At 38.5% G+C, this 288,358-nt stretch overlaps 3 protein-coding genes, 1 long non-coding RNA gene and 1 other non-coding gene across 5 annotated transcripts; 2 read left to right on the forward strand and 3 right to left on the reverse strand.

Annotated features, from left to right (window-relative positions):
- Window positions 1-5,125: 5,125 nt before the first annotated feature.
- LOC149068906 (uncharacterized) lies at window positions 5,126-83,867 on the reverse strand. Its single transcript, XR_016195111.1, has 3 exons — window positions 83,671-83,867; window positions 7,761-7,943; window positions 5,126-5,319 (listed from the first exon to the last, which is right to left on the reverse strand). It is a non-coding gene; the product is annotated as an uncharacterized LOC149068906 (long non-coding RNA).
- LOC149068907 (potassium channel subfamily T member 2-like) lies at window positions 28,319-177,790 on the forward strand. The gene is made up of 29 exons (XM_089250496.1): window positions 28,319-29,014; window positions 117,306-117,385; window positions 117,493-117,592; window positions 122,136-122,222; window positions 124,311-124,359; window positions 124,464-124,523; window positions 124,636-124,710; window positions 124,806-124,889; window positions 125,203-125,297; window positions 125,387-125,570; window positions 132,957-133,121; window positions 133,971-134,107; window positions 134,219-134,282; window positions 138,228-138,336; window positions 141,596-141,704; window positions 141,817-141,966; window positions 144,694-144,977; window positions 146,118-146,379; window positions 146,479-146,584; window positions 150,865-151,037; window positions 151,206-151,277; window positions 154,819-154,953; window positions 155,053-155,164; window positions 157,851-157,952; window positions 158,055-158,138; window positions 158,234-158,365; window positions 161,791-161,914; window positions 163,737-163,821; window positions 168,918-177,790. The coding sequence occupies exons 1-29, from the start codon at window positions 28,860-28,862 to the stop codon at window positions 169,111-169,113; spliced, it is 3,570 nt and encodes a 1,189-aa protein (XP_089106622.1). The 5' UTR covers window positions 28,319-28,859; the 3' UTR covers window positions 169,114-177,790.
- On the forward strand, window positions 93,690-93,761 carry TRNAP-CGG (transfer RNA proline (anticodon CGG)). Its single transcript has one exon. It is a non-coding gene; the product is annotated as a tRNA-Pro (tRNA).
- A 2,807-nt stretch (window positions 177,791-180,597) lies between the features above and the next one.
- LOC149068909 (28S rRNA (uridine-N(3))-methyltransferase) lies at window positions 180,598-197,620 on the reverse strand. The gene is made up of 10 exons (XM_089251121.1): window positions 197,490-197,620; window positions 193,521-193,551; window positions 192,215-192,438; window positions 189,778-189,845; window positions 188,686-188,834; window positions 187,583-187,713; window positions 184,744-184,813; window positions 182,721-182,922; window positions 180,965-181,112; window positions 180,598-180,851 (listed from the first exon to the last, which is right to left on the reverse strand). Exons 1-10 carry the CDS (start codon window positions 197,553-197,555, stop codon window positions 180,768-180,770), a joined length of 1,173 nt encoding a protein of 390 aa, XP_089107247.1. The 5' UTR covers window positions 197,556-197,620; the 3' UTR covers window positions 180,598-180,767.
- Window positions 197,621-209,568: 11,948 nt separating this feature from the next.
- Window positions 209,569-269,825, reverse strand: LOC149068910 (LIM/homeobox protein Lhx9-like). Its single transcript, XM_089250957.1, has 5 exons — window positions 268,970-269,825; window positions 216,045-216,322; window positions 215,772-215,939; window positions 212,316-212,560; window positions 209,569-211,537 (listed from the first exon to the last, which is right to left on the reverse strand). Exons 1-5 carry the CDS (start codon window positions 269,182-269,184, stop codon window positions 211,118-211,120), a joined length of 1,326 nt encoding a protein of 441 aa, XP_089107083.1. The 5' UTR covers window positions 269,185-269,825; the 3' UTR covers window positions 209,569-211,117.
- Between the last annotated feature and the right edge of the window lie 18,533 nt (window positions 269,826-288,358).

A 288,358-nucleotide genomic window follows, 5' to 3' on the forward strand; every position in this document is an offset into this window, starting at 1 on the left:
GAGTTAATTAAATGCAAATTAACAAAATTTATTAATTTCCTTTTTATTCTTTCATTTTATATTCGTTTCCATGGGATCAGTGGCTGTGACAAAAGGTAAGATATACGCAGTGCCGTCTTAATTCAGGGGCCCACCCGGGCAACTCAAGAGAAAAGGGGGCCTCACAAAACTGGGATCTGGTTGAGATTTTCGAAAATTTGCCTGGTAGGGCCTCAGAAAAATCATTTGGCCCGGGGCCCGTGATGCTCTTAAGACGGCCCGTGATGCTCTTAAGACGGCCCTGGATACACGGCCAACAGCAGTGAGCCATTCACAGCTCCTCTGGTAACGAATCCTTGCAAATACGAATTCCAATTCCAAGTAAATACAGTAAAACCCCTCTTTTGCGGACACTCGCGGGACAAAAAAAATTGTCCGTTAAAGAGGAAAGAGGAATGACCTTATCGGGGGGGGGGGGGGGTTGGTTCCTGTATTAATTGTATTATTAAGGGTGTCCTGTTAGTGCTGGCACGGAATTTATCTCATCAACTGTCCATCGTAGAGGTATGACTCCAATTTAAAAAGGGCTCAACGGGTGTCAAAAATTACACTGTACTAGTTTTGAAAGTGGAACTACAGTGTGTAACAAAATAAAAAAAAATCTCTTTATACGGTCTCTTCCCCCCCCCCCCGTTTCAATTTTTAGTTACAAAAGTTGTTGCCCTGTCTCCCCTGATGCCAAAAAAAACAACAAAACCCACGTTTCTAAGTAAAATATTCACAGATATTCGAATTCGAAAAACGGAGGAAATTTTGGAAAGAACATCGTTAAATGTGGGTAAAACGGTTTTTCCGCATTTAACGCTGTTCTTTCCTAATTTCTCCTCCGTTTTTCGAAATCTCTGTGAATATTATTACATTTAGAAAAGTAGATTTTTTTGGCCTCGGGAGAGACGGGGCAACAACTTTTTAACTGAAAACTGAAGCAGAAGGGGACCGTATAAAATTTTTTTTTTTTTTTATATTTTGTTACACATTGTATTTTCACTCTCAAAACCGCTACAGGTTAATTTTTGAGAGCCCTGTTGAGCCCTTTTTAAATTGGAGTCATACCTGCACAATGGACGGTTGATGAGATAAAGGCCGTGCTAGCACTTACAGGACACCCTGTATATGAAATTGATTTTCTGTGAGTGTGTATGTTCTCATACAGGGTGATTTCTGAACATATTTTGAGCATTTTTTAAACTGTGACCCATACCTCTATGACGAATGGTTGATGAGGTAGAGGCCGAATTAGAACTTACAGGACACCCTGTATAGACGTGTTTCTAAAATAAGTACGAGACGATGAATAAGTATCCGAAAGATGCGCACAAAAAACGAGTACAAATGGATGAATATATATAACACATGCATAGAAAGAACAAGTAAGTAAGTGATTCAGAAAAGATGGGGGGTGGGGAAAAAACTTTAAGAGGCTAATTACCAATTACTTAAGAGACTTTACACGCCAATACAAACAATTGTCATCAAGGAATGCATGGTCTGACATGAAACGGCATTCCTGTTGAAATTTATTGGGAAAAAAAAGAACAACACCAGATGTGTAATAAAGAAGAAGAAACTGCATGCAAATCTGCGTCGCAGTGCATCAGACCGGGAAGCAGGAAAGGATCCCGTTTCGCACAAACGCGTGCCGATGCAAGCGCGCAAATGTTTCCGGATCGGGCGGCAACCGCGTGTGGGGAAAACGCTCACCGTACATTTGTGCTGTCCCTGTGGTACTTCCGTTCGCAGCTCCGTAAATGAAATGCATGTCTGCTTTTTCATTATTACTAAAGCGAGCCATTACCCCGTACGTTACAACTGTTGGAATGGTTGCACGCTGGAATAACTTCACAGGGCTGGCGTCCATGCCTTTTATTCACTGTGACGCAGATTTGCATACGGTTTCTTCTTCTTCCATAGGTTAAATTTGCACACGCATGGTGTTCTTTTTCTCTCGATAAATTTCAACAGGAATTAACTTTTGCGGAGCGGCCGTTTCGAAACGTGCGTTGGCGTTTCATGTTAGACCACGCATCCTTTGATGACAATTGTTTGTATTGGTGTTTACTATCCACCTCTCTCTTTTTTTTCCCATATTTTTTGAAATCTTCTCAACTCCCATCTTTTACCCTGTACAGTCATCACGTCGAGTCAAAACTGTTGAAGTGGAAAATATGAAATTTGGTCAGTAATTATTTTTCCTCTCAAAATGTTTCACCTCTCCTCACTATTGCAGTGTCCTGAAAATCTTAATTTCGCCTTTATCTCATCAACCGTTAGTCGCAGCGGTAGCCGCTGTGGCGGTCGAGTGGCCGTAGTGACGGACTCCCCTCGCGAGGGTTTAAACTCCACCGTCGCCGCAGTGGTGATCGGCTGAAGATCGTTTTTTTTTGCGGTTCCCAGAGTTTAAAAAAATTGATTGCGGATGGCAGCACCACACATAACAAGCATTACACAGAAACAGACTTCACGGAAAGTTCACTATACGTACACACGCACACATTCCAACATGTACCAGGGGCGTAGCCAGAAATTTCGTTCGTGGGGGGGGGGGGACCAAAGTGACAGAACAATGGATTTGGCAATCTTTTTCCTTTTTTCGGTCGTTTTCTCACATTTCGGGGGGGGGGGGACCAGACACCCAAGTCCCCCCCCCCCTCGCTACGCCCTTGACATTTACCAATTCGTTAGAAGTTCGGCAGAGGAATATAGACGAGTTGCATGTATGGTTTAGTAGTAGTCATAGAGGTATGGGTTTATTTTAGAAAGTGCTCTCTAAATGTGTCCAAAAATCACTCTGTGTCAGTTTCGAGAGTGAAAATACAATGTGCCATAAAATGAAAAAAAAAATCTAAATTTTCATACGATGCCCCTCTACTCTAACTTCAAATTAAAAAGTTGTTGCCCTGTCTCTTCTGAAGCCAACAAAAAAATTTAATGTCTCCGAGGGCTATGTTCGCTGAGATATTTGAATTGAAAAACCGGAGAATAGTTTGGAAAAAAATCAATGTAAACTAACGAACAACGCTTCTTTTTCCCTTCATTTATATGCTGTTGTTTCCCGACTTTTCTCCAATTTCTGAATTCGAATATCTCAACGAATATTGCACTTAGAAACATGTAATGTTTTTTTGGACTCAGGAAAGAAATAACAGGCAACAACTTTCTTATTGAAAGTTAGGGGGAGGGGGGTTTATGAACATTTAGATATTTTATTTTGTGACACACACTATACTACTCTATATGCAACTCGACCATATTCCTCTGCGGAACTTCTAACGAATTGTTACATGTTGGAATGTGCGTGTGTGCGTTGTTAACCTAACTTGAATTTTGTTTCCATGTAATACTTGTAATGTGCAGTGCCGTCTTAACGCATGGGCCCACCTGGGCACGGCCCGGGGACCTCAAGGGAAGGGCGGCCTCACAAAAATGAGATCCTGTTGAAATTTTCTAGGATTTACCGGGTAGGGACTCCAAAAAACTACTTGGCCCGGGGGCCCCATGATACTCTTAAGAAGGCCTTGGTAATGTGTAGTACTGCCATCAAATCTTCTAAGTACGAGTGAAGTGTAATGATTGAATAATCGTATCGTTGAAGGCCTCTTTTTTTCTATCTGTGGTAAGACTTTTTAACGGGGTGATCAGCTTGTATTTGAGCGTCGAGGTTGTGAATCACAGAAGGCGACGGTTTTTTATGACACACTGTATTTCCATTCTTCTGTATTTTCAAACTGGTACAGAGTGGTTTTTAGCAGATTTTGAGCATTTCTCTACCATATCTCTACGTTGAACGGTTGATGAGAAGGCGGCTGAATTTCTGTGTTAATTTAAATGCTTTTTGAAGGGCGGCAACTTAAAATTTATCGGGAAGAAATTTTTTGTGCCCCTCCCCCCCACAAGCCTTTTGGTTCTCCCCCCTCCCCTTCTAAAGGTCGATCCTGCGTATGCCCTTGTTTTTAACTGACGCGAGTGGATTGTGGGCTTCATGGGAAAAACTTTAATTTGGCCCACAATATCTTCAAGGCACGGTAGCCCAGGTCGATAAGATACTCGCCTAAAGTACCGAAGGATGTTCAGAGGAGTTCGTCCTTGTCAGAAAACTTCCCTGACACAGGGGTAGGACCGACAAAAACGGCGACACGACCAGAGAAAATTGCTACCGCAGGGAGACCCAAATCGAGGGGTCAGCGCAACAACCTCTCGGTGAATATAAAAAAAAGATTGCCGTTCGGAATGGGCAATAAATTGTAGGTCCCGGTCTAATTAGCCCTCGTTTGCATAAAATGACCGTGGTGCGTTAAAAATGATCAAACAATGTCTGAAAAGAAAACTCCTGTTCAAATTACAGTCTAAGAATACAAATACAAATACAACGCCACAACAGGCAAATTGCCCAACGAGGTGGCTGATTTAGGAACATCATGGATCCCCGAGCTATTTTTTGGAGGCCCTACCTACTACTGCTACACCACACATGCACTCCGCCCACACTCCCCCCCCCCGCCCGCGGAACCCCCAACGAATCGGTACATGCGGGAATGTGCGTGTACGTGTAGTGAAACCTGACGTGAAGTTTTTTTTGTTTCTCTGTAATGCTTGTTATGTGTAGTGCTGCCATCTGCCACCAGTTTTTCTAACTATGAGTGAAGTGTTATGATTGAATGATTTATCGTTGTAGGACTGTTGTTCTCTGTGGCGAGACTTTTTAACGGGGGAGATCGGCTCGCATTTGCGCCTTGAAGTTGGGAACCACAGAAAACCAACTTCAGCCGACCACCACTGTGGGGTTCGAACCCGGATCCTCGCATCGCGAGTCCGTCACTATAACGAATCCCATTACAACGAACCCCAAGAGACCGGAGAAATCCCTTTATTATAACGAAATTCTTCATAAAGGAATTCGATGTTTTTGCATTGTGCCTATATAAACTAATCTGGGGATTAGAAAAGTTTTTGTCAAAACCAGATTTCCCGCTATAACGGTATCAGTTAAAACGGGATTTGACTGTAGTTGAAATTGGCACAGTTCGACTGCCGTATCAAAAGAAGGGAAAGAAATTTAACGGAATAAAATCGCACAAATTTCTTGCAAAAAAAAAATTAATTTTAGTTCGATAATCCAAAAAAAAAGGCAAAAAAATCATCCTCTCAAAGAGGGAAAAATTGGACTTTCTCTTGAGAATTTTTTCCGTCTCCACCTCCGAGGGTATTCTCTGTGAACAGCGACCGCCTCGTACCCGGGGGCCCCGATTCCTTCCCGGAGCCATACCGACTTCCTTCTACGACCTATTCGAAGAAATTAAAAACAGAACAAATAATATGTTATTCACGAAAAAAAAGCATATTATTTCGATTTGCTCACACACACAAAAATATTCCCTATTTCTTGGCTCTGGCTCATTGCCCAAATGTCATTGGCAACGCATCAGATCCTGTACAGCCTGAGCAAAAAAAAAACCAATGTTTTTATGGATAATTTTTTTTCCGCCTCCGCTGTACATTAATATCGATGAAGCCCTGAAAAGAAATTGAACTGTTTAATGGGTTCACTTCTTCCTCCCACTTTCCTGATAATTATTCTTGGCCATTAAGAGAGCTCTCGAAGTCCTAATTGGCAACCATTAACGTTGAGCTTGACTACTAATTAAGATCGGTGTCGTTTCACTCGGAAATACACGTAAAAGGAGGTTTGACGTACATACACGTTTTATGTAATCCCAGAAGTGACTTTATTTATTTATGCAATGTTGATGGCTTATTCGAGGCTTATACAAGAGCACCCGGTAGATTTTTTGTACACATATGCTTTGCAACATTTGACAAGAAATCTGAGATCGTGGGTGGAGTTTGTTGTTACATTCAACTATGGTATTGGGAAAGAAACTGGATTTAAAACAATCTGTAGAGGCAAAAATAGGTCTTAATTTTTTGGGGTGGTCGAGTCTATTGGAAATATATGAAGGCTTAGTCAGAAAACTGGACTTACCGAAATTTAAATGGCCATGAACATAGGCGGAGATAGACTTGGAAGTCTGGGGGGGGGCACGGACATTATTTCTGGGGGGGGGGGCAAGATGATGGTGATGTCGATTCATCTATACATATATGTATTCGATCTGTCGACTTCGCCTTTGATTATGGGGGGGGGGCCCACGTCCCCCTTCCCGTATCTCCTCCCATGGCCATGAATAATCTTGTAAAGCATGGCTAAGCGGGAGATCAGTCGGTGAGTAGCGAGTGGGTGGAGATTAAGTTCGAGTTTAAGAGCGGAAACTGAACTAATAGATAACCAACAGTCGTCGAAAAAGCGGGAGGATTTATTTTGGATAGATTCAAGTTTGTCGATGTTACTAGAGGTGTGGGGGAGGGGGGGGGGTCCCAGCAGGGCCGTCTCTATTTTACCCTGCGGCCCTGGTCCCAGACCTCAGCTGCATAAGAAAGAACGGGAGAAATATAAGTTTGGTAACAGAGAAGTCGGACGTCACGAGTAGAATGTTTGAAGTTGCGGCGAAGGAAAAAAGTTTGAGACATTTCTGGTATATAGATATAATCGATATTATTATTTCAACGGAGAGAGAGAGAGAGAGATTATGACTCCCAAATATATTTAAATTGAGAAACTTGGGGTATGGTTACGTTACTGATTGAGTATGAGAGTTCGAGGGGAAGAGTTTTACGAGTAGCTCTAATGAAAACTGTTTTAGATAGGTTAATAGGCATATGCCAAAATGAGAACCAGTCTGAGATGGAAACAAGATTAAGTTGGAGAATTTCTTGATCAGACTTGTGATTAATTGCGCGGTAGATTACACAGTCATCAGCAAAAAATCTAGTGGTGCAGTTGAGGGCTTCAGGGAGATCGTTTATATATATTAGAAACAATAAAGGAGAGAACCACTCCCCTTGGGGAGTACGTGAATTTACAGCGGCAAAATGTGAAAATTTTTTTGGTGCTAACGAATTTTCAGTTTGAAACTTCATTTACCAATAATTAGCAATTTTGCTTGCCTTTGACCATTTTTTTTTGTTAGAACTTCACTTGCTTTTGACTTTTTTTTGGCTTGAATTAGCAAACTATACTTCCCTTTAATAACTTCTTTGGCTCAAATTAGTAACTTCACTTGCCTTTGACCATTTTCTTTTGCTCAAATTGGCAACTTTATTTGCCGTTGATAATTTTTTTAAAAAATATCGATAATATATTTTACCTAACGAGCTTGAGGCGGCCATCGATAGATTGCGACTTCATTTCAATCCAACCCATTAATGGCAGTAAACAGCAATATAGTGATATGGCCGGAATCGGTGTTTGGTGAAGTAGCAGTTTAGTTGAATATGCCGCTGTGGTGGTCGATTGGTTCGACCACCATTCGCGGTCAAGCCGCGACGAATTCGCGGGCTTGAACCCCCCCCCCCCACCCCATCGCCACAGTGGTGGTCGGTCGAAGTTTCCAACTTCGAGGAGCGAATGCGAACCGATATCTCCCCGTTAAAAAGTCTCGCCATAGAGAGCAACAGGCCTACAATGACACATATATTCAATCATTTCGCTTCACTTCTGAAATATAGATGGAAGCACTGAAAAATCAAAAACAACACTAAATACGCACTCAGACTGTTAGGTACACACACTCACACTTCCGGCACAACAACTAGGCAGTAAATTGCACATGGCGATAGTTGTGCTCGGTTCGAAAGAAAGGAAGGAAGCCTAGTTGAATACTCACATTCCCAATTGACGTTCTCGGCCCAGTCGCATTTGCCTTGGATCTCGGAAAAGAGCTGATGCTGTTCGCACGACACCAGGCTCAAATTACCTCGCAGACAAAGGAAAAATGTCGAACAGTTCCTCGGATTGGCGATCACTTCGTCGGAATCTTCGCATTTCGGCGCCAAAACCACACCCTCTTCTATAACAGAATAAAAACAAATCCTGATATAATTATCTCAAAAATGTTCGATCCGAATCACTATACTCTAGGGATGGAGAATAAGGAAAAAGAGTCATGAAGTGTTATCAAATAACTCAAGGGCTCTCAAATTTTAGGAGAGTGCTGGCCACTTCATCTGTTTGAAAATGTGATCTGGAACAGCAGCGCAGGGCACTTAAGTGGTCTGTAAAGGTGCCGCAGATAAATTAAGTGATCTGTAAAGGTGCGGCGGATCCCTTAACCCTTTCGGCGGCATTGACGAGTTATCTCGTTTTCATAAAAGATTCTTATTTTATCACTGACAAGCCCCCCAGATATTTTGTGAAGTTGATTGGTCAATGGAAACCTTTTCCCGTAGATGGCACCGGCTGAAAATCGGAAGAAAGTCTACTTCATTAAAAATATATATGGTGTTTTGAAGGGAGGTTTGGTAATTTCTAATTGCTGCTCAAAGGGTTAAGTGATTCGGAACTGTGCTGCGGGTAACATAACTGCCGTGGAACTGGATCGCGATCCGCTTAAGTGCTCTGAAACTGTGCTGCAGGTCACTTCAGTGGAATCCGTAAATACTTTTAAAATTCATAAAAAAAATCAAACAAAAAATCAGAGGAATTGATATATTTGAATGGGGTTTGAGAAAGAGTTATTCTCACGAAAGAGGATTTTCTTTTGGTGAAGGAAAAGAATTTAGTTCAAATTTTTGTCGATAGAGGACTCTGCAAGGAACCAAATACCAGACGTCCGGGCTCGAACCTTTCTTCAGTCTTTTCAGTGTCCGATACGTTCGTATAGTTTAAGCCGTGGATGAGCTAAACCAACTTCACCACCAGTGCTTTATCCACCAATGTCAACATCGCAATGAAAAACGTGTATGCGCCAGTAACAAGAAAGACAATTCAGAAATAAGCTGTTAATCGCACACCTTGTGTTTTATAAGACTCTGATTAGCATATTTCCAGCGATTTGCTTCCATGCAGTGCCAAAAAAAAAAAAAATCCGTGAGAATAACGTTTTCGCAAACCGCATTCAAATATATTGAATCCTTCCCTTTTTATGAATTTTTAAACTATTTACGGATTTATGGGACACACTGTATATGTTACAGTCACGAACTGTTGTTGCCATTTGATCAAACCTTACCGTTCGACAGCCCGGTCCTTACGACATGAGCGATCCACAAAAGTATCGGCAAGTACATATTTTTCTCGCCCTGAAATGCAAGAGGGGGTGTTCAAATGTTCAATCGTATTTGTATTCACACAATACACAAGATGGGGTCATCGTCATCATCTATATTTTTAAAGATTGATATATACTTTACTGCTGCCTTCCTCCCTCACTTCCAGAATTTTTTTTAATTATCTCCGCTTCCAATCTTAAGCCATGGGCCCACCCGCGAACGGCCCGGGGGCCTCAAGAGAAAAGGGGCCTCACGAAAATGGGATCTGGTTGACGTTTTCGAAAATTTGCCTGGTAGGGCCTCAGAAAAATCATTTGTCCGGGGGGCCCCATGATGCTCTTAAGACGGCCCTGCACAGGACCCAATATTCATAGCTTCTACCAGCCTCCCTGTCAAGGCCATCTTAGCAGCAACATCAGCTCCCGAGCCGAACAATAAATATCCTGGGGATCCTCTGCCATCCTGGAAGTATTGTATGGGGGGGGGGGGTTCCATCCACTTCGAGAAAAAACATAACTGATGTAAACCAGGGGTACACAACATTCGGCCCAGATGTGTTCCGGTAGAAAAGTATCAATACATTCGAACGTGTCAGTAAATGCCAAGATAAATATATCTCCTCCTAACCAAATCATGCCCCTACCACTCTGTTTCAATGGAGAGATTTTAGCAGGTGGGTCCTAGACTGACCCACCCTGGGCCCTTTGCGTGCATGTACTGTGAACCTAACGTGAAGTCTGTTTTTGTGCAATGATTTGCTATACGTGGTGTGCTACCATCTGCCGTCAATTTTTTCTAACTATGAATGAAGTGAAATGATTGAATAATTTTACCGTTGTAGGCCTGTTCAGCACCTCCTAGTGACGGAAGACCTCCGCACACGTCAGGTGCGGATCTATGGGGAGCATCCCCTCTCCCCGAGCGAAATGTGTATATGATAATATTGCATTTAATACGACGATAGATCTAAAATTTTAGATTCGCATAGAGAACAGGTCCGCACGCACGTACAATTATATGAAACGCAGGGTCGTCTCAAGAGAATTATGCCCCCCCCCCCGGGTCAAGTGATTTTTCCGAGGCCCTACTTGGCAAGTTCTCGAAAATTTCAATCAGTTCTCATTTTTGTAAGGCACGCCTCTTCTCTTGAGGCCCCATTGCCGTGGCCGGATGGCCACATGCGTTAGAAAGGCACTATTCAGGGTCAACCCTACCCCAGACGTGGAAATAATTGCAGGTCTCCCCATGTTGGGAGGGAAATTTTTGCTATTATTTTTTGGATTTCCATCGATATTTTTTAAGTGTAAGAAAAAATTCCAATTTTTTATTTATCGCAATTTTCGTTATTGTGATTTCAGGGGAGGGGGGCGCCCAATTAAGCACGACCCGGTGTAGCCACAGCTGTCGCACCCCCCGCCCGAAAGAGTGGTCCCTTCCGACCCGAAAATTCGTGATCATTACTAATTAAATTTCTCTAATTGAAAAAAAATCGTAATATTCTCTTTCCTCTTATCGAGGATGACGTAAACGAAATGAATTTACGAGAAAACTCGCACATTACTGGTAATTACGACAGTGTTAATTAACAAAATTGATTAATTACTTACCTACTTTAAGAGGGAAATGAACCTATTACTTGAGAAGGTAATAAATTTCGTGTGCGGAAGGGGTATACGAGGATGCCATGTCCACTCGCAAAAAAATTAATAATGAAGCACGTGCTCTCTATATATTGTCGATTAACAATGATTCCAGTGTTGAGTAATCCATTGTTTGAGAAAGAGATGGCTGTTTTAGTTCAGGCCGTCTGATTCTGGACAAGTAAACGTACAATTTTCATTCTTTTCGGACACTATTTCGTCCGTGGAATGATCTCGTATATTATTTTATCGAAAGCATGTGCGGGTGCTGCCACCTAGCTACCAGATTGGAACTGAGAAGCTAGCGATGGATGAATATGTTTTATGATTGAATCTAAAAGTTTTAGAGCAGTTCTTATTTGCGCCTCCGCAAAACCACTCAAACGCTTACCACATACCCTACTGTACCGATTCCAGCACGCGTACCTAGGCTTTAACGATGGCTCAGCTGTTATGATACCCACACACAGGGTCGTCTTGAAAGCATTGTAGGCGCCCGGAGAAAGCGGTTTTTCTGCCCCCCCCCCCCATTTCCGACTAGAAATATCTACCTACCAATTTACATATGTTTGCTATAAAATATTTTAACCAAATCTCGTATTCACGTGCGTGCCCCACCTCCATGTGAATTGAAGACACCCTGGGCCATACCCAGTTCAGCCCATGCGTTAAGACGGCACTGCTTATACGATCTCGCAGCGTCTCACTTTGCCAAGGGTGCACACACTGCACAACCGTTTCAGTCCAACCGCTGTGGTGATCGAGTGGCCATAGTGACAGAATCGCATCGCGAGGACCCGAAACCGACCATGACCCCCGCTCTGTCCCCATTCGGGATGTAAGCTGGTCACCCAGAGCGTTTGGGCCGTGGTGGAAGAGCGCATGCGACGTCCGGAGCACTAAGTACCGAAAGACCACCAGCGGGCAAGAAGCCATAAAGTTGAGGTTAGAGATACTAACCCCCGGCCCGGCAAACATAGTTCGCCATACGGGGTTCCCCGAAGGGAGCATTTATTTTCTCCACAAAAAAGTTGAGGTTACATGGGCAGGTGCATACGCTGGTCACCAGCAGGTCTCAAAGGGGGCATCGGAAATTTTACTGCCCTTGACAACAATACTCTGTATTCTTATGAAAGAAATATTGTCAGCTCAAGTATTTATCATGTTGTGTGTATTTATACTTTTCTGCCCGAATAATTTTTGCGGGCCGGATGGAACCCCTTGAATGCGGTAACCAGGTCGATATGATGCTCGTTTAAAGTACCAAAGGATGTTTAGAGGTGTCGTGAGTTCGATACCCGGTTCGTTCTTGTCAGCAAAATTTCCTGACCCAGGGGTACAACAAAAAACAAAAAGGGCGACATGACCAAAGGAAAAAAGTGCTACCGCAGAGTCCCCCATTAAGGGGGTTAGCGCACAAATCCCCCCGATGAGTTAAAAAAAAAAACAAGCCTGCCGTTCGGAATCGGCAATAAATTGTAGGTCCCGGTCTAATTAGCCCTCGTGTGCAGAAAATGACCGCGGTGCGACAAAAATGATCAATGATCAATGGAACCCCCTTGACGGGCCCGCATTTGACCCGCAGACCGGAGTTTGTGCACCTCTGCGTTATACAAACAAGTTAGAAAAACCTACTACGACATCAATCGAAAAGAATTATTTATTTTCACGTAAATACATCTATAAGTCAAACTTCACATTCGATAAATGAGGATGATTCAAAAATGGTGGCAACACCTTTCAACATTTCTATACGACAAACGTAAGTAAACAAGTCCGTGAAAAATGAGTTCGTAGATGGAAAATGATGAGCGAAGAAATGCTCGTAAATATTCCGCGCATTTCTTTTTGTCTATTCTTCTATTTTGGCAAATGTTCAACAAGAAATTGTATCTCGTGATGCAATTCGCATTCCTGTGTAGCCCTGCATATGTATTATTGCCAATATGTGAAGTCTGGCGGCCGATTCGACAACCTGCCAGAATTCACACATTGATCGTGACACGGGCATTAATATTCTAGTTGCGTTGTAAATGAAATTGCATTTCGTTTTTATTATGTACGTATAAATACATCATTTCTTACACTAAAATTGTGAATCGCAACACGTTTAACCAGGGAAGCTAGAAACTTAAAGTTGGGGGGGGGGAGAGAGGAAGGTGGGCAATCACCCCTCCCCCCGCCCGCTTCTTCTAATGGGGGACCAATCTTACTTAGTTATTTCCATATAACCCCAAACTCTATTTCGAAACTTTTAATAGTATTTCCTTCCGTTTTCTCTCATTTCTAAATTTCTGCCTCCTTTTCCCTATTTTTGATTTCTGCCCATTGTCCCCATTTATGAATTTCTGCCTCCTTTTCCCTATTTTTGATTTCTGCCCATTGTCCCCATTTCTAAATTTCTGCCTCCTTTTCCCTATTTTTGATTTCTGCCCATTGTCCCCATTTCTAAATTTCTGCCTCCTTTTCCCTATTTTTGATTTCTGCCCATTGTCCCCATTTCTAAATTTCTGCCTCCTTTTCCCTATTTTTGATTTCTGCCCATTGTCCCCATTTCTAAATTTCTGCCTCCTTTTCCCTATTTTTGATTTCTGCCCATTGTCCCCATTTATGAATTTCTGCCTCCTTTTCCCTATTTTTGATTTCTGCCCATTGTCCCCATTTCTAAATTTCTGCCTCCTTTTCCCTATTTTTGATTTCTGCCCATTGTCCCCATTTCTAAATTTCTGCCTCCTTTTCCCTATTTTTGATTTCTGCCCATTGTCCCCATTTCTAAATTTCTGCCTCCTTTTCCCTATTTTTGATTTCTGCCCATTGTCCCCATTTCTAAATTTCTGCCTCCTTTTCCCTATTTTTGATTTCTGCCCATTGTCCCCATTTCTAAATTTCTGCCTCCTTTTCCCTATTTTTGATTTCTGCCCATTGTTCCCATTTATGAATTTCTGCCTCCTTTTCCCTATTTTGGATTTCTGCCCATTGTCCCCATTTCTAAATTTCTGCCTCCTTTTCCCTATTTTGGATTTCTGCCCATTGTCCCCATTTATGAATTTCTGCCTCCTTTTCCCTATTTTTGATTTCTGCCCATTGTCCCCATTTATAAATTTCTGCCTCCTTTTCCCTATTTTTGATTTCTGCCCATTGTCCCCATTTATAAATTTCTGCCTCTTTTTCCCTATTTTGGATTTCTGCCCATTGTCCCCATTTATGAATTTCTGCCTCCTTTTCCCTATTTTTGATTTCTGCCCATTGTCCCCCATTTATAAATTTCTGCCTCCTTTGTCCCCATTTATGAATTTCTGCCTCCTTTTCCCTATTTTTGATTTCTGCCCATTGTCCCCATTTATGAATTTCTGCCTCCTTTTCCCTATTTTTGATTTCTGTCCATTGTCCCCATTTATAAATTTCTGCCTCCTTTTCCCTATTTTTGATTTCTGCCCATTGTCCCCATTTATAAATTTCTGCCTCTTTTTCCCTATTTTTGATTTCTGCCCATTGTCCCCATTTATAAATTTCTGCCTCCTTTTCCCTATTTTTGATTTCTGCCCATTGTCCCCATTTATGAATTTCTACCTCCTTTTCCCTATTTTTGATTTCTGCCAATTGTCCCCATTTATAAATTTCTGCCTCCTTTGTCCCCATTTATGAATTTCTGCCTCCTTTTCCCTATTTTTGATTTCTGCCCATTGTCCCCATTTATAAATTTCTGCCTCCTTTTCCCTATTTTTGATTTCTGCCCATTGTCCCCATTTATAAATTTCTGCCTCTTTTTCCCTATTTTTGATTTCTGCCCATTGTCCCCATTTATAAATTTCTGCCTCCTTTGTCCCCATTTATGAATTTCTGCCTCCTTTTCCCTATTTTTGATTTCTGCCCATTGTCCCCATTTGTAAATTTCTGCCTCCTTTTCCCCTATTTTTGATTTCTGCCCATTGTCCCCATTTATAAATTTCTGCCTCCTTTTCCCTATTTTGATTTCTGCCCATTGTCCCCATTTATAAATTTCTGCCTCCTTTTCCCTATTTTTGATTTCTGCCCATTGTCCCCATTTATAAATTTCTGCCACTCTTGCCTATATGTATAATTTTCTGCCACCCTTGAATATTTATAAATTTCTGCCGCAATTGTCTATTCACCCTTGCCAATTTATAAATTTCACCACCCTCGCCCATTTATAAATTTCGCCACCCTCACCCATTTATAAATTTCGCCACCCTCACCTATTTATGATTTTCTGCCGCACTTGCCTATTTATAAATTTTTGTTGCCTTTACCAATTTATAAATTTTTGTTGCCTTTACCAATTTATGAATTTCTGCCGCCCTCGCCTATTTATAATTTTCTGCCAAACTTGCCGATTTATAATTTTCTTCAATCCTTTGCGCCTACTTATTAATTTCTGCCTCTCTTAACAATTTGTAAATTTCAGTCACCCTTGCCTATTCATAATTTTCTGCAACTGTTGCTTGTGTTTATAATTTTGTGTCACACTTGCCGATTTATAAATTTTTGTCACCTTGCCTATTTATTATTTTCTGCCACCCTTACCTATTTATTATTTTCTGCCACCCTTGATTATTTATTATTTTCTGCCACCCTTGCCTATTCATAAATTCCTGCCTCCCTCACCTATTCATAATTTTCTGCCTCATTTGCCCATTTACAAATTTCCGTCAGCCTTACCTATTCATAATTTTCTGCCACCCTCGCCTATTTATAATTTTCTGCCACACTCTCCTATTTTTGTTGCCAATTTATAAATTTTTGTTGCCTTTACCAATTTATAAATTTTTGTTGCCTTTACCAATTTATAAATTTCTGCCGCCCTCGCCTATATTTATAAATTTCTGCCGCCCTCGCCTATATTTATAATTTTCTGCCAAACTTGCTGATTTATAATTTTCTTCAATCCTTGCCTACTTATTAATTTCTGCCTCCCTTAAAAAATTTTAAATTTCAGTCACCCTTGCCTATATTCATAATTTTCTGCAACCCTTGCTTATTTATAATTTTCTGCCACCATTACCAATTTATATAAATTTCTTCCACTCTTGCCTTAATTTTTCACCACCCTTGCCTATTGATAATTTTTTCCATTTATGAATTTCTGCTGCCCTCGATATTGCAATTTTCTGCCACCTTTGAGTATATTTCTAAATTTCGTGCCACCCTTGTCTATTCATAAATTTCGTGCCACCCTTGCCTATTCATAAATTTCACCACCCATAACAATTTATAAATTTCTGTGCCGCCCTTATTTTACACTTTTATTAATTTTAGGATTAATTTTTTCATAATAGAGTGTATTGATTTTCATTATATATTTTTAGAAATTATTTATCCATTCAATATAAATTTCCATTAATACTGAAATTATTTTTTAAATCAAATATGAATTTTTACTTATTCTGAAATTACTTTTTTTATGTACTATGAAATCCTTTTTCATTAATTTTTGAAATTATTTTCATTAATTTATGAAATTATTTTCCTCAATTTTTGAAATTATTTTTTCATTAAAGATGAATCCGGAAATATTTTTCTTTGAATATAAACTCTAATTGATTTGGAAATTTTCCTTTTCATTACTTATGAATTTTCATGAATTTTGCGAAATACTTTATTCCGCCAATTCTTCAATCTTTCAATAACTATAAAATGATTCCTTGATAGATGGATAAATTCAAAGATGAATTCAATTCCTAATAAATTCAAAGATGAATTCAATTCCTAATAAATTCAAAAATGAATTCAATTCCTGATAAATTCAATATACTGTAATTCTGAAATTACATGCTTCTTCCAATAATTCTGAAATTACATGCTTCTTCCAATAATTCTGAAATCATTTCTTCCAATAATTCTGAAATCATTTCTTCCAATAATTCTGAAATCATTTCTTTCAATAATTTTGAAATTATTTCTTTGAACAATTCTGAAATTACATGCTTCTTCCAATAATTCTGAAATTACATGCTTCTTCCAATAATTCTGAAATTACATGCTTCTTCCCATAATTCTGAAAATACATGCTTCTTCCAATAATTCTGAAAATACATGCTTCTTCCAATAATTCTGAAATTACATGTTTCTTCCAATAATTCTGAAATTATTTTTTTTCTATAATTCTGAAATTATTTTTTTCTATAATTCTGAAATTATTTTTTTCTATAATTCTGAAATTATTTTTTTCTATAATTCTGAAATTATTTCTTTCGGTAATTTTAAAATTATTTCTCATCAATTCTGAAATTATTTCCAAAAGTTATTTTGAAATTACTTTTTTTCTCTAATTCGGGAATACGTCTTTTTTTCTTTCATTGAGGTATAATAACTCTATAATTCGTTATAGTAACTATGTCAGCCTTTTCGTCTTCGGGTAAAAGAGCTTCGAGGGCCACACGTGGCCCATGCATCGATGATCCCCTGCACAATCTGAGCCATGCTATTAACTATCGGAAAAAAATCTGTTGAGTTTCGCTTATAATCGTAGATTTACGATTTTTATGACACATTTACGACTCTTATTGTTTATATGACGTAACGATCTAAACAGACGATAACTTCTGGAATAGTTTACGATGATATACGATCGGGGCAACAACGCTTAGTAAATGAATGGTCGGTCACCTTATAACTTCAGAGAGTGATCCAATTAGAATGTCTCTTAAAATTTAACGGCTTCTTTTTTTGTCCCTGTTTTTATGGCACAGACAGTGGCCATTAACGGAGCCATTCGATGTGGTTCGGGACTTTTTATTATACGGAACGGGCGTCATCACGGGCAGCATCATCATCATCATCTCTTGTGGAGCGTTTTAGTGTTTTTTAGATCAATCGAGGACGCCAAGAATTTTTTCCGGTTCCGGGACAGCAACATTCAAGAATACATTACATTTATACTAGCTATAATACCCGGCGCTGCCTGGATTTTCTTGAACGAGTCTTTTTTGGATCACGTGATATCTCACTCTTTCTTTGAGGGACATGCAAACCGTGTCTAAGTTAACCAATATGGCGACTTCCTGCGCGACTTCATGAAATAAACAAATCTAGATTTAAAGAAACGTGGAAATGAATATTTTTTCCTTTTTTTCAAGGGTCACTAGGTATTTCGATCCTTCCCCCCCCCCCGAGCTTCAAGTTATCCATCTCTGCCTATTCCTGCTTCAAAAGATGCTTAACTAAAGCTGCGGAATTTCTTCGATGTACTTCACGGACCCGTAATTAATTTTAAAACAACCTAAACTAGTACATTAATTTATGCAGTTGAATATTAAAAGACATTACGAAGACATTAATTTTCATGCTTGAGAAGATGTAAATAAAAAGTTGACATCAATGTTATTGCATGGATATCTAACTCAAATGTAGGTACGGCTAATTACTGCATATTTAATTTTCTGGGCTTCGTATATATCTCTAAGCGAACTCAATATACTTAAAAGTTCGGGAATTCAATACAATTTTTAAAATTATTGATTTGGCAGGAAACCCCCACTACATTTCCACATTTCTACAGTAAAATCGTCAATTTTAACACTGATTTCTATGGGAATCATCCTTTGCCTGACCCTCAAAGTGATGCTGATGATGATTCTGGCGTCTATTCAAAAATTGGCAAACCATTGTAAAGGCATAAACTATTGTGAATATATGCTGGCAGCATTAAAGAAGTGGCAAACCATTGTAAATGCATATACACGTCTTAAACGCATTGCTATGGAACCACGGTAACCAAAGTAAACGTTCCGAAAGTGATTATCGAGGCCCAAAAACCATTGTTGCCCGACAGTTTTTCACCCATTTTGGGCACTTGTCCCGCTCTGACGAAATTTTAAAGTAGCCTATCGTTCAAGTCGGCTCCCATTTGGTATATATGCAAAATTTGGCGACGATCGATGTAAAATTGTAGATTTTTATAGAGAACATACACACACATAGAGAAAATCAATTTTATATATATACAGGGTGATTACAAAAAAACTATCCCGACATATGGGCCCTTAACTATCATACCATTCACAGAAACTGAATGAAATTTTGGCATAAGGTATTTTGAGGTATGCGCTCAAGAATGATATGAAAAACAACAGTGTTACTCTAACAGTTACGGTTACAGTGAGAAAATTTCGAAAATATCAAATGGCAACACCAAGTTTTTTGTATTGGAATGCGATCTCCATACTGAAAAACACTAAATAGCGTTGGAATGGCACCTGTAGCACGAAAATCCCCGGAGCTAGGCAAGGAAAAAGGACTTTGCCGTGCACCAGAGCATTAATGTTCGTTTCATTCGTCACACCGTTTCTTCGGCTGAGATCCCAGCCTGATTAGTCTTCCACAAAACGAGAAGAAGAAACCAAGAAATGCAAATTTCGGGTTCTACATAAGACACAGTCATGACTGACGTCGTCACGCTAGGTGAAAGAAAAGGCACTGCGAAATGCGAACCACGTATGGTGCTTTCTGCCATTCCAAACAAGATGCCGCTTTCAGGGAAAGAACGTGGGGAAATCGTAAAGATTTATTACCTGAATGGACAAAATGCCGCAGAGACATTGCGTGTTTACCGCAGAAACCATGGATTACGGCGAGGCCCGTGCACTGTCAAAGCTGTACGGGACTTGATTCATAAATTTGAAGAAACTGGTTGCACATGCGATCGACCTCGGTCTGGACGACCTTCCGTTCCCGTGGAAGCTGTTGCAGAAGTTCATCACACGATAAGCACAGTTCGTCCCGCAAGTGCACGCGGTGTTTCACGTGTTCTGAATCTGCCGAATTCAACTGTCCGCAAGATTCTGCGCTCTGTTCTAAACATGTTTCCGTATCGATTCCAGCGTGTCCAGATGTTGGAAGCGGGAGACTATCAATTACGGCTGGATTTCGCGAATCAATTCCTTATCCGGTACGATGAAGATAGCAGCTGGCCTTTACGCATTCTGTGGACAGATGAGGCGCATTTCTCGTTAACTGGTAACGTGAATTCGAAAAATTGCGTGCACTGGGCAGACAATAATCCACATGATGTCCATTAAACGAGGAAAAAGTGACTGTGGTATAACGAGTACTTTCATCCTCGGCCCTTACTTTTTTGAAGAGGTTACTGCCGGTGATCTGCAAACATGTACAGTAACGAGTGCTCGCTATCTGGACATGTTAACTCGTTACGCGATTACCGCATTGCAACGGCAAAATGCTCTATCTGAAGTTGTGTGGATGCAAGATGGCGCTCCTCCACATGTAGGGTCTTCAGTCAAACGTGTCTTAAGTCAACAGTTTAGTGACAGATTTATCTCCCGTCATTTCCCGTTTCCGTGGCCACCAAGGTCTCCTGATCTCACACCAATGGATTTCTGGCTGTGGGGATATCTGAAATTCAAAGTGTATCAGTTTCGTCCGCAAACTGCATCTGATTTGAAAGATGCCATCAGAACTGCGATTCAAGAGATTCCTATTGCCATGGTACGTGCTGCAGTGCTATCCACCATCTGCCGCATGCAAAGTGTCATCGTGTGCGAAGGAGGTCATGTGGAAAATTTGTGAAACACAATAAAATGCTTTATTTTATGCTGCTTCTCTGTCCTTATTGGTTGTCCTCACTTTTAGCCTATCTACCGCCGGTGATTTTCATGCTACAGTTGCCGTTCGAACGCTATTTAGGGTTTTTCACAATGGAGATCACATTCCAATACAAAAAACTTGGTGTTGCCATTTGATATTTTCGAAATTTTCTCATGTATATATCCATTGAATAATCGCGATCGTCTGTACCCAGGCCCCATAATCTTTGGAGCCCCAGATTTTACTGGGGCTAAACTGATTAATCAAATGTTCAAATGTCTATGTCAAATTCAAATGTTTTTGTAGAGGGACCCCATAATATTTGTGGGGCACGAAAATTCAAACATATGTCCACGACTAATCAAACATCTTTACCCACGGTCACATAATCTTTGGGCCTCGAAATTCAAACCTATATCCAATGATCGCCGAATACCGGTTTGGTGATGATGTAAACCACAATGCTCAAACCATGACCCGTGAGCCAAAATTGGCCCTCGGAGTCAACTGATGGGGCCCATGACGTCAAAACAATTTTTTTTTAACGAATTACAGTCGAATCCCGTTATAACGGACTCGAAGAGACCGGAGAAATCACTTCGTTGTAAAGAAATTCCAGGTTTTTACACTGTTCCTATGAAAATTTATCTGGGGGATTATAGAAAGTGTCCGTAAAAACGAGAATTTCGCTAACGGTATTCACGTTAAAACGGGATTCGACTGTATAAGCGACACATAACACTACATTATTTAAGCGACCTAGGGCGCAGTTTCACAACACTTTCCCAGATCACTCAAGTGACCCACACCAAATTTTCAATTCAATTAAGTAACCCACGGTACATTCCCAGCTCATTTGAGAGAAACCTTGGGCACTATTCCTGATCAATTAAGTGTCCCGCGGTACATTCACCGTGTCCTGCGTCACCTTTCCAGACCACTTGAGGGACTCGTGGCATATTCCCCAGATCACTTAAGTGGCCCGCGAAATGTTTTCAAACCAAGGAAATTTCCCGCACACTCCAAAAGGTTTAGCAGCCGTGTAGCCCATGAGGAGGGGAGGGGGCAAACCATAAATCCTCCCTATTTGAGACCAAATTATGCCATTATCTTTTCCCCCGGGACGTCTGGTGGCCCCAAAAAGCATTCGCTCCGTAAGAGCGGAAGATCCTGGGATCAATTGCCAATATTGCTATCGAGTAATTTTCAAGGATAATGTATCCATGCCCCGCAGGCCAAATGTGGCCCTCTGAGTCATCTGATGTGGAGCGTGACGTGAAACCTAATTTTGCAAAAATGAGCTATGCGACATACAACCAGATCACTAAAGTGACCCGCGGTGCAGTTCCACATCACTTAAGTGGCCCGCGGCACATTCCGAGATCACTTAGGTGATCTAGGGATCCATGCGTGCTTTCCCAGATCACTTAACTGGTCCGCAGCGCGGTCTCATTTCATTCGAATGACTTGCAACACATTTCCAGAGCATTTATACGATCCGCGGAGCTTTCGCAGATCACTCAAGTGACCCCCACGGCATTATTTTTCATTAATTTTAGTGGCCCGTGGCACATTATCACCTGAGTGGCCAACGACACATTTCCACATCACTTGAAAAACCTATGTCACTTAAGTGGGGACGGGACATGTTTTCAAACCAATCAAGTCTCCCCCGACTCCAAAAGGTTTAGCACCCATGTAGCCCATAAGGGCAAATAATATAAATCCGCCTCCTCCATATCCTCTCTATTTACGATCAAACTATGCCATTATCTTCCGCCTGGGGCGAACGTCTGGTGTCCCTAAAAATGGATTCGCCCCGTAAGATTGCGGGCAACCGCCTAACCCCACTCTTCCGATTCCCCCGTGTTTAAAGCTTACCCAGAATTCTTTCTTTCCGGGATGAAAACTGCAATAAACGATCATTTAAAATTCTGACACAAAGAGGCTCGTTTATCCGAGAGGAAAATTAGTTTCGTTTTTGTGTATCTTTGAGGGCGGAAGATGCCGCGGGATCGATTGCCATTGTTGTTATCGAATAAATTCTCAAGGATAATACTGCCGGTGATGATGTAAACTCATCTGTGGGACACCCATTCCTTCCTCCTCCTTTTCCCTCTCCGGAGAGTGAAATAGCGCTACATGTGGCGCCCTCTGCACACTCCGTGTTTTGGCATCGGTTCAGGTTTTGATCTCCCAACTCCGACGTGCTTGCCACAATTGGCTCGTTTACCTCATTTTCCGATTCCCTTCAGGCAAGGGTGCTCAGCCATTAGGAGAGCGCGCGGGCCACTTAATCTTAGAACATGCCACGGGACAAATAAGTTATCTGAATTGGACCGCTCTTGAATAATCTGGAACTGTGTCGTGGTGATCTGCTGATATGCCACTGTCGATTAGGTTACCTGGAAAATATATATGCCGTGGCACACTTGAGTGATCTAAAAATGGGCAGCTTAAATAATTTATAACGGTGCCACAGTGATCTTTTAACATGCCGCGGTCAGTCAAGTTATCTGGGAATGTGCCGCGGTTCACTTAAGTGACCTGAAATTGTGCCATTTGTCACTCAAGTGATGTGGAAATGGGCAGCTTGAATAAGCTGGAACTGTGCCGAGCGGATCTGTTGATATTCCGTGGTCACTTAAGTGATCTGGAAAATGGGCCCCTTTAATAATCTGGAAGGGTGCCGCAATGACCTGTTAATATACCATGGTCAATTAGTTAGCCAAAGCTAACTGGGAATGTGCCGCGGTACACTTAGGTGGATCTGGAATTGTGTCGTGGTGATGTGAGAATGTGCCGCGACCATCTCAAGTGTTTTGAAATTTGCACCAGTCCCGTGAATACGCCACAGGTCACTCAGGTGATGTCAAAATGTGCCGCGACCATCTCAAGTGTTTTGAAATTTGCACCACCCCCGTGAATACGCCACGGGTCGCTCTGGTGATGTGAAAATGTGCCGCGGCCCTCTAAAGTGTTTTGAAATTTGCAGCAGGCTAGTGAATATGCCACGAGTCACTCAAGTGATCCACGAATGTGCCGCGGTCTACCTGAGTGAACCGAAGGTGTGCCACGGGCTGCTTACATTTTTTCAAATGAGCCGTTGGCCACTCGAGTGACATCTGCGAATATGTCACGGGCCACTCAAGTAATGTGAAAATGCTCCACTTGGTTGATTTTTATCACAAAAGTAGGTTTGACCTCGCTGGCCACATCAGATGACTACGAGGACCATGGGCTGGGCATGTATGTCTCAAGAGGTCTTCCACCTTTTAAACATGGTAAAAGACTTTCTTATGTAGAAATGCTATTAAAATTATTATTGACCCATTGATTTATTTCAAATTTTTACCACAGATTGTGTATGCTATCCTATACTATTACAAAGTTGTACATCTCTTAGGCCGGTATTACACTATAAAAGTTTGATGAAATCCCTTTTATAAAACTTGAAAAATCGAACCAATAAGGTTATTTGTTACATTCTAGAAAATGTAACCGTTGACCTTATTGGCTGCATTTTTCAAGTTTTATAATAGGACTTTTATCAAACTTTTATAGTGTAATACCGGTCTCAAAGACCTAATTTTTTACAAATGTTCAAGTAAAAAGGCATTAAAAACAGCTTGCGCGAATGATATACAGTGAAACCTCGTTAATGAGTCACTCTTGGGAGAGCAAAAAATATGACTTAGTAAGCGGAGTGACTCGTTAAACGGAGTAAGCCATAGCTTGCCAATTCCTGCCTGAGGACAATTGGGACTTCCAAAAAGTGATCCGGTAAGCGGAGTGACGTGTTAACCGGGTGACGTACTAACGAGGTTTGACTGTAATTGCATGACATCAATGTAATTGTACAAAAAAATGTGCGTGTGTGTGTGTGATTCAAAGTAAAGAAAACTGTCAAGTTCACAAAATGATGGAAAAGTTTGCGATTTTATCGACTCTCAATGTTATTAAAAATTAAATTTTCAAATTTAAAAATTAATTTTTTTTTTATAATCCAAGTAATTGATGAATTGATCTCAAATCTTTTTCGTCATTTCATGAACTTGACAGTTTTTATTCAATTAAATTGATTTCATGCAATTTTCATCATGCGCGCTAGCTGTTTCTAATGGGGGTTTTTTTTGAAAATTTGTAAAAAAATTAGATATTTGAGAGATGTACAATTTTGTAATAGCATAGAATAGTATACACAATCAAATAATCAAATATATGTGGAAAAAATTTGAAATTAATCAATGGATAAATAATAATTTTACTACAAAATATTTCTACATCAAGATTTTACCATGTTAAAAGGTAGGAGACTGCTCAGTTCAAAAAGCTATCTTGTGATAATGTTGTAAACTTACGATAATTATCGCATGTGAAGATGTATATGATAGTATATCTTCGAAATTTCTCGGATGAAATTGATATACATGATTATAATTGATTTATTGATTAGAAATTATTGAGAAAAATACATAATTAATAATTATTTTTCGATTGTTAATTGATTTTTTTTTTTTACCTTGTCTGTCTCTAATACGACGTTGACAACAATAAGTAGGGATTATATGACGTGTTTACGGTGATGTTCTACATAACAATGGGTTTGGTATATTACCCTAAACACAAGACGAAGAGTTTGAACAATGATTCTCCCAACAAAGGTATGAAACGATTATCTGGTGAAGAGAAAAAGTTTGGACAATGCTTTACTTAACAATAAGCATCAATCAATACCTTTGACAAATCAGAGTTCCAACACTGCTCTACAAACTCTCCAAAAGGATACTCGAGCAAAAAAGGATAAAAGGCACACTCAACAATAGGTGTTAAAGAATGCCCTGGATAAGACAAAGAGATTCAACAGTGCTTTATTTAACAATAGGTATCAAATAATACCCTAGACCAGACAAAGAGATTCAACAGTGCTTTATTTAACAATAGGTATCAAATAATACCCTAGACCAGACAAAAAGTTTCAACAATGTTTCACCTAACAATATGTATCAAACAATGCCCTAGACAAGACAAAGAATTTCAACATTACTTTAACCATAAGCGGGTACAGGCTTCTCGAACGGGGGCCCTCCCTCATCCCATAACCGCCTATGGCTCTACCCAACAAAGCACGAAACGATGACCATGCCCTGAAGATTCAACAATGCTCTACCCAACAATACGTATGAAACAATATCCTAGACAAGGAAGAGTTTCAACAATGTTTTACCCGACAACAGGCATGAGACAGTACTGTTGACAAGAAAATGAATGTGAACAATGCTTCACCCAACAATAGTTATGAAACAGTGCCCTCGACAAGATTTAAAACCCGTGATTTTTGAACAATGCTCACCCAACAATCGGGATGAAATAATGCCAAGGCAAAGTGTTTGAAAAAATGCTTAACCTAACAATGGGTATGAAACGCTATCCTAGACAAGACTAAAAGTGTCAACTGCTTTACCTAAGAATAAACACGAAAACACTGCCATGGTTAGAACAATACTTTACCCACCAATAAGTATAAAATGGTAACTTACCATATGACAAAGCTCTTCAACAATAGGCTGGAAACTGTACACTAGGCAAAACGACGACCTTACAACAATGGGTGAGAAAAAAATTTATTTCATAACTTACAAAATGAGTTTACAACAGCGCTCCAGTCAACAATTGATAACAGCAGTATCTTGCCTAACAGGACCAGTTCGCATAGTGCGATCCATGGTTTTCCGCCCTCTTGCCGTTTCTTTACCGTCCATCAGTGCCGTCTTAAAGCATGGCCCGACCGGGGGGGGGGGGGGCTCAAGAGAAAAGGGGCCTCACAAAAATGAGATCTGGTTGAAATTTCCGAGACACTGCCTGGCAGGGCCTGAGAAAAATCACTTGGCCCGGGGGCCCATGATGATCTTGAAACGACCCTGCCACCCATTCCTCAAATTCTCCGCCCTTTCTGGAAGAGGACCAAAGATTTGCGTGCTATGCAATGTGCCACCGGGATTGGAGACCCGATGATGTGCCCCCCCCCCCCGAGTTTTTTTCGGCGACGGGGGTCCCCATTTTGTTTTGGAAATGTGATTCTAGGCGTAATTACGATCCGGGACAGGACTATCTTAAGAAGTTCAGCCAAGAATATTGTGCTTAATAAAAATATTTCCAATAAATTAATGAACCCCCTGTTGAACCTGGGCCCACGGCCCGTTGGCTTACATATGACACACGTACGCTGGGCACTTCATTCATGTGAAAACGTGCCATGGGTTATTTAATTAAGAGTTCTGGAACATAGCTGAGATGATTACTGAAGTGATCTGCCAATGTGTCGCGGCAGTGATATGTTAATATGCCGCGGGCCGCTTGAGTGATCTGGAACTGTGCCGCAGGTCACTCAAGTGATCTGCATATGTGTCATGGTTCACTCAAGTGATCTGCATATGTAAAGCGTTTAACTCAAGTGATGTGAATATGTAAAGCGTTTCACTCAAGTGATCTGAATATGCAAAGCGTTTCACTCAAGTGATCTAAATATGCAAAGCGTTTCACTCAAGTGATCACTAAATGCGAAGCGGATCACTTAAGTGATCTGTAACTGCGCTGCAGGTCACTCTAGTGATATGTAAATATGCCGCGGTTCACCTTCATGATCTATAAATATGCTGCGGTTTACTTTAGTAATCAGGGAATGTGCTGCGGGCCACTTGAGTGATCTGAGACTGTGCTGCAGGTTACTCAAGTGATCTAAATATGTGACGTGGGTCGCTCAAGTGACCTGAATATGTGTCGTGGGTCATGAATGAATGTCGTGGACATTCAGTTTCGCCCAAAAACTCGTGATGTCTTGATAGCTTTTTTTTTCTGCTCGCAGTAACCAATCACCTTCGTACTAATGCTTCCTGTGTTACTAAGAAAGTAGGGGTTGTAATTACGCGGCCTGGTCATGGTAGAGGGCTCACTAGAGCCCAGCCGCGAGAGGAGATCTTGCCCAGCACCTGAGCTGCCCACAGTGACAAGAAGGGATCACCCGAGCCACCAAGCCGAGAAACGTAGACGTGGTCCAGGACATGTGCCTGGCCATGGTAAACAACAAAGGAGGCTCATTAGAGCTACAAAATTATAGAATATTATGAATTTTTGCTTTTTGTAACTTTTTTTAAAATGTATTTTATATTCGTGTATTATATGTGCATTATAAAGTACCCAATATCGCCCAGCCCCTCATCTGGGGCAATGGCTAAAATTGACAATTGTCGATAGAGCCTTCACGATATGAAATGAAATAAATGTAACAACCAATAGGCTTATCGGTATTTTTTTAAAGTTTCGTAAACGATCTTTCATTAAACTTTTATAAAATATTACTGGTCCAAGGATGGGATTACACTATAAAAGTTTTCTAAAAGTTCTTTTATAAAATTTGAAAAATTCAACCAATAAGATTATCGGTTGCATCAGCACAAATGTAACCTATTAGCTTTATTGGTAAAAGTCTTTCTATAAAACTTGAAAAATGCAGCCAATAAGGTCACCGGTTGCATTTTCTAGAATGTAACCAATAACGCTATTGGTTAGATTTTTTAAGTTTTATAAAAGGGATTTTATCAAATTTTTTGTAGTGCAATACCGGCCTTAAACCTGGAATACATTATAAAAGTATTGTAAATGCTCTTTGATAAAACTTGAAAAATTCAACCAATAAGACCACCGGTTGTATTTGCTTGAATGTAACCATGTTTATTTATAAAATACATTTTATCAAACTTTTACAGTGTAATCCCGGCCTAACTCATACTCCAGGTAAGATAAGTATTGTGATTCTAAAAGTGAGTTTGGCGCCAAGTTGTTGGCGACAAAACCCAAGCAGCATCCCAAATGACAACCCTTCAGCTGATAGAGTAGCGGGATGAAACCAGAAGAGAGAACGAGAGATGATGATTATTATTCGGTGAAAAATTCCGGACGGACGGGCGGACATTCCTTTCTCTCTCCCTGTCCGGACAATTGGCCAGGAATAGGATCCAAGGATTCATAAAAAGAAATTATTAAAAATATTGTGATGTCGTTTGTCCCGGGAGAACAGCCATTCGGATATCCATGGGAATGTGAAAAGATTATCCCTAGTGATTTTATCCCTGTCCCGGAATTTCCGGGTGTTTGTGGAAGCGTTTAGGATACGTATATATATGAAGTCCAGGAATATTTTTGTTTCCTCGATAAATCTTGAGAACGGGTCAGTTCTTATAGACGAAACATAGACGTACGTTGATATGGATCCGGGACGGGGTCCGGATTTTTCCTGTTCGGACGGATAATACGGAGTCATCCCCACCGATATAAGAGGATTATGATGGATTATTATATCTACCGGACGACGGTACCCAATAATGTCCAGGACCCGGACAGAATCACATTCAATCGCGACTGGGATTATAGTGATACGATCCATAATCCGAACTTGAAGGATTACAGTTAGCACCTTTTTCTTTTTTTTTCGCTCAGAGAAAGTGGATTATTATGATGATGATGATGGATGGACATCGATCACCGACGTTCGGCTCCAGGCCATCACTGCATAAAAGCCATTCGAGCCCACGGGCCTCGCTATCAAACCTGTTCGACAGAACGTTGGGTGTCGAACCGATTTGGTTGAAAGGCAAGTCTGAAGAAAGGTGAGTTTTTGTCCTGGTTTATGTATCGGCAATTTAATTGTTTAATTTAATTAGTTTTTCCATTAGCGATTGTGCTTTATTAATTGTAATATAGCCCAGTCATAGGCCCCCCCAAGCCCAGCTAGAAAAAAAAAAAGAGGCTGAGAGCCTGCTAACTGAGACAAAGAGAAAAGAGACTGGAAGAACACGAAAAGATGCCGAGAGCACCCCGGAGCACCCCACTCCACACACACAGTTAGCCCAGCTAGAAAAAAGGCCGAGAGAGCCCAACAGTTAGCCCAGCTAGAAAAGAACCCGAGAGCCCATCAGTTGGTCCAGCTAGAAAAGAAAAAAAGGCCGAGAGCCCATAACAGTTAGAAGACGGACTTAGCGGGATCATTAACTGAGCAAATCTTAGGCACAGCCGCCTTTACCAGACGAGGGACCCGGTGGGGAAATAATAGCGGGGGCCCCTTAGCCCCGATTTTTTTTATTCTGTGAGAGAGGGGGAATCTAAACCTCAGAAAATGAAATCATGAAAATTCAGAATAAATGAAAGTAGTAATTTCAGAATAGGTGAAATTAGAATAAAATGTGGGAAAAAAAACCAGAATCGATGAAAATTCAGAATATTTTTCTGTTTATTCTGGATTTTCATCAATTCTGGAACTCTTTCATCAATTCTGGAATTCTTTCATCAATTCTGGAATTCCTTCATCAATTCTGGAATTCCTTCATCAATTCTAGAATTGACTCTTTCATCAATTCTGGAATTCCTTCATCAATTCTAGAATTGACTCTTTCATCAATTCTGGAATTCTTTAATCAATTCTGGAATTCTTTCATCAATTCTGGAATTCATCATCAATTCTGGAATTCTTTCATCAATTCTGGAATTATTTCATCAATTCTGAAATTATTTTAACAATTCTGGAATTATTTCATCAATTCTGGAATTCTTTCATCAATTCTGGAATTCTTTCATCAATTCTGGAATTCCTTCATCAATTCTGGAATTATTTCATCAATTCTGAAATTATTTTAACAATTCTGGAATTATTTCATCAATTCTGGAATTATTTCATCAATTCTGGAATTCTTAAATCAATTCTGGAATTCTTAAATCAATTCTGGAATTCTTAAATCAATTCTGGAATTCTTTCATCGCCGGAATTCTTTCATCGCCGGAATTCTTTCATCAATGCCGGAATTGTCTCATTAATTCTGGAATTCTTTCATCAATTCTGGAATTCTTTCATCAATTCTAGAATTGACTCTTTCATCAATTCTAGAATTGACTCTTTCATCAATTCTAGAATTGACTCTTTCATCAATTCTGGAACTCTTTCATCAATTCTGGAACTCTTTCATCAATTCTGGAACTCTTTAATCAATTCTGGAATTATTTCATCAATTCTGGAATTCTTAAATCAATTCTGGAATTCTTAAATCAATTCTGGAATTCTTAAATCAATTCTGGAATTCTTAAATCAATTCTGGAATTCTTAAATCAATTCTGGAATTCTTTCATCGCCGGAATTCTTTCATCAATGCCGGAATTGTCTCATTAATTCTGGAATTCTTTCATCAATTCTGGAATTCTTTCATCAATTCTAGAATTGACTCTTTCATCAATTCTAGAATTGACTCTTTCATCAATTCTAGAATTGACTCTTTCATCAATTCTGGAACTCTTTCATCAATTCTGGAACTCTTTCATCAATTCTGGAACTCTTTAATCAATTCTGGAATTATTTCATCAATTCTGGAATTCTTAAATCAATTCTGGAATTCTTAAATCAATTCTGGAATTCTTAAATCAATTCTGGAATTCTTAAATCAATTCTGGAATTCTTAAATCAATTCTGGAATTCTTTCATCGCCGGAATTCTTTCATCAATGCCGGAATTGTCTCATTAATTCTGGAATTCTTTCATCAATTCTGGAATTCTTTCATCAATTCTGGAATTCTTTCATCAATTCTGGAATTCTTTCATCAATTCTAGAATTGACTCTTTCATCAATTCTGGAACTCTTTCATCAATTCTGGAACTCTTTCATCAATTCTGGAACTCTTTAATCAATTCTGGAATTATTTCATCAATTCTGGAATTCTTTAATCAATTCTGGAATTATTTCATCAATTCTGGAATTCCTTCATCAATTCTGGAATTCCTTCATCAATTCTGGAATTATTTCATCAATTCTGGAATTCCTTCATCAATTCTAGAATTGACTCTTTCATCAATTCTGGAACTCTTTCATCAATTCTGGAATTATTTCATCAATTCTGGAATTCCTTCATCAATTCTGGAATTCCTTCATCAATTCTGGAATTCTTTCATCAATTCTGGGATTGTGTGTGCGTGTGTGTGTCTGTCTCTTTCATCAATTCTGGAATTCTTTTATCAATTCTGGAATTCCTTCATCAATTCTGGAATTCCTTCATCAATTCTAGAATTGACTCTTTCATCAATTCTGGAATTCTTTAATCAATTCTGGAATTCTTTCATCAATTCTGGAATTCATCATCAATTCTGGAATTCTTTCATCAATTCTGAAATTATTTCATCAATTCTGAAATTATTTTAACAATTCTGGAATTATTTCATCAATTCTGGAATTCTTTCATCAATTCTGGAATTCCTTCATCAATTCTGGAATTATTTCATCAATTCTGAAATTATTTTAACAATTCTGGAATTATTTCATCAATTCTGGAATTATTTCATCAATTCTGGAATTCTTAAATCAATTCTGGAATTCTTAAATCAATTCTGGAATTCTTAAATCAATTCTGGAATTCTTTCATCGCCGGAATTCTTTCATCAATGCCGGAATTGTCTCATTAATTCTGGAATTCTTTCATCAATTCTGGAATTCTTTCATCAATTCTGGAATTCTTTCATCAATTCTAGAATTGACTCTTTCATCAATTCTAGAATTGACTCTTTCATCAATTCTAGAATTGACTCTTTCATCAATTCTGGAACTCTTTCATCAATTCTGGAACTCTTTCATCAATTCTGGAACTCTTTCATCAATTCTGGAACTCTTTAATCAATTCTGGAATTATTTCATCAATTCTGGAATTCTTAAATCAATTCTGGAATTCTTAAATCAATTCTGGAATTCTTAAATCAATTCTGGAATTCTTAAATCAATTCTGGAATTCTTAAATCAATTCTGGAATTCTTAAATCAATTCTGGAATTCTTTCATCGCCGGAATTCTTTCATCAATGCCGGAATTGTCTCATCAATTCTGGAACTCTTTCATCAATTCTGGAACTCTTTCATCAATTCTGGAACTCTTTCATCAATTCTGGAATTATTTCATCAATTCTGGAATTCTTTAATCAATTCTGGAATTATTTCATCAATTCTGGAATTCCTTCATCAATTCTGGAATTCCTTCATCAATTCTGGAATTATTTCATCAATTCTGGAATTCCTTCATCAATTCTAGAATTGACTCTTTCATCAATTCTGGAACTCTTTCATCAATTCTGGAACTCTTTCATCAATTCTGGAATTATTTCATCAATTCTGGAATTCCTTCATCAATTCTGGAATTCCTTCATCAATTCTGGAATTCTTTCATCAATTCTGGGATTGTGTGTGCGTGTGTGTGTCTGTCTCTTTCATCAATTCTGGAATTCTTTTATCAATTCTGGAATTCCTTCATCAATTCTGGAATTCCTTCATCAATTCTAGAATTGACTCTTTCATCAATTCTGGAATTCTTTAATCAATTCTGGAATTCTTTCATCAATTCTGGAATTCATCATCAATTCTGGAATTCTTTCATCAATTCTGGAATTATTTCATCAATTCTGAAATTATTTTAACAATTCTGGAATTATTTCATCAATTCTGGAATTCTTTCATCAATTCTGGAATTCCTTCATCAATTCTGGAATTATTTCATCAATTCTGAAATTATTTTAACAATTCTGGAATTATTTCATCAATTCTGGAATTATTTCATCAATTCTGGAATTCTTAAATCAATTCTGGAATTCTTAAATCAATTCTGGAATTCTTAAATCAATTCTGGAATTCTTAAATCAATTCTGGAATTCTTTCATCGCCGGAATTCTTTCATCAATGCCGGAATTGTCTCATTAATTCTGGAATTCTTTCATCAATTCTGGAATTCTTTCATCAATTCTAGAATTGACTCTTTCATCAATTCTAGAATTGACTCTTTCATCAATTCTGGAACTCTTTCATCAATTCTGGAACTCTTTCATCAATTCTGGAACTCTTTAATCAATTCTGGAATTATTTCATCAATTCTGGAATTCTTTAATCAATTCTGGAATTATTTCATCAATTCTGGAATTCCTTCATCAATTCTGGAATTCCTTCATCAATTCTGGAATTATTTCATCAATTCTGGAATTCCTTCATCAATTCTAGAATTGACTCTTTCATCAATTCTGGAACTCTTTCATCAATTCTGGAACTCTTTCATCAATTCTGGAATTATTTCATCAATTCTGGAATTATTTCATCAATTCTGGAATTCCTTCATCAATTCTGGAATTCCTTCATCAATTCTAGAATTGACTCTTTCATCAATTCTGGAACTCTTTCATCAATTCTGGAACTCTTTCATCAATTCTGGAACTCTTTCATCAATTCTGGAACTCTTTCATCAATTCTGGAACTCTTTCATCAATTCTGGAACTCTTTCATCAATTCTGGAATTCTTTCATCAATTCTGGGATTGTGTGTGCGTGTGTGTGTCTGTCTCTTTCATCAATTCTGGAATTATTTCATCAATTCTGGAATTCTTAAATCAATTCTGGAATTCTTTCATCGCCGGAATTCTTTCATCAATGCCGGAATTCTTTCATCAATGCCGGAATTGTCTCATTAATTCTGGAATTCTTTCATCAATTCTGGAATTCTTTCATCAATTCTAGAATTGACTCTTTCATCAATTCTAGAATTGACTCTTTCATCAATTCTGGAACTCTTTCATCAATTCTGGAACTCTTTAATCAATTCTGGAATTATTTCATCAATTCTGGAATTCTTTAATCAATTCTGGAATTCTTTAATCAATTCTGGAATTATTTCATCAATTCTGGAATTCCTTCATCAATTCTGGAATTCCTTCATCAATTCTGGAATTATTTCATCAATTCTGGAATTCCTTCATCAATTCTAGAATTGACTCTTTCATCAATTCTGGAACTCTTTCATCAATTCTGGAACTCTTTCATCAATTCTGGAATTATTTCATCAATTCTGGAATTCCTTCATCAATTCTGGAATTCCTTCATCAATTCTAGAATTGACTCTTTCATCAATTCTGGAACTCTTTCATCAATTCTGGGATTGTGTGTGCGTGTGTGTGTCTGTCTCTTTCATCAATTCTGGAATTGCCTCTTTCATCAACTGGATTTTCATTGGTAGCGGAATTTTTTCCGCTACCATATGTTTTTAGATTTATCAAGTCTAAAATAATTGCGTTTTTGTATGGATATTCCTCAGTATATATTCCTGTATATTCTGAAATAGTGCATTCCCCCGATTCTTCTCCCTCACGAAATTCATAAAATCGGAGCAAAGGGGTTCTTAAACATATTTGGGGCTCCGAAATTCTTGAGACGCACTGGGCCCGGTAAGGGTGGCCCTGCCACGCGAAGCCACAAATGCCTGCCACGCATTTAAGGCTGTTTATAGAAACGAAAACATCTCAGCTAGACTCGGAATATTTTCCTAAAAAGCTGAAGAAACGAAAAAAACCCCACACAGCAATGGTGGGCGAGCGTTGTTATTTCTTCTCCCAAAAATAAATATCCGGAAAGAACACATGCTAGTCATCACTCGCATCTTGAGACGCATGTATAGGTATGTATGTGTTATGGTAAATGTGATAAATGCGGTTATTATGCATAATTACCAAACATTTTGAAGGAAAAATTAATTTCCCTAAATTCATCACTTTTACCGGTGATTATAGATAGTACCTAAGTGTCGCATCGTTAGTTAAACATGATAAATTATAGTATATGGTTATACTATGCATAATTTTATACATGTATTGTATCATTATATAAGGGTACGATCGCAAAGTTTGTTATCATTATATCGGGGTCCGACTATATTCATCACACGAACTAGATTCCTTTGGAGTTTTTTTTTTTATATTTATCAAATTCACCAATTAGACTTGGGTATTATGCATAATCACAGATGAAGAAGATAAATTTCAAGTATTTATCAAATTTACCAATGATACTTGGTCATTATGCATAATCATCGGTAAAAGTGATAATTTTTTTTTCAGTATTTATCAAATTCATCAACGATACTTGGGTATTATGCACTTACCAACAACTGGGTACTATGCATTATCTCCACCTTTAAAATTTTCTCCGCCAAATTAAACAAAGATTCTGATTCTTCCGATAATCACCGGTAAAAGTGATAAATTTAGGGAAATTTATAAAACTTACCAAGACGATTGGTAAGCATACATAATAACCGGTTATTATGTGCAGTAACTGATTTATCACGTTCACCGCAACATATACACCGATGAGTCATTATATTGTGATGTCTCGGACGTGGAACTTACATGGAAGGATACTAGGAGTATGCTGAGTACATTGTTTGTTCCCTAGCAGTGTTCCCCGAAATGTAATCTTGAAGTTAATTTCACTTCAGTTCAAAATTTTAAGGAGTACCTATTTTTGTAAAAAGAGGAGTATTTCACTCCTCAACGAAATTTGGAGGTGTAAAACTGAATTCTGATTCGCGAATCACGCATTCAGATGCGTATTGGCAAACACTGGTATCAGCGGTGGTGTATTTACTGGAATGCTTTAGCGGGCTATAGCAGCACACCTCCTAGAGATAGAAGGCCTCTGCATTGCTTGCCATAAACGTTATTCAGACTACCTAGCAAGTTTGCCACATTTTGAAACACGGCATCCTATTTCGTTTCTTCTTATTTTGGCGCAGAATCTTCCTGATTGGCTCACAAATGCCGCGTAGTGATTGGATGTGGGGCATAGAAATCGCCAATTCTGAGCCCGAGATCATCTCTTTTCCTCACAACGATGATACTGGCACGAGCAGGGATTTTTTTCCCCCTGAATACTCTGAGGGAAAACGGACTACTTACTGTCGTCACAAGCAGAGTGCGGAGGCCTTCTATCTATAGGAGGTGCTGGCTATAGCCCAGGGCGGGAAGTTCAGAGGGGCGGCAAGTTTGAGGAATGTATTAGCGAGAAAATTAGAGTCGAACGGGACAAAGGCCGAAAAATTTGTGTAGCCCAAAACGTTTTTTTGAGTGACGTGTCCGCCAACCAAAGAAAAACATGCAATGAAATTACTAAACATTTTATAAGCAGCAATATATCAATTAAATTATAAAGTTCGTTTCGAAATTTTAACGGTCGTTGTTAGTGCGTTGTGGAATAACGTTAAAGCAAATTGCAGCTCTTCTTGCTGTTTTGTAAGTCTAATAGGAAATAAGAATACTAGAATCAACCTGTTCCTAGTCTAATTTGTATTTATTATCATGTATGATTCTGTTAAAATTTTAAAGCAAACTCAATAATTAAACTAATATTATTGCTTATAAAATATTTAATAATATCACATCCTTTTTTGTGGTACATCAATTAAAAACCAGTCATCAATTTTAGTCGAATAATTGTAATAGTTGTGTTTTTATACGATAGGTGGCAGCAAAACCTCCAGCCCGATGATGTTGCTTACGTTATACAGGATGGGCAGAAAGTCCGTAGAAACTTTAAAAATGAATAAAAACTGATAAAATAACCGAAATAAAAAAGCAGTTTGCGGGGTTAGCACTAGGACACGGAATTTTTTTTTTTAAGACAGGGGGAAAAATAACTGCAAAAAACAGCCTGGTACGAGCAACTTCGGTGGAATATGCAAATGAGACCGTTATAAGAACTTGCGCGCTCCTAATCCACAATCAGTTCACCGTTGTAAACCGTGTGTGTGGACCTTCTGCACTCTGCCGTTGCTGGATTTGTGACTCGCCTGCAATGTGTTATCCCCTGTGGTGGTGGTCAAGTGGAACACATACTGATGTAGTAAATGATTTGGAGAGGCATTCTGTTTTTGTTATTTGCGTATCTTTTCTTGGACTTGTGTACGTCAGCTCCGCCTATCGACTGTTCTTTGAGTTTTTTTCCCCCTGTCTTAAAAAAATTCCCGTGACCTAACGATGCTAACCCTGCAAACCATTTTTATTTCGGTTATTTTTCCGATTTTTATTCATTTTTAATATTATTCGTTCATTTAATTTACACAAAGATGTATAAAAGGTGTTGTCAATCTTTGTAACGGGCCAACGGCGTCTATATGCAAATAAATATTTGATTGATTGAATGGGGTTCATTCAACACAAAAGGTCAAGAACCCGTCTGCTTTAAGCAATGTGAAAACACTCACCTCTATCGGTGAAAATATACGTGTGGGTTACGTTCTAGGGGTGACCGCGAATAACCGAAACCATGGGTGTGCTTTTTTTTTTTGTACATCGTTTATTGAACACCATGAGAAGAGCCGGATGAGGCGGAGGTTGAAGGGATGCAGCAGAGCGATTGTTCGCGATGTTTTCTGAAAGAACATAGTGATTTCTCTGTTTGTCGTTTCTTCATCATATCATCAAGTATGTTGGAATATGTTTTGACAAGGCTTCCTGTACCGATTTTTCTACACATGAAGAAAACGTACCATAGAGGGATCTATGTCATGAAAATAATATATAGCTGATTTGAACTTGCGAAGCCCTTCCGCTATGTTACCCATGGTGAACTTGTCTTCCACTTCTTTATCTCGATCTTCTTCAGTTTCAGGAGCAGTCAACTGCATTAATTCCTCCCGGTCAATGCCTCTCAGTTGCTATTAATTAGCTGTGTGTTCGACTTCTTCTATATCCATATCATTGAACCCTTCTCTACTTGACTGTTTCGCTAACGTGACAATGCCTTTTATAAGCTCCTCTGTTGGCTCTGTGAAAATGGTTGTGTACTGGAGCGCACATTGTGGCCAAAGGTTAACCCATCCCGAGTTGACTGTTTCTTTCTTGAGAGCTTCCACGGCTCTAAAAACGACAGTAATGTCATTAGCGATAGTGTACATCTTCCATACCTTCAAGACATTCTCTGCATTCGCATCTTCCTCTATTGCGTGCACAACCATCTCCATTCTGCAGTCTTTGAAAATTTTCCAGCTGACTCTTGGTCGGCAGAGGCTTGATCGCCAGTGATTTTCACATTGCGAAATCGGAATCGTTTCTTAAACCTATGAAACCAACTTTTACCTGCATAAAATTCCAATGAAATAGACGTTTCACCGACCCTTACCTTATATAGAAAAGTGAAAAAACTTCCGCCTTTTCTGTTATAACATTTCAATCAATTGGAATACCTTTTCTATGTTGTGTGTGTGTGTATCAGCCTTATACCTACAAAAAAAAACACCCCAGCATTTTCTGTACGAGAAACGCATGGATCCCGTAGGCGATGCAAAGTTTTCGCTGCCACAGGTGCAGCTAAAGCCACGGCTGATCGAATTTCAGAGAGAGAGGATTCCCCTTTTCTTGATGTATCTCACCTTAGATTCGGTGATTCCGTAATGACGGGCCGCTGCAGCAATTGACTTACTTTCGCCAAGCATAGTCGAAATATATCCAATTTTTCCTCGCAAAGTTTTCACTTTTTTTTTACTTTTCGAAGCCTTATCAATAGCACTAGAAAAACGATCCATCCCACACACGCACAAATCAAATTTATAAACAAAACACGTGAATGAGACGATTGCTGGGTGTTGCCGAAAGAAAATTTTCCACAATAAAGGAAAAAAACCCATTAAATAGGGGGGGGGGACTGCATTTTATTTCCCGTCTATAATTGAATTTCCTGCTATTTTGGGTAGGGTGGCCAGATGAGGTACCAGAGATACCGGAACAAATCCCGGAATCCATTAATAAAAAACCGGGACACAATGGGACATTAAAAAAAAAATTTTTTTTGGGAGACATTACACAGTATAAAATGCAAACTTATGATGTATTACGAAAATGTTATCACACTGCTTCCTCTCTACACAAAGAAGCCGAAATGAGTAAAACATCGGGATAGGGCTATGATTGTCGGACGTCCCGTATATGCGGGATTGAAGGGCCGTGAAAGAGATGTTCTTTTTGTTGTTTTTTATTGCATCCAAAAGTTTTAATTTGTTGCACAAGCAGAAATGTTTTTTGTTTTCGTGATCATTTTTCCAATTTCATGATATTTCACGAAGTTATGGCGTTTTTCGTGCAGATATTTATACTTTGCAAAGGTTTTTAACAGCTGGCTGATGAGAAGATATATTTTTGGAAAGAGAGAAATTTCAACTGCCCCTGCGGGGAATCGAACCCACTTCCTTTCACTTTCACGAGTGAACGCACTAGGCTACCAATGCAACGAATATCTCAATCTTTCCTTGGAGCTCGTGTGCACTGAACGGGACCGTACATGGACGGTCGGACCTAACAGCGACTTATCCGAGGATGTTAGGTCCGACCGTTCATGTACGGTCCCGTTCTGTGCATACGATCTCTTCGCATCCGCCAGCTGTTAAAAACCTTTGTATGGATAGCGGAGAGTGACATCATTCTCGGAATTTTACTTTGATTAAAATGTTATAGCGCCATCTATTGGGTCTACACAGCATAAAAATAAAGTAGTTAAATGTACGTACTGGAGACAGCTTGGACTTACCCAAATAAGCGGAACGGACTGCATTTGAAAATGATTTTATTTTTCCTTAAATCTTCAATTGCTCAAAGAAAAATCGGGACAAATAGGTGTCCCGCTATGAATTTCATAGCTAAGATCCGGGACATCTGTTCACCCTAATTCTGGGTGTCTCAGATCATCTACAGATAACTCTGGGTAAGGCGACTGGAATAAGGATATAAGGCAGAGGTCTTTAAGCTTTTCTCTAGATGCGAGCACTGCCTGTATCCATCATCAAAAGAAGAGCACCCCTTACGTCAAGTTTGACATGCGAGTGCATGAAATCAAAATGCATGAAATCAGGATTGATTTCAATCTGTACAAGGTATTCAATTTTAACGTTGAACAAGTGCTCGCGAGCGCGAAATCGGACACGAGTATCGAGCACTCTAGATGTTTCAGGGTTGTGGTGCTCGCGAGTAACGGGTTGAAGATGCCTGATAAGCTATCTAAGCTATTTCTAGTGCAGGGATTCGGGTTCTTGACCTCAGCCGCGACACTTAATCAACGACAAAATCAGCTTCGCGACCCATGGGACTATTTGTTTATCGAAATTAGTGAAACTAGTGACGCAATACGCGCATTTATAACATGGCTGTAAATGGATTTGCACGACCAATCTCGGAAGCCCCAGCATATCAAGTTTGGGGTTGTGACTCCCAGCTCAAGAATCTCTAGCTGTGAGGGGATTAATACGACCGATCTCGGAAGCCCCTTCAACCCAAATTTGGGTCGGGATCCATACCTAAAGAATCTCTGGCTGTGAGTGGATTTTTACTACCCATCTCGGAAGCACCTGCAACACAAATTTGAGTCGGGATCAATACCTAAAGAATCCCTGACTGCTAGGGGATTTGTACGACCCATCTCGAAAGCCCCTGCAACCCAAATTTGAGTCGGGATCAATACATAAAGAATCCCTGGCTGCTAGTGGATTTGTACGCCCCATCTCGAAAGCCCCTGCAGCCCAAATTTGGGTCGGGATCCATACATAAAGAATCCCTGGCTGCTAGTGGATTTGTACGCCCCATCTCGGAAGCCCCTGCAGCCCAAATTTGAGTCGGGATCCATACCTAAAGAATCCCTGACTGCTAGTGGATTTGTACGACCCATCTCGGAAGCCCAATGCAACCCAAATTTGAGTCGGGATCCATACCTAAAGAATCCCTGACTGCTAGTGGATTTGTACGACCCATCTCGGAAGCCCAATGCAACCCAAATTTGAGTCGGGATCCATACCTAAAGAATCCCTGACTGCTAGTGGATTTGTACGCCCCAACTCGAAAGCCCCTGCAGCCCAAATTTGAGTCGGGATCCATACCTAAAGAATCCCTGACTGCTAGTGGATTTGTACGACCCATCTCGGAAGCCCAATGCAACCCAAATTTGAGTCGGGATCCATACCTAAAGAATCCCTGACTGCTAGTGGATTTGTACGACCCATCTCGGAAGCCCAATGCAACCCAAATTTGAGTCGGGATCCATACCTAAAGAATCCCTGACTGCTAGTGGATTTGTACGACCCATCTAGGAAGCCCAATGCAACCCAAATTTGAGTCGGGATCCATACCTAAAGAATCCCTGACTGCTAGTGGATTTGTACGACCCATCTCGGAAGCCCAATGCAACCCAAATTTGAGTCGGTATCCATACCTAAAGAATCCCTGACTGCTAGTGGATTTGTACGCCCCATCTCGGAAGCCCAATGCAACCCAAATTTGAGTCGGGATCCATACCTAAAGAATCCCTGACTGCTAGTGGATTTGTACGACCCATCTCGGAAGCCCAATGCAACCCAAATTTGAGTCGGGATCCATACCTAAAGAATCCCTGACTGCTAGTGGATTTGTACGCCCCATCTCGAAAGCCCCTGCAGCCCAAATTTGAGTCGGGATCCATACCTAAAGAATCCCTGACTGCTAGTGGATTTGTACGACCCATCTCGGAAGCCCAATGCAACCCAAATTTGAGTCGGGATCCATACCTAAAGAATCCCTGACTGCTAGTGGATTTGTACGACCCATCTCGGAAGCCCAATGCAACCCAAATTTGAGTCGGTATCCATACCTAAAGAATCCCTGACTGCTAGTGGATTTGTACGCCCCATCTCGAAAGCCCCTGCAGCCCAAATTTGAGTCGGGATCCATACCTAAAGAATCCCTGACTGCTAGTGGATTTGTACGACCCATCTCGGAAGCCCAATGCAACCCAAATTTGAGTCGGGATCCATACCTAAAGAATCCCTGACTGCTAGTGGATTTGTACGACCCATCTCGGAAGCCCAATGCAACCCAAATTTGAGTCGGGATCCATACCTAAAGAATCCCTGACTGCTAGTGGATTTGTACGCCCCATCTCGAAAGCCCCTGCAGCCCAAATTTGAGTCGGGATCCATACCTAAAGAATCCCTGACTGCTAGTGGATTTTACGACCCATCTCGGAAGCCCAATGCAACCCAAATTTGAGTCCGGATCCATACCTAAAGAATCCCTGACTGCTAGTGGATTTGTACGACCCATCTCGGAAGCCCAATGCAACCCAAATTTGAGTCGGGATCCATACCTAAAGAATCCCTGATTGCTAGTGGATTTGTACGCCCCATCTCGAAAGCCCCTGCAGCCCAAATTTGAGTCGGGATCCATACCTAAAGAATCCCTGACTGCTAGTGGATTTGTACGACCCATCTCGGAAGCCCAATGCAACCCAAATTTGAGTCGGGATCCATACCTAAAGAATCCCTGACTGCTAGTGGATTTGTACGACCCATCTCGGAAGCCCAATGCAACCCAAATTTGAGTCGGGATCCATACCTAAAGAATCCCTGACTTCTAGTGGATTTGTACGCCCCATCTCGAAAGCCCCTGCAGCCCAAATTTGAGTCGGGATCCATACCTAAAGAATCCCTGACTGCTAGTGGATTTGTACGACCCATCTCGGAAGCCCAATGCAACCCAAATTTGAGTCGGAATCCATACCTAAAGAATCCCTGACTGCTAGTGGATTTGTACGACCCATCTCGGAAGCCCAATGCAACCCAAATTTGAGTCGGTATCCATACCTAAAGAATCCCTGACTGCTAGTGGATTTGTACGCCCCATCTCGAAAGCCCCTGCAGCCCAAATTTGAGTCGGGATCCATACCTAAAGAATCCTTGACTGCTAGTGGATTTGTACGACCCATCTCGGAAGCCCAATGCAACCCAAATTTGAGTCGGGATCCATACCTAAAGAATCCCTGACTGCTAGTGGATTTGTACGACCCATCTCGGAAGCCCAATGCAACCCAAATTTGAGTCGGGATCCATACCTAAAGAATCCCTGACTGCTAGTGGATTTGTACGCCCCATCTCGAAAGCCCCTGCAGCCCAAATTTGAGTCGGGATCCATACCTAAAGAATCCCTGACTGCTAGTGGATTTGTACGACCCATCTCGGAAGCCCAATGCAACCCAAATTTGAGTCGGGATCCATACCTAAAGAATCCCTGACTGCTAGTGGATTTGTACGACCCATCTAGGAAGCCCAATGCAACCCAAATTTGAGTCGGTATCCATACCTAAAGAATCCCTGACTGCTAGTGGATTTGTACGCCCCATCTCGAAAGCCCCTGCAGCCCAAATTTGAGTCGGGATCCATACCTAAAGACCCTAACTACCCTGACTGCTAGTGGATTTGTACGACCCATCTCGGAAGCCCAATGCAACCCAAATTTGAGTCGGGATCCATACCTAAAGAATCCCTGACTGCTAGTGGATTTGTACGACCCATCTCGGAAGCCCAATGCAACCCAAATTTGAGTCGGGATCCATACCTAAAGAATCCCTGACTGCTAGTGGATTTGTACGCCCCCATCTCGAAAGCCCCTGCAGCCCAAATTTGAGTCGGGATCCATACCTAAAGAATCCCTGACTGCTAGTGGATTTGTACGCCCCATCTCGAAAGCCCCTGCAGCCCAAATTTGAGTCGGGATCCATACCTAAAGAATCCCTGACTGCTAGTGGATTTGTACGACCCATCTCGGAAGCCCAATGCAACCCAAATTTGAGTCGGGATCCATACCTAAAGAATCCCTGACTGCTAGTGGATTTGTACGACCCATCTCGGAAGCCCAATGCAACCCAAATTTGAGTCGGGATCCATACCTAAAGAATCCCTGACTGCTAGTGGATTTGTACGACCCATCTCGGAAGCCTAATGCAACCCAAATTTGAGTCGGAATCCATACCTAAAGAATCCCTGACTGCTAGTGGATTTGTACGACCCATCTCGGAAGCCCAATGCAACCCAAATTTGAGTCGGGATCCATACCTAAAGAATCCCTGACTGCTAGTGGATTTGTACGCCCCATCTCGAAAGCCCCTGCAGCCCAAATTTGAGTCGGGATCCATACCTAAAGAATCCCTGACTGCTAGTGGATTTGTACGACCCATCTCGGAAGCCCAATGCAACCCAAATTTGAGTCGGGATCCATACCTAAAGAATCCCTGACTGCTAGTGGATTTGTACGACCCATCTCGGAAGCCCAATGCAACCCAAATTTGAGTCGGAATCCATACCTAAAGAATCCCTGACTGCTAGTGGATTTGTACGACCCATCTCGGAAGCCCAATGCAACCCAAATTTGAGTCGGGATCCATACCTAAAGAATCCCTGACTGCTAGTGGATTTGTACGCCCCATCTCGGAAGCCCAATGCAACCCAAATTTGAGTCGGGATCCTAAAGAATCCCTGACTGCTAGTGGATTTGTACGACCCATCTCGGAAGCCCAATGCAACCCAAATTTGAGTCGGGATCCATACCTAAAGAATCCCTGACTGCTAGTGGATTTGTACGCCCCATCTCGAAAGCCCCTGCAGCCCAAATTTGAGTCGGGATCCATACCTAAAGAATCCCTGACTGCTAGTGGATTTGTACGACCCATCTCGGAAGCCCAATGCAACCCAAATTTGAGTCGGGATCCATACCTAAAGAATCCCTGACTGCTAGTGGATTTGTACGACCCATCTCGGAAGCCCAATGCAACCCAAATTTGAGTCGGTATCCATACCTAAAGAATCCCTGACTGCTAGTGGATTTGTACGCCCCATCTCGAAAGCCCCTGCAGCCCAAATTTGAGTCGGGATCCATACCTAAAGAATCCCTGACTGCTAGTGGATTTGTACGACCCATCTCGAAAGCCCCTGCAGCCCAAATTTGAGTCGGGATCCATACCTAAAGAATCCCTGACTGCTAGTGGATTTTACGACCCATCTCGGAAGCCCAATGCAACCCAAATTTGAGTCGGGATCCATACCTAAAGAATCCCTGACTGCTAGTGGATTTGTACGACCCATCTCGGAAGCCCAATGCAACCCAAATTTGAGTCGGGATCCATACCTAAAGAATCCCTGACTGCTAGTGGATTTGTACGCCCCAACTCGAAAGCCCCTGCAGCCCAAATTTGAGTCGGGATCCATACCTAAAGAATCCCTGACTGCTAGTGGATTTGTACGACCCATCTCGGAAGCCCAATGCAACCCAAATTTGAGTCGGGATCCATACCTAAAGAATCCCTGACTGCTAGTGGATTTGTACGACCCATCTCGGAAGCCCAATGCAACCCAAATTTGAGTCGGTATCCATACCTAAAGAATCCCTGACTGCTAGTGGATTTGTACGCCCCATCTCGGAAGCCCAATGCAACCCAAATTTGAGTCGGGATCCTAAAGAATCCCTGACTGCTAGTGGATTTGTACGACCCATCTCGGAAGCCCAATGCAACCCAAATTTGAGTCGGGATCCATACCTAAAGAATCCCTGACTGCTAGTGGATTTGTACGCCCCATCTCGAAAGCCCCTGCAGCCCAAATTTGAGTCGGGATCCATACCTAAAGAATCCCTGACTGCTAGTGGATTTGTACGACCCATCTCGGAAGCCCAATGCAACCCAAATTTGAGTCGGGATCCATACCTAAAGAATCCCTGACTGCTAGTGGATTTGTACGACCCATCTCGGAAGCCCAATGCAACCCAAATTTGAGTCGGTATCCATACCTAAAGAATCCCTGACTGCTAGTGGATTTGTACGCCCCATCTCGAAAGCCCCTGCAGCCCAAATTTGAGTCGGGATCCATACCTAAAGAATCCCTGACTGCTAGTGGATTTGTACGACCCATCTCGGAAGCCCAATGCAACCCAAATTTGAGTCGGGATCCATACCTAAAGAATCCCTGACTGCTAGTGGATTTGTACGACCCATCTCGGAAGCCCAATGCAACCCAAATTTGAGTCGGGATCCATACCTAAAGAATCCCTGACTGCTAGTGGATTTATACGCCCCATCTCGAAAGCCCCTGCAGCCCAAATTTGAGTCGGGATCCATACCTAAAGAATCCCTGACTGCTAGTGGATTTTACGACCCATCTCGGAAGCCCAATGCAACCCAAATTTGAGTCCGGATCCATACCTAAAGAATCCCTGACTGCTAGTGGATTTGTACGACCCATCTCGGAAGCCCAATGCAACCCAAATTTGAGTCGGGATCCATACCTAAAGAATCCCTGACTGCTAGTGGATTTGTACGCCCCATCTCGAAAGCCCCTGCAGCCCAAATTTGAGTCGGGATCCATACCTAAAGAATCCCTGACTGCTAGTGGATTTGTACGACCCATCTCGGAAGCCCAATGCAACCCAAATTTGAGTCGGGATCCATACCTAAAGAATCCCTGACTGCTAGTGGATTTGTACGACCCATCTCGGAAGCCCAATGCAACCCAAATTTGAGTCGGGATCCATACCTAAAGAATCCCTGACTGCTAGTGGATTTGTACGACCCATCTCGGAAGCCCAATGCAACCCAAATTTGAGTCGGAATCCATACCTACAGAATCCCTGACTGCTAGTGGATTTGTACGACCCATCTCGGAAGCCCAATGCAACCCAAATTTGAGTCGGTATCCATACCTAAAGAATCCCTGACTGCTAGTGGATTTGTACGCCCCATCTCGAAAGCCCCTGCAGCCCAAATTTGAGTCGGGATCCATACCTAAAGAATCCTTGACTGCTAGTGGATTTGTACGACCCATCTCGGAAGCCCAATGCAACCCAAATTTGAGTCGGGATCCATACCTAAAGAATCCCTGACTGCTAGTGGATTTGTACGACCCATCTCGGAAGCCCAATGCAACCCAAATTTGAGTCGGGATCCATACCTAAAGAATCCCTGACTGCTAGTGGATTTGTACGCCCCATCTCGAAAGCCCCTGCAGCCCAAATTTGAGTCGGGATCCATACCTAAAGAATCCCTGACTGCTAGTGGATTTGTACGACCCATCTCGGAAGCCCAATGCAACCCAAATTTGAGTCGGGATCCATACCTAAAGAATCCCTGACTGCTAGTGGATTTGTACGACCCATCTAGGAAGCCCAATGCAACCCAAATTTGAGTCGGTATCCATACCTAAAGAATCCCTGACTGCTAGTGGATTTGTACGCCCCATCTCGAAAGCCCCTGCAGCCCAAATTTGAGTCGGGATCCATACCTAAAGACCCTAACTACCCTGACTGCTAGTGGATTTGTACGACCCATCTCGGAAGCCCAATGCAACCCAAATTTGAGTCGGGATCCATACCTAAAGAATCCCTGACTGCTAGTGGATTTGTACGACCCATCTCGGAAGCCCAATGCAACCCAAATTTGAGTCGGGATCCATACCTAAAGAATCCCTGACTGCTAGTGGATTTGTACGCCCCATCTCGAAAGCCCCTGCAGCCCAAATTTGAGTCGGAATCCATACCTAAAGAATCCCTGACTGCTAGTGGATTTGTACGCCCCATCTCGAAAGCCCCTGCAGCCCAAATTTGAGTCGGGATCCATACCTAAAGAATCCCTGACTGCTAGTGGATTTGTACGCCCCATCTCGAAAGCCCCTGCAGCCCAAATTTGAGTCGGGATCCATACCTAAAGAATCCCTGACTGCTAGTGGATTTGTACGACCCATCTCGGAAGCCCAATGCAACCCAAATTTGAGTCGGGATCCATACCTAAAGAATCCCTGACTGCTAGTGGATTTGTACGACCCATCTCGGAAGCCCAATGCAACCCAAATTTGAGTCGGGATCCATACCTAAAGAATCCCTGACTGCTAGTGGATTTGTACGACCCATCTCGGAAGCCCAATGCAACCCAAATTTGAGTCGGAATCCATACCTAAAGAATCCCTGACTGCTAGTGGATTTGTACGACCCATCTCGGAAGCCCAATGCAACCCAAATTTGAGTCGGGATCCATACCTAAAGAATCCCTGACTGCTAGTGGATTTGTACGCCCCATCTCGAAAGCCCCTGCAGCCCAAATTTGAGTCGGGATCCATACCTAAAGAATCCCTGACTGCTAGTGGATTTGTACGACCCATCTCGGAAGCCCAATGCAACCCAAATTTGAGTCGGGATCCATACCTAAAGAATCCCTGACTGCTAGTGGATTTGTACGACCCATCTCGGAAGCCCAATGCAACCCAAATTTGAGTCGGAATCCATACCTAAAGAATCCCTGACTGCTAGTGGATTTGTACGACCCATCTCGGAAGCCCAATGCAACCCAAATTTGAGTCGGGATCCATACCTAAAGAATCCCTGACTGCTAGTGGATTTGTACGATCCATCTCGGAAGCCCAATGCAACCCAAATTTGAGTCGGAATCCATACCTAAAGAATCCCTGACTGCTAGTGGATTTGTACGACCCATCTCGAAAGCCCCTGCAGCCCAAATTTGAGTCGGGATCCATACCTAAAGAATCCCTGACTGCTAGTGGATTTGTACGACCCATCTCGAAAGCCCCTGCAGCCCAAATTTGAGTCGGGATCCATACCTAAAGAATCCCTGACTGCTAGTGGATTTTACGACCCATCTCGGAAGCCCAATGCAACCCAAATTTGAGTCGGGATCCATACCTAAAGAATCCCTGACTGCTAGTGGATTTGTACGACCCATCTCGGAAGCCCAATGCAACCCAAATTTGAGTCGGGATCCATACCTAAAGAATCCCTGACTGCTAGTGGATTTGTACGACCCATCTCGGAAGCCTCTGCAAATCAAGTGTGATTCGTGATCCATAGCTTACAAATCTCTGGCTCGAGTGGATTTCGACGACCCACTCGAAAGCCCCTGCAACCCAAATTTGGGTCGCGACCCATAGGTTCACAACTCTTGTTCTAGTGGCTATAACTTTGGGAAGCGTTGGTTTGATTGATCCGGAAATTTCTCCCCGGTGCATTTCGCCCAAGACATTTCACGCCAAACGCTTCGCCCTGTACATCTGGCCCCTGTCCGGGGACGAAATGTCGGATGCGAAACTTCCGTTAACTATTGTGGACACCCTGTATGCATATTTGAAGAAAAACAAACGAAATAAGGCTACAGGGAGGAAAAAATTCCTGAAAATGATATTTGTGTTCGCATTAAATGGAACGGGAATTCATTTTTATTTTTTATGCGTGTGTTATAACCAATCCGGGAGAATAAACAGGGAAAAACAGGAGACGATTTCCAGGAGAATTCTTTAAAAAAAACAAAACAAAATAATTTATTAATATTCTTGTTTTCTTTCCAGAAATATGCGTAAAATGAAAATATGCAAACCGGTTTTTTTCCCGTTTCCTTCGAGAAAAAAATAGGAAGATAAAAACTACATATTTCCCGGAAATTATTATTATTTTTTTTTTCATTTCTTTTCTCCTTTTTTTCCAGGTTTTCCTTTAAAAAAGAAAAGAAATTCCCCCTCGAGGAATCTGGATAATTTCTGCTCCCTCTTACATTTTAATGGGAATTATTATTATTTTTCTCCTGATAATTATCCTTCTCTTATCATCAAGAAAACAATGGCGGGACTGGTATTGTTAGGAACTATTATCATTTGTTTGTTAGGATTACATTATAAAAGTTTGATAAAAGATCTTTTACAAAACTTGAAAAAGAAAAGCAACTAATGAGGCTATCGGTTACATTCGGGGCAATTTAACCGATACGCTTATTGCTTGTTTTCAAGTTTTATAAAAGAACTTTTAGCAAACTTTTATTGTGTAATCCTGGGCTTTGTAGACCAAGGGTGCTCAAACTTTCAGAGTGCGAGCTATTTAGTTGGTTGGTTGTTGAGAACATGTCGCGGGCCACACGTGAGTGATCTGAAACGGCACCATGTTGCAGGTCACTTTAATGACATGGATAATGTGCTGCGGGTCACTCAAGCGATTTACAACTGCGCCGTGGGTTTGAACTGTAAAAGTGCCGTAGGTTATTTTAGTGATCTAGAACTGCGGGAACTCAAGTGATCCGTGAGTATGCCACCGATCCCAAAAGTGATCTGGAAATGTGCACACACCCAACGGGGTACTTTTTTTTTCCTCAAACCGAGCACAACTCAGGTCTATCACCATTTATGGGCGATTTACTACCTAGTGAATTGTGCCGGAGGTGTAACTGTGTGTGTACCTAACAGTCTGAGTGAATATGTGGTGTTGTGTTTTGATTTTTCAGTGCTGCCATCTATATTTCAGAAGGGAAGTGAGCGATGTATTATGATTGAATTACATTTGTTCTGTTTGTAGGTCTGTTGCTCTCTGTGGCGAGACTTTTTAACGAGGAGATCGACTCGCATTCGCGCCTTGAAGTTGGGAACCACAGAAAACCAACTTCAGCCGACCACCACTATGGCGACGGTGGGGTTCAAACCCGGGTTCTCGCGATGCGAGTCCGTCACTATGACCACTCAACCACCATAGCGGCAAAAAAAAAGAAAAGAAAAAAAAAGAACGCTTCCCGCGCCTCCCGGGTGAGAGCCAGGTATCCTAACCACTAGACCACGTGGGACGGCCAACGGGGTACTGATCTTGTATCGCAATAGTGGCAGAGCCTGTTAGTGCTCGATTCGTACAGTTCAGCATAGCTTTGTGGCACAGTCTTTTTTGGAATAGAAGAACCCCTGCAGTCAGGGCCGTCTTAACAGCGTCATGGGGCCCTGGGCCAAATGATTTTTCTGAGGCCCTACCACAGGCAAATTTTCGAAAATCTCAACCAGATCCCATTTTTTGTGAGGCCCCTTTTCTCTTGAGGCCCCCGGGCCGGGGCCCGGATGGGCCCACCAATGCCTTAAGACGGCACTGCCTGCAGTATACGGTAAATAACAGTCGTTCCCGGGGTATCCCTTCGCGCCTCCAGATGAAGCCATTGCTCTAAACGGGGGGGGGGGGTCTTAATGCAATTTCTCATCGATTTAGTCAAGAATATTTCTTCGCCCCGAAACAAAGCAAGCCTCATCAACATAATAACTGCATATTGAATTGCTTCGACGATTATAAAGAACCGTTCAGACGTGAATTGGATCTCCTCAGACGACCCCCCTACCCCCCTCCGCATTTTCAATGGATCCTTGTTATCGGGAGCGAACAGGGGGTTCCCGGCGATCGCTGAGCCAGTTCTTAATGCAAATCATCTATATTCATGATACTGCAATAAGTTGAAGCAATGAGGAGCAGGGGGAAGGGGCGGCCATGCGGCAATACGATATACATGACAAGAATCCGCCTTGCATCATCGACACACACACACACGGAGCGCTCCTCATCATTTTAGTCCCGGAATCAGCGGAGTATCCCGCCGGAAAACGGATATAGCTGTTCGATTTCCACACGAGTGAGTGAACCTGATTGGTTATCAGATTCGATAACTAGCTGAGATAATTATAATTAACGCCTACGAACAAATAATTATTTATTCGTAGGCGAGTGAACCTTGATAATCTCATCGATCCAGAATTTCGGAGAATGAAAAAAAAAAAAAACGAAATTGTGTACATACAAGGCGAGCATGAAATAAGTTGTAAGGGGGGTCATTCAAGTATTACGCCAGCGTCGATGGGGGGTTCCGATTTGCTGATTTTTGATGACGGGGGTGGAGGGGGGGGGTGTTTTGATGATGCTTACGTCATCAACCACCCTTTATAAAAATATGAAATATTTGAAATGGTATCGGGGGTTCCAAACCATTACTTAAACTCGGTGCTCCAAAAACGGGAAAAGAATTTCGCTAGTTCGTGGGCACCTGAACTGGCACTCCCCTTATTGATAAGTTTGTGGCTCTACAGAGCCATTTAAGTGATATCTGTGTTTTTGCGGATCCAAGTGATATGGAAATGCGTCTGGGCCATTCAAGTGCTCTGGAACTGTGCCACGCAAGTGACCCGTAATTATGCCGCGGATCAGTTAAGTAATCTGGGAGTGTGCACCGGGTAACTTGAGTGATGTAGAACCACACTGGGGAAGGGAGGGGGCGCTTAAGTGCTCTAAAACTGTGACACATGCCCCTAGAGGGATGTCTGAATGTGCCACGGATCGCTCAAATGTTCTGGAACTGCGTGGCGGGTCACTTAAGTGATCTGTGAATGTGCCACAGGCCTACTTGAGTGATCTGAAAATGTGGCACGGGCCGCTTAAACGCTCTGGGAATTGTGCCACGGGTCATTTAAGGGATATCTAAATGTGTCAATTTTACAAAATCAGGTTTGAGGGGCCAGGCCACATCAGATAACTCCAGGGCCACATTTGGTCTGCACCAAGAGTTAACCATACATGACTTAGAGGATGGATCTCAATGGATTCTTAAAGAGTAATATAATTTTTGAGTTCTTACATTTCACAAATAGCATTGAAATTAACAGAAATTGATTACAATAACATATAAAGGTATTTTCGAATTTCAATTACATAAAAAAATACATTTTTGATAGTCTTTGCGGCCCCCCTATGCCCCCCCCCAGCCCCGGCGCAAGTATCTGATCCCACTAATATGCGTAGGAGGCAGAACTGACGAAATTTTGCTGACCAGGCGGAAACGGGGTCAGAGTTTTGGTGACTTTTGCTGACGGGGTGGGGGGGTCAAAAATGGCTAAAAATTTGGCTGACGTAATACTTGAACGGCCCCTAAGGCATATTCAGAGCGTTCCTCAGCTTCAATCAATAGTCCGATTTTAAGATGGAAATCTGCGTCCGTACCATTGAAAAGATGTGTGTTCTGTTGCAAAATAGAAAAATTATAACAAAATAATTACAAAACAATCATTATAAAGTAATTACGAAATCGGTTATGCAAGTCTATGTTTTAGGCCAATATCTACAGGGTTCCCGAAGCTCGCTTCCAATAGACTTCGGCCACGAGAGGAATTTATAAGGAATTGGGGTTACACGCAGGAACCCCTGTTTGTGTGTGTGCGTATTATACGTGGCCCCGGCGTATTCATGTTGTCGGAGTCACGCTTTTTTCGGAACGTACCGATGCCGCCATCTGTCTCCCGTATTTGGAAGTGAAAATATCGTATGCCTGAATTTCCGTGTTCGTGTCAAAGGGTCTGCCCATTCTCTGCATCGAGAGTCTACACGAATAGGGGGGTGGGGACTGGCTCGCATTCGCGCCTCAGAGTTGCAAAAATTGCAGGAAACCCAGCTTCAGCCGACCACCGTCATCAACAAGTTTCGAACCTGGAATCTCGCGATGAGAGTCCATTTTTAAATACATACAAGGCCACAACAGGCAAAATGTTGCTGAAACCATAAGAAATTACATCATGAGCATTGTTGTGAATATTTGTGGATTGTTTGGGGGGGGGGTGGGAGGGAACACAAATGTTACTTTGAATATTCGAAAAAGATATTGTTATCAAGATCACAATTCAATTGAAATCTATGAACAAGGATAAAGAGTAGTAAAATATGTACAAATTACTAGTAGGAGTGTGACGTTAATGGTTCATCACTCATTTCGACCAATAACGGTGCGCTAAATTTCTACAATGTAGCTAGAAATGTAGGGATTGTTTATAAGCTACCGGGACATTGTTAATGTGAGCTCTGCTAAAATACATTGTTAACGGAAATATTCTTCGAGTACTTATCGCATGTGGAATCTCCATGAAAATCTCGCATAATGTAACTTGACCAATGTTAACCCTTACAGTGACGATCCCGAGGTATCTCGTCTAAGTTGATATACTTCCTTTCGGTAATCCCGAAATATCTCGGGTTCTTATATAAAACTCTGTCAACACTTCAACACCGAGCCCAGCTACTGCATTGAAGTTGTTTTGACAGTCAAGCATTACTTCCCCCGCCCGCTCCCCCTTCGACCCCTGCTTCAATCGAGCAACTGCCTGGGCGAAGTCAGCTTTTGTTCAAAGTTCAATAACAGAATGGGGAGAGAAATAATTTTTTCCCCTTTTCCTTTCGAGGAAATATACGTTTGTGCTTACAGTATAAATAACAAAAAACGACAATTTCTTCCCCTTCCTTTGTTTTATTATTATTATTATTTGTGTTGGGAGGAAAGCATTTATCAGCTCAAGGGGAGAGAGAGAGAGTGATCTGCAAAACAACATCCTTCTTGAAAATAGGTGTCAATTTCCAGAAGGTTTAGTGATTCCCACTGTGGCAGTTATAATGGAAAGTTAGCGAGGAATGACCAAGTGAGTGAGTGGGGAGTGTCATACTGAGCGACACAGTGGTAGTGGTAGACCGAGTGATTTAGTGAGTGAGCGGGTAACAAAATGAGTGACTCTTAGTGAGTAAGTGCTGGTGACTGAGTGTGTAACAGAGTGAGCAATCTAAAATAGTGAGTTGTTTATCAACCTTAAGTGAGTTATAGTTCAGTGAGTTGTTTATCAATCCTAATGGTGAGTTGGTGATAGAATGAGCATCCAAGTGGATGAGTGATAGATTCAGTGACCTAGCGAGTGAACGACCTAGTGAGTAAGTGAGTGACATAGGAAGTAAGTGAGCGACCTAGTAAGAGTGAGTGACCTAGAAAGTAAATGAACGGCCAAGTGATCAAGTAAGCGAGTGATATAGGAAGTAAGCGAGTGACCTATAAAGTAAATGAACGACCAAATGATCAAGTGAGTGAGCGGTCTTCTGAGAGAGTGATCGAGTGACATAATGAGCAACATTATGAGTTAGTGACCTAGTGAGTAATCGATGTAACGAGCGACCTATTTCGCGAGTGACCTACTGAGAAAGTGAGTGACCTAGAAAATAAATTATTGATCAAGTGAGTGACCTAGGAAATAAATTATTGATCAAGTGAGTGACCTAGAAAATAAATTATTGATCAAGTGAGTGATCTATGGAGTAAATGAGCGGCCTAGAGAGTAGATGAGCGACCGAGTGATCAAGTGAGCAAGCAAAGTACTGAGAGAGTGATAGAGAGTAATCGAGTGACATAATAATGAGCGACATTAGGAGCGAGCGACATAATGAGTAAGTGATATAACGAGCGACATACTGAGCAAGTGAGTGACTTAAAGAGTAAGTGAGTGACCTAGTGAGTGAGTGTGACGCACTTCCGGCGTGGTGTCAAGATGCTCGTCTACCACCGCGAAGGTTGCTGTCACGGTCACAGATAAAAACCCGAGAGGGGAAATCGATAAGATATTTTTTCCCTAACGAGCTTGAGGCGACCACCGATAGACGGCGCCTTTATTTCCTACCCATCTCATTCACGGCAGCAAACTGCAATATAGCGATACGGCCAGAGGTGGTGGCGTTTGGTGTAGTATAACGAGTGAGCGATAGAATGAACTACCTAGTGATTGAGTGAGTCTCTCTCTCGTCAGGTCATTCATTCACTCACTCACGGACTGTCGTTATAATACGGATCAGGGGGAAAATTTTCTGAAAACCCCTCAAAGAATTGAACGAGAACGAGAGCAATTTCAAAAAAGACGGTACTATTTAAAAAAAAAAAACATAACAAAGAAAGCTCTTAGCAACACCAATAGCCAATGGTCATTCGGACGACGAAAATCCACACGCAAATAGTAATTATCTTCAGTTGAAATCAATGTGTCCCAAACCACACGAAATGAAGAATCTAATAACACCAAACGCGGAACCAAAAAACGAAAAATTGCCGTCGAATTATACGTTCCCCCCCACAAACGGGTCATTTTTCCGACGGAAAGAAAATTTCCCGATTGTTTCACTTTTTACTATAAGATCAACAAAATGTAATGAATTGCGTGCGCCATCTTTTTTTTTTTTTTTTCCGATATTGACGCGCAAAAAAAAAAAAAAAAAAAAAAATGGCGGAAAAACAATGAAATAGAATCGATTGTATTTGGAGCTTATTATTATTATTATTATTTTTTAAATTTTCACGACGGATTCTGGAACGAATTGTTTTATTCATTCGCATCGTGGAAGCGAATAAAAGAAATAAAAGTCGCACGAATTTCAGTTATATCCGTCAATACACGGCGTTTGAATAATGCCAATAAATTACCGTTCGCGGAGCCATTATTGACTATTTGTATCGTTTTTTAACTGTTGTCTTTCGCGTGGCACGAATCCGAGATCTCCTCTATCGCCACGAGTCCATTATCAACCCCGTGAATTTTAGCGCCACGGTTTTTTTTTAGACAATTATGAAAACAAATGAAAAAGCGGTATTTTTAGTGCAAATGAGCATCCAAGTGAATGAGTGATAGATTCAGTGACCTAGCGAGTGAACGACCTAGTGAGTAAGTGAGTGACATAGGAAGTATGTGAGCGACCTAGTAAGAGCGAGTGACCTAGAAAGTAAATGAACGACCAAGTGATCAAGTAAGCGAGTGACCTAGAAAGTAAATGAACGACCAAGTGATCAAGTAAGCGAGTGACATAGGAAGTGAGCGAGTGACATAGGAAGTAAGAGAGTGGTATAGGAAGTAGAAGAACGACCAAATGATCAAGTGAGTGAGCGGTCTTCTGAGAGAGTGATCGAGTGACATAATGAGCAACATTATGAGTTAGTGACCTAGTGAGTAAGCGATGTAACGAGCGACCAATTGTTGGGAATGGCTATTGCCAAACCCTGCCCCAGTCGAACTAATTTCGGTGCGCGTGGAAAGTATGTGTTCAAGGTTGTTGTGAACAATCGGTGGTTCAAGGTTGTAAAAAATCCATTCCGGGTGGGGTTTTTTTGGGCAGGGTGTAGAAATTGAAAATTATCTTACATAAGTGTATAGTGTATGTGTTATGGGTAAAAGTGATCAATGCGTTATTAAACAAATACAAATACGACGCCACAAAAGGCAAAATGCCCATGCATAATTACCCTAAATTTATCACTTTTGCCGTCGATCACCCATAACTAGGGATTTTTCCGCCACCATCAATTTGCAATTCGATAATTTTATAATGGTGTTCTTTGTTTCCACTTAAAACTTGCCACCCCTCTAGTTTCGGCCCTAGATTGCGCATAGTACCCAAGCATCATTGGTGAATTTGATAAATTTGCATAAATTAATCACTTTTACCGGCGATTATGCTTAGTACCAAAGCGTCATTGGTAAATTTGATAAATTTCCCTAAATTGGTCACTTTTACCGGCGATTATACATAGCAACCAAGCGCCGTTTGAAAATTTGGTAAATTCCTCTAAATTGATCACTTTTAGCGAATGATTGATTGAAAATTGATTTTCTGTCTGTGTGTTCTTCATACAAATCTATAATTTTCGATCAATCGTCACCAAATTTGAAAGTTCGTCAGAGCAGGGCGATGGCCCGAAATGGGCGAAAAACTGTCGGGTAACAATGGTTTTTGGGCCTCAACAATCACTTTCGGAACGTTTATGCGCAATGCCCTGTTTCTTCTAAAGCTACCAAAAAAAAAAAATTCCAAGTTTCTAAGTGTAATTCGCTGAGATATTTGAATTAAAAAACTGAAGAAAATTTGGGAAAGGAGAGTTGTCAGTTTTTTGCTGTTCTTTCCTAATTTTCCTCCGTTTTTCGAATTCGAATATTTCAACGAATATTGCACTTAGAAACTAGGAATTTTTTTCTGTTGTCCTCAGGGGAGACGGGGCAACAACTTTCTAATTGGAAGTTGGAAGACAGGGTGATAGTAAATAAAAATTTAGATTCTTTTTATTTTATTACGAACTGCATTTTCCCTCCCAAAACTGGTAGAGGATAATTTGTGAACGTTTTTTGAGCATTTTTTGGATTGAAATCATATCTCTACGGTTGATGAGATAAAGGCCGCATCTCTAACTTACAGGACACCCTGTATAAAAAAATGTCTTGCTATTTCATTCTTCCTCTCAAAATAAATTGAAATCTTTCACTTGAGTAGGCAATATATTTTCAAGCAATGCAATATGCATTTCTCAAGTAAATAAACCTCATAATAAATTTTTATTGAAAAAAACCGTTTTGTCTAAACAACCCAGCCCGAGGGGGAGGAATGGGTATCTACCAAGGCAGCGAATCTGACAACTCTTGTTCAGTTAGTGCTGCCATCTATTATTCAAACTGACAGTAAGTTCATGAAAAATGAATGAGTATTTGTGTGGGCGGTGTGTCACACACTATGGTGAGAAATATTTGAGAAGAGACTCTCTCTCTAAGAATTAGAGCCATTTATTTCAAAATTAACTCATTCTAGAGGTCACTAATCAATTAACTTCCTTTACTTCCTACCACGAGTCGGAACTTTTCTTCCATTTTTAATTCATCAGTCTGAAATCTATGAACTTCAACCTCTTATTTACGGCTACGAGTCTACAATATACCTTCGTTCTTGGTCATGAGTCTGGAGCATTCTTTGGTTTGCAGCCACAAGTCTTCAATGATTGCAAAATGTTTTTTTTGTTTTTTTGGTCATAATTCCAAAAACAAATACAAATTCAAAAACAACGCCACAACAGGCAAAATATTATTTCGTTTACAGCCATAATTCAAAAATGTTATTTTGTTTAAGGTCACGAGTTTAAAATATCCTTTTTTGTGGTTACTAGTCCAAAATATTCTTTTGCTCACGGCCACGAGTCCAAAATATTCTTTTGTTCACGGCCACGAGTCCAAAGTGTTCTTTTGTTCACGGCCATGAGACCAAAATATTCTTTTGTTCACGGCCATGAGACAAAAATATTCTTTTGTTCACGGGCAGGAGTCCAAAATGTTCTTTTTTTCACGGCCATGAGACCAAAATATTCTTTTTTTCACGGCCATGAGACCAAAATATTCTTTTGTTTATAAAGTCACGAGTATAAAATATTCTTTTTTTCGTTCATTCGTTCAAAATATTACATTGCTCACGACCGCGAGCCCCAAATATTACTTTGTTCACAGCGACGAGTCCAAAATATTACTTTGTTCCCAGTAACGAGTCCCAAATATTACTTTGTTCCCAGCGAAGAGTCCAAAATATCCTTTTGTTCACTGCTACGATTCATTATTAATTCCTTTTTTTAAAGCCGCAAGTCCAAAATATTCTTTTTTGCTGTCACTAGTCCCAAATATTACTTTGTTCACAGCGACGAGTCCAAAATATTATTTTGTTTAAGGCCATGAATCTAAAATATTCTTTTTTTTACGGTCACTTGTCCAAAATATTACATTGCTCACGACCGTCCCGAATATTACTTTGTTCACAATCTCTTTACCACGGGTCTAAAATATTTCTTCTTTTACGAACACGAGTCCAAAATAATCATTTGTTCATACCCTTAGCTATGTACTTGAGAAAGAGTGTAAAATATTGCTCTAAACATAACCACGAATATATTTCTTTTACACTCAAACGCTTTGTGAAATGATAAATTGAAAAACCTTTCCATAACTACGTCAAGGAAACCAACGATTACGAATTTTTATCACCTATCTTTGTGTTTTCACTACGGTCGAGATTTTAAAACAGGTTAATTTCATTGACTTACTAATGAATGAAATCAATTAAAGATATATTTTTGTCATCTGAATTATTTCGACATAAATTTTAAATATAATTTTTGGAAAAAACGTTTGCTCGAAACAAACCTAAAGAAGTAGAACTTGGAATAAGATTGAATATCTCCAGAATGTTCAGGGTTATGAACTAGGGATATAAACTATAAGAAAGTCTGCATTATGTAGTTTCGGAAAAATATATTTTTAGGTCTCAGAGTTCATTTCTGGGTGACTTATTGCCGGTTGCAAAATTTTCCTCCTGAAAAAACTTTCAAAACCGCAATGCTATTCGGATCGCGATAACTCATTTTAAAATGGACAAACTTTCATAAATGTTTTTCCAGAAAGAACATGGGCGGAGGAATTCAGGAATTCATACAAAATATTGTGATCTATTGATAACGAAATTTCCTGATTTTGTTTAGTCCAGTAAATGAAATAAAAATCCGCAATAAATTATTAAAGTATTATAATCGTTCCGGTGTCGATTTTCAGTGATACCTCTTCTCACCTCAGTAATTAATCGGATCAATGGAGCTATAGTCAACCTCGGTTTAACTTCTCGGTTTGCGTACAATTCGGTTTACGAACTTGCAAACTGGAAAAAATTAGACTAAATCCGAAGGAACAATAGGAAAATCTATGACTACACATGGCGGGGTTTTTTAAAGTACTTTTCCTACAAATACGAATCCCCTTATCCAGGTCATAGATCAGCATTTCAAACATTGGGAAGGTTTACATCAGAGACATTTAGAGAAAATAATTAATTTCAAAATTAGATATATTAAGAAATTATTATACTGCATAATTTAATAAAAATTTATGCAGTATAATCATTTCTGACGCAGAAATCAATACTCACTGAGCTCTGGGAACATCATTTTAATGTTCTACATTGCTTGTAGTACTTATTGATGCAGCTCGGCAGCATGTGGCTTACAGAAACATGAATTTGGTTTGAGAGGAATCATGGTCAGATTTTTTTGGGGCAGAAATTTTAGGGCTTTTAGGTTAATAGATGACATTGATGAAACTAGACATGGGGGGGGGGGGCTGGCTTCACACTAGTGTAGGATATAAGCTCGTGTTACCTCGTAAGGTTGAGATTGTTTCTCTCAAGGGAAAAGTGTTTTCAGTGTCAGTATGATGATTTCAATTAGTTTTACGTTTTACACTTGAGCATAAAGCAGTGTTGTAAAAATTGATACTCGAAATCTTCAGGGGTCCCGGGAACAAATTAATACATTGATTCCTATGGTTAAAAACTATTTCGGTTTTTGAGCTATTCGGTTTACAAACGGACTTAGTAACGAATTGAGTTCGCAAACAGAGGGTTGACTGTACATCATAAAACCTCAATAAAAACCTACAAAAATGCTATTTAACTGGCTCTTGATTGTTGGAAATGGGAAATATTATCCCCCATATGCATAGAAAAAAATCCCCCTCCCCACTCCAGGGACAGCTAGGCAAATAGCGGAGATTCCAGAATCACGGTCCAGCCATTTGTTTTTGATCTGTACGTGCTTTCCTTTTTTTTTCTGGACGACATCCAAAAGAGGGCACTGACCACTGATCATTAGGGTTCACGCTTTATTTGAATGCATGTGATTGGTTGCTGAGAATCTGTTCACGTTGACAGAGACGAAAAATTATGAGATGATTTTCGAATGCAAAGCAACACGTGATTGTCAGTCGGTTGCTTAGGAATTGCATCATTAGAATTCTGGCCGTCAAGTCGGACCCAATCACGTTCATTACATGGAAATGGTGCTGGATGTGAAGTAATCCGCTGTAGAGTTAATATCAAAAGCCAGGTTTCATTGAATTTTTTAGTGGGGGCAAAAAAATGATGGATTGACTATGGATTGGTTGCAAAATCCCCACTCATCTATTGATAAATGTTCCTGTCTCAAAACCGGAGGACAGCGTTTCAGTCAGGTTGATAGGGAATATCCATTTAAACGTAATATAAGGATGTGAGGATTGCGATGCTGGAAGACGGCTATTCCCACTGACTTGCGAGGTCTCTTGGAGGATTGTTGGCAGCTCTTTAATTTTCCAGATGCATCACCGGGAAACTGGAGTGCGAGTGGCGCAGTGGTAAGATGCTCGTCTACCACCATAAAGGCTGCCGTCAGGTCCGCGGGTTCAATAACGGGGACGGACATAGACGGATATGTTCTTTTCCTACCGAAACTGAAGCAACCATCGATAGATGATGACTCAACATACTCTTGCCAGGAATTCCCTCTGTCCAGGACGAGGGCAGAAGTATAACACGCGTTTCTCTAGAGAGAAAGATTTCCGACCTAACTCGATCGCTTGTAAATTGCTGCATAGCGATATGACCGGAGTTGGTGTGCGGTAAAGTAGTAGCAGTCTTCTCCGGGTACGCTTTGATGTCTCTATACCGTGCCAGAAGAGGAAAAAGCCCTGGTTCTTCAATACCAGTGTCTCAAGAACGAGATAATTTATTGGTAACATTCACCGGAATTGCCTCGCACGGTTGTTGTATGGTGACTACATGTAACAAATCCAGATTGTATTCAACACTCTTGACCATGCGTGGCATCCCAGTAGCATTTGAAATTGCAATTTTTGTCCGCTATCCCATTTCCAGGTCCGAGAAATGTGCGAATCGATAAAGAAGCATGATTATCTACACACAGAGGGCGTAATCGTCATTAAATAGAATCCAGTTCCTCAGCCCTTTTTTAATTCCTCGGCTACAGATGAAAAATAAATCTCGCTTGCAAAATTTCTTTATGAGCTGGTTCTATCTTCAGCCTAAGCACTAAAATGCGCTTAGTATTGGAGAGAACATGTCCCACACACATACAGAGTTGTCAAAAGCGGGCGATATCATCAAACGATGCGCAGGAACGATTCAGGACGACATGATTGTTCTCCCGACATGATTGAATTTTAGAAACTGTCCCTGAAATGAGCTCTATTTTGTTGTAAGGAGAAACAAGGGAAGTTTCTCCGGCAGGATTGCTACCCTGTTTCCCCGAAAATAAGCCCTAGCATGATTTTTCAGGGCGCACCTTATATAAGCCCTACCCCGAAAATAAGACCTAATGCATTTTTTGAAGCAAAAATTATTTTAAGACCGCTTACTATTTTCTGGGAAACACAGTAAAAGGCTGATTTGTTGCTGTTTCAGCCGTGCCTTCAGTCTCGTTCTGCTGCTACATCCGAGTAAGTGGTTTCAAGAATAAGTTTTGCTTGTTTGGCTTCTTTAATGGAATTTTCGCACCCTATACGAATGCACGGAATGCAGGGTAGGCCTACTTTTAAGGGACAAAAAAAAAATATAATTCTCGCGTTAGTGCATTCATGTGGTTTCGAAAGACTATTATATAATAGTAAATGAAGGAATATTTCAGACTCGTGGTTGTGAATGAAGTAATATTTTGGACACGCGCTGGTTAGTAAAGTAATATTTTGAATTAGTGACAGCAAAATAAAATTTAGACTTATGGCCGTAAACAAAAGAATATTTTGGATTCGTGGCCTTAAATAAAAGGATATTGTGGACTCGTGACCTTAAACAAAGGAAATATTGTGGACTCGTGGCCTTAAACAAAGGAAATATTGTGGACTCGTAGCCGTAAACAATAGATTGCAATTTGTTACATTTCCGAATACTATATCTCGTTTAATAAAATAACTTTCTCTGTTGCGCCTATAGGTTAACATCGCCCCAAAGGAGCCTAGGAATTTATACTTTTTTCCCGATGTGGGGCGATAGGCCATTTATAGGTTTGAAAAACTCTGATCCAGACAGCTGACCTTCAACAGTTTGCAGTTGTTAACGAGACCCATTACCACATTTGAAGCCTTCAAATAGAATGACAGCTAAACCTCACATAGCGTCTCATCGAATTAGTTCCCGCTTGCAGACGGATGTCATTCATCCATTAAAAATGGCGTCACGACAATAACAGGGCGTTAAAAAATCGTAAATCGATGTAAATGGATCATATGTAAGAACATTTATTCCCACAGTAAGCTACTGTGCGTGAAATATCCTCACACATTTGAAAACGCACGTCGACATCGATGCTCGTGAGCACTAAAAGCCTCGTTCTTAAAAGACGCACCGTTTGTAAACGTATACCTGTCATTAACGACCGAGCACCGCCACCATCACTTAAGTCGAACACGCGAAACGACCAGCTAACGGTCAAGCGGAGAATCGTAAAAAAACCCGATTCTCTTGGTATGAAATATATATAATTAAAGTCGACATGTTACAGTAGAAGTAAAAGTCTTGTCAGCAATTATAGGCGTATTAACGGGAGAGGAATGAACGACTGAAAGTGTGACTTAGAGAGCGAGGGGCGAGGTGAATGAGTGACCGATAGAATGACCTAGAGAGTACGTAAGCGTGGGAGCGACCAAAAACGTGTCCAAGCATAAGTGTGGCCAGAAGCGCGACAGTGAAAGAGGTGTATTTACGAGAGGTTGGCGGGGACGAAGTATAGTCTAGGGCAGTGCTGTTCTCAACCGGGGGCCCATATAGCCCCCCCCCCCGGTGGTACTGGGATACTTCAAGGGTGCCACGGAAGAAAATGGAGAAGGGGGCCTTGACAGGTGATTTGGAGGGCTGCAGAGAGCTGAGAAGAAAAATTAAGGTGTGAAGAAATAAAGCTTTTATATTAGTGACTATACACTTACAGAATCCAACAAAACTACCCATAAAACCAGGGCCATCTTACGGCATGGACCCAACCGGGCTTCATTGCCTACATTTTACAGCAGGTTCTCAGGATAGGGTTTCTCACTGGCCCCCGGCTAAATTTTTCAAAGAACTCCCATCCCCCATATTCAAATTATAGACTGAAAAAACAAAAAATGGCCCGGGCTGCAGCTCTGTCAGTCCCACTCTCGTGAGAGGTCACATGCCCGAGGGGGTCTCATGTCCATAAACGACCCCACCACTCATGATATTTTATATAGTATAATAAATTTTGAAAATAAGTAGGAAATATGTAGTCTGTTTATTTCCGGCTAAGTATGCGACTACCATAGCATCACTTTGCCTAGGGGGCCCATGATGTTGAGGCGGTCCTGAATAGAACTCGGATTAGCGGGGAGCTCAATAAATTCTAGGCCAGTGGTCTGGAGGCCAATCTTATTTGCAAAATTTTCGTTCAGTATAAATTCATTGAAAAAAATCAATTCAAGACAGGACCTTTCTTCTAGATTAAGGTCGAAGACTCTGGGTAAGACAGTGGAGCCACGAGAAAAAAAAATGCTCCAAAGAGGGCCACGGGTAAAGAAAGGTTAAGAAACACTGGTCTAGGGCACCAAATTCCAGGAATGAGTGGTCGAGGAAATTAGAATAGGCGAAAGGCGGCAAATTTTTGCAGCCCGCAGGCGGGAAAAACCATCAATTCGCCTGTGTCAGTAATGCTGTGGAAAAATTGTGACACGACGAGGGCGTATCGAGAATAAAAATTTCTAAAACTCATCCTACGCGGGACCTAGTTTTGACACCCCATGACCCAGAGCTGTCTTAAGCGCATCATGGGCCCCCCGGGGCAAATGATTTTTCTGAGGTGGTGAATTCTCGGAAATTCCAACCACATTTCATTTTTGTGAGGCCCCCCTTTCTCTTGAGTCCTCCGGATCGTGCCCGGCTGGACCCATTCGTTAAGACGGCACTGCCATGACCACGCTAATCTCCACAAAGCTTTTTTTTCGCTCTTTTAACTCGGATTTCGTGCCCTGCACGGGTCGCATGACCGAGAGCCGCCCCCGCGTGACGACGGGACCTATCGAAATTTCAGTCTAAATAACACGTATTATGGCAAAACCATAGGTTCGTGATCGGTTCGTACATACTATAAATAGTGATGATACTATGTCTTTCGTTTCCTTATTGGTCAGTTCAAAAAAAAAAACCAAAACCAAACATGGAAATGGCAACACACACACACACACCCAACATGGAATCAAGTGTCGGATCAATAACAACATTCGGAGGGGGAAAAAAACAATAAGGAGGAGAGAAAAAATCTCACGCCAGAATAAAAGTGGTTCGTATGGAAACAAAAGGGAGAGCCACAAGTTGACCGCTTTCAGTTCAATCGAGTAGGGCTTGGTCCGAATGACCGGCTGGACATTCAGTAGACGGCGGCGTGAATAACAAATGCTTGTGTCTCGGTCCGACATTTATCGAACTATTATATAATAGAGGGGACGCGCGTTGAAGTGAACTGGACAATTCATAACGATTACGATTAATCGGAGCTCTCACCAGCGAGTGCTGATATGGATCGAGGGAATCCTGGTGGTGGTTATAGTGACTATTTAAGATTTACTATTATGTATGGGATATAAAAGCAAGGATTCTTTTCAGAGTTTTTTTAAAACGCCTGTCAGTAGTAGAAACACCTTAGAGAGGTATTGCCAGTGTATGTAGGAATATGAATTAAAACGAGATGTCTTTTGAGGAATATGTTTCCAAAAGTGGTCCAAGTCACGTGAACACTCTCATGAAACATGTGAATACAACATGATTCGTGTGTACGGCCAGAAATCTAGAATACGAGACCTTGGGTTTGAAACCCCGGATATAGATATCGGGTGAGTTCAGCATACTATTAATTTCAAATATTTACGTATTATATAGTCAAATTCGGTAATCAAAAATATGTGAAAATAATTTCTAATAAATCAATGTTTAAATTGAAGTAATTTTAATGATATTTTGAATTTTTCCCGCATGTTATATTAATACAAATACAAATACAACGCCACAACAGGCAAATTGCCCAACGAGGTGGCTGACTTAAGAACATCATGGATCCCCGAGCCATTTTTTGGAGGCCCTACCTACCTACTACTGCTACACCACACATGCACCGCCCCCCCCCTCCTCCTCCTCCTCCTCCTCCCCCCCCCAACGAATCGGTACATGCGGGAATGTGCGTGTGAAACCTGACGTGAAGTTTTTGTTTCTCTGTAATGCTTGTTATGTGTAGTGCTGCCATCTGCCACCAGTTTTTCTAACTATGAGTGAAGTGTTATGATTGAATGATTTGTCGTTGTAGGACTGTTGCTCTCTGTGGCGAGACTTTTTAACGGGGAGATCGGCTCGCATTTGCGCCTTGAAGTTGGGAACCACAGAAAACCAACTTCAGCCGACCACCACTGTGGGGTTCGAACCCGGATCCTCGCATCGCGAGTCCGTCACTATAACCACTCGACCACCACAGCGATATATATAAGAGGTCTTTAAAATTACCTCGAGCTGAGCAAATTGATAATTACTTTGCAGAATTTCCCACCGTAAGGTCCGCGTAATTTTAACTTGATTATCCTAATTTCGTTAGTTGCTGCAACGAAACTCGGCAATATCTAATGTAGTCAGCTGCTACGTTAGACATTATGCTAGAAATTAATTATTTCATTGTTATATTTCTACCATGTTAATATTAATTAACTTGATACTCATATCATGTCAAGACGCAGAACCAGTTTTGAGACATTGCAGCCCCCGTTCACATGTGTAGAATGGAGCAGCAATAATGGAGGTAGTTTGGTAAATATAAACTTGCTCGGCTTTTATTTTCCATTGCAGGCCCGTTTAAAAATAAATGAAATGAAGAAACTTTTGAAGGAATTGTGGTCACATTGCAGGCAGATATTTCGAGGGCTTTGACTCTGAGATTATGGATAATGTATCAAAGAAACCAGACATAGCCCGGCCTCTGCTCCGATAGGGAGATATAAGCCCGTTATCTTGTAAGGTTGGGATTATATCTTCTGGGGAAGAGCGTTTTCAGCGTTGGTCGAATGATTTCAATCGGTTTTGCGTTACACTCTTGAGCGTAAAGCACATCAGTGAAAGTTCACGCTGGAAATATTCAACGTCCTTGCAACGAATTAATCGGTTTTACATTGATTTCTATGTGGGGAACAAACTATTTCGGTTTCTGAACAATCGGTTTACGAACGGGCATCCGGAACGAATTTGTAAGTTCGTAAAACGAGTGTCGGCTGTTCGTAGAAGTATAAACGTTACAATATGAGACAATTGCCCCCCCCCCCAGTAATTTATGATTACGTAATGTAACGCATCTCACCTTTCATGGCATACGCCCTTCAATCACGTTTATACGGGACGGCAAGTCAGAGCAACCATGGCTCCCATATCCATGTTATATTCGTTTTTGCTCCTCTGTGTAGAAGTATTTTGATAATATTTTGGTAATTAAATTGTTAACTTGCAATTTTACACTGCAATGCCTACCAAATGTGAGTTTTGAAAATGTTCCGGTTATTATTAATGGACGTCCCGGTTTTTAACAACGATTTTCGGGATTTGTCCGGGTTTTGCCGGCACCTCATCTGGTCACCCTACCCCTTGGCAGCATTTTACTGGCGAACTGAGTATCTGAGTTCTACACGTTATTTTGATTCGTTTTGTAATTGGAAGTATGCCGCATGGATCAATGATTCACCAGTAAAATGCGGCCGAGGGGAATTACGGAAGCACCCGGTATACAGTGGGGTTCTTAACCTATGAGTCGAGGCCTAAACCTGAACCGCACGGACTTCCGAGATGGGTCGTTCAAATCCACTAAAAGCCACGGTCCGGAACTATGGGTCCGGACCGTGTCAATCTTAATTAGCAGGAACTTCTGAGAGTGTCCGTACACTTAGAGTCGGGGATTCTTGAGCCTTTCTTCTTTCTTTCAAATTGCGGTCTATCGCCTGGGCTCCGGTCTACCGCCATGGGCATTTCACTACCTAGCGAGTTGTGCCAGAAGTGATATAGATCCTCTGCTCGTATAGATAGAATAGAACAAGTGAGTGGGTGAGTGACCGTATGCGACAGTATGCGGGAATAAGAGAGTGTGGTCACTCATACGATCACTGACTTGATCACTCATACGATCACTGACTTGATCACTCATACGATCACTGACTTGATCACTCATGCAATCACTGACTTGATCACTCATACAATCACTACCTTGATCACTCATACGGTTACTCCTTTTGTCACTCATACTGTCACTAACTTGATCATGAAAACGGTCACTCACTTGTCCACTCATTCGGCCACGCACGTAGTCACGCATATGGTCACTAAGTTGATTATTGAAACGGTCAATCATACGACCACCCACTCACCCATACAGTCACTCGCACTATGCTATACGGCCACTCATGTGGTCATTCACTCACTCTTACAGTCACTCACACTCACTCATACGGTCACTCACACTCACTCATACGGTCACTCACACTCACTCATACGGTCACTCACTCATATAGTCTTTGGTGGCTTGTTGCCACTTTGGTACCATGCGATGGTGGAACGGCACGACCATGACCCGAGCATCGGTTCCAATGACTACTGAAGACTACCTCGTTGATACTTAAAATCCTCTGACTCCAGAGATGAGGCTCATCACAGTTGTAACATAACAGTTCAGGTTAACATTATTAATTTGACGCACGGTCTTGTCAGCCAACGTACTAACGAGTACATACTAGTACCGCAGCGCCAGAGTGCGTACAAGTGAATGAGCGATAAGTTATAAGTAGAGTTCCCCCCGGATTATACGCACTTAAAAAGTGGCAAAATATGCGCTAAAAAACGCTGAAATATGCACTACAAAATACCGAAATATAAATACGGGGGGCGAAATTTCCGTATCTCCCGATATACCGTATGTATCTATTGCACGTTAAATCGATGCTCGTACATCCCACTCGTGATTCCAGTCTATTTTTAGGGAAAAGCAAGACTATTCCTTCTACATGGGATCAATACGAACGAAAAAGATAAAAGATAATATACTTGTCTCACTCCTTTTCTATATAAAAAAAACACTAAAAGCATGTTTGTTATCCTAAAAAACAAAACGAAATATATATATATATATATATATATAAACACACGTTAACATGCGACGGAACAGGAATCCTGGAAAAAAAAACAAAAACAGGAGAAACGAAATCAGCGGAAATCACTCGAGAGTTCTTTCGTGGATATCACATTGCTTTTTCTGGATTCTTTATATCTCTGTGATTCCAGTTTCGCCCCCCATTCCTGTGTGATGATGTACGCGAACTAAAGCCAATTTATTATTATTATTATTTTTGTCCTCCCAAATGGAAATGTTTTTTTTTTTGTACGAGAGAAGAAATATATTTCCTCGCTCTCGTCCCGTTTATTTGATAGAGTTCAAAAAGGAACTGTTGAAATTTACGAGGAGAGAGAGACGCTGCAAAAAAACAATGTTATTTTCTTTCGCCGAGTTGTAATCAATGCTTTTGATTCACTTGATGAATCGTGCAAGTTCCCGTGACAACAAAAGGAATCGTCTCTCGATTGTAGTTTTTATTATTCAACGCATGGTCTGTATGTTACCTGATATGAGAAATTCATAAGTCCGTGATTAAATTTTCGATACTGCGTCCGGGAGGGATGTCTGATTAGGTGTCTTGGAAATCTCAGATATATTAATGCTGTTGTTGTATTAACCGTGTGTGTCTTTTTCACCATGTTTCGATGATCTATTTTTCCTGCAGATAACGATGCTGCTATTCAATAGTTCATAGACGACGTCCACAGTTTTTTAGCAGCAAGTGCGGGGTGGTTTAGTGTCTGTAACTGATATAATGAGCTATTTTTTCAGCTGCCACTGTCTGTCTTCCGCACTTTGAAGTAGCCGATGGTTTTTGTTGTTCGGAGCTGCTCTGGCACCAATTGCACCTAACAGATATGCGAATTTCATAGCTGCACAATTCGGGGGATCTTGTATTAGGGGGGCCATTCAAGTATTACGTAAGCAGATTTTCAGCCATTTTTGACCCTCTCCCCCCCCTTGTAAGCAAAAGTCAGCAAAACACTGACACCCCACCCCCGTCAGAAAAATGTCAGCAGCTTAGAATATTTAATATCTTCAAAAAGGGGTGGTTGATGACGTAAGCAACCTTCGAAACCCCCCCCCTTATCATCAAAAGTCAGCAAATCCAAAACCCCCTTTCCCCCCCCCCCCGATGCTGACGTAATACTTGAATGACCCCTTATGTCTATTCCACAAGTGAAGAGGACATTTCTAAATACATGTCGCGCCATCTGGTGGCCTGTGACATTCACGAGCTTTTAATTGATTGCTGCCGCAGTTCATGTACGAGTCTTTCGACATACGTACGCTCCAAGGGAGAAATGTTCTATTTTTTTTTTTCGATAGCTTAGTTGATAGAGCACTCGTCCTTCATACGAGACCGGGGTTCGAGTCCCCGTGAGGGGGGCAGAGATGATTTTTCTTCCTCGTCATCTTCTCCAGGAAAAACCAGTCTTTCGAGAAATCTTGTATTAGCAAGTGGAGAGGACATTTTTACACACAAATATCTGTCACCTGCAATTTCCACTGTTCATTATACGCAGTGTTTGCAGATGCGAACGGCGTTTTTCTGTAGCTGACAGCGTGCATTTGTTGCACTGGTCTTCACCAAACCAGAACATGACTCCTACTCTGTACAGTGGAAAAGACGAACATTTTCACTGTTTGCAGCTATCGAAGCCCGTTGTCTGTAACTGATAATATCCACTGCCTGTAACTGGAAATGCTCATTGTCTTTAGTAGACGATTGCTGGATGTTATGCACCTGTGCAAGATCATCTCTCTTCAAACCTACAAGCGTTCATTGTTTATAGTTGCTGCGGCTATCATCGCCTGCAGCTGACAGCGGAGGTTGTACGTACAAAAGCTATTTACAAGAGAAAGAAATCACAATTCACACATCTGTAAAACACCATTTTTTTGTGCTTACAAAAGGCGTTTATTATTCATCTTATTAAATAGAAAGAACCAATGTAATTTTCAAACAACGAAGCAAATTAAATGCAGTTAGTGTCACATAAAAAAAGCATTTTCACATGTGTAAAAAAATCAAATACACGTTAAACGCATTCATGAGACGAAAAATATGATAAATCAAACCTCAATTTGGCAATTGTTCAAATAAAAACTCTCAAGAAAGAGAGAGATTTGGTTCTTCAATCAATTTCTCCATTATGACTGCGTACTGGCCAAAAAAAAAGAAATGTGTATACATATATATATATATTCTTGTGGTAAAAACTACTTCAAGAAGTTTCGGGAGGAGTAGAAAAATAATAATGATAATGATGACGCCATTTTGAAGAGACACCATTATTATAAGTATTTCTTGGTGTATTTCTCCACTACACGGTCCGGAACTTTAAGTAGAGCTGTCAGAGAGAGAGAGAGCTTTAACAATTTCCCTGGGGGCAATTGAATGTATTTTCTTGTTGAAAGAAATAGAAAATGTTTCCTTATACTAAGTTTCTTTTTCCAAGATAGTGTGTGCTGCATTGTCAGCGGTTGAATCGTAAACTCAACGGAGTTCATGTTAGTGCGTTATCTCCACAGCCGATTTAGAAACACCGTGGATATCTATCTACCATACTACAGTTCTGTAGATTCTGTTCTGTAGATAAAGTTCTGTAGATTCTGTTCTGTAGATAAAGTTCTGTAGATTCGATTGGGTTTTTATAACTGTCATTGAACTGCAATTACTGTACAGGCTGTCCCAAATGTTTTGTGCAGTGGATGTCTGTGCAACCGTTGAAAAGTTAAGATCGCGTTGATAAATAAGTATTCAAATGATGTGTGCGGTTACTCAAACTGCATTGAATTTCCCAAGGGAATACCGATTCTCTGCATAAAAATTATAGAAAAATTAGGCTTTTTTTTATCTAGACTCTGTGTGATAAAACTTGCAGTTAGCGGAATATAAATGCTGCTGTGAGAAGTCTCATTTACAAAAAAAATTCCATAATTTTTAAATGCAATATTAACGAAGATATTTGGTTCTGAAGTTTTCGGCGTTTTTATTGATAATGATTGAGGGTGTGGTTCACAAATTGCGAAGCGTTCATTGAATTCAAAGTTGTAAAAATTCTGCATTTGTCAAAAAAAAATGTAATTGTTATTTATTGTCAAGGAAAAAATGAAATGGTTGAGTTCATTCTATTTATAAGTGTGTCACTAAAAACGACAACTTTTGAGTCAATGAAAACTTTCTAACATCGTGATAAGTTGCCAAAACGTAATGATTCTATACATTTAACATCTTTATGAATATAAACTTTTTTGCAAATGACTTTTGATAGCCGCATCTACATTTCACTAAATAGGGAGTTTTAGCACACGGGGGGCTATGAAAAGTTAATTTATTTCTTATTTTTTTATGTATATGAAGCCCTTCAAGAATTTTTGAAATTTTAAGCAACTGCCCGTCATATTTGAAAACTTTTTGCAATTGAAAGTATGTTTCTAAAGTCAGCGGTTGAGGTCATCCATAAGGACAATTTGGGACCAGCCTGAACATTTACTGCCAAAATGATTCGGACACTATTGAAAATGATCGCGGATTCATTTCTGCTGGAATAGGTTGAGTACTCTCATAAATACGTTTGCCATCGACCGTGATCCCAGGTTTTAGTTTTTATTCTCATTCTGCACACCGGTTTAAAACTAACAGCTAATTATCTTTAAAAACTGTAACAAATAGTTTAGTTTTTATTTGATAGATGGCAGCAGAAATCCTAGCTCAACGTTGTTTTGCCAAGTACAGGGTGGGCAAAAAGTCTGTAGAAAATTTAAAAATTCATTAAAGCCGGAAAAATAACGGAAATAAAAAAAACGTTTTTTTTGTAGGGTTAGCACTAGGTCACGGGGATTTTTTTAAAATAGGAAAAAAAACCCTAAAAAACGGCCGATAGGTGGCGCTGACGTGCACAAGTAAAAGAAAAGATACGCAAATAACGAACAGAATGCCTCCAAATTGTTTATAGCATATATTTCCACCAAGTCGCTCGTACCAGCGCCCCCTATCGGCTGTTATTTGAGTTATTTTTTTCCTGCTTTAAAAAAATTCCCGTGACCTAGCGATGCTAACCCTGCAAACCGTTTTTTTATTTCGGTTATTTTTCCGGTGAATTTTTAAAGTTTCTACGGACACGCATATCCCAACATGTACCAATTCGTTAGAAGTTCCGCACAGGAATATGGACGAGATACATGTGTGGTTTAGTAGTGTAGTAGTATCTGCCATCAGTTTTTTCTAAGCAATACATCACTGAAATGTGCGTTCGTCGGAGTAATTTTAGTAGGTTTCGGCGACAATTCGATTTTTCACTTCACCAATCTCAATGCTTGAAGCTCGCCATTCAATACAAATAGATAGAGGTAGTGTGTCAACTTATATGATTTTTTGTGCAAAATCAAATGGTCGCCAAAATCTGTATCCGCCGACTATGAATTTTTGTCGAATGTCTACATATACAAACGCTGATTTCAGTGATGTGTTGCAAACACAAGACTAAATTCCTCTTGAACCAGAAAACCGATATGGTTAATTGTAAATTCTTTCGAAAGCTGTTACAATGGACAAGTTTTTAGTAAATACTGTTACAAAACAATACAATACCACATAACTGTTCACTCGACAATTCGCTTTTGAACCTCGTCGATCTTTCAGCACATGTAGCTCGCCATTAAATCCAGATAATTTCAATGAAATTGAAATTACCTTATGGGATTTTTTCTGTTCTTTCCAAAAACCTGCTTAGTTTGCGTGTAGGGTTCTCAGGAACTTCACAAATTCGGGTTTTTTCCGACTTGACGCCTTTTTTTTCCCCCAATCGATTATCCACCATAACTCGAAAACGGTTCGAGATATGACAGCGTTGTTAGCGTGTTTCATGTTCAACTTGGACTTGTCTATCACCTTATTTCGTTTGACAGAACATGTCACGTTCACCCCCTATACCACAATATTATAATAAAATAATAGCTGAAGCTCTGCGGCAAACATCAAACGTAAGCCTCAATACTATTGGAGGGTCAGAAAGAGGGGTTAAATTTTCTTTTTTTATCATTCGTGGACTCGGAAAATACAGTATTTCTCCCGTTAATGCCGGTCCGCATAACTGTTCACCCAATTCCACCGGTCCGCAAGTAGAAAAGTGTCGAAGAACATTGATCTAAAACGTTTCGGTGCCCTTTCCAGCAGACCCAGAGAATCAAACCATTTATAGAACTCCCTTTGCATTTTATTCATAGCGATAGGGAGTTGCTCCAGGCCAACCTAAACAGGATTGCAGCGTGGACAAAGGAATGGGGCATGTCTGTTAGTGATGGCAAGTGTGCGGTCGCTCATTTTGGTTCGAACAACCCACCCTTTCATTTACGAGTTGAATGGTGTTATTATTCCGGATGCAACTAGGATCACCGATCTGGGTATTGTTATTGATCAGCGGCTTAGGTTTTCTGAACACTGTTCAGCGGTGGTAAAAAAATCGATTAGAATGCTCGGTTTCATTCTCTTCGCGTTCTCCTAAAGTGATCCTTCCACTTTTCCGGGGCTTAGTTCGTCCTGGACTGGGGTATACGGTCAGGTTTTGGAGACCATACCTACAGAGAGACATTGATTTGATCAGGGGGGGAAGGGGTGCCGAGAAGAGTCACTCTTGATGGCTCACGAGGCTTAAGCTGTGAAGAGAGACATGATTTCTTGAAAATGTTTTCAATGGAAGAGCGCAGGTGCCGGGGGGATATGATCAAAAGTGTTCAAAATCTTCAACAAGATGGATAGGATGGAACGTGAATTATTAATATGCCGTCAATCAACTGCTTCGACAAGGGGGAGGGACAGCAGTATCGTTTAGTAAGGGGCAATTCTAGGTTGTGGTGTCGCAGGGAATTTTCCTCTAATAGGGTTGTGAATAAATGAAATAGCTTACCACCGGGGGACGTAAATTCTAACACAATTGACACGTTCAAAAAGAATATTTGGATAAATCAAGAAGCTATTCATACTTCGATGAGACAACCATAATTTTTTATCGACAGTATATTTATACGAAGGTTTTTTAACAACTGGCTGTTGCGAAGGTATATTTCGGAAAGAGAGAAAATTCAACTGCCCCTGCGGGGGAATCGAACCCACGTCCTTTCCGGGTGAACGCCCTAGACCACTAGACTACAGAGGCACAGAATCTCTCAATCTTTCCTTGGAGCTCGTGTACACTGAAAGGGACCGTACATGGACGGCCGGGCCAGACTCAGGCCAAGCTCACAACTGCTGACGTTGCCACCAGATGGCGACTTATACAAGGATGACGTCACTCTCCGCTACCATACGAAGGTTTTTAACAACTGGCTGTTGTTAAACACCTTCGTATGGTAGCGGAGAGTGACGTCATCCTTGTATAGTATATTTATATTGTATCATAATTCTCGTTATTTTTTATTGCTCTTATTGGGTTGCTGTATTTTCGATATACAGTCGAATCCCGTTTTAACGAATACCATTATAGCGAAAATCTCGTTTCAACGAATAGTTTTCCAATCCTCCCAGGTAAGTTTATATAGGAACAATGCAAAGACCTGGAATTACTTTATAACGAAATGATTTCTCCGGTCTCTTGGCGTTCGTTATAACGGGATTCGACTGTAGTTTAGATACGTATTCAACATCCATATTTTTTATGGGTATCTTTTTTGCAGGCAACTCGTTGAGAATTTTGTCTGTCGCGGCCTTTACATTTGTATAATCACCCGAATATTTTTGTTAATATATTGTACACTTTTTCTCATAAAATTCTGGTTTATTTTTTCTCCGCTACTGGTTCACCTAAATCACCGTAATCAGTATAGAAACCGGAATGTTTAATCACATTCTAGTAATACTAGAATGTGATTAAACATCGATGATAAGAATAACAGAGAATGGAACAACAAGTAAATAAATCACCGGGAAATGAGTAACGTAATCGCCAGGGGAAATCAAACACGTTCAGCCGAAGACAAGGCGGTTTGGTTACTAATCAAAGGGTAGGACGAAAATATTCAAAATGCGAGCGGACGAAAAAAAGGAAAAAATGGACACTTTATGGGCCCGAATTCGTTTCCTAGACCATAAAACCCTGCACGACACAACATGCGGCGGTGTTTACGCACGCACATGATAAACATTGAGGATGGTTTTGTCATTTCGAAGCAGATCGCACGCCACTTTAATGAACGAAAGTTGTTCGCCGCGGACTTGGTAATTTTCTTTGATTACTTTCATAAATTTGCATATTACATTTGACATTTACTGTCCTAAAAAGAAGTAATTTTTACCTTTTGTTTTCTTGTTAAATCCGACGTGAAACAGTTGGTTTTGAATTGTCACGTTTCACGTACGGTTGAAATGACATTGCGCACGGATCGGTGTTATTGTCATGTAAATCAATATTAATGATTGGAGCCCGTAAGTTCAGGAAAATGCCATAAATGCCTCTTTTTTTGCCTGTTATCTACCTTTTTCGTAAAAAATGCCTTTTTTTTAAGTTTTTCGTTAAAATTGCCCCTTTTTTGAAGTTTTTCGTTTTTGAACTTTTCCTACCATAAATGCTTATTATAACACGCTTTTAAGTTTATTAGTGAATTTCAGAGGCCGTAATCTGTAATTATGGCCTCTGAAAATCACTAAATTCACTAATCTTGGATATTGTGTGAACATTGAGAACTTTTAAAATTTTCCAACTCTTAGTTTATCAATTATAATCAGAAATCCCCCCCAAGCCCAATTTGAACGCAAATAAGTGATCTGAGAAATAGGGAACCTGGTGTTGTTGCCACATGCATTAACTTTGCTTTGACTGGATGGTGTTAGACGTGAATGATTGTGTTACAGATGAACGCAGCTCATGTTAGAAAAACATGAGAGAAATTAGAAATTTTGTTTCTCCAACTTCACATTATATATGTCGCTCACGCATTGGACTGCATTGTGTATGTATGATATACACCGATGTAAGTACACCGATGGCTATCCCTAGAGGTCATCATTTGACGTCATGGCTCACATAAGGCGGGATAGGTGCAGACAGGGCTCTGGGATTACATGTTGTTTTCATTTTGTTTTTTTACATCGTAAAAGCACCGACAACAACCATGGCTCAATTTATTTTATATACATATTTGGTATCCGATTAAATTGACCGGAGTCGCTCCCAGGGGCGTGCCCCTAGATGTGGCCACACACAGGACCCCACGCCTGAAGTATCCCCTCGTGTATGTTACTGTTAAAAAAAGTTCAATTTTTTTACAGAAATAGAACAAGGTAGCTTTGTGTTTCTCAGTTATATAGAAATGATAATGATATATGATATATAAATATTATAAATTATTATATTAAATTATAAATTATTATATTAAATTATAAATTATTATATTAAATTATAAATTATTATATTAAATTATAAATTATTATATTAAATTATAAATTATTATATTAAATTATAAATTATTATATTAAATTATAAATTATTATATTAAATTATAAATTATTATATTAAATTAATTTATATGATAAATAAATAATTTATATATGATATATAAATCCAAATAATACGACAAATAAATACGAATTATTTGCAACTAGAAGAAGCCCCCCGCATCATTTTCTCTACGGGCTCTGCGTCTGGTAATGGTGGCCCTGGAATTGACCTAATTCTGAGGGTCTACTAGCATTTTCTTTTGGGCTTGGAATCAATTTAACTTGGATGATAACGTAGTTATTGTAAACTTTAATTGATTACAGTGAATGGATTAAATGCAACAATTTTTCAGCTACTTTTGAACTCTTATATAATTTCCAGTTATTTCCAGTTTATAAATGCCCTTTTTTAGTGCTTGTTTCATTCATTTTTAGTGCTTTTTTGCCTGCCTATTTCGACCATTTTTATTGCCTGAACTTCCGGGCTTCTATTGATGATATATGATTAATACTGCCATGTAATGACAATATTTTATCTGTAATGTCCGATATCAAAGTAAACAAAGTAAGAAGGTGAGGTATAACTGGAGTAGCCAGTATTTCCTGGGATATTTCCATAATTGCTGTCCCGCCCACCCCAACATTTTTTAAACCCCTTTACGATCACGGACGAAATGTTTCGTCTAAACGCCAGTGTAATAAATTAAACCCATCTCTCTCTGTGTTTTCTTTCTCTTCTCCTCATCATCGAGAAGCGTAAGTGCAACCGATTTTTCTCCCAGATTTTTCTCTATACTCCGGTTGGTGATTCCTCGCTCCCACACGTGAAGCTTTCTACTGTACGTATGAAAGAGCGAAAGAGAACACATAGGGTGTGAGTGAAAGATAAATCTACCGTAATACTCTCTTATCTATTCATCTATTATACTGAACGTGGTAGCTCAGGTCGATAGGAGACTCACCTCAAGTACCAAAGCATGTTTAAAGGTGTCGCGAGTTCGATACCCGGTTCGTCCTTGTCAGATACTTTTCTGACACAGAGGTACAACAGAAACGGTGACGTGACCAAAGAAAAACACTGCTACCGCAGGGAGTCCCGCACCGAGAAGTTTACGCACCAATCTCTCGATGAGTATGAAAAAAGCTGCCGTTCGGAATCGGCAATAACTTGTTGGTTTGGATCTAATTAGCCCTAGGGTGCAGCAAATGTCCGTGTTGCAACAAAAATTATCAATGATTTATTATAGTGTTTCCTCCTTTCATATATTTTTTTCTTTCCCCTTCTTCTTCCCTCTTTCTAACGTGCGGTTAAGTTAGGACAAGGTTACCAGATTTATCACCGATATATACATAGCAACTGAATTTGTTGCCAAAAGCCTGTACGCGAAGTGGTTAAAATATTTTTCCCCCCCTCTCCTCTCTCTCTTTCTCCTTTATTTCATCTTTTATTCTTGATATTTATATCAAAGATTATTTCCCACCTCATCAATTATATTGCAATAATTATGACTATAAATATGAATATTCATCTCATATATTTGTCTTGTTTTTGAATTTTTTAATTAATCCATTGTGTAAAGCTTCTTGTGCTTCATTTTCCCACATTGGGGATTTTTTTGTGATTTTAGCTATAATTGGCAACTTTGTCTTCCTTTTGCATTATTTTCGATCATAACTAGAGATTTCCCGTACTTAGAATCTTTATCTCCCGTATTTAACCACTGGGAAATATGGTCAGCCTATTTTCAGTCAGCACGAAAGAGGCTCTTACGGCAGTGGATCTGAAAATTCGCATTGGCGAATTTTGTGGAGTGTCGAGGCGAGACGGAGATATTGATATGCCCCCATCCCGGGCTGTCTTAAGAGCATTATGGGCCAATTGATTTTTGTGAGGTCCTACCAGGCGAATTCTCAAGAATTGCAGCTGCCGATGGTTTTCGTTATCTGAAGTTGCCAATGGTTTTCGTTATCTGAAGTTGCCAATGGTTTTTTAATTTGGAGCTGACGGTGGTTTTTTTTTTTATTTTGAGCTGACGATGGCTTTTGTTATTTGCAGCTGCCGATGGTTTTTGTTATTTGCAGCTGCCGATGGTTTTTGTTATTCGATCTGCCAATAATTGTTTTTAATTTGGAGCTGACGATGGGTTCTGTTTTTAATTTTGAACCGACAGGGTTTATGTCATTTACAGCTGAAGAGAAGGTTTTTATTAACTGAAGCTGAATGTTGTGTGTGTGTGTGTTGTTTTTTTTCAATTTGCAGCTCCCTTTGGTTTCTGTCATTGGCAGGTGTGGATGGATTTTGTTATTTGAAGCGGCAGAAATGAGTTTTGTTACTTGGACCTGCCGATGGCTCTTTCTTTTTTAAATTTCGGGCTGCCGATAGTTTTTGCTATTTACAGGTGAGCAGAGGTTTTCTGGTATTTGAAGGTTTATTTTGAGTTCCTAAACGCTTCATGATCAGCCCACTACTTATATATCACCGTCTTTTTTGAAAACTGACATTAAAAAGTAGTTGAACGCCCTACACATGTTTTCATTACATTCAACATTGCTGCGAGAAGCAAGAAAAAATCACACAGGTGGGTTAAACCGTGGTTCTGGACAGAATAAGTTTCATTTTCTGAGTTTTAAAGAAACTATGGTCGATTTTTGTCGTTACATTATCAAGATTTTTGTCGTTATATTGTCAAGATTTTTGTCGTTGTATTGTCAAGATTTTTGTCGTTGTATTGTCAAGATTTTTGTCGTTATATTGTCAAGATTTTTGTCGTTGTATTGTCAAGATTTTTGTTATAAGACCTTAAAGGCACTTTTGTTATAAGACCTTAAAGGCACTTTTGTTATAAGACCTTAAAGGCACTTTTGTTATAAGACCTTAAAGGCACTTTTGTTATAAGACCTTAAAGGCACTTTTGTTATAAGACCTTAAAGGCACTTTTGTTATAAGACCTTAAAGGCACTTTTGTTATAAGACCTTAAAGGCACTTTTGTTATAAGACCTTAAAGGCACTTTTGTTATAAGACCTTAAAGGCACTTTTGTTATAAGACCTTAAAGGCAGGTTTCTGTTGTAAGACACCAACGCAGCTTGTTGACACTTTCCAACTATTCCGACGTCAATTTCGGGTAAGAAAGCCTCTGTATTCTCCAATTATTTTCCACGGAATATCTATCCTTATATCTATCTTATCCACAATATCTATCATCATTGCCAATAGTGGAGAGTAGTATCGACGATACTGTGAGAGACTTTATTCAGTCCAGTCTAACTTTGAGAATTACGTGCCATTTCATCCGTTCTTTCGTTAATTACTTCGATAATTAGAGTTAATTTAGCATTGTACTTTCAATATTATTAGTAACATCTCTTTCGGTTTTATTACCATCTCGTTGAGAATTCTTTTTTTCATCCAATAATAATCACAATGAACAAATATAAGAGTAGAATCTCTCGTGTCCGCTAACGGGGAGTGTCGTTAATTGGGAGGTACGATATACAGTAAAACCTCGTTTATATGACTTTCACATTTATACGACGTTTGGCTTTGGTCGCAATTGGTTCCTATATGTTACTGTGTGATACAACGGTGGTTATGCATAATCACCAGTCGTCTCGTTAAAAAGAAACTTTGATTAAATTCCACTTCAGTTATCCCTATTTTACCGGCGATTATGCATAATTTCCCAAATATAGTCGGGAAGTCTAATAAATATAGAAAAATTTATAACATTTTTTCTCTTCATTAAAGCAATTAATTGTTTCTAGCCGTGCATGATACATGCACTACACATGTAATTTTCAATAAAAAACCTAAATTAAAATAAGTGTTAAGAAGATAACTACATTAGTAATAACATTATCAGTCTTGTATAATGTTAGCTTTCTTGACACATTACCACATTACCGTTCCAATTCACCATCTTGGACTATAGTTATCTTCAGTTAATTAAGTAATTAATTGAAGAATCAGCATATTTACCAGTACGAGCTTGGGATTAAACATAATATTAGTTGAATGTGATAAATTCCCGGTTTATGACCAAAAATTAATAAATTAGAGTTAGGAAAAAAAAAATTAGAGTTTGATTGATTTTCTATCCGCTATCGAGAGTGTCCGCTAACTGGGAGTTTCCGTTAAGGGGAGGTTCCACTGTAATCGATTTAGACCAATTAATGACCAATCAATATCGTTGTCATTGATTAACCGAGACAATTATCCATTAGTTTATTTATCGATAATTTCGAATCAAAATTGGATTTTCAAGAATTGCGGCAAAAACATGGCCCGTAACTGTTACATCAGCCAAAAGAAAAAGCCGATACACTAATTATGAATAATTAAGAAGCATTTTTTCTCTACTAGTTTTAAATAACTTTTCTAATTCAATTTTTTTCATTCTCTATATAATTCATGATCTTTTTTTAAATGAAAAATAATGAATAATGAACGGAACAGTTTTTTTTTGGAGTTTTATAGCTTGATAATTTTATTAATGACCCTGAATTATTTTTCTCTGGGCGATTATTTTCGGTGTTGATAATGAATATCTTGTAGTTACCATAATTGATTTTAAAACTTCCCGATGTTTTTATGAAACTGATTGATTATCTCTCAACTGTTATTATTTAATTTCGTCTGAATTTAAGTGAAGTTTATTTTGTTTTTTGGAATTCTTGAAATTTTCGAGCCGTGAGTCTATTGAGCGTCTTGATTAACACTGGTGATGTGATTAAAGTCGCGTGTGATGCGTCACATGGTCGGATTCGAGTCTTGCACCGGATTAGTGCCGGTTCAAGAGGACGCGTTATGCCATGCCTGCTCAACACATGGCCCCGAAGGGTCAAATGTGGTCCTCGGAGTCATGTGATGCGGGCCGTGACCTCAAACCTAAAAAAAACAACTAAGCGGTATGTTTACAGATTCCTCGAGTGACCCGCAGCACAGTTTCAGAGCGCTTAAGTGACCCGCGAAACATTTACACATCATCACAAAAATTAGAACTTTGCCTGGTTTTAATTTATGCAAAAAATTGACCCGCTTTTAAGACAAATGAAATTCCAGTTGGTCGACTGGTCCACACGGTTTCAGCTCCACAATGGAGAGTAAAAACGCGTAGTAGAAGTTGAAAACTGAAAGTATAATACGGGGGGCGGCAAAAAGTTCGTAGAAACTTCAAAAATTCATAAAAATAACCGAATAACCGGTTTACAGGGTTAGCATCGCTAGGTCACGGGAATTTTTTTTGACAGAAAAAAAAACAGCCTATAGGTGGCACTGACGCACACAAGTCAAACAAAAGATACGCAAATAAGAACAGAATGTCTCCAAATCGTTTATTACAGCAATATGTGTTCCACTTGACCAACCGCCACAGGGGTAACACATTGCAGCGAGTCGCAAATCCAGCAACGGCGGGTCCACATACACGGTTTACTACGGTATAACTTACGGATTGTCGATTATAGGGGCGCAAGTTCTTATAACCGTTTTTATTTGCATATTTCCACCACCACCAAACCAGAACATGGCTCCCACTCTGTCCCAAGATAGGGAGCATATTTCCACCGAAGTCACTCGTACCAGCTCCACCTATCGGCTGTTTTTTTCTTTTTTTCCCCTGTCAAAAAAATTCCCGTGACCTAGCGATGCTAACCCTGCAAACCGTTTTCCATTTCGGTTATTTTTCTAGTTTTTATGAATTTTCAAAGTTTATACACGGACTTTTTGCCCACCCTGTAGTTGAAGACTGAAGCTATCATTACAAATATTTGAAACTATAATAGTTGAAAACAAACTTATCTGCAAACGGCTTACATTTACCATTACATTTGCTCTTGCTGTTTAGCCATGATTCACTCCAGCGGATTATAACGCAGTTTCCGGATGTCTACCTTATAAACACTACCTATAAAATAAATAGAAAGGTTTTGAGAATTCCTGGCGAGAGTCGATGGCTATCATTCGACTTGAGCATCAACTGTATATTGATCCACAGAAAGTGCACATATAACGTGAAAATGTAGTAATAAACTGGGAGATATCCGATCGACCCTGACTTCTTTAATAATGAGAAGAGACCGTTTTCTCCACCCCACGTCACGAATAACACCAAACGTCACAGATCTCTATTTCACTCATAAAATGAACTAGTTAAGAATATCAATACACGTATTCAGGCTGACATCATCATCAATGTTTGCGCCAACTTTCTCTCGACTTACAGTATTTGCTATTATTCTTTAATTGCGCCACTGATTACACAACTGTGTCCGAAAGAGCAATTATATTTTACGACTCCGGCGTCGAAAGTTCAAGTGGCCTGGCTTTCTTTTAAGGTCTCGTCGGCGTCCATAAGCCAAAAGGAATTCCAAAACGAAGCCCTTTCTTTTTTTTTTAATACGGACTTTATTTACGCCTGAAAGGGAAAAGAAAATGGATTCTTTGAAAAAAAAGTAAGAAGAAGTCGTAAAAAAACATGAAAACTCGCGATAACCGATCAATGGATCGATCAAATATGTCCATAAAAAAATGTTACGTAAAAAAACTGACCGCAATGAGACTAGTCCGGAATGGCTGGTCAATGCGCGATGTTTGTGTCGTGGTGGTGGTTAAACTAATTAACGACTGTGTGTTACGTACTAGTGTCGGACATGTTCCGGTTCAGGTCGGCGAAGACCTTAAAGGCTATTCACCAACGCAGCTTGTCGACACTTTCCAACTATTCCGACGTCAATTTCGGGTAAGATAGCCTATGTATTCTCACGGAATAATCTCAATATCTATCATCATCGCCAATAGTGGAGAGTTGTATCAACTATACTGTGAGAAACTTTATTCAGTCCAGTCTAAGTTTGAGAATTACGTGCCATTTCATCCGTTCTTTTGTTAATTACTTCGATAATTAGGGTTGGTTTAGAGTTGTAATTTCAATATTATTAGTAACATCTTTCGGTTTTATTACCATCTCGTTAAGAAATTTTTTTTTGATCCAGTAATAATCACAATATTATTGGATAATATATGTTATATAAATAACAACATTTATGTTATATAAAACCCTTCATTCTACTGAAATATTTATCGAATTACTCAAACAGCTGTGAAATGCATTGTGCGTGCATGATTGTTGCTTTTAGATGAAATGTTTGGTTTTCGTATCGTAAATTTAAGGCTGTGTTGCTATTTTCAATATGTAGTATTGGTAGCTTTGATTTTTTTCAATGATAGTTCATATTGTCTGCGATGAAATTTGCAGTGTGTGGCAATGGTATGTATTTACGGTTTGTAATTGTAATATGATACCGTAGCTAAGTTCTTCTTGCAACGATAGTTACACAGTTTTCACCGATGACACTTCCATTTTTTGCAATGATAGGCGTAGATTTCAACTAATAATTTCGATTTTCAACTATATTACCTTCCGTTTTCAACTATGATGTTTTCATCTTTTGCAATGATATAGTTACACTTTCACCTATTATAGTTTTAGTTTATCGTAAGATAGTCAGTTTTTTTTTTGCAATGATAATTACAGTTTTTTAGAATGATACAGTTTTTTTCTATGATAGTTACAGTTTTTTTTGCTATGATAGTTAGTTTTTTTTTTGCTATGATAGTTACAGTTTTTTTTTGCTATGATAGTCAGTTTCCATTTATGATATTTTCATTTTTTGCAATGATATTTGCATTTTTTCATTGATATTTGCATTTTTGGCAATGATAATTGCATTTTTGGCAATGATATTGCCATTTTTTGGCAATGATATTGCCATTTTTTGGCAATGATATTGCCATTTTTTGCAATGATATTTGCATTTTTTGCAATGATATTTGCATTTTTTGCAATTATAGTTACAGTTTCTTGAAATGATATTTAGAGTTTTTCGCAATGATAGTTTCAGCTTTTTTTCTCAGTGATAGCTGAAGTTTTCAACTATTATAGGTTCAGGTTTTCGCAATGATACATTATTTTAAATGATAATTTTAGTTCTTCGCTTCGGTATAATTGTAGTTGCAGCCTGTAATATCGTTTCGCAGCAACGATAGCTACAATTCCTAAAGATGGTTAGATGGTTGTTGCAGTTTTCGCAATGGTAGGTGCGGTCTGCAGCTACAGTAGTTTCACTTTTTTTGCAACAATAATTAGTTTCTTCACAACGGTAAAATAATTACGTTCGCTACTATAACCATCTCATTTTACAAACAACGACAGCCGGTACCAGTTTCCACTATTATAGCACCAACTTCTCACAATCACAGCTTTCTCTGCAATGATACTTTCTAATTCCGATAATGATATTTACCGTATTTCTCACAATGATAGTTACAATTCTCTTACTCTATCATTACGATTCCGAACCAAATAATAATAACAGTTTAATATTACAATGGTAAATTCAGTTTAATAGCAGTATCGTATGCTAATATAATTACAGTTGTTCTCTCGAACAATTTTTTGACTTCGATAATGATAATGCAGCTTCCCCTGCGGACATCAATTATTGGTATTCAAACTAAATTACCGTTTGTTCTTGTTTGACGACAGGACGAGTGTCCATCGATAAACTCCACCGCAAGACCATTTCGGTATGTACACACGCACACACACACGTGCGGAAACGAATTTATTCATATATCGAAGAGACTTCAGATCGAAAACTATTCCATCAATTGGTCAATTTATCGGTCCCAATACAAAAACCGATGATAGCGACGGTCAAACTGTCGAGGACTCAACGACACACGAGTTATTGATAACATACATCAAGACTATAAATACGAACCAAGCACCCCTTTTTTTTTTCTAATTTCGTCGACCGCGATGATGACAAAAAACTTTTCCAATATTTACCTCTGATGGTAATGACTGTTTTCTCCATCTCGCCATTCGATCGTATTGTTTTCATGCATGACCATTGATTATCGTGGAGGTATACCGACAGTATGCGTGTGCGGGACCTGATTTCCGCATGGTGCAGCATGGGCATTTGCCCAGGTCCTCCATCTTTTAAGGGTCCCAAATTTGTAATAGTAGTACATATTTTATTCAAATTTTTATAAATTTTATTGGCAAAATTTTAGAAAATCATTGTCGCTAAATCACATCATGCAATTTCCAAAGCGCCTATTATTAGCAAACCCTATGAAATATCAATTTTAATATTATACCAATCTGTAATAGACTTTAGACATCATTTACAATTCACCTATTGTAATACTAACCCCACTGCAAAATATGTGTGAATGTAAAATTCCTCAATTTCACATCTTTTGACAGTAAAATTATTCATGAAACGATGACAAGAAAGTTTGCATGTTTGATCAACATGAAATCCTCAAATCTTCACGAAGGTTCTGTGTATTTGCAATGTAAAACTTTATTCGTCTGATCTTGGAAACAGTTTTCAGACGAACTGCAACAATTTTTGTCCTTGGTTCAGGTTGGTGACACAATGCCACAAATGTTAAATAATGCTAGAGAAAACGAATTTAAGAAATCGAATCGAAGAGACGTTTCTCTCCAAACGTTGAGACAACATTGAATCATCATTAACAACATCACCAAGATCGAACTATTGTAGAGAAAGATCATTCTTATAAAATTCTTATTATTATAAAGGATAAAATCATCAGTTCGCTCGAGTCTTTTACAAGGAAAAGCTGTCATCTTTAGCTTTACACTGAAGTGCCAAAAGTTATGGGATACCTCTTAATATTGCTGCCCTTCGCCGGGTAAAAGCAACACCACCTGCAGAACAAGGCCTCTGCGCGAAGCTTGTGACATCAATGCAGAAGGCCATTTCTCCTATTGCCATTGGATGTATTGCAAAAAAAGGTAAAGGTATCGCATGCGTCGGCCTGCTACTGTATAGCCAATGGCAATAGGTGAAATGGCCCTCCTTCAGTGACGTCACGAGCTTCGTCGAGGCCTTGTTCCATAGGTGGTGTCGGTAAAAGGAGGTCCCACACGATATTAAGAGGTATCCCCATGACTTCAGTGCTGAAGTGTCAAAAGTCATGGGATACCTCTTAATATCGTGTGGGACCTCCTTTTACCTGGCGAAGTGCAACAATATTAAGAGGTATCCCATGACTTTTGGCACACTTCAGTGTATTTTGTGTATTGAAGCTGAGGTAACTCAAAAATTAGATTTTGATGGCATTATCAATGATTTTGCAATGATATGAGAGTGCGAAAAAAAGCAAATATTGTAAATATTTCATGGAGAATTTTACATTTAAAATAGCGCATAATCTTTTTATGGTGCTTTTACAAACAACAAACACTGTATTTGCTGATGCACCAAACCTTTTTGACCACGGTCGAGCCACCCCCTCCCCCTTATATCGCTTTCGCCCAGGGCCCAACCAAGTCAAAGTCGGACCCTGCGAATTCGTGAAGTATGTGAACAGCAATTTTTCCGACCTCGTATATGCATACGATAGTTTTCAATTTAAATATCGAGAGAGAATCGCTCCTAAACCATCACTCCTTCCCATTTTTTTGGCCAAATTCCAAGTTTTTCGGAGGAATTGGGGGGGGGGAAAGAAACGGGGACATTAAAACCATCTTCCCGTCGAAATGATATTTTGTCATCTTTATATTTCTCTCTGATGATTCGCCATTAATCAATGAACGAGTTTTCTCCCATTTCTACTGGATATCCATGGATCTGATTAATGAGTTTAATTAAGTTAATGAACGTGCGTTTTTTGACGAAATGGATTTGATGTCGAGCCGCCGCTTAAAAGAAGAAGAAAAAAGCAATTAATCGAAGACATCTACGAATTTTAATGACTTGTTAATTCCGTTAGTTGAAGAGCGATGCGTGATCGAGTGTCTCACCTGTGGGAAAAAACAGCCCTGAAAATAGATGGCGCTGTATCTTTGGGGGGGGGGGGCTTAACACTTATATGGGTGAATTTTAGCTGTAATGGGGTAAAAGTGCTGTATCGTTTCTTCTCTAGGCCCAATACGCAGAGGCGAGTTTATGGTTTTGCCGCATGCGGGCTCTACACGGATTTTTACCGCCCTCTTCTCCCATTCTGGTCTAATTTTAATCGTTACTCTTTCCTCGAATTCACCACTCTGTGGCCTCTCTTTCCTCTCCTGCAAGCACATTTGTGTTTCTGGGACACTCTTTTGGTCACTCCCACGCTCACACACGCTTTAAGTCCCTCTGTTAGTCATTCGTGTGTGTGTGTGTGTGTGTGAACGCGCGCGGCTGCATATTATTTTGGTCACTAACATGCTTGCACGTGCTCTATAGTCCGTTTCAGGTTAACTTTGCAGTGAAGGGGAAGCTACGAGGGAACCGCATCACTCGTTGCTATGGGAACGAAAGCCTGTTAACCTATGTATCGATGCTCGGCCTCGGTAAGGTATGGCCGATTCTCGCCAATCTCACTAAAAAAAATATTTTTTACGTGTAACGTAATTGCACAGTTAAATTAGTAATAATTATAGAATTAAAAGAAACCATTGCCGATACTTTCAGAAATTAAAGTAAAGTTTTTGAAATCATTTGTTTTTTGATTAGAAAGTGTTTTAAAATTTATAAAAAATAATTATCTTCTATCAGCGTGTCGTTTACTCTTCATTGATGTGCCGTAAGTAACACTAAAAATTTCAAAAAACAGTCATACGTTTCCGCAATATTTCCCTTCCCTCAGCTGAAATTTATTTACAAAAAAAAATCAAAACAATAATATGAAAGCAACGTATAATTTTAAAATACTGTATATTAACCATGGCTCTCAAAAACTTGGGGATTTTTAATTTTTTCTTCAATTTAAATGGAAAAAAATTAATGTCAAATAAAATTGAGAAGAAGCAGATTAACTGTATTTTCACGTGTAAATGCAGTAATAGCACCAAATAATAATAATGATACGGAAAAGTTTAGAATTTTTCTACTCACTTTTCTTGCCGAAATTTCCGTCGCTCGACCTCCCCCCTTCCCCGAATGGTATACGTCGATGCCACTTGTTTGTTTCCAAGACAGTTTTAGTCTTTTGTTACGGTTGAGGTGCTTATTTGCATGGTTATTACGGATGATTCTTATCGAGTTTTGTTTACAGCGAGTATTCAAAAACCAAAAACATAGTATTCAGGAATGGAAGAGCAGAGAACTTTAGCGTGGCTATCTCTGGTGAAAATTAAGACACAACTGTCACATAACAGATGAAAGCCCAAACCACTGTGGACTTCCCCCCCCCCCCCCCACTCATTTATTGTATCTGAAGAGACGCTATAGGCAAGGTGCATGAGGAGAAACAGGTGGGTGGAAGATGGCGTCCGTTCGTGTGAGTGGAAGTCGCGACTCTGTCAACACTCTCCGTGATCGGAAACTAAAACTATCCCATAAACATGGCAAAAAATACCGTATATACTCGTGTATAAGCCGACTCGTATATAAGCCGACCCCCACACTTCAGGACCACCAAAACAGCAATAAATTGAAAACCCGTGTATAAGCCGACCCCAAAAAATCCGTGCATTTTAGAGAAAAAATTACTATATTTTCATTTAAAAAATGAATACCTCGCGGAAATTTACAATAGAAAATAATTCAAACTTTTTAGTCCGTTTCTTTTAAGTCACCAAGCTCATGATAATCCATCAGATCATTATAGGGGGTGCGGCATATTCGTTTTAATCTTCATCTGGGCTGTCTAATTGCCATTGTCACTTTCAGAGAGGATGTCATCTTCAGTTCCGTCCATAGCATTGCTGATGCAACACTTTTTGAAGGATCGGATGATAATTTCGGAGGAAACAGAATCCCACGCCTCATGTACCCATTGGCATACTAGGCCAATGTCAGGTTTTTTCAAGTCACCACTTTTTGTAGTTTATCATCGGAACTTATCCATTCGATATACAAATTCCTCAAATAGTCTTTGAGAGGCTTGTTGATGCTCACATCTAAAGGCTATACAATCAACGTTAGACACCACCAGCCACAATGATGTTTTCGATTTCTTTGCCTCGGCTTTGACATCATCAGTTCTGTGGGGTTTGAACATATTCCATACCAATAATGCCAGTTTCTCGAACACTGCTACAAAAATGACTACTGATTGCGGGGGTCGATATTTTCTCATCCAAAACTGACCCGAGTATAAGCCGACCCCCCAACTTGGGGAACAAATTTTTCCACGAAAAAACTCGGCTTATACACGAGTATATACGGTAATTAAAAAAAAGGAGGATTTAAAACTTCTGCACTCATAGAGGGCCTCTCATAACATTATCGGTGCTCTCGTGGAAGAAAAACACTTCTTGTAATCTATGAGTGAATATCTGAACTCACTGAAGCCTATTTTTGGGAGAAAATAAAACTGATTGAATATTGGATTTTATGTAAGCCTATAACTGCATGTAAAACAATTAAAAATTGTATCGTTATGGAAAATTCAACCAAATGACGAAAAAATAATATATATATAGTATACAATTGTGCAACGGAAAAAACACGACAGTGATATTGGCGGGGAAAATTCCTAGGATATCGCGCCAGAGTGTCGTTGCCGTTGCTATGGATTTTTGATAATGGTAACCAATAATTTTTATAATTTAAAAATTTTAAACAAGTACACATCGGTTCAAAACGATGTTTTTTCAGTATTTTTTTCAAAATCATAGAAAAAATTTAAATATTCTGTATAAAGGTTCATCTTAAACCTCCGACATATGAGAACTATATTTTGCGGTGAAGGAATACACTCTCTACCTTTCTCTTCACTGCAAAGTTAACCTGAAACAGACTATAGGTTATTCTTTTGACTGCTCATCGAGATGCTCACCGGTGGCACTTTTGATCATTTACACCTTTACACATGCTCTAGGTCATTCACATGCTTGCACGTGCTCTATGTCACTCACTGACCTGGTCCCCTCGCTATATAGGTCACTCTTTCGGCCATTTACGAACTTGCACACGCGCTAGATCAGTATTTCTCAACCGCCGGTACTTGTTTCTCAACTACCGGTCCCTAACATTACGTCACACCGGGCCGTGAATGATTCGCAGTTTCATTTTTCATCAATTTATCGTTAGTTGATCTTATGACTGGGCCTTTCACTTACACAAAAGAAATTTACCGAGCCACGAGCTTCCAAAGAATGAGAACCACTGCTCTAGATCACTGTTTTACTCATTAACATGCTTTCCACACGCTCTAGGTCACTCTTTTGGTCAATCACGTGTTCGTCCGCACTCTAGGTCACTCTTTTCGGTCATTCACATATTTGTACGCACTCTAGGTCACGCTTTTGATCATTCACAAGCAAGCTTACACACACACTCTAGGTCACTCACTGACCTGGTTCCTCGCTCAGTAGGTCATTTACATTTTTCTCACTCAAGTGCTTGCAAACTCTCCAGGCCACTTTCTTAGTCACTAACTGCTAAGGCCCCTAGATGTCTAGGCAGAGGTGAATTTATTCAGGGTTATACAAATTTGGCCCCCCCCTTCTCCCATTCCACTAATTTTCTTGGCCAGTCATTCCTCAAATTTGCCCCCTCCCCGTAAATACGTCACTGCCACATACTGGAGCTTTAAAAATGAAAAATAACTTTTTATACGAACACCCTGTCCTCAAAAACCCAATTTGAAAGTTGTTCCCCCATCTTTCCTGAGACTAGATTCACTAGAACTCAGAAATCGAACGAAAGTACGGAAAGAACAGCATAGAAATAATGGAAAGAAGCTTTGTCCGTTAGTTTTTTTGCTGTTCTTTCCAAACTTCCCTTCGTTTTTGAATTCAAATATCTCTGCGAATATATTGCAGTTATAAAATAGCTAAAATAGCGTTATAGAGGGATTTATCGTAGCGCCGTGAATAATGTTGTTGTAATCGATAGGAGTTTAACATTTGGCTATGGCAAAGGTATAAGCGGCAGGGGGGGGGGAGAGGGGCGGGGTGTTCAGGGAACGATGCCTTCCCAAGCCGACCAAAAATTAGAAAGAAAATTGATATTTCTTTGAAAAAATTGAAATTTCTCGGGGAGAAAATTTTTGTGTCCCTTCCCATTCCCTGGACTATATGCAGGGCCGTCTAAAGAGCACCATGGGCCTCCTGGCCAAAGGATTTCTCTGAGGCCTGACCAGGCAAATTCACATGTATGCTGAACGAAAATTTCAACTATACCTCGTTTTTGTAAAGCCCCTCTTCGCTTGAGGCCCCTTCGGGACGTGCCCGGGTGGGCCCATGCGTTAAAACGGCACTGACTATAGGCAATTCCAAACTATGTTTGAAAATAAATATCGTATATGTAAATATATCAAATATCGTTGCAGAACAACAAAAAACAGATTCGGAAAAACAGGCTTTTTCCTACGGGAGAGATCTGTGCAAGAATTTTGGATTTGCAAATGATAAGCAAGACGCAAAATTGTATGCAAGCTGCTTTTCGTGATCGCAGTGCTGAGCAGGGTCGGAATTACAGGAAGGCAAAAGGGGGAGGAGGGGGGGGGGCACCTGCCCAGGTTACAAAATCGGGGGGATTTTAAGTCGGAACACAAAAATACTGTTAAAAAATCATCGAAATTTACAGCGGCAGGGTCAGCAAAATCACATTGCGCCCATTTTGCACAAAAATTTTAGTTACAGCCCAGCTGTGATGAAGATCACATAAACATAGACCGGCGATGTCCAAACTGAATCTGATATTGATTAACACCCTGGTTGAAAATATTAGAGAAAGTATAAAATAACGTAAATGTCGTCAATTCAGAAGAAAAACAGTGTGGGGTGAAATTTTAAGAGATTAGGGGAAAACACAATTTTAAATATCGTTGATTGAAATTTTAATAAGCGGATTCCTCTCGTCGGCTCAGTGGTCTAGGGGTATGATTCTCGCTTCGGGTGCGAGAGGTCCCGGGTTCAAATCCCGGCTGAGCCCTCGGGTCGTTTTTTTTTTTTAATACTATATATGTTGGGGTAAATGGAAAAGCTATCCATACTTAGAATAAGACAACCATAAGTATTTCTTTCATGGGCATTGTATAATATTTTATCATGCGTATATATTGTCTGTAATTGCATTTCTAATTGGGCTGCTGTGTTTTTGAGAAATATCCGACATCCATATTTGTTATGGGCATCTTTTTCTCAGCCACCTCGTTGGGCATTTTGCCTGTCGTGGCCTTGTATTTGTATTCAACGGGAAAAAAAATCTCGGTCCCTTGCGATTCCGTTAAAAACCACGGGCTCTACCGCACATTCATTTTTTCCTGGAAGCGATTCTAAATAACTGCGCACGCGCGACGTGGTGGACCATACACACACACACAAAATGGTCTTGACACTACAGCTAAAAATGTAGCGAGAAATTTTGACAAATAGTCAGTCGGTTGGAAATATCCCGATGGTTCCCCCACCTCGGTTTAAAATTCTTATCGATGCCGCGCATGTCGAAGATGCAGAGGCCATATTGCAATTTATGCATCGCCGTCTCTTAAATATTTGAGTTAAAACGCGCTCTCGAAAACGTTGTCTTAGACAGCGACCGATCCTAAAATTGGCTCTAGTACTCTCTCTGTTAAGAGGATGCGACCCCGAAACGTGATTCAATTCTCCCGGGAGTTGAAGAAAAGGTTCTTTTACGGAAAACTTCGAGGACCGAGATAAGGTACAACCAACAACATATTGAAATGGGTTCTCTCTCTCTCTCTCTCTCTCGCTTCTTTTTTCTTTTGCACATTTTCGACGAGCCATTCCAGACAGCGAGGAAAACAGAAATTTCCACAACACACTTCAACCGAATCCTTCCTATTTGTGTGTAAGGGTGTCCCGGAAATTTTCACTAAAAGGATAAGAGAGGTTCTTCAAAAGTCACACTCTCTCTCTCGCTGTTTACGCGAAGATAGCGAAGAAAGTACACAGTGAACACTTGAATTTATTATTCGGTGATGCAGCGGTACCATTTATTATTACCGTGTAGCGCTGCATTTTTGCAGACAATGGGGCTTTTCTCCTCCTTGATAAACAAAATTGCGTCTGGTTAGAGAAGGGCAGGGATCTTCAACCATTCGGACGTCACGGGGCAAATTGAAATTTCTAACGAAACCCACGGGCCACGGACTTTTGTAATTTATCCGAGGATGACGTGTCACTCTCCGCACAAAGGTTTTTTTAACATTTTTTTTTTTTCAAACCTAGCACAACTCAGGTCTATCACCATTTATGGGCGATTTACTACCTAGTGAATTGCGCCGGAAGTGTAACTGTGTGTGTACCTAACAGTCTGAGGGCATATGTAGTGTTGTGCTTGATTTTTAAGGGCTGCCTTCTATATTTCAGAAGGGAAGTGAGTGATGTATTATGATTGAATTACATTCGCGCTGTTTGTGGGTATGTTGCTCTCTGTGGAAAGGTTTTTAACAGATAGCTGATGCGCAGATATATTTTTTTGGAAAGAGAGAAAATTCAACTGCCGCTGTGGGGGGAATCGAACGTCCTAGACCAGCGGTTCTCAACCTTTGGAAGCTCGCTGCCCGGTTGAGTACTTTTTTTTCGAGTGGAAGGCCCGGTCATAAACACGACTAATGGGAATTGAATGGGAAAAAAATTAAACGATGAAAATCACTTACGGCCCGGTTTGACTGATGTCAGTGACCGGTACCGGGCCGCGGCCCGGCGGTTGAGAAACATTGCCCTAGACTATTAGATTGCAAAAGCAGCGAATGTCTCAATCTTTCCTTGCAGCGCATGTGCACTGAACGATTTTCTTAGCCAGCTGTTAAAATCCTTTGTATGGATAGCGGAGAGTGACGTCATCCCCGAGTAAGTCGCCATCTGGTGGCGGTGTCAGCAATTGTGAGCTTTGGCCTGAATTGTGTCCGACCGTCCATGTACGGTCCCGTTCATCAGTGCACACGAGTTCCAAGGAAAGATTGAGATATTCGTTTCGTCTGTAATCTAGTGGTCTAGGGCGTTCACCCGGAAAGTGAAAGGACGTGGGTTCGATTCCCCCCCGCACAGGGGCATTTTCTCTCTTCCCAAAATATATATCTTCGCATCAGCCAGCTGTTAAAAATCGTTTGTTATGTAATTTAGTGACACATTAATAGACAAGCTAACGAGTCCTCTTAGTGAGTCCTTAAACTACACGTTATAAAAAAAAAGTTCTAAGTAATTGAACTTTTATTTATTCTTAAATTATTTCTTATTAATTTTGTTAGTTCTCAAAAAATGAAATTTCTGAATATTTTTTTATTAATTACTACAAAAAAATTAAATTTAAATCATTTAATTTTGAGATTAATTTCAATCTGGAATCATTTCAAATGATTCTGTAATTCAAAGCTGCTTCAGAAATCTCATCTTCCAAAAGTGCTTTCGGATTGTTGTCGTGGCCGGAAAATGAACTGCCATTCAGTGTAGTTTCTTAGAATCGATAACGACTTTGTTATTGTTATCGTCGATGACTTCACGGAATTGGAAGAACCCGATTTCAGTGCGGAAATTTCACAGGAAATTCGAAAATTTATTGCTCAGAGAATCCAGTGACGTCGACGAAAATTGGTTTCTATCGTTTGGGTAAATTTACTTTACGGATAGAGATGAACTTAATTGATTCTATTAACTAGGGAGAGATGTTCAAACCTTTCAGACACCCACGGACCAGATTGAAACTTCCCATGAAGCCCGCAGGCCATAAACTCATGTAGTTTAGCGACATTAGAACGGGACAATGAAGGCCCCCCCCCCCACCCCCAACAAAGACAAAAATAATTGAAGACTTTATTCTACGAAATTATTTCTTTTATTGATTATCAATTTTTCAATTGATTATTAATTTATCAGTTATTCTTTAATTATTTATTGCGGAAATTGTGTAATTATTTTTCCTTCTCAATTTTTATCCAAATCATTTCTTTCAATAATTATGCAATTATTCCTTTTATTGATTGTGAAATAATTGTGAGATAAAGAAATTGTTTCCTCATTGATTTATGTTTTTTTTACTTATTCTGGAATTATTTGTTTCAAAAATTATTTCTTCATATAATTCTGAATTTTTTTCTTTCGTTAATTTTCTTCGAATTGTTCTGGAATTATTTATTTCAATTAATTTAGAATTATTCCTTTCAATTAATTTAGAATTATTTCTTTCAATTAATTTAGAATTATTTCTTTCATTTAATTTAGAATTATTTCTTTCAAATAATTTAGAATTATTTCTTTCATTTAATTTAGAATTATTTCTTTCAAATAATTTAGAATTATTTCTTTCATTAGTTCTAGAATTAATCGGTTCTCAATGTTTTTAGTCATTTTCTTTGGTTCCAAGGGCCATGTGTTGAAAGCCCCTATATTAGAGAGTTGATCACATGAATAATAAAATAAAATAATTGAAGGCTTTATTCTCTGAAAATACTTCTTTTATTAATTATTTTGATTAGTAACGAAGTAATTTTTTTTCACAACTTCTGCAAAAGGGTTTTGATAAGTTACTGGTTAAATTTATTCTGAGATTAATTTTAATCTCAAATCACTTTAAATGATACTTTAATTATTTATTGCGGTAATTGTGAAATTATTTTCCTTCTCGATTTTTCTTGAAATCACTTCTTCCACTGATTATGCAATTATTATTGTATATAATTGTGGAAAAACAATTCTATCAGAAGTTACGAAATTATTTCACTCGTTGTTATTTTTTTTCACTAATTATGATATTATTTGTTTCAAATATTTTAAAATTACTTCTTTCAGTAATTCCGAATTTTCATCAATTCTGGAATTATTTCCTCCATTAATTCTGAAATTATCCCTTTCATTTATTTTAGAATTATTACTTTCTTTAATTCCAAAAATTTTTCTTTTATTAAAATTTTTTTCATCAATTCCGAAATTATTTTTCACAAATTCCATAATTATTTTACTCTAATTCCATAATTATTTTACTCTAATTCCGAAATTATTTTTCATAAATTCCATAATTATTTTTCATAAATTCCAAAATTATTTTTCATAAATTCCATAATTATTTTACACTATAATTCCGAAATTATTTATTTTATTTATATATTCTAGAATTATTTCTTCCATTTATTCTAGGATTATTTCTTTCATTAATTTCAGAATTATTTTACACTAATTCCGAAATTATTTATTTTATTTATATATTCCAGAATTATTTTACACTAATTCCGAAATTATTTATTTTATTTATATATTCCAGAATTATTTCTTCCATTTATTCTAGGATTATTTCTTCCATTTATTCTAGGATTATTTCTTTCATTAATTCCAGAATTATTTTACATTAATTCCGAAATTATTTTTCATAAATTCCATAATTATTTTACACTATAATTCCGAAATTATTTATTTTATTTATATATTTTCTTTCATTATTCTAGAATTATTTCTTCCATTTATTCTAGGATTATTTCTTTCATTAATTTCCGAATTATTTTGCACTAATTCCGAAATTATTTTTCATGAATTCCATAATTATTTTACACTATAATTCCGAAATTATTTATTTTATTTATATATTCTAGAATTATTTCTTCCATTTATTCTAGGATTATTTCTTCCATTTATTCTAGGATTATTTCTTCCATTTATTCTAGGATTATTTCTTTCATTAATTCCAGAATTATTTTACATTAATTCCGAAATTATTTTTCATAAATTCCATAATTATTTTATACTATAATTCTGAAATTATTTATTTTATTTATATATTCTAGAATTATTTCTTCCATTTATTCTAGGATTATTTCTTTCATTAATTTCAGAATTATTTTACACTAATTCAGAAATTATTTTTCATGAATTCCATAATTATTTTACACTATAATTCCGAAATTATTTATTTTATTTATATATTCTATAATTATTGCTTCCATTTATTCTAGGATTATTTCTTCCATTTATTCTAGGATTATTTCTTCCATTTATTCTAGGATTATTTCTTCCATTTATTCTAGAATTATTTCTTTCATTAATTTCAGAATTATTTTGCACTAATTCCGAAATTATTTATTTTATTTATATATTCTAGAATTATTTCTTCCATTTATTCTAGGATTATTTCTTTCATTAATTCCATAATTATTTTACACTGTAATTCCGAAATTATTTTTCATAAATTCCATAATTATTTTACACTATAATTCCGAAATTATTTATTTTATTTATATATTCTAGAATTATTTCTTCCATTTGGTTGTTTTAGTTTTTTGAAATGATAGTTTCAGTTTTCAACTTTGATAGTTTCAGTTCTCAATTTGATATTTGATAATTTCAGTTATAACACTTTCAGTTTCTCGTAATATATATATATATATACACTGCTGGCCACCCAAATTGCAACACCAAGAAAGACAAGAGATATCGCAACAATATTTATTTTGTAGATAACATGTTGACCAAGCATCAAATGATTAAATTTATAGACTTCTGTGAAGTGTGGTTCCTGCCAAAATCAGTAGCCAGATTAGCCGCCATTGTTGGAGATCACCACTGCCACACGCCTCGGCATTGATTCAAAGAGACTTTGGATGTGTTCTTGGGGTACAGCAGACCAAGCAGCTCCCACGCGTTGCCAAAGTTGATCTGGTGTGGCAGCTGGGGATGTAATCTGGGTCAATCGTTGAGCAACCATGAACCACATGTTTTCTATCGGCGAAAGATCCGGAGAGCGAGCTGGCCAGGGAAGCAATTCAATCTGGCGATTGACGAAGAACCTTTGGACAATGCGTGCCACGTGTGGTCGCGCATTATCCTGTTGAAATATGGCTGTGGGCAAGCCCTGAAGGTAAGGAAGGACAACTGGCTCCAACACGTCGGAGATGTAGCGCTAGCGTTTTAAAGTACCGGCAATGCGTACTAGAGGAGTGCGAGAGTGATATCCAATACCGCCCCATACCATAATACCCGGTGCAGGACCAGTGTGGCGGTGCATAGCGCAGCTGTTCAGCATCCTCTCTCAACGGTGTCTCCAGACTCGAATCCGACCATCGTGGTGTTGCAGACAGAAGCGTGACTCGTCAGTAAAGACAATTTCATTCCATTGTGCCGTCCACATCCTTCTTTCATCGCACCATTGGCGGCGGAGACGTCTGTGGTTCTGCGTCAAGGGTGGACGAAGCAATGGACGTCTTGCGAACAGACCACTCTGCTGTAAACGGCGTCGAATGGTACGCGCAGACACTGGATGATGCGGTACAGACTGAATGTGCTGTGCTATGGTTCGTGATGTGGCTGAGCGATCCGTCACGGCCATACGCACAATACGCCTGTCATCACGTGAAGTGGTGCACTGAGGTGGATGCGATCGAACACGTCGGTCCGTCGTACCCTCCTGCATCCAACGATCACATATCCGCATTACAGTTGTTTGGTTTCGTCCAACACGACTACCGATTTCCCTGAAAGATAATCCACAATCTCGGTAGGCCACTATCCTTCCTCTGTCGAACTCGGATACTTGATCAACAGATGATCGCTGTTTTCTACGAGGCATAATTGATCGTTTTTCTGAAAAAACCACAAGAAAAACACAATTGCCGTACTTCAAATCGTCGAAATCTCCAAGCCTTAAATAGCGCTTTGAAGTGGCGCCACAGGCGCACGTGATGTGCGTCTGCGCTGAAATTCTAATCATTTGCATATCTCACCTCCGCTAATGTATGTTGTAAATTTCATATTATTTGCATGCTTCCTTCAGGGTGTTGCATTTACGATGGCCAGCAGTGTATATACGAAGCTTACTCAACTTTGTAATTTTCACTGAATGTGTTCATGAAGATAAATTGCATAGCTTATAACTTTTTTTAGTGATAATTATGACTATAAACATTCATCACGTTCAACTTCATTTTAGTGAAATAGCCTACATTTAAATTGACTGCAGACTTTATTTCTCGCCAAAAAGCAATTTCTAAACAACTTCAATAATAAAATTTGTATATGTAGTATAAATTCACCGTATTTTTTCCTCAAAACATTATCCTACAGTAAAATCCGAACAACTCGGGAAAAACTTTCAACCGATCAAAACAGCCTCCACACGTGCGAATTAACTCAAAAGAGGCTCTTGTGACCTATTAGCGAGTCACACTAGCGCTGTTAGTCATAGTCCACTCATGAAGGACCAGGTGTAATATAGAATAGACACGAAACGTCGTAAAACTCCGAATCCGACCCATACTTACGGTTTACGACTTCAGATAAATAAATAAATACTCAAAGAAATTAATTAATTTAAGATAGAAGAGCCAATTTCTCCTCCAAGCGGCCTTCTCGCGAATTAAATGTAATTAGTATTTCTCAGCAAAATCTTGATGGGAAAAGATTACTTCGGCACGGAAAGTGGAACTCGACTGTGTGTGGATTCACGACACTCGATAGAAAAACATAAAAAGCTCATCAAAATGCGACGCATTTCACACGAAGGCCATCATCTAAGATTCATGAATGGTCTTAAATGAATTAAAAATGGCGTCTGGAGCCTCCCTCTTCGCGTGTTCCGGATGATTCCGTTCTCACGGAATTCAGTCTCAATTTCTTAAATTAAAAATAATTATACTATAATTCTCATTTTGAATAATCTAAGAATCATGAAAGCAAGAATGGAGACGAATGTTTGGCTGATCGATGGTCGCTAGGACTCAAAACGCAACGCGTTTGTGACCAGACGTCCCGGCTAATTTTCGACTTGCCCCGTCAATGATTTTAAAACGAATAAAACGTGTGTGAATTTGAAAAATAATTAGTTCTCGATTTGTTGAGACAGACCCTTAGGTAGCCGCTATGGTGGTCGAGTGGTCATAGCGGCGGACTCGCATCGTGAGGATCCTGGTTCGAAATCTCCTGGCGCCACAGTGGTGGTCGGCTGAAGGTGGTTTTCTGTGGTCCCCAACTTGGAGGCGCGAATGCGAGCTGATCCTACGCCATCTACAGGCCTCACGTCGCTGAAGTATCGTCGCTCACCTATAGCCATTGGATATACTACAAAAAGGGGATAAAGATGGTGCATGCTTCTCGGCCGGCTATATCCAATGGCTGTACGTGAGATGACCTTCTTCAGTGACGTCATGAGCTTCGCACGGAGGCCTTCTGCTATAGATGGTGTTGGCTGATCTTGCCACACAGAGCAACAGGCCTACAAACGTTACAATATTCAATCATTAAACTTCACTCACTCCTGAAATATAGATGGCAGCATTCAAAAATTAGACACAGCACTAGATACGTCGTCAGACCGTTAGGTACATACAGACACACTCACATTTCCGCGGCACAACTCCCCAGGTAATAAATTGACATAGACAACTGATTAATTTTTCATTCAGTCAGAATTAAATTATAAATTGTGCCTGCGGATTACTTTGTTCCAGACTCTGCCAAGAAGCTGGGCTGGAAGAGATCTCGGCAACGGGATAAGTCTGGTGGCAGAGCCCCTGGGGTTCATGTGCCTGCGGATCGCCTCAGATCCGCGGACCATAGGTTGAGAATTGCTTCCTCAGATTATTTCATCCTCTTTTCAAAACATCACCAGATATTTTAAAAATTGTTTCTCAGAATTTCCCAAAACGATGTGAAACTCACCGAAATTTAACGCGGCCATATATTATCCTTATTTACTACCCATTCCGTATCGCATGCAAATTTCGTCGACGAAAACCAACAAACCAATCGAAATTTGTTTTAATTTGTTTTCGTATCGTCTAGACTCGTGGATTTCCATTGGTTCCAAAGTCTAGATTGAACACACGAAAAAAGTTTCATATTCTGTCCTCTTGAATTCCTTTTAGCCATTTAAAAAATGGCTATCCCATTAGTAATCCTATCCTATTAAGTTATGCCTTCTTAAGTAATTTTTCTGATTCTAGTTGTGTTCTCGAACGGGATTTTCGCGATTCCCGTGGTCTTTTTAAAACGAGATATTTTATTTCTGTGGTCTTCCTATGGCAGGATTTTTGTGGTTTCCGTGGTCTTCCAAGGAGGGATTTTTGTGATTCCCATTTTCTTCCAAGGAGGGATTTTTGTGATTCCCATTTTCTTCCTAGGACAGGATTTTTGATTCCCGCTGTCTTCCAAGGACGGGATTCTTGTGATTTCCGTGGCCTTTCTATGAATTTCTTTTTTTTATTGACGTAGTTTTTCTAGGGCAGGATTTTTGTGGTGTCCGTGGTCTTCCCAGGATGGGATTGATGGGGTTTTTGTGATTCCCGTGGTCTTTCTAGAACGAGATTTTTTTTGATTTCCGCGGTCTTTCTATGAAGTATTTTTTGATTTCCGTGGTCTTCATACGAAGTATTTTTTGATTTCCGTGGTCTTCATACGAAGTATTTTTTGATTTCCGTGGTCTTCATACGAAGTATTTTTTGATTTCCGTGGTCTTCATACGAAGTATTTTTTGATTTCCGTGGTCCTCCTAGGACGTATATTTTTGATTTCCGTGGTCCGCCTAGGACGTATATTTTTGATTTCCGTGGTCCTCCTAGGACGTATATTTTTGATTCACGTGGTTCTCCTAGGACGTTTGTTTCGATTCACGTGGTCTTCCTAAGACGGGATTTTTGTGATTCCGTTATCTTTCTAGAACGAGAAATTTTTTGATTTCTGGGGTCTTCCTACGAAGTATTTTTTGATTCACGTGGTCTTTGTATAGGACGATTTTTGTGATTACCGTGGTCTTCCTAGGGTGGGATTAGTGATTTCCGAGGTCTCTCGACAACGAGATTTTTTTTATTTCTGTAGTCTTCCTAGGACGGGATTCTTGTGATTTCCGTGGCTTTTAACGGAAACGAGATATAGATATTTATAGAACGAGATATTTTTTTATTTCCGTGGTCTTCCTAGGAAGTAATTTTTGTAATTCCCCTGGCCTTCCTAGGGCGTCATACTTTTTGATTTCCGTGGTCCTCCTAGGACCACGAATCGGACCACCATCGAAACGTTTGTTTCGATTCACGTGGTCTTCCTAAGACGGGATTTTTGTGATTCCGTGGTCTTTCCAGAACGAGATATTTTTTGATTTCTGTGGTCTTTTAAGGAACGGGATATTTTTTGATTTCTGTGGTCTTCCTAGGGAGTAATTTTTGTGATTACCATGGTCTTCTTAGAAGGGGATTTTTGTGATTCTCGTGGTTTTCCTAGGTCGGGATTTTTGTGATTTCCAGAGTCTTTCTAGAACGGTATATATTTTGATTTTCGTGGTTTCCTAGGAAGTAATTTTTTGATTCACGCGGTCTTCTTAAGATAGGGGTTTTTTGTGATTTCCGTAGTCTTCTTAGGGATTAATTTTTGCGATTCTCGTTGTCTTCTTAGGGCGGGATTTTTGTGGTTCCTGTGGTCTTTCTAGGATGAGGTTTTTGTGATTCCTGTGGTCTTAAAGACGAAAAAATTTGAAAAATTCTGTTTTTATCTTTTTTTCATAATTTAATGCCTATTTTAACATTGAATAGCTGTGTATCGTGATTGTATACCACTTAATGTCGATTATGCTTTTCAACCTATCGATCAAGATGGACCATTCAAAATCTGAATATTTTTGTCGTCATTAAGAACTTAGTTCAAATTTTGGATAATTCGAACTTTTCGAAATCTCCTGGAGTTTGTATGTAATTAAATGTTAATTGTTTTTGTTTAATTCGAAATAATTTGAATTTGAAGGAAAAAGATCTTGATTTAGTATGGAATATTCTACAAGAAACCACACACACACACACACACACACACACACACACACACACACACACACACACAGAGAATTTGCTTTTGTCGAAGTTAAACAAAAAATTTGTAACATTTAAAATCGGAACCTTTTTGTCGTCACTAATAGTGTAGAAAGTATCGGAAAGTACAAATTGAGAAAATGTTAATGAAAGTACAGGGTGATTTCAAAAAGAATCATCCAATTAAAAAAATCATAACTAATTTGCTTTTAATCTGTTTTGATCGAATAATGTATAGGTAGAAAGAGGGAAACCTTTCTCTCTCTCGAGCAGTTGCCGACAGGTAGCGCTAAAGCTCTTCCTTCAGCCGCCACTTCCGTGTTTGTCAAGATGGCGACTACACAACAGAAATCGTTTTGTGTTCTAAGCTTCGCGAAGTGCGAGTCCGTAACAACTGTTCGTCGTGGCTTCTCGTCGACGATACCCTGGTGTTGAACTTCCTACAGCTCAGAGCATTAGGCGATGGTATAAACAATTCCGAGACACGGGTTGTCTGTGTAAAGGGAAATCCCCTGGACGTCCCCGCATGACAGACGAAAATGTGGCAAATAAATCAATTTCTTTTAAAAAAAATTTTCAAGCAAATACAGCGATGCTATTTTTCGGGCACGTGAAGTTGTGATTCAGGCATCTATTATTTCAAGTTACGTGCTCGACCGGGCATGTACATTTTTTTTGGAGATTCGTCCAGCCTTGTATAGTTATTAAAATAAGTAAATTTACTTTTATTTGGTCACCCTGTCTAAAAAAAAAAATAGAGAGAAAGTTGTTCCCCTGTCTCTCCCGAGGCAACAAAATGAAAGTTCCACGTTTCTAAGCGCAATATTCGCCGAGATATTTGAATTCCGAAATCACTGTAAATGAGGGAAAGATCTGCACAATACTAACAGACAAGCTCATTCTGAGCTTCGTATGCTGTTATTCCCCCCCCCCCATTTTCAACAAATTTCGAATTCAAATGTCTCACTTGAACACTTTTTTTTTTGGCCTCGGGAGAGACAGAGCAACAACTTTCTAATTTGGTTTTTCAGGATAGAGCGACCAAATAAAACGTTAGTTCTTTTATTTCTATAACTATACAACTCCATATTGCAAGGTCTTTCAACAACTATACAACCTCTTGCAATATGAATGGCGTATCTGAGATCTACATGTTAGTTGGAGGGCGCAGTAGCCCCAGGCCGATAAGACACTCGCCTAAAGTACCAAAGAATGTTTAGAGGTGTCGCGAGTTCGATACCCAGTTCATCCTTGTCAGAAAACTTTCCCGACACAGGGGTACAACAGAAACGGTGACGTGACCGCAGAAAAATTTGCTACCGCAGTGAGTCCCAACACCGAGGGGTTAGCGCACCAACCTCTCGATGAATATAAAAAACAAGCCTGCCGTTCGGAACCAGCGATAAATTGTAGGTCCCGGTCTAATTAGCCCTCGTGTGCAGAAAATGACCGTGGTGCGACAAAAATGGTCAAATATTAGTTGGATACTTTTCCCAATTGTAAGTATGCTTCTAGAATCACCGGTTCACCAGTTATACATACTTCCATATGCACCCTGATTAGCAATTAAAAATAATAATTTGATTGTTTTCTCATTTAAACTTACGGACTCCCCCCCCCCCTCTGAAATCTTACCAAGGGGTCCGTCGACCCCTCGTTAAGAACCTCTGATGCGTACAGTATTACAATTATACGTTACAGTGTGTTTGTGTGTGAGCTAGATGTTAATCTGTTCATTTCTGGCCCGGTTGCTGCTCCAGAAACCTCATCTCTTAAAGGTGTTTTCGGATTGTTGTTGAGCCCGGAAAATAAACTGCCTTTCACTTACAGCTGGTGTGGTTTCTTAGAATCGATAACGACTTTGTTATTGTTATCGTTGATGACTTCGTGGAATTGGAGAAACTACGCGGTTTTCGGTGTAGCCTATACACTTGGGTCACAGACAGTTCGAATTTATTGCTCAAATAATCCAGTGACGTCGACGAAAATTGGTTTCTATTGTTTCGGTAAATTTACTTTACCGATAAAGATGAACTTAATTAATTCTACAGTCGAATCCCGTTTTAACGAATACCGTTATAGCGAAAATCTCGTTTTAACGAACACTTTTCTAATCCCTCACATAAGTTCACATAGAAACAATGCAAACAACCTGAAATTTCGCTATAACGAACGGATTTCGCCGGTCTCTTGGAGTTCGTTATAACGGGATTCGACTGTGTTAGAGCAAAGATCTTCAATCTTTCATACAACGCGGGCCATATTGAAACTTCCCATGAAGCCCGCTGGCCACAAACTCATGTAGTTTAGTGACATATTAATAGAATGGGCCAATGCCCACTCCCCCCACCCCGCAACAAAGACAAAAATAATTGAAGAAATTATTCTTTGAAATTATTTATTTTGATTAGCTCTGAAATAATTTTTTTCACAAATTCTGTGAAAGGGTTTTGATTAGTTAAATTTATTCTGAGATTAATTTTAATCTTAACTCACTTTTTAAACGATTCTTTAATTATTTATTGCAGTAATTGTGTAATTATTTTTCTTCACTATTTTTCTTGAAATAATTTCTTTCAATAATTATGCAATTATTTGTTTCAAAAATATTCTAAAATTATTTGTTCAAGTAATTCGGAATTTTTCTTTCGTTAATCCTGAATTTTTTTTCGAATCGTTCCGGAATTATTTCTTTCAATAATTCCGAAAAATTATTTCCTTTATTTATTCTAAAATTATTTCATTCGTTATTTGTATGAGCTCATGCTGATATTTGTACCCAATAATACCTTCATAGGAGGCTTTGTTTCTTCGTTTCCCGCCACATCGAGGCGCTGTATATATGTAATTTGTATACATTGTGCATTTAGACCATTCTCAAATCTCTCCCACTTCAGCATGCAAGATTCTTCTTTCTTGCCCACAAGTCTTTTCCACACTTCTTTCGGAATCCCAGGCTGCGGTCTCCGGCCCTTATGTGCCACTGGGCGCACGTGCAATTTTTCTCCCTAGTCATTGGATTCGGTCGCCCATTTTTGTCAAATGGCTTGTACGTTGCACCGAGTTGATGGCTGTCTTCGTGGGGAGAACGACGCGAGTGATTCGAAACTTGCGGGCACGGGGAAAGGGGAGCCACCACTATAAATCTTTGCTAACTTTTCCGACACAACTCTGCCTGTTTTTAGGTAACGGAAGTAAGGTGCTTTGCATCAGTCCGGGGTTGTGAGCGGTTCTATCCATCTATCTGTTTCATTCATTAGTTCTAGAATTAATCGATTCTCAATGTTTCCAACCATTTCCTTTGAAAATGATGGTTGGGCCACGTCTCAAAAAATCTCCATATGTGTTAAAGGCCCTTATATTACAGAGTTGATCACCGGCCAGCCACTGTGGCGGCCGAGTAGTCATAATGAAGAGCTCACTGGTGGTCGGTTGAAGTTGGTTTTCTGTGGTTCCCAACTTCGTGGCGCGAAAGCGAGCCTACGTCCCCTTGAAAAAGTCTAGCCACAGAGGGCAACAAGTCAACCAATGGTACAAATATTCAATCATTACACTTCACCACTGAAATATTGCACAGTGAATAATCAGTCACACAACACTATTACACACTCAGACTATTAGGTACACACACGCATTTACGCATAGGCCCACCCGGGCGCGGCCCGGGGGCCTCAGGAGAAGAGGGCCTCACAAAAATGTGATTCGGTTGAAATTTTCTAGAATTTACAAGGTAGGGTCTCAAAAAAACCACTTGGCCCGGGGGCCCATGATGCTTTTAAGACGGCCCTGCTTACACTTCCGGCATAACTCATTCGGTAGTAAATTGCCTATGGCGATAGACTTGAGTTTTGAAAGAAAGAAAGAACACAAGCCTTCAATGTATTTTTATGAGTGAAAAACATAGGCCTCTAACACATTTGTAAGGTGCAAAACACAAACTTCTAGCGCTTTTCTAGGGTGCAAAACACAAACTTCTAGACACATTTCTAGGAGTATACAAGCCTCCTACTCATTTCTAGGAGTATACAAGTTTCCTACGCATTTCTAGGAGGAGCAAAACGCAAGCTTCGCAACCCTTTATAGGACTGCACGAGCTTTTTACGCATTTTTATAGAATCCCACTAGTTTGATATGCATTTTAAGGATGCAAAAATTCAAGTCTCTTACTCTAAAGTAGTCACTACAAGCTTCTTTAGGTACCCGAGCCTCTTATTCGTTTTTGGGAGCATACACACGCCTCCTACATATTTCTAGGAGTACGCAAGCCTCAAACACATTTTTTATGTGTGTGTATAAAATGCAATGCATACCACCTACGCATTTCTAGGGGAGCAAGCTTAGCATTTCTAGGGCTACGCGAGCTTGTGCTAAGCGTTTTTTAGGACGTAAAAATTCAAGCCCATAACACATTTCCAGGGGGAATACTTGAAGAAATAGAGAATTTCATTAAAGTTCATTATTTTGCGTGTGAGACGAGACGTTTATCCCATGCAAATGTGGCGAGAGAGACAGAAATGATCATTTCGCCTCGAAATTGCATTCCGTCGGTTATTTGCATTAAATACGAGAAGCTCCCCGTTAAGGGTAAATGGCCTTTTATTATCCGTGTCATATCCTCGAGCCTTGGAAAGGTCAGTTTTCCACCCGGTGACATTATGCATTCACGATTTCCAGTCGATGACAAGAATATATATATAATAGTCCCCCTCACACACAGCGGAGCCAAATATAGGGACGATGTTAGGACAGTTGCCAAATTCACACCGTTCAGTACTTCCGTCTACATTTGAAAAATGGCACTTTCGCTTATTCGTAATAGGTAACGAGGTTTCTGAAAGATTATTATATGGGGCATAATGTGTGCACGAGAATCATGGTGGTGAGGGGTGAATTGGCGAGATGGCATTGGATGTGAAAACAATGGAATGAACTTGGCGAGTTTGTTTTGCTTCTGGTCGATTTATATATATATATATATAAAGGAGAGGATTATGGGTCGTTTGCCAAATCTCAGCTGGAGGCGATCATTTGTTTGAAGATTATGACAATGGAAAATGTTTTCTCAGTATGACCTTCCGTTTTAATTCCCGTTTCGGCGACGGCTGATGTCATTTTAAAAGACAATAGCCATTGATGAAAGCCAAAAAGTGGCTCTGATGTGCATGGAATTTACGGATTTACCGGTGAAAATTCAGATTTTTTTTTTTTTTGCACGGAAATATTAGGGGTCATTTAAGTATTACGTCATCGTCGATGGGGGGGGGGGTTGTTGGATAATGCTTACGTCATCAACCACCCTTCATGAAGATATGAAATATTCTTAATGATATCTTATGCGGTGCGCCAAAAACGGAAGAGGAAAAAACCTTTCGATAGTTATTGGACACCTGAACTAACATTCTCCCTACTGGTAAGTCCCCTACAGAGCCACTTCAGTGATGTCTGAATGTTTCAAGGAACTTTCAAGTGCTCAGGAAATGTGTCCGGGCCACTTGAGTGCTCTGGAACTGTGTCCGGGGCCACTTCAGTGCTCTGGAACTGTGCCACGCATCACTCAAGAGATCCGTAATTATGCCACGGATCACTCAAGTAATCTGGGAATGTTCCGCGGGTAACTTGAGTGATGAAATAGAACTGCACTGGGGGCCGCTTAAGTGCTCTAAAACTGCGCCACATGTCACTCAAGGGATCTCCAAATGTGTCACGGGTTACTTCGGTGATCTTTGAATGTGAAAGTGATCCTTGAGGCCTACTTAAGTGATCTGAAAATGTGTCACGGGCCACTTAAATGCTCTGGAATTATGCCACAGGTCATTTAAGCGATTAGTGTGCCGCCTAGTTCATTTTTACAAAATTAGGTTTGAGGGGGGCAAGTCACATCAGATAACCTTCTGGGTCACATTTGGTCCGCGATACATATATGGCTTAAAGGGTGAATCACAATGAATTTCTTAAAGAGAAATTTTGAGTCCTTACCCTTCAAATAGCATTGAAATTTACAGAAATTGATTACATTAATATATAAAATGTATTTTCTTTCGAAATTTTAATTTTTTTAAAAAGTATATTATTTCGTCTGGAAGGGGGAGGCGCACAAGGCCCTGCTTCCCTCCCGCGTAAGTTTCTGATCCCATCAATAGGCGTTAGGAGGTAAGGGGCTGTGCTGACGAAATTTTGCTGACAAGGGGGAGGGGGGGGGTCAGAGTTTTGCAGACTTCAGCTGACAAGGGAGGGGGTCAAAAATGGCTAAAAACTTGCTGACGTAATACTTGAACGGCCCCTTGGAAGGCATTTAATTGATTTGTTCTCAGGGCGCACAACCTTTTCGGTCCGCGAGTTAGATAAGCGGTACTTGGGCCATTCAAGTATTACGTAGGCAGATTTTCAGCCATTTTTGACCCTCAGCAAAATTTCGCCACCAGCTTAGAAGATTTCATATCTGCAAAGAGGGGGTGGTTGATGACGTAAGCAACCTTCAAACCCCCCCTTGTCATCAAAAGCCAGCAAATCCGAAACCCCCTCCCCCCGATGCTGACATAATACTTGAATGACCTCTAATGTAAAACAAGACAATACTCTGACAATACGCCTTGCACATACGCACAAAACGCGTTCCTACGAGTGACTAATTCGTTAAAAATTCCTCAGAGGAATATGAACGAGATGCATGTACGGTAAAGTAGTAATAGTATTAACAGTTAATGAGAAAAATGATTTCTATGATCTCACAATTCATGAAAAATCAGAATTAATGAAAGAGAAATTATTTCATAATTAACGGAACAATAATTTTGAATTCAGGTTGAATTTTTGTTTCACAGCATACGCTCATAAATTTTACTTTGGCATTTCTATACATTTTGCGATTATTACATTCCAAGCTCCCAATTTTTGTTTTGTTTTTTTCAATTAGAGAGCTCCATAAAATGTTCAGGCCTTGGCCCCCGAACTCATTAACGGCCCTGACAGTGACAAAACGTGAATGTCCATTGCTAAAACGACAAAGAGAACCTGCAAGAAAAGGAGAAACAATGCAAAAAACAAACAAATGGAAAATGTCGGGATTGCAATCGATTTTAGGACACGGGGGGGGGGGGGAAGGCGGAACAGACTGAAAGGAATTGGTATTTTATCGCTTGGGAGCCATTACGACTTGAGCCTGAGCTGGACTGATGAGTGACTCGGGGATTTCATAGCTTACAGGACGTTTTCGGTTCTCGCATCCAAATTCAAATTAACCTGGAAAGAACGTTCGGGGAAACAAGCACTTTTTTTTTGCTGTCGTTTGTCTTCATTCGGGACCTTTTTGCTTTCACGATGTCTTTTTCATCCTTGCTCTTGACTAGCCAGCTTTTTTTTTATATATATATTTCCCGGTACAACTCAGTATGGATCTCGAGGACATTTGAAGACACATGTAAAGGAAAAATGTCCTCATCACTTGGTTGTTTATTTAAAGATACCTTTGACCTTTGAAGACCGGGCACCCGCTTCCCATCTCAGAGAGATATCGAAGCGTTCCCGAAGGCTAGGTGTGTCCGGAAAGTTTTATTAAAAACAACATAACGTGACCACCTCAGACGAAGGCAGCAAAATAAAATAATTTACATAAAAATTGATCGTCAACTCCTGAAGTCATATAACAAATAAATGAAATCTGAACAATCAAAGCCAATGGGCAATCAAAATCATAAACGGGATTATAAGATGGTGGTGTATAGTCGTCCATCCCATAAGAATATAGTAATCGTCAATTGATCGAATGATTGCCGATAATCTTGGAATATAAAATTTCGAATCACGGTGAATTAGTCGCAGTCATCATCGTCTAGGCCGCAAGTTGTTACCGGAATCGTCACCGGGTGAACTAAGATCAGCACAATTCACTATGTAGCCGAGTAAATAACACTTAATTCGTCCTTGCCATCAATGACTTGATTCATCTCATTGCAGGTGAACTTGCTTCTGTTTTCCATTTATCGGTTAATTTTGTTGACGCCGACGTGGTCGAAAATCATATTTCCTCTTAAGATCAATCACTGGGGCTCTTGCCGGTTTGAACTCGTCATCGTTCCCACGCGCACTTCCAGTCTTCTTAGTATGTATGCGGTGTAAGTTGTTATCTCGAGGAACAATATAATCCACCGCACATGAGCAAGGCTCATAGGGCTCTTAAAAACTCTTCTTTTGAAACACGGTCGACCGTTTTCGGGAATAGCACCAAAATGAAATTTTTTTGTATATGGGCAAGATGCCAGGTAATGCCATAAAGATCCAATCTCACCACAAGCACACGTGGCGTTGTCCGACTTCTTGAAACGTTCTAGATACGTCGGTAATGGGCCGTGCTCAGTTATCATAATAACTTTCTCTCTACTGCAGCTATAATATTAATTCATTATCTGTTGTTTTCGATCTGGAAATCATGCGCTACGTAGCGTGGTGACATATATGTAGAGAAAGATATCTTCTCAACTTGTTAATAGCCCCAAGGAAGAGATATTCTATCTGCTTCTATAGCGTAGCGGTAGCGCACTCACCAGGAAAGCTAGTGGGTGTGAGTTCAAGTCCCCGTGGAGGCATAAGTGAATTTTCGTCCCCAAAATCACAAGATCTTCACATATACAGAGCCCGTTTTCAGTATATATCTTTCATTAGAAATCATATACACACTTAACAACAACTATACGCATAAGAAGCGTGAGAAGGGTGCACCATCTATACCATAGTTTCCCAACCTTTTTTGTCCCATCGCCCCCTTCTTGAGAATTTTTTTTCTCAAAGCGCCCCCCAACACAATCTCACCCATAGTATCCTATGCTATACCCGTAGCTTCTACCGCCCCCCCCTGGAACATTCCATCGCCCCCAGGGAGCGTTAACGCCCACGTTGGGAATCACTGATCTATACGGACTATCTATCATTTCTATCATTTATTCTGAATTTTCATGGGTGCTGGGAATATCTCCGTTAATCATTTTTCACATTTTTGATTCCTGTATATTTCGTAACAATGCGTGAAGTTTTTTTGCATGTGCCGTTTCCCCCTTCTCACAGAATATATAAAATCGGGACTATGGGGGGGGGGCCCTTGAAATTATTGAGACGCCTCTGCCCCGCGTCTGGTAATGGCGGCCCTGTGATTACTCATTCCACAAATTTTCCACCCCTTTGAACTTGCCGTACAGGGCTATACATCCGCTAAGCTACCTCCTTTAAAACACGCCACTGATTCCTACGAAAATTCAAAAGAATCAAAATGCCGGTCTTCATTCTAGAAGCAGTGGTCAGTACGGCTGAAATGATATACAGATATACGTAAAAAGAAGACTGTTATATATCTCGAAACTTGGACCATAAACAATGGCGTTCCGATTCGTGCCCTGCTTCGAGATCAATGGATTATAAGGGAGGTCAGCGTCAGCATAACATCAACAAAGGTCACGGATATGGTCAAATATCCCATAAACAAAGGTTTCCGGACATTCTTGGGAGATAAAACGAGATATATCGAAGAGCGATCTCTCTCTTTTTCCTATATTATGGAAGAGATGTCCCCCGTGAGAGTAGCATGCGAGTAGGATGGCAACCACGTCTAGACTGAGAATGCGAACGCCATTTACGATTCTATAGCTCTTGATTCGCATTCTTCTATCATCTGTGTGTGTGTGTCTCGTGTCGTGGGTCAGGACGTGTCCACAGGAAAAACGTGACGCCACCGTGTTAAGAAGTGTTCCTTTATCTTCGAGAAGAAATAACACTTGAAAAAAAACTTCCACCTTGAAATGGAAGTTAACCGTTAGAAGGCAGCACTTCGGTTAAGTAGACGGGTGGGAACGCGTCACGTGTTTCAGTTCTTTAGTGTCGATTGGTTGGGTCATCATATTTGAAACACTCAACAGTTATTAAGTGTGGAAGGAAGCCAACGTCCAATCGGAAAACAGTGGTTCGTAAACTTGTTCGCCCACAGAGCAACAGACCTACAACAGGGCCGTCTTAAGAGTATCATGGGCCCCCGGGCCAAGTGGTTTTTCGAAGGATCTACCTTGTAAATCCTAGAAAATTTCAACCGGATTCCCATTTTTAGGAGGCCCCTCTTATCTTGAGCCCCCGGGTGGGCGCATGCGTTAAGACGTCACTGACCTACAATGGTATCCAAATATTCAATCATTCATTTCGCTCATAGTTTGAAAAATAGATGGCAGCTCTAAAAATTCACTGAAAACACTTGACAGATATCTGCATATTGGAGGTACGCACGTGAATGCTAGATAAGCTGTCCGTATACATCACAGAGTTGCTGCTGCTCGCAGAACCACATGGTAGATGGCAAACAGCCCGCTCCTACGCGACCTAAGCACTGGACTTGAGGATAACCTCGATTAATACTCTAAAGCAGTGTTCTTCAACCTTTTATACCAGCGGACCGATGAAAGTAGTTGAACGATACAGAGGTTTCATACTAACTGGCTGATGCGAAGATATATTTCGGAAAGAGAGAAAGTTCAACTGCCCGTGCGGGGAATCGAACACACGTCCTTTCACTTTCCGGGTGAACGCCCTAGACCATTAGACTGGAGAAACCGCGAGACACCCAGGCTCTGATGTACCAGACAAGACCCGGATTCTGTCCCTTGAGGGATATAAGCCCTTTACCCGACTGGGTGCACACCCAGGCTCTGTCGCAAGACCACTAGACTACAGAGGCAACGAATCTCTCAATCTTTTCCTTGGAGCTCGTGTGAATTAAACGGGACCATACATGGACGGTCGGACCTAACTCAGACCAAAGCTCACAACTGCTGCCAATGCCACCAGATGGCGACTCATTCGAGGATGATGTCACTCTCCGCTATCCATACAAAGGTTTTAAACAGCTGGCTGATGTGAAGATATATTTTGGAAAGAGAGAAAATTCAACTGCTCCTGCAGGGAATCGAACCCACGTCCTTACACTTTCCGGGTGAACGCCCTAGACCACTAGACTACAAAGGCAACGAATCTCTCAATCTTTCGATTCCCCGCAGGAGCGGTTGAATTTTCTCGTTCCAAAATACAGTCAAACCTCGTTAGTGCGTCACACGGTTAACACGTCACTCCGCTTACCGGGTTACTTTTTTGGAACTCCCAATTGGAATTGGCACAGCTATGGCTTACTCCGCTTAACAAGTCACTCCGCTTACTAAGTCATATTTTTGCGCTCCCAAGAGTGACTCATTAACGAGGTTTGACTGTATCTTCGCTCATCAGCCAGTTGTTAAAAACCTTTGCATGGGTAGCGGAGAGTGACATCATCCTCGGAGTGGTTGAACTATTTCGCGGACTGCCGGGAATGAGAGAAATGATTTGCGGACAAGTGGGAAAACATACAAACAAATAAAAAATAATAATTTCAAAGCCGACAAAAAAATGGAAGGAGAAATGATTTGCGGACAGGCGAAAAATAAATGAACGAGGAAATAATTTCTGATGGTAAAAAATAAATAAATAATTGAAAAATAATTTGCGGACCATCAAAAATTCAATAAATAAACAGAAGAAATAACTTTTGGAAGCAAAAAAAAAATGAATAAATAAATGAAATAACATGCAAATAGGAAACATCATTTGCAGACCGAAAGAAATGAACACTTAACAGGAATAAAGTAATAAATAATATATATATATAACTAAAATGACTGATATAATATATATGAAACTAATGTCGATTATATATATATATACAGGGGGGGGGGTCAAAAATGGCTTAAAAATTTGCTTACGTAATACTTGAACGGCCCCTAACGAACAGAATGCCTCCAAATCGTTTATTACAGCAGTATGTGTTGCACGTAACCACCACCACAGGGGATATCACATTGCAGGCGAATCACAAATTCAGCAACGGCAGAGTGCAGCAGGTCCACATACACGGTTTGAAACGGTTCAACTGATTGTGGATTAGGGCCGTATTCACCGACATGGTTTAAACTGTAGTCACAATTTTTGGATAAGAGATCAGCATAGATTGGTTAAAAACCTGAATTTATCAAATCCCTGTCGATCTCTTATCAAAAAATTGTGACTACAGTTTAAACCAGTGTTTCCCAAAGTGGGCAATATCGCCCCGTGGTGGGCGATGTAATAGTCCAAGGGGGCGATAGAAGCTGCGAGTATAACATAGGATCCTACGGGTTCACTGGAGTCGGGGGGGGGGGGGCGATGAGAAGGAAAAAGATGTAAAGAAGGGGGGCGATGGAACAAAAAGTTTGGAAAACTATGGTTTAAACCATGTCGGTGAATACGGCCCTTAGGAGCGCAAGTTCTTATAACCGTCTCATTTGCATATTTCCACTGAAGTCGCTCGTACCAGCGCCACCTGTCGGCTATTTTTCCCCCTGTCTAAAAAAAATTTCCGTGACCTAGCGATACTAACCCTGCAAACCATTTTTTATTTCGGTTATTTTCCCTGTTTTTAGTAATTTTTAAAGTTGTTATTGATTTTTTGCGTGTATTATTTTGTATTTATATTATTTATAGCTATATTTAATAAATCCAAAATTTTAAAGCGTCTTGAGCTGGAAAAGTTACTTGAATTTGGCAAAACGTTTGCAACGGAAACGAAATTTTCACGAACCGGTACTGGTTGAAGAACACTGCTCTGTGAAAGAATCCATTTCATATTTTTTGTTATTTCTCACTTTTAAAATTAAATTTATAATTTATTTTTTAAATTCAAAATTTTTCAATTTTGATCTTTTTAGGGTTCGAGTCGAATTTTATGTGAACGAAAACACATTAAAAGAGAGGCTCCAAGTCTATTTTTTTAAGAATCAGAGCTCAAGTGAGTATTTGTGGAACTAATTTTCTTTTTTCAATTTTATCAATGGATGTTGATTAGAGTTGTAATGAGCGCTAATTAATTAGATATATTTTAATAATCACTTGCAGGTCTAAAGTTTAGGATTTTTACTCTCCTCATCAAAGTTCTTCTCTGTGTTCTTTACGTGGTTAGAGTCATACTAGACAGAGGACCAGAGTATGCCACGTGGTAAGTTACATCAGAGTTTCTTAACACTTATATTTTTTTGCACGTGACCCCCCGTCTTATCTTGGGGCCCCTCTTATCCGGAAACAAGACCTTTTTTATATATATTGCATTTATTTATTTTTTGTGAATTTATAGTGAACAAAAGTTTTGTTAATAAAGTCGATCTCTGGACCCTGATTCAGTGTGGGCTGTTTGTGGGAAGGGGGGATGAATAAGCTCGAAGTATGTTTCGCTTTCCCGTTCCGATATTTTTGTATGAAAAAATGCTCATAAATATTGATTAAAATAGAGAAACTTTGTGCACGTACCCTTGCTGCCACCTATTAACTAAGAACAAAACTATTCGTAGAAATCCTCCTGGTAACTTAACTGGTTTTATGCCGCCGTTGTGAAGAAATGTTGGTTGGCGCTAACATATTCCCTGGCGACGTTTAACAACAGATATGCTTAATTCTAAGTGAAACCGACAACCGCGATTGGTGAAGTGGTTCTAGGCCCCCCTGGTCCTACTTTTTTTTCCTCCATTCCATCTTCATTTCTTAATAATCTTGAATGTAGTCGTTTTTTTAATTGTAATAAAATTTTATTTATTACATTTAATTTTTCTAAACCGTTGCATAGATTAAATGTGGTTCATTATATTATATTTTTCACCACCAATCATCCAATGCACGAGGCTAGGGGGTTGTTCCGAAACAGCGAACGCGGCGAGACGGAGGCGCCCTCGTAGGGATCCGACCAATTTCTTGGTAATAGATTCATTGGGAATCCAAATATAGAATTCGCGTTGTGGCACGCCGCTGTATCTATTGCATGCCAGTGTCGTTATACAGGGTGAGCAAAAAGTCCGCGTAAAAACTTTAAAAATTCATAAAAACCGGAAAAATAACCGAAATGAAAAACGGTTTGCAGGGTTAGCATCGCTGGGTTGCGGGAATTATTTCAAGACAGGAAAGAAAAAAACAAGTAACAAGTATCCGATAGGTTGCGCTGACGTACACAAGTCAAAGAAAAGATACGCTAATTAACGAAAAAACAGAATGGTTCCCCAAATCGTTTTTTACAGCAGTATGTGAACCACATGACCACCGCAGGGGATAACACATTGCAGGCGAGTCACAAATCCAGCAACAGCAGAGTGGGCAGCTGGTCGACATACACGGTTTACAACTGTGAACTGTTTGTGGATTAGGAGCGCAAGTTATTATAACCGTCTCATTTGCATATTTCCACCGAAGTCACTCGTACCAGCGCCTCCTATCGGCTGTTTTTTTTTGTCAAAAAATTTCCGTGACCTAGTGATGCTAACCCTGCAAACTGTTTATTTTTCCGGTTTTTATTTATTTTTAAAGTTTCTACAGAGTTTTCCCCATTCTGTGTCATGTTATCATGTATCATTGCACGAGCCGTCATGACAAAATAAAAGCGAAATCGTTAATAAGGGGCCGTTCAAGTATTACGTAAGCAAATTTTTAGCCATTTTTGACCACCTCCCCCCCCCCCCTTGTTAGCAAAATTTCGTCATCAGCTCTTCCCCTCTGAAACCTAATGATTATTGGTGGGATCAGAGACATACACGGGGGGGGGGGGGGCTCTCTCGTGCCCCTTTACCACGATCAAAAATTTATTTTTTTAAATTGAAATTCCGGAAGAAAATACCTTTATATGTTATTTTAATCAATTTCTGTTAATTTCAATGTTATTTGAAGGCTATGAACTCAAAATTTAACTTTAATAAATTCATTGCGACCCACACCCCCCTCGGAGTTACTTGATGCGACCTGCCCTCTTCAAACCTAATTTTGTAAAAATGAACCAAGCGGCACATTTACAGATCGCTTAAGTGTCCCGTGGTACAATTCCAGAACATTTAAGCGGCCCGTGGCATATTTTCAGATCACTTAAATGACCCGAGACACATTTCCAGACCACTTAAGCGATCCGTGACACATTTAGAGATCCCTTGAGTGACGTAGGTTTAGAGCACTTAACTGGCCCCCACTGCGGTTCTATATCACTCAAAATTACCCGCAGCACATTCTCAGATTATTTAAGTGATGCGTGCCACAGTTCCAGAGCGCTTAAGCGGCCCGGACACATTTCCAGATCACTTGGATCCGCGAAACATTGAGATCACTAAAGTGGCTTTGTAGGGCACTTATCAATAGGAGGGATGTTACTTCAAGTGCCCACAAACTATCGAAAGATTTTTTTCGTTTTTGGCGAACCGAGTAAGATGCCATTAAAAATATTTCATATTTACATAAAAGATGGTTGGTGACGTTAGCATTATCTAAACCCCTCCCCCCATCGATGATGACGTAATACTTGAACGGCCCCTAAACCTGGTGTTTGGCGATAAGCTGCAATGTGTAACAATTGCCTCCTCACACATTGCGCACGAGGCTGAGTATTGTAATAAGTGTATGACGTAGTAACCAGTATCACGGTGCACAAAATTTTCATTACTGTACAACAAAAAAATGAAAAAATATACCATATATTGCTATCCATCCACATGGCTTGTTCACGGGCCGTGTACACAGGAAACTCCCGGCCGGGGACCACTCTATATTGCTATATGTTGTTTATTCTTATGCACACCAGTTTAAAATAATAACAACCAATTTTACAAGATCAGTACGTGGTTTTGGTTTTATGCGATAGGTGGCAGCAGATATTCTCAACTCGATTATGTTTCTCTCACGTGATAAAACATAAGAAATTATAAGGTTAGAGAAAATTCTCCTGTAATCCCTTTTTTCGTAAATTATTTCTCCCGTTTATGGAGGTCCGCGAAACTGTTTACTTGATCTCGCCGGTAGTTACTAGTAGAAGAAGTTTGAAGTACCTACACTGGTTTAGAACATTATCAGAAAAAGGTTTTTCCATTTCTCAAAATTACCATACTTCATGAGAACACATCTCGAAGTATAATATTAATACGTATATAGTTAGTACAGAGCCACTCCCCGACTTACGAACAAGATCCGTTTCAAGCATCGTTTGTAAGTCGGATCATTCATAAGTCGAAATCGCCCCCAATCGGCTACAAATTCTCGTTTGAGATCCGAAGCAGAAAGGGGAGAGGAATTCCTGGTAAAGCATATTTTTTGCAAAATATCGCCGAATTTGCTTTTTAGTCGGGGAGTAGCTGTAAATAGTCATATACAGGGTGCATAGCAATCGGGGGTACGGCATTTTACTGGCTGCCAACCGTTGATCCCAGAGGTACGCTAGAAAAAGTTTCCAAATAACGTGCAGTACTCAGATATGTCAATGCCATTCATGTTGTATAGTGATCCTTCGAGACGTGAATGCGAGCCGAGATCTCCCCGTTAAAAAGTTTCGCCGCAGAGAGCAACATGCCTACACAACGGTATAATTATTCATTCATTGCACTTCACTCACTGTGAGTTGAGAAAAAACTCATAGAGTTTGGAAAAAAATGATTGCAGATGGCAGCACGACACTTAGCAAGCATCACACAGAAACAAACTTCACGGGAAGTTCATTATACCAATGTACCAATTCGTTAGACGTTCCGCAGAGGAATATAGACGAGGTGCATGTCGGATTTAGCAGTAGTAAAGTAGTCATTAAAATGAAAAAAATATCAAATTTTTATACAGCCCCCATGTGCCCCAAAACCTAATCAGAAAGTTGTTGTTCTGTCTCTCCTGATATCAACAAAAAAAATCCATGTTTTGAAGTGCAATAATCACTGAGATATTCGAATTCGAAAAACGAAAAGATTTGTAAAAAGAAAAAACAGCGGGAAAATTTTCACCAAACTTTCCTCCGTTTTTCGAATTCGAATATCTCAGTGAGTATTGCACTTGAGTGGGAATTTGTCTTGTTGGCATTGAGCGAGACAGTGCAGAACCTTTTTCATTGAGTTTTGGGGGCATACTGGGACTGTATAAAATAAGTTAATTATTTGATTTTAATAACTATACAACCCCTTGAAACATGAACGACATATCTGAGTACTACACGTTATTTGTAAATTTTTTCTAATTGGAGGTATACCTCTAGGATCAACGGTTCGCCAATACAATGTTTGCTGTTTGCTGCTAACCCTGTATACAGTCGAATCCCGTTTTAACGAATACCGTTATAGCGAAAATCTCGTTTTAACGAACACCGTTATAGCGAAAATCTCGTTTTAACGAACACTTTTTCAATCCCCCAAATAAGTTTACATAGGGACAATGCTAGATAACCTGGAATTCTTCCTTTATTTTATAATAATTACTGTTTTTTATTGCTCTTATTGGGTTGCTATATTTTTTTTATATACAGTCGAATCCCGTTTTAACGAATACCATTATAGCGAAAATCTCGTTTTTCAAAGAACACTTTTCCAATCCTCGTAGGTTGGTTTATATGGGAACAATACAAAGACCTGGTATTCCTTTATAACGAAATTTCGTTTTAACGAAGTGATTCCTCCGGTCTCTTGGCGTTCGTTATAGCGGGATTCGACTCTATATAATTATGGATAAATATTCAATGTGTAACCATTATCTCTGTGTTTCAGTTACGGCTGCAAAGCTGAAAACGTTTCTATTTATTCGATCGACGTCAATTTTTCTCAGAGAAGATCCACGACGTATTTAATAAATTGGTAAATTTTCTTATTTATATACACATTCGTTATTATTTTTTTTTTTGAATTTACGTCACTTACAGAAAGATCGTCCGCCGCTAGTATTTACCACATTTGCATTTTCACGATAACGACGTACTGTGAACTTGTCGTACGTGCCGTGCCCTCGTGACACCAAAAAAGAAAAAAAGGTCCACGGCAGTACACTATGGTATTCGGGAGATCGAATAACCGCTCATGAATGACGAGGTAAATGCATGACCACGAGTGAATGACCGGTAAATTGCCCGAAAGCATAGATCGGAACAGGGGGGGGGGCGGGAAATCAGGCTATTTATTTATAACACCTTGATGAAATTATGCTCGGTGTGTACACACTTAAGTGGAATGATACTATTATAAGTGGAATTAGTATTATATATTATTTCATGTATGGCAATACAGACCAATACGAATTTCATGTTTGAAATCGAGTTTTTATCTAAAATTTATTTCGCGTGTAATTTCAAGTATATATATCGTAAAATTGCTAAAATTCCAGCATGAAATATATTTAAATTCATTGACTTGAGTAATTTTTTGAATACTTGGTCATCTCCATGTCGTTTCTCGCATGTTCGGAGGCATCTGAAGGGTGAATTACAAACAACTCTGAGGTCGCGAGATTTGTTGTTTGTGGTGTATCTTTGACATCTGCAAACTCCAACGTTCACTTGACCATTCAGGACATACATGCTTTGTTCAGGTCATGTCAATGGGATAGGCTGAATTCCACGATCCATCGTTGAAATCAAACATAACATGACCATTCTCGACGTGCAAGCCCTTGGGCAGGCTGAATTTCATTGACCATCTTTGACATCCGCACGATATCAAGCGTGCCATGACCGTACGTGGCTTACGCGCTCTGGTCACGGCATATGAGTTGGTGACACTGAATTTCATGAACCACCTTTGAAATCTGCAAACATCAAGCGTCTCATGACCAACATTTTCGTGGCATTTCAGAGGGTGACGCTAAATTTTATGAACCACCTTTGAGATTTACAAACATGAAGCATCAAATGATCTTCCACGACATATACGCCCTTTCCACGTCATATCCGTGAGTGAGGCCGAATATCATGAGCCATTTTTGACACCTCCAGACATCGAGCGTTCTACGACGTACCTTGTCACGCCATGCTATTGGAACAGACCAAATTTCGTGAACTATCTTTAATATTTTAAGATGCTTGATGTTTATATCCATAAACATCAAGCATCGCATGACCATTCTCGACATACATGCCTTTGTTATGCCATGTTAATAGTTTAGGCTGAATTTCATGAACCATTTGTGACATCTGCAGACATAAAGTCTCCCGTGACCATCCTTGTCATGTCATATGAGTGGTTCAGTTCTGAATTTCATGAACCATCTTTCACATCTACGTGACATCAAGTGTCCATTAACCTTCCACGGCACACACACACATGCCTTATCATGGCATATCCTTAGTTGAAGCTGAATTTCCATGAACCATTTCTGACATCCTCAGACATCAAGTGTCTCATGACGTTCCATGGCATACATGCTCTGATCACGGCATATCAAAAGAAAAGGTGATTATGAATTTCGCGAACTATCTTTGACATTTACAAACATCAAGTGTCCCATGACCATCCTTGTCATGGCGTATCAAGGGGTGACATTGAATTTCATGAACTGTCTTCCACGCAAATCAACTTTAGTCACTTCATATCTGTGGATGACGCTGAATTTCGTGAACCATCCTTGACATCCACAGACAACATAACTATCCCTGTCATGGCATATCAGTGAATTCATGAACTGTCTTGCACATCTGCAAGACATCGTGCGTCCCACGACCTTCCACGACTATCTACTACTCTAGCACGATATCTGTGGGTGACGCTTAATTTCGTGAATCATCTTCGACATCTGAACGAGAAATACGTGAATTCTTTTAGACATTTCTCAAACACTGCCACACGTCAGGTGAAATCCTTTCCCCCTCCCCAAACATTCAAAACATGGCATTACATTAAGAATGATATTATAATATAGTAAATACTAATACCAAAAATATTGATGATTTTCAGGAATGCCGTGTTGTGGGTCGACAGGCCGATTTTACTTTGGGCTATACAAGTAAGAGCTGTAGAAATTATCATACTAATTCAATAACCAAATGAACCGATAATTATTGAATGCTTATAGTTATATGTTAATTCCACTTTATGATCATTATTTAGATGGTGCTGTCAGTGACGAGCTTCTCGGAGGCTATACTTTTAGTTTATTTAGGATATAAGGTGAGTTTCCTCTAAGAATTATATCACCTTTAATTATGATTTTATATTTTCGATATGTATCAGATAATTCAGATAATTATACTATAATTATAATACGAATGTGTGTTTTCAGGGCAATATATGGCATCAAATCCTTTCGTTTAATTTTATACTGGAAATTGTAAATAATGTACCATTCATAACGACGGTAAGTGTTAAATATTTCATATTTTAATAACTATTTATGGTTATTATAATTGTAATGAAATATTTGTTAATGTGTAATTTTTATTTAATTTTCAGCTGTTTTGGCCGCCATTGCGGAATTTGTTCATTCCAAGTTTTCTAAATTGCTGGCTCGCAAAGTTCGCTCTGGAACATATGTTTGTAAGTCGATATATGGCTATAGTTGACTGCTTTTTTGTGTTAGTGTTGCTATGTCAAGTACTGCATGGCACACCAAGGCAAACACGCCACATTTCAAAAATTCAAATGTGGGTAACTCTCGAATCGTGATCAAGAAACATAGTATATTTAAATATTCTACCATTCTTACATGCTTTTCTACCTGTTGGGCTATTTTCTACTTTTTTGTAAACTTCTGCTGTATTTACTTTTTTTACTTCTACTGTAAATTCAGCAGGAATGTCGCCTTTTCGAAAATGTGATCCTCAAAAATATCGATGTTTTTTTTTTCCAGCACGATCTTCACCGAGCGATGCAGAGATCGCAATCGGCTCTCTCGCATCGTTTGATGATACTTTCGGCGACTTTGCTGTGTCTCATCTTCACCAGGTTAGAAAATTTTCCGTTTTTATTTCTATTGTAATTCCCAAGAATGCTCCGTCATTGAAAACGATGCTTATAAATTTTTGTCTCGTCAGTGTATGTGGCTTCCAACATTTCCAAAGAGCCGGAGAAGAGCACGTCGACCTTTTCGGCAGCTTGTACTTCGTCGTGGTGACTTTTTCGACGGTCGGATACGGCGACCTCAAACCAGACAACTGGCCTTCGCAGCTTTTCATGGTCGTCATGATATGCGTCGCTCTCATCGTCTTGCCAACTCAGGTGCGTACATTACAACATCCTATAATCTAGAGCAGCGGTTCCCAATTGGGGGGACTCAATTGTTCATTTTCAAACAAAAAAAAAAATTAACACTCAAAAGCAACGATGCAACGTTGTTAGGCTGCAATTAGTAATATTTTAATATGACAAAAATTGTTCACTATGAAGATTGCCGTCAAGGTTCGAATCCAGGTAATAGGACATCAGAAGTAAGTTCTTTACAATCCGAGCCTGAAGCGACCACCGATAGATGGCGCCTTGTTTTCCCCACCTAATTCCAATGGTGGCGATATGTGACAGGAGTTGGTGTGTGTGTGGTAAAGTAGTTATATATTCAGAGAGAACCCCCGACCGACGCATGTTACATATAAAAAAAACTCGTCTCGATTATTTCTAACTGAACTTGCAGAAATCTGACGCTGCGTATCAATTGGGATGTTGTTGACTGAGTTTCTTAAGACCGATCGATCGAATGTGTTAATTTAGAAATCTATTAATCTTTTAATTTTTACGTTGAATTAGCATTCTAACTGAAGAAAACAAGTTGTTTCCCGTAAGAAAAATTCCTCTCGTCACTGGGATCGTAGCTTAACACGAGCTTTTAGGATTTTAATTCTTGGTTGTTTTTTTTATCGAAATTTAACTCCGACAACATGCAACTTTTTCAAAAATCATCGAAATTTGCCCATATTTTGTGCCATACAATATTTTAAAATAATTTTAATAAAAAATCCTCGTGTTGAAGTGTGTAACACTACAGTGTTGAGAGACACAGAATGTTTCATGGCATTTGAATGAGCGGTGTTCGAAAAAATGTCCCTTATCTAACAATAAACATAGTTTTGAGAAAAAACGCATTTTAATGAAAAACTTTAGCATGTGTAATGCCTGCCAGCAGTTAATGTAAAAATACTTTAAAAATATTTTTACTACAGGTAGAACAAAGACTTAAACGAAGTTAGACGCAGAAAATTTCATAGTATTTAAAAATTGAGAAAAATGTGTTTTTTGGAAAATTTGCGTGCACCGAACCTCTTAAGCCCCTGTTGGATGAGCATTAAACTTTCAAAACCGATGCTGATGGATGACGTTAACCAACAGATTTGGAAAACTGGCTAAATGAAGAGAATCGGTGCTTCGGGAAGGAAAATTCATCTCTGCCCTCACGGGGACATGAACCTCGGTCTCTCGTTTGCCGGATGAGTGCTCTACCAACGGAACTATGAAGACAGATAGAACTCCTTGGAGCGTATGCATATGCTGAATGTCTCCGTGCAATGGAATTCGGCAACATTCGCAAATGAGATGAATTTTCGTTCCTTGAAGCACCGATATCTCTTCATTCAGCCAGTTTTCCAAATCTGTTGTATTAAAAGGGGGAGAGTGACGTCTTTCTACATGAAATATGTTATTACTCGCACATGCTCATAATGAGACAAAATAATCCAGGAGCACTTCTAGTTTAGTTCCATCTATAGCCACTAGAATAATCCCCTATCCAGTCACCTTAGTTCCATCGAACTGAGTTTCTTCGTCATTGAAAAAAGTCAAGATTTGGTTCGGTTCAAAGGCCACGATCGGTGCTGATAAAAGAAGCTGACCAAGCTGAAGTTGTGAGAGTGAAAATGGCGTCTAACCTTCTCGCTATCCAGGACACCTTCCTGCAAACACCTAATCTCATGCTGATGTCATTTTCTAGCAACATAGTCCCAATCACAATCTGCCCTTGCAAACACCTTATTCTAATTTCGCAAAACACGATGAAAATATTTTACCCCCCGTACCTCTTGTTAAATTTACATTTCGATGTTACCACATAAAAGCTACTGAACCTGTTCAAAAAATCAATCGAAAACGATCCGAAGCTGTTTCTGTGATCAGTCGAACAACTAGAGCAGGGCATTCAACCTTTCGGACATTGCGGGCTAAATTCAAATTTCTCATGGAGCCCGCGGGCCTCCACACCAAGTCATACTGCGGTATTTATAATTGTAAGACAATCCAGATTTTCAAGAACTTGAAGTAGCTCAGTGGCGCCATAATGGATTGGACAGCATGGCCCCGAGTTGGAAAACAAAAAAGGAAGCCCAAATAGTTTAAGAGTTCGTTTATAATGAAATCATCTATTTCACCAATTCTGAAATTATTATTTTTTATCAATTATTTCTGCCATCAATTCTGAAACTTCTTTACATGATTCTGAAATTATTTCTTTCAATAATTTTGGAATTATTTTTTTCATCAAGGGATTTCCTAGCATAAATGTAAATGTCAAAACTATACATGTCTTTTTGGATGCTGACTTCTGCCCCTAGAAATAGTAAAATTACGGGCCCCCAAAAAAGTGTTTGGGATAGCCCCCATCAACTTGTTAAGATTACCTTGGTAATGTATTAGATACACAGTGTCAATGCGAATCTTCAATATAGTTACTTATGAATCATCAGGGAAATTATTTTCTTAATCGTCTTTCAATGTTTTTTATCGGTTTCCTAGAAATGTGGTCAGCGGGCCACGGCGAAAAGCTCCAAGGGCCAGATTTGGTCCGCGGGCCATGCGTTTGTGATCCTTGAGCTAGAGTGAATCATATCATGAAGGATCGATAGGATATTTCAAAGTATCAAATTTATAGAAAAAAATAATCGATTGATTTAAAATGAAAAAATATGACGGAATGAAAATAAATCTCATTTCCTAGAAGATCGATCAATTTTTTAGTTTTTCTGAAGAAAATACCTTCACGGTGTATCACCGGTGTTGGTGACAACGTTGTCAACGTAATATATAATTCACGGGACAAAGCTTCGTGCTGAAGGAGATAAGTTGTCCCCGGTAAGAAAAATTCCTCTCGTCGTAGGGATCGGAGCTTAAGCCCCTGTTGGATGAGCATTAAACTTTCAAAACAGATGCTGATGGATGACGTTTAAACAACAGCAAGAGACGTTATCCCTCGCACATGCTCGCTCATCCCCGAGACAAAAGACCCCAGGATGGAAGAGTAATATCGATCCACGAATATTCGTTGCTCATTGATGTTTGTGGTGCGATTCAGAAATAGTTTGCATCTCGATGCGGAGATGATTATTCGATTGTTTTTTTGTCCCAACACGGTCACTTTCTGCGCATGAAGGATAGTTGGACGGAGAAAGTTAAGCTTGGGCTCCATCTATCTTCCACAAATGGAAGTTGTAGCTGAGTGCAAGAGAAAGGAAGTACAGTAAAGCCACGGTAAGTCGTCACTCACAGCACAGAAAAATTATGACGGCTTAAGCGGAGTTACGACTTAAGCGACGGGCCATCGGCTTCATTGTGCGATATTGTGAAAATCGCCGGAATTAAAAGTAATATAAAATTTATTAAAATATGAATTAAAAGCACAGTATATTAAAATTTATAGATTTAAAAAAAAATTGGAAATTTTGAACTTTTTTGAGTTTTTAGCATTTAACTTATTATGGAAAATACACTGGTACACTTATGATAAATTTAATAATAAATAAATAACACAAATATATAAAAAACTGGTAAAAATCGTATAGCAGTTATTTTTAATTTAGATTAATCAGAACAACTGTTGGAATAGTTAGCTTTTCTCTACAACAGGACTACATGTATTGCATATTAATTTTACATATGCCATGCATGTTATTTAATTTCAGCGATTTGTATTCTTCATCAATAGTTCGCGATACAACTACAAGGTAATCTCAAATACAGGGCTCACTTTTGACTTGGGAGGTCACTGGACGGGAAAAAGCGTCCATCAGAAAGCCTCAACTTGGGGAAAATATCTGGTTCTTCAACGAAGATATTTTGTTTAAGTTAAGCCCCAAATTAGTGGGGAGGGCATGTAAAAATCTGGTCCAGCTCAAACAGTTCCTAACGTTTCAACAACTTTTGTTTTTTAATTGGAAAACTGACTTTCGCAACTTTCGTTATTATCAAGCTCTCTTTCTTTAAATAGAGACATAGAAATAATATATTCCTCTCTCTTAAATTTTTCCATACAGACGACTTAACTGAAATTAGCGACGAGTAAACGAAGATTTAGAAACATTGACATCTATGAAAGCTAGACGAGGCCGAAGTAAAACGACGACTTAACTAGAGTAACGATTTATTAGAGTGACGACGATTCTGACACTCAGCTATGAAATGCGCGTCACTGAACTCGCGGTTCCTCTGAATATTCTTCGGTGCACTAAGTGAATGTCTTAGTGACCTTAAGTACCACACCTGTGACTTAGTCCGATGTTTTCTATTAGAGTTCTATGGAAGAAATACGAAACGCACTGTTTTCTTTCGCTTGCCAAGTGTATGTGTCGATTTGAGAAAAGAAAGTAACATTAGAACTTCCTTGTGCGAGTAGATAAAAACGTTTTTCACTCTCGAAATTTTTGTTTTCCTGGTTTTCTCTGCTTGTCTTTGCATGAGGGGATGTATAATAGAATAATTTCTGTGAATTAGAAACTGGCTAGTCCGTTGTCAAATTAGAAATAATATCAAATATGGTACGACCAAGGCGTGAAATTCAAGGCTGGAAAAATCTGCAAAAATTCACGTCCTGTCGGGGCATGTAACTTGAAATACTAGATGGCAGAATCAATATTTTGTATTTCCAAAAAATATTATCACTAGGCTGACCGTATTTCCTCGAGAGAAATACGGGAAATTGGGATTCCAAATACGGGACATCGCCAATTATCGCTAAGAACAACGCCAAAAATGCACAAAGTTGCCAAATATTGCTGGAATTGCGGAAAAATCGCAATGGCGGGAAACGGAGCGTTTATGAAAATTGCAGTGGGTTAAATTGAATTCCACGAAATAAAACGTTCAACAAGACAAAAGTGGGAGATTAATGTTCTTATTTATAGTTGTAATTATCATAATATAATTTATGAGTTGAAAAATAATTTCAATTTTTGACGTCAATGAAGAATAAAAATCCAAGTAGGCGTCATGTAAGAAACGGGAAAAACCAGGACACTTTTGCCAAAAAGTCGGGACAACCAGAAAAAATAAAGAAAACCGGGACTGTCCCGGGAAATACGTGACGTATGGTCACCCTAATTATCACCGGATTTTCTTTAAAAAATGTAAAAACACATTGATTTAATGATGTAAAATATAACAAAAAAAGTATTGTAATTTTTTGTAATCGAAATTTTTTGAAAGAAATAAATACGAAAATTCAAAAGAAATATATGGTCACTTATTGGAAAATCTGAATAAAGCTTCTAGATGAGGGAAAGAAGAGAGAGGAAGCTCGAATGTATTTCTGCCATCTACTCTAGGCTGAGCTATCTCGCTCTTGAACGGTAAGAGGTTTGGAGAATGTCCAAAAAAAGCGAAATTCTACAGAGCATTTTAAAGTTAAAGTTACATATGGAAAACTATTCGCTTTAATTCAGTTGTAGTAGTATTACCTCTTCAAAATTATTGTTTGAAGAAGCTTGAAAATCGAAAATTCCATGTAATTTACAGTCAAAAAGTGAAAAAAGGTCAAATTCGCTTCTCTGGATTGTATACTGAAAGACATTCGTTCCAACGTTCGAAGAAAAATTTTCGAGAAATCGGTGCTTGAAAGTAGTAGTAGTAGTAGCCTAGATGGTTTTAAATGTTGAAAATTTTAACAGTCAGTGTACACATTCTGAGTAAGCGTTTTATATATTATCATCTCATTAAATACAGTTTCACAAATTTGAGCTGTAATTTTGTTTAAAACTCGTTGATTTGTCACGACAAAATAAAAAAGTTCAAGAATTTTCCACCAGGTGGCGTTTTGGTTGTTGTCATCGTGTAGCGCATGTCCAGTTCAGTACACCTAGACACTTCTTCCATCGCTCTATCTTCATCCATTCAAAAGTTATGACCACTTGAAGAACAATTACATGCGCAGCCTCTTACAATCATTTTCAACCTCTAAGAATCCTTTTGGGATGCCCGGGAGCAAAAAAGGATAAAATTTGAGCAAACTAAAGAACATTGGAAATTTCACATAATCTTGAATAACTCCTCAAATATTACAGATAGAATCACGAAAGTAACGTGGGGGTATTGCAATACGTGTACGCGCCAAATGATAAGGAAAGTTTGAACGCCACCTGGTGGAAAATTTCTGAACTTCTTAGTGTTGCCTTGAAATATAAGCAAGGTAGACAAAAAAATTCAACAACCAGGTCATGGAATGGTATTTAGTGAATGAAATACCATAGTTGATTATGCATAATGTATATGAAGACATTGAAAAAATAGTGATACCATACTCAGGCGTGACGCTACACTGTATTTTCCTGCTATTCATGATTTTCTATAGCTTATCTATATTATTAGCCTATCTTATTCATAGCTTTCCTAAGTTGTTATACAAGTGATATATCATGTTGTAGGTGTGTCTGCTCTCTGTAGGGAATCATAAATCAATAATCTCTTATACTAAAAATCAAAAAAAAAAATCTTAAAAAGAGCTGCAAAGGCAAAGTACTGTTGGTCAAAGTACTTTAAGTAATACGCTTAGATTTCGTGCTATGCTCATGTGCAGCAATCCCATACCAGGCAAGCTTACCAGGCCTATTTTTTTTTCTCTGCGTAGCGACAAAAACTTGCAAAGCCGAACCGAGAGAGCCCTCTACAGTCGAAGAAAAATACATTTTTTTGACAAAACTATATATTTCTTGTTATATTTTGCGGTTGTGCCATTGAGTTTTCGAAACCACATTCAATACAGTACAATACATACTGCCTTAACCAGTGCTCTCCAACCTTTTTATGTTTGCGAATCAGTGAAAATAGTTGAACGATTTCACCTACCGGTAAAAATGAGAGAAATAATTTGCGAATCTGCAATCAATAAATAAATATGAGGGATAATTTACGAACCGGTAGAAAAGTCAAGTAGGAAGAATAATTTTCAGATATCGGTAAAAAATAAATAAGTAGGGGAAATTATTTGAGGACTGAAAAAAGATAATTAAACAACAGGAATAGTTTGCGGATCGGCAAAAAATTAAATGAGAGGAATAATTTTCTTACCGGCAAAAAATAAATAGGAGAAATAATTTGCGGACCAGCGAAAGATAATTAAATAAGAGGAATAGTTCGCGAATTGGCAAAAAATAAATGAATAGGAGAAATAATTTGCAGATCGGTGAAAAATAATTAAATAAGAGGAATAATTAGCGGACCGACTGACGGGGCAAAAACAGAAATAAAAACATATTTAGTTGAATTTTACTTTTGTTAATTTAGTCTTTTTTTACCTTTTCCAGCCGCGTTGTTGGGCAATTTGCCTGTTGTGGTTCCTGATTTCGTATTTGTATTTATTTTTTGAAATTTATTTGTGGACCGGCAGTCGCATGATTTTTACTTCAAAATATTTTCCAGTTCGAACAACTAGTATTCACATGGATGGAAAGGCAGAAGCTCGGTTTCGCTTACAGCAGGCACAGGGCCCAAAACGAAAGGCACGTCGTGGTCTGCAGCACAACTCTCAGGTCCGACACCGTCATGGATTTCTTAAACGAGTTTTACGCACATCCCCTACTGCAGGTACGTATTTTTATTCATTTTGATTTCTTTAAGATACGGAAGAACCTCTCAATAGCCGATGGACCAAAAGTTTGTGCTCTAACGGAGAGTTTCCGTTAATATATTGCGAAATACAATGAAGCCTTTCTTCTACTGCTTTCAAAAGTTTCCATTAACGGAAGGTGTCTTCTAACAGAGAGTGTCTGTTATAGGAGGCTCCACTGTGTAAAACGATCTTAAGAACAGTTTAGCGACTACGCGTCGGAACGTTCTCGTTCGGCGTCTTCAGCACTGTTTTGGCGTGCTTCGAAATGAGCTTGCAGCAGCTAAAGTCGAATAAAACTGGAGGTACGGTGGAAATGGCGACTATAAGCCCGATTCGCGCCAAAGTGCTGTACTAGTATCGTATACCCATACTGAGTTGGCCTCTGACCTTGACGCGTGAAGGGAGGGTTCATTTTTCAAGGTGGGGGAAATGGGAGGAAAACTAGCTAAAATAGCGCAAAAGACGCCAACGGAAAATACCAACCTGCCCCTTTTCCCTGTGACCTTCTTACCGAAAGAAGATGAGTGGAATCGCCCATCGTGACGTTTCATGACGTAGCCAGAGGCCAACTCAGCGTGGGTGTACAATATTCATAAATATTTCAACTACGCTTTCTTGTGTTCTTATCTAAAGTCACCGATAGGTATCCGACTTCGAAGCTGTCAATGAACTGGAAAACTTTCAGAAATCATACCACATGTTAGCAAAGTGTCCATTTCCCGCAATCACATGCGGTAAATGTAGTACGAAATTATTAAACACTGATGAATAAAATATCAAAAATGATATGAGAATACTTTTTTTGTGTGTGTCTGTGTATTCAGGATTTCTATGTGGTTCTTTTGTCACCCTGTGAGCTGGACGCTACCATGAAAATGATCCTGCAAATTCCAATGTGGGCGCAAAGAGTCATATACATACAGGGGTCAGCTCTGAAGGATAACGACCTGGCGAGGGCGAGGTTAGTCATCTTGATGTTACCCTCAAATTAGTGTATTGATTTAAACTGATGTACGTTACACATATTTTGGCGTAATACACATATATACGAGTATGCAATTTATTTTTTCAGGATGAACGCCGCAGAAGCCTGTTTCATTTTGGCAGCTCGAAATTATGCCGACAGATCTGCCGCGGTGAGTTTGAATGTGATTTAAGAGATCCTAAAATTCCAACCATGGTTTTTTTATAGATAGAGTGACCATATGACCCGTATTCTCATGTACCTTTGGCCATCCCGTTAACCTCCTGTTTTTTTAATGAAGTTTCCTTGATCCTGTTAAGGTATCCGGCTACGTTTAAAATGCCATTTTGCAAGAAAATATCTTCTTTTTTTCCCTCCATTTTTATGGAAGCATCATTTCTTGTGATTCCAAAACAGGCCTTGTTTTGTCTACATGACGCTTAGAACCGGAGTTACGCCAACTTCAGTGTTGCGTTTTTGCATACAAGTAATCCGTAAATAAAAACTATCACGAAGAATGCTATTTTTGACATTTTACTTGAGTTTCAAACAGGGGTTCAAAAAAATCTATCGATTGTATCATAGATTGGATCATTACAAAATTTTATTATGATATATTGCCACATATTCTCAAGGTTATGAACCAAAATCTAAGGTCTATCACATGTATTTGTCTAACTACAGTGTTTTATACATATGTTAAATGACATTTAAAAAAATTCACACGTACATCAACAGATTTGGGTGTAACTTATGAGCATAAAATCCTTTAAATTTTAATCCATAACCTGAATAATCACTGGCTACTATATGTGCTGTGAAATATAACAAAACTCATTTCATTCATAGAATTTTTTGCAACTGAATTTCAAACATTACACGAATTTTGCTTAAAATGTGACATAAAAATTACTTTTTTTATGGAAAGTGACATAGGTATAGTCCGAAATTTCTTATTGTTTTCACCATTTTCGGACACTTTCTATCGAAAAATGCCATTAAGTTCACTCCAGTGCTACTTTATAGGAAAGTGGCAAACAAGGTAGAGTCGGATACCTTAACTTGGTTTAAATCGTGAATAAAAATAAATGTTACTACTTATATCTTTAAATTACGCTAATTATGACTATTATTAATATTCATCTCAAATATTTGCCATATTCACCATTTTCTCGTGAAATACAAATACAATTCACTACGATTTGCAGTAGTCTTTTATTTCTCGCTTATTGGCATTTTTTTTTTAGAAATTCGAGACATAAATAGCAATTTCTTAGTGGAATCAACATTTGTGGTGGGAATCAACGACGACCCGTATTTTCCTCGGTCAAATATGGCCAACCTACTCATGGGTGAAATATTCATGAAAAATTGCCAGAAAGAAATAAAAATCTTGTGGCGTGGTTGGATATAAAACAAAAGTAAAAAAAATTACGAATAAAAGAGGGGGAAACCTTATATAACGACATTTTTTCTTATAATACGGGAAAATGTTGAATATCGAATGTCGGACATTTTACGCCGAAAAAAAAATTGACAATAATTGAAAACTACTACCTCGAAAGCTGAGAGGGTTACGGACTAGACACATCTCAGAAACAATCCTTGTAAATGCGCATGTGCGAGGATAGTGTCAAAAAGTAGCCGTCTGTGAGACTAGACACTTCTTAAAACACATCCCGTCGCTTCACTTCTAAGCATAAATATTTCAGTTATGAATAAATGTCGGAATTATGTTCGGACCGCCAAACTTTTTTCTCGGCCCGTTCCTGAAATGTTTGCTTATCACTGTTTTAGGTAGATCAATTTCCATTCGTCATAGCGTTTAGTTGAGAGAATCACAAACGGGTTCCTAGTGCAACATGGAACTGTCTTTCAATGTTGGTTTTGCTGCAATAATTACGGCATTGCAAAGAATCTAACAATTAGGAATTTACAGAAATACATCTGGGTATAGTGGAACCTCCTTTAACGGACACTCCTGGTTAGCGATCACTTCCCATTAGTGGACACTTTTCTAATTCCCGGTCCTGCTGGAATAGGGCTTTAATGCATTTCACTCCCCGTTAGCGGACACTCCCAGTGACGGACAGTAAAATCAGGCAAACTAATTTTTTTTTTCATAATCGAGAATTTACCATATTGAACGGTGATTATGTATAATCCCAAGCTCGCGTTGGTAAATATGATAATAAATCAATTAATTACTTGATTAACTGAACATAGCTACGGTCCAGGATGCTGATTCCGAATAGTAATGTTGGTTTTGTTTGCACGTGTAGATACATATGGATAAAGCCAACATAACTGATAATGTTATTATGAACGTTTATTTCTTCTTCACATCTATTTTAATTTAATTTTTATTGCAAAATATGTGAAGTGCGCGTACCATGTGTACGGGTAAAAATAATTAATTGGTTTAAGGAAGAAAGGTTATAATTTTTCTTTTCTATATTTATCAGACTATCCAACTTTATTTGGGAATTATGCATAATCACCAGTAAAAGTGACAAATGTAGTTAAATTTCCTCAAACTTTCTTTATCGAGACGATTGATGAGTATGCATGTATATAATAACCACCGGTGTATCACTTTTTACACACAGTAACATATACGAACCAATCGCGACTGAAGCAAAACGTCGTATAAATGTAAAATTCGTATAAACGAGGTTCTAGTGTATATCGTATCTCCCCCATTAGCGGACAAAAATTTTGGTCCCATGGGTGTCCGTTGTCGAGAGGTTTCACTGCATAAATAAAGACGGCTTAAAACCCTCTCAGCGGCATTAGCGAGATATCTCGTATAACTTGATGTTTTGCACATATATTTCGGCAATAACGAGATATCTCAAAACTTTAAAACCCTCTTATTACGGCAATGACGAGCCCAGATACAGGGTTGTGTTTTTTGTCTCGATGATGTCGAAACAGTCCTTGTCCATGGCCTCCCTCTCCCTCTATTTTTTCATCATAATATGGGAAAGTCATTACAAAAATAAGTTGGGAGGGAAAAAGTATGCGTATATAAATGCATCACATTTGGTGATGCTCATCAGACCTGACGAAAGCCTCGGACTCTTATCCGATGATGAGGAAGATAAATATTATACCGGAGGAAAGGTGACATTTCCATTATTATTTCAGGATGGATCTGGAAATGAAGACTCGGGAAAATAATATCAGGTCCAGTCAGCGTGAAACTCCCAATCTGATATAGATGATTAAGGGGGGGGGGGGTCCTAAGAGTGTGACAACATGTCCGCTGATGGAGGCACTCGAGTTACGGGTGATGAAGATTAGATGAGAAATGAGATTTATCCGTGGAATCTATATCCAAACAGAAAATGGCAAGAATGGGTTGGGCTTCTTCGCGTACTAAGGCGGGCATGAAATAAGTCGTCCTTATTTTATGGATATTATGATAAGACGCTGCATATACAGCGCATGTTTCAAGTTAGCCTTGGCTTCCCAAATTATGGATTACAGAAACTTAGCCTCCGATATTTTCGCCTCTGATATTTTGCCCCCCAGGACGTTTAGTTTCTGATGGGACCAAATGAATGGGTGAGGGAGCAATTAAGTGATTACCACCTATATGAAAGACTCGTTCACCAGCTAACTCACTCACTTGGTCATTCATACGGTCGCTCATCCACTCAGTTGATCACTCATACGCCTCATGCGATCGCTGATACCTTCACCTACTCATACGGTCGCTCATCCACTCAGTTGGTCACCCATATGGTCATTCATGCGACCACTGATACGCTCACTAATACAGTCACTCACCCACTTTGTTACTCCCTCACTCAGTTGGTCACATATACGGTCACTCACCCACTCACCTGGTTACTCATGCGACCACTGATACGTTCACTAATACAGTCGCTCACTCATTCGGTTACTCATACGGTTACTCACTCACTCAGGTTCCGTCCGGGGGCGAAATATGCTAGGGGCTAGGGGGGGTGAAGAGTCCTGGGGAGGAAATGTCGGAGGCGAATTTTTCGGACGCCACAAATTCTAACTCTCGATCAATAGAAACGTGTTACTTTGTGTACTATATTGTGTGTATTTATTTTGACTTGTTTTTTTTTCTGCGCACAACAAGGATGAACACACGATCTTGAGATCTTGGGCCGTGAGAGATTTTGCTCCAGGAGTTCCTCAATATGTGCAAATATTCCGTCCTGAGAACAAAGTGCACGTAGCCTTTGCTGGTGAGTGTTTTTCTACATAATGCCGTTTTCCTAAGATTTTCCGAAATGGACTAAAAATTCTAAGGACATTATGAGGGGAAAAATTAGTCCCAAAGCTGACCGCTAGATGGAGTTGCGACACATTTCATTTCATACCGTTTGCACCACCACAGCCTCCTAGAAGTAGTATCTAGGAGGCTTTGGCACCACCCAGACCTCTACAGTTGCCAATTTTAGAAATTGCCCCGGATGAGGGGCTGGGCGGTGTCTGGTGCTTTATTATGTATATATTTAAATTGCAATGTATATCACATGCGCGACAATAAAACACATTAAAAAAAAATTCTACAAATAGCAAAAATTTACAATAGCAATTAAAGAAAAATTTACAAATACCATAGCAAAAAAGGTTTCGAGTCCATCGCTTTGTAGCTTAGTGAGCCCTTCGTTGTTCACCGTGGCGAGGCCAGTTCCTGGACCGAGTCTATTCTTCTCGGCTTGGTGGCTCGGATTAGCCCTTCGTGTCGCTGTGGCCAGCCCAGGTGCTCCCTCTCTCGGCTTAGTAGCTCTAGTGAGCCCTCTACTGTTGCCAGGCCAGGACTGGACCAACTCTACTCTTCTAGGCTTGGGGAATTTACGTAAATTGTTTTATTTGTTTGTCACTGCATGTAGAAGGCCTTTCAAGGGTCAAATCAGAGCGCTGGCATTGATAAATTAGACTAATATACATCCGTACGTACATTTTTCATTAAATGCCGGCAGCATAATTTGCATAATCTGCTTCATATATTACATGCCAATGCACTCTATCGTCCCTTTTTTTGTAATAATATTTCTAACAAGAAAACTCTTCAAATTTATTTCTTAAAAATTTAAAACCATAGTTCCAAAAGTCACCGATAGATGAGACTGAGATACAATTTTTCATTATGCTTAATTTATTGCACGGCCTCTTAAACCATGGTCAACTGATGTTGACCATGTTTTTTACCGTTCACTAAAAAATAATTTTCACTGTAAAATGGGCGTATATGATGCGGGAATTACTGATCATCATCTACTAATTGGTTACATAAGAAAATGTTCACCATATAATAGCGATAACAATTCAAATCATATAGAAAAAAACTTGGATAAATTATGAATTATTTGAACGATTTATTAGGGGTGTTGATTTCACGCGGGTTTTCCATGAAACCGATACAAATCAGGCTTATATACATTTTATTGACATCCTTAGATTGAATTCAAGCTTATTTATAAAAAAAAAATATGTTAAAGATAGAAATAGGGTAAAGCTTAATGAATGGATGACGGATGACCTAATTAAAATGGTAAATATTAAGGAAAAACTATATATGAAGCATCGTTAAAATCCATTCAGACATGATTATGAAACCAAATATAAACAATATAATATACTTCATTACACTTCACTCATAGTTAGTAAAACTGGGGGCAGATGACAGCACTACACATAACAAGCATTACACAGAAACAAAACTTTACGTCAGGTTGCACTACACGTACACGCACATTCCCGCATGTACCGATTCGTTGGGGGGTTCCGGGGGGGGTGCATGTGTGGTGTAGCAGTAGTAGGTAGGGGCTCGGGGATCCATGATGTTCTTAAGTCAGCCACCTCGTTGGGCAATTTGCCTGTTGTGGCGTTGTATTTGTATTTGTATTTGTAATACTAATTTAAAGAAAGCAATCAACAAACAGAAAGATAATTATTTTAGGGAAAAGTTTATCAATTTGGGATCAAATAAAAGAAGACACTGGAAATTTATAAACCATTTTGTAAACAACAAAAAAATTATGAAATTACCCAATTGTGATGATCAAAATAAACTAGCTAACGATTTTAATGATAATTTTATAAATCGAGTGAGGGATACTGAGGTAAACAATCAAATAAATAACTTTGCAAACAACGAAAGTTCTCAACTCAATTCAATTGTTCTTCACGAAATTGACTTGCCACAAACTGAAAGCTTGGTTAACTCAATTAATATTAATAAGCCGGCAGGAAGTGATGGTCTGACACCAACAATGATTAAAATTATCTATCGTCACCACCCATCACTAATAACCCATCTGATTAATGAATCTTTAGATACTGGAACATTTTATAATGAACTAAAAAAGTCGATTGTTACGCCTTTATACAAGAAAGGTAATAAAGATGACATGAACAATTACAGACCAATTTCGATTTTACCTATTATGTCGAAATTATTAGAGAAATGGGTAAAACGACAACTTAATACTTATAATACACGCCATTGCCTACTACTCACATCATCAATTTGGTTTCAGGGAAAAAAGGAATACTGAAATGGCTATGATTAAATTAATGGACTATATACAAAATAAAATAAATAATAATAAAAAAGTAGCAGCTGTATTTATAGATATCAGCAAAGCGTTTGATATAGTAAACTAGGATATGTTATTGGAAAAACTAAAAAATATTGGAGTAAGAGGGCTCTCGCTCGATTGGTTCAGATCTTTTATAACAAATAGGAAACAGACCGTTAAAGTAGGCAATGCGATAAGTCAGGTAAGGGCAATAGATACAGGCGTACCTCAGGGATCGGTCCTGGACCCAATACTTTTTTCTATTTACATTAACGAAATTCATAATATCAATATTTCCGGTCAACTTGTTTCATTCGCAGATGATACAATTCTGGTTTCCTCCGCTGAAACAACTGAAGAACTGATAAAAAATTTGGAAAAAGACATCCATGCAATAAATCATCATATGTGAGATCACAAATGTGAGATGATAGCCAAAGTTTAAAAGAAGTGTTTTTTGCATGGGTGTTCCCACATATTTTATATGGACTACAAGTTTGGGGGGGAACATATAAAAATTCAATCCATACTATAGATAATCTTTATGACTGTTTACGACGTGACATTATACAAACTAACAGTTCTTCACAAAATAAAGTATCATTAATCCAATTTAATTAATTCAATCCAAAATTATGTAGTGTCTGTATGGATTGGACGAAATATTTTGTTTAACAGCAGGATAGTACCACGGATATGCACCGGTCCGCGGTCCAGCAGTTGAAGAAACTGTTTTACACAATAACTAAGAGATGAAAATTCTGGCCTGGGGCGTATGTAAGGCCTTCATGTGCCCAGAGTCCTGTCAACCACCCTCTTGCGAAAGGCCATGTTTATAGGAGAACATTGAGTAAGCATATATAAGAGAGTAACACTACCCAAATATTTACGTTGTTACTATTCTGATCAATTTCAGAGCACGTCGTATGCGAAGACGAGTTCAAGTACGCTCTGTTAGCCAATAATTGCCTCTGCCCAGGTGCATCGACGCTGGTCACGCTGCTTCTTCACACTTCCAGGGGGCAGTAAGTGTCATTTCTCGTATGTATTTATCTTTGGGATTTATTAACGCTGGTACTTGTCGATAGACGGTGGTTATTGATCAGTATCGTTGTTTTTTTTGTGTGTGTGTTCCAGGGAAGGCCAGATGTCGGGAGAGGAATGGCATCGAATATACGGCAAATGTTCCGGCAACGAAATCTACCACATCCGATTAGGAGACAGCAGGTTCTTCGGGGAATACGAAGGGAAGCCATTCACCTACGCTTCCTTTCACTCGCACAGAAAGTGAGTAATCAATGTGCTAACTAAAGCCGAGGCCACATTTGTGTCCAGTCTGGCCCAATACGCGGCAAGGTTGCTCATAACGGGAATAGTGCGGCCGCTAACATTGGAAATAGGCGTCGAATGTCGTAATCGTCAACTTTTGATAACACAAAACCCCTGGAAAGCTCTTGCAGAACCCCCTTTTGGACACTTATAGTATGTTCAAGGGCAGTGATTCTCAACCTGGAGATTTATGGCCGCCTTGTGGCCCTGGGATATTCTATGGGGATGACGGGTGAAAATCAAATAAAAGGTCAATCATGGCAGGTAATTAGATCCGAAAAGAAAGATATATATATATTGTGAAATATATATAGTGGGGAAAAGTTGTGACTACTTTAGAACCCCGTAGAACTACCTTAGAACCCACAAAAGCAGGGCACCTGAGAGTAGAATAAAAATTTTTTTGGTTGAACAGTTAATATACATAGGAGAGTTCCCTTTATCCAGGAATAACTAGTGAACCAGTAATCCTTTCTTTCTTTCAAACCGAGCACAACTCAGGTCTATCACCATTTATGGGCGATTTACTACCTAGTGAGTTGTGCCGGAGGTTAGGTGTAACCTAACAGTCGGAGTGCATATGTAGTGTTGTGTTTGATTTTTCAGTGCTGCCATCTATATTTCAGAAGGGAAGTGAGTTATGTGTTATGATTGAATTACATTTGTGCTCTTTGTAGGTCTGTTGCTCTCTGTGGCGAGACTTTTTAAAGGGGAGATCGGCTCGCATTCGCGCCATGAAGTTGGGAACCACAGAAAACCAACTTCAGCCGACCACCCCTATGGTGACGGTGGGACTCGAACCCGGGTCCTCGCGATGCGAGTCCGGCACTATGGCCACTCGACCACCATAGCGGCGTAGCAGTAATCCTAGAAGCATACTTCCAATTGAGAAAAAAGCATTCAAAATGACGTGTAAATCTCAGATACATCATTCATATTGCAAGGGAATGTATGGTTATTAAAATTTTGAATTGTAAGTTTTTTTTGTTGGGCTCACAAGAGACTGGACAAGAACTTTCCTAGATGGGTTTTACGGGACAGGATGACCAAATAAAAATATGGTTTTTTTATTTTATTTTAATAACCATGCTGTAATACGAATGGCGTATGTGAGGTCTACATTATTTCGGACTATTTGAAGCTTTTTGTTTTAATATGTTAGAAGCCCGGACGGTTGTTGCAGATTACGTTTCGAGCAGGCCATCACGTTTGTTTGTTTGTTGTTGCGTTAGCATTTCATGACAGTTTCTGTAGTGTAGAGCGCTTTTTGGTTGAGAAAGTTTTTAACGTTTCCTTGAAAATCCGTTTCCTTTTTCATCCTCGATAAGTGTCTTTAATGAACTGCTAAGGTTTGTTTACACCACAGTTACCGTTACATATGGGATTTCATAAGTTAGGGCAATGTTAGGTAAAGTTTTCCCTATAAAAAATGCTGGTTCAATCTTTTTTTATCTTTTTCATCTCCATTATTGCTAGTTACAGCCAGGCTTGAGTAGAAAAAAAGTCAAGTTTGTCTAAACTTGGGACACTGTCCTATGTTATTAATTACACAGGAATGGTCAAGATGCTAGTTTTGACGAGCAGCTGTTCACAATCCGTTTTATGAGAACTTACATGGGTGAAACAGATGTGTGTTCTCCTTTTCTGATGTCGATGACATTGATGAAGTTTCACTAAATGAGGTAAAGGGAATTGCGAAACCTCTTAGCGGCTGTTGGGAATTTCTAGACTCTCTTGTCTTTTCTAGCTTTTCAAACATTTCAATGTTTTATTCTTTGTTCGCTCGTGTCAGCCAAAGTCGCCATACACATTAGTTGTGTTACCACCAAAGTTGCAACACATTAACGTTTTTCACGTTTTTCTTTACGTTTTTTACTTCTTAAGTTCATTTGTTTCTTTTTTTGAATGTTTGCTGTGATGTTTGATGTTTTCTCACCTTAAAACCATACCCTGTGATTTTGTCATAACGTTGCGACGTTATTTTTTTATGAATGAAATTATTTTTGAACTGTTTTCAGTCTGGTACTGCATTAGGACTTCTTTCTGAAAAGATTTAACAGGTCATGAGTTAAAACTAAGGCACTTAAACATGAGATTTAAAGTACAAATACTATACTGTCCCAAGAGAATAATACTATAACGTCCTGGGTCTAACTTGGGACAAACGCCATTTTACTTTTTTAGTTCTGAATGTACACCAAATATTAGCAAATTATCAGTACAAAGCGCCTAGACGCCATTCAGAATGTGGGTATTTATTTTTTTTTTAATTTTAATGTTCCATTTGAGGGGTTGATTTTTTATGGCGAAGTTCAAAACTGTCCCAAGTATAGGCACTTGACTGTACTTTTTCTAAGCATGCTTATAGGATAAATGTTTAGCGAGTTATTCCAGGATTAAAAGACAATGCACTCTGTAAATTACTCAAATTGCATGCACCATTACTATTATTATGCAAATTACTATTACTATTCACTCTGTATATTACTCAAATTTTTTGGCCCTAAAGTTATGAAACCTTGTGCAAATGCCCATTTGCCGATGGGGAAATCAGCCCTTGCGTACAAGTCGGGAGTTACCAAGCCCACGGGCGCAGAGATCAATTTTATTTATAAAATATTTTGACTGTAAAAATCCACTTACAAATTAAGATCTTAATAAGTATTGTTGTTATACCGTAAACAGGTACGGCGTAGCACTCGTCGGAGTGAAGACGGAAATGGGGGCCACGTGGCCAGTTCTGCTAAATCCGGGGCCAAACTACATTCTGAAATCATCAGACATTTGTTTTTACATGAACATCACCAAGGAAGAGAACAGCGCTTTCGTGTCCCCAGCCGAACAGAAGCAGCAGCAACAACAACAGCAGCTGAACATATCTACTCAGACGGACTTGGTGTCGGACAGTAGCGCACCCAAAGAGACCGCCCATCACCCCGAGGAAGCCCAAGACTCAACGTGGAAACCAGGTGATTATGTAGATCAGGGGAGTGCACAACCTTCAGTCCGCGGGGCAGATATGCGGTATTTCTGCCACTGGCGTGTCAGAAGCCTGTATATAAAGCGTGGCCATATGGCCCGTATTTTACGGGATATTCTCGTAATTTTTATGTCCCCAATATTTTCCTAAAACTTCCCATTCTGCTCCCCCCCCCCATTTTCAACAATGCCTAGTTGGATTGTTAGAATTGTTAGATTGTTATATACACATATATATATATATATACATATATATATATATAAAAATTGTCTGAGGCAAGTAAGGTTGCCAATTACAGCCAATAATATTGTCAAAGGCATAATTTTTGTAATTAATGAGCATAATTTATATATATATATATATATATATATATATATATATATATATTGGCTGTAATTGGCAATAATTGGCAGTAATTGACAACCTTACTTGCCTCAGACAATTTTTTGGCTGTAGTTGGCAACCTGACTTACCTCAGATAATTTTTTTGCCGTAATTGGCAACTTCATATGGCATTGAAATTTTTCTGGGCTGTAATTGGCAACTTCATATGGCATTGAAATTTTTCTGGGCTGTAATCGGCATTCTTCCCTTGCATTTCACAATTTTTTTTTGATAATTGACAACCTTACTTGCCTTAGGCAAACTTTTTTGGCTGTAATTGGGCACTTCATTTGGATTTGTTGCATTTTTTTGGCTGCCATTGGTAACTTTACTTGCATTTGACAATTTTTTGTGGCAATTGGCTACCTTACTTGCCTTAGGGAAAAAACTTTTGACTGGAATTAGCAGAATTAGCATTTTTCACTTGCTTTTGACATTTTTTTTTGGCTGTTATTGGTAACTTCACTTGTATTTGAAAATTTTTTTGCAATAATTTGCGATAATCCGTATGGATCCCGTATTTTTATGAAAGAAATATAGTCAGCCTAGGCTTTTATCGTTTTGTGTATTGATACTTTTCCACCAGGACACCTTTCGCGGGGCAAATAAAACTTCTTAGCGTGGGCACATTAGGTCCGCGGGCCGGAGGTTGTGCACCCCTGTTGTAGATCATATATAACTAGAAAAAGACTCGTTCTTCTCATTTGTTTTCTATGGTGTACTAACGCTGAGCATTCTCCGGCAGCCGAAGTAAACAGCAAGCAGACGTTGTTTGGCCGAAAGTATGGAAGCCGCCTGCAGGTTCCCTGCAACGACATTCCGCTGCCCCAATCAGTGAGTGGCCTGGGCGTCAGCCTGAAGAGGAGCGGCATAGCGCCGGTGTCCAGCATCATCCCGCCGGGTATCCAGCTGACCCATCCTTCTCCCGACGCTGCCGAGGACTCCTCGGAAGCCGAACAAGAGAAATATCTCGACCTGCCCTGGGTCACGCCAGCGGAAACCTGCGAGTACGTGTTCGTCCAATCATATCGCTGTATTTTGAAAATAAATTTGCATAATTGAATTATTTGAATCCGGATTGATTTTCAAACCATTTTCTACGACAGGATCGTCAGAGGTTTCCCGCCGATCACCCCTTACGTTGGTGTCAGCCCGACATTCTGCTATTTGTTGAAGTTCAAGAAACCGCTTTGCTGTCTACAGCTGTCGCAGGTGAGTGGTGGTCCCTCCTTTTGATGTTTTTCAAAATCCAGGCTCCACAATCGTTCTTCTCGATCGGGGGTATTCAACCTTTCAAACTCACGAGCCGAGCACCATCTTCCAACCCGTTGAAGTGAGCACCGCTATGGTCACTGTTTCACTGAATAGTGTTATTAGGTACTCGTGAGTCTGTAGTAGCCGAGAGGTCTTGGTCTTGATCGCCACCTAAATCAAGTCTTCAACGCATGCCGCGCGAGCCGAATGTGGACCCTAGAAGCTTCGGTCGTGTCCCGCAGACCATTTTTAATTAATTCACTGGAAAACGATTAATTAAAATAAAAACGAATTAGATGAATCCTGCTATCTATTACCATCAACGTTGTGCAACTGAAAATTCAGATCTTCAGAATTAGTGACAAAGAATTTCAGGATTTTTGAGAGAAATAATTTCAGAATAAGAACAAATAATTTCAGAATAAGAACAAATAATTTCAGAATAAGAACAAATAATTTCAGAATAAGAACAAATAATTTCAGAATGAGGACAAATAATTTCAGAATGAGGACAAATAATTTCAGAATTAGTGACAAATAATTTCAGAATTAGTGACAAATAATTTCAGAAAAAGAACCAATAATTTCAGAATAAGGACCAATAATTTCAGGATTAGTGACAAATAATTTCAGAATAAGGACCAATAATTTCAGAATTAGTGACAAAGAATTTCAGAATGAGGACAAATAATTTCAGAATGAGGACAAATAATTTCAGAATTAGTCACAAATAATTTCAGAATTAGTCACAAATAATTTCAGAATAAGAACCAACAATTTCAGAATAAAAACCAATAATTTCAGAATAAGGACCAATAATTTCAGAATAAGGACCAATAATTTCAGGATTAGTGACAAATAATTTCAGAATAAGGACCAATAATTTCAGAATTAGTGACAACGAATTTCAGGATTTTTGAGAGAAATAATTTCAGAATAAGGACAAATAATTTCAGAATAAGGACAAATAATTTCAGAATAAGGACAAATAATTTCAGAATAAGGACAAATAATTTCAGAATAAGGACAAATAATTTCAGAATAAGGACAAATAATTTCAGAATAAGGACAAATAATTTCAGAATTAGTTACAAATAATTTCAGAATAAGAACCAATAATTTCAGGATCAGTGATAAATAATTTCAGAATAAGGACCAATAATTTCAGAATAAGGACCAATAATTTCAGGATTAGTGACAAATAATTTCAGGATTAGTGACAAATAATTTCAGAATAAGGACCAATAATTTCAGAATAAGGACCAATAATTTCAGGATTAGTGACAAATAATTTCAGAATAAGGACCAATAATTTCAGAATAAGGACCAATAATTTCAGGATTAGTGACAAATAATTTCAGAATAAGGACCAATAATTTCAGAATAAGGACCAATAATTTTAGTATTAGTGACAAATAATTTCAGGATTAGCGGCAAATAATTTCAGGATTAGTGATAAATAATGTCAGGATTAGGGACAAATAACTTCAGGATTAGTGATAAATAATTTCAGGATTAGTGATAAATAATTTCAGGATTAGTGATAAATAATTTCAGGATTAGTGGAAGAAATTAGTTCACAGAAGTAACGGGAAAATAGTTATTATAGGAATTAACGGGAAAAAAATGAGTTCAAGTCAAACATTACATCAAGTCCTTGTGAATCTGGATTCCATCTCACAACTCTAAACACCTCAGTATGACTTGATGTGCTGGCCCGCGGGCTTCATGGGAAGTTCGAATTCGGCTCGCAATGCCTGAAAGGTTGAAGACCCCCCCCCCCTGCCTAAATTGAACCGGAACTGTGCGACCCGCTTGCGCCAACACGAGATGCCACTGTAAGGAGGTTAAAGGAAAATGACAGAAAAATCTGTACATTTCAAATTATGAATTCATTCGATGAAATGACTCCGTATATAGATAACTATACTGTAATTTCTATGCATTTTATCTAGCTGGAAACACGGCTGCGATTTTTCGGGATCGTTTTACTTTTTTTCCTTTCTTATACGCTCTCTCTCTCTCGTTCACAAACCCACTAAACAGTATTATCCGCATGTGGAATTTTACGATACAATAAAATGACCCTTGGGAGATAATGTCCCGGTTACCCTTGAGAAATGACGCCATTTCCTCTGTAAACACATTTTTAAAATGGAAAAGTATCCAATACCGATGCTCGTGGGAAAAACGAAGAAAACCCTATCTATATCCAAAGACTTGAGCAAAACAAAAATTGTTATTCGGCCATTTTTCCATTCACTCCATGATCTCAAAGGAATATATTTTTACTATAGGGAGAAATCGACGTTTTTTCGATCAAGATCTTTTTTTTCCCCGGAAAAACCTTCGCCTGGAGAGATTTTCCTGTTATTTTTTTCTGTCCCGGAAAAATTCCGAAAGAATACGTGATGCGCTTTAATTACTTGTTTACCAACCGGATTTCCTGGACGAGAATAAAAGAGCTCTTCGTTTTATCCGGGACAAGCTTTTCCTAGATGTCTTTTCCTTTTTTTAATGGCTTCTATAAGCGATGGATGTCCGTACTCACGCAACATTTTTTTTTTTGAATGCTTTCACAAACCCTTAGGATACCAAATCAGAGATTTCCCTCTAATATTTTTGTTCGTTTGGAACCGTTGGTGATTACGAAGTCGTTCCACGGAACCCCGAAGAAATATTGAATGTTCCTGTAATACTTTGATATTTTTATTGCATCACCGATGATAATTTTTACAACTTTGATGCAGGGTGGGCAAAAAGTCAGTAGAAAACTTAAAAATGCGTAAAATCCGGAGAAATAACCGAAATAAAAAACGGTTTGCAGGGTTAGCATCTCTAGGTCACGGGAATTTTTTTTAAGACAGGGAAAAAAAAGAAACCTCAAAAACAGCCGATAGGTGGAGCCGCCTTCCTTCCCGATCCTCCAATCCGTCTGGTCACGCATTGGTCGAAGAACGCCAACAGTCACGCGTTACACGCGTTGGGGTACTAAATTGTTCTAGAACAGTGGTACCCAACCGGGGGTAACGCACCCCCCCGGATGCACACACAATGCTCTCACAGTGCGCGCAAAACTCTCGCACCCCAGGGGTGCGGGCGAGCATTTTTGGGGGTGCGAGGCGGAAAAAAAATAACATGTTGACTGATTATTTAAGAAAATTAAAATGATGATAAAAATTGAATTTTTCAATTTCTAAAAAAAAATATGAATCATACGAATATTTTGACGCCTCATCTTCTGACTTCTTCGGGTAGAAATGTGTCGTACGAAAATTTTGCGTTGTAAACGTCCCTTTTTTGATTAGCGATCGTACTTGTTTTCCATATCGGTTGAGAAAAATTACCATTATTCACTTGAACTATTTCGTGGTTTGTTTACATTTGTGCCTCGTGTTATTAGATTTGACAGTTTCGCAAGGTCCCGGGTTCGAACCCCACCGTCGCCGCAGTGGTGGTCGGCTGATGTGTTGGTTTTCTGTTGTTCCCAACTTCGAGGTGCAAGCCGATCTCCCCACTGAAACGTCTCTCCGCAGAGAGCAACAGGCCTACAACGGTAAAATTTCCAAACACTACACTTCACTCATAGCTCGAAAAATACGTGGTAGATGGCAGCACTATAACAAGCTTCACGTTAGGTTCACAACACGGACACGCACATTCCAACAGGTACCAATTCGTTAGAAGTTCCGCAGAGGAATATGGACGAGGCACATTCGTGGTTTAGTAGTAAGTGTCGTGATCACACATGACTCGTGGGAAAAACGTCAAAAAATTCAGTTGAAGTGGGAACCACTGTTCTCTCTCTCTCTAGAATCAAATATTCGCCAAGAAACATTGAAGCACTCTGGCCAAGTGTGCAGCCAGCTTATGCCACTGGTGCTTCATTGCAGCAGAGGAAAGCAAACATTGGAAGCAAATACTTGCGAATAACTATTGGAACAGCCTAGAAACGAATGTAGTCATAGCTTTAGATGTAAACCAACATTGCACACGCGTGTTGCGATCAGAAAAACGCATCTATTTTCTTTACGGAAAGTAGAAATTTGTCAATGAGTTTAGGGTTCGCTTATCGTTGTGACGACTTCTTTTTTGTGATAGAAAGCCGGCCCTCATAATACATAATCAGCCACCCGCCTGGAGAATGGGTATTCGTGATTATTAATATAAAATAATGGCTGAGAGTTTTTCATGAGAGTGAAACCGCCAATGTAATTATTTTCCTTGTGTGTATGTAGGTGTGCGACCACTGCATGTTCCGGACAGCGAAGAACTACAATTGGCCGAACCGCTGCATCATCCTGGCAGCGGATTACGCCAGCAACGGAATCTACAACTTCATCATCCCGCTCAGAGCTCATTTCCACAGTCCGCAGACCCTGCGACCCATCGTCCTTCTTCTAGAAAAAAAGTGAGTCAAGTCCCATTAAGAAAGCTATTGATTGACAAGCATTAACTGATGTGAAATTTTACCCAAATTTTATTATTATTATTATCATCATCATTAGTATTGTTATCATTATTATTATTGTTATTATGACAAGCACTATACTTAAATATACTGTTATTATTATTACAGGCCTCACCCTGCATTCCTGGATGCTATTTCTTGGTTCCCCCTTGTTTATTGGATGCTAGGATCCATAGACGAGTGAGTATACACTAGTGATCATGAAATGGAGTGCCGTGAGATCAGTCAAAGAATGTCGCAACGATTATGTAGTCACAATGTACCATTGATGATGATGATGGGGCATATGTTGATATGCCACCATCATCATCATCAATGGTACATCAGTCCTTACTTATCAGTCACTTGTTCGCCCCTTGTTGAGCAGTCACCACTCATCTCAGTCTTGGGCTTTGTTCTTTAGTTATACAGCTGGTATATTCTGCGTCATTTAGTAGCGTTGACATCCAGGCGGCTCAGAGCCTTTCCCTAAGTCTTTTCCCTTCAATCCTGTCTTCCATCACATCTCGCAGCAATCCGCCATGCCGCGGAATCACTTGTGATATCCCGTATGGATCTCGATTTTCTGTTTCCCGTATTTTTATGATTGATTGATTGATGACCGCTCACTTCCAGAGCTGTTTTGCAAGACAACTTCCTCTCTTTACCTCCTAGGAGGCTGGGTCGTGTCGGAGAGCATCTTCTATTTATTCAACAAATGAAAAAATTATATGCATTCTCTGGTAACAATCCATCAGAAGACATTGAGGATACATACAATCAGGATTAACTAGGAGAAAAATGGAATAAAATATAAAAACCATCGAAAAAGATTAAATACACGCTAATTTGCGCTAATTAGTTATGCACTATTATATACATTCTGTGGAAACAATCCAAAAAAACACACACACACACACATACACATTGAGCACGATTCAATCAAGATTAACATAAAAGAAAAATGAAATAAAATTATGTACTAAAAATAAAGACAAAAAGCTTATTTACACAGATTTGCCATGAACTACCATATACATTCTTTGGAAACAATAAATCAGAGTACATTGAGCACGATACAATGGAGGAAGGACCGCCTGGATTGATCTTTCTTTACTCCTTAGTCTTGTGATCATGGGATGGAGGCTAGGAATTTTTCGTCTTGGTTCTGTAACAGTACATTCGGAGTCGTCGGAATCGTCAGTCCGGTTAATTGGACGTCTGAATTCAGTTTTGCATGTTTCAAGATGTTTCACGAGTTTGATTATGCGATTGGCATTCATCGGACTTCTGATGATGCGTCGTTTCCAGAGCGTCAGCTTGTCCCGGTCTGGTAATTTAAAATGGAACTCTTTGGTCTTGGGACACTCTGAGATGTAATGAAAATTGTTTCCCTCTTTTTCGCAGAGGCAGAGGCTACTATTTTGAATCTTGCCAGATAGGCCGGAAACGGCCCGTGTTCGGTGAAAAGGGTGGTGATGTTTCTGGGCCATGGCAAGTGGTGTATGCTGACTTTGGGTAGAATTTCATGAATCTTACGCCCTGTACATTCAGTGTCCCATCTTTCTTGCCATTGACGTAATGATTCTTGCAACCATTTTCTTTTGTATACTGATTGAGAGATTGGTAGGGTATGGGGGGGTTCCTTCCTTGGTGGCCAGCTCTGCGAGGAAGTCAGCTCTCTCATTTCCTGGATCTTTGTTTATGAGCTTTAATCCAGCACAAATGTATTTTGTTGTTTTGAATAAGTAGCTTACGGACTTCACGGGCCATTGGATTTGTTGTGAGTGGGTCTTTGAGGGCTTTCAAAGAGGACAGGCTGTCTGTTTTTATTATGGTATTATCAGGAAATATTGTTGCCACTTCTACAGTTTTCTTGATGGCCAGCATTTCAGCTTGGAATACTGTATTCCGATCGTGAAGTTTTGAGATCCAGTAATCTATCTCTTCGTTGTCGCTGAATATGCTGTGAGCTGCTCCCACTCCTTCCGTTGTTTTGGACCCATCCGTGTATATTATTCTTCCACGTGTTTCCGGAATATTCTGGAGAAGTATTTGTACTGGTGTAATATCTTCTGCCGGGTGATCTGTCCATCCCGTGATTTTGTTTTCTATGATATCTATTTGCGAGAACTTTTCTTCTGGTTGAATATCTTCCTTAAGTCATAGATTAACGATTTTAACCTCGTAAGCAAGCTGAATATCTACTGGGATCTGTTCGCATATAACTTGGAGAGTGTTATTTGGGGTAATGTCGTATGCCCCGGTGTTATACAGTAAAAATTGTCGCTGTATAGATTGAAGCTTCCGACAGATGTTGACTGTGGGCTTTCTATACCATAGAAAGCCCACAGTTTAAGATTGTAATTATGAGTTAATGCATCTAGGTAATTTAGGGTGCCGAGAAGGTGCAAAAAGTCTGGGAATCCATAATATAAATTCTCCCAAGACTGGGGGAACTTCGAAACTGAAAACTTACTTAAATTACGCTTATAATTGTGATTCGCAATTCACTGCATTATAAGTTTAATTGCAAAGAAGCCAATCCAGTAGGGAATTCTTTCCAATGGAAGTTTTCTCGTTAATTTTGAAACTATTTTTGATTTATGCCGTTGCTAGTTGGTGCGAAGTACCGAGCACTGAGTTCTCCATCCTGGTTTCTCTACTTAAGTAGAGATATTGATCAGTCAATGGCAAAAAATGGTTGCTTAAAAACAACCATCGGTGATTTTCTTTTTTAAATTATATATAACCCTTTATACATAAAATATTCTCACTACTACAAAACAATATCAGTATAGTGATTTACATTGTCAACAGTTTTCAGTGGTTAAAACATCTTTTACCCCATCAGATTACACATACTTTCAAAAATAAATCTCGAAGATTTCTAATATTCTCAATACCTATAATATTAAACAATTCAGTTTCATTAAAGAGTGACCCACTTTGCCACAAATTGCAAAAATTATCTATGTTTTACAACATAAGTTTACAGCATAATTTATAATATATTTCTATTTAGAGAAAAAATGATATGTGTATATACATGGAAACTCCAACAATGTCACGAAAACCATTCAATGTAATTTCTAAACATTTGACAAACATATTTAAAAAATAAATAATAATAATACTCACACACACACACACAATCCCATCAGAATCATCTGATGTAACTTTTGAACATCTGACAATTACATTAGATTAAAAAAATCTATGCTGATAGGTCATATAAGAAATACGTAATTACGCAATTCATAAAATATTCTGACTCTACCATGTTAAAAATGAAACCGATTGGTATTTTGATTTATTAATTCTAATACTATTTTCGATTATTTTTTCATCAATTCTTAAAGTATTTTTATTAATTCTTATAAATTAGTTATAATTTATTATTTTTTTCCAGTTATCTTCAAATACGTACATTTATTTTATTTTTGCTCTCTATTGAGCCAATAGAGGGCGTTACCTGTTATAATGAAAAACAAAGATCTTGGGTATTGTGATCAAATACAATTTTCATTTCACTTTTTATATGTCTGATTTATTTGAGAAGCTTTATTAATGTTGATACTTCATCCAGTTTTCAAATAAACAAACTATACTAACGTTGTAACATGACAATTGAATTGTGTTTCCCCCCCCCCCCCGCTTTATCGTGTGCTGGAATCATTGATATCCGATTTAGCGGGGCCCGACTGTTACATGTACGTCTTTTTTTTGTGATAATTGACAGCCTGGACGATCTACTTAGAGCTGGCATAACCCTCGCTGACAGCGTAGTCGTCGTCAACAAGGAATCTTCAAACTCGGCAGAGGAGGACTATTTGGCCGATTGCAATACCATCGTCGCGGTACAAACCATGTTCAAGTAAGTGTGTGCGTGTGATCGACAATTTTTTATTGCTTATATAACAGCATTTTCATGTTAACAGATACCGTCATTGACGATTCGATCAATTCCTTTCAGACTTTTCCCGAGCGTCAGGATAATAACAGAGTTGAGTCAGTCTTGCAACATGAGGTTCATGCAGTTCAGGGCTCGCGATACTTACGCCTTGCATCTTTCGAAGATGGAAAAGGTAAACACTAATTGCGTAACAATAAATACTGTTACTATTTCTGTAATTAATTGCAAATATATTCGAGCGATTCTCACGAAATTGACATAAATTGTATCCCCAGCAGTTTTCATTAAGTAAACGCTGTGGTGGTCGAGTGGTCATGGTGACGGACTCGCATCGCGAGGATCCGGGTTCAAACCCCACCGTCGCCGCAGTGGTGGTCGGTGAAGTTGGTTTTGTGCGGTTCCCAACTTCGAGACTCGAATGCGAGCCGATCTCCCCTTTAAAAATTCTCACCGCAGAGAGCAACATGCCTACAACGTTACAATTATTCATTCAGTACACTTTGCTCATTATGAGTTGAGAAAAACTAATAGTTAAAAAAAGTAATCGTGTGCAGATGGCAGCAGTACACATAACAGGCATTACACAAAAACTTCACGGAAGGTTCACTATACATACACACACATTCCAACATGTACCAATTCGTTAGAGGTTCTGCAGAGGAATATGAACGAGATGCATGTCTGGTTTAGTAGTAGTTTGCATTAAAATGGACGGTATAAAACCCGCTAAGACAAATAAAAAATCCGTCCTTCAAACCTGGGGAGGAGGGTGACCGTTAATCAGGGGTTTGGAAAACATACTTTTATTATACACGGGGGAATTATTATTCGTCCATAAAACAGTGATGGCAGCATCTGAAGGGTGTCCGTTAAGAGTGGGTTTTACTGTATTTGTCACAGAACCTTTTTTTCTTTTTCGTCACTTTCTACAGTTAAATTCCGTTTTAACGAATACCGTTATAGCGAAAATCTCGTTTTAACGAGCACTTTTCTAATCTCCCAGATAAGTTTACGTAGGGACATTTTAAGCAACCAGGAATTTCTTTATAACGAAATTTCGTTATTATAACGAAGTGATTTCTACGGTCTCTTGGAGTTCCTTACAACGGAAGTCGACTGTATTTCTGAAAAGTCGCCACTCTGTTTTTAATTTTTTCACCAATAGATTTTTAAATTTTAATCGAACAAATATTCATTTATTAAGGAAATGCCCTTCTTGAAGTTTTTCAAATTTTAAAATGATAACTCCCTATCTTAATTAAAATTTTTTTATCAATAGTTTATTACCAAATGAAAATTTTCCCCAGCTTTCCAACCCCCCCATTCGTGATATTTGGAAAATATTGGTTCAGATCGATCTTATAACACCAGTTGCCACTTATCAAGTTTCGTGTTTAGAAGGTCAAGAACAATGTAGTCATCATTTGAACCCGATGATGATGTCACTCTCCGTCAGGGGCGTAGCCAGAAATTTCGTTCGGGAGGGGACCAGACCCCCAAGTCCCCCCCCCCCCTCCTCGCTACGCCCTTGCTCTCCGTTATATCTATACGAGGGTTTTAACAGCTGGCTGATGCTAAGATGTGTTTAGGAAAGAGAGAAAAATCCAACTGTCCTTGCGGGGAATCGATCCCACGTCGGGTGAGCGCCCTAGACCACAAGACTACATAGGCAACGAATATGCCGCCCTAGACTAGTGGCTCTCAACCTTCGGATGCCCGCGACCCGGTTGATTTCTGGTTGTGTCAGGGTCCGGCGCCGCGGCCCGGCGGTTGAGAAACACTGCCCTAGACCACTAGACTATAAAGGCAACGAATATCTCAATCTTTCCTTGGAGCTCGTGTGCACTGAATGGGACCGTACATGAACGGTCGGACCTAACTCAGGCCAAAGCTCGCAATTTTAAGTAAGTGGACGTGGGTTCGATTCTCCGCATGGGCAGTTGAAATTTCTCTTTTTTTTTTCTAAATACGTCTCCGCATCAGGCAGCTGTTAAAAATCTTCCTATCATTTTAAAGGACAGCTTGGAGACATCTATTATTCCTAAAAAGCTCACGTTTTCAACATGCTTAGTTTTCTATCAGTGTTGCAAAACAAGTAAAAATGTCTTTCTCCTGCATTATATAACCAAAAGGAAGGTTTGATCATAACTTGGGGGCGATAAAAGAAAAATTTAGACTTCTCTGTTGTGATATCAATGAATGAATGTCTTATTCATTCATTCATTCATTGTTGTAACATCAAGCCGTATTAATGTTTCGTCTGAAGACCTTGCTTTGAGAGTGCATCCCCGTGCTCTAGCAAACCAAAGCAATAAAAATGCAATTGAAAAACAAAATTGTACAGAGTATGAGTGCTTGTCGAAGTTTGAAAATGAGCTACTAAAATAGATGGAACGTGTTGCGCGATTGTCAAGCATAAATACAGTATCAAGTGCTGAAACAGGCATTTATCAAGAGGATACGAATATAACGAATACAGTAAAACCTCACTTTTGCGGTCACCGACGGGACAAAAAAATTCGTCCGTAAAAGAGGGAGTAACCGTTTATCAGGGGTTTGAAATGCATACTTTTGTTATACAACTGGATATTATTAGTTGGCCGTAAAAGAGGGGTGACCGCATCTGAGAGGTGTATGTTAAGAGGGGTTTTACGGTATTTTCACTTGTTTCCCCCCCCCCCGACTTCGTTATAAGAGGGTCTGACTGTATCTTTATGAATACATGTGTGATTCATTCCACAAATGATGTCAATATTCCTGATATGACGCTGCATATAATCAAATGGAGACCCACACATTGATAACATATTTTAAAATGCAGTAAATACATTAAAATATCGCCATTATCTTCCATACAGACAGAGAAGGACAGAGGATCTCACATCTCTTACATGTTTCGCCTGCCGTTCGCAGCTGGGAATGTGTTCAGCGCGAGCATGCTCGACACGCTCCTCTACCAGGTACGAGCCTTACATATAAATTATTCTCAGCAATCATTGTATAACTTTCTCGATTAATAGAGTGCATTTTCTCACCATTTTCTCTGTTGAACCCCCGTTTAGGCGTTCGTGAAAGATTACATGATCACTTTTGTTCGTCTTCTTCTGGGAGTGGACCAAGCACCGGGATCGGGATTCTTATCTTCGGTAACATTTTTTCCTCTACTCACTTATTCTAAGATATTTAAATGAGATAAGAAATGAGCTTATATATCGGTATGTATTTCTCATTGACGTCGCAGGTCCGCATCACGAAAGACGAGCTCTGGATCAAAACCTACGGGCGCCTGTACCAAAAGCTTGCATCGACGACGTACGAAGTTCCTATCGGCGTTTATAGGACGCAAAGCTCTTCTCTGACGGAGACGTCTTCGGTAAGGCATCCGTAGTTACATATGTGCAAAGAGCTACAGATAAATGCATACCATACGTCGTGGAGAGATAAAAAGGTCTCTCGGACACCCCCTCCACCGATTTTATTAACCCCTTTTAACGCACAGCAGAAATCCCTGAAACCCCTCAAAAATTCCCACCCTTTTTTTAATGACGTAGACTTTCTTCCGATTCTCAAACTGTAGGGCAGAGGTCTTCAACCTTTTTCTAGTCGCGAGCACTGCCTGTGCCCATCATAAAAAGACGAGCACCCTTACGGCATGCTTGACATACAAATGCATAAAATTAGAATGGTTTCAATCCTTGAATGCAATTTGTACAAGGTGTTTAATTGGAACGTTGATCAAATGCTCGCGAGCATCGAGCACTCTGTGCGCTTCAGGGAGCACCAGGGTGCTCGCAGAGCAACTGGTTGAAGATGCCTGCTGTAGGGGTATAGGGGAAAAGTGTTCTATTGAGAAGTCAACTTTACTAAATATCTCGTCAATGCTAAAGTAAGAGGCTCTTCAGGAGGCGAGATAACTCGACCATTGCGTTTAAAGGGTTAAGGGGGCTTGATGCACGATCTTGGCTTCCCATGCTTTCCTGTGGGGAAAAATCCCTTCGCTTTTTAAGGAACATTTACATTTTTTCTATTCACTTTAGGCCTACCCTTCAAGACATATTATATGATAAACCCTTAGCACGCAGACCAAATGTGGCCCTCGGGTGACCTTTCGCCCCCCCCCCAAAATTAATTTTGTAAAAATTAACTAAGTGGCACATTTACAGATCGCTTAAGTCGATGCCGCCTGTTAGTCGAGTGGTGAGGGAATTAGCTTCTCATTGCGCAGGTCTGGGTTCGAATCCCGGTTCGGGCATGGATGTCTACTAACACTAACAAATTCCCTGGACGGATCCTGCTGATCCCTTGGGAATACATGAAGATCACGTTATTATTATATTATTATTATTATTAAGTGACCCGTCGCACAACACAATTCCAGAGTATTTAAGTGATCCGTGGCACATTTAAAGCTCCCTTGAGTGGCATGTAGCAAAGTTTTAGGGATCTCTTGAGTGTCATGTGGCACAGTTTTAGAGCACTTAAGCGGCTCCCAGTGCGGTTCTACATCGCTCAAGTTACCCGCGGAACGTTCCCAGATTACTTAAGTGATCCGTGGCATAATTATTACGGATCTCTCGAGTGATCCACGTGATTATCACGGATCACAATGAGTACTTTGCAAGGATGATCTTCATTTACCACCACGACGGTAATACTTCTGTAAAATTAGTTTCTTTTAAATCAAATTTTGTATGATATGCAAATTATAAAAACAATCCATTTTTACTTTTATGGAGGGAAAAGGGCTAAAAATTGACTTTTGCTTGCTACAGGAAGTCTGTGACATCGAAAGATTTGGAAACACAGGCCCCAGGAGTGAGGGACTAGGTCAGTCGAGGGATCTAGATCAGTGATTGTCAACCTTTGGAAGCCCGCGGCCCGGTTGATTTCTTTTTTGCGAGTGGAAGGCCTGGTAATACACACGACTGATGGGAAATAAATGGGTAAAAATGAAACGGTGAACCCCCACTAACGGCCCGGTTTGACTGATGTCAAGGCCCGGTGCTTGAGAAACACTGATCTAGATAACGGGGGACCGATCGGCCAGAAGAGGGTTCTAAAGAGTTTGTAAGTACTGTACGTGAGTACCCAAAACAGTGTACAATCATATGAACGGCCAAAAGAATGAATGGTCTAGAGTGCAAGAGACTAGTTGGTGAGTGACTACGAGAGTGACGAAAAAGATTCACAAGCACGTGAGTGACCAAAGAATGGCAGTGTTTCTCAACCGCCGGCTGGGCCGTGAGTGATTTACTGTTCCATTTTTCCTCATTTACTTCTCATTAGCCATGTGTATGACGGGCCATGGACTTCCCAAGGTTGAGAACCACTGACCTAAAGAGCACGGGTGCAGGTCAGTGAGTGACGACAAGAGTGACATAAATACTTTACAAAAATGTGAGTGACCGAAACAGTATGCAATAATGACGAAGACAGTGACAGAGAGCGAGAGACCTGGTCATTGAGCCACCAAAAGAATGAATTTGGCCTGTGTGCAAGTTTGTTGTTTTTTTTTATGGTTTTTTTTTTGAGTGTGTAAGCGTGGGAGTGACTAAAAGAGTGACACAGAGAGTAATTCAAAGGCCAAAAGAATGATAAAAAAAATGTGCAAAGATGTGAGTGACTGAAAGAGTGACTTAAATAGAGAGAGGCGTATTTAGACTGGAATGGGAGAAAAATGGCAAATGGGAGAAACAGGCGGAAATACCATGAATCCGCCTCTAACTGAGACATTTGTATTTGTGCGGATTTCTGTGAATAAGGTTCTGATACTACACCATTTTGTTGCTGCAAACGGTAGATATTAAAAAAATACCGAAAAATACCGATGAAAATACCGTATTTTAGTTCACCCGAACCGCAGCACCATCTGTTGCAAAAATCTGTAACCAATTTTAAAATCCAGTGACGAAATTTACTGTATACGTATATGTGTGTTACGATAAATGTGATAAATCGGTTATTATGCATAACTTACCAATCGTCTTGGTAAGTTCGATAAATTTATCAAACCCGCGAATATGCATAATACCCAAGCATCGTTGGTAAATTTGATAAATACGTACTTGAAATTTATCGCCTTTATCTGTGATTATGCATAATATCCTCTAATGCAGGGGTTCTCAAACTTTTTTCCCACCGGTGGCGCCCTTTACCTTAATCAACGTTTATTCGTGACTCCCCAGAGCAGTTTAACAAAGAATCTCTTCAAATCTCTTCCTTTGTCGGGCTGCCATTTCGCGGTGCCACTGGCAAAGGTTGGAGGCGCACATTTTGAGAACCTCTGCACTAGTGTAATTGGTGAATTTGATAAATATAAAAAAAAAATACCAAATGAATCTAGTGTATGTGATGAATATAGTTGGATTCCCGATATAATGATAACAAATTTTTACGATCGTACCCCGATATAATGATACAATACATGTATGAATTATCAGGTATATCATATAGTACGTAGCGTTGTATATCATATAGCACGATTTATCATGTTTACCAACGACGCGACGCTTGGGTACTATGCATAATCACCGGTAAAAGTTATAAATTTAGGGAAATTTATCAATCTTACCAAAATGCTCTACCATTATTCATAATAACCGGTTATGTATAATAACCGAATTTATCACATTTCCCGTAACATACGTATTGCAATAAAATATACACGACATCGTCCACAGCAAATTTTTCTAATACTTAGAAGTTTTTGCAATTCCTGATCAATTTTCTTGAGTATGTTCATCCGGTTTATATTATCTACCTTTTATGTAACTTTATTTTTATGGTGCGAACCAAAAGATGTCCTTAGAATTGATGGACGACGAGGATCAAGTCGCTGTTAAATCGGACGTCGAGAGGCAAGAAATCGGAAACTTGGTGAGGAATCGAATGAAGGACCTGTGCTTGCCTACCGAAGACTACGGTTCGTATCGTTATTATATGCGCTTATATTACAATGCATCGTGCGTACTACATCATCTACCAATGTCAATTTGGCAAAGCCTGTCAAAATTCTCTTGCCCATGCGTGGTATACCTTCATCCTTTGAGAGAAGTTACTGTACCACATACCCAGTATCGTCGGAGCTGAGGGTGCTCTAGTAACTACAGCAGTGATTCTGACTTTGTCATCCACGGCTGCCTTGCCCAATTCATGGCTCATCTGCGGCTTCCCCCCAGAACAGTTTTAACATTTTCACTCGAAAAGAGCCACTTCAAAGCTTAAATGGGCACACAAATCGATATTTCCAGTTCCTTGCGACACCCCTGACAACGGTTTGGCGGTGCCCCTAGGAGCCGCGACGCACACTTTGAGAAACACTGCCCTACAGTATTTTGTAGAACCAGTTTGATCACCTCCAGAATTAATCCACGAATGAGAATTTCCTTTATGAAGTTCAAGCTCAGCACCCATAGGTCAAAAGCACTACCGACGCTTATGCATAGACGAGGAGAGATCAGGGATATTGGGGAAGGGGGTGTGTGCAATCTCTGGCTGGCCCATGAGTCAAAAGTTGAGTCATGTCCTTGCTATGCAAAAGGTATTATAAAAAAATATATATATTAATCCATATAACATGTACATCAGTTTGAGACCCATAATCTGTGTTCATCTCAAATATCTGGCGCACAGGCTAGAAATGCTGTGCAACCACTCGCCATAGAGCATAACTGTCCAACCAATGTTCGTGGAACCCCGGAATCCAGTTAGAACTGTTGACTAGAGTTTTCTCGAAGTAGCGACCAAAAAAATCTAACATTCGCAACATATTACAACCTACGAAGGTTTTTTTTTTTTAACAACTGGTTGTTGCGAAGATATAATTGGAAAGAGAGAAAATCCAACTGCCCTCGCGGGGAATCGAACCCACGTCCTTTCACTTTCCGGGTGAACGCGCTAGACCACTAGACTACAGAGGTACCGAATCTCTCAATCTTTCTTTGTAGCTCGTGTACACTGAAAGGAACCGTACATGGACGGCCGGACCAGACTCAGGCCAAGCTCACAACTGCTGCCACCAGATGGCGACTTATACAAGGATGACGTCACTCTGCTACCATACGAAGGTTTTTTTTAACAACTGGTTGTTGCGAAGATAAATTTTTGGCCTGAGTCTGGTCCGGCCGTCCATGTACGGTCCCTTTCAGTGTACACGAGCTCCAGGGAAAGATTGAGAGATTCGTTGCCTCTGTAGTCTAGTGGTCTAGGGCGTTCACCCGGAAAGTGAAAGGACGTGGGTTCGATTTCCCGCAGGGGCAGTTGAAAATTTTCTCTCTTTCCAATTATATCTTCGCAACAACCAGTTGTTAAAAAAAATACACCTTCGTATGGTAGCGGAGAGTGACGTCATCCTTGTATACCACAACCTTCTGCCTCGTGTAAGAGTCAAAGATATCACAATATCCACATCTGCACCAGCCAACGATTCGTGGTATACACTAGAATATTTAGAAGACACCAACGAATAAGGCAAATACACAATTTTGTATTTGCCTTATTCGTTGGTGTCTTCTAAATGCTCTTGGGCAAAGTGGATCAACTCTACTATACACTAGAATAGCCTGTTTCCCAAACTCTCAAAAGATGCGGACATACCCTACGTGCTGGAAGGGTTGCCAATTGGAATTGGTAGATACCATCTTATAGCAACCCTGAACCTATTTTACATATAGAATATTTTACATATAAGAAATTCCTTTGGTGACAAAATCAATACATTTTTCTTTTCATTCCATGGCCAATAGACGAATCTTCAGAGAAAAGGAACAGCCTGTCTTTTGTGATAATCAATCCTAGTTACGACCTCAAGCTGCTGGAGGGAGATGTCGTGTAAGTCATTTTGTAATGTGGATTATCTGAGTATAGTCAGTCCCAGGGCAGTCTTAATAACACTATGGGATCCCCCGCCCCGGGGAAAAGTACTACTGCTCTGGGCCCCCCCCCCCTCTCACCTGGCTGGAAATACCAGCCTCTACTAATTTACATACTTTTAAAAAAACCATAGTATCAGATATTATTAACACGGAGTGTCTGGTTGGATCCATGCATTAAGACAGCTCTGGGCAAAGACTCTTGCACTCACTTTCCAGTGAGCATTTAATCACGAGTGCGCATTTAAAGGAACAACCAAAAATTAAATAAGAAAAACATGTTTTTGATTAACCCTGTGTATCGTATAGAAAGCAGCAAATGATCTTTTACAAGATGATTTACTTGTTTTATTTTTTGCAATGTTCGTATGCAATTTTGTTGTTGCAGTTTTTCTTCCCAAGATGTTTCTTCCCAATCCAAAATTCCACTTTCCACCTCTTGTTTTTTGCCGAGTTTTCAACCAAATTTTACGAAATTTAAAGAAAATTTGACGAATAAATGAAATTTAAAATGAAAATTTTTTAGTTGGGATAATGAAGTGGGGAGGGGGAGGGGCAACGTTAAATGCGGGTAAAAACGATTTACGCGTATTTAACTCTGTTCTTCTTTCTTTTTAAATTTTCCTCCGTTTTTCAAGTTTCAATATCACTATGAATTTTTTTTTTTTTCGTTGAGAGAGAAAGAGATAGGGTAACAACTTTCTAATTTGATTTGGGCACACGGTTATAGTGTAAAGGTTAATTTTTTTATTTCAATAACTATACAACCCCCTGAAATATGAATGACATATCTGAGTACTGCACGTTATTTGGATACTTTTTTCTAATTGGAGGTATACCTCTAGGATCAACAGTCGTCAGTAAAATGCCATACGCGCTGTTACCTATGCACCCTGTATATCTGGAAACCAAATTTTGAAGAAATAAAATTAATATTTCTTGCGCATGCGCAATTAAAAATTATTTACTAAACAGAACAGAATCAAATTGTTACCCCCCATGCCCAGCTCTTGACTGATTGTGGGGTTACGAACGGGCCCAGTAAGGCCTATGAAGAAGGGGCAAAAAATAGACTGTCAGTTTTGTAAGATAATTAGTGTGTGTGCATGTATGTGTTTTGTGTGGGAAAGAAAGCATAGTCAAATCCAGGTCACGGTCATAGCTATACAGAATTTAGCCTAAATGCAGATAAATCACTAAGAAAATGCCACCACAACTCTTCGATGACACGTCACTGCCAGATGGAGAGAGGTCCAACCCACATATTTATCTTAGTGGTAACTGCATGCGTCAAAGTGAACTCAATCAGAATAAAAGAATGGTGGTTATAATCCAAAGCTTTAATTTATACACTCGTCAAATTAAATGCCATTCGTCCGGGTAGCTTTTTATTATTTTTTTTCAAAGTTCCAATATATGTGCCTTATAGTAATTTCCATATGTACAAGGTGTTAATTAAATACGATAATTAGATGCGGAAAAAAGTGAATAAATAGGTGCCAAATAGATAAATGCGATTAAAATAGGTGCCACATAGATAAATGCGTTTAAAATAGGTGCCACATAGATAAATGCGTTTAAAATAGGTGCCACATAGATAAATGCGTTTAAAATAGGTGCCACATTAGTAGAGAATAAGCGTATATATATAATATTTACAGTCCTAATTATAGCCTAGGAGGCTTCCAAGTTATTCCTGCATTATCCAATCTCCTCCCAAGGGAGGTGGAAAATCTGCTGAGGTCTCCTATACACTGTTCGAGCCGATGTTTTTGGTGTAGGTGCTGAACTATAATCAACCAAGTCTTTGATATGTTGATGGCTGGAATTTTTCATTCTCTCAAATTGATTTTTATTAATTTCTTTGATATATTTGAATATATGAGGAATGCCCAGATCTTAGCGAATATTAAGATTTCTGATGAACCAAGTTGCATTCAAAAATCTCCTTAGAATTTTATTTTGTTCAGTTTGCAAGATTTTAATATTGGTTTTGCATGCATGGGCCCATGCAGGTGAGGCATAAAGCAGCGTAGGGCGAAGTATTGACTTAAATAAAAGAATTTTATTTTTAATAGATAGCTTAGCCTGGGGGAATGAAATTTTGTTAAGAGCACCCATTACATTGTTTGTTTTATTACGTACATAATTAATGTGCGGTAAAAATGACATATCATTGAGAGTTTTTATACTTCTATGCATGTATCTCATGTACATGGTATCTCAGGGTGGGCAAAAAGTCTGTAAAAACTTTAAAAATTCATAAAAACCAGAAAAATAACCGAAATAAAAACGGTTTGCAGGGTTAGCATCGCTAGGTCACGGGAATTTTTTTACGATAGGAAAAAATAACTAAAAAACAGCCGATAGGTGGCGATGACGTATACAAGTCACAGAAAATATACACAAATAACGAACAGAATGCCTCCATATCATTTATTACAGCAGTAGTTGATCATTCGTGCGGTCACTCATATAATACGGTCACTCATACCATTGCTCATGCGGTCAGGGCAGGTGAAATGTCAGGAATTATATGTTCAACTCACTTGATCACTCACTTGGTCAGGGCAAGCAAAGTGTCACAAGTAGATGTCAAACTCACTTTATCACTTATAGGGTCACTTACATGGTCATTCTCACCATCAATCATCTGTTCACACATACGGTCATTCATACCATCACTCATACGGTCAGGGCAGGTGAAATGTGAAGGGAGTAAATTTCCAGTTCACTTGATCACTCACACGGTCAGGGCACAAAATATCATCGGGGGTATTGCCGCTGTATTGCCACATATTGCCGCTGTGGTGGTCGAGTGGTTATAGTGCCGGACTCGTGATGCGAGAATCCGGGTTCGAACCCCACAGTGGTGGTCGGCTGAAGTTGGTTTTCTGTGGTTTCCAACTTCAAGGCGCAAATGCGAGCCGATCTCCCCGTTAAAAAGTCTCGCCACAGAGAGCAACAGTCCTACAACGGTAAATCATTCAACCATAACACTTCACTCATAGTTAGTAAAACTGGGGGCAGATGACAGCACTACACATAACAAGCATTACACAGAAACAAACTTTACGTCAGGTTGCACTACACGTACACGCACATTCCCGCATGTACCAATTCGTTGGGGGGTTCGGCGGTGGGGGGGGGGTGCATGTGTGGTGTAGCAGTAGTAGGTAGGGGCTCGGGGATCCATGATGTTCTTAAGTCAGCCACCTCGTTGGGCAATTTGCCTGTTGTGGCGTTGTATTTGTATTTGTATTTGTAAATGTTCAACTTACTTGATCATTCATACGGTCACTCACACCATCATTCACATGTTTACTCTTACGGTCATTCATACGATCAGGGCAGTTTAATTGTCACGGGTAAATATCCAGCTCACTTGGTTACTCATACGGTCACTCACTTGTACCATCATTCATATGTTCTTTCATACAGTCAGGGCAGGCGAAATATCAGGGAAAATGTCCAACTCACTAGATCACTAATAGGGTCATTCAATTGGTCACTCACCGGGTTGCTCATATGGTCAGGACATGCGAAATGTCCTGGGTGAAATATCCGGGGCGAAATGTCAAGGGTGAAATTTGCGGGGGCCAAATATAAATGTCAGAGGCAAAATTTCCGAGGGCCAAATGTAACGGGGACGAAACGTGCTAGGGGCGAGATGTCGGGGGCAAAGATTCCGTGAACCGTGTTCCACACGACCACCACCACCACAGGGGAGTCACAAATCCAGCAACGGCAGAGGCCCACGTACACGGTTTACAACGGTGAAATGAATCAAATTTATATATATAATGAAAGAAGAAAATGAATTTTTGAACCTTTTAAGCGTTTAGTATTCAACTCACTGTATTATGGTTAAATACACTGGTAAACTTACGATTTATACCAGTATTTTTTTTTTCAATTCCCACTAATCATAATAAATGTTAGAATAATTAACATTTATCTACAACGCAATTTAATGCACAATAATTTTACATGCACGTGACACGTTTAATTTTTAGTAATTTGAATTTTTTATCAGTAGTTCATGGTACAAATATGAAGTAATCTCGAACGCAGGGCCAAATTTCGACCTCTGGGCAGGGCGAAACAGATATTAGACAGCCTTCTCAACTGGGGGGGGGGGGGGAGAAATGTCTTATTCAAGATATTTTATTGAAATTCGAAGAAGCCTATGCAAGAATTAGGTCCAGCTCGAACAGTCCCTCCCCCAACGCTTCGGGAACTCCTGTCTTTTTTAGTCGGAAAATGAATTTTTACGCTGTCACTTTTCTCGTTTGTGCTGTTCCGTTTTGGTGCATAATCCTTTATATGGTCACATTCGAACATACAGCCGTGTTGTTATCAATTTACCTTTGAAGAAAAAGGAAGCCATAGAAACCATCCGTTCCTCTCTCAAACTTTTCCATAGTGACGAGTTAATCGAAATTAGCGACGAGTAACCGAGGGGTTAATTAACATTGTTATCTATGGAAGCCAGACGAGACCGAACAAAAACGGCGACCTAACCGGAGTGACGACTTATTAGGGTGACGACCTACCGAGGTTCTATCGTACGTGCCATTCTCACGAGAATTCACACATACACGAAAACGTTAGTACATACAATATTTTCTGGAGAAACTGGAGAAACCGCGAGACACCCAGGCTCTGTCGCAAGAAGCAACGCAAGCACTTTGCCCCCCCCCCCTCGGGAACAGGGCATCTCCGGTAAAACCAAAATTTATTGATTCGTCAAAGATTACATATAGTGAAAGGAAATCAAAAATTATGTAAATCGACATACAATATTTTCTGAAAGTTTTGTGCAGTTTCTTTTTATACAAGGGCTGATAAAACGTTAACATTAAACATTTTTTTTAACTTAATTTTTTGTCGATCCCCCAAATGCACTCGTGACTGAATTTTCACTGGCAATTTGTGAGTACAAGCATAGGGTTCACGCGACCAAAATTTTGCCCAATATTTTGCTAAAAAAAACCACAGATTTCTGACAATATAGTGTACATGCGTAATGAATTTCAATCCGTCCATGACTAGGTACCTGATAAGGCCAAGCCCAATCTGGAGCAAGAGAGTCTTTCTCACAAGAGGATCGATACGCATCAAATCGCCGAGCAAGATCAGACGCCAGAGCCATCAGGAAGAGACGTTACCGGGAACGCCGACTGACCCGGCCGAAGAAAGGAACGGAGGCATCGGCGATGGATCAAACAAGAAAGGGACAATCGTCTGATCCTTTTTTTTCAATAAAAGTATCCGAATACGAACAAACAAAAACTCCATAAGTGCCATAATTATACACACACACACACATTAACATAACCATAAGGAAGAACGATTCGAAACGAACAAAGGGTGAAAATAATCACCATTCCCACATCCATACTTGCTTGACCAACGAGCATCAAGTGTGACCGCAACTTCCAGGATCTCGATATCTGTGTGTATTTGAACATTACTTCTTCCACACACCGAAACACATTGGTGCTCATCTGTCGTGGACACATGCTGAAGAAAAAAGAGAAAACGATTTTCTGTGTGTGAACGTCATGTCTGAACAAAAAAAACAATAATTATTTAAGTATTTTTTCCACTATCTGAGCTTTTTTGGGCGTCAATTGAAAATACTGTGTATAATTAACTAACAATACCCCCCTCCCTTTCCCCAGGATCATCATTTAGAGCAAAAAACAAAGGGTTTCATCTACGCTTTCGTAAGTGATATTCACTGTCATTATATAAGTAGTTAACGTTAATTTGAATAATGAGGGGGAAGAAAAAAAAGTATTCAATCACTATTCTTGTAAATAAGCACAATCAGAAATTTTTAAGATAAGCTCGTGAGAAATTATTAATCTCAAGAACTGACGAAATTCTTTTAAAAAAAAAAAAACTGATGATAATAGTGATTACTCATCCAAACTCTCAAATCCGCTGAACATAATAATAATGATCTATTTTATAAATGCAATGAAATCTTCCTAGCATAAGAATTTGCAACAATTTTTAGACTAATGACCGTGACTGAATTTAGATATTGAATTGTATTTATATGTTTGTATCCTGAGATACCCTAGCAAACTGGCTCGAGGGGTGATCAAGAGTCACTAAAGCATTTCTCGGAATAAGTAGTCCTCCTACGCATTTTAATGGGTACGCATTTCTAGGGAGTACACAAGCCTCGCACGCATGTCTAGGAGGTGGTCAGGAAGTCCCCTGCGCATTTATGAGAGTAATACAAATTTTGGAGCATTTCGAGAAATATGCACGCCATGAATTCCCGTCAAGTCAAATACGCATTCCTATGGATACACAAACTTCCTATGCATTTCTAAGAGGAAACACAAACGTCCTACGCATTTCAAGGGGGCACACACACACACAACTTAACAATATGTTTGAGGTGACCAACGCATGTTTCTTATGAATCTCCATTGGGTACTTGAAGCCTGGAAATTTGGGGATCACATCGATACCAAGTCCATCCCTCCGCACCAGGTGACAACTAGTTCAGAAATAAACCAGAACCAAATACTCGTGAAGAAGACACGGTCACTGTCGACCAGTCACCCATCTTATTACTGTCAGGTATACACACACACTCACACTTCCATCACAACTCAGTCGGTAGTAAATTGCCCGTGGTCATAGACCAGAGTTGTGCTCGGTTTAAAACAGTGGTTCTTAACTTCCCCCTCCCCCCACCATCCAGCACCCCCAAAGCAGTTAAATTTACTTTCCCGCACCTCCCCCCCCCCCTTTGAATAGTGTGTTGTCTAGTTGTTAAAAATTTACTTTTTGCAATTAATTATATTAATTTTCCGGTAATTAATAGCTTAAACAATTCTAAACTTGAAAGATGGTTGCAAAACTAATTCATTGAAGGAAAATGCACTCAAGTATCAACGCAATAAAATTATTCTACCTTTCGATTTTCCATGAACTAATTTGCTATTGTTTTTCCAAAATAATGTTGAAATTTAGGCTCTTGCTTTGAGAAGGGGGGTTTTAACCGCATATTATCACATGCATTCAAGGGATTCCTGGTTTTTGTTTTCATCAGCAAAGATGTTGCAAGCCACATTTTGCAAAGGGAGGTGGTAGCAAATGGTAGAAGTGTTTGCGAAGCCGTCTTTCTCCTAGACTTGCAAATGGTTTCAACAGAACATATAAAACTGTTCTTAATCAGAATTTTGAAATTCAATTTCAATACATGAGTTGACTCGCATTTCAATGAAATGATCGTGCTCTAAATCAGTGGTTCTCAACCGGGGGCCATATGGCCCCCTTGTGGTATTGGGGTACTACATTTTGCAACAAGTTCCCAAGCTAAATTTTTCAGACCCCCCCCCCTTCCCTATATGAAATTTATTGTAGGAAAAACAAAAAAAAAATGATGAAAACCATATTAGGCCCCCGGGCTGTAACTCTGTCAGTCCCACTCTTGTGAGGGGCCTCATACCCATAAGTGACCCCACCTTATGATATTTTGTATAGTACAATTGATTTTGAAAATAAGTAGGAAATATGTAGGCTGTTTATTTCCAGCTAAAGTATGGGACTACCATAGCATCACTTTGCCTAAGGAGGGGGGCCCCATGATATTGAGACGGTCCTGATGGAACTCGAACTAGCGGGGAGATCAATAATTTTAGGCTAGTGGTCTGGAAACCAATTTTCTTTGCAAAATTTTCGTTCAGCATAAATTTACTGAAAAAAATCATTTCAATACGTATAAAGTGTCTCGCTTCTAGATGAGAGTTGAAAACTCTGGGTAAGACAGGGGAGCCACGAGAAAAAAATATGGTTCAAAGGGGGCCACGGGCAAAAAAAAGGTTAAGAAACACTGCTCTAAATTACCATCATTCGTAGAATTAAGATCGAAGAGAAATTAATCTGGTACCGCAAACAAAAAAACAAACAGCAAAAGGCATCTGAAAATTGCATATATATGAGTATGATATATAGAAGAATATTCAAATTTCACGCATCACATTTCTGCGAGCGAAAGCTGAAAAACGAAGTGTGAAAATGTAGGTATAGTCCTCCTACCACGAGATGAGATTTGGCTACGGCACGTCATGTCAAACGATTCTATTTTATCCTAGAAGGGCATGCCAATCATGAAAGCTCAGTCACTGATGAACTTTTCTCGATGTGCAATCGTTTTACCAAAAAAAAAATTGAATAAAATCATCCGACGTGACGTGACATGACGCAGCGAAAATTCATCTCGTGGTCGGAGGACTATATGATTCGTATTTTTGGATTGAAAAATTGAATTTCTCGCGTCATTCCAATATTTCTGAAAAATCAATCCGCATGTTGCTGTTTGTTTTCACCCATCTCCCACCCCCCCAAAAAAATGCTTTCCAACACCCCCCGGTTAAGAACCACTGGTTTTTAAAAGAAAGAAAAGTTTCAAGATCTCATTGCATCTATAAGAAAAAATATAATCAAAGATTAGACACACGTTTAATCAGGAAAACAACTGCAATATTGATTTCTAATTGGCATTACACAGAAGCCATACATACAATATTTAGCGATTAAATTCAAAATCGCATACCATATCCAGTGCACGAATGTGCTTTTAAAAAAAATATCACAAGTTCAATCTTAGAAACGTAAAATAAAGGAAATCCAGTCAATAATATGGATATTCGGAAAAAGAAATCCAAAATTTCTAGTTAAAATGTAGGGTTATCGAATCATATCTTAACAAATGCCTGTTTTCGCACGTAGGAAGGGGGAAAAACAGCTCAAATAACCAGCGGAGACGATGAATTTTTATCGTATAATTAATAATAGGTGCTAGTAGTTAGCATAAAATTCCATTAATTAATAGTCCATTAAAAAAAAATTGAAGCGCGAGTTCTACTTCTCGCTAATTGAGTACATGCTCTCTATAGTCTCTCTCTCCTTGATTTAATTTATTCATAGAATGGATGGTATAAAAAAAGATTCGTGCAATTTTTTTTTTGAAGAAGGAAATATGGATTCAATAATGCAATAGTGTAAACAAGACACAAGAAGATGCTTATTTTGATGTTACAGAATCGGTGGATATACATATATAGAAAGATGTTTTTTCCACAACTATTTTCCAATATAATAAGAATTTGATATATTCCTCTTTCATGTTCTATATACATAAATACATATTAAATTACTTATGTAAATATTTATCATTTTTTCACAAAAAAAAAAAGGGTAGAGTATAGATTTTATTGTGTGCGAATTTGTAAATAATGTTGTGTTTTTTTCCGCAATTTTTTTTTTTTTTCGTTGGTATGTTTTCAATTATGTGCTGTGAATAACATGTGAATGTATGAAGAGTCGTGGATACGCTTGGACCTGCTTATACGAATTTTTTCTTTATATAGTTGGAAACATTCTTCTCTTATTTAGATGGTGTCCCATAAATTCGTGAATAGTAGAAACATTCATACGAATTGAAGGAGTTGGTATATTTGAATGCGGTTAGCGAAAAAGTTATTCTCAAGAGGGACCATTTTATTTTTGGTACGGAAAGAAAAATTAGTTCAAATTTTTGTCAATACAGTAGAATTTCTCGGTAACGGACACCCATGGGACCCCGTTAGCAGACAAATGGGGAGGTACGATATGCAGTGGAACCTCGTTTATACGACTTTAACATTTATATGACGTTTGGCTTCTACAATTAGTTCCTATTAGGGCGAGTGCGATTAATCCATTAATCGGGTCGGTTAATCGATGAATTGTTAATGGCAGTTAAAAGTTTTAGTTAAGTTAATCGATTCGATGAAAATTTTTATTAAAAGTTTGTGAATTGATTTTTTTTTAAAAACCGATTGGATGTCATAAATCATGTTTTATACAGAACATCTTGGATAAGTGGCCATATTTAAAATATTTGAATCAATATTTTCATGAAACTAGATTCAAAGAAACTTGATGATTTCAGTTTCAAATTGAGTTTGATGGGAATTTTAGTAATTAACGATTTATCATATTTACCAATACGAGCTTGGGATCAAGCATAATCTTAATTGAATATGATAAATTCTCTGTTTATGACAAAAAATTAATAGAGTTTTCAAAAAAATTAGAGTTTGCTTGATTTTACTGTCCACTATCTAGTGTATCGTTAGAGGGGAGGTTCCGCTGTAGATACAAAATAAGTTAAATTTTTTAGCGTGGCACGAAAGAGAATCAGAGTCCTATAAAATGCATGGTGTACTGATTAACAGTTCACAGAATTTTCCTGTCACTAACACTTATATACGATTTTCATTGTGATGTTGACATTGGTGGATAAAGCACGCCTGGTGAAGTTGTTTCACCTCAGCCACGAACCGTCGGCTGAAGCTTTATCAACGATTCGGACGCAGAAGAGATTGAAGAAAGGTTCAGGTCCAAAATTATGAATTTGATTCAGTGCCCTCTACTGACAAAAATTTGAAAAAAAATTTTCTGTACCAATAAAAATTCACCCTTCGTGAGAATAACTTTTCGCTAACCGCATTGAAAAAAGCTAGTTCCTTCAATTTTTATGAATTTTTAAACTATTTACCAATTTATGGGACACCCTGTATGTCATGTGTTATATGGCTTCTCAATTGATTCACTTTTTTCCTCTATAAAAGTCAAAATAGCCAAGACTTGGCTTCGCTATATCATAAACCTAATAATATTTATCGTATTTGGCGACAATTGTTGATTTTCGTTATTTGGAATCCCAACTCCCCGTATTTCTCTAGAGGAAATTTGATCAACTTAGGATTGCGAGGGCTTGAGTGATTTTTTCTTTTGGGATTTTTCATTTATGGCCAAGCCTCAATTTGAAGATGTTTCCCATAAATACGAAAAAGCGGAAGAATCCGATTTTGAACCGGAAGATTTTAGTAAGGCTGGAAAATCGGAAGCGTTGGCACCTACGAATTCCGATATAGGCATGTCCAATCGTACGATGAAAGGAAGCAGTCAACATTAACAAAGAACTGTAATCATCTTGGTCCAATATAAAGCATTTTATTAACTTAGAAGGAAAAAACAATTTCCTCCCCTTAAGCGGGTCTCGTACCGTTTAACATGGTGAAAAACTATATTCTCTAGTACATTCATTAAAAATACTATTTAGCCATTGATTTATTTCAAATATTTTACACATATTTTTCATTACATATCCTATTCTATACCAGTATCAAGTTTTACATATCTTTAATGCTTAATTTTTTTTTGCAAATTTTCAAAAAAATACATTAAAAATAGGTTGTGTGCATGATTAAACAGCATGATGCCAATGTGATTGAATAAAAATTGATTCTCAATATATATGTATGTGTGTGTATATATACAGGGTGTGCTGTAAGTGATAGCACAACCTTTATCTCATCAACCGTGTCCATCGTGTATAAATATAGTTATGACTTCAATTCAAAAAGTGCTCAACAGGCGTTCGAAAATTACCCTGAACTAGTTTTGAGAGTGAAAATGCAGCATGCAACAAAATGAAAAATCTAAATTTTTATACGGTTCTCCTGTGCACTAACTTCCAATCTGAAAGTTGTTGCTCTGTCTCCCCCGATGCCAACAAAAAAAAAAAAAAAAATCCATGTTTCTAAGTACAATATTCATTGAGATATTCGAAAAACGGAGGAAATTTGGAAAAAAAACAGTGTTAAGTGTGGAAAAATGGTTTTTCTCCCAACTTTCCCCCGTTTCGAACATATCAGTGAATTTGTTTTGCATGAGGAGAGACAGGGCAACAACTTTCCAACTGGGTTTCGGGGCACACGGGGACTATGTAAAAAAATGGGGGTTTTTATTATAATAACTATACAATCCCTGGAAACTTGAATGCCATATCTGAGTACTACACATTATTTGGATATTTTTTCTAATTGGAAGTATACCTCTAGGATCGCCAGTAAAATTACATGCCACCCCCCTCCATTTGCTATGCACTCTGTAGAATTAAGAGAGATCGTCCACAGCAATTTTTCTAGTCCTTCAAGGTATATTTACAATTCCAGATCACATTTTCTAATGAAGAGAAAGGGCATCAAGAGACATCATGTTTATGTTATATACATTATGCATACATTAATATACGTTTCTGCATTTAACACTGTTCCTTCCAGAATTTTCTTCGTTTTTCAAATTTGAATGTTATGAACATTGCACTTAGAAATATGGCTCTCTCTTTTTTTGTTTGCATCGGGAGAGACAGGGCAACAACTTTCTAATTGGAAGTTGTAACACAAGGGATCGTACGAAAATTTAGATTTTTCATTTTACTAAACACAGTATTAATTTCCCTCTTAGAATTAATAAAGGGTACACCTGTTGAGCATTTTTTAAATTAAAATCATACCTCTATGACGAATGGTTGATGAAAAAAGATGTGCTAGCACTTACAAGACACCCTGTATATAAAGTAAACTGTTTGGTTCACGGAATGAAGCAAAAAAACTGGCATTTCATTAACTCAAACCTATTTAACATTTAAATTAAAATTTTAAAATTTAGAAAATTTTAATTTTAAATAAGATAAATCAATGAAATCTCAATCTTTCACTTCATTTCATGAACTGAACAGTGTCCTTTACTTTGAATCAATTTTTATTCAATTACATTGATGTAATGCTATTTTATCACGGGCGAGCTGTTTTTAATTAGTTTCTTTGAAAGCTTACAAAAAATTCAGTATCAGAGATAAGTGAAACTTTATACTGGCACAAGATAGCACAAATAATCAAGAACATGTGTGAAAAATTTAAAATAAATCTATGGTTAAATAGTACTTTTAATGATATTTCTATCAGAGCATAATTTTGCACAATATTAAAAAGTGCGAGGCCACTTAAATGAATACAGCGGTACCTGAAGTAATAAGAGTTATTTGCATCTTCAAAAACTCATATCATTATTTTGGTTCACACTTGAAAAATACTAACTCATATAAAAACCTAATTAATATGGCAAAGTACAGTAAACTTATGCTGGGCCAGCTTCTGAAGCTGGGCTGGAAGAGATCTCGGAAACGGGATACGTCCAGTGGCAAAGTTCTGGCATTCATTCATTCAGTAAACTTTATGCAGAATAAAAATTTCTTAGGAGACAAATACAGTGCAAAGTGTACAATAGAGCATTGCTCTCAGATTCGACTTATATTCAAGCTATTGTGTGTGCAAGTACACAATGAGTTTTTGAGCATTCCATGCTTGCTAATTAATATTTACTAGCATGAAAACTTTTCTTTACATAGTATTTTTGCTCATAACTTGCACTGATCATAAATCGAGGTACTGCAGCAATTTAAAAAAGAATTTTCCCCAAAATCTAAAATTTATCACTTTAAAGCAAAAAATTGATGTTTCAGTGCAGCTCGAAAAAATAAAATTGCATCAAAACTGAGTACTTTTAAGAGAAAAATAAATTGAGAGACAATATGCATTAAAGTTTTTTTTTTATAATTATTAACTGTAATTTTTCTAAAATGATGGCATAAAAACTGTTGTCATTTTAAAACAAAAACACACAATCATAAGTATAATATGTGTATGAAATCACTGAACTTTATCTAATTATAAAATCATTATGAAATAAAAAATTGTAATTACAACATAACAATTTCCGAAGCGTTCAGATTAATTTGTTAGTTCAAAACAAAGCAATGGCTTTTTGTCTGATAAAATAGCCAAATAGTATTACAAAAAAAATATCAAAAAAGAGATGAAAAATTTTTATGTGACTCTGTACAGAAGATGGTTGTTGGAGAAATATTTGTTAATTGATGCATTGAAAGGTAACAGATTTGGAAGACTGAATCCTATGCATAAAAAATTATTCTTCCTTACCTAGACTGTGATCACTTTTCGCCTTTCCATGTAATAATAATAAAGACTTTTTTTCTATGCTGAGAGATGATTTGTCATTTTCACTGAACACATATAAGATTTTATTCAAACTTCAAGACTATTGACATATTATATTAATTAGGTGAATGCACGTTTAATCAAAACCAGTACAGTGAGAGAAAAAAATAATCATCTTTAAATGCTTAATTTTTCTGATTCTTCAGAGAGAAAATATCTATATACATATAGTGCAGAAGTTTCCAATGTAAAAGCTCTCGCAGTAGCTTCGACGGTGATAACATACATCATAAAGCATCAACGGTTCAACCCTTGATGCTTTATGATGCTCTTCCACAGAACCCAAAAAAATTCAATATTTCTCTTATATCCAGTATTTCTCTAAATCATAGTCTCCAAAACTTTTTGTTCCATCGTCCCCCTTCATCAGAAATTTTTTCCTCTCATTGCCGCCCCCCCCCCCCAACTCAAGTAAACCCATAGGATCCTATGTTAAATCAGTAGGTTCTATCGCCCCCTTGGACAATTCCGTCGCCCACCAGGGGGCGATATTGCCCACTCACTGTTCTAAATAGTGTATCAAATATCAATATATTTCTCTATATAATATATTCTCCCATAAAGTTTACGTAATTTCTGATGTTCAAGAATTCTATAACTCCTACAGGACAAATAGTTTCTTCCAGGTAAAAAAAACCATATTGTTTTATGACTTATTATATAAGTTTATTAATATTTCCAGATGAAAAAAAGATTTCCCATTTTCTTCACTTTCAAATTAAACAAAAGAAGAGTTAAAAAAATTTCCAGTGTAAAACCTTTCTTGAATTAGTTTAAATTTTTGCAGTCCCCTGACCGACGAGGTCGAGAAAAAACTACTGGAATTACTGTTTTTCTGTTGCTTGGTAAAAAATTCAAATGGTCTGGCTTTTTTAGTGACATCATTTCATCAAAATTAAGAACAAGGAACAGCTTTACAGGTACAATAATAAGAAAGTTTTTTTTTTATTTACAAGCTGTCCAGGTTCCACAATTTTTTATGATTCTACAATGTAAGATTCCACGAAACACCAGTTGGAAACCAATGATATATATAGTGGTCTGCCATATATTAATAAAACTGCATTCACACGATTAATTTTTACAAGATTGTTGACGAGGTGAAATGTAATGTTCATTCCTCTAGGGAATTTCTTATTAACTGGTGCATGCCGGAACGTGCCTCTTCCAGGGACAAAAAACACATTTTTTTTATGACTTATAAGTTTATTAATAATATTGTGTATATCTGTGGCCCTAACATTTTTATAATGTCAGATCTATGCCTGTTTCATATATAGTGGTATATCTGTTATCTACATTAGAAGCAAATGATGTCTGAATTTTCATGTCTGTCATGATGAAGGTCTGCCTGCCCTATAAGGAGAGACTTTTTCAAATGGGAGATCAAGATTGTATATGTTATAACAAGAATTATTTTACATTTTTAGATGTAAGGGGCCGTTCAAGTATTATGTAAGCAAATTTTTAGCCATTTTTGACCCCCCCCCCCACCTTGTCAGCAAAACTTCGTCATCAGCTCTGTCCCTCTGAATCCTAACTCATATTTTCATAAAGGGTGGTTGATGACGTAAGTATTATCCAAACCCCTCCCCCTTGTCATCAAAAGTCAGCAAATCGGAAAACCCCCCCTCCTCCCCCCCCCCCATCCATGATGACGTAATACCTGAACGGCCCATAAATAACCAGAATGGTCAACATTATGATTGTGGGTGTTTTTTTCAAACATTGTGGCATTAGTTATGGTTAGCAAAAGAGTTTCTCACCCCATCTAACCAATTAGTATCAGAAGGGTAATTTTTTCTGTTCGAAACATGGTGCCTTGCATGGTGAGTCTGGTGGCCAGACTTCCCCCTCCCCATACTGCTTTGTGACAATCTATTTTTTTCTAACAAAGAAAACTCTCGTAGTGATGTGATAGATAAAAAGAAATAGTGATACACACAGCAGCCAACAAAGATTTTAGTTAGCAAATGCAATTCTGGAATTAATTATCTTCATCAGCTAAGGTATACATAGAGCAAGTGTGTTCAACCTTTTGAGAAGTGCAGACCATTTCATTGATTTAGAAATGAATCACAAGCCATTTAATTTACGTGGAAACGTACCTTGAGCCATTCTGATCACCTGGAAATGTGCCGCAAGTCATTTAGGTGATCTGAAAATATAGTGTGGAGGCACTTGAGTCCTCTAGAATTGTGCCATGGATCACTCAGGTGATTTGAATGTGTGCTGTGGGCTTGAGTGATCAGGAAATGTGTCAAGCACCATTTAAGTGATCTATAAAATACAACAGGCTGCTTAAGTGATCTGAAAGTGTGCTGTGAGCCACAGAAAAAATCCAGAAGAGTGCCGCTGGCCACTCAAATCATCCGTTACTATGCAGGCTAGCCACTTAAGCAATCTGCGAAGGTACCATGCACACCTTAAGTGAACTGGAGGCGTGATGCACTGGTCACTCAAATGATTTATTTTGAGCTTGGGGTTGCTTAAGTGAGATGAATATGCACTCTTGGCAACTTAAATAATCTGCAAATATGGCCACAAGCCACTTAAATGATTTGATACTTCATGGGCTACTTGGGTAGTTTGATTTAGTCACGGGCCATGGGTTGAACATGTATGACATAGAGGGTACCAAACAGCATTCTGGAGCTAGCGTTCCAGAAATGTTTTCCACACTGGACAAAATGTTGGGAGCACTGCCAAAAAATTTTGACAATCTGCCCCTTTTTTGAATATGTTTGAAAGATTGAAGAATCAATGAACAAAGAAATCACTTGATAAAAAAGTTCCTGTACATGAAGTTAATTTTTTTTATTGGAAATTCTGTCTCGATGCATTCATTTAAGAATCAATATAAGATTTAAAACATGTCCTATGCGTCGATTATGATAAAATTGACAGAAAATAAAAAGTTTATGACAAATTCTTGAATGGAACTGAAGAATGTGAATTGTCATCAAGATTTAACAAAACTATTCCCCTGCTGTTGCGATTGTAATATTTGAGGCCTGAGAGCAGCTAAAGTGATCAAGATGGCTTCCTGAAAAAATAAGATAAAAATGCATACATGAGCAAATGGAATGTTGTCAGATCGAAATTCTTTACAAGATTCGTGAACCAGAATTAATTAAGACCTCTCATTTACATGCTTACCTCAGTTCTTATGGTCCTGGAACCCTGGTTAGGACAAGTATTCAGGTAATGGTGGAAAATCGAACTTGGTTCATTTATTTCCAAAGCTTCATCAGCTTCAATACATGCCTCTATGCCTTGCAGGCCCCCAAACACTATCAGTAGGTGTCTGAAGAGGAAAAACATTCATACATTATCCTGATAAAAGCTTCAAAAATCTTGAAAAGGAAAAAAATGAACTGAATTCGTAAGATATTCCTAAATTTTAAGAATTTTCTGCTGGGTAGTTAAGGCTTTAGGCATGCCAAGTTTAATTATAGGTACCTTGTACTTCGACAACCAAAATCAGTTGCAGCCAACCTTTTCAAAACACATGACCCACAACACTATAAGGGCCAAAAATCTTACATGTGCCACTCTCCAACATATAAATTGATGTTTATGTGACTCATTTTTTATCTTTGGTCTTATTTAGTGTAACTAGACACCTCCTATACAGGGCAAAACTTGTTTGTTTCGAATAAAATAACTCAGCTATAGCCATGAATGTTGTACCTACATATATTAAAACAACATACTATACACGATAAAGTATTTCTCACTACTCCAAAGTGTTAAATTCCAGAGCTGCAGCATGTATCTCAGAAACTATGGATATATATGATCAAAATTTCAATTACAAAGTTTCAGAGCATCATTTACTTAATAAAAAAAGGCATACTATGCACACTGATACAATAAATAATTACAACCTAAATCAGCAGTTCTCAAACTTTTGTCTTCCGAGGCTCCCTTGCCCTATTGGGCATATATCGGGAGCTTTCCATTTCCAGAATAGTATAACAGAAAACGGCTTCATGGTATTGAATAGTCACACATTAATAAGGGCAGCTCACCACAATGCCACTAGGAGCCACGTCACACACTTTGAGAACCACTCATCTTACATTGTTGCAAAAGATTTTGTTTATGCAAAAAATGTAAATTTTCTGGAGCAAAATTACAATTTTTCAAGCATATGCAAATACAACCTTATCAAATCACAAAAATGTTACATAAAACATTTTGTCCTACATCCTTTTGACAGACAAGAAGATATATAGCAGAGAAGGATACCAAATCCAACACAACACACATTATTGGAGTTTAGACAATCCCTCCTGTGTGCAAATTGCGCAACATCAGATGTGCTGGCACACTAACATGTGGTGTGAGCTATGGAAGAACTCATATTGAAACTTGTGTTCTTCACAGAGTCTTTAGCTGACAGGGATACCTTAAGCTGCTACAGAACATCTCACATGATTTTTATGATATTTCTCAGTCCACGTGATAGTGCCCAACACACAAACTAATGACAATGAGATGTTTCATAAAACAAATACGGTTGGAGACCAGATTATCCATTAGAGCTTTTTAATAGCCTCTACGATCACCAAACTCTCTTATTCCCATTGATTCCTTATTCTGGGGACATGTAAAAGATCAAATACATACAACAAGACCTACTAGTCTCAGGATCTGTGCCATCTTATCACAGTTGCATGCAATCATAAAATGTTTGTCACCACTTAGATTTTCTTTTTTTGGCAAATTTTTGCTGCCACTCTTAGCACCATGCAAGCTGCAATTTGGCTAAACACTTTGCTTTAGACGAATTTTTTACTGATTTGAGGAAAAATTCTTACCTTTGATATTTTATGACGTTAAATAAGCTTATTTAAAAATATGGTAGTTATATTTACACCTAGACATGGTCTAAATCAAAATGACTTACTTGAAGGGATTCAATGAAGCAGAATCTATGTCAGCTCCTTTGTCAGAGGTACCAATCACAATATCGTATCCTTCTTTATACGGACATTCAGAAATAATAGCGCCAAAGCTTTTTGCAAACCTCACGCTGTATCCCCAATAGATGCCATCTTTTTTACATGGAGCTGAGGGTGATACTGCAACACCTCTGAAGTGCTTCTTTGCTAGGAGAAAAACAAAAAGATTAGATTCAATATTTTCAGTCGGCAATTCAAAAATAAGATAATAAGGAAAATAGCATAAGGTGATAACACTATAGAAAAGATTAATACATAAAAGATTAATGCAAATCGGGGCAGATCTTGCTCACTGTTGAGAGGGGTGATTTTATAAATTGCTGTGAATAGGGTGACCAAACGCCCCACATTTTCTGAGGCAGTTCATTGTTTTTTCTCTCCATTCCACGTTTTTTGAAAAATTCTCCAATTTTTCCCGTTTTTAGTCGAACTTTTCTTGAATTAGTTATTTAATCAAAAATGTTGATACAGGTAATTTTCAAAATATTTATTGAACGCAATATTATCATATAAAATATCTGAAAATTTCACGAATTGTGATCACACACCCCCTCCCCCCCCCCCAGATCTGCGCCTGCTTCAAATACAAAGGCCACAACAGATAAAATGCCCAAAGAGGTGGCTGAAAAAAAAAGCTGCCCATAAAAAACATGGATGTCAAATATATATATATCTAAACTATATCAAAAATACAGCAACCCAATAAAAAGCAATAGTTCATTTGACAATCTAGAATGTGGGTCTCAAAGGATGGAGAGACAAAAGAAAAAAAAAATCTATTTTATACAATAAACATTAGTAAATCCTTGTTAAAGCTCTGTCCATCTCTCTTTATTTCAAGTATAAATGAACTCGCAACAGAAATGAATTATTGCTATTAAATATTTATAAATAAAAAGTTATAAATGCAGTCACTGAATACAATATAGAGGTGAAAAAAAACACGTTTATAAATTCACATCAATATTTCTGGCTACAGAGTTGCTCACAGAGAATCAATGTTCTGTATTTTTAAGGCAGGAATGACTGAGTTGGTTTGCCCATTATCACAACAATATGCGTGGAGTTATAAGATAAAACAAATGTAACTTCAATTATATCATAATTTTTAACCATCAAACTTGTACAACCCGATGGTAATATGCATAGTACATTCATCTTCTAAAAAGTTTTACCAATGTTCGAGAATAACATAGCTGTCAGATTTTGAGAATTAGAATTAGGGAGATTTTCGCAGCAATTCAAATTCCATACAAAACCAAATATACGAAGGGTTTTTACAAAATAATAAATGCATGAGTGAAAACAAAATCATAGGGATTTTTCCCCCTTCGGATAAACATGACATCGTGCTAGCCATCACCAATTGCCTGAAGTTACCAATTATTGCCAGGCAGTTGGTTTAATAACCTGTTATTGCTACACTCAAATCAGGGCAAAAAGAAATTTCCACAGGGCTTCATTATGAATCTTTTTCCAGGTAAATTATTTGGTAAATAGTTTTTACCCCTAAAAGTATGGATATTTTGTTATGACAGGGATATAAGAGTTTTTCAGGAGTGTGGTAGATGGAGTAGTAATTTTATACTCCTGGAATATCTGGGAGACTTGGCAGCTATGAAATACGGACTAGTATTTCGGAAAAAATAAAATGTGTACAATTTATCCTTCAAACAATTTATCTTTAAAATCCATGTAGAGCTTCCCGCATTTCTGAAGGTCAGAAATCGCAGTCAGTTTTTCGCATAGTTGCTTATATAGTTTGAATGTTATTTTTCTTACTTTGCTCAGCGTGCCACTTTGCTCAAAATGGTACTTGCATATTATGCTGGTGGCTTATCTTTTGGTGATTTCCTATGATACTTTAATAAATTTAGTAGTGCAAAAATTTTTACTACACACCATCTATTTTCGGTAAATAAAAAAGCTAAGTTTTTGTAATGCATCTCAGAAAAAAAATCAACTTACATGGCTGATCATCGTCTAATTTAACTGTCACTCGAATGTTTGGGGTCAGTGGTTTATCAATCACTACATTCTGAAAAGAGAAACTATGATATAAGAACCAAAAAAGATTGTAAAATTATCTCTCATATACGGACGATAAAAGCTATAGGTAAAGAGGAGTTATTTAAAACCAAACAGAAATTTTGCAGCAAAATTTTACATAAATGACAGTGAAGTACATAGTAAAAGTACAGTGAAACGTTGGAAAACAAGCTTAATTTGTTCCATGAACATGATTATTCAAATCGCTCGCTATTCGAATCAAACTTCCCCATAGGAAATAATGGAAAAACTGATGATTCATTCCACAATTATTAATTCACAATAAAAATAACTAATATAAACAGCATAAAAATGACATTCAATCAATAATACAACACAATAACAATATAATAACTAATAAGTACAAACACACACAGTACAATAATCTTAGAATAAAATAATACAATAATGTCATAAGTAAATATGCAATACAATATATAATCTTTACAAATGAACTTACTCTAAATGACGAGAGAGAAAGAGGGGAGGACTATTGTTTAGGACGATTCATGGACTCGCTGTAGTCTACAAACTTATTCTTTTTGTGTGACTTTGAACCTTATCCAATGACACTTGCTTTTGCCTCATTTTTAGGATTTCTCAGAAATGAGAAATTGCACTGTCGTTGTACAGATTCATTGCTCGTACACTGCTATAGCTTTATTTTGTAAGGAAATGTGCTATCTAGATGTATTTGCGTTGTGGAGTGTAGGTGGTTACAGACACCCATGCTTTTTGAACTGTTTTTTTCATTCTTGTTTCCAGCTAACAACCAGAGATGAGATGAATATTGGCCACTATTCAGCCCTTTTGCCAAATATTTTATTTGGACGAATATCTGTGTAAATCCAAAAACATACAAACTAATTTTAAAAACTATATTAACTGGAATTTTTCACATAAATTAAAAATTTGCTGATTTTACTGAACAAACTCCCCTTGAGTTTTCTAAGTTAATGTTAAAATTTCTTGTTTAATTCGAATTTCGAAGTTGGAGGGAAAAAATTTTGATTTTTGTATTAGCAAATTTAGTTTGGACAAATTCTAAAGGAAGTCACACAGACTTATTTTTATTTGACCAAGTTGTTAAACAACAAGTTTTCAAAAAAAAAGTTTTGAATATTTTATTTTTTTTCTATTCTTTCTTTGATAATTTAATGCCCAATTTGATATTGATCAAATTCAATTTCATAATTGAAATGCAATATCAATTAAAATTACCAATAACTTCATTTTCAATCAAAAACAGAAATTTTGCTGAATTTTAAGAAAATTAATAATTGGCCGCCGAATATGCTATTCATCCCTACTAACAACTCCATTGATAACATAGTTGATCCTAATAACCATGACTGTCCAAGTTTCAAAGATTGTTACTACTCCTACGTGATGTCATTCATTACTATTCCTATGTAACATCATGAGTTGGTCCAGATGGCTTTCACCATTCCTGTTTCTGTATGACGTCACCTAAAACCAAAGCCTGGGATTGGTTGGCTGTTTTGGTTGTCAGACCAGTTTTGCCATGGTTTTTCCCTTTATATAAAGGTGGCGTGCTCTTGCGTCAATGCTTATTTCTGTTTACACACATTCAGTTACCATCACATTACAAGCTGGGCCATTCATCTTTAGGAATATTTCTGAATTTTAAAACATTTAAGACGACTGAAAAGACCAAGATGTGGCCCGGTGCGTCACAATTTGGGTGGTTCATTTCTACGAAAAAAATTTTGGCTTCCCACATCTCTGTAATCTCCATTTGAAGTAAGGGATTCCTCCTCATTTCCCTCTTCCTCAGATGAGATCCTGTCCATAAGCTGTTGCATGCAATGGAGATCCATCAGTTTGCCTGCGATCAACTCCTACTCATCCTCCTCCACTAGTTCTTGAATTCTTGTCTTCGTTCACCTACAGTCTTATGGTCTTCCCCAAGTTCATTTTCTCTTTGACACTCAATAATGCAATCAGCCCACAGTTTTCTCCAAGCAGAATTAAGAAGAACATTTTAAGCATAGATACGAGTGATTATAATGTTACACCTAGTTTTGTATCATAAACAGTCATGCTCGAGTATATATTAATTTTTCAAGTGAGGTACCCTGACCGGAGACTGTATTAGAGAATATAACGTCCACAATTCCATAGTTGGCATGTAGATGGAAGCGAAAACCCATAGACTAAGTTGTGATAACGTGAAACTAAATAAACAAAGCACAAAATTTTTGTTTGTGATATGAATCGCTCATTAACCGAAGTTGCATTGTATAAACAGAAATTTTGACTTGAAGAATGAGGAAGAAACAAAAAATAGTAATTCTGATGTCAATCAAACTTGAAAATGATTCAGTCAAATTGCTATAAATCACTGAAGGAAAATAATTCAAGGTATAAACTTTCTAAAGCAAACTTTGGTAAATTTAAGTCTATTATAAGAAAGAAAAAACAGTAGAACAGAGCTTAACAAGCTCCATGGTAACTAGGAAAAATCGGCATTGTACGCAATACAAACACTCAGAAAAACATCACCACAAATTGACAAATGGGTGCAAAAGAGAGGAAGAGGAGAAAAGGCACCCATGAAAAGAATGTGTTGAAAAATATATGATAATGTCAACAATGCCAATGCCCTACATATACACTTACCAACAGCATCACCATAAATGTGATATATGCAGACTAATCAAAGAATTTAATTAACAAACAATAAATCCTTATATATATATATATATATATGAAATGAAGATAAATTTCAAGTCACCTTATTTAAGCCAATGTTGACGAACGAACCCTTCCCTTCTTTTACGGGCTTATTCAGAACTATTCCTTCTCTGTACTTTGATACATCTGTAGCACGTAGATGATGAGGAGCATCAAGAGGATTCAGCAAACCTTGAGAAATACAGCACAAATGATATACTACTAATAATATACAGAGCTCATAGCTACCAGCGCACACCACATTTTACTGGTGAACCATTGATCCTAGAGGCATACTTCCAGTCAGAAGTGCCCAAATAATGTGTAGAACTCAGATGCATCATTCATGTTGCACAAAGTTGTAAACTAACTAAAATTAAAAAAACTAGCTTTTTATATAGCCACTTTGTGCCCAAAATCCCAATGAGAAAGTTTTTGCCCTGTCCCTCCTGAGGCCAATGGAAAAAAATCCATATTTCTAAACCCTTTTACTAACATTTATTCGGTTTTTCCAATTTTTTTTAAATTTTGAATTCAAATATCTCAGCGTATAACCTCACTTAGAAACGTAGAATTTGTTTTTGTTGGCATCGGGGGAGATAGGGCAACAACTTTCTCATTGGGTGTCTGTATAAAAAGTTTATTTTGGTCTACAGGTTATTTGGATACTTTTTCTAATTGGAAGTATGCCTCTAGGATCAACGGTTCATGAGCAAAATGTGGTGCATGCTGGTGGCTATGCACCCGGTATACTCAAAAATGATATACTACTAAATTTGAGTAATATTAACCCTAGGTCAAGCTATCTAATGATGCCAGGGCTAATGGTATGAAGCTGCTTCAAAAGAGTTTTGACATTACAAATATATCCTACAGCCAAGATACATATACAAAGTATAGTTTTGTGTTCCATTGCCCCTTCTTTAGAGAAATTTCTCACATCACACCCTCCCAACTCAAGCAAACCTATAGGATCCTATTTTATACCCGAAGCTTCTATCATCACCCCCCCCCCCCGGAACTTCCCATAGCACATGAGGGGGGCGATATTGCCTACTTTGGGAAACATATAAATATAAAGTAATATATAAAGGGTATAAAGTCTCAAATTGATTTTTTTTTTAAGAGCAATGCTTGTTTGAATCAAATGCAAAGTATATGTACCAGCATATTCTAAATCACTATGCAATGGGAATAAATATTTCCGAAGATACTGTGGACACTCGAGAAATTGAAGAATCCGAACCATTTGACGGCAACCTTGATGCTTTTTACCCATTTTTAAAGCAGTGTCATCTAAATCATCATCAGGCCTGAAAAAATAAAATAACTTTTACCATCTAAAACCATCATCAAATATTTGTAAATGACAAATTAATGTGTTTCTAAATTGACAACATTCCAATACTATATTACTGACGAAAGAAAATTGACATATAAAAAAAAAAGTTTAAAAAAATTAGAGAAAATTTAGATCTTTTGTGAAAAAAACTTTGAGGGAAACATACTCAAAGGTGCTGCCAACAATAAAACTATCTGGCTCTTCATGAGCCGTTGGCATGGTTGTAATGGTTTATTGTTGGCAGCACCTTTGAGTATCTTTCCCTCAAAGTTTTTTTCACAAAAGATCTAAATTTTCTCTAATTTTTTAAACTTTTTTTTTCATATGTCATAATTTTGTTTATTTTGTTATTGCCGAATGCAACAAAAAAAATGATTAAAAAGGATTAAGCTTTCTTTCTTTCTTTCTTTCAAACCGAGCACAACTCAGGTCTATCGCCATCTATGTGGGCAATTTACTACTTAGTGAGTTGTGCCGGAAGTGTAACTGTGTGTGCACCTAACATGTTAGGTAATACTACTAGTATCGTGTTTGATTTTTCAGTGATGCCATCTATATTTCACAAATGATTAAGCTACATATGTAAGCTTTTGCGCATCTGGATTTTTCTTATACCATAATTATGAATACCTCAGCATGAGTTGGTGGCCCGTCAGCTTTGTGGACAGTTTCAATTTAGCCCCGCTGTGTCTGAAAGGTAGAAGACAAATGACCTACAGACTAATTATTCCAGCAGACCCACAGTATTGTGTAAATTCTGGACAGCTGCTGAAATATTTCAATGCCTCTTGCCTCCCTCCTGGATTTGAAAACTGTGCCTGAAGAAGTGGTGGTTGTTGGTATACTAACTAAGCTTACATAATTCATAATTGTCTTGAGACATTCATTGTGCACGTGCATGCATGCATACATACTTTGAGAGAGCATATTCATCAAACACGACTATTTCATCAACATTATAAACAGCAGCTGCTCTTGCAACCTGAAAATAAAAATAATGTTGAAATGATAGATAAAACATGATGTTGAAATGGTAAAATTAGTTTCCAATAATCATTCAAATAAAATTCACAGAAAGTCCAAAATTTAATAATTCTCATAATTAAAAATATATATGCAGTGAAACCTCGCAACAACAATTACTCAATATAGCCATAAAACCCTCTACAATGATATTTTTAAAATCTGGTTTGTAATTGCCTATAGCCAAGTATAAAATCCCTCTTGATAAAATGATATCCTTTACCACAACAAACCCCTCTACAATGATATTTTTAGGAGATTTTAAAACTGCTATAACAATATTTCTTTAAAAACTTCACTCAAAATATCATTCAAGTTTTCGGTATCCCTACTTTTTGTGTGATACACGAAAGTGTACTATTGTAATAAGCCTCTTTGAAATGGGAAATATAAATCTAACTGAATTTTGTTTATCAACTAAACAATTAAAATTTTTTGCAGTGAATAAATGTTCAGAAGTAAATTTTTTGCTGGTGCTAAAAACACTGATTTAGAAAATATGGCAACAGTGGCATAAATTTGATGGTTAGGGATGATAATTTGTTGCCTCTCAAAATAACGACAATCTTTCTACAACAATATATGTTCTTAGTCCACAGAGTAGCATTATATCATGGTTTCCGTGCATACGTGTATGTCTTACAACAGCATTTTAAAACCTGAACAATTCCGATTTTTACCAGCTAGAAAATGGGAGAATTAAGCACAGATGTAGCAAAAATGCCATTGAAGTTACAGAAAATATGATTGTCTGTTATCAGAAATGTTTTTTTAGAATCCTCCAAATAAATGACTTGAAGCTTGATTTCAGATCAGGAAGACTTGAAAAGTTCTCAAAATTTTTAAAAATCTCAAAATTCTGTAGAAAAATGTCAGAGAATAAACTATGTGACCCAAAAATCAATGCATGACTGAGTCTTTTTCATTTGCTAAATTACAGTAAAACCCTTCTTAACCATTACCCCCCCCCCCTCAGATGCGGTCACCTCTGCTTTATGTCCAAATAAAAATTTCCCAGCAAAAAGGCTATATAAATAACATTCCGAACCCCCCCCCCCCCGCGCATAACATATTTCAGTCACCCCTCAGATGCAGTAACAACACTATTTTCATCACTCATTCCAATGGGCTAAGCCCCCCCCCCCTCTTCATACGGACACCAACAGTTGAAGTTTTGGTTCAAATTATACTTTTAGATGACAGCACAAGTTCTAATATTTGATCCACTTCTTGGCTACTTTTCAATGAAATTTTGGCTTGAAGTTTGTTAATGTTTGGCAATTCTGATGCCAGTTTGGTAGCTGTGCTCATACATTCTACATGATTTCCTGCTGGTTAATATAATGAGCTCCAGTAATTGTCACTCTTAATAACTAAGAAACAAGATTCCGAAGAGAAAAAATTAATATCATTGAAAAACTTAAAATTGGAATTGGTGTTCTGGTGTTCTTGCAAATGAATTCAATGTTGGGGAAAGCACCGGATATGTTCCATTTTGCAGCAGAAAAAAAACCATTGGCAAAAAGAATGGCTAAAAAACTGAAATCAAGGTAGAGAAAATTAAATTTCCCAAGACGGAAGAACTCGCCATACATTCAGTTGTGTACAATTGGTTCAATCGTTTTCATGTGCGTCACAAAATTGTATTTAAGAAATTGTACATGAATCTGTTGATATCAATGACGAATTAAATGAAAGAATGGGGGTAAAAATTTCCCAAAATTATCTAGGGATATTCAGCCAATGATATATACCAGGGGAAGTCAAAAGCTGGCCTGCGGGCTGCATGCAGGCAATGTTTGAAGGAGTTGAAATACTCAAAAAACCCACTTGATCAGTTTTTTTTTAAATGTAAATTCAGTATATTGTGTAATTTTAAATGTATATTTCTTGTGCAATTTTAATTGTGTAATCTGTACAATAATTATTTACTTTCAAGACTATAAAGTTTAAACACATCTTATATCATCAGAATGTTGTTCATTTGCAAACAAAGAACCATTTCAGTTATTGTAAATACTGTATTCTACAGTTTCAACAAGAACCCCTCCCCCCATTTTATGAACAAATTATTTTTGTTCTGCGTGTGTCTACAAAAGAGGAGCTTTATTGTATAATGAAGACAAAGTAGAAATTTTCTACAATTTATTATCTGACACCACAAAAATATAAATTAGCTCAAAATGAGAAGTCTGATGTAACGTTCATGATTGTCCCCTCGTTATAATAGACTTTCACTGTACAATATCACACATAAAACCAGAACAAAAGAATAAAACAATAATAATTGGTATAGACATTCATAACTGAACAAATTAAATTTCTCACTTGTCCTACGAGATAAGTTTTAAGTTCCGCTGACTGAGCATTGTCGACAATCGACCCAGGGACAGCTATACTAACAGTGTACTTCCTCCCTTTGCTGCTTGTACTCTCGCAACCACTTGTGTTGACATCACTTGTATTATTATCGTGGGCTTCTTCAGCTGCGAGCATTCTTTTTAGTTTCTTCGCCTGCCGTTCCTCTTTCCACTTCATCTTCTCTTCTTTCCCTGCAATGAGAAGTGAATTCATTATATTCTAAAATGTGTAGGCTATTGGTTTATTTAAAATTTTTGAACTGTTCTATACCAGTAATTGAAATATTAGATGAAGAAAGAACCCGTTTTCATACTGCAAAAACAAGGAACAGTTTTCCCTGCAGGGGTTGCAACCTTAAAAAGAATTTTCTGTCCCGGTATTTTTTTAAAACAGAGTACAACTCTGGTCTATTGTAACGGTACGGACCTGCTGCAGGTGGAAATGGGCCATTCCATTCTTAATAAGGGCTATAAAATTAATATTTGGTATTTGTGATTAATATTTTCGACCTTATTATCACAAGTAGGTCACCCAACGTCAGCCTGGAAACATTGGACGGGATGTTGCATCATGGAGAGCTGCCTATCTAGTTGCTGTTTAAGCAAAACAACACTGTGTTGTAGCCACTATTGCCATCTGGTGTTTCCGGAGTGACAGAGGAAATCGGAACTATAGCCAGCCATATATATAGCAGCAACAAGATCATCTCAAAGGGTTTCCACTTCACTTCGCTGCTTGACTCCACCTGGGAGTGAATGTTTTGGCCACGGGGTAGCTTCCCATCATCGACGTTTGGTTACTGTATTCTACTTAAGGCTGCTCTGTCCTGTAAGGTCTTTGAACTGCTGAACTGTTGTCTAGCACCAGGTTGTGATGGACTGACTCCCAGCAACTGGAAATATGACATGAATGACTGAACATGAATTTCCTTAGCATGCCAACTAAATACTTGGTCAGCCTGGGCAAGTATGCATTTAAGCGCCCTCTTGAAGAAGAAGAGGTTAAAGGGTTAAATTTGCGGTCAGGGCACCAGACCTGCCTGCACTCCCTAGTTGCTACCCTGACCATGCCCGTACTAATAGCAGGGCTGTAATTAGGTTTTTTTTGCTGCCCGGGGCAAACTATTTTGCCGTCCTCACAACTTTAAAATTTGATTTTATAACAGTGTTCTTTGTTCCCACCCAAGTTTTACTGCCCAGGGCAGTTGTGCCCTCCCCCTCAGTTACCCTCTGCTTATAAATACAACAGTATTAAATCAGAAGAAAAAACTTACTTTGCTTCCTCCATTCCTTCCAGCTGAGATCCTGCAATAACAAAAAATAAATGTATGTGTAAAATGTTTTCGTAGCAAAGTAAAATCAATAGGAACTTGTCAGTTATAATGACCAGGGGGTGTACCACCTTCTGATTCTTAATAACCAATCATCCATACGTAAGAATCGGTTCGTAAGAATCACGTTAAGAATCGAGCTCCGAATGCAACCACGATGTGATTGTTAAAAGTTATTCTTAAGGTCACGTGACGATGGACAGGCCGATAAATTTCCCTTTTGGGGAATTTCGCCATTGGCCAATCAGCACCCAGCTAAAAATTAACAACAGCTTGTTGTTGACAAGATAAGGAGGAAAAGAAATTTTAGAGCGACGCTAGCCTGAAAAAATGGCGGAGATTATTTCAGCAAATGTGAATACGGTTTTGAAGAAATGATAAATATATAATATTTTTTTAACATGTTACAGTAAAAAACAAGCATATCCATACTTAATCATCCGATATGATTCGAATCAAAGATTCATTCCACGTTCACTGGGATGGATCGGCCCTGGATGGATCCCTGCCACCCTCCATGAAGAGGGGCTATGCTATATATGTTATGGTGAAAGTGATAAAGAGCTGCGGTTATTATATAAATAATCACCGGCCATTTCGGTAAGTTTGATAAATTTTGCTCATATACCGTGAATCTATCACATTTGCACATTTGTAGGTCATTATGTAGGTCAAACCATGGTTAATGCGATAAATGAATCATCGTTGTGTTTACATTATGTATGTAAGTGAAGCTAACATTACAAGACTAACAATAATTTTTATAATATGCTTCATGTTGCTTTAAATTAATTGTCATGGCGAAATGAACGTGGTACTGTACATGTATTGCATAGCTGCTTCGTGGCCAAATAAAAATAATATATAGTGATCAGATAATACAGCAATATTAAAAATGGTCATCGCTTCTGTAATGTTGGCCTTTTTCACGTACACCAAAGTATGTGAAAAAAACAAACGCTTTATCTCACATATTTTGTGGGCGAAATTCAATTTTCTCTCAAGTTTTACACTAATAAAAAATTTCAAATCATATATGATTTGAATTTAATAATTCCATAATATGAGTTATATTAAGTTCCCATAATATGAAAAAAATTGTGTTTATGACTCATCGATCATGATATTTATGGATTGAAAATTTGAGAATTATGCATAATCACTGGTAAATGTGATAAATGTAGCAAAATTTATCAAACTTTATTGAAATAATCCGATATTTTATCACTATTATCAACATATATGTGCTGTATATAGACTCTAACACTGTTTTCAACTCTCCCACACAACCTTCAGATAACTTTTCGATAATTTAAAAAGTCTCACGAATTCCTTATTTTGAAATAAAAATGCATTGTTAATTTTTTTTCCATTTTTTTAAAATATGAATCATAGAAAACTTCTATTAAAGAAAGAATTTAAGTTATCTCGCATAGAAGAAAAAAAATGTTTACTAAGAATCAAGCTAAGAAGTGGGTAGCTTTGGTTCTTAACTCGATTCTTAACTATGGAACAAAAACGATTCTTAGTTAAGAATGTGGTAGCAAAGTTCTCTCTCGATTCTTAACTAAAGATCAAATCCATAGTTAAGAAGCGGATTCTTATTAAGAATCAGAAGGTGGTACATCCCCAGGGCAGTACAACTAGATACTTTGTCAATATCAAATGTTGTTTCACTACAACTTCAAACCCTGTGAAATTTATTTTTCCGGTAAATTTCATTTTAGAGTTTCATGATTTTTTTTAAATTGGGTAGTACACGTATAAGGGTCGTTCAAGTACTACGTCAGTAGAATTTCAGTCATTTTTGGCCCCTTTCCTTTGTCAGCAAAAGTCATAAAAGCTCTGATCCCCTCAGCAAAATTTGGTCAGCGCTGTCCCCCCCCCAACTCCTAACAAATTTTGGGATCAAAGACATACGTGGGAGGGGGACCCGTGGCACAATTGCAGAGTATTTAAGCAGCCAGTGGCACATTCACAAATCACTTAAGTGACCTGTGACACAGTTCCAGAACACTAACGCGCTCTGTGGCACATTTATAGATCTCTTGAGTGACATGTGGCACAGTTTAATAGCACACAGCATGTTCACAGCAGGGCCGTCTTAAGAGTATCATGGGCCCCCGCGCCAATTGATTTTTCTGAGGCCCTACCAAACAAATTATCGTAAATTTCAACCAGATCTCATTTTTGTGAGGCCCCTCTTCGCATGAGGCCCCCCCGGGCCGTGCCAAAGCCTCCTAGATACTACTCCTCTCTCTCTAGGAGGCTTTGGCCATGCCCGGGTAGGCCCATGCCTTAAGACGGCACTGGTTCACAGATTACTTAAGTTATCCGTGACATAATTGCGGATCACTTGAGTGAAGCGTGGCACATTTCCAGAGCACTTAAGTGGACCGCAACACATTTCTTGAGCACCACTTCAGTGGCTTGGACACATTGCCAGGTCACTTGAATGATCCAAGGAATATTTAAAGACCACTAAAGTGGCTCTTCTGTAGAGGACTTATCAATAATGAGAATGTTAGTTTAGGTGCCCACAACTAGGGAAAGATTTTCCTCGTTTTTGGTGCACCGAGTAAGATGCCATTAGAATATTTCATATTTTTATAAAGCATGGTAGATGACGTAAGCACCATTCAACCTTGCCCCCCCCCCAATCGATGCTGACATAATCAGTGGCGCCTCACATATAGGCAATGTGGAACTATAGCACCCTCCACTTCCACTTGATATCATCGATAACATTTAATATAATTAGTCCTTTTCTCTTTAATCCTTTCTTTATACTTGTACAATATATAATCCTTAAGCTTAATGTCAGTAGAAACCCCCAAATTAAGAAAGAGATACAAAAATCTTTGTATGGAACTGTGCGCTTAACAGTTCTAGCGACGTGGTGTTTGACTGTTGTGTGCATGCGCAGATAGGAAGCTGCACACAAGACTGCGAGAGAGAAAGAGCACTATCGTTCCTGCAGTGCTGACCCAGGCGTGCTGGTGGAAGGTAGTTTTGTTTTGTTTCTTTTACTCTGCATATATTGTGCTTAAAAACCGTGTACCATATTTTTGAATGTGATAAAGTATAGAATTTGATTATTATCCTGCTTCTAGCTATTCTATTGGATTTTGTTTTGCGGTTCTTTTATTAGCTATTTATACATATGTTTCCTTTTACACAATTTTAAAACAAAGGCTAAAAATTTTCTCGAGCAGCGCCGCCACTGGATGTAATACTTGAATGACCCGAGATTGTCCACTCAATTTTCATGAGATAATTTTCATACATGCTTTATATTTGCGTGCTTTCAAGCAATGAATGAATGATAGCCTGGGTCTCTGCCACCGGACTTATCCCGTTGCCGAGATCTCTTCCAACCCAGCTTCGTGGCAGAGTCTGGAACAAAGTGAGTGTGTAGCCAGTGTTGTGTATGATATTTCAGTGCTGCCATCTATACTTCAAATTGTGCGTGAAGTGTAATGATTGAATATTTGTAACGTTGTAAGCCTGTTGCTCTCTGTGGCGAGACTTTTTAACGGGGAGATCGGCTCACATTTGCGCCTTGAAGTTGGGAACCACAGAAAACCAACTTCAGCCGACCACCGCGTTTTCAACAAGGCATTCACGATCATTCTCGTGGAAAGCTTTGTAAGAAATTAATGTATAAATAAATATCTTTTTTTCTACCTTTAGAATGGAAATGAAAATGGAGAAACATGGACATCGTCGGTAAATGTTTATTTATTGGATATTTTTGTTGGAAAGGGTTTCCCCCCCCCCCCCGCTAAGGATATCAGCCTAGGGGACCCACTAGAAGTGGGGGGACCCTAGCGATTCCTACAGGTGTGGTGGAACATTTTTGTATAAAAATAAGGGTACGGACTTGTTTCTATTTATTGGAATGAAACTTACATTTTTGAACTTCTCATCGGCGGAATCGCTTTTAGATTTCCCGCTCGCATCCGTGAGTCCGTCCATTTCCTGCGAGAGCGTGTCAATGTTTACATTCCGCGTCAAATCCTCTGATGAGGAAAGATTTCTTTCAGCTGCTGTCTTATGTTCTGCTGTTCCTACTTAGTTAATCTTCGATGGTAAAATCCCAATATAGATCGCAGCACAAGTCAGATCGATCAGGGGGGAAAAAAAAAAAAAGGGAATGATTCGTTGTCTTTGTTTCTGATAGATGGCCCTACTATACAAAACTGCTGAAGTTTCGTAACTTACTCTGCACTAATGGCTACCAGACCAAACTCAAAATTTTTCGATGGTGACTGGCCCTTAATACGGGACATTAGCCAACAAACAGGCTGGGGCCCCTTGGGGACCCCCGATGAAGGGACAGACAAGTGAGTAGTGTTTGTAAAGTTTTGTAAATGCGTGTATGAGTTGGGAAAGTTTGGAAATAAATCCTCTTTTTGTCTTAATTAATTTAGTCAATTAATGGCTATAGTGCAGAGCACTGAGCTATAAGGGAAACCTTTCCTCAGTGGTGCAGATTTACTGCTGTTGTGGTGGTCAAGTGGTCACAGTATTGGACTCGCGTCACGAGGTCCCAGGTTCGAACCCCACCATCGCCGCAGTGGTGGTCAACTGAAGTTGGTTTTCTGTGGTCAGGGCTGCAGCTAGGGGGAGCAGGCGGGTCTCGTGCCCCGGGCGCTGGACCCGAGGAGGCGCAAGTTTCATTCTGAAACCTCTCCTTCAACATTACAAGAGGGCATTAAAATGCGTGCTTGCCCCGGGTGACCAAGCATCTAGCTCCGCCCCTGTCTGTGGTTCCCAACTTCAAGGCGCGAATGTGACGAGCCGATCTCACCACAGAGAGCAACAGACCTGCAAACAGTACTGTAATTCAATGATAGCACATCACTCACTTCCCTTCTGAAATATAGATGGCAGCATTGAAAAATCAAACACTACATACGCACGCAGTTACACCAGAGCCGTCTTAAGAGCATCGTGGGCTCCCGGACCAAGTGATTTTTCTGAGAAGCCCTACCAAAAACATTTTTGAAAATTTCAACCATATCTCATTTTTGTGAGGCTCTTTTTCTCCTGAGGCCCTTAGGCCGTGCCTGGTTGGGCCCATTTAACACGACACTCCCCTCCTCTCCCCTCTCATAATATTCACATAAAACTGTGAAATTCTATTATAAACCGATAAAGTGGTTTAATTATCAATCAATGATGGTTTTGATCATCAGTTCTTTAAAACCATGCTGACAGAGCCGTCTTAAGAGCACCATGGGCCCCCGGCCCAAGTAGTTTTTCTGAGGCCCTACCAGGTAAATTCTAGAAAATGTCAACGAAATCTCATTTTTATGAGGCCCCTCTTCTCTTGAGGCCCTCGGGCCGTGCCCGGGTAGGCCCATGCGTTAAGACGGCACTGAGTTACACTTCCGGCATAATTCACTAGATATTGTAAATCACCCACAGATGGTGATAGACAGTGCCGTCTTAACGCATGGGCCCACCCGGGCTCGGCCCGGGTGAGAAGTAGGGCCTCACAAAAAATGAGATCTGGTTGAAATTTTCTAGAATTTACCTGGCAGGGCTTCAGAAAAACCACTTGGCCCTGATGATAGACCTGACTTGTGTTCGTTTGAAAAAAGGACGTGCAGAGTTACGAAACCCGAAAAAAAAACTTGAAAAAAAGACTAAATTATTTATTTCATTATTAATACTGAAATAATTTCTTTCATTAATGCTGAAAAATGTCTTTCATTAAAACTGAAATTATTTCTTTCATTGATTCTGGAATTATATCTCAATTAATTATTAAATTACATCTTTCATTAATTCCAGAATTATCTTTCATTAATTCCAGAATTATCTTTCATTAATGCTGGAATTATCGCTTTCATTTATTTTGGAACTAAAATTATGAACTTTCGTTGCACCTAGAATTTTTCTTTCATTAATTCCGGAATTATCTCTTTCATCAATGCTGAATTATGTCTTTCATTAGTGCTGGATTATCTCTTTCATTAGTGCTGGATTATCTCTTTCATTAATTCTGGAATCATTTTTCATTAATGCTGGAATTATCACTTTCATTAATTTTGGAATTATCACTTATATCGCTTCTGAAATAATTTGTTAATAATTCTGGAATTATATTTCGTTAATACTGGAATTATCCCTTTGGTTAATGATGGAATTATCTTTTGTTAATGATTATTATGGCTTTCATTAATCTTGGAATTATCTCTCTTTAATTCTGGAATAATCTTTCATTAATGCTGAGATTATCTCTTTCATTAATTCTGGAATTATCTTTTGTTAATGCTGGAATTATCTTTTATTAATGCTGGAATTATCTTTCATTAATGCTGAAATAATCTCTTTCATTAATTTTGGAATTATCTCATCATGCCGAAATTATTGCTTTCATATTTATGGTTTTAAACTCCTATTTATGCCATAAGAAAATAACGGGGAATTGTGTGTTTTCATCGAGGCACGTGATCTTCCAACGAATGATGTTGCGGACACCGTTCTCAGCATTACCAAGGCTTAGACCGCTGACGTCATACTCCCTCCAGTAATATTGAAATCCTTTTATATCTTGTATATGAAGGCGTCTTAATATAAGCTCGATGCTAAAACAGAATCGCCAAAAAAAACACAGAAACAAAAATTTCAGGGTATTTCGACGGGTATTGGTTAGGGTGACCATACGTCCTGTATTTCCTGGGACAGTCCCGATATTTTCAATTTTTCTGGTCGTCCCGACTTTTTAGCAAAAGTGTCCCGGTTTTTCCCATTTTTTACGTGAGCTCTACTTCAATTTTTATTCTTCATTGAAGTCAAAGACTGAAATTATTTTTCAACTCATAAATTATATTATAATAATTAAAACTATAAATAACAATAGTAATCTCTCACATTTGTCTCGGTGAACGTTTTTTCTCGTGGAATTCATTTTAATGAACTGCGATTTGCAGTAATGCTTTATTTTCCACCATATTGTTTTTCCCGTAATTTCAGCAATATTTGGCAACTTTGTTCAGTTTTGATGCCCCCCTACAGTCGCCCCCCCCCCCCCCCGTCCAATGTTCTCATATGGCCATTGACTCACGCTGGCTGTTGTGCAACAATAACTTGAGAGATTTCCCACGGCACAACAATAATTTTTTTAAACAATGCAATTTTTGAAACAATGGGGATTCAGAAATAGTAAATTCGCGCATGTGGATTAAACTCCCATATCTCTTGAACGGAAACAAATCTGAGGGACACAAAAGGTTAAGAACCCGCCTAAGGTAATTATGCAATATAGGATAATACTTACATGTGAGGAATATAAATGTTTTATTAAATAGGAACATGTCATCGCCCTCTGGCGATAAATTTAAGAATTTTTGAACTTTATTTTGATTTCACATCACTCCAAAACAGGGTCAAACCGAGTCATACCATTCACTGTTTTTTTTTTGGGTGGCGGGGGGGGGGGAAGGTTTCTGTATTTTCTTATGAGTTGTGTGTATGACCGGGCCCATGGCCCCGCTCATCCTACAGCAGTACCCCCCCCCCCAACAAGGCTAGAATCTTTGTCGGGCACTGAAGCCACATTTTTCAAGGGAGCCATTCTATAATTAATTTATAGCGTGGAAAAACAAAAAATTATGGAAAGTATTCTCGGGGGCCCCTATTGGCTGGAGCCACCCTTGTGTGGGTAAAAAGAAATGCCGCTCACATGTTTGCACATACTCTTTTGATCATTCACATTTTTATACGCTCTCTCTCTCTATGTCAGTCTTGGGTCACTCACTTGCTTGCACACTCATTACGTCACTCTTGTGGTGGCTTACGTGCTTATACACTCACTGTGTCACTTTTTGGGGTCACTCGCTTGCACGCTGTCGGTCACTCACTGGCCTTTACTCGCTCTCTAGGCAGAGACGGATATTTAAGGTTTTTACCGCCCTTCTCCCATTCTATTCTAGTTTTTTCTTGACCACTCTTTCTTTAAATTAGCCACTCACCCTGGGCAAATTTGTAGATAATTAGCCACCCTAGCATGTTTTGTCCCCCCCCCCCTGCCGTACATAATCACTATTCAACATAATCGATAGATCAGAATGGTGTGCGATTGTTCTGTCAAAAATGCGTCGCCTCTCAAATTCTGTACTCGCTTTCCATAACTTTATGGCGCATATTTGGAGCGGACGTCATTCCCTCGAAATACGAATACGAATTCACACAGAGCGATTGGCTCTCAACCCTCAAATGATTGTGAAAGCAATTGAGCCCCGGTGATGGCACCGAGGAATATTCCTCTCCCCCCACACTCCCGATAATAAGCGGCACACGGCGAAGCAAACGCCGCTCAAGTCGTCGGGATGATGATTTCGCGCGACGCATTTATTATGGGAGCCCCTGCCTGTCCTCCCCCCCCCCCTCGTCATTGTTAAGCCACCGGTAATGAGCCTTCCCGATTCTCACTAAAAAGATGAACTTGGGGACTTCAGCACTAATGAGCACCGCAGTAAGAGGATAGTGGAATCTCGTCACCGAGGGTTATCCAAAAATCCTCAACTCGACTGGATTTTAGCAAAAAAAAAAAGGTCGCTCATCCTTATGTTGTGTAATTTTTTTTCCCCTTTCATTATGAATTTAGGGATACCTAAAAAAATTGGGGGAAGGGGAGATTATGTTTGAGAAAGAAACGATCGCGCGTTCTCGCGCGTGTAACAGAGAGAGAGAGAGAGAAAGAGAGAGGGAGGTCTATTAGGGGGTCTAGTAACACATTCGGGGCTCGAATCGTAGAAGTCACTGTTTCTTGGAGGCCGTTCAAGTATTACGTAAGCAAATTTGTTGCCACTTTTGACCCCCTTGTCAACAAAAGTAAGCAAAACGCTGACCCCTTGTCAGCAAAATTTCGTCATCAGCTCTGCCCCTCTGAAACCTAACGCATATTGGTGGGATCAGAGACGTACACGGGGGGGGGGGGGGGTTCTCTCGTGCCCCCTTTCCACGATCAAAAATTTATTTTTTTAATGCAAAAGAAAATTTTTTTTAATTGAAATTTCGGTAGAAAATACCTTTATATGTTATTATAATAAATTTCTGTTAATTTCGATGTTTTTTGAAGGCCATAAACTCAAAATTTATCTTTAATAAATTCATCGCGACCCACCCTCTAAGCCATACAATGATAAATAGCATAAAGGCACTTGGCCCGCGAAGCAAATATGGCCCTGGGGGTTATCTGATGCGGCCTGCCCTCCTCAAACCAAATTTTGTAAAAATGAACTAAGTGGCACATTTACATATCGCTCAAGTGCCCCGTGATACAATTCCAGAACATTCAAGCGGCCCGTGGCATATTTTCAGATCACTTAAATGACCCGAGACACAGTTCCAGAACACTTAAGCGATCCGTGACACATTTAGAGATCCCTTGAGTGACATGTGACGTAGTTTTAGGGCACTTAAGTGGCCCCCAGTGTGGTTCTACATCACTCAAATTACCCGCGGCACATTCTCAGATTATTTAAGTGATACGTGGCACATTTCCAGAGCCCTTAAGCGGCCCGGACACATTTTTAGATCACTTGGATCCGCGAAACATTTAGAGATCACTAAAGTGGCTCTGTAGGGCACTTATCAATAGGAGGGATGTTACTTCAATTGCCCACAAACTATCGAAAGGTTTTTCTTGTTTTTAGCACACCGAATAAGATACCATTAAAAATATATTTCATATTTTCATAAAAAGTGGTTGATGATGTAAGCATTACCCAAACACCCCTCCCCCCTTGTCATCAAAAATCAGCAAATCGGGAACCCCCCTCCCATCGATGATGACGTAATACTTGAACGGCCCCTTAGGGAAAATGGGTTCTTAGCATCCGTGTCTGTGGATCCAATTGAGTCTCTTGAATCTGATCAATAACCCTTAGACTGCGCTCAAAGTGGAGCGAAGAGGTACGAGTTACAAGAATTGCGACTAGGAAGAAAAATATTCATAGGGGGTGGAGGAAGAGATGTCCGCATATATAGTAAAAGAGGAAAAATATAGAGAAAATGAGACCGGAGGGGGTTCTGAAATTTAAGGGTGTGGTGATTATGAAGATGACGATCCCTCCACAGAAGAGGGAAAGGAAGAAAAAAAGGGAGAAATGTGTGTGTGTAACAATCAGCAGATAGCGAAAATCAGCAAATCGAGGTGAAAACAAATACGTTTGTTCGACTCCCGCACACTTCGTTGCGTGGCCTCCTTCTTTCTCTTTTGCCTCGCTCCTCCAGTATGTGTGGCGTAGAACAAAACAATGCAATTGTTTCGTCTAATCTTTATTATACGCTCCCGTACCTCTTGGTTGCCGCACTATGTGCACGGCCTTATAGATGTACTCCACACCAGCCCAACTCATGGCTGGTGGATCAAATATGTGGCCTTTGACGAATTACCAAATCACTCAAATGACCCATCAGATCATTTAAGTGGCTCGTGGTACATTTGTAGATTACTGGAGTGGCTGGGGGCATTTTCCCAGATCCCTTGAGTGACCCACGTCACGCTCCCGGATCACATGAGTGTCTCGCGGCATATTTTCAGATCACCTAGCTCAAGTGACCCACGACGTGTTTCCAAACTGAGACGAAGTGGCCCGCACTCTCAAAAAGGTTGAGCACTCTTAGGGTACTCGAACAGTGGTCCGTAGACTTCGGCTTTAGCCCCCCCCCCGCCCCCACTAGCTACTCACGACGTTCCGATAAGGAAGCTCGGTCGTGTAGGGTCCAGATCCAGGAGAAAGATCCTCAGGGGTTCTGTCGATTGCCTTCAAAATGGAAGGGTTTGACACTGTTACTTCACTTAACCCTTTCAATCCCAGCTCCAGTTGCGGAACCGCGTTGTGAAAGGATGTAACATATCAATGAACTGAAGAGAGCTGTGGAATTCTAATTTGACCAAAATTAATCTTTATGGACACATTAAAGTCTTAAAAGAGATACCAGATACGAGAAAAGAAAGACGAGCAGACGATCTGGGAACGAGAGGTTAAAGTTCGTGACGAAGAGGGGGGGGGGGATGAGCAAAAACAATGAACCTTACTGAGTACGGAGATTTCTACGAATCAACACACACACACTTCCATTTCATTCATATTTTATTTTATTTCTTCTTCGTTTGGTGCCTGTAATATGAGCGAAATTTGTAACTCAAGAACCAAAAAAAATTACAAAGAAATGGGACACGGGAGTTGAGATATTTATAATGTGCCGTCTTTGAGAGAAAGATGCACCCTTTCCTTTTTCCCCTCCCCTTCCCCCTTTTTTTTATATTATATTAGCTGTCAGAGTATATAGGTGGTGGCAACAGCAGATGGAATATGACATTAACCACGCTGTTGCCTGCTGCTGCTTGTTGTCACACATTTACCAGCAGACGACTACTGCGAGAAATGCGTAGTCAACGCCGTCAGTGTCGCGCATTTTTTTTTTTCTCCCCTCTTATTTTTTTCAGTGTAATCCATCATTACATAATTCAAGACGTTGACTTGGAAATGGCTCTCTTGGGCTTCTTGTATGACTTATCCGCGACTTTTTTTTTCCTTAAGGGACTTCTATACGGTCTTGGGTGACCATAGTTTTGGTAAGATTCTCTCTTTCATATAATTCAAAACAAACCTAAGGCCGGGATTACACTATAAACGTTTGATAAAATATCTTTTATAAAATTTGAAAAATTCCACCAATAAGATCACCGGTTGCATTTGTTCGAATGTAACCGATGCGCTTATTGGTTGCATTTTTCGAGAACAAAATTTTACAGTGTAATGCCAGCCTAAAACAAGGGTCTTCAAAGTAGGCCCGCGGGTCAAATTTGGCCCTCGGAGCTTTTTGTCGTGGTCCGCCGATCATTTTCAGAAAACGGTTGAAAAATGATTAAATCTACAATTAATAAAAAAAATAATTTCGAAATTGATGAATGAAATTATTTCTCGGAATTGGAATTGATGCAAGAAATGATTTCGGAATTGGTGAAAGAAATAATTCTAGAATAAATGAAAGAAACAATTCCGGAACAGATTTAGGAAAACTCAGAATTAATAAAAGAAATAATTGCAGAAGTAATGAAAGTAATGATATTCTCATCATTGATAAAAGTAATAATTTCGGAATTAGTGAAAGAAATGATTCCATAACAAATTCATGAAAACTCAAAATTAATGAAAGAAATAATATCCCTCATTGATGAAAACTCAAAATTAATGAAAGAAATAATATCCCTCATTGATGGAAACTAAAAAAAAATGAAATCAATAGTATCCCTCATTGATGAAAACTCAATATTAATGAAAGAATGAAAGAAATAATATCCCCATTGATGAAAACTCAATATTAATGAAAGAAATAATATCCCAATTGATGAAAACTGAAAAATAATGAAAGAACTAATATCCCTCATTGATGAAAACTCAAAATTAATGAAAGAAATAATATCCCCATTGATGAAATCTCAAAATTAATGAAAGAAATAATATCCCTCATTGATGGAAACTAAAAAAAAATGAAATCAACAGTATCCCTCATTGATGAAAACTCAATATTAATGAAAGAATGAAAGAAATAATATCCCCATTGATGAAAACTCAATATTAATGAAAGAAATAATATCCCAATTGATGAAAACTGAAAAATAATGAAAGAACTAATATCCCTCATTGATGAAAACTCAAAATTAATGAAAGAAATAATATCCCCATTGATGAAATCTCAAAATTAATGAAAGAAATAATATCCCCATTGATGAAAACTCAATATTAATGAAAGAAATAATATCCCAATTGATGAAAACTGAAAAATAATGAAAGAACTAATATCCCTCATTGATGAAAACTCAAAATTAATGAAAGAAATAATATCCCCATTGATGAAATCTCAAAATTAATGAAAGAAATAATATCCCTCATTGATGGAAACTAAAAAAAAATGAAATCAACAGTATCCCTCATTGATGAAAACTCAATATTAATGAAAGAATGAAAGAAATAATATCCCCATTGATGAAAACTCAATATTAATGAAAGAAATAATATCCCAATTGATGAAAACTGAAAAATAATGAAAGAACTAATATCCCTCATTGATGAAAACTCAAAATTAATGAAAGAAATAATATCCCCATTGATGAAATCTCAAAATTAATGAAAGAAATAATATCCCCATTGATGAAAACTCAATATTAATGAAAGAAATAATATCCCAATTGATGAAAACTGAAAAATAATGAAAGAACTAATATCCCTCATTGATGAAAACTCAAAATTAATGAAAGAAATAATATCCCCATTGATGAAATCTCAAAATTAATGAAAGAAATAATATCCCTCATTGATGGAAACTAAAAAAAAATGAAATCAACAGTATCCCTCATTGATGAAAACTCAATATTAATGAAAGAATGAAAGAAATAATATCCCCATTGATGAAAACTCAATATTAATGAAAGAAATAATATCCCAATTGATGAAAACTGAAAAATAATGAAAGAACTAATATCCCTCATTGATGAAAACTCAAAATTAATGAAAGAAATAATATCCCCATTGATGAAATCTCAAAATTAATGAAAGAAATAATATCCCCATTGATGAAAACTCAATATTAATGAAAGAAATAATATCCCAATTGATGAAAACTGAAAAATAATGAAAGAACTAATATGACTCATTGATGAAAACTCAAAATTAATGAAAGAAATAATATCCCCATTGATGAAATCTCAAAATTAATGAAAGAAATAATATCCCCATTGACGAAAACTCAAAATTAATGAAAGAAATAATATCCCTCATTGATGAAAACTCAAAATTAATGAAAGAAATAATATCCCTATCGATGAAAAAAAAAAATATCCCTCATTGATGAAAAAAAAAATATCCCTCATTTATGGAAGAAATAATTTCCCTCATGGATGAAAAAACTACAGCACGGGAATTGTATGGAAAGTTAATTCCTTTATATTTTTTTATGTATACGACCCTTGAAACAAATTTTGAGATTTCATGCAACCGCACGTGATTTAAAAATTTTTTGTTATTTAAAATATGTTTCTAAAGTCAACGGTTGCAAAGGTATAACCTGTGCAAACAATTTGGGACAGCCTGTCTCAGATGTTGTCTCCCAGCCTGTCCCCTATGTCTGCACCAGATCTGGACGAATAGCCAAAACTACACATGCCGGTCGGGCATCTGACAGAATAGTAGATGCCCGAATCGATATTTTACGTTCCGAAAAAATAGCAATAGCTGTTATCACTAGATTTACTTGCTCTTTCTAAATTATTATTTTTTTTTAAATTATTTATTTGAAATAAAAAAATCCAAAATAATTGCGATTTTAAAATAATTTTCAAAAAAATACAAAAATTTGAAAGAATTTTTTTTTTAATGTTCCCGCGTCTGGCACGTGATAAAATATAAATACATCATAACCGGTCAAAATGTTTGCATGCCTAGGGTATGTTGGGCAGTAGATTTGTCTAGCTCTGCCGACTCTGCATTATTGTCAAATAATTTGCCGGATAATGATTTATACTTACACTGTTGCATTGAAAATGTTGAAAGCTTTTGAGAATCAGTGTACACATTCTGAGTGAACACTATATAGTATCACCTCGTTCAACAGACTTTTGAGTAAAGCCTGCCAATTTGTCACGCGAAGCTAAAAAAAGTTCAAGAACTTTCCACCAGAGGGCGTTTTGGTTGCTGTCATTGTGTAGCGCATCTCCAATTTAGTATATCTATGCATTTTTTCTCCATCGCTCTATCTTTATTCATTCAAAAGTCATGGCCAATTGAAGACGTTGCATACAATGGCATGCGCAGCCTCTTGCAATCATTTTCAACCTCTAAGAATCATTTTGGGATGCCCAGGAGCAAAAACAGGATAAGCCATTAAGAGAAATATTTAACATTGGAAATTTTGCATAAAATCTTGAATAACTCTTAAAGAATAGCAGATAGAATCACGAAAGTAACGTGGTGGTATTACAATACGAGTACGCGCCAAATGATAAGGAAGGTTTGAACGCCACCTAGTGGAAAATTTAGGGACTTTTTATGTTATTTTGAAATCTAAGCAAGGGGGACCGAAATTCCAAATACCAGGTAATAAAATAAGCTTTTCGGGATGAAAATTATCCTAGGCTGGAGCCCTGGCAGCCCTACTCTTGTGGGGGGCCCCATGCTTATCACAAAAAGGCAGGGACCTGCTATCCAAGCGATAGGCCTAGGCGGCTGTGAGTTTTTGTTGAGGTTTCCTCGGCTTCTGAACGTTCAAACGATCACTTAGTCACCGGTGAAGAAATTCTGGATGTGGAAATTCCATCGAAACCGTGGCTTTATTTCCAGGAAACAAGTAAGGGCCATCTTAATGTATGGGGCCCATCTAGGAATAGCAGGAAGGTCACCTCGTGATAAAGAGATATGATACAATAATTTTCGACAGTAAGTATGCAAATTCGTAGGCAAGTACTTCTAGAGCTATGCAAGAAGACCCCAGAACGCCTGGAGGACCCCAGGAATCTCCCCAACGAGCTGGATCTTAATTCCTAAGCCAGAGTGTCTTAACCCTTTGTGTTCCATGTGCAAATTACACAAGTTATAGATGACTCATGCAAGTTCACGGACACCCCCCCCCCCCCGGAGTCCGTGTGGCCTCTAGCCACTGTCCTGGCCAGTGATCTTTGGTGTCTCCCGATTATATAAAAGTTCTATAAAGTTTTATAAATGTTATTTTATAAAAATTGAGAAAAGCCAACCAATAAGCCTATCGGTTACATTCGAGAAAATGCAGCCAATGATCTTATTGGTTCCATTTGTCACAAGTTCTATGAAACAATTTTTATAAAACTTTTATAGTGTAATCCCGGCTTTTATATATAAAATATTTAATAAAATACATTCAAAATATTTCGTAAAAAACAAATAAGACAAATATTTAATCATAATAATTTTTTTTTTACAAATAGTTTCTTCAAAGTAAATTTACATTTAAAATGTGGAATAATAATAATAATAATTTTTTTTTCACCATATATAATTACAGCTTGATATAAATATTGCACGCATGCGCACATCGGGCGCATTACTGAACACAATTCAACACATGAACATGATATGATTGATCATAAAAAAAAATTTACATGGAATGATATTTTTAGTTTCGAAATTTTACATGCAGAAAATTACATGTAAATTTTTCTCGGGGAGGAAAAAAAGAGGACATTTTCAAAAATTCTACATGTCTTAGATGGCATCTAAAAAAAGAAACGAATGTCAACACGTCGGGGGGTGCACAACTTTTTCAGTCCCCGGGCCAGAAACTTGTATAATATAGGGTGACCATATGACCCGTATTTTAAGGGCCGTCAATGAAATTTTATTTGGCCCAACATTTTTGTCCCGTTTTTCCCTTATGTTTTAGCCAGACTTACTTCAATTTTTGAGATCAGAATTGTGTGTGAGATTATTTTCATGACTCAAAAGTCTTTGACAATTTTTTTTTAGCTTTAATTGGCAAATTTAGTTGCCTTTGACAACTAAACTGCACCTTTACGGGTTCACTATAAAAGCTTTATAAAAATTCCTTTATAAAATTTGAGAAACCCAACCAATAAGCATATTGGTTACATTCGAACAAATGCAACCGATAATCTTATTGGTTGCATTTGTCAAATTTTATAAAAATGAAATGTTTATAACTTATTTTTATTTACCTTTGACAACTTTTTTTTCACTGTAAACGGGAGCTCAACTAGCCTTTGACAAATTTTTCAGCTTTAAATGACAACTTTACTAGCTTTTGAAAATGTTTTCGGTAGTAAATGGAAACTTTACTAGCCTTTGACAATTTTTTTGGCTTAAATTGACAATTTTATTTGCTTTAATTGGCCATTTCTCTGGCGTTTGACAATTTTTTTTTTTTCGATAAATGGTGATATCCCGTATGGATCCCGACTTCCCGAATTGTAATGAAAGAAATATGGTCAGCCTAGCAGGAGCTTGATCAAGGGGTTCGAGGGGGGTGATCGTCCCTTTCAAGAACCACGAATTACATGAGGAAAATTGGTGTGTCCCGTAAAATACGGGATGATCCAATGAGCCTACACAATAAACTACCCTTCCGGATACATTACCCTGGATCCACGCCTACAGCATAGGCATTTATCGTGTTGTGTGCGATTGACTTTTTATACTAATACTACATTATTGTACTTTTCTACCGGAACACATTTCGCGGGCCAGTTATAACTTCCTGGCGGGCTGCATTTGATCCGCGGGCTGGAGGTTGTGCACCCCCTGGTCAACATGATAGAGAAGAAATGACGTGATCAAATTTGAGAGGATGTTTCAAAAGTTTTTTTTTTCCAGGCGTGTGTCCATGTCTATACTGGAGGTGATTCCGAAATGCCGTGGACAACCATTCGGGAAACATTAGGATTCTTTTTCTTCTTTTTTTGTACACTGAAGTGACTGACATTGCCTGACCGGGGGCCCCCCTTCCTCCACTGATTCGAATCTCATCATTTAGAAAAGTTCCTGGAAAGATGTCAACGGCAAGTTCTCGCTGCCGTGCGACGCGATGTGTCGGGCTTGAGGTGGCAGGGGCGTCAGGCTCGATCCGGCTGGCTCGTAGTCGATCGGTGGAAGTACGTGCTGGGTCTGTTGGTGATGATGATGATGATGTTGCGTGGGCGTGACGGCCACTATCGACTGGGGGTGATGATCGGGGTTGTTGTTGTTGTTGCCGGTGGTGGAAGCGCCACCGCAGGTAGCGACGGGGCTCGACTCCGAGAAAGAGCTGGTAGCTCCTGGACTGCTCACATGCGGTGGCTGAGACGGTTGCTGCTGCGTCTGGTTCGGCTGACCACCACCGTTCGACGAAGGGTCAGTGCCTTGCTTCATATTGTTTCTACGCCATTTTGCCCGAGCATTCTGAAACCACACCTGGTGGTGGTCAAAAGGAAACATTACCAATCAAGGCATTATCTATATACGGGGGTTTCGGAAAAGGAGTCATAAAATAAAGTTACCGATACAAGAGCCCCCTAGCGGCCGCAAAAATCAACGGATGCAAGTGAAATTTGAAATTTAGGTGTTTCAATCTATGTGCTCGTGGATGAAAAAAAAAACCTAGCTCTCTCGGTTACAGTTACAAACAAGATTTAGACAAATATAAATGGCAACGCTCACTTTTGTGCATTGCAAAGTGATCGGCGCAGTAAGAAACCCTTAATTGCTTTGGAATAGTATCTGTAGCACGATAAACGTCAACGTTAGACGCAAACAAAAAAAAACGTGTGGAAACAAACCAATGTAGATCACATTACTGCCGCAGGAAATCTCCCGCTGAAAGGTTAGCGCATCAACCCCTTGTGAGATCTTTTTTTCGCTGTCTGCACCCTGGGCCGTGGTGCCATACAAACGCCATTCATGGTTTTTCACTGCGCCGATCATTTAGCTACGCATAAAAGTGAGTGTTGCCATTTGAATTTTCCGAAAATTTTGTTGCTGTAGCCGTAACCGCGAGGGCTAGGGCTTTGTTTTTCTGTTCATTGTTGAGCTCATATTCTGAAACACCTACATCTCGAATTTCATTCTCATTCGCTCATTTTTGCGGCCGCAAGGGGCTCGTTTATCGGCGAAGTTATTTTATGGTCGCCCAGTACGACAAGAAAACACTGTTTTCAAAGGTCATGATGGAAAAAGAGAGATTATGTCTCACCTGCAGCACCCGCTTCGACAACCCTGTTTTTTGAGCCAGCTGCTTCAGGTCCTTCGCGTCAGGGTTCTGGTTGATCGAGAAATAGGACTTCATGGTTCTTAACTGATGGTGCTTGAACGACGTCCTCATCCTCTTGGTTCTTTGAGGCGGCGGAGGAGGTGCCGATCCCGTTGTCAGACCAGACGCGTTCTGGTCCATAACCGACAGGTGAAGGGCACAACCTTCCGCGTCCATCATTGTCAGACCTGAATGGAAATAAAACAGATACTTCAACTTTTGCGTAGGAATAATATTAATAATAATATTAGGTTTTGTGTGAAAGTTGTGGGATGTTAAAAGCCCTGAAACTCCTGGAAACCTAATAACAAACACCGAAAAATTTGTCCACTCATGGACATTGAACCTATATCCCACGGGCTTTAAAAATGTCCATAAGTGTCCAGGAAGTATCCATAATGGGAAGTTCCAGTGTATTGACAAATTTTATGCATCTATCATTTGTAAGTACAGTATTTAGCTCGAAAGATGGCATCATACGGCCTTTTCTTCATTCAAGAGGAGCATTTTTCTAATACTAAATTTAGGCCCCAAACATTTATCTTGTGTCAAACTAGAGCTCTCACATTAACATATTCGAGAACACGATTTGATATGATGTAGATGTAATTTGTCGAATGGCTGTAGATTTGAAACTGAACCCCCCCCCCCCCAACATACTTTTTTCCCCCTTTTTTTCACAAGCGTTGACTGATTAGCAAAAACTGGAAATGACAAATTATGCGAAATTTATAACGGAGAAATATGGCAATGGTGCAATCAAAACGTGTTTGGGACATTTTTACATTCCGAATCGCCCTTGGGGGTGTGCGACAGGTGCGATAACACAGGGCCCCGCGGTTTGGGGGGCACTCACGGTGGTAGAAGTGAAAAAAAAATACATATATATACGTGTATCTCAAAAAATACATTTTTTTGTAGGAAATAAGGCTTCTGAGCATCAATTGATTTCTTTCTGGAATTTTCACTAATTCTGGTATTTTTACTTTTTTTTTCTCATCAATTTTGAATTTCAATCAATTCTGGAGAGAATTATTTCTTTAATTAAATCTTAATTTTTCATCAATTCTGAATTTTTTTTCTTTCACTAATTCTGAAATTTTGATCAATTCTTGGATTTTTTTCTTTCACTAATTCTGAAATTTTGATCAATTCTTGGATTTTTTTCTTTGACTAATCCTGAATTTTCATTGGTGGGTGGTGGAATTATTTCTCACTCTTAATTCATCAGTTTTAAATTATCATTTGTTCGCACAAATCATCAGGCCATAATTAGTTTTGAAATCATTTTTTCTTCTATCATCTCTCTCAGTTTGAAATTTTCTTTAGTTCCGAATTTTCATCGATTAATTTTCGCTAATCTTTGTGTTAGTTTACATTTAATTAGTTATACACTTCATGGCCCCCACAAGGGGTGGGCTGACGGGGGCCAGGGTCCGGGACGATTTTCACCGTTTTTTTGCTTTTTCCCACTATAAATTCATCACAAAGGGGCCCGTGAAAGTGTAATCGGGGGGGGGGGGCACAAAAGATCCCAGCCTGGGGGCCCTGCTCTAGGATGTGGGGGCCATGATACACGGTGTTCTGTTAATGGACCGAAAAACTCAGAGGGTTGTTAGTAGACATCAAGAGGAACAAAAATTTTAATGGAACATGGTACCGCAAACCACGTTGAGAGGGTGAAAATCGCCAAAAACGCAAATCGATGTTATGTACCCAAGCAAGGTGGATTGAACGCACGGGACCCGTTGCTTGGCCTCCACATTCACCAGATCTCAAACTGTGTGACTTTTTCCTATGGAGGGTCACCTTTAATCACTCGTTTATGCGACGCCTGTGGACACACCGGAAGATCTCATTGCGCGGATTGTCGTCGCTACGGTAGACATCAAAAGCATACCCGGTATCTTCGATCGCCGTTCGTGAAGGAATCGTTTTTACGTCGTTGTTGACTGTGCAATGACGTCAGTGACCGCCACTTCCAACAACTCTTGTAATAATTAATCAAATAACTCTTTTTGTAGTTGTTATATTGTACTTTTTGTCGTTCCAGCGTGACGTCAAAACCTGCATGCGTTTTTCGAGATTTTCACCCTCTAAACGTGGTTTGCGACGCCATGTTGTTCCATTGCAATTTTTGTTCCTCTTGATGATCCTCTACTAACAACCCTCTGAGTTTGTCGGTCCATTAACAGAGCACCCTGTGTATGGATGCCGATTCCCCCCCCCCCCCGCAAAATATATGAAATTGGAGCTAAGAGCCCGAAATTACTTTGACACCTTGCCCCGCGTCTGAAAAGGACGGCCCTAATCAATAGATCCGATCACTAATAAAATCAATCCCAAGTTTCCCAAGTTTGCCTTTTTGCAAATGACTAAACACCGAAGAGAATCAAGTGCACATTAAAGGGTAACCTACCAAATAATGTTTTTGGCCTGGTCAGCGGCGGATCTTGAATCCTGTGAACAACGTGGCCGCAGAAGGCATCAACTGAAGGGGGGACCGATGGGGGGGGGTGATTTTTTAGGTTTTAAGAGCGGAGGGAGCCAAAATAATATTCGCTCGCACTTTAAAAATGTCCAGAACCAAACCCTGGGTCTTATCAACAAGAACTGCTCTACTGCGCACGCATCTTGTGAACATTCCAACGAATCGGTTTTTGGAAAGTGTGTTGTATACGTGTGCCCCTAACGTATTTAAGGCATCAGAGTCCTGTGACTTTTGAACGGGGAGAAAGGCTCCTCGAAGTTTGGAAACACAGAAAACCAACTTCAGCCGACCACGTTCAAGAAGTGCTACCAGATGTCTTCCAAAGTGAAAGTGATTGGTGCCTGAATGCTTGCCTCAAAAGCTGCTTTTCCTTGTATCTGAAACTTTCAGATGCAACTCATATCTATCTTTAAATTCTATCTTAGGTGACCGAGAGGTACGGGAGTGCATAATAAAGACTTGTGACGAAAACATTTGTATTGTTTTATTCTACACTGCACATATTAGAGGAGCGAAACAAAAGGTAGAAAGAGGCCACTCAACGAGATGCGAGACTTGAACAAACCTGTTTGTTTTCGTCTCGATTTGTTGATTTCCGCTATCTGCTGATATATTGGTCAGTTTCTCTATTTTTCTTTTCCCCTCTTCTGCGGATAGATCATCATCATCATTACACCCTTACATTCCAGAACTCCTCTGGTCATTTTCTCTATCCTCTTCCTCTCTTACTAGGCACAGCGGACACATCTCTTCCTCCACCCCTATGAATCCTTTCTTCCAAATCGCAATTCTTGTAGCTCGTAACTCTTCGCTCCACTATGAGCGAATCCTTAGACGTTTTGAGCTCAAGAAGTAGGCGGAAAATATTTATGTTGCGTAGAAATGAAAGAAGAGTCATCAGAACTCACCGGGTGGATGCGGATGTATCACTCCGCCAGCTTCGGAACTTTTTCTTTTTCTCGGCCTTCCTTTCCTTACACCAGATGATCCAGTGGGAGCACCCGGTAGAGGCGAGTAGGCAGAGGTAGCAGCAACTGGGCTACGGATCTCGTGGTTCGATTGCATCAGGGCGACTCCTAGACGACGGATATTGAAATAATTATTTTAAAAAAACTGGCATTTTCCGAACCTCTCAGTTCATTGCAAACAATTCGAAGAGACTTATTATGTATGTTTCTTACCGGGGAATGGTTTCTGGTGGTCGAGGGGTCCGAGTGCACCCTCTGGACTATCGGCAGCGGAGGCCATGCAATTATCACCGTGCACCATGAGTTCGTAATGTGCCCTACAATAGACCAGGTTGTCCCTCAGACCGAAGTAATCGCCCTGAGTCAGGGCCGTGTTGCACCAGGCGCACGTGAAGCAGTGGAGGTGGTAGACGAGGTCCCTGGCCCTCATGACCATCTCGTTGGCGAAGATGCCTCTCTGGCACCGAGCGCATCTCTTGACGGCAAACAACCTGCAAAATCACATGTAAAAATAATAAGTAACAATGATATTAACCCGTCCAGTGTTACTGACGTAATATTACGTCGGAAGTTCTACGGAAGAAATACAAACGCCATTTTTTTTTTTGCTTGATAAGTATCAGCACGCCAATTTGAGATGAGAGTTGTAACCTTGAGAATTTTTTGTGGAAGTAGATATAAAAACACGTTTTTTTCACTCGAAATCTTCTTTTCCCTTTTTTTTCCTATGCTTGTCTTTGCTTGAGAGATCGTACATAAGAAAAATTTAACAGAGAGGATTTAAAACTGACTAGTGTATCAAATTAGAAATGATATCATGTACAATGTGCAAATGCGTGAAGTTATAGGAAATATCGTGGGGCGGGGGGTTAAACAAAATATTTTTATAGGTATTATCGAAATCGTGGCAAATATTGAGTGGGCACGGGCGGGTTCATGGACCGGATATAGTCCTCCGACCACGAGATGAATTTTCGCTGCGTCATGTCACGTCACGTCGGATGATTTTATTCAATTTTTTTTTATGGTAAAACGATTGCACATCGCGAAAAGTTCATCAGTGACTGAGCTTTCACGATTGGCATGTCCTTCTAGGATAAAATAGAATCGTTTGACGTGACATGACGTGCCGTAGACAAATCTCATATCGTGGTAGGAGGGCTATACAAGTCCACGCTTACTATAATGCGGCATTATATAGTTCGCTAGCAATTTATTTGACATCATATGTTATAATCAATCTGCCCATTATATTATACCTAATGCTATAGTTTTTTTTTTCGATAAGATAATGCTTGAGAATAAATTTCTAATCTTTTATTTGCTATGTTTTATTCCGCGTCTGATTTACGCATGGTTATAGAATGTAAAGACTTGTGTTTAACTATTTGTAGCCAGTTATTATAAAGTGTTAATTATAACTGGCGATTACAACTAATTACAGGATTATCACTTTCACCGTGATATATGTATATAGTATTTTGTATTTATATGATATAATAGCATATATATATATATATGATGTGTATATATAGCATATAGCATAAATAATTGAATTATTTTTGGTATCTGTGGCTATATTTCATGCTGTGTCACTTAAGTGTAGAAGGCTGATGATGAAAGGAATAATGAAAGCAATTTATATGGAAGCAATTATATGGAATAACTTTGCCCAAGAATATTAAGAAGATACCAACGAATAAGGCAAATACGCGAAAATGCAAAAATCCTAATGCATTTCGACACCAATGGGTGTCGTCTTCAGAGGAAAAATATTTAAGCACTAGTCACGCGGACCGAGTTTCCCACTTGGGTTGAATACCAAATCTTAACGCTCGGTGCGTTAAGATTTGATAGTAAAAAAAAAGATAAAAGAGAGAAATATATATTATATAAAAAAGAATGAGAGAAAAAAATGCATTTCATTGAAAAAATGAGAAAACAAAGGAGCATTCTACAGGTTCATAAACAGGTAGAAAGAACATCACCAGTCCCACAACATTGAAATTACATCCGTAAAAATATTCGCTCATTGTCAGTTTCTCATTTCAAGTTCGAAAAATAGATGGCAGTACATCCTGAACGCATTACCTGGCGATTCATGATGTTAAGACGGCCTGCTTAGAATTTCTTGGGGGGGGGGGGGGAGGGGGTCTTGAGACTCCTCTGGATCATTGCCCAGCGGCAGGCCCGTCATTTGGGGGGGGGGTCAGGGGGGCCGTTGCCCCTTCCCCCGGCTTTTGAAAATACAATAAAAATGGTTTATATATATAAACATATACATATATTTACAAATATATATATATGCATACATTGAGTGCATGTTTTTTGCCCCCCCAACGGAAAAAGTTGAAATGATGCCCTCCCCAGAGGTCTGGAGATTTGCTTCGTTCGTTCTCATACAGTTTTTTGTTTACTATAATTTTTTTTTTTTTTCAAATTAGTAGAAGGCAAGGGTGACGCGAGACAAAATCTCTGCTCACGCAGAACCTATTTTTAGCACCCCCTGCTTAAGCCGTTTCTCCTCCCAATTTTTGATAAATGAATTTTTTTAGCTCTATTGTCTTTGATTCAGCGCCCCTCCTAGAGAGGAAAGAAATTTCTCTAATTTCTTTTGGTCAAAAAAAATTTTTTTCTCTTTTTTCACCTCGGATTTAGCGCCCTTCTTAGAGCGCGGGCAGAGAAATCATATTCTCTAATTACTTTTGGTAGGTTAAAAAAAAGAGTTTTTGGTTCATTTATCTTGGATTTGGATCAGAAAAGAAACATGAAATCATTTTCCCAAACTGTTTTTCATCAATAAATTTTTTTTCGCCTGTTAATTTCGGATTTGAGTCGCCCACCCACTCTTAGAGCGGACAGAAATCATTTCAAGGATGACGTCACTCTCCGCTACCATACGAAGGTTTTTTAACAACTGGCTGTTGCGAAGATATATTTCGGAAAGAGAGAAAATTCAACTGCCCCTGCGGGGAATCGAACCCACGTCCTTTCACTATCCGGGTGAACGCTCTAGACCACTAGACTACAGAGGCACAGAATCTCTCAATCTTTCCTTGGAGCTCGTGTACACTGAAAGGGACCGTACATGGACGGCCGGACCAGACTTCGGCCGAGCTCACAACTGCTGACGTTGCCACCAGATGGTAGATTCGGAAAGAGAAAATTCTCTTTCCGAAATATATCTTCGCAACAGCCAGTTGTTAAAAAACCTTCGCATGGTAGCGGAGAGTGACGTCATCCTTGTATAAGTCGCCATCTGGTGGCAACGTCAGCAGTTGTGAGCTTGGCCTGAGTCTGATCCGGCCGTCCATGTACGGTCCCTTTCAGTGTACACGAGCTCCAAGGAAAGATTGTGCGATTCTGTGCCTCTGTAGTCTAGTGGTCTAGGGCGTTCACCCGGAAAATGAAAGGACGTGGGTTCGATTCCCCGCAGGTGCAGTTGAATTTTCTCTCCTTCCGAAATATATCTTCGCAACAGCCAGTTGTTAAAAAACCTTCAGAAATCGTTTTCCTCTAATTTCTTTTGGTCAAAAAATGTTTTGTTCTTTTATCTCTGATAGGGAACCCTTTTTAGAGCAAAGGGGCAGAAATGAATCATTTTCTTTAATTTCTTTTCTTGTGAATAAAAAATAAAGTTTTTGCCCTTTTATCGCGGTTTTCACGCCTCTCCTAGAGCGGACGGAAATAATTTTTGCCTACTCGCCGTAGACCGTAGCAGAAATTAAAATGAATATACAGGGTGATTACTTATTACCGCATTTCAATGGCGAACCGTTGATCCTAGAGACATACTTCTAATTAAAACAAATTACCCAAATAACGTGTAGGCTTTATATATGTCATTCATATTACAAGCGGTCGTATAGTAAAAAATCGATTAAAAGTGCAGTATTCACTGATTGTTGCACTTGGAAACGTGAATTTGTTTTGGTTTCAAGAGATTCAGGGCAACGAAACAACTTTCTAATTAGGTTTTTCAGGACAAAGTATCCGTATAAGAATTTGATTTTCTTATTTTAATTACTATGCAACCCCTTGCAACATGAATGACGTATCTGAGTTTTACACATTATTTTGATAATTTTTCTAATTGGAAGTACGCCTCTAGGATCAACTGTTCACCACTAAAATGCGGCCAGCGACATTAAATAATCACCCTGTATATAGAGTAGCTAAGTTCCGGAACACATCCTCAAAAACACCCAGAGGTCCGATGACTACTTTTTAAAAAACCACTGGTAAAGCCTGAAGAGACCCGAACAGATAGTCCTCATCTATAACCAGCCCTGGAATCGGTAACCTATTCACTGGTCATTTATAACCAGATTTTCATGCATGATTCGCGAAAAAAAAAAATCTCAAACAAAATTTTCAAGGAAAAAGTTCTCAGAAATTTACGGAAAAAAAAAATTTCATCAGAAGAAAATTATTGCGAAATAACAGAATGAAAATCAAATGATAACAAATCACTAATTAGTCATCGTGATCAAAAAAATATCGGAGCACCAATGAAAATTTCTCCTTAATAAACCCAAATTTATTGTCATTATTTCTTTTTCCCGTGTTCGAGAGACAGAACGCTCTTTATATTATTCGAGAAGTGGGTTTCCAAAAAAAAAAATTGGGGGAAGAGAGTGGGGCGCAAATATTTTCACGAAATTTAAAAAAAAAATCGATATTCTCACCGTAAAATAGGTTTTTCTAGAAAAGGATGATCACGATGGTGTGTAGTGTGGGGGTGTCCATAAGAGAATTCTGGTGGGGGGAGGGGTTGTACAAGGTTTCTCTCTCTCTCTCGCCTCTGTTACTATGGAAATAGCACGACTTTCTCGAGTATTGTGAAACTCTTATTCATATATTTCATACCTTTACTTTACATACATTGACTCCTTGATAGAAGTTGGGGGCAAAGGGGTTAGTGGGGGAGAAAGAGAAAGAGAGGCCTCATAGTCGTCGTCGTTGTAGTACTCAAAATACGGCATCAGAAAAGTACTCGACGGGTTGGAAGGTTCGGAGTTCGAGTAACTCCAGGACCACACACACACACATACACCTCATTCCACGATGCCGGGCTCCTAAAACCTTTTGCTGTGCAAAAGACGAGTGGGACCCTCATAACCCTTCCCCTTCCCACCATCACCAACGCTATCAAGAAAAGACGCTTCATGCCCCCCCCCCCCCGGACAGTATTATCCAGTAGAAACCCCGTCCCCCCTTCTCTATCTAGTATGGACCCCCGCCGTAACCAACATCATCCACCACCTAACCCCCTTGAACTCATCATCACCACTCGAAAAACTAGGTTGGAGTGCCCGCCGTCCCCTCCTTTTCCAGGCACCCAACTTCCCTGACAAAACTTTTCCTGGGAACCCCTACACTCGAATACCTGGAAAAGTGGTTGCTGGTATGAAAGAGGGTTGGGTTTTTAACGTTGTAAAACGCTTTTAGGAATTTCCCATGCAATATTTATAGGAAAATAAATATTTTTTTTCAGTCTTTTGCAGTTTTGTGGGGGTCTTTTGTATGGAATTCTTGGAAAATTTAACTTTTTTTTTTTTGGAATCCTTCTAAGTAGACATTTCGGTTCAAAAGCGGGATTTATATTAATTTTTTTTTTCTTGACTTTATTTTAAAATTTCCCCGAAAAGTTTCATAAACCACTCGAAATATATATTTTTCCCCTGGAAATGGATTCTCCGGAAAACTCCACTTCAATTATAACCGGGAAATTAAAACTCACGGAAGAAATTTCTAGCAGAATTTTTTTTTTTTAAATTTCCCCTTTAAGTAAAATTATGAGGGGGGAAAATTTCGTGAAATACTTAATTGAAGTGCTTTTTAACTGGTGAACTTTAAAGGGAAATTTTTTTTTTAACTACATGTTAAAAATATTTTCTGAATTCTCGGAAAATATGATTTGATTTTGAAAAAAAGAATTCTGTTACCAATTTTCGAAATTCTTCACACTTTTCGGAGATTTGTACCGGAATTTCACAATTTTTTTTTTACATAGTTAATTGAGGCTACAGGTTTTTCAGATCAAGGTTCGATACAGATTTCAAAACTTCTGAATTCTCAAAAACACTCAAAAGATTGTGTCCTCTTAAAATTCCTCCAAAATAACAGAAAAAAAAAAATCGTGAGAGAAATTTTTAGGGTGGTTTAGTAAATACTAAGATGTTATCAAGAATGTGGAAATTTTGGAAATTTTTTGATTTCGTGAGAAAGAAGTCCCCAGAAAGTGTTAAAAACTTCTGGTTTCGGTTTCAAGTCTCGTGCTTTTGAAGCATCATCCATATTGTTAGTCAACAAGGTGCTTTGAATATGCCTGTTTCTCTTTAAATGCAATAGAGAAACACACCTTGAAGAAAAAATAGTTTTTTGAACCTATCCCTTTTTAAGTAAAATAGAAATTCCCGGAAAATGGGAATTTTTTCGAATATCTGGTAAAAATGACAGTGAAAAGAATCTCGTTTTATGCTCTTTTTCTAAAAATTTGCAATAATTTTGAAATCTTTGCACAGAGTTCGCGTTTACCCTGAGAGAGCCCTGGTCAAAGCAGGTGCAGTAAACTCCCGATCATCTCGACGGGACTGAGAGTATACCGGATAATTGAAGTCACTGGATAACCGAGAGTATATGGAAGGATTCAATATATTCATGGGACAAACGGAGGTATATAAGACTCCTAAACAAGCATTTTTGATCGTAAAATGTGGTGTCGAATCGCGATAACAAAGCCGGTAAAAGGTGTTCTTATAGAGTACACAACAGCACTTCATCAAAAGCAAATATATTTTTCTGACGAATTTGCTGCAATAAGTGCAATCAATCATTCCAGGGTGCATGCAGGGTATTGTAATGTGGTAGGCCTTCTCATGGTGAAACTCGGTAACGTAAATTCCAAAACTAGTTATTATATTGCTTGATCATTGTTTGGCGCAGCACAAGCTTGATGTGGTCCTTGCACCAATAAAAATTTCCAATCCAATCCGAAGGTGTATATAAGCACCCTCGAATTGGGTGGCAGCACATATCGCAGCAAACTCGTCGGAAAAGTACGATACATTGGCTTTTGGTGAAGTGCTGTTGTGCATTCTCTAAAAAAGACCCCCCCTCACCCCTCTAGCACCTTTTCTAATGAATTCGACCGCACATTCTATTGTAAAAAATGCTTGTTTAGGTGTCTTTTATGCATCTCAACGTTTGTCCCATAAATTTAGAATCAACCTGTAACATTATCTGTGATATTTTTCAATTATTCAAACTTTGAAGTGCAGACGAACTCTGTAATGAACATAGTTTGCAATGAAAACCATGGTTATACTAAACCTCGGATTATATACCAAAGCCTCCAAGATACTGCCTAAATCAAGGTGATCAACCTTTAGATGAGTACAGGCCACTTCGTTATTTGAAAACATGTCCCGGGTCTCTTAAGTCAGCTGAAACAGCCTACGTGATCTGTAGATGTGCCGCGGATCACCTAAAGAGATATGGAACTGTGCTGTGAGTAACATAGGCGATGGGGAACTGCACCGAAGGAAGCTTAAATGCTGTGGAACTGTGCTGCAGCTCACTTAAGTGATATGTAAATATGTCAGATATGGATCCAGACAATGTGACGGGAGGGGCGAGTTGTGTAAGTTCGTTTGATCATCCCGTTTTTTAAGAGACATCAAGTTTTCCGAAATTATTCGACTCTGGAGCCGCGTCTGAGAGGAGGTAGACATCTTCAGCTGCTAATGGAGAGGGGAGAGGCATCTTCAGCTGCAAATGAGCCGAAGCAGATATGTTTAGCTGCTAATGGAGTGGATGTGTCTTCAGCTGCGAATGAAGCCGAGTCAGGCATCATCAGCTGCGAATGGAGTGATAATTTCAGTTTCAAATTGAGTTTGATGGGTTCAATTGATAAGTTTTAGAAGACAAAAATTTATTGTATCCACTATGAACAGTAGTTTTTTGTATTCGTGGTAGCATCAGCTCCTTCCCTCACGAGTATTATTCGGGAGGAGTTTTCAGAAAAACGAGCAACAGTATGATCGAAAGTAGTGTGAAAATTAGCGACTAACTTAAAATAACCGATTTTTTTAGAAACTACCACAAGATCCAAATAAACAAATTCCAAGGTTTTTGCAAAATATTTCAGCATATTAATTTTCTTTCTTCAAACGGGCAGAATTAATTTCTTGATCTATTCCTAATTTGTTCATATCTGGCGAAGAGGTGGAATGAATAAAATGATTAAAATTCAATTAATCGATTAAAAAATTTTGATTAAACCAGTTAAAAATTTTAATCGATTACCAGACCTATAATTATCTTTCAATTTTACACACCAGTGTAATAGGAAGGGGCATCGGATAACCGAAGATGTCGAATAGTCGACAATTTTTCGAGTTATCATCAGAACTTTTTAAAGGTCTGGTCCGATTAATCGATTAATCGATCAATTCTCAATCGCAGTTAAAAATCTTAGTTGAGTTAATCGGCTAATCGGCTCAATCAATTCGAGGAAATTTTTTTTAAAAGTTTGTGAATTGACTTGATTTTTTTTTTTTTTTTTTTTTTTTTGAAAAAACCGATCAGATGTTTAAATCATGTTCTATACAAAACATTTTGGATAAGAGAACACATTTAAAAATATTTGAATGAATATTTTGATCAAATTAGATTCAACGAAAACTGATGATTTCGGTTTCAAATTGAGTTTGATAGTGTTCTAGACACGACGACCAAAATTTATTGTTCTCACTATGAACATTAGTTAGTTTTTCGTATTCTTTGAAGCATTAGCTCATCTCCTCACAATTGCCATTCGAGAGGAGATTCTAAGAAAACTAGTAACAGTGTAATCGATAGTTTCGAAATCTGTGAATAATAACCTAAAATAACCGTTCAAAAAAAAACGACAAGAACCAAGTGAAGAAATTACAGGTTTTGGCAATATGTTATATTAAATTGCTTGAAACGGGCAGCCTTAATTTCTTAACCTATTCGTTATATTTGTCTACATCTACCGAATAGGTGAAGTGAAATGAATAAAATTTATTTTTATAGCATTATTAATAATCGAAAAAAATATACGATTAAAGTTCAATTAATCGGTCGATTAATCGATTAAAAAATTTCGATTAGCCAGTTAAAAAATTTTATCGATTCCCAGCCATAATTTTTTTTTTCTGTATTCTTCTGTTATCATTAGTTTTTTTTTTTAGTTATTATTCGATATTTTATAAATTTTCAATGTGTTCAGGCTTTATTTTTTTTTTCCAAAATTGTCACCTGATTCAATCCGTTTTGCTGATTATCATCAATTTATATTTCGATCTTTCCTAAGTTATCACACACATACACAAACATCTAATTTTATCGATTATATTTTCTGTTATCATTCAAATTTTTCCGATTTTTTTTTTTTTTTTTGAAAATAATTTTTTCCGACTATTTTCAGCTGTCACTCAAATTTTTAGATTTTTTTTAAATTTCTTTCAGAATTATTGCCCGAATTCCTTCAAATTTTCTCATGATTTGAATAAAATCCTCGATTTTCTTTAGTTTCTCCTTCAAATTTGTTCCAAATTAGTATAGTTAAAACAGCTTCACCAACAGTGCTTTATCCACCAATGTCAACATCACAATGAAAAACTTATGTAAGCTCCAGTAACGTGAAAATTCAGAAATGAGCTGTTAATCGCACACCCCGGATTTTGTATGATTTTGATTTGCATATTTCCAGTGATTTGCATCAATCGGCCGATTTCATTGTAAATTGATTCTTACATTATCCAAATTTCGGGCCAGGCAGTTCGCGAAGTGGCCAAGAAAGAAAAGGTCATCGCCAAGTTAGCGTATTTTTTCGTGATAATTATGTCCACGTAACCCATCATATCGCAATCACGATGCAGTGATCTTATTTTTTCTATTCAAAATTCGACATATTATTTTACAAATGGTTTTTCTCTTAAATTTCTCTTTTTCTCTCGTCACATGAAACTAATCCAATATATAGCTACTATATACAGCCATATAACAAACGTCAGCGATGAAAAAAAAAATAGATTCGGCACCTACCGGACCATCTTACAAATACAAATACAACGCCACAACAGGCAAATTGCCCAACGAGGTGGCTGACTTTAAGAACATCATGGATCCCCGAGCCATTTTTTGGAGGCCCTACCTACTACTGCTACACCACACATGCACCCCGCGCACACACCCCCCACCCGCGCGGAACCCCCCAACGAATCGGTACATGCGGGAATGTGCGTGCACGTGTAGTGAAACCTGACGTGAAGTTTTTTTTGTTCCTCTGTAATGCTTGTTATGTGTAGTGCTGCCATCTGCCACCAGTTTTTCTAACTATGAGTGAAGTGTTATGATTGAATGATTTATCGTTGTAGGACTGTTGCTCTCTGTGGCGAGACTTTTTAACGGGGAGATCGGCTCGCATTTGCGCCTTGAAGTTGGGAACCACAGAAAACCAACTTCAGCCGACCACCACTGTGGGGTTCGAACCCGGATCCTCGCATCGCGAGTCCGTCACTATAACCACTCGACCACCACAGCGGCAAATCGTACATCGGCACATCGTACTTTGGCTAGGGATCTCCAGCCATTTCGCGAATTCACCGGCTAAATCCAAAATCATTTCTGAAAATCGGACTTTGGCCAAAATTCTTGGTCCCTTTGCGAACTGTTGCCCGTAGGACTAAGCATTGGCATTAACATTATGATTCTATTTTTTATATATATATATATATATATATATATATATATATTTTATTTCATAATAATAATATTTTTTTGATTAATAACAAAGTGTTCCAGACGCTGCCGCGAAGCTGAACTGAAAGAACTCTCTGCAACGGGGTAAGTCCGGTGGCAGAGTTCTGGCATTCAGCCTAAACCCTCAGAGTGGTCCACGGTCCAGTTGTAGAATTATAAAAGAAAATTAAAGCCAAGTTTAAAAACAAATAAATAATCCAAATGATTATTTATCAAGAGCAAAAAAACCGTTGAAATTTTGGTTTGTAGTGGTGTAATGTTGTTTTACCGACTACAGTAGTTATGATTTGACAAAAATTGTACTTGTAGTGACATCTCTCGATGGGAGTATAAAACATTTTTAGTTCAATCAGTCCAAACATTTTTTTTTTTTTTTTGGTATCTCTCGCATAACATTTGCTACTAAAATATTCTCACTGATGGAGTGATGTAGTTTCTGCTGCTATAAATGGGGATCCATGGCAGAGAGAATATTTCCACGGCGTCCACGGCTAAAACACTAATGTATTATGTGATGGGGTTTTTTTTTCTAAAAAAAACGAATCGTAATTCTTGTAGTCTTTTCCATCGTTGTCCCGCAATCATAAATAAAAACATCTATCCGTTACGAGCGTTCTTATGTGAATACATTGAACGGTGATGATGGATATTTCCTCGTCGATGAGCAAAAGTCTTGATTTGCACACACATGCATAATCTCTGAATTACACTTCTCCGGTGACGATTGTTTCTCGCAATATATATGTCCTCTCTTTCCGTAGATACAAATTAGATACTTCACTGGACAGATACTTGACGCCACTGCCGTCAGGAGTCGTGAATGTGTTGTGCTGTGCTGCTCTTCACCCACGAGCGACACCTCCTTGTTGAAAAGGGTTTCATTCGCATGTAACTGCATTGGTGACATCCGTGCCTCCATCCTCCTCTTCCCAGCCATCACTCGAGGCATATCATCTCGTTAAACAAAACGCACGCTACACGATTCACACACGTTCTCGCTCCCGATTCCATCACCATACTGTACGTGTATTCGTGTATTGATGAGCACGTCCTTCGCAAATGAGGGGAGAACACTTGAGGAGAGAGAGAGAGAGAGATTCACATCGCGCAAGGACGACTCTCCGTTCGAAATCGCCAGTCTCCGCCCTAATCTCGGGGTCTCCCTCGTCGGTGGCTCTCATCGCGTGCCGGGGATCGTCGTCGTCGTCGAGGTCGTTTCGAACCCATATCCAAACTATTTTGCTAAGGAATTTTCCGCATTTCATTTTGGTTTTTTTTAAGTTTTTTCATTTCATACAACATGGGTTACAACGCTTGGCCCGCGGAAAGCATGTAGCCCTTGAAGCTAAAAGTTTTTCGAAAATAGCTAAATATTGGAAACCGATTAAATATGAAAAGAAAAATCTAAATGTAATCACAAGAAAAATCTAAATTGATTCATTAAAATCAGAATTGAAAATATTCTTCAACAATAATGAAAGAAAGATATATAGAGGCCTATACATGAGAAAAATAAAAATTGATTTATGAGCAAAATCAAAATTTATTTATGAGCAAAATCAAAATTTATTTATGAGCAAAATCAAAATTGATTTATGAGCAAAATCAAAATTTATTTATGAGCAAAATCAAAATTGATTTATGAGCAAAATCAAAATTGATTTACAGTATAAGAAAAATCAAAATTGATTTACAGTATAAGAAAAATCAAAATGAAATCATAAGAAAAATCAAAATTGTAAAAACAAAAACAGTAATGTCATTCGAAGCACTTTTTCTCAACGAGTTTGGAATTCTAGGCCTAAACAATTTCTGTGCTTCCTGATTTCATATATTTTTGGAGGAAAAAGTCGGGGCCAAAAAATTTAAACAAAAATAAAGAAATCTTGTAAAACACTTTGATAGAAGAAATAAATTCATAATCATCTAAAGAAATAGTTTCATAATTATCGAAAGAAATACGTATTAATATATTTTTTTTCCAAGAAAAATTATCTTTTTTCAGAATTCATGAAAATTTTACTCAATATATTATAGTATAAACTGACGTAAATATCGATACACTGTGATTTACGTATGAGTTGACAAGGAGTAACTTGGTTGACATGCAATGTAGTTACAATTAAAATTCATTAGTAAAAAGAATACAGTTTTTCTTATTATATTAATAAGAAAAACTGTTGTAAGAAAATCAAAATTACTGAAAGAAATAAATTAGTTCTAAAAGTAATATAATATATATATCTAAAGAAATAATTACTGTGTAAAATTAGTACTTGATGAGAGAAATAATTTCATAATTATTGAAAAAATAATTTCAGAATAATGAAAAGAAAAGAAAAAAATCGAAACTGAATCACAAGAAAAATCAAAATGAAATCATAGAAAATCCGAAATTGTCCGAAAAATTCAAAGTTGACCTTAAAAAATTCAAAATCGACCTTAAAAATTAAAAATTGATTTATAAAAAAATAGAAATTGAAATCAAAAAAAAAAATCTATACGAAATCATAAGAAAAATAAATGCCAAATCATAAGAAAAATCAATATGAAATGATAAAAATCAATATGAAATGATAAAAATCAATATGAAATGATAAAAATCAATATGAAATGATAAAAATCAATATGAAATGATAAGAAAAATCAATATGAAATGATAAGAAAAATCAATATGAAATGATAAGAAAAATCAATATGAAATCATAAGAAAAATCAATATGAAATCATAAGAAAAATCAATATGAAATCATAAGAAAAATCAATATGAAATCATAAGAAAAATCAATATGAAATCATAAGAAAAATCAATATGAAATCATAAGAAAAATCAATATGAAATCATAAGAAAAATCAATATGAAATCATAAGAAAAATCAATATGAAATCATAAGAAAAATCAAAATCGATTTGCAAAAACCAAAATGGCCATTAGAAACTCAAAATTGAATTATAAGAAACATCAAAATCAAATCATAAAAAATCAAAATAAAATCATAGAAAAATCAAAATAAAATCATAGAAAAATCAAAATAAAATCATAGAAAAATCAAAATCTAATCATAGAAAAATCAAAATTAAATCATAGAAAAATCAAAATTAAATCATAGAAAAATCAAAATCTAATCATAGAAAAATCAAAATTAAATCATATGAAAAAAGTCGTATTTTGAAGAAAAATCCAAGAAATTAACTCCTTCAATCTCAAATTCAATTATTTCTATAATCACTAGGATAGCCAATGAAATAACATTACAAAAATTAAACAATTAATGATCAAAAAATACTCAAAATGATCAAAATGGAACCAACAAGAGTGCCTTTAACCATCACAAAACAAAAATCTCAATAAACTACAGCAATTAAAAGACACATTAAATCCAACAAACAAATATCAATTCCACGGGGAAATGAAAACATGCTAATTAAATCGATACCCTGGCATTTTTCACTTCAAATACTCATATTATCATTCTTTCACTTATTTCAAGTAAAAAATAGGCAGACATGCGCGCTCAGTTATCGTCGGCGAGAGGCTAAATGAGCAGCGAAGAAAAATCCAAAGAATTTTCAACAACAAAAAAAAATATTCGAATATTTTTCTCTCTGTTTACGGGAATCCGTGCCTTTTCTTCAGAAAATTCTCGTTAAAAAAAAATAATAAAATAAATACAAATGATAAAAAAAAAATATCATACGTATCCGCATATGCATATCTTCTCATGCACTATCCTTATTTTCAAAAAAAAAAACCTTCCCTGAAGGCAGAAGTTTAAGGCGAAACTTTCTGCCTTCAGTACATATGCACGCATGCATGCATACATAAGAGAGGATGTTTTTCGGGGAGAAAAAAGAGGAAAAAATCAAATAAAAACGAGGAGAAATATTTTATAAACAAGAAAAAAAATATATATATATATATATCTTTCTTTCTTGAGAAATTTTACGGTATTTTTAAGAGTTTTTCCCCCTCGTGGAGCTTCCTATACGTACATAGACCGCTTTATATTTTACGCTATTTAAAAACATTTTTGAACGAGACTTTCGAAACAGAAAAAAAAGATATATATATATATATAATATATAAAGATGGCGGCGATTGTGTGTTACTATTCCTTCATCCAAAGAGAAGATGCAAAGTTTTTAAAAGAATTTTTTTTTCTTCTTCTTCATTCAATGAATGAAGAAAATGAAGGGAAAACATTAATGGATATATGCATATAAATTCTTAGAATATTTATATATATATATGAAAGAAGAATGTCAATGGTAGACTAACTAAAAGCGGCTTTTAGCGTAGGTTTTCTTTAATAGGTATTCAAAAGAGCATCTCTCTCTATTGAAAACGATGGGGTGGAAAGAAAAAATAAATAAATATAAGTATTTAAATACATTTGAGAAATGTATACATATCTATTCAAATTACTTTTTTTTTTTTTGCTTTTTTTTTTCGACGGTAATTATTAATAATTCGTTGCACGTAATGTTGATTACTCTTTTACTTAATGGACTAGAAAAGCCTATTTATTTTATGTTGTTGAGGTTTTTTTCGGGGTGGGCTGTTGCCACTCGCTAACTACGAAGATAAGGATTTATTTTTATTTTATTTTTTATTTTTTGGTTGGTATTTGTATCAAAGTACTTTATTCTATCACGTCCGAAACGTACGTATCTCGTTTCTTTGTGTGTGTGTGTATCTATCGTTGGTTAGGATCAAAGCTTACTCTACGTTGGTGGCCTATAGTAGTATGTGGTAGAGTTTAGTGTGTGGTTCTCTTAAAGATATCATTTGCGATTCTTTCCTTTTTGTGTGTTATTAAGCGTTTTTTTTAATACCACACGGAGTGTTTGTTTGCATGTTTCCGGCTTTTTTCGCCTAAATTACTGTTTACTACTATAGTATTATAATTACAGTTTGTTTTTGTTTAAACCTTTTTTACGGTTTGTTTCGTTGTGGTGAATTGAGACTTTTTCTCTTTTTCGTTCGCTTTACATGTTTATTGATTTTTTTTTTTTCGAAGTACAGTCGGTCCCTCGGTATTCGTGGAGTTTGCGTTCCGGGGATCCACGAATAACACAAGCCATAAAGTTTGTTTCTTAGGCATCTAAACATAGACTTTTTATATGCAAATACAAATACAACGCCACAACAGGCAAAATGCCCAATGAGGTGGATGAGAAAAAGATGCCCATAAAAATATGGATTTCATATATTTCAAAAATATAGCAACCCAATTAAAAATGCAATCAACAAAAATTGTAAACAATATATACACATGATAAAATATTTTACAAGGCCCATAAAGAATACTTATGGTTGTCTTATAAACCTGAGAGGAGCAGGTGTAGCTTCAGCAACGGCTGATAGAACTTGATTAAAAATTGGATGATGATATGTGATTGTATATTCAATATATTATATATATATTGTCAATGTACTCTAAGCATCCGAAAATACCCCCCCCCCCGAAATTCTTGTACAACCTGATTATTTCCGCATATGCTTGACTCCGTGCATATTTTTTTGAAATTGTACATAAATGAACCTGACCAGGTGTCCTGTAGGTCACACGCCAGAGCCATCAATTTATTTTTATTTATTTTTTGTGTACTTTATATTTATACTTGTACATATTACTTTTTACGTGCCCTCCGGGGCAATGAGCTTATATCGCGTAAGCGACAGAGCCTGGTCCTGCTCTGTGCTCTGTCAGCTTTGTCCTGTTCCGATTGTAGATTCATTAATTCCCCCAGTTATAAATAGTTCGAATTTTTCCTTCAAGTTTTCCACTTTCAGGTACATTTAAATAACAGACTTTTGGGAACATTTCCTGAAGCAATGACCTAAGAAGAACCTTTAGGAAAGGTGTGTGTATGTTTGTAGTTCCGATATAAAATTAGCGCTGCAACGGTGTTTTCCAAAAGACTGGGAAAAAGACCACGAAAACGAAAAAAATGAATATGAAAACCGCGAATAGCGAGGGCCGACTGTATGTTAACTCCTCGAATGTTTTCGACGTGATATTGCGTCTGAAATTGTACGGTTGAAATTGAAGAAACGTAAAACGTCATTCTTTCGCTGCAAAATGTTATGCAGGGTGTGCGTACGTCGATTTGTGGTTACAGTGAAACCTTTCTACAACGATACTCGATATAACGATTAATCACTGTGCAGCGTTGTTTTTTTCAAATTTTGTTTGGAATTGCCTATAGTCTAATATTAAACACCTCTCGACACAAAGATACCTCTATAAAGAAAAATCCCTCTATAACGATATTTTGTAAGAGATTTTGAAACCCCTACAACGATATTTTGTAAGAGATTTTGAAACCCCTACAACGATATTTTTTTTTATATTTTGAGCAAAATCGTCTTGAATTCAATTTTAACTGCGTTTTAACTTGCAAGAGCATCTAATAATATCGGTGTTTTGCACTATGTGATCACACACCGAAAATGTTGATAAAGCTGTTGGTACTGCCACTTTCTCTGTAAGACAGAAAAGTGCAATGCGGTAAACTTGTTTACAGTGGCAATGCATCTGAATGAATTTCATTAATCAACGAATTAATTACAGGTTTTTGCGACGAATAAATACGTTAAAGTGCATTTTCTACTGGTACTGAGAAAGCAGATTTAGAAAACGCGGCAACAACAACAACATAAATTTGGTGGCGCGTGACGATAATGTTGCCTCTTGATGCAACGATAACTCCTCTATATAACGATACTTTTTCTTGGTCTGCAAAATATTGTTATATCGAGGTTTCACTGCATAAAGTATGCACATGCTCAAACACGTGGCACACGGGTCAAACGTGGGCTTCGTAGATGCTTGATATGGCCTGAGCGCCCACCCCCCCCCCCCGCACCAAACCTCTGATAATTGATACAAGGGATGTGGGAGAAATGGTCAACAGACTTTGTCCGAGAGAGAGAAGAAAATTAGTAAGGAAGATATGATGATATGTAAGGAAGATAAGGTATGGGCACCATTTGCGCTTTCCCAATAAACTAGAATTTTTTCTTTTAATTGGGGCAGTAGCCACCGCAACCGCTAGCTTGTCAATTTACATAAGGCATCTTCAACCTGTTGCTGATGAACACCATTGTGCTCATTGAAGTATCAAAAGTGATCAATGATTGCGTCAGATTTGGTGCTCTGGAGCACCGTCATATATCTGGAGTCGATGGAAATAATGTGAAATTTTTGTAAATTAATCAAAAAACACTAATATCAGTGAATGTTTAACTCTTCAGTTGTCAAGCATTGAAATATCCAGAGAAGAAAAATTTAGAGGAGGGGGAAGGGGTCATATTAAGCAAATGAGGTACCCTGAATGCTGTTACATGACAAAAATAAAATTATTGTGAATATTTAAAAAAATATCGAATGTTGCATTTTAGGGAGCATACTGTATTTATATGATTTACGTAGATTTGAATGGCATAAACATGTCATTTATTGTTTGCCAACTTTATTTTTTACTATTGTTGAAAAATGCACAGCAATGTGCCTCCTCTAAACATGGTATTTCCCTCCAAAATGCGAGGTTCAAAAATCGTTCCTTCTTTTTTCTGGTCAAGAAATAGGATGCCTGTGTATCCCTTTGAGTTATTCTGCTGGTAATTATAGAAACTTCATGAGCAGCTCACAAGTAAAAATCGAACTTTTAGGAGTTGCTTAAAGGCATCAATGCCGAAACCAGCTCAAATATAAATGTCTTTATTTGAGAAATATGAGAAACTCATGTTGCTTGAGAGCAACACGGCCAAATAAGCGGTAAGGTTTGCAAACTTTATGTGTATGGCTCAGTATTAGAGTAGTGTAGATGTTGCATATTTCTAAATTTACCGCCACTTAATAGAGCCCATCTTAATTTGAAAATAAATGTGTCCATCTAACTAATCTGTAAACCATGCTCTCTACATTGTTTCTTAGTCAATAGGTCGCAAGAACTTAAAATTTCCCATGAAAAAAAATGTTTTTTTTTAGCGGTGCCGGTTCGTTGTTACTACTGTAGGGTCTGGATAATCCGAGAACATCTCGGATTACTGAAAATTCGGATTATCCGAAAATAATAAATAGAGAAGTGCTTGCGTGTGTGTGTGGGGTGAGGGTGCTTATTCCTACTTGTTTTGCCCTTAATTCATCACACAACTTCCCCATGAATTCTGCGTAAAAGGCGACTGACAGGGGCTCCAGGCCTGATATGAATTTTTTTTTTTTTTTTTTTGCACTGTGAATTTACTAGAGGGAACCTGTGGGAAAATTCGGGCCTGGACACCCCAGTCCAGAGATCAAGACTTCCTTTCAACCGGAACTACTCGCATCCATTGGGAAAATAACACAAAACAGAACTCGATCTTTACTAAAAAAACAGAGTTAAGGAAAGGAATTTTGAAAAATTCCAGCACACACCTCGGAATATCCGGAACCTAGAAGTTTCCAGAATCTACTGCATATGCATCAAAATATGTACCAACCTATTGCTTTATGCATCAAAACATCCAAATCTCTCAGTAATCAAGGTATTAATTGAAAAAAAAAGTAGGCTTGATGCTCAATAAAGAATTAATTTCCTCACAACACAGTATATAGAGAAAAAAGTCGTAACATTTTACAGTAGGTTGGTCGATTGTCCGAAATTTTGCTGACAAGGGGGGGGGGGGGTCAAAAATTTCTAAAAAATTTGCTTACGTAATACTTGAACGGCCCCTTACGCATATTTTAGAGTGATGATAAATCATAATGTGTAATATTATTGATGTTGTCGTAAACTCATAATATCGTTAATGTTGTCATAAGCTTCTAGTATCGAAAATTTTCATGCATGGAATTAGCGCCTTGTCTAACAAGTGCAGCGACTCAAATAAATATTCATTTAATTAAATACGAGGTGTGTGTGTCGCTGATTGCTTCAGTGTGTTTCACTCGGGTGCTATGAGGTAGAACCTGGGGTGTCTACATGTTTGGGGAAAATTGCGGCAAATAACGCATATATACATATATACCTTGTTGCGAGCACCGTGACAGTTTACATACTCAATTTACATCGTTTGGAAAAACTGATTAATCGATGTTTGGTGGGTTTTGCTGAGTATTCCAATCCCTCCTGAAATATCGACAGCATGCGGCCCGCGGGCCAGCTGTTGGTCACCCATGGTATATATATATCATTTTCTGAATATCCCTCCATAACATTATCAATTTTCTAGTCTATTCTTCGCACACTTCGTCATTAATATATCAGCGGATTTACTGCTCAATTTCTTGAATACAATTTCGTGACGCCCATGAAATACCAATCCAACCAACAATTCGAAGCTTCGAAGTTGATGAGTCCGAGTTCTCTTCTGCAGCTTTTCCAGACTTTTCTTGTAGAATCGAACAGGTAAGTTCATGTTTCCCGCTGAAACAAACCAATCGCGCACAACTGCGTCTGTGTGGCAAGTCCTTCTGTCTCTTCGGAAATTTAGTTTTCCTACCAAGCTCCAAATGAAACTCCCATTTTACGTTTTTCACTGTATTCGATGACATCAATTTTTTGAGGTGAAAAAAAAAATATCCATCTCACATATTTGTCAGGTAATGAAAGTTCAATTTTTTTCCCATGCGCAGCTTTTCATCACGATTTCCAGTAGCCCTTAATTTCCTATCCCCTGTCAGCAATTTTGACAATTGATGATTTTGCCGACTTATAGCGGAACACCAGCTCCACAGAGCTTTTATGGGGTTCCATGGAATCAAACGTCACGGATCAATAAAAAATTTTGGAACCCGGTGATCTTGCAAATAAATGGGTCACCCATAATGTTGAGATGACCATGCATGAACTCCCACAGGAAGAAAGCTCATTGAGTTCTAGCCAAGGGTAGGCATGGGCAGGGCCGCAACTAGGGGATGGCGGGGGGGAAGGGGGAGTTTGAATAGTTTGATAAATATTTTTTCACATAAAATAACCACTTCAAAGCGTAAATAGGAACAGAAATGAATTTCCCCAATCCGCCGTGACTGCGCTGACAAAGGTTGACGACGCTCCTAGAAGCTGCGACGCACACTATGAGAAACATTGCCATCAAGGGTTCCACAGAATAGTCTCATACCCATCAAGGGTTCCGTGAAAGCTTTTACGTTGGAAACCCCTGTTTCAGGTATTTTTTCCTCAATGAGTATGGTCATCCAGTCATTTGAATGTGTTTGTTGTTTATTGGGGGTTTTTTTTCGTGAAATGCATTTTGGTTTGCCGTGATTTTTTGTAAGCCCGTCCTTCAGAAATTTTAGCAGTAATTACAAAATATGTCGTTTATTGCATTTTTTTAATATTTACAATCAATAAATGATATCCCATATTTAGGATGGAAATTTCCTCGATGCGGAATGATGAACCCAAGTTCATGTAATAAATGTGTAATTTTCATTTGATTACTTACGGATATTACTAATGTCAATATAACAACAATTAAATAATTTTTCATTTAGAATTAAATTATCAAATTTACCCTCAGACCACTTATGCCATCGTCGCAGACCATAAGTTGAGAAACGCTGTGTTAGAGAATAGAGACGTAACTAAAACGAAACTAAAATATATACCTGCGTATATTACCTATATGTTATTTTCAGAAGTTCATGTGGAAAAATTTCTTTGGAAAAAAAAATTCAGATCACCTCAAGATGATCTATATATATAACACGCTGCTGCGTTCATCATCCCTCTGAATGATGGGAGCACGCTGAGGGTTAATCAGAAGATATCCGAAAAGTCCACCCCCCCCCCCCATTCGACGTATCTTCAGCGACGGATCATTGTTAGATCGCGAGACACACTACTCCATCCTTCTTGTTTTCGAACAAAACTATCACACACACAACACACAAGCCTCTAATGATAATAATCCTCTAAAGTACGACAATAGTTTGCGACATTCGCAGGAATCCAAATGACAATAATGAATCCTTCCATACAACGCTTTTGAAGACCATCTAAATTTTTGTTTATTATACACATGTATATATATATATCTACAAACATAATAGAATTTTTATTTCGATACCTCATCGATATTATTATTATACTCAACTTCACCGAATCAGTCTCTTCCACCCACTCGACGTTCGCGAAAACATTGTCGGATCGTATCCGCCTCGAAGCCCTCCGGGTTGAATCCAAAGTGTTAGGGCGCTTGTGAATTTCACGGGTCCCGGCAAGGAAAAAGGTGATCTCAGGCATGAAACAACACCCTCTCTCTCTCTCTCCCGATCCAGTTTCCTGGAGGGCGAAGAGAACCTGATACATGTGTATGTGTGTGTGTGTAAAGTATAATAACGATTTCATCGCACTTGGCGACGACGCTTTATAAAACTGTGGTGGGGCGAATGATGTGGATGGAGAACGGAGGGCACCAGAGGAAACACGCTCCACATCCACCGAACTCCTCAACACTCCCTACGATCTAGGATTATTCCAGCAATCCCCACCGTTTCCACATCCCCCCCCCCCTCATTTTCCTATTCTACAAAAAGACTACTTCGATACAACCGTGGAACATCGTTTATACGTCGCTCAGTTATACGACTTCCACACTTATACGACGTGCGGCTTCCGTCGCAAGTGGTTCCTGTACGTCGGAGCCACTCTTAGGGAGTATGCAACAGGTGCGGGCGCACCGAGCCCATCGTTTTTGAAGGCCTCACGCTCAACATTAATAATTTCTTTCATAAATTCTGAATTTTCATCAATCCTCGAAGTATGAATTTTCATAATCTTGAGTTAACCTTGAGTCCTCTCTCACAACAAAACTAAATATATAAATTTTCAATTATATAATAGATATATTGAAACACTTATAATAATAACACTTATATAAACATGGCATGAGTTGGGATGTTCTGGGGACCAATGTTTCTGCCCGATTGAGTTTAAATATTTAGGAGTCACTGTGTAAATATTGAACTTGGAAAGGCGCAATTTTTTTAGTTGGCATCAGGAAAGACGGGGGCAACAACTCCCTAACTGGGTTCTTTGGGCGCACGGGGGACTGTATAAAAATTTATTTCCTTTATTTTAATAAATATACAACCCCTTGAAAACATGAATGACATATCCGAGTACCACACGTTATTTGTGAACTTTTTCTAATTGGAAGTACACCTCTCGGATCAACGGTTCGCCAGTAAAATACCATAACCCTCTGTTTGCTCTGCACCCTGTATATGTATTGAAGTCTAAGGTCGGGATTACACTATAAAGGTTTTGTGAAAGTGCTTTTATAAAACTTGAAAAATACAACCAATAAACAGATCGGTTGCATTTGCTCGAATGTAATCGATCAGCTTATTGGTTGTATTTTTCAAGTTTTATAAAAGCCCTTTTACAGTGTAATCCCGGCCTAATGTATATTTATAAAAACCCTACTCAATCCTAATCAGGCAATGCCCAACAAATTCGCGTCTCCGTCGAGGTTCTCGATATAATATTATACAGCCCCTAAAAAACATTAACCCAATTCATATATTTGGTTCTACTATTTTAATAACCTGCCAAATGAAATAAAATATGAAAATGAATTAAGAGCTTTGAAGAAACTAATAATAAGCTGACTCCGACCTCTCGCAGTTGATCAGCTGCTTGGAAGGAGCGGTGGAAAACATTTCTGATTGTAAAAACAACTTCAACGCAGTAGCTTGACTCGGGCAACACCATCAATAGCAGAAGGCCTCCGCGTGAAGCTTGTGATGTCACTGAAGAAGGTCATCTCAAATGACTCTCCAATAGCCATTGGAGAGATGCACTACAAAAAAGGGAGTAAAGATAGCGCATGTGTCGGTCTGCTATATCCAAATTTTCATACAGACACACTGTTGCAAAAAACCCAATTAAAATGTTAGAGCAGGTCAATCTCCTCGTTAAAAAATCTCGCCACATAGAGCAACAGGCCTACAAAGCAAATCTTCGATCATGACACTTCACTAATAGTTCAAAAAATAGGTAGCAGATGTCAGCACTAAAACAAGCATTACTCAGAAACAAGCTTCACAAACGGACATTCCAACGTGTCCCAATTCGTTAGAAGTTCCGCAGAGGAATATGGACGAGGCGCATGTATGGTTTAGTACGTCTGCTATATCCAATGGCTATAGGTGAGATGGCATTCTTTAGTAACGTCACGAGCTTCGCGCGTAGACCTTCTGCTACAGATGGTGTTAGCCATTGCCCCCCCCCCCCACAAGGGTGGGGCTGACAGGGCTGGGACGATTCTCACCATTTTTTGTCTTTTCACAGTACAAATTCGCTGTGGAACGGGCTAGTGAAAAGTCGTTCTTAGGGGCCCACCAAAGATAGCCCAGCCTAGGGGCCTTGCTGCAGGATGTGTTGGGGGCCCATGGTGTTGGCTCGGGATTGCCGAAATGTGAGGGTTTTAAAAACCCGAGATGTCTCAGGATTGCCGAAATGAGAGGGTCTTAAGAGGTTTAGTGACAAACTTTTAGAGATGCAACTAAGCACATTACATTTTACAACATTTTGTATTATAAAATTGACCGTTGTCCCCAAGAGGGTTCTTTTTTGGAAGCTTCTCAGTTGCGCAACTTTTGCATTTACACGATGTTTATATCCGTTCCTCTTGAACGTCGTATAAACGAGGTTCCGCAGTATATCTCTTCTCCCACAACCACCACCACCACGACTTTTAATCCATCGCATAGGGTCTTCTATAACCAGAACCTCCAACCATCTTCTCTTTCTTGTTGGTTCTCACTCGTTCCGCCATTAGCGGGGCAAGAAAAAAAAAAAAGGCATTTTTCCTCTCTCTCTTTACACGTAAATGAATATGGGTGGGCGAACAGGAAATATCTCTCTCCATCTCTCGTGAAAAGAGACTCGAACACGGAAACGCCGGAATCTCGGGAGCAAAAAAAATAAAATTTTTGAGAAAATAGTAAAAAAAAAAAAATAAAAATAAATATGAAATACTTATCTTATGCGTTGAATATATTCGGAATAGAATATTCAGGAAAAAGGAAGAGGAAAAAGGAAGGGACTTTGAGAGAGAGAGAGATGTGGCGAATGGAAATAAGAGTTGGGAATGTAGGAAAAGAAGAACTATATATATATATCTGAAAAGAGTTTCTCGGAGATATATATACTAGATGAGATAAAATATATTAAAAGAAAAGAAAAAATCGTATCTGGGCGATGTTTTTAGCTTCGGGGCACGATCTTTTCTCCCTTCTTCTTCTTCTTCTACTATTCTATCTTAAGAAGAAGCGTGCGTCAAATGATGCAAATGTACCCCCGTTTTTTTTTCAACTCCTCTCTTTTGCTCCCAGGTTGCTACAAATAGCGATTTATCGCAATTCATATATATATATACAGCAGCCATCGGTTATAAGAATCACTGTTTATAAGAATCAACCGCTTATAAGAATCAAATCGGCAAAACGAAACCACACGCTGTTCTAACGTGGGAAAATCATGGGAGAAATTAGTTTGTTCGTAAAATACGGAACAATGACATAAGGGGCCATTCAAGTATTACGTCAGCAAATTTTTAACCATTTTTGACCTCTCCCCCCCCCCCCCGTCAGCAAAACACTGACCCCCTTGTCAGCAAAATTTCGTCAGCAGCTTAGAATATTTCATATCTTCGAAAAAAAAGGTTGTTGGTGACGTCAGCAACCTTCAACACCCCCCCCCCTTGTCATCAAAAGTCAGCAAATCAGAATCGCCCCCTCGATTCTGACGTAATACTTGAATGACCCCTAAGTCACACATGCTAGACCTGTGGCCCATGAGGTTAATATTGTCAGTCTTGATAAATATTTAGTGTTCGCATCACCAAATAGTGAATAAATAATTAAAAGCAGTACAGTAAATAATATTTATTTTTTCCAGTGGTCACACACAATAACAGTTTTTTGTATACAGTCACACCCTTTGCTGCCTGACATTCAGTAAACGGTTTTGTTTCAGAAATCATACAAAAAATGTCCGAGTCATTATGATATAAAGCAAAATTTCTGCAGTTGTTTTAAAGTTTTGACAGCATCTGAAAAAAACTTCACCCTACATTGTTCTTTCTTGTGAAAATGACGACATTCATCTCATCTTCATCCTCTTATTTTTTTTTTTCTAACATTTTTAATGAGGTGTCGTTCAAGTATTGCGTAAGCAAATTTTTAGCCATATTTGACCCCCCCCCCCCTTGTCAGCAAAATTTCGTCATCAGCTCTGCCCCTCTGAATCCTAACTCATATATTCATAAAGGGTGGTTGATGACGTAAGCATTATCCAAACCCCTCCCCCTTGTCATCAAAAGTCAGCAAATCGGAAATCCCCTCCCTCCCCATCGATGATGACTTAATACTTGAACGGCCCCTGATAGTGCCTATATTTGTCGTGTCAGGCTTAGTTTGTACATTGTCTGTTTATCAGCACTGCGATCACGGAAAGCAACTTGCATGCGGTTTTTAAAGTTCTGTATATATCGTTTGGAAATTCAACCATTGCACTGATTCCTACCGTAGAAAAGCCCGCTTTTCCGAAACATTTCGTAACAATTTCAAAAAGTAACTGACTTACTACATATGGTTTATTAAAATCTCAGCATCAAGTACGGAAAAAGTTTTTGCTAATGTAGGGGTGGATGATGTAGAACTTACATTGGCGAACGGATTGCAGAAAAACATTTCGGTAGAGCTCTCTGATATTTTGTGTCAATTTTCGACTATTGGTTTGGGAAACGTTCGTGGTATTTACATGAAATTTCTCGTTATAGGAGCATGAAATTTTCCGTTTCCGCATTTGACAGGTTCCGTTCAATCCGGGTTTTTTAATGTGTATTTTAGCACTGAAATCCCGGGGGCCAAGATTTTCTCCCGTTGAAGACACAGGTTTCCGCTTAATACAGGTTCCGTTAAAGACAGGTTTTACTGTATTACATTTCACCATATATTATTAAGGTTATGAACCAAAATCTAAGGTCTATCGCACGTGTTTGTCTAATTACAGTGTTTTATACACACGATATGTAGGATGGTATTTGAAAAAATTCACACGTACGTCAACAGATTTGAGTGTAATTTACGAGCATACCATACAATCTTTTAAATTTTGATCTATAACCTGCATCAGTACTGGCTAACTATATACTGTGAAAATAAAACATTTCATTCATAGAGTTTTTTTGTAATCAGGTTTCGAATATTTCATGAATTTCGCTTAAAATTTTACATAAAAATTATTCTTTCATAGAAAATGGTATGAGTAGTCTAAAATTTATTATCATTTTCACCATTTTGAGACACTTCTATCGGAAAATATTATTAAAATTCACCATTTTATTGGAAAGTAATAAGAAAGGTAATCGGATATCTTAAATACTTCGACTCTTAAATTAATATTTTCAATATCGGTCAAAATTATACCGACATACTCATATTTAAAAAAATTATAAAGCATTTTTTGTGTCTCATTATTCGGAAATAAGTTCCGGTAACGAATCTTTTTCGTTCGAATCATCATCATTATAAATCACTGCAATGAGCGTATCGTATTATATTACGGTCATGATAAACGTGAAAAATGTATCTCCAATCGAATACCTGAACACGAAATCATAAAATATATATATATTATTCATTACTGAGATTATGATCTCTTAAATATCCGATTTTTGCGGAACCTAAATAAGAACAAACATATTATCGCAAAGGCAAACAACCCAGTAAAAGTAAGAAAAGAGAAGCAAATGTTTATTTCCTAATCCGCTTGCAGTAAAAGTTAATGAAAATCTCGTACTCGGTAATCCTCTTACGAAAACTGTAATCCTTTGGCTCTCTACTGCTCCTCCATCTTCTGCTCCTTGACAAAGCTTAATTCTAATAAATCCGAATTTCCTCCAAAAAGGCAAAAAAATTCGCCAATTAGGACGAGTTCGTGTACATATTGGTATAGCAACAAACTATTACCGCTCATTCAGTTTCACTACCGTTAAACTTGGGGGTGGGGAGGGGGCTTCTTTTTTGTATGTTATTGACGATATTACCGATGGATGGCCGTTCAATATGGTTAGAAGTATAAACTTCATTTTTAATGGGGTTGCTGTATTTTTGAAACATATGACATCCATATTTTTATGGGCATCTTTTTATCAGCCACCTCGTTGGGCATTTTGCCTGTTGTGGCGTTGTATTTGTATTTGTATACGTTTTTTTAAAATTTCAAACAAGAGTAGCCGACCCTTCGATTTTTTAACAATTTTTTCCCCCACATCAGTAATAGTTTTGAAGATGTCACCAAACCTATATTCGGTATGCTATTGCTAAGCCTTCTTGCAATAGTTATGTGACTGATAACTTTCTATTAAATGCGTATTCGTTTTGTTTTTTGTCTTGAAAATATCCAGCCGGAGGAATCTACACGAAAGGAAACGCTGGAGACTACTCGTCGACTAATACAGTCTATGCAATGAGACCAAGCTTCGACTAATACAAACCGCATTGAAAGTTACTCATCGAAAAATACAGTCTGTGCATTGAGTCCACGCTACGAATAATATCTACTGCATTGAGCCCACGCTCCAAATAATATCTACTGCATTGAGCCCACGCTCCGAATAATATCTACTACATTGAGCCCACGCTCCGAATAATATCTACTGCATTGAGACCAAGCTTCAACTAATACAGATTACTAGAGCCCGGATTATATGCAAATGCATATGTGCATATGCATTTGCATATTTTGGCCTTTTTTAGTATTAATGCATATAAATGCATAAAATCAAAGAATTTCCAGTATAAGTGCATATTTTTGAAGGTTTACTTAAACTCACTTTTTTTTTTTTATAATTTTCCAAATAAATATTGTTCGTAATATTTTCATAACATCGATTTTTTTTCCCGGTATGTGAAATTTAGTGAATTAATACATATTTATAAAGTATTTTACGACTACTAACAGTTTTATTGTAAGGCTATTTCTAGAGATGTGTCAAAATGTTAATTTTGTTTTTAGAAATAGTGTCGAAATTCTTTTATTACTGCTATTTTCGTTATTGAGCAGCTACAACAAACTGAAAACTAAAAAAATGCCTGAATAAAAAATATGTAGAAGTTATTTGCATATGCTGTATACATATATATGAGGGGATATTTTTTGGTAAAAATGAAATACATATGCACCAATAGAAAACATGTATTTTAAAAACACATTCGATTTTTTTGCATGGTGTATTTTTTAATGCATATTTTCCCTTTTTTTATACATATTTCGGAATTTTTGACTTTTTCAAGATTTCTAATGCATATTCTGGGGTGTTTAATGCATATTTTGGAATTTTCAGTGCACATTTTGTATTTTCAGTGCACATTTTGTATTTTCAGTGCACATTTTGTATTTTAAGTGCACATTTTGTATTTTAAGTGCACATTTTGTATTTTAAGTGCACATCTTGTATTTTAAGTGCACATTTTGTATTTTAAGTGCTTATTTTTGCATTTATAAGTGCTTATTTTTGCATTTATAAGTGCATATTTTTGCATTTATAAGTGCATATCTTTGCATTTTTAAGTGCATATTTTTGCATTTTTAAGTGCATATTTTTGCATTTTTAAGTGCATATTTGCATATTTTTAGAGCATATTTTGCCACTTTTTTAGTGCATATAATCCGGGCTCTACAGATTACATTGAGACCCAGCTTCGACTAATACAGACTGCATTGAAAGTTACTCAACAACTACTATATTCTGCGTTGGAACCTGCGTTGGAACCCACGCTCCGACTAATATCGACTGCATTGAGACCAAGCTTTACCAACTGCGCTGAAAGTTATCGAAAAATAGTCGGTGCGTTGAGAACCACGCTCCGTCTAATATTGACTACACTGAGACCAAGCTTCGACCAATATAGACTGCATTGAAAGTTACTCAACAACTAATAATACATTCTGCTTTGGAACCCACGCTCCGATTAATATCGACTGCATTAAGTCCAAACTTCGACTGATACTTCGATCGCATTAAAACCACCCTTCATCTTATACTAAATCTTATACCCTTCCTCTTATACAAAAAATGAAATTAAATATTCTCTGGAGGTAGTGGCGTATTAAAGTCATTTGAGGTCCCTGACGCAAAAGAAAATATTGAGCCCCTTAAATTAGAAAAAAGTGTTAAAATTTGGGTTTTTTCGGGGCTTTTCAGAAGTCGGAGCCCGGGCGCGCGCCCGGAAATCTGCCTCTGTCTGGGGGCGTATCTCATACCTCCCGATTTGTTGCATCTTCCAACCAATCGCCCCTACCCACAAAATTGCATTAATCCGTCACTCTGATTGAGACAACTCTTCGACTAATACAGTCTGAAGTGAAACTACATCACTGAGGAGGTCTCATACCACTAAAAAAAAGTATTAAAACAAACCATTAAGTAACTGCATAACGAATGTATCTGATGTTCTGGAATTCAATTGGAGCATTTCAGGAGTTCATTCAAGACGGAAAAATTGTAACGAACGGAAAATCAGGAAACCACAATGTATCAATAAGGATCTTTTGATCTCATATTTTTATACTCACAAAATAAAAATGTGTTTAAACCTTCATCTTGCGGAAGTCTTCGGTAATATTCGCAGGACCACTTCGCGGGAACTTACATGTTGTCAGTGGGCGTGGTTCCCCGCGGGTATCCATATCGATATTGTATGTGGGGGGAAAAAAACCGCCCACTTCAATTTCCCAAGAGTTTTTCCCCTTCCCACAAATCCGATTGCCTTTTTCTACTTTCCAATTTCATTTTCCTATATAGTTCGAGTTTAATCCTTAAGTATCGGGATCGATAAATGTTCGATCATTTCTACGATGTACAAGCTATTGTATTGCTACAGTTTACATTTCCCGCACCAAATTGTTGTTATAAAGTCGATTTCGGTTGTTTAAAAAAATAAATAACACGGGAGAAATTCAATTTTCGTTAGAAACTAAATCCGCTTAAAACGTCCCCCGTTTAAGACGTTCCGTCTTTTAAAAGTTTCGTTACTTGATGCATCACTTTAATCCTTTCGTTCCCAAAAAAAAAGAAAAGGCGTCATGGCATTGAAAGATGAGATGCTCTAAAAAAGTTTTGGTAGTAAGAAAAATTTATGAGAAAATTTGATTAGTTTTTGGGACAGGTGTGAAGAGTGGAGTCCCTCAAGGAAGTGTTCTTGGGCCGATACTTTTTTCACTTTTTATCGATAAACTCGATCAGTGGTATCGATGGGATTGCTAGCAAATTTGCAGATGACGTGAAGCTAATGGAGGAGGGATTGTCAGGAATCCAAGCGATAGGGAGATGCTCCAGTTGGAGTTCCGTTTAACCCAGGGTTCTCCAAAACATCACTAGGGTTTCGGCGAGAAATTGCAGTGGCGAATAGGAATAAAGGTCACAAATCTTCCGGACCTTATAAAAGAAAGCTTTTCCTTTTTTTCGAAATTCACTGGAAATCGTTTACTTGTTTTGCTTACATGGCCCCAAGGAAGAAAAACTTGGGACCCGCTCCATATTTCTGAAGCTTGTGCAATTAAACCTGTCAACTTGGATACACATGTATCTTGGACACCTCCCTACATTAGACAAGTTTGAATGAAACCGGACATAATCTATAACTGAATGTCCAATATCCTCAGAGTACTGCACCTCTACATCTTCGACACCTCTTTAACTTAAGAGATTTCAATAGAACTCGTTGGTGTTCAATTTAGACAAATTTTACTGTAAGTATTTTATTTTTTATGCATGTTAAAATACCGGGTGTCTCCCAAATTCGTAAGTAATTTAAAAATTCATAAAAATTGAAGGGATTCGTAATATTTGAATGCGGTTTGCGGAAAAGTTTTTCCTCGAGAAAGGAATTTTTCTTTTTTCCGGTACAGAAAGAATTATTTCAAATTCTTGTCGACAGAAGACGCTGCACAAAAGCAAATCATTGGAAATATGCAAATGCAGAGTTTTATAAAATGCAGGGTGTTCGATTCTGGCTGGCTAACAGCTCATTTCTGAATTTTGCTGTTACTGGCGCTTACATAAGGTTTCCATCGTGATGTTGACGTTGGTGGAGAAAGTACTATTGGTGAAGTTGTTTTTACCTCAGCCACGAATCACTGACTGAGACTTTAGGAACGTTTAGTACACAGAAGAGATGCCAAAAAAAAAAGGTTCAGATCCAAGGACTCCTGCCCGGCTTCCGTGCAGTGCCCTCGATCGACATAATTCGAATTTAAAAAATAATTTGACCTTAATTTGATTGAAAAAATAATTTGAATTTTTCCCGTGCCAAAAAAACAAAATCCTATAAACTGGGAACAACTTTTGCGCAAACCCCATTCAAATGTACCAGTTCCTTCGATTTTTATTAATTTTTAAACTTTAACGAATTTATGTTCGTTCCATCCTGTGTGTTTTGTTTATCTACTGCAGCGGTTCTCAACCTTTTTTGATTCACAAGGAGCCCTTTCCAATACATAATTTTTATATCGGAGCCCTGTTTGACTCGAGGATCGCTTTTTGTATACAATTTTTATGGCGGAAACCTGTAGGCCTCTTTTTTTCATTTATCTATCAACTTTACTTATTTATTTTATTTTCCTTGAGTCACCGCGGAGCCCCTGGGAAGTGCACACGGAGCACCGGTTGAGAACCACCGATCATCAATTTAACTTTACTGTTTTTCTGGTAGTCTTAGATAAGTGCCCACCTAACAACCTTTAGCTCGGAATGAACACTAAGCCCCACTGGGTTTAGTGGGAATAAGTCATGCATACTAATATTTTAAGGGCCCAGTATATATAGTTTTCCGCAGTATTTATAGAGTTTTTCCTTCCTACCTAAATCGGAGCGTCCCTATTGAGAGTCCATTCAGAAATTCCGGCCTAAACAAAGTTGTCGTCATTATTTTTGTTTTATATTGATTGTTTATCATATGTGTTGATGGTTGTAGCAGATACATACAGGGGCTCTACACCGGGCCGTGGCCTCAAAACAAAAAACAAAAAAACTGGGAAACCACTGCCGTATCGGACTACAAGAAACTGTTAAAGATTTCTGTGAATGAACGGATACAGGGTTCAGAATAGAGCTTCCAGCTACTATATAGCCATCCTGAGGACAAGGAAAACCCTTTGATGACCTGATCTGCCTTGAGCTATACACGTCTTTTACACAGAGAGACTACTATCTATCTCTCAACAAACGACGCGTACGCTCGGAATGGCCCTCGGCGATTTTGCTTCCGCCGTCCAAGGAATGTGTTCACATGCGTACGCACTACTTCCTTCTGCAGGTACCTTGCATGTGAGAGAGAGTCCAGTGAATGTTCTGAATGGAGCGTTCACGAACGAAAAACGCTGGATATAGCCTGGAGCTGTATATACGAAACATGTAGTAAGCCCGTCCCTTACGCCGCTGTCACGTGAGAACAATGGGCCAGCGATGATGACGATGTTGTTGTTTTTGTTGAGACAGACAATGACTGGACCTGTCCGTACGTCCACCTTTTCCATTAACTATCCTTTACCTTTCTCCTTCCCCCTTTCCTAGCGGTCAATGTGGATAACATGATAAGATGAGTGTCTCATTTTTTTTTTTTTTTGTCCTTCTTTGTTATCGAAACTGGATATTTTTTTTCGAAGATAACGCGTCTCTTTTCTTTGATGAAGTGATTATAAGTTGGACATCCCTTCGAAATGGTTTTAGGGGCTTCGGTAACGTGTGCGGAAAAGCCATCGCCAACTATTCACCGACATGCCAATTCATCGACAAGGCAGCATAGTGAGTGAGTGGATAAGCAATTGAGCGAGTGAGTGAGTCATTCGTATGGTCACTAACTCAATCGCTGGATAACTCACTTGGTCATTCATCCATTCACTCGGTCATTCATACTGTCGCTCAACCAATCACTGGATCTCTCAAAATCACTCAAAATCATATGCTCCCTCATACGGTCATTCGCGCACTCACTGGTTCACTCATACGGTCACTCAATCGCTTACTCACCCACTCATACGGTCACTCAATCGCTTACTCACCCACTCATACGGTCACTCAATCGCTTACTCACCCACTCATACGGTCACTCAATCGCTTACTCACCCACTCATACGGTCACTCAATCGCTTACTCACCCACTCATACGGTCACTCAATCGCTTACTCACCCACTCATTCGGTCACTCACACGGTTATTCCCTCATTCGGTCACTCGTACGGTCACTGACAAGCTCACTCGTACGGTCACTGACAAGCTCACTCGTACGGTCACTGACAAGCTCACTCGTACGGTCACTGACAAGCTCATTCATACGGTCACTCATATGGTCACTGACTAGCTCATTCATACGGTGACTGACTAACGGCCGTATTCACCAACACAGTTTCAACTGCAATCGCACGTGGAAGGATTGAAGATCGAAACGGATTGGTTAAATAAAGGATTTTAACCAATCCGTGTCGATCGCTGATCTTTTAACCTGCGATTGCAGTTGAAACTGTGTTGGTTAATACGGCCGTAGGTCACTCATGCGGTCACTGACTAGGACCCTCACTCACTTGGTCACCCACTCACTCGATTACTCATGCAGTTACTCGTTCACTCATACAAGAAGAGAAGTCACTCACTCGCTGGTTTATTCTCCAGCTCATTCATCAACTCATTCGGTCACTCACTCGCTCACATATTCATTCACTAACTCAATCACTCGGACATTCACTCGCTCACATATTCACTCAATCACTCGGACATTCACTCGCTGGTGACTAACTGTTATCGGTGAATTTTCCCAGCGGTGATTTTTCCCGTCGGTGAATTACGTGGCGGTAAATTTCCCGTGAATCCTATGGTACTACGTATGATCAAATGATTTTTATGCGTCATTGCTTGATTCATCGATTGTATTGCAGGCATCTTCACGTATTCCCAAGAGGTCCACAAGATCTGCCCAGGAAATTTGTTAGTGCTACTAAACATTCGTGCCCGAACCGTGATTCGCACCCAGACTTGTACAGTTGAAGGCTAGCGAGCTAACAACTTGACTTGCCTGACGACTTTGATTATGAAAAATGAATTTAACGACCCTTGATATTGGGACTAATACGTTGAGCATAGGCGTACGCAGAATTTTTTCAAGGGGAGGGGGGTTCAATATTTTTTCCTTCTCAAGGGCGAGTTTTATGTTTTTTCTGTAATATAATCTCAGCTTGGGGGGGGGGGGGGTTAGAACTCCAAACCCCCTCCCCCTTGCGTATGCCAATGACGTTGAGTGAGAAATCCTCTAAAGCGTACAGAACGAACCTTCAACTCGCAAATTACACTTTTCAACCTCGGAAAGAAATTTCTGGCGACGGCCCTGCTGCCGGGATCCACCAACACAATTCTTTCTGGAATAGGCTTTAATTGGCCAGAAATTGTTTTCGGTATTGAAAAATGTATAATTCGAGAGGTGGGGAGGTAGGGGAAGAACAAAGTGATGGAACAACAAACTTAACCATGTCGTTCCTATATACAGTGTGTCCAGGTTATAGGTACCCAAAATTAATGGTTTAAACTGAGAGCACATGCTTAGTTATGAATATATCCCGGATTATATATGCACTAAAAAAGTGGTGAAGTTTGAATGGTGAAGTGTGAAAAGAATAAGCAAATATGCACTTAGAAATGCCTAAATATGCACTTAGAAATGCCTAAATATGCACTTAGAAATGCCTAAATATGCACTTAGAATGCCTAAATATGCACTTAGAAATGCCCAAATATTCTCTTAAACTGCCAAAATATGCGTTTGAAATGCCAAAATATGCACTTGAAATGCCAAAATATGCGTTTGAAATGCCAAAATATGCACTTAAAATTGCCAAAATATGCATCAAAAACCCAAAATATGCATCAAAAATCCAAAATATGCATCAAAAATCCAAAATAATCATAAAAAATCCTGAAAAAATTTAAAAATTCCCGAAATATGTACCAAAAATAGGAAAATACGCATTAAAAATCACCATGCAAAAAAAGTATATATTTCTTAATGCATATTTTCTATTTCTTAATGCATATTTTCTATTTCTTAATGCATATTTTCTATTTCTTAATGCATATTTTCTATTTCTTAATGCATATTTTCTATTTCTTAATGCATATTTTCTATTTCTTAATGCATATTTTCTATTTCTTAATGCATATTTTCTATTCTGAAAAATTCTTTGATTTCATGCATTTATATACGTTAATGTTGAAAAATGTGAAAAAATAATGAAAAAAAATATGCAAATGCATGCATTTGGATTGAAGAATTGGATGGAAAAACTTAGAGCAATTCTATATCGACGGTGCAGCAATTTCATAACTAGAGCCCGCATTATAATGCATGCATTTGCATATAATGCGGGCTCTAGTTATGAAATTGCTGCACCGTCGTACCATAGAATTACTCTAAGTTTTTCCATCCAATTTTTCTACCAAATTAGCGTATGCTACCTTCGGGTTTGGCGGTGACATATACACTTCACTCACAATTTGAAATCTAGATGGCGACACTAATTCACGCACAACACCATGTACGCACTCAGACTGTTAGGTGCACGCAATAACACTTCCGGCACAACTCAATCGGTAGTAAATTGACAGTGGCGATAGACCGGAGTTGTGCTCGGTTTGAAAGAAAGTGAAACTATACAGCTGCTGTGGTGGTTGAGTGGTCATAGCGACGGACTCGCATGATGCGGATCCGGGTTCAAACCTCGCCGTCGTCGCAGTGGTGATCGGCTGAAGTTGGATTTCTGCTATTCCCAACTTCGAGGCTCGAATGCGAGCCGATCTCCCCGTTAAAAAGTCTCGCCGCAGAGAGCAACGGGCCTACAACGGTATAATTATTCATTCATTACACTTCACTCACTGTGATATGTGAAAAAACTCATAGTTTAAAAAAATTTATTGCAGACGGGGCAGCACTACACATAACAAGCATTACACAAAAACAAACTTCGCGGAAGATTCACTATATGTACACACACATTACAACATATACCAATTCGCTAGAAGTTCCGCAAAGGATTATGGAAGAGATGTGCATGTGTGGTTTAGTGGTAACATATACAGGGTGCATAGGTAACAAGGCGTATGGCATTTACTGGCGAACCGTTGATCCTAGAGACATACTTCCAATTAGAAAAATATCCAAATAACGTGCAGTACTCAGATACGCCATTCCTATTTCAAGGGGATGTATGGTTGTAAAAACAAAAAAAATAACTTTTTATTCAGTCCCCCGTGTGAACGAAAACCCAAGTAGAAAGTTGTTGCTCTGTCCCTCCTGATGGCAACTAAAAAAAATTCCACGTTTCTAAAGGCAATATTCGCAGAGATATTCGAATTCAAAAAACGGAGGAAAGTTGGGGGAAAAACAGCATTCAAAAATGGCTAAAACTTTGCTTACGTAATACTTGAACGGACCCTTAATAACTATACAGCCCCTTGCAACTTGAATGGCATATCTGAGTACTAAACGTTGTTTGGATACCTTTTCCAAACAAAAGTATGCCTCTACGATCAATGGTTCACCAGTAAAATGCTATACCCTCTGTTACCTATACACCCTGTATATTTCTCTGTAATAGCACATGCCCCCCTCAACATGCACAGTTTTTTATTCTGGCCGTTTCTCTGGTCAGAAAGTTCCACTAGACTGAAAAGAACTGAACTGATACCGTGGTGTGAGTACCGGGCACGGCTCGAGGCCCCCAAATCTCGTGATAACGTGATTTACTCGTGATAACGAGATTTGGTGCTATAATTTTGGAAAGGAAGCTAAGAAATTTATAAGCAAGTACATTTCAGATAATTAGGGACCCCGGGATATCGCTTTGCTTTGAGGGCCCCATGGTGCTGTGAAGACGACCCTGCCTGTATACCCTCCAAATGCTTACACACAATAGACTTTCCCAACTTCAACCATTTCAGTTGATGCGCATTTCAAAAATAAATTATTTGCGCCATCTACTGTTGACTTTAAAAACACTAATTTCTGAATTGATGCATATTTTAACAATATGTTTCTCTGTTTTACTGGATAAATTCATGTTGTAAGTTATCATTTTGATAATTTTTTTTAGAATTAAGATTAATTGTAGGAAAATTTGACGCAGTCAGTTATCGGTTAACAAATTTTTTTCTTATTATGTCACGTTGGAAAAATTTTGTTCAGTTTAGGTTTCGATATTTACGCGTACGATAATAAATTAGTTTTGTTTTTAGCGTCACCTATATGTGTTTCACTAAATATTATTTCCTAATTTCACACTTGTGAATGAATATTTGGTCTTACTTTTTTCACTTTCTATCTTTTCTGAAATCACTTTTTCAATAATTTGCGTAAAATACTTAATAATTTTGATAAGTTGTGCCCACTTATAAAATAATCGGATATAGTGAAATGTCGATTACTACGATGTTTTTCTTCTGCTTTCATGAGCCTGAACTATTCTCATAGGTTATGAATGAGCACCCTCAAACCCGGTCCAGAAACTTGTACTGTATATATATATTGAGTGACTATTATATATGACCTGTATTTACGAAACATTCCCGTAATTTTGTGGTTGTCCTAACTTTTCCATAAAATGTTCCGTTTTTCCCTCTTATTTTCAAAGAGGCTTACTGGAATTTTTGAAATGAAGAAGTAGACTATTTTCACGACTCATAAATAAATGCCTTTGACAATTTTTTGGCTGCACAATTGGCAACTTTACTTGCCTTTAACAATTATTTTTTTCGGTTTTAATTGACAATCTTCAGGCTGCGATTTACAACTTTACTTGCTTTTTAAAATGTTTTTTGGCTGTGATTAGCAACTTTGCTTGCTTTTGACAATTATTTGGCTATAATTGGTAACTTCACTCGGTTTAGACTTTTTTTTGGCTGTAATTCATTCAGTCAGGGGACTCTCGGGATATGCCTTTGCAGTTTTTAGGCTATAAAAAAATTTAAAACTTTACTTCCATTTGACTTTTTTTTATGGTGATTTTCGGTATCTCGTATAGATCCCGGTGGGGCGCATTTGGCCCGCGAGGTGATGAGGTTGTGCACCTCTGTTCTATATAGATCATTTTTCTAGTCGCTCACACATTCTCTAAGCCTCAGGCAAGGATGCTCAACCAGAGTGCGGTCCACTTCATTGGTTTGGAAACGTGTCGCGGGCCACTTGAGTTATCTGGAAATGTGCCGCGAATCACTCGGGCGATCTGAAAGTGTGACGCGGGCAATTTAAGTTTAATTAATTATTAATTAATTATTTTAGGCAAAATTTAATTGATCTGCATATGTGCCGTAAACAACTTAAATAATCTGGAAATACGCCGTGAGCTACTGAAGTTACCCGGAAATGTTGATCTAGAAATGCAACGGGCCAGCCACATCAGATGACTCCAAGGGTCACATTTATCCGAGGACCATTGAGCATATTTCTGTCTCTAGAGTCATTCTTTTCAGCCACTTCATTGGGAAATTTGCTTGTTGTGGCCTATGTGTTTGTATTTTGATTGCTCACTGAACTTGTCCACGCAGACCTAGTTTTCCTACCGTACTCACATATTCTACTCTAATTTCCTTGACCACTCATATCTGAAATTTGCCTCCCATCCGACATTGCCACCCGGGCTGTAGCAGCACCACCTATAGCACAAGGCCTCCGCACGAAGCTTGTGACGTCAATGGAGAAGGTCATCTCTCCTATTGCCATTGGATATACTGCAAAAAAAAAGGTAAAGATATCACATGCGTCTGCCTGCTATATCCAATGGCAATAGGCGAAACGGCCTTCTTCAGTGACGTCACGAGCTGCGTGCGGAGGCCTTGTTGTATAGGTGGTGTTGGCTGTAGCCCTTATCCCCTCTGCACAAATGCACCTCCATTCCCCCCCCCCATCTCTGAAAAAAAAAGTAAGAAGCCGATAATATCTTAGAAATTTCTCAAAGACGGACCAAACAACGACGCAGCCTATGCGTCTCCTACCAATAAAATACACAATCTTTTGGACCTGAGTTGGAACTTATGTTTCCTGTTGCAGGAAAATAGAAATAAATAAATATTATTATTTAACACACAAATATATATATATATATATATATATATATATATATATATATATATATATATATATATAAAGGCGTATGTGCACGCATGTTAGAGAAACGGAAGCCGTTGCCCATATCTTAGTTGGGCATCTATAAATTTCATTCATGGACTCAGTCGCAGCAGCTGTGATCCGTAACTTAATCATGCAGCCCTGTCACACGTACATATCTGTTCGACTCGATTTCAATGTGTCTTTATTTTTTTTCATTATGAAGGAGTGGGGGGGGGGTTGAGTTTAATGAATAAACGCGTCATAGATGCTAGTAGTAGTAGTAGTAGTCCGGAGGAAGGACAACCAGCTGTCAAGGGAACCACATATAAATCCCTTGGCTATCTTCAAAATCTCCTCGAGCAACAGCCAACAGCAGCAGCAGCAGCAACAACTCTCTCTCTAGCTCTCTCTGTCTGGGTCTCCTTTATTTTTTCAGCAAAACAAGAGCCTCAAAGTATTGTTGATTAAGAAGAAAAAAAACCTCACCAAGAGATATCTATTGGGTTTTGCTTCTTTGTTTTGTTTTTAATGTCTTCCAGTGGCGTATTGATGATGATGGTGATGATGTTCTTCAAGGTCAGCGGAACGAGGAAACTTTTTCTTGATTTGGATGCATTTTTCTTTCCGTTATTAATTTAACTGATAAATTTATTGATCTTGCCTTCTCCCTCCCCTTTTTTCCTTGGTTTTATGACAATGATGATGATTATAATGATAATGGGACATCTTGGGTTCGTAGACAAAGAAGTGGGACCGATATGGGTGGAGGAGAAAGACGAAGAAATTTAAACACGGTCCACGCCGCTGAATGCGATTACAACGGGATTCAGAGTTTCTGATAGCAATAAGCGAATGATAACTATATCCGAAAAGTCCCGTTAGCAAGTACAGTGACCATACATCCCTCTTGATTGAATGGGACGTATGGTAAGTGGATATTGGTAAAAAAGGGGGTCAACTCTGTTTTTCTTTCCCACATAATTAGTTGCAAAATTTTCGATATTATCCTTTTTATTATTATTCTATTTTAAAACGGGACTTTTTTTTCCTCCGAGCTAAAAACTTGCATCTTTGTTATTCAGCCATTGTGAGGCGTCCAACATCACAAATTAAGATACTTTGTTCAAAGTGGGAGAGACCGAAGCTAGTTGGGGGGCAATAGTTAACGGTTTTTATTTTTGGGGGCAAGTGTGGTTTTAATTACGACAATTTTTATTGTGTCTACGGAAAATACATTTATGAGACTACATTATGATATTTTTTTAACTCCTGAATACCCTAGTCAGATGTTGAGAGAGTGCTTGCAAGTCATCAAGTCAAGTTGGCCAACCAGCTCCACCAGCGGGGTAGGTTAGCACACAACTTCTGTGATGAGAGAGAGGCGAGACGATAAACCTAGAGGCGATAAACCTATGCCAAAGAAACCTTTTTTTTTTTTTCAATGTTTTACTTCGAAGAATATTTTCACAAGCAACAGATTGAACAAACAACAGTAGTCGTCTCAGCAGTCTCAGTCGTTGTAAATTTCGTCGGGAAAAAAAATTATTTGGTTAAGCCTTAGCTTCAGACTGTGCAAAAAATTGATAACATTATCCGAAGTCCCGATAACTGTGATCGAATTTTTTCCCCATGTTATGATAATGGTCCGTTGCATATTTTGCGAAAGTGGTAATAATACCTGAATTATAACATTATATGGTATTCTAATAAGCGGCGTCGACTGTAGTTGCTTTCATGGTGCATTTGGGATCAGACTTTTCTGATTTCGGAGTCTTTTTTTAGTCGAAGTTGCCTAATTGTTAGCAGCAGCTTATCAGGATTTTCTTAGGTAGAGGAGGCTAAGCGTTTAATTTTTTTCCCAAATGATGGTTCTTTGTTTTTTACTGCAAAAAACCACATATTCTCGGCTCAAGAAGAGGGAGGGATTTGAAAACAATTACCCTTCCTTTACGTACGCCATTCCGCAGAGTTCTGCTGATGTGAAACCAGCTTTAGAGAACCCGTGGGTCGAAAATATAGCCGTTGGGGCTTATTGTATGAGTCGTATGATCTCCTTGCAAATCCATTTTTTTTCGCCACTGGTTTTCGTTACGGAGAAAATTTCTGTGTGAAGAGAAATGAGCCAATTTTATTAATCGACATTTTTTACATGGGAAAAAACCTTAATTTTTATGAATTTCACCTAATTACTATTTTACCTGGTGGTATGTTATTGCACAAACGATCGGACGTAGTGACTTTTTACTGTACTGTTATCTTCTTAGAGATGTTTCTTCCATTCCATTTTTTTCTACACTAATTAAAAAAACAATTTACAGCCATGTTTTGTAAAGGAGATTGTATAGGTCATCAGAAAAAAATTTTGAGCCCCTGATATACAGGGTGCAAAGTAAAGTTCTTTTGGACTGAAACCTGCTTTTGTATTCGTGTATAAGCCAGTCTCCCCCCCCCCCCCACCCTCCCCCAATATAGGAACAAATTTTTTAGCGCAAAAATTCGGCTTATACGCGAGTACATACGGTAGCTACGTGCGAACAGAGAGCTACAGTTATGCAGCTTAGATAATGATACATTGACATTGAGAGATGGACTGGTATATAACACCCCGCTAGACATCTCTAAGAAGATAACAGTACAGTAAAAAGTCACTACGCCCGATCATATATTTTCATAAAAATTAATCTTTCCCCATGTAAAAAATATCGATTAATAAAATTGGCTCATTTCTCTTCACACAGAAATTTTCTCCGTTACGTATAGATAAAAATTCACCGAAATATCGGTGATTAAAGTCCTAAAGTTGCAAAACTCGCCACACAAGTGCCCCCCATCCAGATTTTTTTTTTACAGAAAGTGAAAAAACTTTTGTGGAGTGTACTTTTTCAGCTGACCGCTTGTTAAAATGTTAATGTTATGCCGTTAAAATGTTAAATTTCAAGCGGTCAGCTCGAAAAATACATCTACAAGATGTTTCTTTTCCACTTTCTGTAAAAAAAATCTGGATGGGACACTTGTGACGAGTTTTGCAACTGGACGACTCAAATGTTTGCTACTTTTTAAGCGCTAAACCGACTGGCTTGCGGGCCACATTTCGCCAAGGGCATATTAACAAATGTTTCACTGCATCCGATTATTTCATAATTGGGCACGACATATCAAAATTATTAGTAATTCTGTAAAATTAGTAATTTCCGTAAATTATAAACAAATTTATTTTTAGGTTAAAAGAAATTATAGAAAGTGTAAAATCTCAGAAAGTATCTAGAAATCAGTCCACAAAAATAGACGACGCTGAAAAAAACGAAACTAATTTATCTTGACACGCCCAACTGTTGGAATTTAAATTGTATTGAAACGAACTTCGTGTACTCAAACGATGATGAGCTTACATGGCATGATTACTTACATTAGCATATCTCGGACCTTTGCTTTAGTTTAAATCTTCCATAAATTTCAATTTTTTTTCCCTTAGAAATAACATAAATGGCTACTTAAAACTGCGGAATGCGAGAATTTTGTGCCGAGTCCCGCACTCAGGGCGATTTCTGCGGCTTACGAAAGGGTTTGCTCTCTTATAAGTAAGGCTATTTAAATTTTATTTTCAATAACCAAACTTCGACGAGAACAAAATAAAAATATATTAACCGATTTTGGATTGCAACAAATTTTACTACAATTAAGCTAAAATGTACTGCATTTTATTAAAATAATAACTTACGACAAATAATTTTCCAACTGTGCAGATAAACATATTACCAAAATATGCATCAATTGATGAATTTGTGTCGTAATTCAACAACAGATGACGCTAATGAAAAGGAAATTTTTAGCATTTTCGCCCAAAAGGTGATCATCTGAAGTGAGAGCTCGTGTGATCTCAATTTTTTCCCCATCCCATCATTAAAATGTCCCTAAAGTTTCATAGCGTTCTCATGGGTAGCAAAGACTGCAGACAGTTCAGAACACAGAACAACGCACTGAAGCAGGTGGCAGCACTTCTTTAACACGAAACAGGCGTAAATTACATCATAAATACGTCAGAACCACATATTGCACGCACATAACACTTTCCAGCATGCAGTTCCACAGTTCATAACAAATTCTCTCGGAGGAATGTTTGCGAGGTGTATGTACGGTATTAGATAGATAGAACCCCACACATGCACCTTGTCCATATTCCTCTGCGGACTTCTAACGAATTGGTACATGTTAGAACAGTGATTCTCAACGTGGGCGTTAACGTCCCCTGGGGGCGATGGAATCTTCCGGCGGGCGGTAGAAGATACGGGTATAACATAGGATCCTATGGGTTAGATTGCGTTGGAGGGCGATTGGAGAAAAAAACTTTTGAAGAAGGGGTCGATCGTGTATGTGTGTGTGGGACGAAAATAGTTGGGAAACTCTGTGTTAGAATGTGCGCGTACGTACTTTGAAACTTACGTGAAGTTTGCTTCTGTGTAATGCATGTTTTGTGTCTTGTTAAGAGATACTAACCCCCATAGTGCTGCCGTCTGCCATCAATGTTTCTAACTATGATTGAATAATTGTACCGTTGTAGAGGCCTGTTGCTCTCCTTGTCAAGATGGTAGATCGGCTCGCATTCGCGACTCGAAGATATTCGAACTTACTGTTGCACATCCACGGCACACTTAAATTGAGGTTTTGAAAATTACACTTTTAATTATTTAATTATTAACAATAATTATTAATCATGAATTAATTGCTGTCGTTTCTTAATTATTTATTAACCACAAAGCAATTTATTTCTGTTTACAATTTGACAGATTGAAATTCCTGAAACAAAACTTAATTAGATATTTGAGTTTGACAAATTTGTAGAATATACTATATTTTCTTTTTTTTTGGGTGGGAATACTCTTAAAGTTTCTTCCAAAGATTCCAACTATAATCGTTTTTTATTTTTAATATTGTTCATTGCAGAAAAACTGGTTTCATACAAATTTTTAATTACTATTTCAAAATCCAAAAACAAATGTTTATCGCATCAATGTTGATCGATTTCCAAATTTAAATCTGTTATATTCATCCAAGAAAATCAAAGTCTGTTACCTATTTTTTAATGGTTTACTTGGGATCTTTTGTCGTTTCTCTCACAATTTATTTTTACTGTGACGGCTTCTCTCTTTTTTTTTCTCTGCAATATTTTAATTCGCTGATGTTCGCACGCGTCAAACCAACAGTTCCCAAACTTTCAGACTCGAGGAGCCCCTTTTTAACCCATTATATATGCTAAAACTCCAATATTTAACTTTTCAAAAAACAATTTATCAATACAAGAATCAAATATCAAAGAAAAAACTATGTTTGGGAAAAAAGTTTTATTAAATTAAAATTATTAATTCATTTATCGTTATTTATTTTAAAAAAATGTAGAATATTTTTATTAAGTGTTTGTAGCAGTCGGTGTGAAATTTAGGTGCAGCAATGAAACTGAAAACTCCACTGCTTAATTAGGAATTAACCTACGGTGGTATATTATTGATATGTGATAAGGTTTGTGATTAAAATATGTATAGAAGATCTGGAGAATCTATAGACTTCTCTCTTTCTAATCCCTAGATACAGTGAAGAAAAACAGCTGTTCTCTCTCCAGATGTTGTGCATAGAAAAAATTCCAGAAAAATACAGGAAGCTGAACTTAGTTATAACTGCACTAAGTGGGCAATAGGGTTCCCCTGATAAAAAAAACAAATATAGAATATATTTTTTGTATATAGCCTTGAATTCTATGCCCTAATTCGGTATTAGTGTGTGTCGTGGCTCCTAGAGGCGTCGTCAACCTTTGTCAGGGGCGTCACTGCGAGCTGGAGATATTCATTTGTATGCCCTAATTATACAAATACAAATACAACGCCACAACAGGCAAATTGCCCAACGAGGTGGCTGACTTAAGAACATCATGGATCCCCGAGCCATTTTTTGGAGGCCCTACCTATTACTGCTACACCACACATGCACCCCCCCCCCGCGGAACCCTCAACGAATCGGTACATGCGGGAATGTGCGTGTACGTGTAGTGAAACCTGACGTGAAGTTTTTTTTGTTCCTCTGTAATGCTTGTTATGTGTAGTGCTACCATCTGCCACCAGTTTTTCTAACTATGAGTGAAGTGTTATGATTGAATGATTTATCGTTGTAGGACTGTTGCTCTCTGTGGCGAGACTTTTTAACGGGGAGATCGGCTCGCATTTGCGCCTTGAAGTTGGGAACCACAGGAAACCAACTTCAGCCGACCACCACTGTGGGGTTCGAACCCGGATCCTCGCATCACATGTCCGTCACTATAACCACTCGACCACCACAGCGGCAAACTGTAAAGTTGTTATTTTTGTAAGTGAAAATATCCACTAAACTATTATCGAGAGCCGAGAGTCATAAACCATGAAATAAGCAAGAGAACCGTGGTCGTCGAAAGTTTGAGAACCACTGCCCCAATTGCTGATTCAATATAATAATAGATGTTGTACCGACATAAATATCGTTGTATTTGAAATTTGAATAGGAAAAGTGAAAAGTCTAGAGCTTGCAAGTTTTTTTTTTACCAAAACTAATTAAATCTATGGAAGAATACAAATACGTACATTATTAAGCAACATCATGTGCTAGTCAGAAACATAACATAATAAATGCATCCATCAATTGCTCAAAAAAAAAATCTTGTCAATAAAATATGTTTTCCATTTAGTTGATCCTGAAGGACCCTTTGGTTGTACATCGAGTGTGAATCGAGAAACCTGCACCATATGATACCGAGTTTGCCACCAGACGCTCATTTTAAAGAGTGGGCGAAAGCTCTCATGAATACTAAAAGCATTTTACAGAGGAAAAATGTTAATCCATGACGTTAATTCGGGCTCAACGGCCTTTCATGTTACATAAACACAGGTTATTTTTGGTGTTTATATTTTTCGCTTGTAGTTCGCGTTTGCAGTTTATTCATTAATACTGAATTAAATTTGAGAGATTAGGTGAAAAAAATAGATAGGTGATATGAAAATATGCATTCTTAATGATTAACAAGATTTGTTTTAATTAATAAGCAGCCAGTTAATTTAAATTTAAAAAAAGTACGATTTAAATTTAAAAAATCAGATTTTTTTAAATCATGATTTTTTTCATACCCGGTATTGGAGTCTCTTATAAAAAATCTTTTCTTTTTACTTACTAAATTTAATGATTAATTTCATTTTACTGGAGTGGCCACGAAGCCCCGAGGGCTCAACTGCTGTGAACCACCGCCTTAAACAATGGAATTTCTCACCCAATCCGGAGAAAATACTCGTATATGCCGGCTGTAGGTGCATAAAAATACTTTTTTCCGGGATTCTACGCAGTAACTCGAACTTTTGAAAAACTTGTCTAATAAAGACCTCGTCGACTTTACACCTACTGTAGCTCAAAACTTTTCTATTGTATTTTTTATTTTGACCTTTTCTCTCCAACAAATTTTATAGTCTCCTCTACGTTTTGTTTTAAAATTCAGACCCTTTTGACACTTCTTTTTGTAAGAAACCGTGTGTAATAACATTCTTCCGGGAGAACAGCAACCTTCAATTTTCCCCCGCAGAAAGTAGTCGCAAGGAGTGAAATCGGGTGGGTATGGAGCCCAATCCATGCCTGTTCCAATAAATGTGGGAGCAATTCAATGCAATGACTCTATATTCTCGAAGTGCTCCTAAAGAATAGCAAAAAACCGTTGTGGTACGTTTTGGTTGGGCTCCATCTTGCCCACGAAGTGCCTAGCCGATTTTCCAACACAGGCAACATATTGTTCCAAAACTGCAACGTACCGTTCAGTAATGATCGTTTGCGCCCTCTCTGTGCTGCGAAAGGTGCACATTTTGAATTGATTGTGATGCGATTGCACCGACTGCTTGCGAAGGACAGTTTTAAAACCTATTTCTCTCTGACTCCGTACTGCGACTTTAGTGTGCAGCGCCGCTACCAGCTAAATTTGTAACTAATTTTGAAACTGTGCATCAGATTTTTACGGCTGTTTCAAGTATATTTACAGTCGAATCCCGTTTTAACGTATACCGTTATAGCGAAATTCTCGTTTTAACGAACACTTTTTTAATCCTCCAAATAAGTTTACATAGGAACAATGCTAGGTAACCTGGAATTCTTTTATAACGAAATTTCGTTTTAACGAAGTGATTCCTCCGGTCTCTTGGCGTTCGTTATGACGGGATTCGACTGTATATATAAACACACCACTTGTTTTATTCTATCGATATCCATTTCCGAGTTATTTCACCTTAAAATCAGAGAGTCCTTTGTGAGACACCGTGTACATATAATAAATATGTCTCGTATAGTGTCTCAATTATTGTTTGGGCATTCAACTTTAATCTTCTTACAAAAAAAAAGTTTATTTAATTTTCTATGAAGTTTTGTGCGGCGCACCGGTTGCAAAACCTTGTATACAAGAAGCATTTGTCGGACGAAACTGTTGACGTACGCAAGAGGGGGGGGGGGGGGTTTGGGCTCAAAAACAAGCCAAGATTATTGTGGGGGTTTTTCCTTCCGATAAAAAAGCACCCCCCCTCCCCCACCTCGAGTAAACCTTGCTTACGCTACTGAGGTCGAACCAATTACGCAAGTGCAGTAAAACCTCTATTTTACAGACACCGTCGGGAGAAAAAATTTCGTCCGTAAAAGAGGGGTGACCGTTAATGAGATGCATACTACTTTTATTACACAGGGGAAAACTAATTACATTATTTAGCCGTAAAAGGGGGGGGGGGGGTGAACTCATCTGAGGGGTGTCCGTTAAGAGGGGTTTCGCTGTATTCAGTACAACGGGGGACTCAATTAATTGATTTACCACTGCTGTAAATCGAGTGTCATCGAGCTTTGTGGATCCAAATTATTTAATCGATCTGTGAAATGGTCAGCTATCAAGCAGCTTGTCTGAAGTGAAACAAACTCAAACAGGTTTAAAAAAACTAGTAATAATAATATTCTTCGCCCAATTTTTTTTTTTTTTTTTATTCTTCTGGGCCTGTTGGCAACGGTTGGTTGGTCAAGCATTCCGGGGTTAAAGTGATAGGCGTTATAGGCCAATTCACAATCGGCATTTTCTTCATTTTACGTTTAACGCGCTATCTCCTCACATAGTTTTTATGGGCGTATGAGTATCTTATCTCTGCCGCACGTTCTCGCTCACAGCATCTGGGACGAGGATCATTCCCGTTGTCGAGATTCCTGTTGCCCAGTATCCTGAAACAAGGGTCATTGTAATCTCTTCAAATTAAAACCGTAAGGCCTCTACCAAAATGATTGATTCATTTTCTAGAAGAGCTATTTATCTTTCAAATTTTATAGGTCTTTCTCGTTCAGGGCGACCCATGGCTCACCCCTGAAGCTTATCATTGTTCCAATTTCTAAAAAACACATTGGAACTCAACTTCCAGCAGAGGCGCCGACATGAAGAAAACATCGAGGGACTGAAAATCACCATTCGTCCCGTATATACGGGATGCAAGCCCGTACGCAGGGGGCGGAATGGTGCGTTGGATATTGTATATCATGAAATATTGGAGGAGGGCTCAGACCTCCTCACAACTTTTTTTTTTATTCGGGGCGGGGGATCGCGGATAGCCTCAGCCCGCGGGTTCCACCGCCTATGATTGTCATTATCTCTGTAATAAAGAAAATGTCTTCCATGCTTTCCCCTTCCTACTCATGCGTCGTGTAAATTTTGCTGACAACTTAAAAATTTAAAAAAAATATATTGAATTTTTTTTATAAACTCCATTAATATACTAACGAGATGTAGTGGCGCAGAATAAATTAAGATTTAAAAAAATTAGTTCGTGAGTTTTGAGAAATTGAATGTTCGAGAAAAAAGCAAAATATTCCTACCTGTCTGTTGGAAATTACTGTAATTTTGTGAGTTATTATTATTTATTTATTTTTGTCGTCGTCACAATTTTTGTGTGAGCTTATTTTATTCTGCGCCACTATTATAGCTATTCCAGCACATAAATCAATGAAATTACTCAATATCAATGAAATTTATATCGAAATGTTGATTTTTTTTTTGATTTTTTTGGTTTCTTGGGATTTCGGTGGTCTGCTGTTAGGATTTTGGCATTGTCGGCAATTAGGAATTTTTCGATACTTCGTTGCCTACGGTTAGGATTTAGGCACTGTCAGGATTTTTCAGTAGCCTACTGTTGTGATTTAGGCACTGTTGGGATTTCAGTAGCCTATTGTTGGGATTTGGACGTTCTCGGGATCCCGATATTGTCGAGATTCGTAGTCTACTGTTAGGATTAGAGCATCGTCAAGGTTTCAGCAGTCTACTGTTAGGATTAGAGCATCGTCAAGGTTTCAGCAGTCTACTGTTAGGATTAGAGCATCGTCAAGGTTTCAGCAGTCTACTGTTAGGATTTTGACATTTTTTCAAGATTCTTGCCATTGTCGAGATTTCGGGAGCCTACTGTTGGGATTGAGGCATTGTCAGGATTTCGGTAGCCCACTGTTGAGATTTGGGCATTGTCGAGATTTCGGTATTGTTGAGATTTGGGCATTGTCGAGATTTCGGTATTGTTGAGATTTGGGCATTGTCGAGATTTCGGTATTGTTGAGATTTGGGCATTGTCGAGATTTCGGTATTGTTGAGATTTGGGCATTGTCGAGATTTCGGTATTGTTGAGATTTGTAGTCTACTGTTAGAATTACGGCATCGTCAAGATTTCATCGGTGTACTGTTAGGATTTAAGCATTTTTTCAAGATTTTGCCATTGCTGAGATTTCGGGAGCTTAGGAATACTGTTGGGATTTACGCATTGTCGGGATTTAAGCATTTTCGGGATTCAGGCACTGTCGGGATTCCGGTGTTGTCGAGATTTGTAGTCACTGATTTCATTGCATGTGTGATAGTCTTTTGGCCCACCTTGTATTTATTTTCATTTGTCCATTGTAGAGGAACTTACACAACAGATGATGAATCATTTCATGTGTTGACAACCCCGTTAGGAAAAAAAAATCTCTGTGACACTACAACCTGCAATTGTTCCAATAGATGGTTACATTTACGGTTTTCCGACTTCGAGGCGCGAATGGGAGCTGGTCTCCCATTCCTTCGATACTGATCCTAAAGCATAGAAGAATAAAAAAGTGTCTATTTCACATATAAATAGAACTTTACATACCAGCAATTACAATTTTTTTCTTCTCTAGACATGGTCATCTTAATGCAAGGCGGGAGGAGCGCAACTGGGGAGGGGGGCAAAGGGAGCAACTGCGGGCCCGCAAAATTTAGTGGGTGGCCTATTTTAGGTGGGAACAAAAAACCGTTCAAAATGATCGAATTTTAGTGGTGGAGTTAGCAAAATCGCGTTTGCCCCCCTCCCCTTCTTTACAGAAATCGTAGTTACGGCCCTGTCTTAATGATTTCGGGGTCAATTTAAGAAAGTCTCCTGTTTTTTATCTAAAAAAAGACTAGAGGGATGGCAGTCGACATGCAAAAAAGACAGTCCTCGTAGTTACAGAATATGCAAAAATTACAGAACAAAGATTAAAAGAATTATTTTAGAAGAATTAATGAAAGAATGCGGAACATAAATGCAAGAAGTTATTTCAAAATAAAATAAAAAAATTCAGAAATGATGATGAAATGAGAGTTGATGGAGGAAATGATGGAAATTCGATAGATGAAAGAATTATGCAGTGAATCCCTCTTATAATGTTTTTCAAAAAACCGTCCTGAAAAAAAACATTGTAAGCAGTAGAACGCTTTAAACTGGAAATGTCAATGAGGATTATATATAACATTAACGAGAATTAGTTATAGTTGGGACCACGAAAATGAGTCTTACTATGATGGAAAACCGTTTAAGTGGGAATGTTATAAGCGGGGTCGACTGTATTTTAGAAGAAATGGAAATTCAGGTTTGGAGGAAGAAATAATTTTTCAGAATTGATGAAAGAAATAATTTTAGAATTGGCGAAAGAAATGATTTCAGAATTGATGGAAGAAATGATTTCAGAATTGGTGAAAGAAATGATTTCAGAATTGGTGAAAGAAATGATTTCAGAATTGGTGAAAGAAATTATTTAAGAATTGGTGAAAGAAATTATTTCAGAATTGATGTAAGAAATTATTTCAGAATTGATGGAAGAAATGATTTCAAAATTGGTGAAAGAAATTATTTAAGAATTGGTGAAAGAAATTATTTCAGAATTGATGGAAGAAATGATTTCAAAATTGGTGAGAGAAACTATTTAAGAATTGGTGAAAGAAATTATTTAAGAATTGGTGAAAGAAATTATTTCAGAATTGATGTAAGAAATTATTTCAGAATTGATGTAAGAAATGATTTCAGAATTGGTGAAAGAAATGATTTCAGAATTGGTGAAAGAAATGATTTAAGAATTGGTGAAAGAAATGATTTAAGAATTGGTGAAAGAAATTATTTCAGAATTGATGTAGGAAATGATTTCAGAATTGATGGAAGAAATGATTTCAGAATTGATGAAAGAAATACATAGTCTCAGAATTACTCATAATTTAGAATGACTGGAAGTCTTCAATAAATGTGGCCAAGCCCGTCTGGCCCCCTCGTTAAGATCTTACTGTCTTTAGGTATAGCATCTAAATCCGAACGGCATATACTCCATATTTTTCGGTTACTCCATCGGCTTAATCTGAAACTGTCATACCTCCAACGTTTATTTTCTTAGATTCGATGGACCTGGAATGTTTCTTAATTGAATGAAATGAACTTAATGAACTGTAATGAACTTAATTGGTACGGTTGGTGGGTTTTTTTTTTCAGTCGGTGAAAATCTCCAGTGAATATCTAATTAATGTTGCGTGACAACGTACTCCATGTTCCGCGAGAACTTGCCTCGTATATGGTGTTGGTTGTAACACTCGACAAGAGAAATTTTTAAAAATTTATATTTCATAGAAAGAGTGATTTTTTTTATTCGCAAAAAAGCTCTAGCACATGCCAATTGTGCAAACTTGATGCAGATATATCATGTATTGTTGGATTGGTTTGAATTACATACCCGAAATTAATTGAAATGCAAAAAGTGTGACAATTATCCCAGGTCTCCCCTACCCTTGAGATATTTTTTCGTCTTTTTGAATTCAAGAAACATGAACCGGTCAAAAAAAAATCACGTGCTTTTCTGCAGAATGTTAATTCTCACCTGTAATAGTCCTCCTTGCAGTAAATATTTCCGTCGCGTGCGAAGCACGTGAGTTCGGAGTCGAGGGGCACGTGGCACTCCTTGCATGTGAGGCACCGCGCGTGCCATTGCCTGTCGACGGCGAGCAGGTAGTAGCGATCCGATATCTTCAGCCCGCACCCGGCGCACAGGTGCGGTTTCGGGGGCTCGTAATCCCCTATACTGATGACTGGCATGACGGGGCCGCGCTTCGGGGGCGAGTCGTCACTCCGGGTCCCTGTCGGGTCGTCCCCCTCGAGGGTCCCGCCGCTGCCGCCACCACCACTTCTTCCCGTTAGGGAGACTATGTTCTTGAGCACACCTGGTCTAGCTCCTATGTTTGAAAAAGTTCTTTCCCCTCTCTCTCTCTCTCTCTTTGTACACACCTAACACACTAGAAGAACAATAATGATAATTCACCAGCACATCAGGGACGAATCATCCCTTCACGGAAATAATCCACGTCTCGTAAGTCACGAAAACGTCAACTTCTCGATGATGTTTTCGGTGCGGACTTGCATCTTAGGTCTTTCATCGCTTTTCAACACACGAACACGAGTCACTATTAAAATATTCACACGTAAATTTCATGCGACCATGAGTGGCGTCAATCACAAAATTACACATAAAAGGCATCCTTCAGCGGACAAAAAAAAAAATTATCAAACGCACAATTCACACGGAAAGTCTCTCTATCATCACTGCCATATAATTCTCACTGATCACTACAGTGATCGAAAAAATAATAACTAATAATTATCAACAAAACAAAACCACCGATAACGTCCCATACGCCGTGTATATGCGTTTCACTTCTCTCTCATCTTCTTTCTGGAGCGAAAAAAAAAAAACTTCCAGATGAGAGAGAGAGAGGAAAAGACACGGCACACACACACACACACACACGATTCCGAAGTACGAAGCCGCGCCCAAGAATACCTACCGACCAATGACGTGACACAAAAGGCGTGGCTTATGGGGATTTGATTGACGTGCAGCGACATCATCCACGGCACATGACTGGCACGTGGTGGGAGGGGGAGGAGATAAAACCCGCTGAGTGGGTGGGACGATGACCAAATATGTGAGGAAAAAATTCCAGAAAGAGCAAAAAAAATTCCTTTTTTTTTCAATTTTTATGAAAAAATTCAAGGGAGGAGCCGTCATATATATTGAAAAAAAATTCTATTTTTTTCTTCTCTCTGAATCTTTCAAGAATTTTAATTGCTCTCAAAAGGGAAGAAAAATTTTTTTTTCTTCCTTCAAAGAAAGAAAATGTCCCCCCCTTTTTTTTTTCTTCTCATTTTTTTTTCCAGGAGAATTTCTCCAAATTAATTACTCAATTAAAAATTGTGGCCTCAAAAGTTTTTTTTTATATTCAATTTCTATGGTAGGGGGAAAACTTAATGAATTTTTTTATACCTATAAATATTTTTGATAGAAATTCTCAATCAAATAAATCCATTAGAAATACCGTTTTTTTTCAGTATAAAAAGTGATTCTTTTTCTTAAATTATATAAACATGGTGTATGCGGAAGATTCACCGACAACAATTCACCCCCTAAGAAAAAATTCACCGGCAAACAAGCAATTCATCGACGAAGTGACATAGCGAGTGAGTAAATGATCAGGTGAAGCGAGCCAGTTGAATGAGTAGCCTAAGTGAGTAAGTGAGTGAATGAAAGAATTAGTGAGTGGATGAATAATCAAAAGTAGGTGAATGAGCAAGTGAGTTGGTGAATGAGCAAGTGAGTAGGTCAATGAGCAAGTAATTGTGAACATATGAACAAGTATGCAAGTGAGCAAGTGTACACGTGAGCAAGTGAGTATACATGTGAGCAAGTGAGTATACAGGTGAGCAAGTGAGTGAGTGAGTCACTCATATGGTCACTCACTCACTAGCTTATTCACCAACTCATTCGATCACTCACCCGCTCGCACATTCACTCAATCAATCTGTCACTGGTGATGACCTGTTGTCGGTGAAGTTACCTATCGATGAATTGCGTGACGGTCAATTGTTTTCGGTGAATTTTCCGTACATCAAAGAAGATGAATTGATTTAAAGACAATTCACCGTAAACGTGTGTTATTCTTATCAATGGATGACGGGTTGAGAACTATTCACAGAAAAAATTTATGAAATTTCAATAACATTATTCACTTAAAATTTGAATGCGGGCAAACTCTGCTATAACGAATTTCACGACTAGGCTGTAACAAGAACTTTTGCAGCCCCCAAAACTTTAAAATTCGATAATTTCATAACGGTGTTCTTTGTTCCCACATAAAACTGCCCCTCCCCCCAAATTTTGCCACCCGGGGCTGGTCCCCCCCCCCCCATCTCAGTTCCGGTATTGTTTCAAGAGACTGGATACAGCGACATCGAAATTTCAAAAATCTCGCAGCACACTTGCCTGGTAACTGGTAATCATATATAAAAATTATGTGCAATTTGTTATTAAGAAATTGGAAGAATACGGTCAAAAATGTTGATGCTCGAAATAGTACCAGAAATTTTTTTTTCGTATAGCGTCCTCGGTTGTTGATTTAAAACATTAATTTCTGAACTGATCCATATTATAGGAACATTCGTCTTTTTGGAGAAATTTATTTTATTAGTTATTATTTTGATGAAATTTGTTAGAAGTTGAGCTCAATCATGCAGAAATTTGATGCAGTCAAATATCGGTTAATGATTTCTTTTTCCTTATTTTGTTGCGGTCGACGAATTTGTCTCTGTTTCGAAACAGTTTCAGTTTCGGTAATTGAGCGTGCAATGAATTAGTTTCGATTTTTAGCTCCCTCTATCTTTGGCTTTACACGCTATTTTTTGATTTTACATGTATAAATTACGTTCATAGTTTTTCACTTTGCATCGATTTTTTTCTTTTTAAATCCGAAATATCAATTTGTCGATAATTTATAGAATACTTGACTTGATTATTTTCATAACCTTCATGAATCTAATTCTAAACGATTGACATACGTAACATTTTAATTAAAACTTAGTGCCCATTGCAACAATGTATTGTGATGCTTATTCATTATGTTTCCGATAGTTTGCGGAAACTTGGCCGCCCCGATATTTCACCATTAGCTCATTTCGCCCCGATACGTTTCATCCCTGGCATTTCACCCCAGACTAAGTGAGTGACCGTATGAATGGCTAAGTGATCGTACTAGTGAATGATCCCACGAGTGACCAAGTGAGTGGGTGAGTGACTGAGTAGCCGTATGAGTTATGGAGTCAGTAAGCTATTGAGTGAGTGAGTAGCCGTATGAGTTATGGAGTCAGTAAGCTATTGAGTGAGTGAGTAGCCGTATGAGTTATGGAGTCAGTAAGCTATTGAGTGAGTGAGTAGCCGTATGAGTTATGGAGTCAGTAAGCTATTGAGTGAGTGAGTTACCAAGCGAGTGAGCAAGTGAGTGAGTTACCAAGCGAGTGAGCAAGTGAGTGAGTTACCAAGCGAGTGAGCAAGTGAGTGAGTTACCAAGCGAGTGAGCAAGTGAGTGAGTTACCAAGCAAGTGAGTGAGTTACCAAGCAAGTGAGTGAGTTACCAAGCAAGTGAGTGAGTTACCAAGCAAGTGAGTGAGTTACCAAGCAAGTGAGTGAGTTACCAAGAGAGTGAGCAACTGAATGAATGACCGTGTTAGTGACTCACTCACTCACCTGCCCACCCACTTGCTCATTTGCTTACTCAATTCCTTGCTCATTCATTTCCATTCACTAACGCCTCCACTCATTCGCTCATTTGCTCACCCGCTCACTCACTAACTCCCTGATTCACTTGATCAGTCACTCACTCACTATATCCCTTTGTCGATGAATTGTCACGTCGTTGAATTTTCTTTAATTCCTATGAATAACGTTGGGGTGAATTGCGTAGTGGTGAATGAATTTTTTTTACGATGAACTGCGTAGTGGTGAATTATTATCGGTGAATTTACCGCCGTTGAATTTTGGGTGATGAATCTTCTCTGCACCGAAATAAGTCAGCACTGAATGTGTCACACAATTTCGGTTTTCTTGAAAAGAAAGCCCACGCCCCCCCCCCCCCTATTTTCTATGAAGAGAAATGAACGTAATAAGGAAATGGCAGTAGTGATACTGGACTGGACTATCGCGTGATTGGGACAGTTTAGTATAACGAAGGCAGACTAAAAGAAAAAAAAAAAAAACAATAATAAAGGCGTAAAACAAAAGGCATGCTAGGCCGAAAAAGCCCCCTCGGGGCATATTTTGGAACTTGTTTTAAGGCTATTGTATGCGGGACATGGGGGCCCCATGTGTGTATGTATCTACGTTTGAGATCTTAATGGCGGAATATATTTCTTCAGCATGGAAAAAGAAAAATGATGATAATAGTAATAATAATATAATATAAACGTAGAATAGGATTTTACACTCATAACACAATGGTTAGTTCCCTTGCGTGTTTGGGATAAAGTTTTTGTTTTTGATTATTTGTTTTGTGAGGAAGTTTCCAGAACATGCGCGTCAAGTTATTACGCGCTTATTTTTCGGTCTTTGTGTTTCTTGGTAAAAGAGAAATATTCATATCTGTTTTAAAGATTTTTAATTGCAGTGAAACCTCGATATAACGATACTCTGTGGACCAAGAAAAAATATCGCTGTAGAAGGATTATCGTTTTCACCGGGAGGTGATAGTTTAACATTGGACTACAGGCACTTCCAAACAAACCTTGAAGGAATATCGATGTAGAAAGATTTATCGTTATATCGAGTATCGTTGTAGTGAGGTTTCACTGTAGGTATATGTAGGCTGAATTATTAATTTATTTTCATGTGACACACACAGAATATGACGGAATTCTAGGTTTTACGCATCAGTTATTTAAATTTTTACGATGGTTTTTTGGTTGAGTGTAGTTCAGTTTTCTTTCTGTAATAATGGATTTTTCTTACCGAAGTTTTGGATTCTTTTCTGCAATTCTTGATTTTCTTCTTTCTGGAATTCCTGATATATTGGTTCCTGGAAAAATTGATTTTTCTTCCTTTAATTCTTGATTGTTCTTCCTGAAATTCTTAATTTTAATTCTCGAAATTCTTGATTGTTTTCCCCTGGATTTCTTGCTTTTTTTCCTTCCTCTAATTTGCGAATTTCTTTCTCCCTGTAATTCTTGATTTTTCTTACTGAAATTCTAGATCTTTCTTTCTGATGTTTTAGATTTTTTTCTGAAATTCTGTTTTTTCCCCCTTTCTGAAAATTTGATTTTTCTTTCTAAAACTCTTGATTTTCCTTCCAGACATTCTGGATTTTTCTTTCCGATGTTCTAGTTTTTTCCGAAATTATAGATTTTCTTTCTGAAATACTTAATTTTTTCAAAAATTCATCATTTTTCTTTCAGAAATTCTGAATTTTCTTTCTGGAATTCTTGATTTTTTTTCCTGTAATCCTTGATTTTTTTTTCTTTTTGGGATTCTTTATTTTTTTTCTTTTTGGGATTCGTGATTTTTTTTTCTTTTTGGGATTCTTGATTTTTCTCCCTGGAATTCTTGATTTTTCTCCCTGGAATTCTTGATTTTTTTTTTCCTTTATGGAATTCTTGACTTTTTTCCTTTATGGAATTCTTGATTTTTTTTCCTTTATGGAATTCTTGACTTTTTTTTATTTATGGAATTCTTGATTTTTTTTTTCCTTTATGGAATTCTTTGGCTTTTTTTCCTTTATGGAATTCTTGACTTTTTTTCCTTTATGGAATTCTTGACTTTTTTTCCTTTATGGAATTCTTGACTTTTTTTTCCTTTATGGAATGCTCGACTTTTTTCTTAATGGGATTTTGGATTTTTCTTCCTGAAATTCTTGATTTTTTTTTCCTTTATGAAATTCTTGATTTTTTTTTTTTCCTTTATGAAATTCTTGACTTTTTCTTTATGGGATTTTGGATTTTTCTCCCTGGAATTCTTGATTTTTCTCTAAAATTCTAGATTTTTCTTTGTTTTGAATTTTTTTTTTAATTCTAGGTTTTATTTAGGATTATTGATCAAAATTCTTGATTTTTTTTTTTCAATAAGTTTTCTCCCAATGTGTTTATGAAATTTCTCCTGATATGTCTGATTTGGTTCCACCTGCTACAGTGATGTAATTCCTCAGAAATGGCTTAACATCTACAAAAAAAATTGAAAAAATATATCTTTCCCAGAATTCATGCGATGTGTTTCTTTTTTTTTTTATACTTTAAAACTTGAAAATTTTTGATTCGCTCAATATACACAAAGAAACTTTTTTTTTTCGTTTCACTCAGTTAACTATTTCTCCAAATTTTTGAAATTTCAGAATATTTTTCTGTCAGAATTCTTTTAAAATCTTTGGTTTTCTTTTCACTCAATTTCAGATTTTTTTTTTCTGAAGGTTTAGATTTTTTGCCGAAATTCTAGATTTTTTTCTGAAATTACTGATTATTCTAGTTATAGTTTTTTTTTTACAAAATATTAAATACATGTTTTGTAAATTCCGTTTTCTTCCTGAAATTCTTTATTTTTCTTCATGTCTTGAGAAAGTTTTGATTTTTGTTTTTGGAGTAGAGAGAGTTTAAATACATAAAATATAGGTTTCTTTACAAAACTCTCCACATAACAGCATTTTTCCCTCAGTAAGTTTCATTCTTTTCTTGATTTTTCTTTCCAATATTCTTCGATTTTTTTTTCTGAAATTCGATAACTTTTTTTTTTCGTTTGAAACTTCAGATTTGTTTCTCTTAATTTCAAATTATTTTTTCCTTTTTTCTTGATTTTTATTTTTCAAGATGAATTTCTTTCCGAAATTTAAAAAAAAAATTCTGTAAGTTCGGTTTTATTTATGGCTTTATATATTATATGACTTTTTTGAAATTATAGCTTTTGCTTCTTTGAAGTTTTTGACTTTCATATTTTCAAGTTTCGATTGCTTTGGTTTTGTTTCGTTTTTGTTTTTTCAATTTCTTGTTTCGTTTCACTTTAGTTTTTTTTTCGGATTAATTTCTGTAATTTATGATTGCTTTTCTGAAATTTCGAATATTTATGTGTAAAATTTCTTTTGCGCTGTCAGATTTTTGTTTGTAAAATTTAGATTTCTTTTCTGTGACGTCGGATTTTTGTTTGCGCAATGTTGGATTCTTTTTCTGGAGTGCGAATTTTTGTTTTTGATATTTAGGATTTATTCTCTGCAAGTGGGATTTTTGTTTGTGAAATTTAGGATTTCTTTTCTGTACTGTCGAATTCTGTAGGTAGAATTTCGAATTTATTATCTGAGATTTTTTTTTCCTTTATGGAATTCTTGACTTTTTTCCTTTATGGAATTCTTGATTTTTTTTCCTTTATGGAATTCTTGACTTTTTTTTATTTATGGAATTCTTGATTTTTTTTTTCCTTTATGGAATTCTTTGGCTTTTTTTCCTTTATGGAATTCTTGACTTTTTTTCCTTTATGGAATTCTTGACTTTTTTTCCTTTATGGAATTCTTGACTTTTTTTTCCTTTATGGAATGCTCGACTTTTTTCTTAATGGGATTTTGGATTTTTCTTCCTGAAATTCTTGATTTTTTTTTCCTTTATGAAATTCTTGATTTTTTTTTCCTTTATGAAATTCTTGATTTTTTTTTCCTTTATGAAATTCTTGATTTTTTTTTTTCCTTTATGAAATTCTTGACTTTTGATATAGTGTTTCCCTAAGTAGGCAATATCGTTCCCCTGGTGGGCGATGGAATGGTCCAAGGGGGCGATAGAACCTACTGATTTAACATAGGATCCTATAGGTTTACTTGAGTTGGGGGGGGGGCGACTATTTTTGTTTTTGATATTTAGGATTTATTCTCTGCAAGTGGGATTTTTGTTTGTGAAATTTAGGATTTCTTTTCTGTACTGTCGAATTCTGTAGGTAGAATTTCGAATTTATTATCTGAGATTTTTTTTTCCTTTATGGAATTCTTGACTTTTTTTGTTTCAAATTTTTGTTTGTGAAATTTGGGATATCTTTTATGCAATGCCAGTTTCTTGTTTGTGAAATTCGCGATTTCTTTTCTGCAGTGCCATATTTTTGTTTGTATGTTTTAAGATATCTTTTCAGCAATGTCGGATTTTCGTGTGTGAAATTTGGGATATCTTTCCTACAATGTCGGCTTTTTGTGTTGTGTTTTTTTTTAAGTTTTCCAAATCTTTACGGAAATATTGTTCTTAAAAAAATTTAATTTCCAAAAAGCACATCAACACACGGTAAAAATTTATCGAATTTACTTCAACAAAATTTTACGTCACAATTATTTCCTATCCAAGTCATAAAACAACAATTTTCAATACAAAAGACTTTCCTCATAAAACATCGGGTCAGTGATTTTATCGATTCCCCCTATCGCAAAAATCACCGACATCATCATCATCATTATTATTTTCCACCGTGAACCTTTTACGACACGGCTATCGACTACACCGTGTTGGAACAATTAGGGCAAAGTCAAGGATCCATTTCAATCCCGAGCGGTTGCCTTTTATATCACATGCTAGAATAATTTACAACACTTTCTCTCGCTCCCTATGGGATGCTCTTTTCACACGAACCATCCACTTCACCATCATCATCGTCATTCAAGCGGCAGAAGAGGCCGAAGAAAGAGATGGAGCCAAGCTTTCGTCCTCTTAAATCAGTAGCATCCATCCAGTAGGCTCCGACGAAGCTTCCTACATACACACACACACAAATCTGCAGCCTCGTTCTCTGATATAATAAGTGTCTCCACTTTCAGCGGAATCGCCATGATTTAAGAGGTTGCGGCCGTTCTTCCCCTTGTATGTATCGTAGTCATCGTTGCCAGGGAACTACTGAATCACGGAGAAAAGTGTCAAGAATACACGTCACATATCCCTTTTATTACTTCCCCCCCCCCTCCCCTTCTCAATATGGCCTAGCGTGAACCATCGTGTACATAATTGAAAATATTGGTACCCGTTACATGCGTAAGATATAAGAAGCAGTTGGAAGTGTCCATCTTGCGAAGTCGCTAAAACAGCATTTCTCAACATATGGTCCGCGACGATGGTATAGGTGGTCAGCAGACAGACTTAATAAAATTATTCACCCGTTTTTATTGATGTCAGTAACATTCAAATGGGTTCAAATAGAATTATGTCTTTATACAGGGCCGCAACTAAGGGAAGCAGCGAGGTCTGGTGCCCCGCGCGCTGGTCCAGAAGGGGCACCGAATTCACTCTTTAAGTGCTTCTTCTGCATGGCAAGGGCACCAACATGCCGATTTGTATCAGGTGACAAAGTATCTAGTTGCGGCCCTGCCTTCATACTTAGGTTTAATTTACATCAATGAGGAGAATATGCAGAAAATTGCGATCCTAAACACGGGATACACTAAATTTTTGCCGAAAATTGCAATTCATTTCCTAAAATTCAATTTGCTAACTTCTGCTAAAATTGCTGAAAGGTGTAGAAATGAAGGACTGCTATCTAAACAAAAATGTATTTCACGAAAAAATAGTCCAATGATCTGATGACCATATTTCATTGAGAAAAATAAAATTTCGGCAAATCTGGATCTTAAATAATAATACATAAAATATACGGGACGTCGCCAATTGTCATCAAAAACAGAAGTAGGCCCAACCACTAATAATTAATTGAACTTCCAAAAAAATTGAGGCCAAAACGTCAAACCTGCCAAATATATGAGATGAATATTTATCATTTCCGCCATAACTATAATATAATTTGTATCATGGAGACTCTGTATTTACGACTTTAAAAAAACAAATTCAAATAAGTATCGTCGAAAAAACGGGACAAATGCATAAAAAAAAATCGAAACAACGAAAATTACAAGAATGTCCCGTAATACGGCACACAAGTGGGTCCGTAAAATTGTTTCAGACATTTTACTGATCCTTGTTTTCAGAAACGTTGAGGAAACACTGCTCAACCCATGGTCCGCGGGTTAAATGTGGCCGTAAGAGTCATCTGATGTTGCCTAATTTGAAAAAGAAAAAAAAACTAAATCATTATTCATACAAATATTGTTTGATTTAACAGCTGTTATCCTATATTGCTGTATAAAACATTTATAAGAATTGGAAACCACGAAATTATTAATCGATTGTGGCAATCGACCCATCACATCGGCAAGTCAAAGAAACTGCCAGATGGTCATTAAATGGTATTCCCGATGGTCAATTACCAAACCTCTCAAGTGCCCATCACTTGAAATGGATTAATTAAGCTAATTGTCCGCGCTCCAGATCACTTTAAACGACCCGTGGCATATTTCCTGATCAATTAAGCTGGCCACGGTACATTTTCAGATCCCTTGAAACGGCCTATGGCCTATTTACTGATAAATCAAAATGACCCGTGGCATATTTCTAGATCGATTAAGCTGTCCGCGACATATTTCCAGATATTTAAGTTATCCCTGGCTCATTTCCAGATCATTTAAGCAACCCGTGGTATACTTCCAGATCTCTTTAGCGACCCGCGACGCACACCCAAATAACTTTAGTGTCTTGAGGCATATTTCCAGTTGAATTAAGTGGCCCTCCACACGTTTCCAAACCAATGAAGTGGCCTGCACTCTCTAAAAGGTTGAGCACCCTTGCTCTAAAAGGCTATTTCAATGGCCATCGGGAATACAGTTTAGTGACCATCTGGCAGTTTCTTTGGCTCACATTACAAGCATTAAACACACACAAACTTCACGTTAGGTTCACAACACGTACACGCATATTCCGGCATGTTCCAGTTTGTTAGAAATTCCGTAGAGGAATGTGCACGAGGTCCGTGTTCGGTTAAATAATTGTAGTTTCTTCGGCTGGCGAGCCGGTTCCCCCACCCCACATTGGAGAAAATCTGTCCACACAGATAGCAGGCAGATCTTCAACAAGATATTTACATAGCACGAAAATTGATTCTTTTTAGACACATTGTCATCGCGAAGAGTTGGTATATTGATGTGTGTCCGTTCAGTGCTTTGAAATGATTCATTTCTAGACCATTCTGGGGAGCCGCGAATAAACGATGATAAGGCCAAGGGCGTCGCGGGTGGGAAAAGGTTTCAGAACCACTGTTATATAGTCAATAGCGAGGGTAGTCTCGTAAACATTCTTCTGGGGAATATTTTGAATATAATACTACCAGTGAGCTTCATATAAGCGGATGCAATAACGACAAGCGATTACCGATACGACAAAATCAGTCACCCCCCCCCCCCCTCCCGAATCCAGCCAGTAGCAAATCCACCAAAGCGATCATTTCATTCGGTCCGAGTCAATTTCCGCCAATAGCACATCGTGTCAAATCACCGCTATAACTCCATTCATCTGAAAGGGAAGGAGGATATGGATGCGTTATTATAGTGTCACAAAATAGAAGGATGACTGAAACTCATATTCCGTCATCCGGCTTCCAGGCATAAGCATCTTCTCCTAAAAAAAGGAGGCTTCCTTTCACGACAACAACCACAAAGAACACACCTTCACGCACAGAGAAGTCTAGAATGGTGAACTAACATCCAAAGGCTTCGCGAAAGAGGTGGGGGAGATTTTTCAAGGTAGAGAAAGTGTACGTGTGTCTTCCACCAGAGGGAAAGGGAGGGGGCAAGATGGTCCCTCGACATAACCCTGCTGCTGGCAAGTCTGCCGGTGGAAGAAGAATACCAAAGAAAACCCAGTCCACACACACACAAGAAGACGACTTGACGCGACTGAGCCAGGGAGAGTGTCACGGGGTGTTCAACACGCTCAAGGCCAGTGTAGTAGGTAGGACGACAGTGGAGTATGTGTGTGTGTGTGTCTCTCTCTATATGTATGTGTATTCTTACCTCTCTCTCCCGGAGCTCGTTAAAAAGCGATCGATAGAATGGGAAAGTGGAGAAGATATTGTACATGGTATAGTCAGTAGAGGGGGGTGGTCCAGAGCAGAGCAGAAGTGGTTTAGAGTTCTATCGCCCGTCCTTCGCTACATCCATCCCAAAGACCTTGCCATAGACTAGGACTTTGTTAAGGTATGGAGAAGGGGGGGGGCATCATTAGTGCCGCGAAAGCTGGACTTTCTCTCTTTTCTGTGTGTGTGTGTGTGTGTGCCGTTCATCCGTCCACCCGTCCGCCACCACAAGATCCAATGGCTTTCACAATGGAAAGTCTGGGCCAATTACCACTAATAGGTCAAAGCCGTACCGGAGTGAGGGAGAATGTACAGAAAAGAAGTCCGGGGGTAGGTTCACCTTTTCCTCCACCGGTTTTTTTTTTTACTGGGACCATCCTTTCACCACCAGCGATGGCACACACACACACACTACACGTACATGCGAACACACTTTTCCGCCTCCTGGAAACGTTTCCGGGAGAATATATACTGAGAGAGGCAAAAAAAAGCTGGAGAAAAGAGTAGAAAATGCGAAAAGCTGGTACTGTGTTAGAGGATGATTTTCATGCATTTTTTTTTTCTTCTGAAGCACAGTCAGTCTCTCTCCATGCTCCTATGTATATATATATATATTTTTCCAAAAGTCTGTGTAGATTTATACTGTATTCTTCTTTTTTTCTGAAGTATAAGGAAGGAAAGGAATTTCTGAAGTAAAGGGAATATAAAGATTCCCGAAGTGAAATTTCCTCCGACTAAAATGAATAGGACGAGATATCCAGGAGAGGAAGAATCCGGCAACATGGCTGAAATGTTCGAGTCTGTTTACTCGAAAAGTTTAGCTTTTTTTTTCTCCTGTGCTCATCGTCATTGGATAATATGAATAAATCTTTGAGCTGGGACCTCCCCCCCGTGCTGCCACCTATCAAATAAAAACAAAGCTATTTATTATCATTCTTCAAGTAAAATTAATTGTTAGTATTTAATCGATGCGCAACTTGAAAATAAATTGCATACCATATATTTTTTATATTTCCATGCTATGTACTGGTGTAAATTTTATGTGCCATAATACCGGTCCGGTTACTATGCTTTTATGTTTAGAAAAAATTACTTTTGCGGCAAACTTTCAAATATTGTAACCGGTATTATGTAGATAAGATTTACATCGGTACTCAGCATGAAAATAAGCAATGGTACCATACCCCAGGGTCATAACTGGGATTTTTGCCCCCGTGCAAACATGATTCGGCCGCCCTTTCCCCCCCCCCAACTTTAAAATTCGATAATTTTACAACGGTGTTCTTTTTCCCGCCTAAAATTGCCGCTCCCTAAATTCTAAATTTTGCCTCCCGGGGCAGTTGCCTCTCCCCCCCCCCCCAGTTTCGGCTCTGCCATACCCATACGCTCTTTATTTTCAAGCTGCACATCGATACTAAACTGATACTATACCAACAGTTAATTTTACTTGAAGAATCCGCAAGAAATATTTTGATTTTACCTGGTAGGTGGCAGCAGAAGTCTCAGCACAAAGCTTCTCTATTTTTTGCGCAGTATTTACGCGCATATCTCTTCTATACAAAGATATCAGAACGGGAAAGAGAAGAGAATTCGAACTCATTCATCCACGTCCAAGGCAACATAATTTATCATTCTAACATTAGCATTTTAGTCATATAGCACTAATATCTTTTTAGCATTTCATTATTCCATATTTTAATTTAGTTCCCGAGGAGGTGGGTCTTGCAACACCCGAGGGTGAAATGTAACTTCCAGCCAGAATTCTCATTTCTTCTCAACTTTCGACATCATTTTGATGCCGTGAAATGTCTGTTAGATTGTCTTTTTCCTTGTCTCATCCTTGTCTTTTTCATACCAATTCAATGCACTACTGCCATTAATTGGCAGAGTGATGAAGGTGAAGGCTATGAGCTGTTACAGGTTCATCTATGCTACCCCGATAGACGAATTAAGATCCGCGGTTAAATTCTTTTATCATTTGGACATCTGCTGTTTCTTTGTTTAAAATAATAAAATACGTGGCTTCAGCGCTATTTCTGAGACACAACGCGTTGCAACAACTTTCATTCGATTTCTATGTTTGGTTTTCATTACTAACACAGCTGAACACTTTTTTCATCACGTGAATAGAAATTTCAAAAAAGCATCTTTCTCACACAACCCTCAACATTCAACAATGCAACTTTCTTATCATGTAGTTGCTTCAAGAATTTAGCGAAATGTTCCACGAACCAGCGGTTAAAAAGCATCGTGGTCTGTAACGCTCAATCATAATGAATTCTCTTGTAAATTGGATATAGCTTACAGTCGTCCCTCCGTATTCGCAGGGATTACGTTCTATGGGGGACCGCGAATGAGGAAACCTAAAATCTAAAATTTTAGGCATCTCATTTTTACAGTATCTGCTTTGTGTGGAAGTAGAAGGGGGGGGGGGTTGTCCAGTGATTCAAGGCGGCGATGCTTTATTTTTTCAAAAACAACATAATGTCTGTTTAGTTGTTTCTTCTAAATTCTATTGAAGTGGTTAGAGTAAAGTAACTATTCTCCATGTGGAAAACGTACCCACAGATGGGTCTATTTCATGGAAACATTTCATTGCCGATTTAAACTTACGAAGCCTTTGCTATGTTGCTTATATAATGAACTTAGCTTCTAATTCTCAGGATTTGGAGATTAAATAATGGCATGAAGTTACGCATTACATAACCCGCATACCAAATATCTCACGCACAGAAAAACAGCATGCGCATCCAGGGTTATATACATAGACTTAAGATATAAAGTAGTATACAGTAGTATTATTACTCTGTGGTTATATAGTAGCAGGTGTAGCTACAGCAACGGCTGATCGAATTTTACGTCCTTATTTCTTGATATATTTGATCGATGTCGTAATAACGGGAAGCCGCAGCAATGAAGATCTAACGTTTGTCACTATTTGGAATTTTCCTTGCAAGTTTTTCACTTTTAGAAACATTTAAACAACAGTCTTGTATAAAAATTTTCAGAATCACCGGAAAAACCTTACAGAACGATTTTTTAAACGTTTATTTAACACGTACAACTTATATTTTGTTCCGATACGAGAATTATTACCTCTCAATAGTGTTTTCCAAAAATAAACTGGGGAAGAGACCGCGAATACGAAAAACCATGAATACCGAGGGCCGACTGTAAGACCAAAATTTTTTGGAGAGAACAAACTCGACTTTCTCTCTCCTTGATAAAATACCAGAAATACCTCGTACAGGTGCAACGAAGTGAGAGGCGGAGAGATATCTCAACTGGATAATATACGCTGTCAACCCCGGTAACACTCAATAATGATGCCAACCGAAGCCGAAAACGTCATTTTTCCGGGTTTCCCCCCCCCCCATCCTTGCCATTCAGTTTCGAACCCATTCTATTATTCTCCCAATCTTCAATGGCACACGTGACTCCGTACAAATCCGTTTCCTCCGCTTTTTTTCGTTACTCGTCCCCATTCATTATTTTCTTTAGAATTATTGTAGCTCTACGTGAAGGGAATATGATGATAGCGGTCCTATTAATTGTCATTATTTTTTATCGGACCAAATCCATTGGGAAATCGTGTTCTCTTTGACGAATTTTCAATCATTGGAGAAGTCGATCATTAAATTCGTACAAATTCGTCGCTGTAAAAATGCATCCGCTCTTTGCAATATCATTTTCAAAAGGATCCTCGTGCATCAGTGTTTCCTCAAAGTGTCACTGTGCGGTCGTGCTGGACTCTCATCCTCAGGTTCCAGGTTCGCGAATGCGAGCCGGTCTCTTATTTGAACAAGTCTCTCCGCAGAGAAGAGTGATTAGTAGGGCTCGGATTTTTATGCCCTAAAGATGGAACGTCGTTGCCGATAGGTTAAACAAAAACTGATTTTACCTATGAGCAATGACGTTTCATCTTCAGAGGAATAAAAATCCGAACCCTAGTGATGAGATTGCAGTTTGCCAAAAAAAACCATTAATGTTAAGGGGGGAATAAACGTTTGAAATGTTATACAGGGTGATTCTAAATTCGTGGGACAAACTTTAAGAGGTGATATAAGACTTCTAAACAAGCATTTTCGGTCATAGAATGTGCTGTCGAATCGCAATAGCAAACGCGGTGGAGGATTTTTAGAGTGCACAACAGCACTTCACCAAAAGCAAATATCATATTTTTTCTGACGGATTTTCTACAATAAATGCAATCAACCATTTTAGGGTGCATGGGTATTTTAATGTGTATACAGCCTGGAGAAACTGGAGAAACCGCGAGACGCCCAGGCTCTGTCGCAAGAAGCAACGCAAGCACTTTGCCCCCCCCCCCCCGAGGGGGGGGAACAGGGCATCTCCGGTAAAACCAAAATTTATTGATTCGTCAAAGATTACATATAGTGAAAGGAAATCAAAAATTATGTAAATCGAAGAATCAAATTAATCAAGTTAAAGTAAAGTGCAACGGGCACGGATAATAAATAGTCATGGAAAGTTGTATAAAAATCGTATCGCAAAAGGCGCAATCAGAAATTTGAGTGATAAAGGATTGAATCAGATAACAAGAAGGGCAGAGCATCTCATTGCACTCCAGCAGTTCAATACAGTCAGTCTAATTTCTCCGAGACGTCATTAATTAGGTTTGGGATTCATCCTGCTCCTCGCTCGCAAACAGTGCCACCAGCGCACTGTCAGGGTGAAGACGCGGCGATCTCCTTACCGGCGCTGGTACCGGAGTTGCAGGAGCTGGAGGAGACGGATCCCTTATCTTCTCGGGATGTTCCTCAAGGAATTTCACCATTTTTCTTATCTTTTCCTTTGATTCTTCTCGACGTAGTATGCCAAGCATCCATGGTCTGTGTAAATGGGCAGCCGGCGAACAGAAGTGAAAGGGCATCGTTTCTGGACAGCATGTGGCGTAGTGCAGGGGCGTGCCAGGCTCAAGACAAGAGCATTTATCGCTGGCAATCACTTTAAAGCGATGTAAGGTTGCTGGGAAAGGCCCATGACCGGTGACAAATAAGATGAGCTCTCGTGACCAGCCCCTGCTCCTAGTATCTACTTTCTTTATAACTTCGTGAGTTGATCTTCCTGACGCCTCCGGCATATCCCAATGCAATTGCCACTTTGCTATCATGTCCCTCCAGAGGAGTGATTTTGCGTGAGAAGCTGGGTATAAGAGTTCGTCGTAAAAGACTCCGGTATTTGTCGCTTCTTTGGCCGCCGCATCCGCAAGCTCGTTTCCCCACTGGCCGTTGTGGGCTTTTACCCAGGAGATGCGTATTGATGGGTGAGATACAAGTATACTCCTTATCTTTCTCGCCATTGCGTTTTCAGAGAGCGGGTTTAGAATGGCCTGGAGACTTGAACGGCTATCCGATCTTATTACAGTCTGCCTCCTGTTTGTAGCTGCATCCAGAGCTGCTGTAAATATAGCGAGCATCTCAGCTTGATATACTGAATTATTTTCTTTTAGTTTAGCAGCCCATTTACGCACGATCTCCGTTCCCACGGTTTTTATACAGGCAGCTCCTGTACCTGATTCCAGTTTAGAGCCATCCGTGTAATATACGACGGATTTCTCCTCAGGTGTATCATCCTCCGAAGATTCTAGGAATACTTGATTGGCCTGCAGAGATTCTGCAGGATGCGAGGTCCAGCCTATAGTTTTTTGCTCGAAGGCGTCCGGGACTAATGTTTCGTCTAACAATGGACATGGCTTGTGAAGCTTTAGAAGACGTGTGACTCGTGCCAGGAATTCTATCTTGAGAGATAATGGCGGGAGCCCCAAGATCACCTGAAGAGCATTCGTAGGTGTAGTTCTATACGCACCAGAGATATATAGAAGGAAGGGTCTTTGTATAGAATCGAGCCGTCTGAACATCTGGACCTTGGGAGAATGCCATATTGAAGCTCCATAAGCTATCATAGGCTCAACCACTGTCAAGTAAAGGGATCTCCTCAGAGCCCGTGTCAGTCCCCACTGTGGTCCAGCCATCAGGCGCATCTTCTGAAGAACACGTGACGCCTTTCTCTTCTGTTCTTTGATGTGATCGTCCCAGCTAAGTTGCTTATCGATAAAAACACCTAAATAACATAGCACGTCCGTTTTCTTGATGGTTTTCCCTTGGAACCAGATGGTGGGAGGTCTTTTCTTTGATATCCACAAGAATTTTGTCTTAGCGATAGATAGAGTGAGCTTATGCATGTGCAGCCAATTTGACACTGTTCTAAGGGCTTCTTCTGCTAGATCACCTGATCCCTTGACAGTAGGGGCAGATGCAATTACCAAAAGGTCATCAGCATAAGCCTGAACTTTGACGTTTGAGGGCCAATTAATTTTCAACAACTCATCCAGAACAAGATTCCATAACAAGGGGCCGGAACATGAGCCCTGAGGTGCACCCTTTTGAAGCTCTTTCACAGCTTTTCCCGCATCCGTGACCAACACCGCTCGGCGGTGGTACAAAAGATCCGATAAAATTACCTTGAGCTGTTGTGGTATGGGCGCTATTGCTAGACGGCGGCGTATAGACGAGTATCTGAGGTTATCGAACGCCCCTTCTATATCCAGGGATATGATGGCTACGTCATTACCTCGATTTCTTTGCGTCTTAACCTCTTCCATCATGTCTGCAAGCGCCATTTCTGCTGAACGACCTTGTCGGAATCCGTACTGGTTGGCATGCCAGAATCCTTGCCTCTCCGTGTAAAACATGACTCGTTGTACCAAAATTTTCTCCAGTACCTTCCCGAAGCCAGAGAGTAAAGAGATAGGGCGGTAAGCTTTTGGGTCTCCTGGACGTCTTCCTTTCTTCAATAAAAGGAGTAGCTTACCTTCTTTGAAATGATTTGGAAAACATCCCAGTTGCAGGCACTTATTGTATAGGGAATGTAAAAGATCTGGAAATGCTTTATTTATCGCCTTGACCATCCTGTTGTTCACCCGGTCTAAACCCGGGGCTTTCCGCATATTAAGCTGGTCAACGATTCTTTTTATCTCTTGCTTAGATATTGCTCTCATATTCAAATCCGGGTAGAAGTACATACTAGAGCTCATATAAGGAGGACCATAGTCATCGGAGTCAACATCGGGGTAAATGTCATTAAGGTGTCTTTCCCCCGCCTGCAAAATTGTTTCGTCACCAAATTGGCTCATAGTCAGCTGCGGCTTCGTTTTGCGGGACATAGAAGCACGATATACGGTACCAAATTCAGAGGCTGTTTTTTCACATAGTGCACGCCAGGCAGATAATTTTGTTTTACGAATCTCTTTACGGTACTGAGCCTGATATTTATTAAATGTCATGCGCAGGCGAATTTTGTCCTCCTGATCTTTTGCTCGTATATATCGTCTTTTCAGAGCTCTGAGCTTCTTGCGTGACACTTCCAGTTCAGTTGTCCACCATGTGCTTTTGGATTTAACTGGCATCTGCGATCCGTTGCTCCCAGGAAGCAACGACCTATTACCTGCCTCTTCTATTACTTGATGCA

Source organism: Pholcus phalangioides, unplaced genomic scaffold (assembly GCF_987345545.1).
Source record: "Pholcus phalangioides strain wild (caught in Gottingen) unplaced genomic scaffold, Ppha-v1.0 ptg000024l_1, whole genome shotgun sequence".
Taxonomy (NCBI): Eukaryota; Metazoa; Arthropoda; class Arachnida; order Araneae; family Pholcidae; genus Pholcus; species Pholcus phalangioides.

What these genes read in the sequence shown, in the direction of transcription:
- LOC149068907 (XM_089250496.1), top strand. Translation starts at nt 28,860, where the DNA reads ATGATGATGATGATGGATGGACATCGATCACCGACGTTCGGCTCCAGG. An exon ending in TTTTACTTTGGGCTATACAA is followed by an intron (nt 124,360 to 124,463) that starts GTAAGAGCTGTA and finishes ATCATTATTTAG; the next exon opens with ATGGTGCTGTCAGTGACGAG. An exon ending in TCCTTTCACTCGCACAGAAA is followed by an intron (nt 141,967 to 144,693) that starts GTGAGTAATCAA and finishes TACCGTAAACAG; the next exon opens with GTACGGCGTAGCACTCGTCG.
- LOC149068909 (XM_089251121.1), bottom strand. Translation starts at nt 197,555, where the DNA reads ATGGACGGACTCACGGATGCGAGCGGGAAATCTAAAAGCGATTCCGCC. An exon ending in CCGATGAGAAGTTCAAAAAT is followed by an intron (nt 193,552 to 197,489) that starts GTAAGTTTCATT and finishes TTGTTATTGCAG; the next exon opens with GATCTCAGCTGGAAGGAATG. An exon ending in GATGAATATGCTCTCTCAAA is followed by an intron (nt 188,835 to 189,777) that starts GTATGTATGCAT and finishes TTATTTTTTCAG; the next exon opens with GCCTGATGATGATTTAGATG.
- LOC149068910 (XM_089250957.1), bottom strand. Translation starts at nt 269,184, where the DNA reads ATGCCAGTCATCAGTATAGGGGATTACGAGCCCCCGAAACCGCACCTG. An exon ending in GATACATCCGCATCCACCCG is followed by an intron (nt 212,561 to 215,771) that starts GTGAGTTCTGAT and finishes ATTTCCATTCAG; the next exon opens with GTCTGACAATGATGGACGCG. An exon ending in TGTCGAAGCGGGTGCTGCAG is followed by an intron (nt 211,538 to 212,315) that starts GTGAGACATAAT and finishes GACCACCACCAG; the next exon opens with GTGTGGTTTCAGAATGCTCG.